This window comes from Podarcis erhardii (genome assembly GCF_964252035.2).
Source record: "Podarcis erhardii genome assembly, chromosome: Z".
Classification (NCBI taxonomy): domain Eukaryota; kingdom Metazoa; phylum Chordata; class Lepidosauria; order Squamata; family Lacertidae; genus Podarcis; species Podarcis erhardii.
The window spans coordinates 50637017-50905388 of NC_138504.1; the positions used below are offsets into that span (position 1 = coordinate 50637017).

Here is a 268372-nt window from a genome sequence, read left to right on the forward strand (position 1 = left end):
CCTTGAAGGGATGGGTAAGGTGGGTGGGCTGCAGTCATTAAGCTTTTGAGATGGGAGTGGATTGGCTGGCGCTTTCGGCAACTTATCTGATCGCAAACCTCCAGCCACCTGCGGTCCAGAGGCTGGCAAGCAGGTTCAGGGTTTCGTCATTGTTTGATACAGGTTTTGGCTGAGGCAAGTGATGAGGCTGGAGGGGGAAACAGGGAGGGGGTGTGTGCTTCTGCATGCTGGTGGCAAGGCAAAGCATGAAAGCAGATGGGCAGGAGCTGGGGGAGAAGAGGGGGATGTGTCGAGGTAGGAAGTGCTATTGACTAGTTACAGCCATTCCTGGGCTAGGAAAGCCTTGCTATGCACTCTAGGTGGGGCTTCCCTTCAACCTGATTTGGAAGCTGCAGCATGCTGCTGAATACTGCAGCATGATTATTGACAGGAGTGGCTGCACAGAAGGACCCCTCCTCAGAGACCTGCACTGGTTGCCCATTTGCTACCAGGCTAAGTTTAAGGTTACAGGTAGGTAGCCGTGTTGGTCTGCCGTAGTCGAAACAAAATAATAAAAAAATTCCTTCCAGTAGCACCTTAGAGACCAACTAAGTTTGTTATTGGTATGAGCTTTGGTGTGCAGGAACACTTCTTCAGATAAGTTTAAGGTGTTATCTTTAGGATATAAAGCTCTGTTTCCCCCCACGTGCACAAGCTGTTATTTATGTGTTGTTTTTACCTGTATGGGCCTATGGCCGTAATAAATATTGTTTGTTTGTTTGATATAAAGCTCTGAACAACATTGGGACCAGCTTACCTACGAGAACATCTTAGCCCACACAATGCCCACTTTGATCAGCAGAATTGGCACTACTACTGGTGCCACATAATACCCGTTCTGTGCATTTGTATGAACTTGGTCTCTGAGTGTGGCAGCACCTACACTTTGGAAGTCCCTGCCTATTGGTATCAAGTAGGCACCTTCACTGTACTCTTTCAAAAACATTCTTGTTTAAACAAGCCTTAGAAAGTTGGTGTGAATCTTAATCTGTTTTAGTATTGCTATGTGCCACCCCAATCTCCCAGCGATGCAAAATTCCAGGGGGTTGGGTCCTTACCCAAGGTTTGTGTTGCCTTTGGAAAGAGGCACAGTAGGAACTGTGGTGTCTTCATAATATATGGTTTATTTATACATATGTACAACCCAAGTCTGGGATGGAGGGGCTCAGAGTTTTACACTCCAAGAGGTTCTTGCTTCTCCCATGCCCACAGTTTGGATGCCAGCAGAAATCAGCCATGGTCTCTGTGACTCTGCTCAGCTCACTGCATTTAACAGACTGTCTCTTTTCTCTCCAGTCTGCAACTATTTTTTCTCCAGTCCACATCATCCCCAACTGCAATCCTAAGGCCCAACTCTGCTTTGTCTCTGCTAACTATCTTTCTGTTGAAGGAGGGCTCACAGCCATCTGCCATCGGACACAGGGTATTTGCTTTGTTAATCACCCATTACCTTCCTTTTGTTCTCCATAATGGCTCTTCTCCCAGGTGATTTCCTGATCAGGAAACTGGTTTGGCCTGTATTTTAACACTTTGCTAAATCCAGTGTCTGGCAGCCCATTTTAATATTCCAACACCCATTAGACCCAGGAATCTTAGGGGAGGATCTGGCACCTAGGAGTTTAGGGGGAGTCAAGACCACCCACATTATTTTCTTATATTATCTTTTTGCAAACTGCTTTGGGAGTTGTTGTTGTTGTACATTCTCTTTTTGTAAATAACTTTTTATTGTTTTTTTCACAATTAATTTCCACAATTAACTACAAAAAACAAATCCCCCCTGTCCCCATTCACAAAAAAACATTGCAAAACCTCGTTTTGAGGTTCTTTAGACCTCATGACTTCCCTCCATTCCCTCTTCTGGTTCCTTATATTAACAAAAATTCTTCTGCATTTCCATACACACACTTCATCAATTCTTCTTCTGATTTTAACAAATTCTTCTGCATTTCTATACACATACTTCATCAATTCTTCTTCTTCTTCTTCTTCTTCTTCTTCTTCTTCTTCTTCTATCCAAATTTTGCTGATTGCAAGTGTGTAGTCTGAGCCTGCCAATGTATCGATTTATTTACATTATTATTGCACATATACAATAAGTGTTTCCCATTCTTTTTCCTAACTTTGGCATATTTAAATTTCGCTGGAAGGCAACTATCAGTTACATCTGATTTAAAACCCTGCTGCCCTTCCTCACAGTCTCCTCTTGGTCTCAGAGGCTGTAATTTCTGCCTCATTTCTGCCACCAAGGCATTCCCAAATATTCCCTGTCCCCCCCCCCATGCCATCCATATCTGCCCTGAGTGTCTCCTGGTATTTCTTCATTTCAATCACCATTTCCATTTTTCTAAAATTTTCCTCCAGCCCTTGCATCAAGACCTCCACCGCTTCTGTTTTCTTTGTCACTAGTTCTATCTTAAAAATCAGTTCTGTCACCATTTCAGTATTTTTGTCCATTGGGGCTATAAGTTTATTTGCTGTCTTATCCAAATTTTCCTTTATCTTCTTAATTAACTCTTTTCTCAATTTATAAAAGAATTCCACCCATTCACCATAAGGCTTATCCTCCGTGTCCTGTACAGAGGTCCTTCTATCCGAACTTGGTGTTGGCTGCTTTTTAATTGCCATGTTCAATAAGTTACTATTAAACAATTAAAAATGGTCTGAACAGAGTGAAAATGCCCAATACTGTTGCCATGTCCGGAGGCTCAATCACTACCCCCCCCCACTCCCCATTCCTCTTGGAACAGGGATTTGAGGGTCGCAGGAGAGCCCTTTTGCAGACTGCTCGACCCCTTGAGAACCCTTGAGAACCCTCTCAAGGCTTTTTAGGGGGTGCGTCTCACCTTGGCGCTTCCCCCTGTATCTCCTCGGGGCTTGAGTCCGTCAGATGATCAGACTAGCACTCCTTTTCGCCATTCACAGAAACCGGAAGTCTTTGTGGTTGTTTTACATTCAAGTGGCATATACATTTTATGAAATAATTAAAAAAGCTATCCCCAGAGAGCTGTGCCTGGTGCCTTCACATTAAATTTTAGGCACCAAACAAGGACATTCCTGTTTCCCCAGGTATTTGCTGTAGTGCTTGTCTTTTAGTAGAGTGGCATAGGATTTTTAGGAGCTCTTACTACAGGTCAGCAGCAATATTATGGTTCCCAGACGTCCCCGTTTCCCGGGGACAGTCCCCGGATTTACAAATCTGTCCCAGGACAAAATCTGTTCCCGGAATATCCCCGGATTACATTTAATGTGATTTCATTTAAGTGTTATAGATTTATTAGTAGGGAATGAATGTTGTGTGATTGGTTCAATGGCACAAGTGTCCCTGGATTCTTTGAAAAAAGTCTGGCAACCTTAAGCAAGATCTCCTTGCCGTGGTGTTGTGCTGAGTCTGCCAGTGGCAGCTGGATCCACTTTGCTCCTCGGCCTAACCCTGACCTGGTGCCAGAAATGGAGTCCCTGGAGGATTAATCCTGCACCCCACAGGCCAATGACCCCCTTGAGGGGGCCGCTGGGGGTTAACCTTTAGAGCTGTCAGAGGAGGGACTGGAGTCAAGAGTTCCCAAGAACACTGGTGCCAAAAGGTACAGGCAGTGCTTTTCTCTGGGACTACTCAAGTGTATGCAGTACCAGCACACACACCCCCCCCCCCAATGTTAAAAGTGTGGCACTTACTGTGACAACTTCATGGTGAGTCCCTGCACCTTTTTTTTTTTCCTTTTAAAAAAGCACTGGGTACAGATATGGGCTAAAAGGAGACCATGTAGGATAGATCGGTTGGCTCTGTGTTATCCTTCTGCCCACAGACTAAGACCTTCCTCTTCAGACAGGCCTTTGAAAACTAAGGTGAGGGTGATGCTTCCCACCAGGTTGCTGTCCGGGCAAACTGCGTTTTAATTGTGTTCTAGAATCATGGAGTTTGAAGGGACCCCGAGGGCCATCTAGTCCAACTGCAATGCAGGAACCACAGCTAAAGAATCCCTGACAGTTGGGCACTGAACCTCCAATGAAAAACCTCCAATGAAGGAGCCCACCATCTCCCAGAGGATTTTAATTCCTGGTTTTTTGCTGGTAGAAGAGCCCGGATCCAACTTCTGAAGAGTTGTGTCTCAGTTCATGATATGGAGGGGGTTGTAGGATTGGGAACATAGACTCATAGAACTGCAGCATTAGAAGGGACCACAGAGGTCATCTAGGGCAGACCCCTGCAATGCTGGAATCTTTTGCCCAGTGTGGGGCTCAAACCCACAATCCTAAGATTAAGGATCTCATGCTGTACCAACTGGAGGGGGAAATTGCACGCCTTAAAGAGCTTCTATTTCCTCTGGGAAGGGGGCTTCTGTTTTTGCTGCTGCATCATGATTTTTACATGGTGACTTGAAGGAAATGCACCCCCAACCCAGACCCTCCATCGCGGCTGGGTATCTTGTCCCCTGCCTTGAATGATTTTCTGTCATGATGTATCAAACTATGCTTGAAAGGATTTCCTGTTGACATCTTAGCGGTATTAAATAATGCCATCGCAGCAAAGGCAGATTCTCAGTGCCAAAGGAAGACAGAGGGATCTGACAAAGTCCCCTTCCCCTCCCTCTGGCCATGGGGACCAATTTATTCCTTGCTCCTTCCCCATCGTCCACTGGTAGCGTCACACAGCCTGCTGCTCAGCTGCTGCCTGTGTCAGAATTAGACACACATGGCAGGGCGTAATTACCTGTTCATTTTGCTGCCGCTGATTCAGCAAAAACAGCCAAGTCCGCATTGCAGCTCCGCCAGGAACCCTCTTCGTAAACATAGGTCACTGCTCAATTTGTGCAAAAATTAACGCAGTTGCGATGAGGACAGAGTCATTCTGATTCATGTGGGTACAAATAATACTGCCACACACAGCCTTCAACATATAGCAGCCCTGTTCAGGGAAGTTTTTAATATGTGACATTTTAGTGTATTTTTCATCTCTGTTGGAAGCCGCCCAGAGTGGCTGGGGAAACCCAGCCAGATGGGCGGGGTACAAATAATAAATTATTATTACTATTAAATTATTATTATTATAGCATGGGACTGTGAGACTCTGGGCAGGGAGCTGAAGAGCCTTGGGGCACAGGTGGTCTTCTCATCACTCCTTCCAGTTGAAGGTCGTAGCCCAGAAAGAGAGAGGAAAATACTTCAAGTAAATCACTGGGTGTGCAGGTGGTGTCGTCAGGAAGTGTTTGGCATCTTGGATCACAGTCTCCGCTTCCTTGAAGAAGGACTTCTACTGAGAGATGGACTGCACTTCATAGTGGTTGGCAAGAATGTGTTTGCTAACAGTCTCACAAAGTGATCACGAGAGCTTGAAACTAAATCTTGAGAGGGAGGGAGACAACATTACAGGCGACAGAAGAACACCTGGTACTGGGGAAAATAGCTTCATTGATGCAAATGAAACAGAGGTGGTGCTCTAGAAACCTACTAAAGGGCAAGAAAGTACAAGAAGGGAGCAGCTGGAGGGAAGGACTCATGGTTTCAATTGTCTCTACACAAATGCACAGAGTATGGGAAACAAGTAAGATGAATTACAAAATGGCAAATGTGATCTGGCAGGCATTACTGAAACATGACGGAACGGGACTCATGACTGGAAAATAGGAATTGAGGCGAATAACCTGTTCAAAAGGAACAGACCAAACAGGAAGGGAGAAGCAGTAGCATTGTATGTAAACGATGTGTACACTTGTGAATAAATCCATGACCTGGAGCATGGAAAGCTGAATGAGAGTATATGAGTAAAAACTGTAGGTGAGATAAACAACGGTGACCTTCCTGTGGGTGTCTGCTATAGACGCCAAGCCAGACTGAAGACTTGGATGATGCCTTCCTAGAGCAGATTACCAAACATTCAAAAAGGAGAGATATAGTGGTCATGGAAGACTTCAACTTCTCCAATATCTGTTGGAATTCAAACTCTGCCAAGAATGTAAGGTCCAACAAATTCCTCCACTGCCTCGTTGACTGTCTCATTTCCCAGAAGATGGAAGAAGCAAGAAGGGGATCGTCTATCTTGGACCTGGTCCTTACCAACAGGGAGGAGATGATTGATGAAGTGGAAGTGCTCAGAAACTTGGGAGGAAATGATCATGTCCTCTTGGGTTTCATGATAGAGAGGCAAGGGGAGGCTGAGGGTAGCCAGACATGAACTCTGGCCAATTTTAACAAGCTTAAGCAGCTCCTGGGTGAGATCCCATGGTCAGAAATACTCAAAGAGAAGGGAGTCTAAGATGGATGGGAGTTTCCAAAAGGAGAAATATTGAAGACACCCAATTGCAGACAATTCCAACAAGAAAGAAAAGTGGGAGGCATCTAAGGAAACCACTGTGGCTGCATAAGGAGCTTACAGATGAGCTGAGAGTTAAGAAATGGCAAAAGGGAGAAATCACTAAGGAGGAGTATGCACAAGTAGCCAACAGTTGCAGGGGGAAAGTCAGGCTGGCTAAAGCTCAGAATGAGCTGAGGCTTGCAAGAGAGGTTAGGAATAATAAAAAGGGGGTTGGGGGCTATGTCCGAAGCAAGAGGAAGAACAAGCAAGTGAAGGGTCTTCTGCATGGAGAAGACGGGGAAAGGCTATCGGGCGACAGAGAGAAGGCAGAACTGCTCAACACCTACTCTGCCTCTGTCTTCACCCACAAGGAAAGCGATGCCCAACCTGGTGATAACTGAATCAATGATGGAGGGAGGGAGCTGCAGTCCAAGACAGGAAAAGAGATGGTAAGGGAACACCGGGCTACTTTAAATGAATTCAGATCTCCAGGGCCTGATGAGCTGCACCCAAGGGTACCAAAGGAGCTTGCAGATATGATCTCAGAGCCTCTGTCTATGATCTTTGAGTATTCTTGGAGAACAGGTGAGGTCCCTACAGACTGGAGGTGTCCCCATCTTCAAAGAGAGGGAAAGCAGAACCATGTAACCACTGACCAGTGAGCTTGACATTGATACCAGGAAAGGTCCTAGAACAGATAATTCAGCGGTCAAACTGTGAGCACTTAGAAAAGGATGCTGTGATTTCTAAGACCCAGCATGAGTTTCTCAAAAATAAATCATGCCAGACGAATCTAATTTCTCTTTAGATGGAGTTACTAGCTTGGTGGGTCAGGAGAATGCTGTGGAAATATTGTATCTTAACTTCAGTAAGGCTTTTGACAAAATCCCCTATGATATTCTTGTAAGGAAGCTAGTAAAATGTGGGTTGAATGAGGTAACTGTTAGGTGGATTTGTAGCTGGTTGACTGACTGAACCCATAGAGTGCTATTTGATGGTTCTCCCTCATCCTGGAAAAAAATGACAAGTGGGGTGTTGCAGGGTTCTGTCCTGGGTCCATTGTTGTTCAATGTCTTTATAAACGACAGATGAGGGAATTGAGGAGATGCTCATCAAATCTGCAGATGACACCAAACTTTGAAGCAGAATTCAAAATGACATTAACAGATTGGAGAACTGGGCCCAAGCTAACAAAATGATTTCAATAGGGACAGGTGTGGGGTTCTGCACTTAGGCAGGAAGAACCAGATGCACAAATATAGGATGGGGGACACCTGGCTTACTAGCAGTACATGTGAAAAGGATCTAGCAGTCTTGGTGGATCGCAAGCTTAACATGAGTCAACAGTGTGATGCAGCAGCAAAAAAAAAACTAATGCTATTCTAGGCTGCATCAACAGAAGGCTAGTGTCCAGATCAAGGAAATAATAGCACCATTCTATTCTGCCTTGGTGAGACTACACCTGGAGTCATGTGTCCAGTTCTGGGCACCACAATTTAAGAAGGATACTGATAATCTAGAACGTGTGCAGAGGAGGGCAAGCAAGATGATCAGGGGTCTGGAAATCAAGGCTTGGTTGGTGGAGTTGTGGATGTTTAGCCTGGGAAAGAGGAGTTAAGATAGCCATCTTCAAATAGCTAAAGAGCTGTCACATGGAGGATAGAGCAAGCTTGTTTTCTCCTGCTCCAGAGGGTAGGGCTCGAACCATTTGATTCAAATGACATGAAAGGAGATTCTGGCTAAACATTAAGAAGAACTCTCTGACAGTAAGAGTTGTTCAACAATTGAGCGTACTCCCTCAGAAGGTGGTGAATTCTTCTTCACTGGAGATTTTTAAGATTCACTGGAGATTTTTAAACAGAGTTTGGGTGGTCAACTGTCAGGGGTTCTTTAGCTGTGATTCCTGAATTGCAGGGGATGGTCTAGATGACTTTTGGGGGTCCCTTCAAATTATACAGGTCTATGGTTCTATGTGTGAGTGTAAAGAATCTATTATTATCATTATCATTATCATTATCATCATCCTCTTCACCCTAAGGCCCCAGGACAGGATCCAACAATTAAAACACAACATTAAAACAAAAGCAGCATTAAAACAGTCTAAAACAAAATTGCAGAAATCAAGTGGATGATCCATACTGTAGTGCATATAGCCAAGGGCTGCTCCCCGTGTATGATGTGCCGGTGGCCTCTTATGTATTGCCAAAAAGGACACAAATCTACATCAATTTTTCGTATGCTAACTTGCATATGGATCCTGCTTCCCGTAGACCCCCTTCCCTGCACACTTTTCTCAATTAGCCTAGGGTGTTTAACATGGATTGCTCATATTTCCATCACAAATTCTCAATGATACATGAAAAACAGCTGGTCAAAAAACCTACGTAATTAAGTGTATCCAGAATTTAGAAAGCTAGAGCTTGGCAGGCAGTCCAGGGGGCAGGAGGGGACACATTCAGTTCAAGAGGAGCAACAAGGGATCTGCCTTTGCCCCATAGCTTCTTCTTGGGGTGCTCATCAGCACCGTTTGCTGAAGAACCTAGTTAGGTGCGACAGGACAGTGCGTTGATCCTTACCACTCATGGTTAGCTCAAGACATTTTGCTACCTGAAGCGAAGGAAACCCTCACACATCATTCTACATACAGTCTGGCTGGACTGGCAGTTGAATTTTATTTTGACACCATTGATGGGACAACACCCTCCACTGCAGGACCAGATTTAGGTTTGAGGAGGCCCTAGGACTTGCTGATCGTATGGTGGGCGATTCGAATTTCCGCGGCGGGGTGAGCTCCCATCGTTTGGTCCCAGCTCCTGCCCACCTAGCAGTTCGAAAACACTCTTATGCGCAAGTATATAAATAGGTACCGCTTTATAGCGGGAAGGTAAACAGCGTTTCCGTGTGCTGTGCTGGTGCTGGCTCACCAGTGCAGCTTTGTCACGCTGGCCACGTGACCTGGAAGTGTCTGCGGACGGCGCCGGCTCCCGGCCTCTAGAGCGAGATGAGCACGCAACCCTAGAGTCGGACACGACTGGCCCGTACGGGCAGGGGTACCTTTACCTTTAAGCTCGTGAAGGTAATGGGGCCCTTTATATGTCCAGCTGTCCTTTGTCAACAACAAATGGTTGCTGGTTTTGTGTTGACTATATGCTATATGGTAATTTTTGGATTTAATAAGTATCTCAAGCCATTTGCATGTGCAGAATGCAGGCACCCTATATATAGAAATGAGCAAACTAGTGATATTTTAGGGAGCAGGCTAGCAGGTGGGGCTCATTACTTACATCATAGGAGCCTACACAACACAAAACACTGTTGCTGTATGTAGGTTTTATTTGTTTTTTATCTTTTATTTTGGAAAGGCACACCCAGTTTTTTTCCCTTTTAATTTTTTGGGGGCCCCCAAGAGAGTGGGGCCCTAAGCTATAGCTTGTTTAGCTAATACGTAAATCTGGCACTGCACTGTAATACTGAGGCAGCTGGGTAGCTTAGGAAGTGCAGAGCAGGTTAACTCAGTGGCACTATGGCTGCCTCTCAGCCCCTGGTGCCTGAAACAGATGCTTCATTCTGCCTAAGGGTAGACCTGGCCCTACTGCCACCTGTAGACATCGTAAGAGCCAGTGTTCAGCAATCTATTTCACAGGTGCACCCAGGGATTTTATCATGGGGTGACCCAGGGGGTCAAAACCCTGGATCTTTTTGTGCCAAAATCCAGATGTCTCTTCCATTAGGGTTGCCATACGTCTGGAATTTCCAGGACATATCTGAAATACTGCAGTCGGCAGCAGTGTCCAGACAGAAATCAGCAAAAAAGTCCAGGAAATTCGGATGAATGGCAGCCTATGTCGGCAGTGCCGTTTTTGCATAAAAATACCTCAAAAGCTCAACAACTTTTCTGCTCGGATTCTTACTGTTTGAAATATGGCAACCTTACCTTCCATACACTTATTTTGTCTTTGCTTACAGGCAATAGATGTGGCATAGAGTGGGGGGTGCTATTGGGGCAGCTGCCCCAGGAGCAAAATTGTGACGGGCGCAAAAATTCAACACCTGGTTCTGCCTCAATACAGCTGCATGCTTCTGTTGCTGGGCTCTGTTGAAAATGGCTTCTCCATGTAAACATCTCTAGACAAAAGAAAGACTCTTCTTATCTCTGCAGCGGCAATCTCTTGGGTGACACAGATGCTGTTAGGCAGTTGAATGTGCATGCGCACTCCGTCCCCTTCCTTCCCTCCCTCCCACCCACCCCTCCACATGGCTCCTGGAGTTGGCAACCCACGTTATGCCTCTTGTTATGTACTGAGTTGAATAGGATCCAAAATGCAGCAGTCTGATTGGTCCTAGAACAATAGGATCCAGAATGCAGCAGTCTGATTGGTCCTAGAACAATGCGGCAGTACGATTGGTCTGCAGGAGCCACCCAATCCAGCTCCAGGTGGAAGTGAATCCGCAACCTGATTGGCCTACAGGAGAATCCCAGAATTAGCCAATCACATGCGGCCCATTGTGTAAACAATGTATATAAAGCAGATATTTTGGGGAAAGTTTCATTCCTCACTACTATGAGCTGAATAAAGAGCATGAAATCCACACAGTCGACTCCGAGTATATTTCACCTCTGCTTACATTTCATCCCGGTGGACAGCAGCAGTGATAATTAAACCACATACACCCAACAATTTAATCTACCCAACAGTCCTTATTTTAGTTTTCATATGAACATTAGTTCTTCCTAACATATTCCAGGTGGAGGAAGCCCAAACAAAATACTGTACTGCACTCAGAAAAACTTTTTGGCACTCTATAGCTCAGAGGAAGTCTTGATAGGCCGAGTTTGTTTTCTCCCTCCAAAAAGTGGATTCAGCATATGCAGTTGCAACAATGAGCAAATTCATGCTTATTTGGAAACATTTATGCAAAATTTGCAAAAAATATTGTGCTAATTTGTGTCATGGGCCCATACCTAGTAACCTCCTTGCAGCTGATCTTCCCAAGGTTCTCTGTTGGGAGATAGATCATCTATTAAGTCAACAATTGAAAGTCTCTTGTCGTTTAATTGCACCTCAAAATTTGCCCTCTGGCACAGATGCCCTGCCTCGCCTCACAGAGGCCTGTCTGCAAAGTATCAACAGTCCAAGCCAAGCCCTGAAAAATCCAATCAGCGCTCCTAATGCAAAAAGCCAAAAGTGTCCCTGCAAGACGCAACCAAGAAAAATGGGCTTTTCTGGTCCATGGTGTAGTTTCCAAGGTGCAACAGCAGGACTGTGTGTTGTTTTCATCAAAAAAGATTGCTACCATAGCCATCCCTCTAGAATTGGACGGTGCCAAGACTTGTCTTCCCACTATTTAGACAGCCAGAATTACACACACACAGTCACAGACAACTTGAATTTCATGCAGCAATTATGGCTTCCTGAGAATACTCACTTTTGCAAAAACAAAACACATCACCATCCAGTTCTGAATATCTCCCATAAAAAATGAAATGCCCTTCACGCCAATTTTGGGTGGGAAAGAGCTTTTGTGAACGTGGCCTTGCTCTCATTGGGAACTTTCTCGTTATATTCTGAGCTATCCTCCAACAAATGCCAATTTAAGCGACTTTTATTTAGTGCTGTGGCTACTACATAATCAGTCGTCTTTTCTTCAACATTATGCTACTCAGTCCATACATGCCAGGCAGGGTGGAGCTGCTCTGATGCCCCTTCACCCTCTCTCCCCCCTCGCCTGTTTCTCTGTTGCTAATGAACTGCAAACAATGGTGTTCCTTGACTTCACCCATTGCCCTGCCCTATGAATGTGCAATTTAAATAGCAGCTCTAATGATGCTCCCAGTATCTCTAGTTCCACTGACAAGGACCACCAGTGACAGGGGTCAGGGTGACCTTTGCACCTTCAATATTTTCCACTTAACCCCTTCTCTGCTGCAGGGGCCTATGTGCACTCTCCACAGCTCCCTAGAACAAATAAGTATTTAAATTTGTTTTAATTATGGATTGGAACACTGTACATTTCTGACACAACCCCATCTGGCTCCCTGGGCTAACTGAACCACCAGGTAAGGCTGCATAGTTCGCAGCTTGCCTAATAAGAAGAAATGTGGCTTTCTAGTTTGCCATTTTCCTCTTTTCAATAAAGAAAGAATAATAATAATAAAAAAAATGAGGCTTTCTTGTATTGACCCTGCTCTAGTTATTGAAGCTACGAGAAAATGCTGTGCATCTAATTTCTGGACCAGAAACCACCCTCCAAGAGCACCTCCAACTTCTAAGGACTTAGCCTGTTTATTGTCCTCCATCCAGCCCATCACTGCTTCCAGACACTCACTGGCCCAACACCTTGACAGCCACTCCCAGCTGAGATGGAATGGGGAGACATAGCTGTGCATCAACAGCACAAGGAGTTTCCTAGGAGCCAGCAAGGAGCATGGGTAAAGTCCACTCTTACAATGGATGCATTCCCAGAAAACTCAGGCACAGCCTCAGCTCATTAGTCTAGTTATAGGCCAAGCCAAATATAGGGGCATTTGCCAGTTCTTTAAAACCCAAATGTGGTTGATTTAGGCTCCTACTTTGACCTTGCAATTCCACCTTCCCACCCCCATTCTCAACACTTAGCTGAGAAAACCTGTTAACCTGCCTGAGCTGCACCAAGTATTCCAAGAACTGAAAATGATGCTTTCTGGGCATTGGATCCAGGAGTTTTTGGGAGTGCAAAATCTCAGTCACGAAGGAAGGCCCTGCTTTTCTTCAGAGAGCACTTCAGATGTTGTGAAAAAGCTTGTACTACCAGTTAAAAAAGAAAGGAGGGAAAACTAGCGAGCAAAGCAGACTTCAGATTTCCAGAGGAGGCGAGAGCAGTCCCACACAAAGCTTTGCAGCTTGGAGCAAGAGTGAGTGTGGGCACATTGCAGCTTCTGGCTGGGTCACATTTGTAACATCTGGCTGTGAACGCTGGAAGCAGCCGCCAATTCGCTCCAAACAACAGCAGTCAGCAGCATACGTGGAGCTGGAGCCAATCTGCACATTCCAAAGAAACTTGCCTGAAAAACACTCAGAATGGGAGGAAGAATGTTGGGGGGGGGGGAATAAGGGGAGGGTGGTGCTGTTAAAAGTCGCAATTGGTGTACCTGGCTTCAATTTAAGTGGGGAAAAGGGGACAGAATAAAACAAAAGAACATCTGCAGCTGCCAAAACTCACAAAAATAACAGAAATGAAAAGTTCAGCATTGTAGAATGTGGGGGAAGAGTTCCAGCTGTAGAGAGAATGTGAGGCTGCAATGAAACTGGATTGGAAGAAAGAGAAATGGGGGATTAAACTTTGGTGCATGAAGGGCAAGGTCTTTGCAAGGGAGCGAGTGAGAAAATCAATAAGAAACTGCTAAGCACCTGAATGCCTGAAAGAGGTAGGCCCCATCTGCAGTTTGCATTTAAAGCAGTATCATACCTTCCCCCAAAGAATCCTGGGGACTGTAGTTTGGTAAGGGTGCTAAGAGTTGTTCGGTAGGATTGCCATACAGTGGTACCTCGGGTTAAGTACTTAATTCGTTCCGGAGGTCCATACTTAACCTGAAACTATTCTTAACCTGAAGCACTTAACCTTCTGTAATTCTGGGACTGTCCCTGGAAAATTGGGATACTGGAGGGTATGGAATTGTAGCTCTGTGCAGGGAACAGAGCACCCTCCTAGCACCCTCAACAAACTGCCGTTCCTAAGATGCTTTTGGGAAAGCTATGACTGTGGTACAATAGCACTTTAAATGTTCACCTGCCACGATTTAAATTCTGAAAGAAGACTGGACTTTACCTGTTTTAACTCTGCTCTCTTTGTGGGCTCTTAATAAGCTGCGATGATTATCCAGTTTATTTCTGTTTGCGGAACGACTGACCTGCTGTAAGGGGCACTTGAAAAGTGACTAGTCTGAAGGCATTTGATGCAGTTCTGTTTGTGAAGCTAAGCAGGTCTGGGACTGGCCAGACCCTGGATGGAAGGCCATAGGGAATCACCCTGCACACTAAGTTTTGAGAAGAGCAGGGCGTAAAGAAACACACCACCTTGCAGTGCTTGAGCCAAGATGGCTAACCTGTGGCCTTCCAGATATTCTTGAGTAGAACTGCCACCATCCCTGACCAATGTCCATGCCTGAACTGCCACCATCCCTGACCAATGTCCATGCTCTTGGGAGTTTAATCCAACAACATCTGAATGGCCCCAGGTTAGCCACCCTGATGTAAGCAAACCTGATGGCAAGAGGCAAAGTAAGCCATGAAATGATACAGTATGCACATGTGGAATAAACTTGTTATCCAGCCTCCTGTGTAAGAAATGCCAGTGAAGACTTCAAATAGGGGCACATGATTGGGGCAAATAGTGTTTCTTGAGCAACAGGAGATGCCAAGCACTGGCAACACCAGGCATTACTAAATCAAGAGGGTGGTGTGACAGAGAGACAAGACTCCTGCTTGCTCTAGAACCCGTATGTTCTCCCTGCAAGTCTGCGTCCTTGTGATTTTTTTTTTGTCTAGGGCTGTATGAACACCATAACATTTAAAGCACATGACTTCCCCCAAGGGAAACATGGGTTTGTTAAGGGTGCTGAGAATTGTAGCTCTGTGAAGGGGAGAATTGTAGCTCTATTCCTAGGATTATTGGGGGGGGGGTGTATGCTGTAAATAATGGTTCGGCAAACTAAGGCCCATGGGTCAGATCAGGTCCAATCATAGCTGTCAACTTACAGATTTGAAAATAAGGGACCAGCAGCCTTGAAAATAAGGGACCAGCAGCCAAAATAAGGGACCTGCAGCCTCACCTGTTCCAGGCACTCCAGTCTTCCTGTCCTCCTGCAGTCTGGTCAAACTCATGCTGGTAGCTTCGAGAACACTGTCCAACCAACTTTGTAAGCAGAGGTTCAACTGACTAGAATCTGAATCACATGCACCACAAGGCCTATGCAGCCTCAGCTTAAGATGGCTCCCCGGCCTGGCTTTGCACTGCAAAGTTTGCAGCAGCACGTGCAACAAAATGGGCGTCCAGCATTCAAAAAACCCCTCAGCTTGCATTAACTAGCCACACACAAGGCATGCAAGCTCCACCCCCCAATCGTTCTTAGACTTCTTAGTGGGTGAGCAACACAGCCAAGCAACACAGTTGGAGCCTCCCTCCTCCCTGGCCGACAGGGAGGGAGGGAGAGGAGCTGCTTCCTTTGAAATTTAAGGGACATCATTTAAGGGACATCCATCAATAAGGGACAGCAGTGGGACATGGCACTGGAATAAGGGACTGTCCCTCCAAATAAGGGACACTTGACAGCTATGGGTCCAATTGCCTTCTGGATCTGGCCCACGGATGGTCTGGGAATCGCCGTGTAGATCGCCAGCGTGTGCACGTTTCCCCCCCCTCCCTCCCACTGCAGCGGCTCCTCCTCCCTCCCCCCTCCTGGCTTCTCCCTGCCCTGCCTAGATGAGGAAGGGGGCTGCGCTTTGTTGGTGCCAGCAGCAGCAGCGCTCGAGAGGTTACCATTTTAAGCAGCCTCCCTCCGGAGCCCTTTCATGCACCGCTCATCGTTCCTCTGCTGCCGCCAGGCCATGCCGCTCTTGGGTAAGCAGCAACCGGGGCTTTTGGTGCTCTTGCATCACCCCCCCCCAATACAGTCCGGCCCCCCACAAGGCCTGAGGGACAGTGGACTGGCCCCCTGCTGAAAATGTTTGCTGACCCCTGCTGTAAATGTATGGTGTGTATGTAACCTAAAATCTTCTTATGAACTGAACTCCAGATACCCCCATCATTTAGTGGGGTAGTGCCGGGGGAGGGGCACGGGCGGTTGCCCTGGTTGCCAAAAATTGTTAGTGGCACAAAACTTCAACACCCAGTGCTGTCTCAATACAGCTACATGTTTCCTTTGCTGGGTTCCGTTGAAAATGGTTTCTTCATGAGAACCAGGAAGTGACATCTCCAGACAACGGAATGACTCTTATTTTCTTATCTCTGCAGCTATGATCTCCTGGGTGACGCGAATGCCATTAGGCAGTTGAATGTGCATGCATACTCCGTCTGCTTACCTCCCTCCCACCCCACCCCCTTTGCCCAGCCCGGGGCACTGGCCACCCACACCACGCCACTGCCATCATTCCCCCCCCCCCCATACACTTCCCCATTTTCCTCTTCCTGCATGGCAACCTTTGATTTCAGATCCTGTGCTGGGGATATTTTTCTCTTTTCGGTTTGCCATCAGTTACATGCTCCCCTGATGAGGTCTGCAGGCAGCTGGTCCAGATTTCTTTCCTGCACCACATGACCAGTCTAGGCTGCTATTTCCTCCTGGATACCAGTTTGACTGCAATTCTGAAGCTCATGCCTCCCCCTCCTCCTTGTAACAGTGTTATCTATTGAAAAATATTTAAAAGGTTGACCCACAAATCTTTAGGCAGAGGGTGGTTCCCACAGTGGACCTGAGCAGCTTATTTGAGTTTTCTTTCCCCAACTTCCTTTCACAGGAGTCACATGCCAGCATGCATTCCTCTAGCATTAATGCTTCCTTTGGGACTCGGATCTTACAGAAATATGAGAACAGAGCCTGCATGTGGCAGACATTCTGGGGAAGCCAGCTGTGAGTTTGCTCTATGTGCATGGAAAGATGGAGCTGCAAAAAAATAAAAAATAAAAGAGGGGGGGGGGGAGAAATTCAGAACTTGCAGTCCTTCATAGGATACAGCTGACACAGAAATGTTCCTGAAACAAATTTTGCATGTTGGTTTTGAGGAAGCAAGGTTTTGCTATTTCCTAGCAGGATATGCCCACCCTCTGTTTTGTTAAGGGCTCAGTTAGTCAATCAGCACCCAAACACGCAGCAGCAATTGGGTAAGAATGGAAAGACTGGCATAGCACTTTCAGCTTTGGTGCCTGCCAAAAAAGAGTAAATCTCTTAAGATTATCAAACATAAAAATCTTGCTATTGTTAGGAACATTGAAAATGTTTAAGCTCTACTGAGAGGTCCATATGTTCATTGCTCTTAGTTCTCCCAATCTACACATTTCATGGATTAGCATGTTGCTCCAATATGTTGACTGCAAATCTTTTTGAGGAATGTGTTTTCCCCTCTGCCTGTTGTTAGAACAGGTACAAATTTATGCACGTACAAGCCTTAACTCTTTCTGGAATCAAAGCGGAGTATGTTTTTCTACATAGTGTTAAACGTTTTTGTGTAAAACGGATGACTTTGCCATACTCACTTTAAAGAAATGACCATCATGGCCTCTCTTACTTTTTCCCAGAGTATGCAATCCACTTCATCAGATGTATTGTTATCCTGAGTTGCAGAGGGGAGATGTAAACAGTGAAGCCAAAACAAAGCAAAATGTAGAGGTCTGTGTTATCAACTACCATTTTTGTTGAATGGCCACTGTTCATAAGGTAATTGCCACCATCTGTGCTTTTATTTCCTTCTCTACTCTTCGGTGGACTCCTGGATAAGTGAAGCCACAGAACTCCCACACTGGCTGCATTTTTAAATACAGGTAAAACTAATTCATAAAGGACCTCACTTCTAAAAGAATGACTTTGTTTAACTCTAGCATCTTTGCAAAGGGGGATGAGGCCCAGCTCCCTCTTGTCTCTGTTATTCCTAGGCCTTTTTCTACAATCTCTTGCATGTGGCAAGATATGAATGTATTATAATCAGTGACTAATAATAATAATAATTTATTATTTGTACCCCGCCCATCTGGCTGGGTTTCCCCAGACACTCTGGGCAGCTTCCACAAAGACCAAAAATACACTAAGATATCACACATTAAAAACTTTAAGAATTGATAATTCAGCTTTGTGTTGATGAAGTGTTTCCCATCCTATTTGGAATTAGTACCCAAGGTGCTGCAAGCACCTCCTTGGAACGTATTTTGGATTATAAACTTAATTGGGCCAAATCTGAAGGATTCTGAATGGATATGGATACATCAGTTCACTGGGTAACACTTCTGACTTTGGTTTCATCCACAAAATCATATTGCAGCTCCTAAAGGGAAGCAAACTTACCCAGATTTCAGAAACATAATTTGTTAGGGAACCTTGCTTGGATAAAGGTAAACTGGCATTAATTCAGAAAAAGAAATGGTTTTTGGCAACTAGTGAAAAGAATGTGTTTTTGGCTAGTGTGATCCCTTGAATATGGCTGTGTGTTCGTTCATATGTCACAGTAAACCACCAGGTAATAGTTTCTGTGAAACCACTGTGATTGCTCTCCCTTTGCTCCTTCCCAGTAGTGGATGGGAGAAACCAACCAGGATCCTTGGCTTAGCCTTACATCAGAATCAGGGATCAACTTGTTCTTGGGTTACTAAACTAAGCATTGTGGCATGTCGCTCTCGGGCGCAGGCAGGGTCTGTCCCTTCACAGTAAACCACCAACCATTGCTTACCACCTTGTGTGTGAATGCTGCCAGTATCTTATGCTTCAAATAAAGTATGCTTCCTGCAAATAAAATTAAAATTATTTAGTATTGGTAATCATTACTGCTACTATTTTTGAATTCTAAGTAGGAAAAAAGAATCTTAAAGCGGTATTCCTGTTGCAGAATATACTGCAGGGATAGCACGGATCACCTGTGGGTCGTGGGGAGAAGAGGCCGGTGGGCGATTGTCTCCCGGGGTGCCCTGCAGTCCTGGCCCCCTTGCTCTCAGGGAGGCATGGCTCTGAGGGAGGAGGAGGAGGAAGGGCGGGAAGGAGAGAGGGAGAGGTCGCCGAGGAGCACCAGGGGAGCCTCCTGGGGGCCGGGATCTGCTCCCCCGGCCGCTCCCCTCGCCTCCCAGGTGGCCCGACCCACCTTCGTGGAAACGGGTCAGGAGCTTTTGACAACTCACTGGACTCAACTTTTAACAGCTTTTATTTTATTTTTACCACACAATCCGCCTTCAGGATTTGTCTTTAGTTGTGGGGAATATATCTTTTCCAGGGACGCCTCACTATTGCACGTCAGCGGGGAAAAAGAGAGAGAGAGAGAGAGAGAGGGGGGGGGCGGGCCACGCGCGAGGGTCGCTTCCACGCTCGCGCGACGAGGGACAAGGAGGCGCCGCCCCTCCCCCCCCCGCCAACGGCCGCTGCCCCGCCTGCGCGCGCACCCCGCCTCTCGAGTGTGGGGGTGGGCAGGAGCCCCGCGGCGAAGCCACGCCCCCATGTCCCTCTGGAGTGGCGGGCGGGAAGCCGGCGGTGACGCGTACGCGCTCGCTCCCGACGAGGGACGGAGGGAGGCCTGCGTGGCAGCTTGGGGACGGACGCGGGGCTGAGAGAGAGAGAGAGAGAGAGAGAGAGAGAGAGAGAGAGAGAAGAGGCGGGCAGGCGGGGGCGCGCGTGTGTGTGCGTGTGTGTGCGCGCGCGCGCGGCGGTCGGTCGGTCGGTCTGTCGGGTGGCGAGTGCGTCGAAGTTGCGCCCGGGCGCCTCTGACGGACTGACTTGACTTGAGTGCCTGAGGGGCGAGAGAGCGCGAGGCTCCGCGGCTCCCCCCGCCCCCCGCCCCCGAGCCAGAGCGGGCAGGGGAGGGGGCTGCTGTGGCGGCGCGGAGCCCCTCCGGCAGGGAAGGCGCCTCCCTGGCGGAAGCAGCCGCCAGCAGGTAAGCGATGGCGGGGGCGGCGACCTGCCGAGAGGCCTCTTCACCTGGGCGGGCGGGGGGGGGGCGGGGGGGGGGAGGCAGAGAGCGCCGAGCAGACCCCTCCCCCGGCTCCCCTCAGCCTCGCCTCGGACTCGGGACACGCCCCTCCCCCCGCCCGCGACCCCCACAGGCCACCCCTCCCCCGCGGCATTTCGCCCCCTCATCCCACCCCCGCGGCATTAAAAGCACCTCCAGCACCTTATAACTCCCTGCCCACCCCCCGGTATTCTTACTTCTGTTTTTGGGAATGGCTCCCTTTTTAAATGCATCAGGTGTGCTGGCCTCTTAGAGGGTCTCCCTCAACCACGACGACTGACCGACCTGTTGGATTCGCGGGATCAGCTCCCTCATTCTCACCTCGGGCGGCGCCCCCCGCCCCGCCCACCCCCTGCCGCCCTTCCCAGCTGAACTTCCTCCCACGACTGCTGCTCTTCTCGTGGTGGGTGGCCGTAGGGATCCTCTCCAGGTGTTGTGGGTTAGGGGCACGAGTGGGCACAGGGCGGGCGCACTGGGGATCGTCTGTCTGGTGGGGTCGCTTGTGCCATCCTTGAGGGGGTGCCTCTGGCCCCAGGGAATTGCCATGGCCACTTCTGTGATGTAGGCGAACTTGCTGGCATGCAGCTGAATGCCATGCTGGTGAGAGGTGACCTGGTGCCATTACTTTTTAATGTGTCTGCTTTACTTGATTTTTAAAAACATCCCAACAGTTTGCAGTGTGTTTTCTAATGCAGAATCTGTGTGGGCCTCTCCTGTACAGTTCTGCTGTCATCTCATTATCTGACAGGTTTCTCTTCATTCCTGCTATCAAAGGATAAATTAGAGGCAGGCTTTGGGGATCGTGTCCAAGAATCCTGCCCAGTGTCTTTTCCGAGCCTTGATTTATGTCTGTAAGGCAGAAATTTGTTTGTCAGTGCACACATACCCATCATCCACATTCATTTTTGGGAGTTGCTCTTGCTATGGATAGAAAATTTTCATAGAGCCATAGAATTGTAGAGTTGGAAGGGACCACGGGGAACATCTAGTCCAACCCCCTACAAATTCAGGAATCTTTTGCTCAACGTGGGGCTCGAACTCAAAACCCTGAGATTAAGAGCACAGAGTATCCCTTCGCTTCCTCCTCGAAGAGTCTCATGTGGCCTTGAGGGGAAGAGCACAGGCTGTGCATAAAGAAGGTCCCAGTTCATTCCCTGGCAACTTAAATTTAAAGGGTCTTAGGTAGGAGTGCAGAAAAAACCTTGGGATTGCTGCTTCATTTCAGAGTAGACAACACAAAATCAACCATCTGATTCTGTACAACATAGTCACATACATTCAAATATGTGAACATATGGGGCTGTGTGAACAATGAAGAGTGTTATAAATAAATATCTAGTTGTGTAAGTATTCATGATTTAAGACTGTTAATAGGAAAAAAGTTTTTATTAAAAAGTATTTCACAGCAATGCAAACTTGAGACCTGGCACCTGGCTAATTTCTAACACTGACTACATCAGGGTGTTTATCTGAATGGAAACCCAGGTTAAGGAGGCCATAAATTTGAAAGAGCTTATCAAATGGAAAGTCCCATTGTTGTCTTTCATTCTTTGGTCAACATAGCTAAAGTAAGAAGTTCCTGAAACAAACATTTCCCTCATACAGTTTTGGTATAATCTGAGTTTGCTCATGTATTCAGTAAGAATTTTTTCTGGAACTGTGTGCATGGTTGAAATTTTTGCTAAAAATAGGGTTCTTTGTGTGGTTTAGTATCAGATTGCAAATTTTAATGTTAGAATTGGTGCTGGTGCTGCCTCCTCTGCCCAAAGGCATAACATAGAACAGTTGTTCTCATATAGCTTCTTTTTGCAGGGAATTCAGCCTGTTCTCTCACTTTAATATTCTATTCTCTTTGGGAATAGCCTAGACTTGTGTGTGTGTGTGTGTGTGTGTGTGTGTTTTGTCGCTTTGCACACTAAGAAGAACCCAAGGTGCATGATATCTCCCCGGATCTCCCTGCCTACTCACAAAGCAGATGAGGGGGATCCTGGGCTGTGTGTGGCTGCTGCAGCCCACACACAGAAAGATGATGTGACTGCAAGGAACTCTGCACCTGATCAGCCCTCATTCTTCCTGGCATTGGTTCTCCTTGTACTAGTGGGCAGAGTGATGAACTGTCCAGGTAGGCAGAAGCATCTTCAAAAGGCCTTAAACTGCCTTAAAAGCATATTATAAGAAACTAGAAGAGATACTGTCTGAACCAATGAAAACAGTTATGAATGGAATTTTAAAAGAAGGAAGAATACTAAAGTCTCGGGAAGAAGCATTTATCACTCTGATCCCCAACAAGGAACGCACCCAATATCAATCAAAAACTGAGCCTCTTGGGCTTGCTGAGCAGAAGGTCGGCGGTTCGAATCCCCGCAACGGGGTGAGCTCCTGTTTCTCGGTCCCAGCTCCTGCCAACCTAGCAGTTCAAAAGCATGTGCAAGTAGATAAATAGGTACTGCTCCGGCAGGAAGGTAAATGGTGTTTCTGTGTGCTGCTCTGGTTTTGCCCAAAGAGGCTTAGTCATGCTGGCCACATGACCCGGAAAAACTGTCTGCAGACAAACGCTGGCTCCCTCAGCCTGCAAAGCGAGATGAGCGCCACAACCCCAGAGTTGTCTGCAACTTATTTAACTGTCAAGGGTCCTTTACCTTTACCTTTATCACTATTAAATATAAATTTACTTAAATAACGATTACAAAATATTTGCTGATATCCTAGCCAACAGATTAAAAAGAGTATTGAATGAAATTATATATAAGAATCAAGTGGGCTTTCTACTAGGCAGACACATGTGCAATAATATGAGAAATATAATAGATATATTAGAATATTTGGAAGTAAGAACAAACAAACAAAAAGATATATTGATGCTGGTAGATGCCGAGAAGGCCTTTGATAACATCTCTTGGAGATTTATGAAAAAAAACTATAGAAGCCACAGGACTCGGAGAAAATTTCAGCAGGGGTATCGAGGCGATATACAGAAATCAGAGAGCCAAATTGATATTAAATAATGAGATAACAGAAGAATTTAAGATAAGTAAGGGGACCAGGCAAAGCTGCCCCCTCTCATCTTTAGTGTTCATTATGGTACTAGAACTCCTAGTGATTGCAGTAAGGAAAGATCGAGACATAAAAGGTGGGGAAGATATCGCACACGATAAAGGCATGGAAAGCGTACAAAATAATAGAAAAGATCCTCGAATTTGGAAAAGTGGCAGGATTTAAGTTAAATAAAAATAAGACTAACATGCTAGCAAAGAATACAAGAAAAAGAAGAATTACAGAAGAGCTCAGGACTAACGATAGTAAATAAGACTAAATACTTGGGAATCTGGCTGACGAATAAAAATAGCAATCTATTTGAGGATAATTATATAAAAATATGGAAAGAAATTAAAAGAGATCTGGAGATTTGGAACAGGTTAAAATTATCATTCTGTGGTAGGATATCAGTAGTGAAAATGAATGTGCTTCCCAAAAGGATGTTTTTATTTCAAATGATACCAATAATTGGAGGGGTAAGATGCTTTAAATCATGGCAAAGAGATATATCAAGATTCATTTGGCAGTACAAAAAGCCAAGAATTAAAAATAAATTACTAATAGATAAGAAAAATAGAGGTGGATTGGCACCACCTGATTGAAATTTGTATTATGATTCAGTCTGTCTAAATTGGTTAAAAGAATGAATGATACTGCAAAATGCAGATTTATTGGATTTAGAAGGGTTTGACAACCGTGATGTGTGGCATGCCTACTTAGGTCATGAAAAGGTGAAAGTCCACAGAGGATTTCTTAACCATATTGTAAGAAAGTTGATATATAGAGTCTATGAAAAGTACAAAGAATTATTAGAACCTAAAATGCTCTGGTGGCTTTGGCCTTTGGAAGCGATAGCAGTGAAAAGAAAAAATACGGACTCAAATTGGGCACATAAAAGGATCTGCTAGAAGAAAAAGATAATAAATTGAAATTGGAAAAATATGAGGAAGTAAAACATCACCTAACAGGGTGGATTCAGTACTACCAATTAAACGAAGTGTTCAGAACAGATAACAAAAAAGGTTTTGCAAGAGAAATTTCAATATTGGACAAAGAATTATTACAAAATAAGACAAAGGTAATCTCTAAAATGTATGAAACTTACTAGAGTGGGAGGTGAAGGATGAACAAGCAAAAGAGGTAATGATTAAATGGGCAATGGACATAGGCAAACCTATTCAGTTATCATAATGGGGGAGATTATGGAAAGAGAATTGGAGATTTACAGCTTGTGAGGCTGGGTGGGATTGAGTGTGGGTATGTATGAATATTTTTAAGGATTGTATGAAATGTATGTTTATATATTTGTACTATGTATGTATTAATGTTGAATTACTTTAATAAATTTGTTAAAGATGTTTTATAGATGGTATTTAACACCAAGCAAAATATTTAAAATGTATAAACAAAATCTAAATTGTGTTGGAGGTGCAATCAAGCATCGGAGACGCTCCTACATATGTGGTGGACCTGTGATAAAATCAAGAGCTTCTGGGATTTGGTATATGAAGAGTTGAAGAAAATACTTAAACAAACTTTTGTAAAAAAACCCAGAAGCTTTTCTATTGGGAATATTAGATTCAGATATTGCTAGGGAAAACACAAAAATATTCCTGTATTCAATATTGGTGGCGAGAATCCTAATTGCCAAAAACTGGAAAAACTAGTCAGACCAACAGAAATGAATGACAAGAAAAATTATTTGATAACCTATAGCTGGCTAGAATGACAGATGCAGTTAGGGGTCAGTCTAAACAAAAATTTCAAAAGGAATGGGGAAAATATAGAGATTATCATAAAAAGCAGTGCCTTCAAATTAATACATGGACTTGTTTTGATTAACTTTTGCAAAAACAAATTAAGATATAAAAGTCTAAAATAGAAAGAAAAGTAGGAAAAACGGAATGAGAAGGAAACAGTTTATTAAATACAGTGGTGCCCCGCAAGACGAATGCCTCGCAAGATGGAAAACTCGCTAGACGAAAGAGTTTTCCGTTTTGGAGGTGCTTCACAAAACGAGTTTCCTATGGGCTTGCTTCGCAAGACGAAAATGTCTTGCGAGTTCCTGCGGTTTTTTTTCCCTCCCCCCCCCTTTTGTAAGCCGCTTATCTGCTTATCCGCTAAGCCGATAAGCTGCGAAAAGCCACTAATGGCGCTAATCCGCTAAGCCGTCAATGGGCTTGCTTCGCAAGACGAAAAAACCGCTAGATGAAGAGACTCTCGGAACGGATTCTTTTCGTCTTGCGAGGCACCACTGTATGAAAGTAGACCTGCGTTGAGGACGAAGGAAGTCAATTAGGAGAAAACAAGAAGTGAAATATGGTTATATGTTTGTTTAGTATTTGTATCTATATTCATACTTGTATTTGTATTCTCTTGTTAGGTTTATTTTTTTTTTAGTGTTGTGAGTGTTTGTGTTGCAACAACAACAGCAGCAGCAGCAGCAGCAGCAGCATTAAAAGGCCTGAACAGCCTTAAACTGCTGGTCATGTTTATTTCCTCAAGTTTTAAGGAGGCTAGTTGGCACAGATCTGCCCTGAAACTTTATTATCCAGAAGACAAAACTGTTGTGAATCTATACAGTGAATTCCTTAGAATATGTGACACATACAATGCTTCACTTTTCTCAGAATAACCTATATACTTTAGCTGCAGTCATTGAACTCTTTTACCCAAGGAATAAGAGGGTTATGGCTTGTAGCCCAAATACCTTAAAACAGGAAATAATGATGTGCTTTGTTGCAGTTTGTAGGACTTAATATCATATAGAGCAGAGCTTTCCAAACTGTGTCGCGACACGTTAGCGTGTCCATTTCAGTGTATAGTTGTGTCACGTGACTGTTCCCCACACTTCTTTCAGGGCTGGAAAAAGGAGTTAGTTTAATCTCTAGTTTGCTAGTAAAACTGAATTACTATGTCGTGAAATGTTGATGCATGTCTAAAAAGTTTGTCACCAACAAGAGAAGTTTGGGAAGCTCTGATATAGAGCATAACTCTTTTGGAAGGAAAATTAAAAAGCAACAATTAGAGAGAAGTGAACTTCACTTGATTGCTAATTGCCCAAATAGGAATTGGGACAATAACTGTAAATAACTGTAATTTATGTTGCTTCTATAGAATGGCATTTGTGGAGACTGCAAAGCGGAAGAGAGAAAGTACAATGAAAACAACATATTCCCTCAGAAAAATGTAGGCTTACAAAAAGAATTGGTTACTTTCCCTCCTAACATTTATCATTTATTTGGTGCTAACAGTTGGACTAATGCAGGGATTCCCAAACTTGGGTGTGTGTTGGTAGCTGTTTTTCGATTACAACTCCCATCGTCCCTAGCTAGCAGGACCAGTAGTCAGGGCTGATGGGAACTGAAGTCCAAAAACAGCTGGAGATCCAAGTTTGGGAATCCCTGGGATAAAAAGCAAAATTGTGGACTGTAACATGTAGCTAACACTGAGCAAACAAGCTGTTAGCATTTTAAAGAAGCACAGCCTGGGGCATAAGCTCTAACTTTGTCCTCTTCCCAGCAGCAGAATAAACATTTTTATTTTCCTGGGCATTTCAACTGCAGGTGGCTGCAGTGCTCAACCAAGGGCGGTGGTATTTTGTACTGGGGGTTGGGACTTTTTTGGGATGAACACTTTTAGTATTTTGTTGTCTTTTTTTGTTTTATTGTAAATAGCTTTGGCGTGCCTCTGAATGTATGAAATGATATATAAATTAGCTAACTAGCTCATTTAGTAATATTACTTCAGTTAGCTTTTAATCTTTATTTATTATGAGATGTATTCTACATGAAATGCTTGCCATTAATATAGAAGGTTCTGAACAAGAAGGAATTGCGACGACCATTTCACACAGGGGTTGTGTTTCCAGCCTCTGTGTGCGATGGCAGAAGGTGAATAAAGGTACCCCAGCCTGCCTTGCTCTCTTCTGGGTCCAAGAAGGACCTGTGCGTTGGCGATCGCTCATCAGTTGAATGCACCTCAGATTGTAGCCAACTGTACATGAATCATTGGGTTGGAATTGCTAATTTTACTGTGTTTTTATATATGCTCAGGGTGGCTAGGGAAACCCAGCCAGGTAGGTAGGGAATAATAATAATAATAATAATAATAATAATAATAATAATAATAATATAACAACAACAACAATAATAAAAAGATAGTTCTCCACATTTGCATATGAATATATTTCAGTTGCTGCTGTCACTAAATTTGCTACTTATAATATAGAAGGGAAATAATTCCTCAGAAGCCTCACCTGGATGCTACCAGAGCAAGTGCTGAGGATCCTACTGTGACAAGCTAGGGATAGTGCTAAATAATGTTGATTACCGTAAAAATGGGCTCTGGATAGCCATTTCACAGTGTCTTCCCACTTGAAATGGTGTAAATAAGATCCTAGTGCTTAAGATTGCCTGAAGCAGCATTATTGTAAGGTTTTGCCAGATTTCCAGGCTTCATAAGATGAAGTAGACTTTTTAACATTTTGACAAAACGGTTAGTGAAAGGTAGTCAGAATATTCCAAAGATCAAATGCCTGCTTTAATGGATTGCTCCTACAGGCCTAATAGCTGAACATAAGACTTTATTTTTCCTTTGTGTGCCGAGTAAATCAACCTTGTACAGTAGTTCTCTTTATGAGAAGGCTAAGTATCTTTTTACATACATTGTTTTTAAATTCAAGAGAGCAAAAGTCAAAAGACATTGCCCATTATTGTCTTCCTGTAAGGTGTATGGTTTCTTAGTTCAGTATTCAGGCAGATCATAACACATCATTGTTTTTTACAGCTCACGTCATTTCAAGCCTCTAACTCTACAAAGACTGCAACCTCCAAAATTGCCTCTATCCCTTTGAGTATTGTTAATGTTGATGTTAATGTTGTTCTCTGAGGCAACCAAATTTTTGGTGTTAGCACACAGTGATATTTAGCACTTTAAAAGTGTGTACCAATATTTTAAAAATGGTGTAAACATCAGTATCATCATTTAGTGCAGAGGTTTCCAACCTTTTTGAGTCCATGGCTCCCTTGACCACCTCCATTCTTTCTGGGGCTCCCCTGTGGGGCTCAGGAGCCCAGTTACGTCCCCCCTTCCCTGAACAGCTGGCAGCCCCTCACCCTTTTTCGAACACCCTCCCTTGTGGAGTGTTCCCTCAGCCTCCTCTCCTCTCCCCTCTCCCTGGGAGTCCTCTGGGCAGCTGCTGTCCCTGGTCTCTGAGCTGCCCCCCCCTGCCCCCAAGAGAGATGGCTCCTTACACTGCCCCACAGGGGCTGGGGAAGCACCCCCTGGCCACCCAAAGGTGCACCATTCGCCTGGGGAGCTTGTAGCCAGGGCTGCTGCAACAAACAGCTGCGCAAGCCTTGGGGAGACAGAGAGGCAAGAGGGCATCAGAGAAGGGAAGGAAGGAAGGAGGCCAGGGTTGCCCACCGCACCCCTGACCATCCTTCAAGGCACCCCAGGGGGCCATGACACACTGGTTGAAAACCACTGATTTAGTGAAGTAGAGATAATATAGCCAATCTGAGTCAGTAAAGGGCACTTATAAATAAAAGTGGGACTATTTCTGTTATGTTTACTGTGCCTATTTGAGCTTCCTTTGCAAGTTCCAGAAGCACCCCATCATAAGAGTGTTCTTGCTTCAGTTCTTTGCCGTGGGAACTGTGGGATTTACATTACGTTTTGTGTTGTTGTTTTTTTGTAATTAAAAATACTCTCTCCAGTTTCCTGATACGATGGACAATGATTTATTGTTGTTCCTCAACCTTCCAAATAGTAATAAAGCCGTGACATCCGTTTTAAATGTTACGCTTTCTTACATACGCTAACAAAAATGTTTCCAAAGTTTTGTGTGCTAAAATGTCTTATTGAAATGACTTGAGCCGACTTGCATGTGGAATCTGAAGGAGTCTTCCTAGTTGTTTCCCTCAGATGGATTTCATGTGAGGAACAAGCATCTTTCCAAAGATGCAGGCCTTTTTCTCTCTCCCCTGGTGGCCAGTTGTGCTGATTTCGGCCACAGAAATTGTGCTAGCAAATACTGTCTGCAATACTTGGATCACTTCTTGCAGAATTGCCCCAAACTGCTCAGTTTGAGGCTTCCCAGCCTCCTATTATAGGAGATCATCTGGCTGTGTTGCCTCATAAAATTTTTAGATAAACCATAGAGGTGCATAGTAGAATGCGAGACATAGAACTTAATATTTTTGAGTAAAATGCTTCTGACTCAAGAGGCTGAGCACATTGCTTTATAGATCCTTCTTTAAAGAGCAGATTTAGAAGTGCAGATAACTTTGCTTAATATTGATTTTGACACATTGCCCAGAGCTGCTTTGAAATAATAATTCTCCCCTGGAATTCAACTAGTGTCCCTGCAGCGACTCTCTTGTAAGAGCGTGTATTTAATGTTTTCCCCTCTACATTTTTAAAAGCAATAAACTTCTTAGAATTTTTTATACTTTATCAAAATAAACATGATGATATTCTATTCTTGCTTTTACACAACAAAGTCAGGGAGCCTAGAGAATTCTTTAATAATAGCAAGTTCTTTCCTCACTCATAATTACCTCTGCTGTAGAGACTCAAAGGAAACAAATGTAATATTCTTGTCATAAAAGTGTAGCCTTTTGCACTGTTCAGCGTTTTGACACTGAACGAAATCCCATAGAAAAATGTGTATATTTTGAAGTTGAAGGCAATAGAGACTCGCAGTGCCTAAATTTTAGACCAGTTGTTAGAGCCATATTAATTCATGACTGAATGGTTTTCTTTAATGGAGCAACTGTGAACTGTTAAAAGAGTTCATAAACTAGCCACTTTACCAGAACTGTGAAATGTGGAAAGCAGTTCCCTATTGGTTATTTAAAAATAATGCTGGGAAGGGCAGGATGGCTGCTTCTTTCTCTCTTGGGGAGGGGGCACACGTCTTGTATCTTCCTCCTGTTGAACTCTTTATTTGAAATAAATAGAATGCCATGGTTTAGTGCCCTCTTATTGCGATTGAGATGAAGGATAAATTGATAGGCTCTGTGAACTCTTGCCCTAGTCTAGAATGCTCTTGGAACAGGTGCTGGCCGGCCCACACCCTCTCAAAGGGCTCGCAGCCTTTCCATTTTGAAGAGTGGTGTGATGTTTACTGTTCTCTAATTACTTTTGTTGCTTCATCTGTGAACTTTGAGAATTCTCTTTATTATTAAATGAGAAACGTCCTTCAGCCTTTTGAATGGACATGAAACTGAACCTGTACTCTTAAGTTGTTTGGGAGGGGATGGGTGCCAAGTAACTGGGATTGCTTTTTCAGACTTGTGTGTTTGTATGTATTTGTAAAGTGACGTGCAGGGGACTGGAACCCGGGCATCTGCTTGTCAGTGTCTGCCTCTTGAGTCAGCAGTCTGCTCCTGGCTCAAGTGGGTGTAGGACAGCTCAAGTTCCAAATTTTCCCCTTTCCTATGAGCCAGCTGCTGTCCATATTACTACTAGAGAGTGACTCTGAGCATGCTGTGAATTTGAATGTGTGCCAGGGAGGAGAGGAAATCTTTTTTAAAAAGGAAGATTTTTTGGAATAATGGAATAGAATATGTGTGCTCACTGCAAGATTCTAAGGACTATTACACTTTTTGGTTTGCAAAATGTCAGAGCCAACTGGGGCAAGCTGGCTTGCAGAATAATTTGAAAAAAGATGGATGTTTTTGGTCTGCAAAATATATTTTCACTTGATTGCTTGTTCAGAAATCGTCAGTGTTCTTCAAGCTGCCCCTCCATAGAGATCTAGAGGCAACTCCTAGGCATGTCTGTGAGTTGGTTGAATGAGCTGCTGAAGGAACGGGCCTGTGATATCCATAAACAATTTTCACCTGAAGTACTTACTTCTGAGCAGCTAGGTATAAAGAGCACTGTGTAAGGGAAGGGGGCGGGAGTTAATAGATTTGTAATGTGATGCAGCTGTGCTTTCATCTTCTTGTCTTTCATCACCGTTGCCCTGATGCTGCAACACACATGAATTAATCTATACAAGGGCAGACTTGAATTTTCAGTCCAAAAATAGTGCCCTGATATATCCCACTGTTTCCAGATAAGATCCATCTAGTCCAGCATCTTTCCCCCCACAATGGAGGTCCACCAGTTACAACAGCCCTAATGCTCAGTTGTAAACTGTCTCTATACATGAAGATTCCTTTTAGACGTCATGACCAATAGTCTGTAAACTTGTTCACCTTGGATATGTCCAATTTTTCTTTGAAATGCATCTAAGCAGCCCATCAACCCATCTTATGGGAAGAATTATATTAACTACACTGTGTGAAGAACTATTTCCTTTTGTCTGTTTTGAATTTACTCCCATTGGGTGACCTTTCATTTCATTGGGAGACCTTTCATTTTAAAGCTAGATTAGGGGGAGAGAAAATTCTCTGCTTTCACTTCCTCCATACCATGCATAATTTTACAACTATCATGCCGCTGTGAGTTGTCTTTTTTGGAACTAAAACACCTCCATAATTTAGGCTTGCATCATGTGGAAAGGGCTAAAACCCCTCTATGTTTTCATTTTTGGGATGACCACACCATACATTAAAGGCATTACGATACGGACAGTTTTATTCTCGTTTTCCTAATAAACATTATCATGTAATTTGCCCTTTTCAGTGCTGCTGTACACAGTCTCTCTCCTAGATAGTCACTGCCAATTCAGACTTCATCACTTTTAAGAGTGAAGTAGAATATTTTTGCTCTAATGTGCATCACATTATCTTTTCTTAAACTGAACCTCATCTGCCATTTTACTGCACATTTGCTCCATTTGGAGAGATGCTTAACAGTCTGCTTGAATTTTCACTATTCCTGAGTAATTTGAAACAAAACAAATTCCTTCCAGTAGCACCTTAAAGACCAACTAAGTCAGTTCTTGGTATGAGCTTTCGTGTGCATGCACACGAAAGCTCATACCAAGAACTGACTTAGTTGGTCTTTAAGGTGCTACTAGAAGGAATTTGTTTTGTTTTGACTATGGCAGACCAACACGGCTACCTATCTGTACTTGAGTAATTTGGTTTGATTTGCAATGTTGGCTACCTCACCTGTCACCACTGGCTCTAATTGTGAACAAGTTACTTAGCATTGGTCTCAATGCTGATTCCTCAGGACCCGACTGTTAACTTTTCAAACAGTTGTTGGTATCCAGCATATTCCACAGTGCTGTCTAGCAAAGAATTCCTCTAGCCTTCCTCTTTAGAGAAGTCCTCTTCAGTCTTCCTGTTTAAATCCTTTGCCATCCAACAATCTTGACTGCCTCACCAGCTGATTTCCTGCTTCCAAATTTTAACATATGTTTTTGTTGTTGGTAGTGATATTTTTAGCAGTGTGCTCCTCAAAGCCCACTTCCACAATAAATCCATGATATTCACATCCTTGTTAGCTGTTTGTTCTTCTCCACCCACTCTGCTCCCTTCCCAGTACAGTGGCAGCGGGAGGCCCCATTAGCTAAAGTGGTGCTTCAGGTTAAGAACAGTTTCAGGTTAAGAACAGACCTCCAGAACGAATTAAGTTCTTAACCCGAGGTACCACTGTATTGAAATTCTGCTTGAAGCTCCCTGGTACAGGGGCCTGTTGCTTTTGATTATGGAACTCTGAAAAGCTCCAGCTACTTTGTTAGCTGTGTATGAATATTATTTACATTATTGTCACTAAAAAAGAAAAAAGACCAGCCATGGTATCTCATTCTAGAAGTTCTAAGCTTTAGGGCACAATTAGTAAAACCCTGTTACTGCTTTTCAGTCTGATTTGTGGGAAACCTGCTCCTTGACAGAAACAAGGTAATTAGTTAGTCCCAGAGAATCCATGAAAAACTCTTGGCCTCCTAGTCTTTGATTTTCTCACTCAACAACCTGTGCTTAATCTTTGTTGCCAGAGCAAAAGAAGGTATCCCTGTGTGCAAGATCTTGGTGATGGAGTGTGTTTCAGGCTCCCAGTTGGGCCAGGCAGAGCTTACTATACTAAAACATTTATGTAGAGTTCTTCGTACATCAGAAATGAGTAGTGGATTCTTTTTCTTTCCTTTGCAGACTCTGTTTAATCAGTTTGGAAAATCTAAGCGATGACTTTTAGCTCTTAGAGGATTAAGAACCAGAGCTGCTTTTTGTGGCAAGTTGTATATGTTAAAGTCAGCCCTACATTAGTAAATAAACTCTGTTACCATAATCATCGTACTTAGTGTAAGTGCTTCTTGGGTGAATATTAAAGATCTGTTAATCTTTATGGTATTTATAGGATAATTTTTTAACTCGCTTGAGCTTCTTACTGCTTTCACAGGTCAATTACCCCAATTAATAACATCTTGTCAGCTATAAGAACATTGCCATCCAACAGTACAGTGCAGATTGTAATTTTTTTACCTGCTTGATTTGATTCTTCAGACTTTCTTCTCCCTTAGTGATTGAGGCTTGAGGTTTAATTCTTCTTATTTGATGTCTCACTTCATAGCCTCCATGAAGTCCCTATACAGTTCATGTCTGGTGGGCTGCATTCAGCTTGGTGGGCCATCAGATGTGTAGGCATGTAATAAGTGCTTTTGTTAGTACAGAATGAGGAAATGGTAGTTACTCCAGATTAATTTGCTCAAAATACAAAGGTATGATATGAGGTGCTCCTTTTATTTTTCATGCTTTCTTTTTGGAATGGTTAATTGCTTCCATTTTTCAAAAGGCCACAAAAGAAACTTTAAATAATCCAAGGGAATCAAAACAGCATTTCAGCAGGGGGCTGGTCCACTGTCCTTCAGACCTTGTGGGGGGCCGGGCTATATTTTTTTTTTGGGGGGGGGAAATGAACAAATTCCTATGCCCCACAAATAACTCAGAGATGCATTTTAAATAAAAGCACACATTCTACTCATGTAAAAACACTAGGCAGGCCCCACAAATATCCCAGAGATGCATTTTAAATAAAAGGACACATTCTACTCATGTAAAAACACACTGATTCCCGGACCGTCTGTGGGCCGGATTGAGAAGGTGATTGGGCCAGATCTGGCCCCCGGGCCTTAGTTTGCCTGTCCATGGTGTATATTATAGTACATTTCAAAATGGATCTTTTAGAGCTGGAAAAGATTCAGAAAAGGGCAAACAAAATGATTGTGCAACTGGAACAACTCCCCATGAGTAAAGTTTACAACAATTGGGGATTTTTAGTTTAGAAAAATTATGCTGGGTGTGGTGTGAAGAAAGGGGATAGAGACATGTTTCCTTCTCTCATAACACTGGAATCTGAGGTCATTCAGTGAAATTGAACCACTTTGTGAGGTCCACCCGAAAAGTGGTGTATAAATAAATAAAGTAAATTGAATATTGGAAGATTAGGACGGACAAAAGGAAATACAACTTCATGCAGTGCATACTTAACCTTTTGGAATTTACTGCAGTAAAATGTAGTGATGGCCACTAACTTGAATGGTTTTAAAAAGGATTTAGCCATGAATTTGTCTACTGATGGCTATTAGCCATCATGGCTGGGTATTACCTCTAGTATCTGAACTGGTCTGCCTCTGAATGCCAACTGCTGGGGGGCACAGGTGAGAGAGTGCTGTTCTCCCTCCTTGTGTCCTGCAAGTAGGCTTCCCCTAGGAATCTGGCTGGCCACTATGGGAACAGAATGCTGGGCTAGGTGAGCCTTTGGCCTGATCCAGTAGGCCCCCTCTTATGCTCTTATGTACTGTTGCTCGCTCTTATGTACTGTAGGTGTAAGGCTGGTTGTGGATCAGCTAATACATGTTCCCCAGACCACAAACACTGGTGTATCAGTATGGTCAGTGTTGCCATGTACTGGGCATGGAATGGAAGAAATGAATAATCAAGAGGAGTTGTATATTACTCAGCTACTGTGATAAAATAAAATGTATTCAGTTTTGTCTTATGGAGCACTGCTGCTTCAGGGATGTTCACTGTTCCTGTGGCCTCTTTAGGTAATAAACGTACGTAGAAATGTGAGTAAAATAATTTATCTTGTGGGAGTGGAGTCTTCTGTGGGAATACAATCTCAAACTGAAAACTAATAAAAACACAAGGAGAGACTATAAAAATTACAAGATATATTCCGATTAGTTTTTAAGCTCTCTTTAGTCAAACAGGCAGTGAGATTCCAACCATTTTCAGTTAGGGATAGATGTTAACAGTGTATTTTTAAGACTTTCCATCTTCCTCCTTCCCACCAGCGGCCAGATTTTGCTTTTCTCTTAAAATTTCATACTGTAGGTCTAGGGAAAGCTAAGCGGAAAATTTGATTCAGTGACCAAATCATGAGTGTCTGCAGAAAATCTCACCTGGATGCTAATTCGGACATTCATGCTATGCTAGGAAAATTTTAAGAAAAAGCCTAGTGTAGCACTCAGCTGCTGAAAGATATTTCTTCAGTTATCTAGGAACATTGAAGTGTAGTCTTCAGGGTTTTCCTCTCTTATGGCTTCCCCTTGTATACATGTAAGATGAAACTTCTCCTGGCAAAAGCAGCAATCACAGCAGCTCTTTGAGGATCTAATAAGTCCCCCAAGGAGTTGCTGTTCTAGTTACTTTCCTTTCTTTTCAGTGGAAAACTAATTCTTTCTCATGGAGGACAGCAACTTGTGTAATATTCTTGGGTATACAACACACCGCAGAGAGTTTCGTGTTGGCTAATGCAACTGTATTTATAACTCTCTCAAAGACATAGCTGTCCCCTTGAATCGCTGGTGGTGTAAGAAAGTTTCAATGAAGGGGCTTCCTTTTGTATACGTGTTACTTTTCCATGACCCTTTAATGGATAAGAAAAATGGAGCAATGAAGGCCCTTTATCTTCAGACATTCTGCAATAACTGCATGCAGTACTTTAGTATCTTTCACACTACTGGTACCAGCAGCCAGCAAAGATGGGAATCTAATTCAGTGTTGAGGTGCACATTCATTAGTATACAAACCTAAGGGCTATAACAGGTGTTTCTGTCTTCAAGCACATTGTAAAATAATCTAAAAAGCACATAGGTAGCCAGGTGGAATATGGATGACTCTGTCTCTAATGTCTACTGCAGTGGGTCTTGGGTGTGTTTGCTTTCATTGTAATGGTACACACAGTCTGAGACATACCTCATCTCCTTTTCTTATAGTATCATCTCTCAAAAAATTTTTTTTCCCAAGGCTGAGAAAGCTAGAATCCAGGGCAACAGAGCTGATAGCCAATTGCTGAGCCAACTCCAAGAAAGACTGAAATTTGTGTGAGGCGAAAACACTCTTCCTTGAGCTACTTCCTCTCTTAAAGCAGACACCATGCTTTTTGTCCACCAAAGAAACGCTGGTGTGTGCTTTACAGCACAAGTACATAAACAACTTTTCAGATTTTTAGGCTCCATTTGAGCCGCTTCATTATTGCAGCCCTGGGAATAGAAACTGCCCATAATGTGATGTGTTTGCTGCCCCACCCCGCTAGGATTTACTTCTGAACTTTTTCATCCCTCCTGTTTTATATTGATAAGACCTGTTACATCAGGTTTATAATACTTTCCCTCCAAATACCAGTTTGTTTATGCACATAGCTAAGCATCACTGCCAGCAGATTTTTTTGTTCAGCATATAGGTTCAAGTACATACAAGTCATTGTTAGTGGCAGGAAGTGTTGCAGCTGCATGAACAATATATGGTATTTTTACAGTGTTTGTTTGTTTGTTTATTATATCCTGCCTTTCCCCCAGAGCAGAGACTCAAGGCAGTTCACGGAAATGAAAATAAACATGAATAAAAAAATATATTAATTGAGACACAAGTTTAATATTCCCACAGAATGTAGATGTAGTAGTAGCAGTAGTAGTAGTAGTAGTAGTAGTAGTAAGAATTTATTACTTAAAAACTTCCTGATACAGGACTGCCTTCAGATTCCTATGGAAAGTCATATAATTTCTTTGACATCTGATGGGAGGGCGTTCCACCAGACAGGCACCACTGGCGAGAAGGCCCTCTGCCAGGTTCCCAATAACTTCACTTCTTGCAGTGAGGGAACTACCAGAAAGCCCTCAGGAGTTAGATCTCAGTGTCCAAGCTAAGCAATGTGGGTGTAAATGCTCCTTTAGGTATACCGGGCCAAGGCTGTTTAAAGGTCAGCACCAACAATTTGAATTGTTCTGGGAAACATCCTGGGAGTCAGTTTTTCAAAACCAGTGTTATATGGTCTTGGCAGCCACTCCCAGTCACCAGTCTGGGAGTCACATTCTGGATTAGTTGTTTCTGAGTCACCCTCAAAGGTAGCCCCACACAGAGCTCATTGCAGTAGTAGTCCAAGTGGGAAATTACCAGAACATGCACCACTCGGGTGAGACAGTGTGCAGGCAGGGATGGTCTCAGATGGAGCTGGTAGACAGCTGCTCTAGACACAGAATTAAAGTGTGACACCATGGACAGCTTTGAGTCCAAAATGACTCCCAGGCTGCGCACCTGGTCTTTCAGGGCACAGTTACCCCATTCAGGACCAGTTATTCCCTCGCACCTGCCCGCCCCCGTCCGCCAAAAACAGTCCTTCTGTCTTGTTGGGATTCAGTTAATTATATCTAAACTTGCACTGTATGCACAGTGCTCAGGGCAGCTTCCAACTGTTTTTTAAAAATAAAATCCAACAAATTAACACAGTAGTCAAACAGTAACAAAAATTTACAACACTAGAGCAGTCAAGTACAGCAAATAAATCCAATATGAAAATGAAGGAGTTGGTCCCATCCACCAGGTCAAATACCTTCTGGATAGGTCTTGGCCAGGCTGCAGAAAGCAAGATAGCTGAACCTCCTGAGTTTGGGACTTCTGCAGCCTCAGTGTGGACAAACGGCCTTCTTCTGCATCTTAGGAGGAGCTTCCCATGATCTTGGCACCACCCCTTTAGTATCTGAGCCGATTATATTTGGGACTTTAATCACAACAGTTTGCTAATTCATTTCCAGGTACAATTCAATCAAATTATAAAATGGGTGTAATAAGCTCGCATAGACAAGTACTGTACCCACTAAAACCTTTGTTGCCACCATCTGAACAGAGAACAAAAGGCACCAAATTAGTTGTTGTTTAAGGTCCAATTCCTTCTCTGACATGAATGCCAAAAGAAGCTTTACTTTGAGATTCAGCTTTTTAAAATAACTTTTAAAAGGTCTTCTCTGTTTAATGAAATGCAAGATGGACATCTAGATTCTGCCATTTTACACTGTTGGGACCAATAATAAACATTTTAACTTTAACCATTGTAGTTTGGTGTGGAGAGCAAAATGTTAGGTGTATTTTAGTATAAAAAGCAAGTCTGACTATTTCTGGCAAATAGCTGCTGCCCTTCTCCATATGTGTGTGGTGTTCAGTAATCTGAAGTTACCTGCATAAAGTCTTCAGAGAGATGAAACTTTCGTGCTGTTACAAATCACAAAATATAAAATCCAAATCAGAGTGAACACTAAAGTGAAGATTTCTTTCTTGCACTCCAGTACACTTTTCTTTCTTTTTTCTTGTAAATGATATGGGCAGCTTTAAAACAAACAAGCAAAAGCACTAAAATTCGAGTAAAATGTGGAAGGGTCATTTGAGGCCAGATTAAATTGGTCTGTAAATATAGCTCACATTTGGTCGTCCTTGATCTTTATTACAGGAAAGTGGTGAAAGTTGAATACATGGAGGAAGTTCATTTTTGGTAGTTAAAAAACCTCTACCAAAAATGCACTGCTTCAATGTCTTGGTGAATGGAAATGACGATACACACTACTCTCTAGAAAGAAGTTGTGTTCATTGGAGCTTTTTGTGAATGAATAAATGCAGCATAGAAACATCTTACTATATTTCTGTTGAAAGATTAATCTTGCTGACTAAACGTAAACATGAGCTGGGTGGAGAATTTCTTTAAACAGGATGGGAAACTTGCCACAAATATTTAAATATAGGCTAGCAGCATTTGTTTTTTTGACGTCTAGAATGAGCCAACTCTGGCTAACTTCACATTTGTTGAGTTAACAAATGTTTGGGATTTCTCTTTGTTTTTTGTTTTTTAACTTAACATTCCAAAGTTGGTGTTTGAACAGAAGGTGAGGTTTAGCTCTTTGCCTCTGTTGATGCTCTGGTAAAGCTTACTTATATCTTGAACAAAGCCCTAACTATATTACTTTCTCCCCTGACCCCCTGCATTAATTGTTCTGCCATTCATGAAATTGTGTGTATGGTTAAATGAGCAGAGCAGCTTTGGTTTTCAACTTTAAGTTACTGTTTTGTTGGGAAAGCACCTTGTGGCACCTTTACGATAAACAGATTTGTTGTGGCAAAATCAGCAGGTGCACATGCAGGGCTAAGTTACTATGAACTGCATGGGGTAGCAGTGATTGTTCGGTTGTGTAATTTAAGGATAGAGTGACCCTTGAGAACAACTTCATCAGGGGTTTTCCCTTAGAACCCTGTCCTCCTTCTAGTGTTTAATATTGAATCTCTATTTTTAAAAATTGTGTCCTTTTTGCAGTCTTTTATTACAGATTAGGAAATTTTGTGGTCTCTCTCCAGTCCTCTATGTAGGTTCTGTGCCTGTGGCAAGTATCCCTCTACAGGATTCCAGGGCTGTAGCCAGGAAACTGGTTCTTGCATCTGCTCCCCTTGAGAACACTCTTGTAGTAATCTGCACAAGCTTCCAGGGGTGTTTAGCTTCTGGCTCGGATCTTAGAGCGTTGCCTATGCTGGACAGATGTCCCACTATAAGCTTTGTTGGTTTTCAGTATATCTCAAATGCTATATAGACAGTGACATCTCCTTTGAAAGGCACTGAGGCACTACTGTGTTTCCTTGCCAGCCCTTCTGCATTTCTTCACATTGAAGAAGAAGAAAGTTTTAAAAACAAATGTTCAGCGTTTATTTTTGAGGCTTTAGCCATATTTCTGGGTAATAATGTAAGCATTTAAAAATATTCTCTGTTTGTAAATTGTGTAAAGATTCCCCAAGTGTCATTAACACGCCAGAATGAATCCCTGCCCCTTTCATGCAAGGCAGATAATTGGGAATAAGAAAGGAGCAGATTATTTGTTAAGGTCTAAGAGAGAGAACCTGAGGATGGAAAATTTTAAAAGTGGCAGAAAAGAGCAGCCCTGTCCCACATCACCAAGCAATATAATTGGTAAGCCATTGTGGGTGTGGGAATGCATCATATTCATAAGTTTCCGTAGAAAGGCCTGGAAAATCTGTGGTTGCCATAAGCAGGGGAAAGGCAACGTTCCTTTAAAGGCAGTCCTCACAATTTGAGAACACTTGCAAACCATGCAAACTCCTACTTTTGTGGATACCCTCTCAAGCTGTAGCAGGAACATGTATGCTGTAGAAAGTCAGGAGAAGGTCAGCTATAGGAATTGAAAGAAGTCTTACTGATTTTTTGTACAATTCCCTTACGCTCCCTAGGACTCTTTTGTCTATTGCCATCTCTCTTATCAGTGCTTAGGTCCTGAAAGGTGTGTGTTACTATATTGCCATATATCTGTGTGTCTTTTCGTCTTAAACTGCTCTGCTTATGGTGAGTTTGACTCATCTTGAACCGATTCCTGAGAAAGGCAAGCAAAGGAGTTAAAAGTTGTGAGGGATTTACTGTAAATGCTCCTTGCTTTTGGAAGTGCTGACAGAAGCTTAATTGTTAGGTTCAAGTATATTTGTCATGTGGCAGACAGTGTCAGTCTGCTTGCAGTGAACCGGTTATGTATGTACTTCCACCCAGAAGAAGTGAGAGCGCGAGAAGCCAGAGGCTGCTTGTGTGTTTTCTGTTTGCTTGTGTTGCAGGAGGGGATGCGGGGAGGCACTGCTGTTTAACCTAGCTGGTAATTACGTTCTACAAGAAGGCATATATTACTGTTGTTTGCTTTGCCAAAGCTCTTCAGCATGATGGATGAGATTTAAAGGTTGATCTGACTAAATTGCAGTGAGAATACTAACGACAAAGATATTTCTTTTGTGAAATATTCCTACAAGACATCATGGCTGTGGCATAAATGCTGTAAGATAATGGACAATAAAAGTCACTCAGAAATAAGACTCTCCCAGGGTAGGGCTGCTGCCTTGTCACACACGTACAGAGCCAGGAGATAATGTAATCACAAGCCAGGGCCATCATTTAAATATATCAGTAATCTTGTATAGCATCTTGACAGATTTATTTTATGAGCCGGCAAGAGAGAGAACATTATCAGGCAGCAGAGAGAGAAAGGAAGGCAGAATCGTTTTGGTGCTTAGTTTTCAAAATAGTTTCAGTCACTTTGTTCTTTCATGGAGGCCTCAGTAAAAGTTGTTCTGCTTCTTTTACACATATATTCCACCTCAGTCCCAAATACATTTTTGTGAAAATAAAGCCTATAGATTGCAATTGACCTTATAGAAGTGTCTTTCACACTTGCAATTTCTGTAAAACTTTAGTATTAAGTGAGATCCAAACACTGCTCACTGAGTGGAAGTACTGTACTGTACTTCAGTTTCCATGAGCTGCCCTTTGTTTTGGCTGACAAAGCATAATAATGTCACTTTGCTATTGATTTATCAAGGTTCCCCCCCCCCCTTATTGCCAACCTGTAGCTGAAAAAGAGTGCTATGGCACCTCAGAAATGAAAGAGCAACATGTTTTAAGCAGTGAACATGAGCCAGTCTTGCCAGCCTATTCTCTGCACTAGCCAGCCTTCTTCCCTACCACAGCTTGCCTTTGGCCGGCAGCCTAGGGTTTCAGGTAGATGGCTCTGGCAAGGAAACATGAAGGAATGTTCAATGTGCATATCACTGATGTGCCACTGTATTGCATTCTGCCAGTCAATTGTGCTGGGACAGATTATTTTGCTGGCTTTAGCTAAAGCCAGTGTAGTTAGCCAACAGAGTCAAGGAGGCTGTTGGAGATAAGGCGGCTTTCTTCAAAAAATAAAAGTCTTGTTCAAAAAAAGAACACAATCTGTGGCAAAATAAATGCAGGCAGACAAAAAGAGATGCCAAAACAAATCTGAGAAGCACATCCTTAAAAGCATTAAGGCCATTTAAAAAAAAGTAAATTGGAAACAGGAAACTGGCTAACGAAGAGATCAGACCTTTGGATGACAAGGGAGTTAAAGGTGTGCTAAAGGAGGAAAAGGAAGTTTGATCTGTTACACTGTGGAAAACGTAGGGCAGATCTTTGTGCCTGAACTAACTTTTTAAGGAAGGAGTCTGAGTAATTTGAGTGATAATGAGATTGTTCTAGGGCTTATTAACAAATGAAAAACAAATGAGGGGTCTTAACTGTGAAATTGCTGATCTTGTAACAAAAACAAACAAACAGGCAATGTCGCTAAGTTCAGCTTCCATACACAAAGATGGACAATGTAACAGCAGTTTGTTTAGAGCAGGGATGTCCAACTCCAAAGAGACTGCGATATACTCCCACTATAAACACACTGGCAGTGATCTACCCATTGGATTGACCAAAGTTGTTGAGCTTTTTTGGGGGAGGAAGACCAACAGTACAGTTGTTGAGCTTCTTCTGGGGACACTTCATCAAAGTTGCAATCTGCCGGTTGGACATCTCTGGTTTACAGGAAACCAGGAAATTACAGGACTATTAAGATCTGTTGTGGGAAAACTGGTGGGAAGCATTATTAAAGACAGAAATACCAATAATATAGAGAAAGTGTTTCTGAAGCAGAACCAGCATGCCTTCTGCAAGCCTAAGTCCTGTCTGATTAACCTAGTAAGAGTTACTTGAGATGGGGTGATCCAGCTTTCAGTAATGTGGCTTATCAAAAATTCCCAAGTAAACTTAGCAGTAATGGGATAAGACAACAGGTCCGTCGTAGGTCAGGAATTGGTTAAGGAACAGGAAACAGATTTTACAAAGAAGAGAGGTAAGAAGTCCCTCCCCACCAAGGATCATTATTGGGACCTGTGCTCCTAAATGCAGGTGAGCACTGAGGTGGCCAGCTCGCTGATGACACAAAGCATAGGAAGAAGATAAAGTGATTGTGATGAACTCTAAACTGGGTGAATTGGCATTAAAATTATTTTTATCGTCATTCTTCTTATTATTATAATCATCATCATTTAGTTATTAATCGCCTTCTAAACCACAATGCCAAGGCAATATAAGATATATAAAATAATTAGAAACGGGTAAAAAAACAACAACAGATACAGTGGAACCTCGGGTTACGTACCTTCCTCCTTATGAACGCTTAGGGTAACAAGCTCTGCTAATCCGGAAGTAGATTCTCCTGGTTGTGAACTTTGACCTAGGATGCGAGTGGAAGTTGTGTGCCGGCAGCAGCGGGAGGCCCCATTAGCGAAAGTGCGCCTCATGTTAAGAACGGTTGCGGGTTAAGAACGGACCTCCGGAATGAATTAAGTTCGTAACCGGAGGTACCACTGTATGTTTAAAACAAGACTAGAACCCCAGCAAGTGGGCACTTGTGATAAATACCCATTTATCCAGCTGGGAAAACCTGTTTGAACAAAAAAGTCTTTGACTGTTTCTGAAAAGTGCTCATAGTGGGCTGTTGTATCTCAACAGGAATGCTATTCCACAGGGTAAGGGCAGCCACACTAAAGCCCCGCTCCAGATTACCGTAGGGTGGGCTTCTGAGGCCTTTGGAGAAGCTCTCTCACAGACTGCAGTGATCCCCTTCGTTCTCCCAATTTCTGCATTTCCCCTCACATTATGAGTAATGGGCTTAGGCCACTGATTTGCATTTTGATATGCAACACTGGAAGATGCTTTAGCAAGTTGCATTGGTAAAAATGAAGCAAGTCTCATTCTCCTATGCAAATAGGCAGGTAATAGGGGAATGTGTTTGTGCATAGGAGCACAGAAGCAGTGAATTTATACACAAATTTCTGTTATTGATTAAACCTTGTTCCCTCTCTATCCTCCTGTTTTTGAGTATTCCAGAAATTATGCGCAATATATTTCCCCCAACATTCTGAACAATGCACCTTTTTCAACTGGGAAATCTCAGGCGCTGAATAGCTTTGGGGGTGCTTCATTTTGGTTTTTAAATTCAGTGTTCTTAGAGCTAGAAAATTTTGCCTTTTGGATTACCTGAAATGTTTAAGATTTGGCATTACTACTGCTCAGTGGCATTGTGAGCAACAGAGAGGGTTGAGTGCTAGCCATATGGAAAACAGCTGGATATACACAGCAAGAGGATAGGTGTGTTGGCACAGGGAAACAGACATGTGGGCACAATTCTTGCTGCTGTGCTTTCTTCTGCTTGGGAAGTATTCCTTGCTACTCAAGCTGTTTGTTCATCAGGGAGAATAATTTGGCCTGTGGATGTGATCTAGGCATCCAAAGCTACATGCTTATACCTTATTAAGCTGATCACAGCTGTTATCGAGGCTGATTTGGAAAGGGAGTGCGCATTGGGCATCTATCAGGGTGCATCAGTTATGAGCAGAGGCTGCTGTTACTGAAGTTACTTTCCTTAATAGGTATCCTGTAACTAATGATATTGGGCTTCGCTACCAAGTGCCTTGGGCATTTTTGCCTTCTAAAGTGCACCTGTCAGATTTCTGCAGGGGGTGGTGTAAGCTTTGGTTTCCCTTGGTTGCAGGAATATTTGCTGGAATATGGCTTTTAGAAGAAGTGTATGTATGTGTGAGTAAGTGATGGTCAGAGTTCAGGGAGAGATTCCAAAATTGTATTTGCATATTGTGAAATGGAGTACCATTCAGATTGAGGGATTCATTTTAAGTGATCAAACCCTTCGTCTCCCACATGTTGGGAATTGTATAGGCCTTAATACAGTGAGCCAGTATGTTTTATGGGCAGTTCTTTGTTGTGGCGGTGGTTGTTGTTATTACAAATGTTTTTCCCTGCTGGTTTAGGAGCAAGTAAATTCCAGGCCAGAAACTTGCCTGCAGCTATGTTGGAAAGGAGAACAAGAACATCTAATCCTGGAAAGGAAAAATGTTCAGTGTATTTTTCTTTCAGATAATAGTGCTAAGTGCTCAGCTGAAGGAAAATGTGATAGTTTTACTTCGTTTAGAATAAAATACAGTATAAATTGGCTGATGGCTTGATTTATGCATAAAAGTAATCTGATGGATGAGCAGGGCTAGAAAAATCCCTGGTGCCGTGTCACTATGACACTTAATAATAATTCTGACAATGGAACATGTCAAAGAGCATGGACTTGTGAGATTTTATTTATTTATTTTAAAATGTTTCTAAACTACTTGATATGTAAAAAATGTTTACATGGTATATAAGCAGTGCAAACATAAAAGCAGTAAAACAGTATCATGTAAACCAGAGATAAAAATGGCATCAGGACTAGTTTTATAAAACAAGGAAAGCCTGTGCAAAAATATGTCTTAGCAAGATCTCTGAAGCAAGTATTTGATGATGGTCAGATAATTGACCTATGGTCAAAGGAATGGCATTTCAAGGGGCTATAGCCGAAAATTCCCATTTTGGGATTGCTGCCAAATGATATTCTGTATGGTGCCATGAGTAAAATTTCCTCAGGTGACCAAAGTGTTTTGTTATGGGACCATACAGGGGCTGGTGGTCCTTCAGGAAACCTGATCCCAAGTTGTTGTACAAGGCTTTATATGTAAGTAACACGAACTCGAATATACTTTCATAGCTATTATGCAGCTAGTGTAGTTCCCTCAGCTTTGTTGTTGTTGTTGTTTAGTTGTTTAGTCGTGTCCGACTCTTCGTGACCCCCTGGACCAGAGCACGCCAGGCACTCCTGTCTTCCACTGCCTCCCGCAGTTTGGTCAAACTCATGCTGGTATCTTCGAGAACACTGTCCCACCATCTCGTCCTCAGTTGTCCCCTTCTCCTTGTACCCTCCATCATTCCCCACATCAGGGTCTTTTCCAGGGAGTCTTCTCTTCTCATGAGGTGGCCAAAGTCTTGGAGCCTCAGCTTCAGGATCTGTCCTTCCAGTGAGCACTCAGGGCTGATTTCCTTCAGAATGGAGAGGTTTGATCTTCTTGCAGTCCATGGTTCTCTCAAGAGTCTCCTCCAACACCATAATTCAAAAGCATCAATTCTTCAGCGATCAGCCTTCTTTATGGTAGTTCTCTCAGCACAGGTACTTAATTCAGCAACCCGCTGGTAGCATTCTGTACCAATTGCAGCTTCTGGAGCAATCTTGAGGGAAGCTCCACACAGAACTTGTTACAGTAGTTCAATACAGGAAAGAGCCAGTCCTCATCAGAGTTACTCATAAATAAACCCATTAGTGCCAGTAGCCCTTACAGTTTTGTGTGACTCAGTATAACAAAATTGGTGCCTTGTGATGCAGTGTAATAGAGTAATGTTGCTTGGATATGCTTTGTTGATGTACCTTTGGGTGTATTTCTGCAAAATTGGAGCCATTATGGGGGTTAAATTAGTGGATTGAGTTTTGTGTTGTGCAGCTCAGCAGTTCTGATTATGGCCATACAATTTAACTTCTGGTTGTACAGTGTTGGGAGCTGCATTATTAATTGTGTCATAGTAGAACCCCTATAGGGACGCAGGTGGCGTTGTGGTCTAAACCACAGAGCCTAGGGCTTGCCGATCGGAAGGTTGGCGGTTCGAATCCCCACGACAGGGTGAGATCCCGTTGCTCGGTCCCTGCTCCTGCCCACCTAGCAGTTCGAAAGCACACCAAAAAGTTCAAGTAGATAAATAGGTATTGCTCCAGCGGGAAGGTAAATGGCATTTCCGTGCGCTGCTCTGGTTCGCCAGAAGTGGCTTAGTCATGCTGGCCACATGACCCAGAAGCTGTATGCCAGCTCCCTCGGCCTATAGAGCAAGATGAGTGTGCAACCCTAGAGTCGTCTGCAACTGGACTTAACGGTCAGGGGTACCTTTACCTTTAGAACCTCTGTAATTTTCTTCATAGCGTTGAACAGGGTTGCTTCTGCCAAATACTGCTGGTGTACAAACAGGTGGATATATGTTTTTTTATGAGTCTGGTAGGGTGTGAAGATGCAAGCATAAAAATCCAGCCTCTGTATTGAGTAGGGTTTATAGGCCCACTTTCCCTCTTACATCAATGATAGCAAGCAGAAAACTTTCCTCTGAGTTGCTCCATAATTCATTTCACTCATCAACTTGATTTAACAGCCATCAAAGGCTTTATTTGCAGTTACAAATGAAAGAAGTCAGATTTGGAATTCTGAATTTGGAACTATATCACTATGCTTATTTACTGTCAAAAACTAAATATTGAAAACCTGGTCTTAATTTTCAGACATGGGCAACCCTAGAATACACACATATAGTACCTTTGGTTGGTTGGATAATACAGTACTAGGATTAAAATATTCAAAATCCCAGATGATTCTGGAAGCAGTTGTTAGACAACAATAGTTATTAGACAACATATTCCATATCCTTCTAATTGAATTAGTTAATTAGAAGGATATGGAATAGGTTGTCTAATAAAAACAAATTTGATGCATTCTCACATGCCAAAATTACTTTGTGGGGAAACCCCAATCTAAAAATCGGCTGAAAGCAGGTACATTGACTTTGAAACAATGGATCAATAAGGAAGATTAATTTTATACCTGTGCTGTTTTAAGACAAAAATATCATCTATCAGCTGTGGCCCAATGGCAATATCTTCAGTTACAATGTCTCCTAACATGTTTGTTTGGGCCAGCAGCATTTCAGCTTCCAAGGCACCTAAGATACTGGAGCAATTGAACAATTTGTTTGAAACTAAAAAAACCAGTGATTACTTTTTATAGATATTTATTAAGAATAAATAAGTTCAATATGCAGACTTTAATAAATAATTGGAATAAAGAATTGGAACTTTCAGTATTACCCAGACAGTTGAAAATGTTTTACCCGTGATACCAAAGGTATCAGGGAACTTTACATTAAGACTTACACAACAAAAAATAATATCCAGAATTTATTGGACTCCTTTATGTTTGTATATTGAATCCCCGCGACGGGGTGAGCTCCCACTGCTTGGTCCTTGCTCCTGCCAACCTAGCAGTTCGAAAGCACGTCAAAGTGCAAGTAGATAAATAGGTACCGCTCCGGGGGGAAGGTTAACGGCGTTTCCGTGCCCTGCTCTGGTTCACCAGAAGAATCTTAGTCATGCTGGCCACATGACCCGGAAGCTGTGTGCCAGCTCCCTCGGCCAATAAAGCGAGATGAGCGCCACAACCCCAGAGTCGGCCACGACTGGACCTAATGGTCAGGGGTCCCTTTACCTTTACCTTTATGTTTGTATAAAAAGGGCTATGTTGGAGGTGTAGCAAGGACAGTGCCTCTTTGAAATATACATGTGTACAATGTTCTTTACTTGTTAAGTTTTGGAAGAAAGTGCTGGACTGTGTGACTACAGAAAAAGTTAAAACTTTCATCGAAGAATATTCTTTTTAATTATATACCCATTGTATGGAAGTTCTATGCGCCCTTATGGTGGCCAAGAGACTGATACTGATGAATTGGAAGAATAAAGATATTATGCCCTTTAATCAATGGGTTGACAATATGACAACACTTGCAACTTATGAATGGACTGTTTATAGCTGTAGACTTTGCTTGGATAAATATGACATTTGGAATGAGTTTATACAGAATGTAGTAGGCTATTAATACCTACATATATGTTAGGATAATAACATATATTTATATAAGAATGTATTTGAGTATATACATTGTATTTTTGTATTTGTTTCTACACATTTTCTCTCTTTATTTCCTTATTTTTCTCTTTTTTCCTTTTCTTTATGACTGAAATTCTTTCAATAAAAGAGTAATACTAAAAAATAATTATTATTTTTTTAATTAGACAGTCAGTTAAGCCAGAACTGCTTCACCTTAGAATTTCTGGAAATGTCACCCTTAAAGAATAGTGCCGGAAGCTTTCCCCTTTGCATCATTTGCATTTATTAGCAGTGGCGATTAGAACATACTATCTTGTTAACCAGCCTGCCTTTTCAGAAACTACACTTACTACTCTATGATAAAATTCCCCAGGACCTATCTCAGAGCTTTCCAAACTGTGTGTCACGACACATTAGTGCAGGGGTAGGCAACCTAGGGCCCATAGGCCACAAGTGGCCCACGGGGGTTGTTTAACTGGCCCATGAGCAACCCCCCGAACTGAGCCACTCGCTTGGCAAGTCCCCGCGTGCTGCGCTAAACCAGCGCAGCACGGGGACTCGCTTCCACAGTGCCGGAAATTGCATCTACGCAGGCACCGGAAATCATGTCGACGCAGACGCCAGAGATCACGGGCACACAGGTGATCCCGCCCATGGAGGGATCTCCGCTGGAGTGAACCATCCCAGGCGAGGTACACCTCAGCCAATCCCTGCATTAGTGTGTCGGCTGCAGTGTGTAGGTGTGTCATGTGAATGCTCCCAGCACTCCTCCTGGAGATGGAAAGGGGTTAGTTTCACCGTCGGTTTGCTAGTAAAACTGAATTACTATGTCGTGAAGTGATGTATGTCTAAAAAAGCATGTAACCAACATGAAAAGTTTGGATAGCTCTGGCCTGTCTCTTTTTAAGTTTCTTGGAAATAACAAAGGAAATACTCTGGCTTTGCAATCATGTCTGCAGTTATTTCTAACCTATTAGCAATCATAATAACCCACCTTGCTGTATGTACAAAGTTTAATCATTGAGTTGCGTCCAGCGTCCTGAATTAAAAGCAAAATATATTCTACTTTACCAAAGGCTTCAAGCACAGCTTGTTTTCCCTCCTCCAGGCCATCACTGTGTCCTGGAACTGGTCCAGGGCTTTCACAGTCTCTCCTGATTTAGATGTTATGGAGGAATAGAGTTGAGTGTTAATAGCATACTGATGGAGTTTTGCCCCCAGACACCCAAAGAACGCTCCCAGCAGCTTCTTATAGATACTAAACAGCATTGAGGATAAAATAGTGTTGTGTGGCAACCCATAGTGTAATTGCCAGGTAACAGATGCTACGCTCTCCCAAGGCTACCCTCTAGTCCTATTGACAGGACTGGGGCCACTGTAACATGGGGTCCCCAATTCCCATTCCAGAGAGCTGGTCCAGGAGGATGCCATGGTCATCAAAAGCAGCGAAGAGCAGGAGCAATGTCACACTCCCCTTTGTCCTGCTTACTGTAAGGGTCATCCATCAAAGTGACTTGTCGCATGGCCAGCCCTTAACCCAGATTGGAATGAATCTAAATAATCTAGATACGTGGATTATAATCTACAGTGGTAAAACATCTGCTTTGAATGCCAAAGACCCCTGGTAGGGTTGGGAAAAGGCTCAATCCTGAATCCCGGAAGAGTCACTGCTTATCAGTGTAGACAATACTTATCTAATGAATGGCAGTAGTGGACCAGTGGTCTGACTCTGAATAAGGCAGCTTTCTATAGTGTGTCTACTTTAAAAGTAAAGATAGTGCAGTCTATTGATTCTCTTGCTCAGGGTAGGGTAGTTTTTTCACCAGCAGAAGTAGGTATCTGTCTGCAACTTGCTGCCTTGCCTCTTGTGAGTTTTGCTCTGATCTACCTATAGCATGTTTTCCCAGCATCCCAGAATAGCTGCTAGTTTTGAGCAGGACAGTGTGTCCCTTGGGTGTCAGCAAGAATCAGTGTTGGTATCATGTGAGCTGACACATATCACTTTTCAAAACTGATATTTTGTCGTTACTCCTTCCAAAGCTTTGCAAGCAAAGATGCTTTGAAACAAGTAGCCAAACTGAATTACTTGTGGCAGCTGTACTGTCCTGAGCTGCTAATGGCTGTCTCTGATCTTTCATAAGAGGCAAGCACACCTTGTCTTCCCTGCAGCACCCAAAGAATCATGAGCCTATCAGAAGCATGTGTGCTCTCCATGTGTGTGTTGCTGACAGACTGAGCTTCACAGTTCAGAAAGGAGCCTGTTTCTGTTTGGGATAACTCATGGCTCAGTGCCTGTGAGGAAGTCACCTTAAACTAGAACAGCAGGAATGTGCCATTTGGAATTCTTGTACTTTAATTCTTGTACTTTAGTATGAAATTTATACCGTTCACAAATAAAAAGCCAAGGGTTAATTCTGACAAATATTAAAACATCCCTGTGCAATTTGTATAGCTTTTATGAAATGTTCTATATCAGAAATCCCATTCATGGTGCTCTTTGAGAAGTGTGTTTTTCAAAGGAGGACTGTCTAGTTGTACGCAGAAAACCCACAAACTGCTGCAATACCTAAAACAGTGTGGATGGTGATAAAATGCTGACACCTCCAAAGAACTGAGAAATACCACAAACATCCTTGCAAATTACATATGGCTGTTGATTTCTCAGTTTCTTCAATTCAGCCAGTCACCTGCTTCCTTTCCTTCTCCTGTGTACTTTCAGAGCCGTGCATTATTCATTGTCTGGTAATCTCTAGCCCTTTACTTCAGGTTTAACCAAACAATTGTAACAGGACCGGATTTTACTCCTACCCATTCCCAGCAATTGCAGTGTTTACCAAATTCTCTTTTACATATTGACTCAGTTTCTAAAACAGGGAGAAGAAGTGTTTTTTGAGAAATGCTACCCTGTAAATGTGATGTCATTACTAGTGAATAAGTAAGAGAAGAAGTTAGTGAAACTGATAGCTGTTCATATTGTTGTCTAGTGGGAGAAGTTGCAGCTTGATTGCTTTGTAGGCTGGAGTTCTGTGCTTCTTGTCTGTGGGTTTTGTGTTCCTTTTCACTCCTTTTATTCCCCCCCCCCTTGGAATCAATTTTATTGGTGCTGATAGAGAAAAATACAAAACTTAATATGAAATATTCTCCCTTTTTTGATCTAAATACAATAAGAACATAAAGAGAAGGAGGGGGGAGTAAAGGAATAAAGAAAATGAAAGAGAAATAAAGAAATAGAAATAGAAAAGAGGTTAGCTGAGAGAGAAAGAGAAAAAAAAATCAGAAGGTAAGGGACTTCCGATTCTTCATCTGTCCGCTATAAACAACGTTCATTTCATCCACTCCAATATAAGATCCAACAAAGCAGCTAGATTTCTCCACAAACCTTCCCCTCTGCAGGGAGGTGGAGCTGATTTGGATGGCCCACCCCCGCCACTTAACAGAGCCAAATGGTTTCCAGAGAGTAGTAGGGGATGTTTTATCCCATGTTGATGTCCTTTCAGCTGATTCCCTGGAATGCAGAGTTAACCAGGGCTATCACCGTCTGGCTCCAAAGCGCCATCTCCAGTTGCATGGAGCCCAGATGGCCCCACAGTTTTCCATGAAGCTGAAGGCAATGAAACAATTGCAAAGTTGGCTAGAGCGCCAGGGTGAAAAACTTGTTCTGAACCGAACACGGGTTAGAGCTCAACGTTGAGCCTACCAAGTGGCGATAGCTACGGGGAAGAGGACCTTCTTCACCACCTGTATTTCATCTGTGGAAAACGGTACCAGGAGACTCTTTCAGGTGGTTTGTAGTCTAACAGAACCACTTTTGCCATCACTCTAGTTGCAGTGTGTAGTGTTTTCCAAGCAGGCATTCTGATTGTCTTCTCTCTAGTCACCCAGCTGTGGACTCTGGACTGCCTTTGAGTTTTATCAGCACAAAGCTGCTTGGATTTTTTTTGGAGGAACTTCAGAAATGGTATTAGTGCTCTAGTCTCTGCTTTAAAAACAAACAAAACTATTGTGGCTGTGGAACCTCAGCTTGGCAGCTATCCTAAAAAACTGCAGTTCTGTGGTTATCCTTAAAGTGCCGCAAAACTTGGTTCTTGCTACAAACAGCTAACATGGCTCTTTCCTTCTAGAATGTCTCCCTCTCTGTTGTTGTTGTTGTTGTTGTTGTTGTTGTTATACAGTATAAAACATCCAAATCCATAATCCAAAAAGTGACCAGCATAAAGCTAAAAATACTATAAGAAAAATCAAATGGCACAATTTTTTGCAGCCCATGTTGAAACCAAAGCCTAAAGGCAGCAGAGAAGAGATGGTTTTTGAAGCCTACAGTCCAGGGTTGGGGCTGTAGAATGATACCCCACAATTAATTTAAATTCTTTCTTTTAGTTAGCTTTTGTCATACACTGTATGAAGTCAAATATTTAATGTCAGTGCTTTACAGACTTGTTCCTGGGGAGAATTACTAAGTGTCCCTAATGTTACTGCTGCTTCCCTCTTGATCCTGACTGCCTCTGGAGACTTTTATTTCTAGAAAGGAATTTACAGAAGCCTGGGGAATATTTCCCACTGCTGGGAAGCTGTAGATGCTTCTCTGGGATTTGGGGTCATATCTTCCAGCTGCCTCGGCAGTGTACTTTGGAAGTGTCATGCTTGGATCTTTGCACCGACTGATAAGGGGAAGTGTCTTCATGGTGCAATGAAGTTCACCTGGCAGTGGCATGCGCATGACAGGGTAGTGGCAAGTGGGAAGAATCCAAGTTGACATAAGCATTGTAGCTAGAATGTGTCGTGTTGCAAGTTAGTTTTATGAAGGACTTGCAATTACAAGCATCTGTGAGCAACTCATGTTTAACATCAGTCATAACACAACTCTCTCTGGGTTGCGTCATTCTGGTACCACAGAATTGTCACAGGTTTGCTCACAGCTAAAGTTGGCAGTATTACTTTCTTCTTCTTTGAGCCAGAAGAGGATAACATGGACCACATCTGCTATTATATTTCATGAATGTAACCATAGAAGAAGATCCAGTCATTGTAGCCTAATCTCCATATGTTTAGACTGTCACATGGGTTTTTTTTAATGGTCAAAAAAGTAATGTTTGGTGTTCTTTCATTTTCTGCATTATCTCCTCAGACAGGAATTTGCATTTGCCTTTGTTGACAGCTGTAACAATTATATATAAGCAGTTGCACTTAAATAAGGGTTTTGTGGAATAATTAAAAATGGCAAACTTTTGCTTCTGTGACATTCAGAAGAATGTGCAAGTTTGTATTGAAATATTAGATGCTTGCTATGCCTTGCTTCTCTCTTACTGTGCTTGGAATATAGTGAGTGTCCTCAACCTCTCATGTCCTTATGTGGACAAGGTGGAAGGTCCTGGGTCAGTATTCTGTGAAAATGTGTGACAAACTGGTACTTATCTTTCTATGGTCTCCCTTCCCTCTTGTGATGGTAAAAGTGGCCCAGTCCCCATATCCTTTGGGGATAAATACACTTCAGGATAAGTATTTTCGTGTTGTGCCCCACAGCAACCCGGAAGTAATGGAGCGCGTTACTTCCGGGTTTCGCCGTTTGTGCATGCGCAGATGGTCAAAATGACGTCACGCGCATGCATGGAAGCGGCGAAACGCGACCTGCGCACACACAGACGCGCAGTCGCATCTTACGTTCTGTTCAGGATACGAATGGGGCTCTGGAACGGATCCCGCTCGCATCCCGAGGTACCATTTATTGCACACCTGCGTGGCTGTGCGCACACAAAGGATCCCAGGAAACATGGGGCCTGGGTGCTAGCAGCAGCTATAAGCAGTGAAGGACAAAAGGGAGAGAATGGCAGTGAGAGAGGAAGAGGCAGACGTTTCTGCTAGCTTCTTTATCAAGAATATGGTCCTTGTGGGATGTAGAGCTTGTGATACTGGTCAGATAATTGCCTGTGATGGGGGGACAGGGAAGAACTGTTCAAATGTGAAGTTGTATGGATATCACCAGAGAATAGTGACATTTACTGGCTCTTCCTGCTAATCCGCTTGAGTTCAGCCATGTAGGTGCCTTTTGCTTTGACACAGGTGTATTCTTGGTTCCACAGAGCTTAAAGGCAAAGTCTGGAATGTTACTATGGAAGGACAACACAGTCATCCTCATCATCTGGGGGACCAGAACAGCCCGCTCTGCAAAGTGGCAAGCCAGGAATACCAGCATGATGCACAAGTAAGCAGCCGTTTTCTTTCTCATGGTCCTCTGCTTCAAATATTTAACAACTCTTAAAATCAATAATTATTATCAAAATTTAGGATGCCATTAGCATTACAAAATCTATTTGTGGAAAGACAGGGAAGTTCCTGACCAGAATGCTTGAAGCAAGTGTTCCTCCCACATCATACCAGCTAATCTTTTTCTTTATGTGACTGTGGAGTCACTGTAGTGTAGTGGTTAGAATCACAAAACTGGGTCACCCAGTCCAACCGCCTGCAAAGCAGGAATCTCAGCTGAAGCATCCAGGACAGGTGGCCACCCAGCCTCTGGTTAAAAACCTCCAGTGAAGGAGAGGCCACGTCTCCTGAGGAAATCTGTTCCCCTACGGAACAACTCTTCTGTCAGAAAATTCTTCCTGATGTTTAGTCGGAATCTCCTTTCTTGTAACTTGAAGGCATTGGTTCAAGTCCTGCCCTCCAGAGCAGGAGAAAACAAGCTTGTTGGTCTTGGATTGGGGAAACCCATGTTTAAAATCCCCGTCCAGACACAAAAGGGCTAGTCCCTGCCAGCATACCTGCCTCACAGGATTGCTATGATGGACTACTGCCATGCACTCTACGTGGGGCTACCTTTGAATGTGACTCAGAAATTACAACTACAGTCAAACCTCGGTTCCCGAATGAATGCCTCCATTATCGTACATTTTGACTCCCTAATGTTGAAAACCCAGGAGTAAATGCTCCGGTTTTCAAGTGTTTTTCGGAACCTGAACATCCAAAGCGGCTTCCGCTTGAGTGCAAGAAGCTATTGCAACCAATGGGAAGTTGCGACTCGGTTGTCAAACGTTTTGGAAGTTGAACAGTCTTCCAGAACGGATTACGTTTGACAACTGAGTTTGACTGTAATCCAAAATGCAGCTGCCAGACTCATGACTGGAAGTGGCTGCCGAGACCATATAACACCGGTCCTGAAGGACCTAGATCGGCTCCCAGTACGGTTCTGAGCACAATACAAAGTGTTGGTGCTGACCTTTAAAGCCCTAAATGGCCTCGGCCCAGTAGACCTGAAGGAGCGTCTCCACCCCCATCGTTTAGCCCGGACATTGAGGTCTAGTGCCGAGGGCCTTCTGGCGGTTCCGTCCCTGCAAGTAGTGAAGTTACAGGGCACCAGGCAGAGGGCCTTCTCGGTAGTGGTGGCCGCCTTGTGGAACGCCCTCTCATCTCATCAGATGTCAAGGAAATAAACAACTATCTGACTTTTAGAAGACATCTGAAGGCAGCCCTGTACAGGGATGTCTTTAATGTTTGAGGGGTTTTTTGTGTTCTAATATTTTGTTGGAAGCTGCCCGGAATGATGATGTTGTAATAAATGTTCAATCTCTCTTTCTATGGCCATGTCACATTTCTTAAGTGTAGTATTGCATATTGCGTATAGTCATGCATATTAAAGAGGTCTACTGTGAAGAAGCAATACTAGCTTTCCTTAAGCATTGGGTTGCTGTTGCCCATCAATACTGCAGAATTATGAATCCGGCAAGGCTCTTCCTGGAAAAGCAGTAACATTTGGATTGTGAGTCCTGCCATTCATTGCTGAGCTAATTCATTAAGAGAGCAAAAGCGAAGTACAACAATGAGATCTAGAAAAAAACAATGAATAGCTTGTGAACACATGGTGCTCAGTGCTGCGTTGAAATAGCCTGTGTGGAACGCTCCCCCCCTCCCCTACTGCAGTAATTTGTCATATTAAGTCATTTAATAGTAATTGATCTCCTTGAATTAGCCAAGTTACATTTTAAGCAATTAGGGTTAATTACAGTCTCATTTGGCAGGATGGAGCCCATGTAATTATTCCATGAACAAGATTAGGAAGTGTTCTTACGCAGCAGATACATTCATGGCTTCTTAGAGCACATGTTGGAATTTCTAATGACATAGTTAAATGTAATTAGTGGCTAATACTGTCTTCTCCTGTGGGCCTGACAGGATGCATCATTGTCAGAAGTGGTCATTTTAAAGTGCATTTTTGGCCACTTCCAGCCTCTGTTAAAGTTGTGTCTATACTCTTGGGCTCAAGACTGGAGATGGAGGAGGGAGACCAGTGAAGATGATTAAGGGTTTGGAAGCTTGTCCTGCAGAGAGGCTTAAAGAACTGGAACTACAAGAGAAAAGACTGAAGGTGGGGATGATGTGGAAGCAGCTCTTGAGTCTCTTGGAGGCTATTATTAAAGAGGATAATGTATTGATCAGAGCTCCTGTTTAAGGTATTGAGAAGCCGCTTTCAATTAGATTTTAAGAAACATACTTGGCTGTACTAAGAATTAGGCAATGGAGCGGATAATCTCTGGAATCTGTGGAATTGCCTTCCATGGATGTTTGACGGACAGTGTCTGATGAGCTCTTTTTTTCTTTCAGTTTTTCAGTGAATTTTCTTACTTATTTCTGATCTTGTTCTAGATTTACTGAGCTTCTTGAATACATTTTTGTTCGTATTGATTGCAGTAGTTTACTGCTACATTATTAAATGTGGATCGATTTGTGATTTGATAAAGCTTAACAGATTTTGGCAGACTGGGTTTCTGACAGTTTGTTTTTGTATTGTTGACTATAATCCTAATACTTTATATTGTAGAGATTAAGAGTGAAATGACAGCTATTATTGTTAACTGAATCACTACACATTATTGAATTGACGTTAACAGGAGCTGATTTTTATTTTTTTTTAGAGAAGATTGTTGATTGAGAAAATGGAGTTGGTCTGATTGATATGTCAGGTATTTTGTGTCATTTGTCTCAATGGGCAGTAAGGAGAGAAGATACCAGAAATAATTGTCCCATTTTTTCTCCTGGAATAATAATAACCATAACCATAAAACAATAACAATAATAATTTTATTATTATTTATACCCTACCCATCTGGCTGGATTGCCCCAGCTACTCTGGATGGCTCCCAGCACATATAAAAACATAATAAAACATTAAACATTAAAAACTTCTCAATACAGGGCTGCCTTCAGGTGTCTTCTAAATGTTGTGTAGTTCTGTATTTCCTTGACATCCGATGGAAGGGTGTTCCAGAGGGAGGAAATAAGAGTCATTTTAGCAAACTAGCTCAAGATGTATAAAAATATATCAATTATGCAATCATTGTTGTACTTCAAAATGTGATTGTCTTGGTAGACATTAAAATATTTTAGTACCACTCAGATCACAAAATGGATTTAAGTTATTTTAAAAGATCGTCCTTTTGGGGAGACTGTGGAGAGAACTTTTCAAAAAATAAATAGGGTTATTTTATGCTCAGCAGAGAGAAAATGTCTTAGGAATAGCCTTCATAAGTATGGGGTTCCTGAAAAGTCAGATGATAATCCTTTTAAATGGCACCACTGTTTATCAGAACAGTTACATAGCCAGAAGCATGGGATGTCTTCCTTATCAGAGGGTATTTTGGTCTCCCAATGACTGGTTTAGGTCAGTGCCAGGATTAGGTCATCTGTTTTTCATCTTCTGTCCATGTTTTGATTAGATCTTATGACTGGTGATTAAGGATCTTTTACTGTAAAATTTTAGCAAAATGGTTAATCAGTGTAGGATAAAACTATTATCTAACCTTCCTCCAGAGATCGAGTTTCCCCACCCTGGGACTGCACACTGAACAGTGCACTATAAATTCCTAGAACTAAACAAACGATGACCAAGTATGGCTATTTGAAATTACTGGGCTTGCTTACTTTTGTATTTGTATCTTGATTGCATTTGTACTGGATTTCATCTATAACATTCTGATATGCTGTAGAACAATAACTTTCTTAAAGTCAAAATTCATAACAACAACAAAAAAGATGGGTGAGTTTTGAGAATGCCTAAGGCAACCTGCTCCAACCTGGTGCCCTTTGGATGTTTTTGGATTGCAACCCCCATCCGCCCCAACCAGCAGAGCCAGGGGTGCAGGGTAGTGAGAGTTGAAGTCCAATATTATCTGGAGGGTACGAGGTTGGGGAAGGCTGGTTTAGAGAATTCAGGTACTATACAGTGGTACCTTGGTTCTCAAACCTAATCCGTTCCAGAAGTCCGTTCCAAAACCAAAACATTCCAAAACCAAGGTGCGCTTTCCCATAGAAAGTAATGCAAAACGGATTAATCCGTTCCAGGCTGTTGAAAAACTACCCCTAAAATGCTTCTCCCCACCACCCCAATCAGCACGATCTTTCGATCTTTCTCTCTCTCTCTCTCTCTCTCTCTCTCTCAAAACGGAAGTGCAACACTAAAAATGGAAACTCAGGACACGTTCAACTTAAAAATATATATATTGAGAACTGGAACGCTCACTTCTGGGTTTGCGACGTTCAGGTTCTAAGTTGTTCATGAACTAGGCTGTTTGAGAACCAAGGAACCACTGGACGTAACTTTTGTGATCCATTGCAACTCTGGTTTTTGTTCTGAAAGGCAAAACATGCCTTTCACATTAACTGTCACATTGTCCACCAAACATACATCACAGGCACATAGACTTCTTGCGTTCTAAATGATTATGCAAAAGTGGGAGCAGTAGTTGTTTTGTGGGCTTTCATATACAGAGTTGGGGAACCACTTTTGGGAAAGGGAATAAAGTTGCAACATTGACAGATAAATTGGTTACGTGCCACAATTAGCTGCATACACGTCCCGGAAGACTTGAAGAGGTGGTTTAGAATCATCCCTTGCTGCTCGTCTGCAGTATTTATATTTAGTGTTATAGTTAACCTTTTCCTTATGACTCACAATAGAACTTTCTATTTAGAAGTTTTCTAATTAGAGTAAGTGAATATATAACTAGAATTGCTGCCAGATTGTTGTCAGACCCACACTGCATTGGTGTAGGTTGGAACGGAGAGAATTTTCTTAGCTAAAGGTGGCAATAACTCAAAATTCGTTGGCATTTCTAATGGGGGAAATGTTTAAAATCTGCATTCTATTATTCTTGCTGCCTACTAATTTGGTTTGATACTTTTATCAAGCTATTTCTTAGTGCTTGAAGCTAATGCAACAAATTAATTTTAGTTACTGTTGCCTTAAGTGAGACTTAAATAAAAATGGCTCCTGAAATAATAATAATAGTAATAATAATAGGTAAAGGTAAAGGGACCCCTGACCATTAGGTCCAGTCGTGGCTGACTCTGGGGTTGCGGCGCTTATCTCGCTTTACTGGCTGAGGGAGCCGGCGTCCAGCTTCCAGGTCATGTGGCCAGCATGACTAAGCCGCTTCTGGCGAACCAGAGCAGTGCACGGAAATGCCGTATACCTTCCTGCCAGAGCGGTACCGATTTATCTACTTGCACTTTGACGTGCTTTCGAATGGCTAGGTTGGCAGGAGCAACGGGAGCTCACCCTGTTGCGGGGATTCGAACCGCCGACCTTCTGATCAGCAAGTCCTAGGCTCTGTGGTTTAACCCACAGCGCCACCCGTGTCCCTAGTAGTAATAGTAGTAGTAGTAGTAGTAGTAGTAGTAGTAATAATAATAATAATAATAATAATAATAATAAGTAGTTTATACCCCACCTACCTGGCTGGGTTTCCCCAGCGACTTTGGGCAGTTCCCAACAGAATATTAAAAACACGATAAAAACACGATAAAACATCAAGGGAACTCCACAGCTTGGTTTTCTGTTTCACAGTGTTCATGTTAACTTAAGACATTGTGGGTTCCTTTGTTCAGTTTTGATACATGTGGAACTGTCTTATTCCAAGACAGGTGATATGCCCATCCTCCAGGGTCTTCAGCAGAGAAGAGCGTTTTCTTTCCCCCCTTTTTATAATTTTTACAACAACAAAACATCACATAAAAAAGAAAAAACATAACGTATTTTTCGCCCTATAGGACGCACTTTCCCCCCTCCAAAATGAAGGGGAAATGTGTGTGTGTGTCCTATGGGGCAAATGCAGGCTTTCGCTGAAGCCTGGAGAGCGAGGGGGTCGGTGCGCACCAACCCCTCTCGCTCTCCAGGCTTCAGGAAGCTGTCCGCTAGCCGTGGGAGACGCAGCTCTCCCACGGCTAGCGGAGAGCTTGCCGGCACCCAGAAGCTTGGGGCGCGCTGGGCTCAGCATGCCCCAAGCTTCGGGCTTTGCGCAGCGCTCCGCAAAGTCGTGCGGCTCTCCCACAGCTAGCGGAGAGCTTGCTGGCACCCAGAAGCTTGGGGCGCGCTGAATCCCCTGACTTCACCCTCGCCTCAGTTGCCTTGTTCTGTGTTGTTCATGCATGTCCATAAATTCTTTACCTCATTTTACTTTCCAATTTTATACCTTATCTATAATATTACAAGCATTTTTTGAAAAAATCCTGCTAATGTATTAACTTGTATGCATTGCTTTTGTATATATGCAATAAACATTCCCCATTCCTTTTTAAATTTATTGTCTTCTTGGTTTCTAATTCTCCCGGTTAATTTAGCCATTTCCGCGTATTCCATTAACTTAGTTTGCCAGTCTTCTTTAGTGGGGACTTCCTCTTCTTTCCAGCGTTGTGCTAATAATATTCAAGTGGCCGTTGTTGCATACATAAACAAAGTCTTGTATTTTTTCGGTATGTCCAATCCTGTGATACCTAATAAAAATGCTTCTGGTTTTTTAACGAATGTTATTTTGAACATTTTTTTTCAATTCATTATATATCATTTCCCTTTTTTAAAATAACCTTACATTGCCACCACATGTGGTAAAAAGTGCCCTCCGCTGCTTTACATATCCAACACTTATTATCTTTTGTTTTATACATTTTTGCTAATTTAACCAGAATTAGGTACCATCTGTATAATATTTTCATATAATTCTCTTTAAGTAAAACACAGGCCGTAAATTTCATGTCATTCTTCCATAGTCTTTCCCAATCTATCATTTGAATCCAATGAATTTGATTTTGAGAAGAGTGTTTTCAGTCTTCTTTGCAGATTTTTTTTTTAGCTGGAGATGCCATGGATTAAACCTAGAAACCTTTGCAGGCAAGGCATGTATTCTGCCAGAATTTGCAGTGTTAATGTGTGTTTATATCTGCTTGTTCTCATATCTATTTGTGTGCTCTCTCTTGTGGAGCAACTGGACTGTCCCTGAGGAGGTTTAACGGTATGATACTTGCTCTATTCATGCTTCCCAATCAGTTGAGAAATATTGTTGCGTTCATGGATAGCAGCTGGGGCTTTATTTTGTGCAATTGCATTTTTTATTTTTTTAGCTGCAGACCTCATGTTGTGAGCAAAGTTGTTGAGTAGACAACACTCATGGTGCCCAATAAATGCTTTCTGCCCATACACTTTTCTCCAAGATGAAATGCATTGCAATATTCAGTGTGGTAACACCATGCTACATCATGGCTTCACCAATTCCCATGCGGCGTCAGTGCAGATGGCGTAGGCTGGAAGCATGTTATGAGGCTGACAAGGCAGGTCAGGTGCACCTTACAGATGCCTTTAATTGGCTCTCTACTGTGGTGTGTTCTGCTCAGGCAGACATTCAGCCTCTTGCCTTAGTTTTAAAAATAGGTATTTCCGCCTTCCCAGTACTGGCACATAAACATATACCACAGTGACACAATGAAGTATTTTTGCCAACTTTCAATTGTGTACCAACATACAGTTTCCGTATTATTAAGCTGCCCATCTGACTGGTTGCCCCAGCCACTCTGGGCGGCTCCCAACAGGATACTAAAAGCACAATAAAACATCAAACATTAAAAACTTCCTGATACAGGGCTACCTTCAGATGTCTCCTATTAGTTGTATGGTTCTTTATTTCCTGGGCATCTGATGGGAGAGTGTTCCACAGGGAGAACGCCACTGCTGCCAAGAAGGCCAACTGCCTGGTTCCATGTAACTCACTTCTCGCAGTGAGGGAACTACCAGAAGGCTTTTGGATCTGGGCCTCCATGTCTGGACTGGACAACAGGTAGAGACATTCCTTCAGGTATACTGAGCCGAGGCTGTTTAGGGCAGAGGTTGGCAACCTAATGCCCATGGGTCGGTTCCAGCCCATGAGCTTCCTGGAACCGGCCCACAGCTGTTCTGTGGATCAGCGTGGAGATTCCGTGTGTTTTTTTCAGCACTATTTTTTTTCTCGCCGCAGGGACCAACTTCTGAGTTGGAAGAGCCCTGGTAACAGCATGCACACGTGCACTCCATTGTCCCAGAAGTGTGCTGGAAATAGCTTGAGCGCACGCACGGGCATGCAAGCTCTGGCCCACTGAGAGGTCTGCCGGGGAGTGGGCCAGACCAGCCTCAAAAAATGTTGCCAACCCCTGGTTTAGGGCTTTAAAGGTCCACATCAACACTTTGAATTATGCTCAGAAATGTCCTGGGAGCCAACGTAGATCCTTTAGGACTGGTGTTATATGGTTTCAGTGGCCACTCCCAGTCACCAGTCTGGCTGCCGCATTCTGGATTAGTTGTAGTTTCCGGGTCACCTTCAAAGGTAGCTCCATGTAGAGCGCATGGCAGTAGTCTAAGCGAGAGATAACCAGAGCATGCACCACTTCAGCAAGACAGTCTGCGGTCAGGAAGGGTCTCAGCCACGTAGCAGATGGAGCTGGTAGACAGCTGTCCTGGACACAGAAATGACCTGTGCCTTCATGGATGACTCCCAGGCTGCACATCTGGTCCTTCAGGGGCACAGTTACCCCGTTCAGGACCAGGAGTCCCCCACCCCCACTGCCCACCCCCGTCCCCCAGAAACAGTATTTCTGTCTTGTCGGGATTCAACCTCAATTTGTTAACCTCCATGCATCTTCCAGCTGCATCCAGACACTCACACAGGACCTTCACCACCTTCACTGGTTCCAGTGTAAATGAGAGGTAGAGCTGGGTATCATTCTCATATTTTTATCAGACCTTAGAGTAACTGATATTGGATCAAATTTATGGTGAATTTGGAACTAAATAAATGATGCATTGGGACCTTGTGAAATATTCAGGGAGGTTCAACTTCATAGAAGAAAGGGGGGAAAGCATTTTTTTTGGGGGGGGAATCCCTTCACCATGGGGGTAGCCAGGATTTTTGTTGGGGGGCAGGACTTTGTTGAGGGGACAGGAATTTTGTTAGGGGGGCAGAACCGATGTGATTGGTCAGTTAGTTAAGTATCTCGATGTTTTACTTGATATAGGGGGGCAGCTGCCCTTAACTCCTACATGGGTTGATGGTAGGAGGGCAGAAAGACTTGGGCTCAGAGACCATTGTGCCAAAGGGCGAGCTTCCTCCAAGCCCCCTTCTTTTCTCTCCCGCCACCTCTGATAGCTTCGGAGACGGGGAGGAGAGGTCTGTCTTCTTCTTTGGCCCACTGGTGGCTTCCAGTGGAGAGTGGAGTTACAGCTCTTTATGTCAGCTGAGGTGTGCTCAGCCAAAACAAGTTACTGCCTCTCATCCCTACACGGTGCCTTCTGCCTGCTGTTAGGTATCCTTTTTTTTGGCCGCAGGAGAAAATTTAGAAGAGCAGCCCATGACTGTAGACGGTTTGGATGACAAGCAGTGGGTTGATTTTGTGGCCTAGCATTTCTCTTTCTTTTTACCACTCCCACCCCCCATTTAGACTGTAAGCGTGTCTGCTGTGGACACAATATTTTACTAATAACTGTCTAAACATGGCGGGAAAATGGCCTGCTCTAATAAATACGGAAGTTTTGGCATGTTTTGGTCTGACCTGGATATGCTCCTTTTGTTCATGCTATAATTTTACATCCTCTCTTTGGCTCCATTGCTTTAATTAGGTCTGATAGGTTGTGATAGCAAATGCAAATCTAGGTCATTGCATATGTAAATGTGCAGCTGTAGCCTTGGCGGATGCCAGAGTCTATCAGCTGAGGTGTCCGGTCGTTTCCCAGCATTAATGGGGCTTGGTGAGCCGACTTCTGTGGCTGAGCCATATTGCAAGGAGTGAGAACTTGTCTGCAGGAAACTATGCTGCTCTGCTCCCGTGTTTTGTTTTTTCAGGTGCAGAAGGCAGCAGAGAACTGCTCTTGGCATTCCTTTAATGTACTGATGTGCATGAGAATGTTATCATTACTTATTGCGTATTTCAAGCCTTTTATGCATAATTATGATATCTTGTTGCATCCTCTGTTTACTGGACTATATATTGGAGTGGGTGGTGGGGTTGTATGATGATAGAACTGCATAGTGCATATAAAGTTCTGTGTAGAAGTTACTGCTCCTCATGTTTGTTGTCAGAAAAAGCTGTGATGTTTTGAGCTTCATCTGACATACCAGATTCTGGCTTAGCTACACGGGATGTAGTTATCCCTGCTACCGTTCCAGCTTCTAAGCCTGCACCCAGCTTTGAAAGCACAGTTCAGAATCATTGAGCTTTGCAGGACCTTTCCATCTCTGCAGTAGTTCCTATTGTCCAGTTACTGATTCATGCCAGCGCTGGAATCTCAGGCATCCTTCCTGAAGCCCGCACAACAGTTGAGGCAAGGGCTTTCCAAAACAGTATTGAATACTGATTGGTTCAGTAAATTCTGCTAAAAATGGTGCATCTTGTGAAGTGGAATGTGGATCTTGTATCTCCTACTATGCTGTAAAAATGTTACTAAGCCATTGTACCGTTTGCTTTGGGGAAACCCTTGTTTTCATAGCAGGAAACACCATGACAAAGTTGGTGCCATTTACAGTTAAAAGCTCTCAACTCCAAAATCCCTCAGGCCTGCATTGAATAGTGAAGGATCTGAATACATTTGAGAGGATGTGGGGCAGTTGTTTTTTCAGGGGGTGGTTTAAAGTAGACATTAGTAAATCATAAGTTTTGTACAGCAGTACAGAGTTCAGTCACTCTGTTTCTTACAGCTTCTGACTAGTTCTTAATCTCTGTTTTTCATATGTTTTTCATATGTTGTTGCTTTGCTGTTTTCATTCTTATTTACCATTTTGCTTGTTTTTATTGTTTTACTTTTTTAAAAAAAGTCCTTTGTAAATTGCTCTAGGAGCCATTTTTGGAACTGAAAAGCAAGGTTAACAACAACATTTCCTGACTTACAGCTAAATAAATAAATAAATAGCCACTGAAAGATTCTGTGGAGGCAACGTTTGAAACTGTCTTGGTTGGTAGGTTGATCCACCTAGCTCTGGGGTAGCCAAAGTGGTTCCCTCCAGATATTGGACTCCCACTCCTATCAGTCCCAGTGAGCATGGCCAATGGTTAGGGAGTTGTAATCCAGCAACTTCTGGAGGGAGCTATCTTTGATCTAAGCCAGCACTGTATGCTCTAGCTTGCAGCTCTCCCTGGTCTCATACAGAAGTCTTTCCAGAGTCTCCTTCCAGTGATCCCTTTTACATAGTGGTACCATAGAGTTGACCTGAAACCGTTTGCAGAATGCTTTACCATTTGTCTATGGTCCCTCCCAGAAATAATGCCACAAACCACTCTTACAAGCATATAGCACTATAGCTCACCTTTATAGGCATCTATCTTCCTTTCACAGGTCAGCCTGATATAGGTGGCTCTGAAATACTTTTGCTGGGAGAGGTTTGATCTAGTGGAAGAGCTCTGCTTCAGTTGCCTTCTGATTTAGTATAGCATTATGGTAGTAGGAATATATGTTTTCATTTAACCCACTATCCTCTTTTTCTCCTCAAACAGAGGCATCTGACTTCATACCCTTATCGCTGCACCTTAGCAGACTTTCAGATAGAGAAGAAAATTGGACGAGGACAATTCAGTGAAGTCTACAAAGCTACTTGCCTTCTGGACAGAAAACCAGTGGCATTAAAGAAAGTACAGGTGAGCATCGGAATACCCAAGTAAGATTGGATGAATGTGCCTCTTGGTGGCACAAATGGGCAAGTCGTGTACCTCTTCGCTTCTTGGAACTGTTTTTACCTGTGGATGGATCAGACAGCAGCTACTTATAGATATCCATTTGTGGAGTTGGCCATGAACCAGAAGCCTACCTTCTTTGTTGTATAAAATGTTACAATCTTTAATATTTTTGGCTCCCTTCTACCATATGCTGTAGGCTGGATTTTGATTTTACATGGGCCTATTTTGGGTATCTCTTTAGTATACCCAAGCTACTCTCATATAAAATAGTGAATAGCCCTCTGATTATTAGGATGAATATCTAAGCCTCTTTGCTTTTAATTAGTGCAGAGGAATATGCAAAAGAAGGCAATTTATTTTATCAATAGGAAAGGAGAGTCTAATTGTGTAACCCAAAAAGTCTTAGATCATTATTTGTACTCATTTCCTTGGCACTTTTCAGCGTATTCTTAAGATACACATTTATGTATACAGTATAATGTAATTACTTTGGTTTGTGTGGTTTGTTTGCTTGTTTGTGTTTATTAAGGTCAACAAATTGATGAGAAAACAACAAACTTAATAATACTTTATCCAGTTGTATTTATGTGCTAAATGCTGGTGCTACTGTTTCTGCTTTGTTTGCAGGTCTTTTTCATTCTTAAGAACCCCAAGAAACTAGGGAGCTTTAGAAAGGTCATGGTTGCCCAGGAGATAAGATAATTTAGGGATGATCTAGAATCTTAAACATGTGGGAACATCCATATTTTTTGCTTGACTTTCAACATGTAACTCTCTTTCCTTTTGAAGATATTTGAAATGATGGATGCCAAGGCTAGACAAGATTGCATTAAAGAAATAGACCTTTTGAAGGTAAGAATTTCTCCAGACCTTTGATGATTATCTGGGAATGGAAAAGATTATTGTTTTCTGGTGTAACTTGAGAAAAGTGGTGTGTGGTTAGAGGCCCTTGAAGCAATCTATGATCTCCCACTATTGTACTTAACTCCTCCTTTTTTGGATTGTGTGTGTGTGTGTGTGTGTGTTGCAGAATGGCAATAGATAGTTATCTTTAAGATTTGTATGCTTTTGATAGAGGGAGCATAATTTTTTTTCTTTTGTACTGAAATGATCCCCTTTCTGTGTCAGTGTAGAGTTGAGGAGATGTGCTTCTTCCATACTCTTCTTTCCTTGGAAGAAGGCATGAGACTCTATTCTGGCTCTAAACCAGTATTTGGACTCCATGCAGCTTCATTGCTAGATTAGCCATAAGATGAGATTACATCAGAGCTGTTCTGTGTGAGCTGGTAAACGTATAGTGAGGAAAGAGCAAAGAATGCCAAACCAAACAAAGTGAAGATAATCAGTAATGCCTTTGGGTGTTGTAGCGCTCTATACAAAACAAGGCTTGAGTGAAGGTGGAGGGGAAGAGTCTCCCATATGGTACTAGATATATTCAGAACATTATGTCCACATATGTTAGAATCAAGGAGAAGTGAAATCAAAACCCTCAGAATGACAGGGGAATTGAGATGGTCAATTATCATCCCTACTGTATAAGATGTCCAGAGGCAACTGCAGATCTCCCTGTGCCAAGCTTACCAGGGAGCCAGATGTTAAGTTGTGAATGCTATATTAGCTGGGCTGTGAAGACAAAAATGAGGAAAGATGATACACTGGAATAATTAGCACTTTCTTCTCTGGTTCCCTGTGTATTTTCTGAAGGCATTTCCCTTCCTTTTCTGGCTTCACCTGCATTCCCTAACACGGTCCTTGTTTGGCCAAGGTTCCCCTGCACAGAGTGGGAGTTAGGCTGGAACCTGACACTTCAAGGCATTGCAGAATGATGATTTTTGAACTATGAAAAGAACAAGCGCAATGTGTGTCTTATTTTGAGTTAAATAATTTACACCCTACTTTTTCTGCATATATTTCCAAAGCAGTTTAATGTCTACAGCTTCCCATTATTTTTCACTCGGGTATTAGGAAAGCTTGTGGACAGGTGATGGGTTAAGTTGCTGGGATGCTGCCAGGTTTCGCAAAGAAGGAGTCTAAACTGAATTGAGAGAGTGCTTACACAAAGATCTAGGTAGTGCTAGTGGAATTTACCAGAGCAGCATGCAGATAAATTGGGCCATGACAGTAGTAGTAATAGTAGTAGTAGTAGTAATAATAATAGCAATAGCAATAGCAATAGTAATAATTTATTATTTATACCCTGCCCACCTGGCTGGGTTTCCCCAGCCAGTCTGGGCGGCTTCCAACAAAATATTAAAATAAAATGGTGCATCAAGCATTAAAAGCTTCCCTAAAGAGGGCTGCCTTCAGATGTCTTTTAAAAGTCTGATAGTTGTTCTTCTCTTTGACGTCTGGTGGGAGGGCGTTCCACAGGGTGGGCGCCACTACCAAGAAGGCCCTCTTCCTGGTTCCCTGTAACTTGGCTTCTCGCAGGGAGGGAACCGCCAGAAGGCCCTCGGAGCTGGACCTGAGTGTCCGGGCTGCACAATGGGGGTGGAGACGCTCTTTCAGGTATACTGGGCCGAGGCCATTTAGGGCTTTAGAGGTCAGCACCAACACTTTGAATTATGCTTGGAAACATTCTGGGAGCCAATGTAGGTCTTTCAAGACTGGTGTTATGTAGTCTCGGCAGCCGTTCCCAGTCACCAGTCTAGCTGCCGCATTTTGGATTAGTTGTAGTTTCCAGGTCACCTTCAAAGGTAACCCCATGTAGAGCACAGTAGTCCAAGCGGCAGTAGTCCAAGCGGGAGATAACCAGAGCATGCACCACTTTGGCGAGACAGTGGGCAGGCAGGTAGGGTCAGCCTGTGTATCAGATGGAGCTGGTAGACAGCTGCCCTGGACACAAAATTGACTTGCACCTCCATGGACAGCTGTGAGTCCAGAATGACTCCTAGGCTGCGCACCTGGTCCTCCAGGGGCACAGTTACCCCATTCAGGACCAGTAGTGAATGGAATGGAATAGACCCGGCATAGTTGGAGGCACATGGGAGTCAGAGGGATTCAGGTTGTGAGAAGGAGGCCGGCAATCTCTGAGCACTGGCATCTGTAGAAACAGTGTGCTGTGGAGCTGTATGGCACAGGCAGCTAGTTCCTGTTGTGTAGGACCAATGGGATGACTTGTCATTGCTCTCCAATCCTGGCTCATCATTTCTTGAGCTTGGAATTGAGAGGTCAGCTTGGCCTGAGGAAGGCATTTCTGGTGGATGGAAGTTGCTGTGCTAGCAAGACACCCACTTGATCTGCAGCATCCTTTTCTTCAATACCCAAGACTCCTGGCACCAAATTTGATCATTTTTCTTCTCTAGAATCCCTGACAAGGACTTGCCTTGCAGGACACTGGTGGATTTGCAGCTGTCCACAAACTCGTTTTACTGCGTAATACACTTTGTTGGAAAGCATTGTGAAAAATTACAGACAGCAGTCACTGCTGGTCAAACACTTGCATGCATGCTGCTCAAAGCATGGTAGAAAGTCAGTTTGATAAATAATATTGCGTTGCAAAGGCATGAGGGATCTATTAGTAGTTGTTGCCTACCGGGCATTCCTTTCAAATGTATCCAAGTTTTTGACTGAAAGTTCCAACCAAATCTGACAGATTTTGCCCAAGATGTATATAATTCAGCTCTGAAGAGATGAACATACCACAGCAAAGATCTAAATGTCAACTTGAGATGCAGTTTTTAATGACATGATGCAGGTCAGCGTTTTTTGATAATTTGGTTCAGGTGCCAGATTTTTCCCACAGAGTCTATGAGGGCAGAGTTGTTCAAGGATTTGTTTAGAGGCAAGGGGACTGCTTCAGTCTGTCTGTCAGCATCAGCAATTGGAATGCGCTTTGATCGGTCCTGCACAGCTAATAACATGTCAAATAAATATCTGCAACTCATTTCTTGTTAATTGATGGCTCCCTGGACAATTGCTCTTACAAATATATACACACTGAAGGCTGTTTTGCTATGCTGTACAAAAGCAGAGGTAGGGATAATGTATACTTATGCAAAAATTTCATACTTGTACAGTTTATCCAAGAGAAAACAAGTTAGCTTATGTTCTGCAGTCTTTGGGATGTATTGCAGGGTTGCTCTATGGAAACGAGTAAAGTTATACCATTAACTCCCAACTAGACTCTGCCCTGAGACACAGAAAACACACACACACACACACACACACACACACACACACACAGCTCTGAAGTGTGCTTTGAAACTTCAGTTTTTCATCTGTACAGTTAAACAAGTTGGGTATTATTTGGTTTGCTTTATTTGCTGTTGTTTCAGGAAATGCCTCTCTCTTTGAATACAGGCCCCATCAGATAGAGATAGTTAGGCTTACAAGAAGAGCAATCATATTTATAAATGTTAGGTAAAGGTAAAGGTACCCCTGCCCGTACGGGCCAGTTGTGTCCGACTCTGGGGTTGCGCGCCCATCTGACTTAAGAGGCCGGGGGCCAGCGCTGTCCGAAGACACTTCCGGGTCACGTGGCCAGAGTGACAAGCTGCATCTGGCAAGCCAGCGCAGCACACGGAAACGCCGTTTACCTTCCCGCTAGTAAGCGGTCCCTGTTTATCTACTTGCACCCGGGGGTGCTTTCGAACTGCTAGGTTGGCAGGCGCTGGGACCGAGCAACAGGAGCGCACCCCGCCGCAGGGATTCGAACTGCCGACCTGACGATTGGCAAGTCCTAGGCGCTGAGGTTTTACCCACAGCGCCACCTGCATCCCTTTATGAATGTTACTTATGGTAATATATAAAGTTGCAGCTTTTGTCACAAATGAAGAAACTTATTTTTCAGTTGTTTAAAAGGAAATATACCATTTTTAAGTGTTCAGTCATTACAATAGATAGAGCCATTCTGATATACTGTAATCTAAACATATTAGTGAGAAAAGGTGAAGACCTCATCTCAGTGAAGTAGTAAGCCTGTGGTTCATGTCTGGGGTATTTGGGTGTGTGGGTGGTTCAGAGAGGTGTACATTAATCTGTTTTGGTCTGTAAGCTTGCCTTGTAGCCACCTCTCCTTCTGGGAATGTTATCCCTGCAAGGCTCTTCATTCTGTGTCCCTCGATTCCACCTCTTCACGCACCAAACCTGTATTTACATTTTCTATGCATTGTACTTAGAACAAGATTGTCATTTACAGAACAGAAGAAGCAAGGGCTGTGTTAATTATTGTGTTACAACATATTGTTTCTTATTTGGAGACAGGGGAGAAGAAATTTAGATAGCACAGTCGGTAGAGCATGAGATTCTTAACCTCAGGGTTGTGGGTTCAAGCCTCACCCTGGGCAAAGTATTCCTGCATTGCGGGGGGTTGGACTAGATGACCCTTGTGGTCCCTCCCTTCCAACTTTACAATATTCTACGATTCCGTGAAAAAAGAACCAGTTTTAAGTTTTGCATTAAATTTCTATGCTTACTATGTTAATCAAGGAAACCTTAGTCATTGGGAATTAGTCCTATAAAAAGTCGTGGCTGTGGGGGTGGGGTGGGTGAATGTGGAGCACTTCCTAAACAGCCAGGAGAGTAAAAGCAGCTAGTAATGTGGCTCTAAACATCAGCTGGCCTGCCAGCATCACTCTGTCCCGTTAGTGGCCACTTGCATTTTTGCATGCCTGTCACTGACAGCGTTGCTCTGCATATACATCAGGCATTTGCTTCCATCAAACTTTTCAGCAGCATTTACAAAATGAGAGGATAGCAGTCGTCTGAGCCAGAGTGTTTATGTGCATTAGAGGATGAAGCTGGAGTGAAGGTTCTGCAGGTTTTTTCCCCCATGTCAAAAGGCAGAAATTTCAAACAACCCTATTAGTATACAAATGCACTCGCTGGCATTGTTTCTTGTGGGTGCAGGAATTCCAGATAAATGTGGTACTTGGAAAGAACATGAGTCTGAGTGGGGAGCTCTGGAGGCAGAGTTTGGTCCTGAATGCCTGGATGGGAAAGCTGCATTTAATGAAGCACACAATAGCGGGAGGCATAATAAGGAGCTGGCCAGAATTGTGACTGGAAAGGAAGGCACTTGGGTGCATAAGACGGCACTTAAAGTGTTCTTGGTAAAATTGTAGTTTCATAGCTGCTCAGTGAGGATTTATTTTAGTCCTTCATTTTCTGGGCAGTATCCAAAAGGTCAGAACTTGCCTTTTTGGTTTGATTTAACATTGTGATGCTGCTTTATAACAAGCAGGTTCATAAAAGTTAACAGCAAAAATAACAACAAATAGAATTTCAAAGCTAGAACCAATTTCCATTAAAAAATATTAACAGCAACGTTAATGTAATATCAGTCAACAGTATATAAATATTAACAGATTTATTTATCTGTTTTAGAAAAGGCAAATAATATCCCAATCAAATAATCATTTCCAATTGTTTATGCAACTGACTCTCCAATTCCTCTGTGGTTGCTGTTTGACTGGGGCACATGAAATAAGCATTGTGAGGTCCTCATGCACCCACAAAACCTCCTTGTTTGTCATGTCCACATTAAGCCTACAAGATGTAGGTGCGAAATGTTTTTGGTGTTCATTTTATTCCAAATTGATCATATTCTGGAGATGATTGTTCCTCATTTTTAGTATGAGTGTGATGCTACACTTATTTTTTTAAATAATGATTACCGTATTTTTTGCTCTATAAGACTCACTTTTTCCCTCCTAAAAAGTAAGGGGAAATGTGTGTGCGTCTTATAGAGCGAATGCAGGCTGCGCAGCTATCCCAGAAGCCAGAACAGCAAGAGGGATTGCTGTTTTCACTGCGCAGCAATCCTTCTTGCTGTTCTGGCTTCTGGGATTCAGAATATTTCCCCCCCTTGTTTTCCTCCTCCAAAAACTAGGTGCGTCTTGTGGTCTAGAGCGAAAAATACGGTACTAGCTTTTTGTAGTGAAGGACACTCAAGACAACATACAGAAACAAAAACCGTATCAAGGTGCAATTGTTGTTGTTGTTGTTGTTGTTGTTGTTGTTGTTGTTGTTGTGCGTCTTGTGGTCTAGAGCGAAAAATACGGTACTAGCTTTTTGTAGTGAAGGACACTCAAGACAACATACAGAAACAAAAACCGTATCAAGGTGCAATTGTTGTTGTTGTTGTTGTTGTTGTTGTTGTTTAATTATTTTTTCATATTTTGAGAAAGAAAACATACTTTTTTAAACACATGCGTACATATACACACAGACCTATACACTTATTTTCACAAAACCCTATTCGTCAATACCTTTATGGGGGTTCACTGAACCCCAGGACTTCCACCCCTCCCCCGGCTTCCAGAATTCTTCCCCTTTTAACTGCCTTGTACTTTACTTTATTACTTTATCTAACTTTGTTATACTCCATTTTTATCCTTTGTTAATTTAAAATACAAGCATTATGTGAGTCCTGCTAATGTTTTTAAACTCTTACAGTGTTCTTTAATGTATTCAATAAAGTTGTACCATTCTCTACTGAGGTAATTTGTATGTTATGTCCCACATCTTTTGCTCAATGAATCATTACAGATTTTACTTCCTCATCTTTTGTTTTCTACTCCAGCCCCAATTTATACATTCTTGACAGAAATTTTTCATTATTTTCCAACAGTTCTCTCTGCAATCTTGAAAATTCTTTACCAAAACCAGCTCCTTTATCCAGCCTAAAATGTAACTTAATTGATTATATCGGAGCCAATCAGTTAACAAGTGTCTTATATCTTCTTCTTTTTTTTACATTCAATTGATTTTCTTCCTCCTCAATTAACAATTCTCTATATGTTGCCCATACCTTTTCCATATTAGTTATTTTTCCTGACAACACTTCTAACGGTGATAGCCACCATGGGGTTTTGTTCTCTCATAGGTTCTTGTATTTTTCTCATGCAGCATAAATTGACTTTCTGATAAGATGGTTTAAAAATCCCTCATGGATTTCCCCCTAACTTTGAGGGGGTTGGTGACACTGAGAAGTCCACCATCAGACTCTTGCCTTCCCTGCTTCATTCACACCTGTGAGCCATTATTACACACTGGTGTTCTGTACATTCATCATATAGTGATTGTCCTTCTACTCTGTCTATTTGCAGCAATTGAACCACCCCAACATAATCAAGTATTTGGATTCATTTATTGAGGACAATGAACTTAACATTGTATTGGAACTGGCAGATGCAGGTGACCTCTCTCAGATGATTAAGGTAAGGAGAAGCCTTATTCTCGAGGCCACACAATTACTTTGCTAAAGTAAAGTAAAACTTTCAAAAGTGGAATCAAGGGTACATGGGGAAATGGAGCACTTAAAAGTCAGCCCAGGGTGGTGCATTTGTCATATAAGAAACTAGAAAAAACTTCCCCATTTCTGTTACTGACTTCTAGCAGGAAGCAGCTGGAGGGCTGAGCAGCCAAGTGCCCTTTTCCCAGCCTCGGATCAGAGTTATAACTTGCTATAATCTTAATAATTTGGGCCAATGCTAGTGAATTAATTTATAAAGTATTAAAAACCACTGGATCACAAATCTCTCTAAGTTTCATACATCATAAAATAGTAGATGCAGCCAGCTGTAATTCACAGAACAATTAAATATGCATAAAATAATTATCAAAACACTGATAAGAATCAATGAAATGTTTAACAACGAGTATAGGTAACTAATTTGTATGCCTGGGTAAAAAAGGTAAAAGATAAAGGACCTCTGGACGCTTAAGTCCAGTCAAAGGCGACTATGGGGCTCAGTGCTCACCTCGCTTGTCAGGCCAAGGGAACCGGCGTTTGTCCACAGGCAGCTTTCCATGTCATGTGGCCAGCAGGACTAAACCACTCTGACGCAACGGGACACTGTGATGGAAGCCAGAGTGCACGGAAACACCGTTTACCTTCCTGCCTGAGATAAAAAAAAAAGGTGTCCAGCAGGTTTCTGAAATGTTACAGCCAAAGTGTCTGAGTGTCTGCCTCATGTCTATTGGCAGAGAGTTCTAAGGCACAGGCGCCGCCATGCCAAAACATTGGCTCCTTGCAAATGAATGAAGATTAAGCGGCACTTAGAAGAGGGCAAGTTCTGCAGGTTGAAGCAGTCAAATAAGTAAATATGAGGCAAGGTGATTTCTCAAGGAAAACTGGTTCCGAGCACCATGGGCTTTATATAGCCATAGTAAAACCTTGGACTTGGCCTAGTAACAAATTGGCAGCCATTAAACTATGAAAGGCAGTTACCCTCTTTGACCGCATAACTTTTTCTGTACTGATATTCAGTTGATGGGCACTTCTAATTCTTAGGCAGCTACTGAAAGCTTTTCCAACGGCTCTTGACCTTCTTTGCTTTAAGGCCTGAGACTTCGGGGGGGGGGGGTTCTTTCCCTGTGCTGTTCTCAGGAATCCTTGTGTGGTGGAACCTGCTTCAGCTCAGCTGTTGTCACCTGGTTTTCAATCGTTTCTTACATGTTAATCTGGAGACAGGCATTCCCTGTGAGAACAGATGTAGCCGCTCATATTTCCCCCCGTTATGCCGCCACTGATCTGACATTATCATAAATGATCGTTTTAGAAAGCTCACCACATGCCAAGAAAACCCCAGCTTATATTGAATGAATGAATCTCTGTTTGCATCAGCCATAGCAATAAAACAACAATACGATATACAAAGAATAGAAATAAAAAGTCAATTATATAAAATACATTTTCGGGTTTTGAATCAATAGTCAAATAGTGGATCTTATTCTGATTGCCCCAGCTAAAAGCCTTGCCACCTTTGCTGTCACCTGCTCATCTTGATCTGCCAAGAGAAAGGGCAATGTGGCCGTGGCTGGGTGACCTGGAATGGACAATAAAAGAGGACTGATAACCTCATTCCTCAAGTCTTTATAAAGAGGGCAAGCCAGAAGGGCATGCGCCACCGATTCGGTACTGCCATCTCCACAGGAATGCCATCTCCACAGTACTGCCATCTCCACAGGGATGCCATCTCCACAGTACTGCCATCTCCAAATAAGCGTTTTTCGTGTGGAATCTGTTGGAATCGTCCCTCCAGTAGAGCCAAGGGCAAGACATTCAAAATTGCGAGAGTAAAAGCGCGTCTATATTTTAGAATTGCTAGGTTATGCAGATAGGGTGCCAGAGAGTCGAAGGTGGAAAATAGTCATACTATGGGCAAAATTTCCTTATTGTGGCCAAGTTGTTTTGACGCTCAGTATCATTTAGGCGCTGACAAGTTAGACTGTTTGCTTTACTAAAACCCAAAGTGAGTAATTGTGGTGGTGATAACCCACAAGAGTGAAGTTTTTGATAGACAATTTTAGTCCAGGGGCTCTTGTGACAATCTTACAGCACTAGGGATATTAGACCAGGGGGATTTGAGTTTAGGCAAAGCCAATAGTTAAGTGTCCTACGCCAGATCCATAATTCTACCGAGGGAAGATTAGCCTCTAGCTGCAATGAGGTGTTTGGACACAGGGTGGTACAGAGAAAATTTGCCTTAAGAACTTTGATTGGACAGCTTCTGTAGATCCAAGGGAAGTGCCTGTCCAAATCTGAGCCCCATGCAATAACTGTGCTAGGGGTTTAGCTTGGAACATGAAGAAGCATGTCAGAATTTTGGTGCTTTCGGACGCTTTTTCTTTTGCAAATTTCTGGTGTGCTCCCCGTGACCCTGTAGACTGGGAAATAAGGCCAAGATATTGGAAAGCTTTGACCTGTTCAGTTAGCTGGTTGTCCATGCACCATCTATAGTTTCTGGAGAAAACCATGGCTTTGGTTTTCTTGTAATTCACGGTCAGCTATTCTCTCTGGCAGTATCCTGAAAATGTTCTCATAGGTCTTTTTAGGCCTACTTTTGTTTGGGATAGAAGAACCACATCATCTGCATATAATCGAATTAAGATGGGTTTTGTGGCCAATTTAGGGGCATGATACAGCTTATGAATTGATGAAGGCTGCGTAGAGCACACCATGTGGTTTCTTAGCATACTTGTCTCTGAGATGTGCTAGGACAAAGCAATGATCTAGGGTGGATCTGCCCTGCCTAAATCCTGCTTGCTCTTCAGCAATAATAACCTCATCATCTGTCCTGATGGCTAGTTTGTTATAGAGGGGCTTTCCAGCTTATAATTTTATAACCACGCTTGGGCAAAGCCAGGTCAGTTCCACTAATATAATAATAATGAGCAGCAACCATATGGGATGCTGCACATGCACAGTCTGTACAGGATGCTGCACATGCGCACTCCGTAAGGGCTGCTGCTTGCATGTGGCAGCTGTATAGGCTGCCACTTGTACGGAGTCCGTACGGGCTTTCACTTGCAGGACGACTGTGCAGGTTGCTGCACCAGTGGCATCCCGTACAGACTGCGCATGTGTGGCATCCCATACGGAGTGAGCATGCGCACCAGCCCATACAGTCGCTGTGCAAGAGGCAGCCTGTATGGAAGCCTGTATGGATGGTGCACGAGAGCGGCAGCCCACACGGACACCGCACGAGCTGTGCCCATATGGACTGTGCGCGCATTTAGCCGATCTACCACCTGGGAAGGCAGGGGCCATCTTATCAACCGGCAAAGAGTGGCAACTGGGGTGGCCCATCCCCTCTGCCCCACACTTCATTCACCCCTGGGCGCCTCAAGCTCCATAAATAAATAAACCTGGAAAAATGAAGATTAACTTCAACCAGAGCCAGGGCCTTTTCAACTCTGGCTCCGGCCTGGTGGAACGCTCTGCCTCATGAGACCAGGGTTTTGCAGGATCTGATTTCTTTCCGCAGGGCCTATAAGACAGAGTTGTTCCGCCTGGCCTTTGGCTTGGAGCCAATTTGATTCCCTCCCTCCCTCTCTTTTTTTTTCTTTTCCTTCTCCTCCTGCGATGAGGCTACATTTTAATGTTTTAATATTTTAATGTTTCAATATTTTAATGTTGTATTTTAATTTTGTTTTTAAGTTGTAATCATTCAACTTGTTTTTATTAGTGCTTGTAAGCCGCCCTGAGCCCGGCCTTGGCTGGGGAGGGCGGGGTATAAATAAAAATTATTATTATTATTATTATTATTATTATTATTATTATTATTATTATTATACCCCGCCTATCTGGCTGGGCTTCCCCAGCCACTCTGGGCAGCTTCCAACAAAATATTTAAATACAGTAATGCATCAAACATGAAAAGCTTCCCTAAACAGGGCTTCCTTCAGATGTCTTCTAAAAGTCTGGTGGTAGTTGTTCTCTTTGATATCTGGTGGGAGGGCCTTCTACAGGGTGGGTGCCACTACCGAGAAGGCCCTCTGCCTGGTTCCCTGTAACTTGGCTTCTCGCAGGGAGGGAACTGCTAGAAGGCCCTTGGCACTGGATCTCAGTGTCTGGGCAAAATGATGGGGGTGGAGACGCTCCTTCAGGTATACTGGGCCCTTTAGGGCTTTCAAGTCAACATCGACACTTTGAATTCTGCTCAGAAACGTACTGAGAGCCAATATATATTCAAGACTGATGTTATGTGGTTTCGGCAGCCTCCCCCAGTCACCAGTCTAGCCGCTTCATTCTGGATTAGTTGTAGTTTCCGCATCACCTTCAAAGGTAGCCCCACATAGAGCGCATTGCAGTAGCCCAAAACTAGAGCATGCACCACTCCGGCGAGACAGTCTGAGGGCAGGTAGGGTCTCAGCCGTTCATCAAGGATATAAGACCAGGCTCTTAGATACCACTTGGGTTTAGAATGTCTGATTCTGTGAGAATTTATAGAGAATTTCTCAAGGCTCTGATCCGAGTGAGGCATGTATTGATTATTTTGCTGTTCTGCTGGTCTTCCCTGCAGACTTAAGAGCCCTGCCCACGCAGTGCAGTACAACTTCTCTGTTTTGAGTTGGCTTTTGGTGACCCAAGCAAGTCCCAAGGTTCATGTTAGCACAATGTTTTCTTCATATAATCCGTTCCAAGATTCTGAGACGATGCGATCTAAAAGAACTCTTGGTGTGGCCAAGTCAGTGCTTTGCATGGAAGCATTCTCTTTTGGGGGGGGGCAGTGCTGTGTTTACTGTCCGGAGATCAGCCTACACTCCAGTAGGACCCTGGCAGGAACACATGCCCGACTGGCATTTTCCCTCCCTGCTGGTGGATCGTTCGGGAGCTTCAAAAGCTTTCTTCTGCCCAAACATCACGGCGACCGATGCCAACCGACACCGGCACACTTGGGGATCCGCAGAGTTTGTGCAACTTGCGTGACAGACCTCAGCAACTCAGCATTTGGGCTAATCTACTTTATTTACATATAAACACACACGGAGCACTGCAACATGGCTCCCTCTCTCTCTAGCATCAGACAGCAAAGAGAAAAAGGAAAAAGGACAATAGTCCCACTTCACGGAACACAGGAACACAAACATCCTGTCACCGTCACTTCCCACTCTGTGGAGTCAAAACATACACTGTCATTTACAGATAGGTAGCCGTGTTGGTCTGCCATGGTCAAAACAAAATAATAAAAAAAAATCCTTCCAGTAGCACCTTAAAGACCAACTGAGTTAGTTCTAGGTATGAGCTTTCGTGTGCATGCACACTTCTTCAGATACACTGAAACAGACTGTTTCAGTGTATCTGAAGAAGTGTGCATGCACACGAAAGCTCATACCTAGAACTAACTCAGTTGGTCTTTAAGGTGCTACTGGAAGGATTTTTTTTATACACTGTCATGTGATAGACAACAATCCCATGACTGCAGTCGCGGAGCAGGAATTCTAACTGGCGGGCAATGGCTTATTTTGGACTTGGGCTTCTTACCTTTACATTTCTGAAATTTATTTCTTTATATACCACCTTTTCCTTGTTAAGTTGTTCAAAGTGATGTACATGGTTCTCTCATCCCCGTTTAATCCTCACAAATACCCTGTGAAGTAGGCTTGGCTGAGGGACAGTGACTGGCCCAAGGTCACCCAGGGAGCTTCATGGCTGAATTGGGATTTGAACCCTAGTCCAACACGCTGACCCCTCTAATCAGTACACCACACTGGTCTAATATTTGTCTGCTCATAATTTCAGGACTCACTGTCAGGAAGGGTGAACAGTTCACAGAACATGAATATGTGTAAAAAAAATTTAACATGGGCAGGGATAATAAGAAAAGAGAGTTTAATGTGGAAAATAGCATAATGGGCTCTTCATTATTATCAGGACGTGAGCTCCGTCTGCTGTCGTGATTCTGGGTTATTGATTATTTCCCTTCCTTCATGGAGCTCAAGGTGGTGTTCATATTTCACCTCATCTCCATTTTCTCCTCACAACAACCCTGTGAGGTAGGTTAGACTGAGAGTGAATGACTGTACAGTGGTACCTCGGGTTAAGAACTTAATTCGTTCCGGAGGTCCGTTCTTAACCTGAAACTGTTCTTAACCTGAGGCACCACTTTAGCTAATGGGGCCTCCTGCCACACCACGCGATTTCTGTTCTCATCCTGAAGCAAAATTCTTAACCCCAGGTACTACTTCCGGGTTAGTGGAGACTGTAACCTTAAGCTTCTGTAACGCAAGGTACCACTGTACCAGGTTCACCCAGTCAGCTTCATAGCTAAGTGGGGATTTGAAACCTGGTCTTCCACGTTCAAGTCCAGTCTTCTAACCACTACACCAAATGACTCTCAGTAAGTACAGTCATACCTCGGGTTACAGCCGCTTCAGGTAGCATTTTTTTGGGTTACGCACCCGTCGAAACCCAGAAGTACCGGAATGGGTTGCTTCTGGGTCTTGGCAGCCGCGCATGTGCAGAAGCGCTAAATCACGCTTTGAGCTGAAGTGCCGAATTGCAACCCGTGTGTGCACAGACACACCGCTGCAGGTTGCGAACGCTGTGGGTTGCAAACCTGCATCCCGCACGGATCACGTTCACAACCCGAGCATCCACTGTACGTGGCTTTACAGTCCTTCATGGTTTGCATACTTCCAGTGTCTCCACTGTGAGTTTCAACCTGGTGAATACTTTCATGTTTGAAGGGGAGGTGGGTGTCTGAACACATGGAAATAAATGTTGTGGGACTAAAGTGGACCACAGCTCTCTGGTGTGTAACTACTCTGCAGTGTGTGCGTTTCTGTGCTCACCCTTTCAGCTGTTATGTTTCCGGATTCAGTTCCCATGACTGTCTTTTTCCTATTTAAACTGAATCCAAGTACAGTGGACCCTCTGGATACGGATTTAATTCATTCCAGGGGTCTGTGCGCACCCCGAAAAATCCATAACCAGAGGCGCTGCTTCTGCACATGATAGAGCACTTCTGCGCATGTGTGAGCGGCAAACCCTGGGAAAATACTTCCAGGTTTGCCACTTTTGCAACCCGAAAATTACGTATCCAGAGAGGTACGTAATCCGAGGGTCCACTGTATTGAGACAGAATTGTTGGGAAACAAAGTCACTTCCCTGTCCTTTCAGAGAAATAGTAGAATAGCTGCAACAATGCTTAGAAGGCGAGGAGTGGTTTAAAACACACCCAAGCACCCCCCCACCCCTCAGGCTCCCTCTTTGCCATGTCCCTGTTGCCTACATTATTTATGAGGCATTGTGGAGCTGATGTAACTGAGGGTTGCTAGCAGTACAACTCACTGGAGAACTTTTGGCTTTCTGTGAAATGTCAGGGAAATCTTATTGGACATGGCATTTAAGAAGGTTGCTAATTGTGGCCTAGTGTCTCCTCCCCTAAATACTTCAACAAGAAAGAAGTATTATCAAGTAAATAACACTTCAGCCCTGCGCTGCTCTTCAGCGTCTCACAGAATTTTATTTTTATTTTTATGCTTTATTGGTTTTAAAAGCAAAAACATAGCACAACAAAGAAAAAGTGTATAAAAAATGTAGTACTATATTCAACAAAATGCAATATGAAAAAGAGTTTGCACTTCTTACATCCAAAATTGAGTTAATTCTTCACTAATTCTAGTATGACTTCCTATCACCCCGCTGTGCTTCCTAGGTTTCCTTTCACTACGCACTAAGCATCATCTCTCCGAAATACAGTGGTACCTCAGGTTAAGTACTTAATTCATTCTGGAGGTCTGTTCTTAACATGAAACTGTTCTTAACCTGAAGCACCACTTTAGCTAATGGGGCCTCCCGCTGCCGCCGTGCCGCCACTGCACGATTTCTGTTCTCATCCTGAAGCAAAGTTCTTAACCCGAGGTACTATTTCTGGGTTAGTGGAGTCTGTAACCTGAAGTGTATGTGATCTGAAGCATATGTAACCTGAGGTACCATTGTACTCTTTCATTTTGTCTCTGTAACTATCTCCTAATTCATGCAGAAAATGTGTCCAAATCTGCCACCGAATTTATGTTGTTACAATATTTTTAAAAATATTCTCTATATACATTCCACTCTCTATTAAATAGTTGATCTGTGCGGTCTCAGAATCTTGCTGTTAGTCCGGCTAGTTCAGCGTATTCTAACATTTTGCTTAGCCAGTCTAATTTTGTAGGGGCAGAGTCCCCTTTCCATACTTTCACAATCAAAATTCTAGCCAGTACTGTCATGTACTTGAAGATTTTCCTTAGCCTTTTTGGAATTTCATTGTTCATTATGCCTAATAGGAAGGCTTCAGGCTTCTTTGGGAACGAGCATTTAAACATTTTTTAAAGTTCATTGTAAATTATTTCCCCAAAATCCCTAATTTTGGTGCAATTCCACCACGTGGATCATGGTGCCTTGTTTGATCTAGATATACATTTTACCAAGTTTAACAGGTGTTAAGTACCATCTGTAGAGCATCTTCATGTAGTTCTCTTTCAAATTGTAAGAAGTGGTGAGTTCTACATCCTCCCTCTACAACCTCTCCCAGGTTTCCATTTGGATATTGCATCCCAAAGTCCCTAGCCTGCTGCACCATAACAGATTTAACTTCCTCCTCCTTGACCCCCCAGTCAAGAAGGAGGCTATAAATATTGGAGAGTGGGGTTTGTGTGTGTGTGTGTGTGTGTGTGTGTGTGTGTGTGTTTATTAAGTCTTTCTCCAGCCTTGAAATTTCTGTGGAGAAGCCTTTTTGTTTGTCCTTTTGGAATGTTTCATTTAGTTGGAAAGTAGCCCAATTTCTTCTCATGGTTTTTTTCTTAACTGAGAACGCCTCTGTCAGGGGCAGCCACCATGGTGTCTTTGGTTCTAGTAGGTCCTTATATTTGGCCCACACTGTGTAATGTGTGATTTCCTAATCACGTGATTCATAAATCCTTTGTGGATTGCCTCTATTCCTCGCCAAAGGTCTCTCCTAGGCCCATGTGTTTAATTTGTGTCTTCATAAAATCCCAGGAGATGTTGTCAAACGCATTTTCAGCATCTACTAACATGAGTACTGCTGGTTTATCACATATCTTCCAGGTATTCCAAAATATTGATGACATTCCTGATATTGCTATTTAATTGTCCTCCCACAGTTATTTCTTAAGTTTATAGTAGTAATAGCTTCATTGCCTTGACGCTAATCGGTGTAATTTAGTTTCTTATTTTCTGGAAAGTTTTACCGCTATTGCCACTCAGGTTTTGAGGCTTCTCACTGGGGGGGAGGGAGAGACCTTTCCCTTTTGCTTTCGCGAATGGAATCAAGGGTCCACTTTTCACGCTGCTGCTGCTTTCTTTGTGGGCTCAAGACACCCTCTTGAGCATTTTGGGGTGTGCGGCGTTCTCACGCTACCCCAAAAAATCCCCTAGCGATCATGCTCATCTCCAGAGAGTTCAAACGCATGACCTGCTTCGGGATGTGATCAAACCGGAACTTGCATCTCACAGAACTTCAGTCTGAAATGCCTGCAAGGAGTCACAGGACTTTCTCATTCACATACTCTTTAATGCTCCAGTGTAGAATAGTCTGTGTCCAAGACAGATGAGTCCCAGGTATGGCTGCAGTGTGGCACAGAAGCCATAAGAGTGGTTGAGGCTCTCTGGTGAGAGTGTGCATCGTAGAATGTGTATAAATTCCTCCCCTTTTCATTGTAATCCTCAGAGAGAAAATGGTAAAGATTGTGTTGTGGCCTAAAACTAACATAGGTGTCGAGTGGAGGTGGGTGGGTGTGTGGGACCTACGGTACTACTCCAAACAGATGCAGTTCCAGATCTGTCCAGAGAAGGAGAGCACAACGGAAACATGGTCTAAAAGATGCAACCAAAGTCTTCAGCTGCATTGGTTTAGGTGGACTGGATGACCATTTCAGCTTCATTCCAGCAAGGACATGTACCACTTGGCTTAAAGGTGTATGATTCTTGCAAACAAAGGCTGTACAGTAGACCCACAGCTTACACGTAGTTTACTTTCACAGTTGCTGTTTTGCGAGGGTGGTGGGGAAATAAATAAATAAATAAATAAATAAATAAATGGAGAACGGGGGAAACAGATGGAAGGGGCCATCTAAGATCTCACAAGATCTCATAAAGGCCCCAGGAGATCTTGTGTCACCCACAGCCTTCCAGTGGCCTCACATGACTTTCCCAGAGGTTGGTAGGGTAGGGATGGTCACATGGGGTCCGCAGTTCCGGGGGGGGGGGGTTCCCTGACTTTGTGTGTTTTTGCCTTTTGCACTGACCTCCAGAATGTAACCCCTGCATGAGTTTCTGGCCTATTGTGTGTATTATTCTGCTCAGAAAATACAGTATGTTGCTTTCTGCTGAAACGGTGGCAGAAGTTGATAATTAATTCTGAGGATGCTTACACTGTGCAAGGTTGGAATTTGTTAATTGGTCCTGGTGTAGTACCTTGAAAGTCTGATTTTTAAAGTTGATTTCTGTTATACATGTATTAAGGAAATATTTGACAGTGGTGGAAGTCTTTGGAGTTCAGTGGGTGGAAGGGAGAGTAGGTTCAAAGTCTTGCCTTCGTACCTTCTGCCACTCTGGTCATGTTCAGAGTTCCCATTCCATAGGAAAACAAACATTCAAGAGAGAATGCTGTATAAATTAAGCAGTATAAATACAAAACTCAGTGTGCAGAATTTGGGATTTCTTGAAATATCATGTTGATATCTGCCTGTCTGTTTAATTTCTATACCACCTTCATCCGAGGATCACCGCGCAGTTTACAATATAAAAACACAAAAATACATAGCATAGTAACAAACAAAAACAAGTTTTAAAGGCTACAGATTGTGTATTAGCCAAAGGCCTGGGAGGTATAAGTGAGTGCCGCAACTCCATAGTCGCCTTTGACTGGACTTTACTGTCCAGGGATCCTTTACCTTTTTACCTTTTATAAGAGGAATGTTTAGCCTGGTGCCTAAAAATACCGTATTTTTCGCTCTATAAAACGCACCCGACCATAAGACGCACCTAGTTTTAGAGGAGGAGAACAAGAAAAAAAATATTCTCTCCCTCTCTGCGCAGCGCCCCTTCAGTGAAGCGGCAGGAGAAATGGAGCCCCTTCCGTTTCTCCTCCTGCTTCGCTGAAGGGGCGCTGCGCAGAGAGGGAAAGCTGCACAGCGCCTCTCCAGCGAAGCGAAGCCAGGAGAGCAAGAGGGATCAGTGCGCATCAATCCCTCTTGCTCTCCTGACTTCAGGAATAGCCACCCAAAGCCTCCGGAGCACAGCGGGAACGCTCCCGCTGCGCTCCGGAGGCTTTGCGTTGCTTTCGCTGAAGCCATGGAGCCTGCATTCGCTCCATAAGACGCACACAACATTTCCCCTTACTTTTTAGGAGGGGAAAAGTGCGTCTTATTGAGTGAAAAATACAGTAAGCAGAGAAGACGCCAGGCAAGCCTCCTTGGGGAGAGCATTCTGCAAATGGGAAGCCTCCGCAGAAAAGGTCTTTTCTCGTGTTGCCATCCTTTGGACCCCTTGTTGAGGGGGACATGAAGAAGGGCCTCAGATGATGACCACAGGATCCGGGTAGGTTCCTATGGGGAGAGGTCGTCCTAGAGTATTGCGGTCCTGAGCTACAGCATTGTCAGGCATCATTTTTGAACACTCACAGCCTTAGTTACTGCAGTCCATTTGTTTTGATCAGTTTTGCTAGAAGTATGGAATCACAAAATTCTAGAGTTAGAAGGGATTCCAGGGTCATCTAGCCTGACCCCCTGCAATACAGGAATAGCAACTAATGTAATCTGGCATCTTGTCTGTTTTTGGGCATCCCAACTTTCTGGGGCGTTTTATCCATGTGCAAACTGCTGCAAAAGTGTTTCCATATCTGATATTAGAGGAGCATTCAGTAGCTTGTTTACTTAAGGGAGAATTCTTTTGCTTCTGATGAACATCTTCAAGATGCTGGGTTTAAAAATAATAATAAAAAAAACAGCAACACACTCTTAACAAATCCTTTTGTTTCTTAAGGCAAAGCACTCTAGACATTTGTTGTTTTGAGGCATTAAATATGTTCTGCAAGGTAATTAACGAGATTAATGCTGATTATAATTGGTGTCCATTCAAAAATGTCAAACCTATTTAAGCATATTTTTCATAATGCTGTTAATTAGTGAATTGCATTGAAGTTTCTATACATAGGCATGGAGTTAAAAGGGAAGCAGAGGCTGAACTACTTTGCCTGATGGTCGTGAGGACAGCAGTAAGGTGGCAGCTGATGAACACATTAGCCATGACTGAGGGAGGGAGGGAGGGAGAGGGAGGGAGGGAGGGAGGGAGAGAGAGAGAGAGAGAGAGAGAGAGAGAGAGAGAGAGAGAGAGAGAGAGATTCAGTGCTGTCTTGTTCATCTTTTTGTTTGTTTTCTCTTCACAGTATTTTAAAAAGCAGAAGCGGCTAATCCCAGAAAGGACGGTTTGGAAATATTTTGTGCAGTTGTGCAGTGCAGTTGAACACATGCACTCCCGCAGGGTGATGCACAGAGGTAACATTAATTCACTCTCTTTTCGCTGAATAATAGTATAATGTTCCAATTAGTAAGCGCCTACATTCAAAAACAATTATGCTGATGTTCAGCCATTGCATGCTTAGAGACAGTGGAGCTCGCAAGATGGATTTCTCCTTGTGCCTGATTGTAAAGCGTTCAGTCTGAGCTGATCAGCAGGATTATGGAGACGAGGTGCCTCCAGTTGCCACAATGGAAATTCGGTAGAAGTGTCACAGCATCTATTTAGAACAGCATCGGAAGCACAATGCCGGGACCAGTGGGCGCAGGGAATGCTAAGCCAAGCTCTTTTCCCTTTCTGAAAGAGAGATGCTTCGGGAAAACACAAATGTGTAACAACAGTTGCTTATCCTGATGCTGTCCTCAAATTGGTTTTCCCTGCAGTGTAGCAAACACTGCTCTTGTCCTGCTCTTCCAAATTATTTTGCTTCATCACCAAGTTCATGAGGATTTTCCTTTCATCCCACTCCAGGCCCACGAGGCTGTTGTTCCTTTCTCTATTTTACAGATGAGAAAGCAGCACTAGGGAGTCCCATCAGTCCTTCCTGGCTATGACGACACCCTCACCAAATGCCATACTAATAGTTCTATAATTATGAGGCTGCAGTGGTCTTCCTAGGAACTCATTCCAATCTGAATGCAAGCAATTGTAACCTGGAAAGAGAAAATATTGTTGCTAATTTTAGTATTTTGTCCAGGTGCATGCTTATTTTTATTGCTATTTTCCTCCAAATGTTCAAAATCCTTAAAAAATAAAATTACCCTTCAAGAGCATAACCGCCCTTTATGCTTTTGCAGTGTTTTAAGCCGGACTCAATTTTCATTTGTTTGTTGTGGGAAAATAATGTTTATCCTTCCCCACAAACTTCCTTTCTCCTGGTGTGTAAAATAGACTGGGAAAGCATCAATAACGTGGCTTAGGAAATTCAGTTTTCAAAGTTCTGTACACGCATACCTAGTCACTCATCCTTGGGGAGGAGGTTGTGGGCTGTGATGGAGCCCAAAAAAGCCCTCTTGGGTTGACTTACTTTCTCTCTTCTGTCTTCCAGACATAAAGCCAGCCAATGTGTTCATAACAGCCACTGGAGTTGTGAAACTTGGAGATCTTGGACTGGGCCGCTTCTTTAGCTCTAAAACTACTGCCGCACATTCCTTAGGTAACATCCTTCATGAAATTGTGCCTGAGTGACAGTTACCCAATTCCCCTGACTCAGTCAGAGATTTCTTGGTCACATGGTAGTTGCTGTTTTTTTACCTATTAGTGATTAAATTATATGTTTTATGATCACCAGCTAAGATGTGCAATATTCTATTCTGCAACATTACCCCTGTCAGCCAATATTTATTACCTTCTACTTTGAGTGCCTTGCTTTTTGTTTTGTTGGAGATCTGAAACACCATTTAGAAGGTAAATGAATAATTTGCTATGAAAGCTCAAAAAGAAAAAATCTCTTCTTATTCCTGAATTGTGGAATGGTTGCTGGTGTAATTGCTATTGTTCTTCACAAGGGAATTCTGAAATCACAGGCGGACCTCTGACTGTCTGGTGTGATGCAAGTAATATAGCAGCCACCTTCAGACACACATGGAAAGGACTATTTACTGTGGCCAAGCAGTAGGTCAGATCCTGACAACTTTCTGTGGCCTCTGATGGCTCTTCCTTTGTTTACATGACATTCTTCTACAGTTTAAGATCAAATGGTTAAAGGAGCCTGAGCAAGTCTTCTGCATGAGCTAGGCCTGCTTATAGACTATAAGGAAAAACAGGTTGTGACTCTTCTTTCAGATAGTGGCGAGGGGGATGCAACTCAGAAATTGGACTGCTTCGTATAAAGGTTTTTGTGCATTATTCATAAAGCCACAGATACCTATTTGGTTCATACTGTATAACTTTAGAAGACTTAATTTATTGGCTATCAAGGATTTGCTGTTTTCAGTTGCCTGCTTCCATGTATCCTGTGCAAACTCACCTGAGGTGCAGTATGACTGCCTTGAGATGACAATACAGTGGTACCTCGGTTTAAGAAACAGTTCGGTTTAAGAACGATTCGATTTACAAACTCCGCAAAAGCAGAAGTAGTCTTAGTTTGCAAACTTTACCTGGGTCTAAGAACAGAATCCGAACGGTGGAAGGGCACCGGCGGCGGGAGGCCTCATTAGGGAAAGCGTGCCTCAGTTTTAAGAAGGGTTTCAGTTTAAGAATTTGTAAACCGAGGTACCACTGTGTGAAGGAACATATTGAGGTAACAATATGAGACCAAGGAAGGATGAAACTTCTATGACTCTTTTTATTCCATTTTTCTTGTTTCTTCATTATTTTTATCCACTCCAAACTTGTAGAATGATGTGGACTTTGTATATCCTTCAGCATTGATCAGACTTCCAGTGTGACCTTATTTGACACCAGCAAATGTAAACTCCTTGACACTTTGTATTAGTTAGTTAGTTAACATTCTATCCCTTCTCTCAAAGGAGCTGAGGCTAGCAAGCACATCTGTGATGAAATAATACAATTAGAAATAATTTTTAAAAAAATGTTTAAATTTATTTATGATAAATGTAGCATTTATTATCAACATCTAGCTGTTTTGTATTGAAGGTTTTTTACAGGTGCAGTTGATGTCCACTTTCCCTTTTGGTTCCTGGCATCTAGTTCACAAGCTGTCCATTTGGCCTTACTGATTTGCCTTATCTAACTTGCTTGTGTTGAATGTGTGTTTCTGAGATTGCAAGGTTGCATGCCATTGCAGCACTGTGGGAGAAGAAGTATGGTCTTTGGTTGCTATGGAAAGTATGCCTGGGTGCTCTTGTGAATTCAACAGAAAATGGCAAGGATGCTGTCTTAGTGGTATATCATAGAATCATAGAACTGTAGAGTTGGAAGGGACCCTGAGGATCATCTAGTCCAACCCCCTGCAATGCAGGAATATGCAGCTGGTCCATACAGGGATCTATGGCTGGGCCACACCAATGAATTTCTCCCTTTCAGAACAACTTAAAATTGCATTAGATGTGGTAAAAAATAGGATCCTTTTATCTCATTTGCTACGCTTAGAATAATGAAATTAAGACTTTGGACCAGGCAGTCATGAGGAAGGCAGGAGACCAGTGTCAGTGTTTTTAACGGAGCACTTGCTGAAGCCTCTCTCTTCCTCCTTGGCAATGACTAGGCTGCCCTTCTGGAGAAACAGTCTCCGAGCAGCAAAATTAGAGTGCTGGAATGCCAAAGGATCCTGAGTTTGGTCTTGCACCGAAGCGCAAGTCTGTTTTGCAGCCAGAGAAATGTTTCATTTGAAAATCAAAACAACCCCTTGAAGTTCAACTCATCTTCCTTCACTTTACTATTTTTATTTGCTCCAGAGTAGCACAACCTCGGGTTTAGTTTAATCTGGAAATCTACATTTTGATAGACATTAGGAAATGCATATGCACAGCGACTCTGCTTGCGATACTGGAATTTTTCCCCCTATTTCAGTGTTGCCCTGGCAACCGTCCTAAACTCTAATATCTAAGGCTGCTGACCCATGAATTGAGTGCAGGGCTTATGCAAATAGATTCACCTATTTTTCCTCCCTTTGTATTTGCTAACATCAGACTGGCATAAAAGGGCATTAGGCAGTACCACAACTTGTCTGACAGGTGTACTCCTGGCTCTGGCAGCACAGACGCCTCCATGTCAGAAATGGAAGCCATAATTAGAGCAAGGAACAGAATGAACGTCAAACGAATTACCCAGCAGCAGATCATATTTGTCAGGAAGGATTGCATACATAAAAATTAAGTGACAGTACATGCCGGGGTAATGAAAGAAAAATGAAAGATTTGCCCATACGCTCCTCGCCAGATACAAGCGAATGTCTCGGCTCTGCACGACAAATTACACGGCTGGATTTCGAGGCTCCTATTTCTTCACCACAAGTCTGCATTCATAAAGCAAGACAGGGGTGAGGCCCACTTAAATAAATACCTGACAGCAGGCTGGCAGAATAAACTTAGGTGCACATCATTCCACATGTTGAGTCCTTAATGCTAGTAAACCCCAAACCTTATTCAAACATGGGAAGGGAACGTGTCGGTCTCACTGGGAAAATTGTGATATTGGCTCATCGCAAGCAGTTAGAAAATCCTTAGCAAAGTCTAGGCAGTTTTCTACAGATGCTCCCCCTTTGACCACAAGCCTTTTGCTGTTGGAAGATGAGATGTTCTCCTTCATATGTCAGGATTGCCCAGTTCAGCTGCAGTTCAGTGAATGCACTTAACGGTTTGCTGGGAGATACTTGACTTGCAAGTTCTTCCAGGAAATAATTGTGGGATATGGGGACCATGTAATACAGTGACCAGCTATAGAAGCTTTCCAAACTAAGGATTTCATACATTTAGTTGCCTACTCTTCTCACAGCTTGTGTTTATTCTGTACCAGGAACATTTAATTACTATACATTCAGACTTGCACAGGGGGGCACCTGGATTTTCATGGGATGCTGTTAGAATAGCTTACGAGTAACTATGTTAGCATTGCAACCCAGTGTTGAAATATGCAATGAGTTGTCACTTTTATGAAATTACTATGTGAGGCACAGTCCACAGCTGCATTTTTTAAAGAGTCTTTTTTCAATAATGGCATTCTTCCTTTGTTTTGAGGAAACCTGATGTATGGCCTTATTTCCCAAATGGCAGAAACTGCTCTCATGCCACAGATACCTTACAGGGTTTGGTCTTGTGTATTTACTCTCTTAGAGGACAACTTTTGTATTGGTGGTGTAGAAAACTGCAGAGATGTGGGATTGGGGAAATGATGTGTGGTCAAGAGAGTCTTGGTAACACAACATAGACCAAGGGCCTCTCTAGTCCAGCATTTTGCTCTCCTGGCAGTCAACCAGATGTCCATGCGAAGCCTGCAAGCTAATGGTAGTAGCACACGCCCATTCGTGTTCCCCAGCAGCTGGTATTCAGACTGTCTAATACTGGAAGTACCGTAATATGCAGCCATTGATAGCCGATGGGCAGCAGATGGATGGATCTGTACAGTATTATTAACCAGTGGGCAGGGCTGGGCAGCATCATCACAGACTGCTTGTGGACTTCCTAGAAGCACCTCGCTAGTCAGTGCTGGAAGCAAGACCCTGGATTTGGGGCACACACCCACATTGATCTGATCCAGACCTATGCCCCATAGGTTTTGTGTCTATTTCTGTCCAAAGAGAACATCAAGGTGTAAACATCCTGTTGCTCCTCAGGCCAGACCAGCTTTGTACTGTGGACGGGGCCCTGGCTAGAACAGGAAGACTGAAGGGGCCTCTTTGTGGGTGCATCAGCCCACATGTGTGAATGGCGGTTCTGTGTCGTGAAGCCACCCTTGTGCCATTAGCGTTTGGGCCGAGGGCAGGAGGAACCAAGGCTTTTCCGGCCTGTATTTAGGAACACAGGAAGCAGTCTTATGCCAAGTCAGGTGGTTGTTCCATCTAGCGCAGTCTTGTCTTTGCTAACCGGCAACCGTTCTCCAGCGCTGCAGGCAGGAGTCTTTTTCAGCCTGACCTGAAGGGGCTGGTAATTGTACCTGGGATTTCCTGCTTGCAAGGTGGGTGCTCAGCCACTGAGCTGAACTCCTGGCTTCCAATGAGCAAAATACCTTTTGAATAGTCTTGACAGAGAATCCGCTATGCTTGTTCTGTACAATTCAGCCATGTCACAGGAGTTAAGAGGTAATGTCTTTTTAAAGAAAAAATAAATATTAATGGTTTACCAGAATAGATGAATTGTAAAATATTAATTTACTAAAATATTTTGACACAGTCCTATTTTGTAGACAATTTTAAAAGTACCAGATTATTTACAGTAGGGAGGTGAAAAAATGGGAAGATTTTCTTTTTGCAACATACGCCTCAAGAAACTTATTTTTTCAATTTATACCTGAAGTAAACTGAGTGTTGCTGAAGAAGCAGCGCTCCTCGTAAGAAGCAGGCCACGTGTCTTATGTGCCTGGAGAAGAATGTTCAGGCTTAAATGACCCTGAATGTCACTCTCTAGCCTTGGAGTTATATCATAACTGAACCGAGATGCAAGTGACACTCTAAAACTCAGTATTCCTAAAAAATAGTTGTTTTGAATGGCTGGAGCTTTGCAGCAGTCAGGCATCTTCTGAAGGGAGCATTCTTTGCCTTTTTCATACGTCATGAACATGCTTCAGAACTTGCAGGGTTTGTCTTGATAGGAGCAGAGCATCTCTGGAACTCACTGCTGCCTTAAGCAGCTTTGCCCCTTCAAGGCCCTCTTGTATCTTGGTTTGAAACTGGGGAAGGTCAGAATTTAGGACTGCCTTAGGGTGGTGATTCCTGGGGAGAACTTACATTTTTTGCATGATGGTAGATAACAGTTGATTTAAATTATTAATTATTATTATTATTATTATTTTATTAATGTTATATATATATATATATATATATATATATATATATATATGTATGTATGTATGTATGTAAGCATGGTTTTAAAACAGAATTTAATTTAAATATATAATTGAATTGAATTAAAATTGAATTTATTATTTATTTACAACTGTTTTTCTTGAGAAAGAAAAAGCCATTTTGGCTTGATATTATTAGAGGCTGAGGACTAGCGGCATCCACTGATTCCCTGAATGATCTTTCACTCCGTTTTTATGTCTAGTAACTATCTGATCTCTGCAATTGGCTCACAGTCAATAGTCTAATTATTATTATTTTTTAAAAAGTTTCTATAGTTTTTGCAACAAATTAGCATGCATTTCTAATCAGGAAGTTTTTGTCTAATTAATAAACAGGGTTTTAGAATTCTAAATCAGCATTTTTGTGATCTAATAGCATATAGTATAATAATAATTTTTACAGCGTGGGAAAATGAGCACTCATCTCCTGCTCCTCAGCCTGCTTATATATTTGGAGCTAATGCTGTGGTTTAAACAATCAGCAGGAGTAGGGAAAAGCACTTCTAAATTTTGAGTGTATCCCTTCAAAGGAAGCAAACATCAAATTGATGTTCTTTTTACAGAAGTCATTTGGAGCTACATCTCTTGGTGCATGTTTCATGTCTGGACCTCTGTGTCAGCATTTAGTTCCTGACTATGTGGATAGGTGTGTTTGAAAATGAAGTTGCATAGTGTAAGTAGTAGATCCCCTTTTTGTGCAAACTGTGAAGTAGGCCAGCCATACTGTTCCCATCTTGCAACAGGAAGCCTGAGACCATCTTACTGGCCCCAGTGAGTCCATAGCAGAGAGGTGTGTATTGAACCCAAGTCTCCTGTCTGGTTATCCACATGGCTGCCTATCATTTGTATTGCCCATTAAAGTACATAAAGCATAAATATGGCTCTCCAGCCCTAGACATTTTATTTATTAAATCTATGAACAACCCTTTTTGCCCAAATTGGGCCTTCACAATAGCTTATGAATAGCTATGGAAGAAATTGAAAATGCATGGGCTAATTATCTAAAAACTAAATTAGCTATGTGTATGGCAGATCTTTCGTGTAGCCAAATGGATTGTAAATCTTTACTTATTTATGTTGTGGCATGTGGAGTGTGCCAGTGGAACAGAAAAAACACCAGACAGTTCCAGGTAGAGTCACTTCCTTTACTGAGAGTATAGTGCAGATCCACAGCTTGTAGGCATGCAGTTGTATGTTGCACAATTCTTCCAGCAGCTCACAGTCTCCTTGCCAGGTTCCAACAGGCTAGGCTCTGGCCAAGGGCAGGAGGGACCAAGAGCAAACTGACTTCAAGCCAATGCTTTTTTTCTAAAAAAAATCTAGGGGTACTCTCATTTTGACTCAAGAAAATCACTATTTTATAGTTCAAAGCGGGGAAAATAAATACAGTAATTGGACAAAAGTACAAAGAACATGCATTACCTCATATTGCACAGTTGACAGTAACTTCCACATCGGTATGAGGTTGTGGGCACTAACATCTTCCCCATTCCTCTGCTTGCTGTTGTGCCATCTTTTGTTTTTACAGAGGTCATCATTAACTTTACACTTCTTTGGTGGCTGTGATAATGAAAAATACTCATTTTCCTATTCAGATTTAAATACTGCCCCTCAATGAGGCCAAACTTTCATCAGTAAAACATCACACATCTACATTCCACACTGCTTCACACATTAAATGCCCGCTTCTGTCTGAGACTCAGGAAACACTGGGAAAGGAAATGAAGCCACCATGGTGGGGGGGTGGCAGCGGAACTGATGATTCAGTTGCTGGAGAAGAAACTTAGCATTTTAAAATTTTCGTTTCTTCTCCTGTTAGATTCACAAAACATTTAGGGATATGCGTACCCCTGTATTCCCCCCCCCCCCGAAAAAGCACTGCTTCAAGCCTAAGTAACCATGCTTTAGATTGTGCTGAGTCACTCTCACACGCTTAACTAGTCGCAGGTACAGGAGAAAGACACCCAGGTGAACCAGAACACCCTTATACATTAGCAATTTATTCATCTTATTTAATTAAATTTATAAACTACTTGATTGTACAAAACTTCAACATGATTTACAAAGAGAATAAAAGAATAAAATTATCAGCAAAAACTTTAAAACAAATATTTAAAACATTTTTAAAAAAAATGTGATCAGAAGAACTGCAAACAAAACACACATCAACATTTGCATATCTAGGTAGACTTACCTAAACAAAAATGTTTTCAGCAGGTGCTGGAAAGAGCACAGTGAAGGCACCTGCCTGATGTCAACAGGCGGGGAGTTCCAAAGGGTGGCTGTTGCCACACTGAAAAACTGTGTCTCACAAATGTGGAACACGTCTTGTATGGCACCTGTATCAGCAACAGCTCCACAGATCAAAGTGGTTGAGTGCAGCATCTGTGGTTGAGTGATCTGAAAGGCAAACTGGCCCCAATTTGTTAAGGTCTTTCTATGCTAAGAGCAACACCTGGTAACGAGCTGGCAGCCAGTGCAGCATTCTTTGCTGACTGCAACTTCCTCATGAAGCGCAAGGGAAGCTCCACATAGAGCGCATTGCAGCAATCCAGTCTTGAAGTAACCAGTGCATTAACTATTGTAGCCAGACTTTCCCAGTCCAGGAATGGCCGTGGCTTCATACCAATTGCACTTGGTAAAAGGCACTTCTAGCCTCTGAGGCTACCTGAGCCCCCAGTGACAAAGGTGGATGCAGAAGCTCCCCAAAACTGTGAGCCTGCTCCTTCAGGGCAAGGGCCACCCCATCGGCTCTGCATGCAGAAAAGGCTCCAGGTTCAATTCATGGCAGCCTTTCCAGGTGGGTCTGGGATCGTTCTCTGCCCGAAGCCGTGGACAGCCACTGCCAATCAGTGCAGATGATGCTGTGCTAGATGGGCCAGTAGCCTAGCCTGGTGTATGGCCGCAGCCTATGTCCCTAGAGTCCAGCCATGCCCAGAGCATGCAGCAGCGGGGGCTTCTTATGCTCCTGTGAAGTTCCCCCTCTCAGCCTGGGAGGATTGATGGTAAAGCTCTGATTGCACACCAGCCCTGCATACATGACATAACCCATAAAAGGTGCTTTCAGCAGCCCAGCCCAGAGCAGCCACCTGTCCCTCAAAAGAACCCATACATGAAATCTGGCTCCCAGGTCTTCATCCCAAGCCTTCTCGTTCCATAGGCTGTTCTTCCACCCCCAGGATTCTTGTCTTCTCTGCCATGGAAACTTTCTGGTTAATAGCCTCTGATTAGCCTCCTCTTGTCAAATTGGCTGATGTGATGCGTTGCTGAGTCCTGGCTGATTAAATCGGAAGTCTTGTGCACTTTCCTGGAAGATGCTCATTACAAGAGATCCCCACTTAATGCTGGACAGGCCAGGAAGACAATTGGGCTTGTCAGTCTTTTATCTTGGCATTTATTTAAAAAATAATACATTTTCCCTTCTCCTTCTTTTGAAGCTCAGAGATCTGCCTGTTCATTTCTTTGCTGACAGCACCACCACCACCGCGATAGGCAAATGCCCAGGGTAGCCTTAGCAGGCCAGGGTGACAAACAGGCTGTTCCACAGACCTACTTCCCGTAATATTACAGTTTAATGTGCAGAAATCAAATTAGGAATATGGCGCACTCACCCGTAACATAAACACTGTCGTTCTGCTTTGATTGAATGTTGTTTTCAGGCATTATTTGGAATGACAATTTTATATTGAACAAAGGATTGCACAACTGCAGAATGCAAAGCAGCAACTTTCCAAGTCTCCTCAAAAGGACTCTGTGGTGACCCAAGACTTGTGTTCTGATTTCATGAATGCCAGAGGCTCTGCCTTTGCCCCCAGAGTGCTCTGGACTCCCCAAGGTTTGGGTAGGTGTGTGTGTTTCCTCACACACATTTTCTCACTCTCACTGTTGTGCACAGGTTCACTCAGGGCTCAGGGCCTTTGAGCGTGTTCAGAGCTACTTCACTAAGGATACCGCAGGAAAGGGTTATAGAATGTGCGTCTTCTGGATAACAAAATCTGGTGTTTAGTGGGCCCATCTCCATCCTCTCCTTCAAAATTAAGCACTCCCATGAATGTGAGAGTCCTGCTGGGCCAAGGCTGCTTTAATTTCAGTACAGAAAAATGTACCTAGTAGGGCTTGAAAATAGGAGGGGACAGGAAAGTGAGTAGGTTTTATGGATAGAGCTGTAAACCTCCGTCGAGGAGGCCAAGAATCAAGGGTCTTCTTCACTGCCTGTGGGTGGTGTTAAGCAGATCATTCTCAGCCTCTTAAGAATTTTTGTGGATATGAATAAGAGGATGACTGTAAGATCAGCACAATAAGAAAAAGTGCTACATACACAGTTAATGCTTAGTATTTTGGAGCCATTGGGAATGTTCAGTATTAGTCATGCTGGGTATCCAGGTTCAAAAGAGACCTTGGGTGTTGCCTTCTGGAGGGGCTTCAGATAATCCATTTCTACTGCAGCAGTTGACTTTAACTTTTTCAATTTTAGAAACCATCAGGTTGGGAGGGGGGACCTGTGGCCCCCTAGATGTTGCTGCACACCCATCATGCCTGCCTGTTGAGTATGCTTACTGAACCTGATGGGAGTTGACGTCCAACAACACATGGAGAGCAATGATTAGAGCATGATTAAATGATCTAATATAATGCATTTTGGAAGGAGACAGCAAAATAGTCATTGATTATATGCTTCCCTTTCCTGAAGTGTGCGGTTAAGAACCTAGCCAGACAAGGATTTCAAAAGCCAGCACCCAGCCTTGCCTCCTCTTAGTATTCTGCTGTCCTGATGTGTGTCTCCCTGTGTAGTTCATTAAAAGAGGTGCTAGCTAATGAGCACACACACACACACCCCAAATCCGGCTTCTGCACCGCTGCACAGTCAGAGCAGACCTGGGTCAAGGGCTCAGATGAAGTAGACCTCGAGTGAGTATTTTATCTCACTTGAAACGCTGGTGTGGGCACAGGAGGGAGAAATGGAGGCAGGCATGTTAAACAGTGTGGCTTTTTCTTTTCCTAAAGGCTGCTCTTCACAAGGAATGAGCCTCCCTCTTTGTTGACCCAATTCCGAACCAGAAGAGATGCTCCTTAAAATCACACAACTTTGTACTGAGACTAGGATATTGATAATTGGTTCCTAGCCGCTGTCAAAGGCAAAAGCCCAGTAGCAGGCAGCTGGAGGAGAAAGCCCTTGTTCCTCTATTACTTTAGTATATTCCAGCTGTCCAGAGGAGCCAGTGAGCCTAGCTTGGTATATTTCTCCTCTGTACTCCAGGCTGGGTTTTGGTGGTCTTGGAGCTCACACCGATCTGGTATCTCCTGTGTTTCCAGCATCAAATGTCTTGCTGCACTGCACTTGTCAAATCCTTGAGAGTTTTTACTGCACTCTGACTGCCTATGTTGTAAGAGGTGGGGCTAACTGAGGCTATCATGCTTTGCCTGAAGCAGTGGCAATGTCCCCTCTTTAATGGGCTTAAACTTTGAACTGCTCCCTGCTGTGTCAGTCCTTAATTGTTCTGAACTGCAGGCTCCCAAGAATGGCAGGAGTGAGTGGTTTGGTTCAGGGACACCAAAGGAGGATTTCAAAAAGACCAAAATGGCCAGTTCTGTTGCTTTATAAAGAAAGGTGTAAGCTTACACCACCATGTGCAGAGCCTCACTGCCTTTACAGATGTGTGTCCACACCCAAGCAACCATTCATACAGCCTTTATGCACAAAGCAGTATACATCATTTTGCCCAGAACCCCTTATTACACCTGAGTGGCGGCTGTCCACAGCTTCTCCCCGCTCCGGCCCTAGAGCCCAGCATCCCAAGGCTGACAGGTAAGCATAGCATCAAAGCTAGCCAATTAACATATATCAAACCAAGTGAATATAAAACATACATGAGCTCATTCTTGCAACAATTACTAATTAGTTTGGGGTTATCTTAACTAGGAAGATGGCATTTGCAGGCCTTCCAGAGCATTTGACCTTTGGTTCAACATGCGATTCCAATGCTATTCATACTACAGATGGACAATGGGCAGATCTGGAACAAATTTTTGGGGGGCCAAATCACTGAACCCATTGTCACCTTTGGCTTTGGATTAATGAGGACCGGAGAAGCCATTGCTTTTGTCCTCAACAGTCTGGCAGAGAGACTGGCAAATTGAGGCAGCTAACTTTTAGCAGTTGTGTTGCTGAATGTGGTCAGTAGGAAAACGTGACCTTTGGTTTTGAGATGGAGTCTTCCTCAGAGTATGTGTTTTTCTTAATATATCCATGTTTTCATTTCCTAGTCTTTAATTTCTTTAATGTCAAGTATCCTGTTGCTCCCACAGCTTCTGGTCCGTTAGTTTGCTTACAGATCATCGCACAAATGGTGCTCTCTCTTCAGAGAGTGATCTCTCTTTCTGGGCTTGTTTCTTGCAGTGGGAACACCCTACTATATGTCCCCAGAAAGGATACATGAAAATGGCTATAATTTTAAATCGGACATCTGGTCCTTGGGCTGCTTATTGTATGAGGTAAGTATCACTTTCATGTTTATGCACAGTGTGGAAAAATGTAAATAAGTGGCAAATGAATAGTTCAGAGAATAAAACTTGCCTTCCATTCTGAATATCACGAGTTAGTAGACTGTTGGATGAGTACAGACCTGGGGAAATGCCAAATTTTGAGGAGTCCAGACAGTGCCTAGGATTGCTGGATCTTGACTAAAGAAGGCAAGAATCAAGGACAAAGTAAGATTCCTGTTTTGCAAATCATTAATTACATTGCCCAAAAATTTGGTTCTGACACAGAGTTTAAATTCATCCTGTTTAGTTTGTGTGATAGTGAGTTTCAGAAACTTAAACTGCTTGCATCTTTGGGTTGGTCACAGAGGATTCATGCTCCATCCATACTTAGTATATTACTTAGTCCTGGGCTGTTCTCAAAATACCCTGTTGCAACTGTGCCGCTGGTATAAAAGTGTAACTTGTTTTAAACTATAATTGTCAACGTGAGTACCATGGAAGTTTTGAAGGAAGTTATGTATGATTTGTGATGTGGTCTGAGAGCTGCAATGCACAAGCAACCGGTGGTGTTGAAAGTGCATGTCTGACCCTGAACTTGAGCATTGATGGCAAGGGCAGAGGAACATCCCAGGGGGTTGCCTCTTGGGTGCTCTTCTGAAGCTTCCTGTGCATCAGTGTGAGCTGCTTTTAAAACTCAGTGAGGGACTTGGTGCCAAGAGCCCTGGAAGAGCAAGCTGCTTGGGAACCCCAGGGTCTGCCTGCCTGCAGATCATGGTCAGGGTAGCCTGTAGGGTATTACTTTGGACTCTGCTTTGAGGTCCAAGGGCAGATGAGAGAGACCTAAGAAGACCCATTTCCCCAGAAAACAGTCTTCCTTGCTGGGTTTTGAGCTGAAGAATCTCAAAAATACTGGGTGCAGGAGGCCGTCCTAAGTCAGATAAGAGCCGTGGGGGTAGTGCTGTTCCTTTGGGGGGGGGCGCTTGGCTCACAAGGTGTAATGAGATGCTTGTTGGACCAGGCAGTGGTGTGCTGTTGTTGGGGTTTCAAGTCTGAGTCATCCAGCAGCTCAATAGGTGCTGATTAATTTGTTGGCAGTGTGCAAAAGCACCATGCAGGGTCCATCAAGAGGGAGAGAGAAATATCGGTGTGGAGAAGTCAATAAATGAAATCAATGAGATGCCGTGGTAGGGATTGAGTAGCCTTTGAGAGAGCAGCACAGCGTGACTCGTAACAGCCCTCTGCTCTTCTTGCAAGAGCTCTGCTGCCACTGACTTTGAAGTTGTGGGTGATGGGAGGGATTTCCCTTAAAACAGACCTAATCAAGGTAAGCCATCCAGTTGCTCCTGATGTGTCCAGAGTGAGCCCTCAAGCAGAGTCCCTGGTGCGGGGGGGGGGGGTTCCTCAAGGGAGCCTCTGCTTCCTTTTTTATGCCCCCCAAGGAGTCACACCACTTGCTTCTGAGGAGCGGACCCTGCAGTTCTGGCCTGGGAATCATGAAACCCCAGGGATCTCCTGGTCCACACCTGCATGGATCACCCCAGCCCAGGTCAGGAAGGGCTTCTGGGCCACCATAGCAAGCAGAAAGAGTTTTGCTGTTGCTCTGGTGGAGAGAGAGGGCCTTTGGCCAGGAACGAGCCTTGGCATTGATTGCTGCCAAGCAAACAGCAGCAGGACTTACTGAGGTAAGTCCTCCAGAACGAATTATGTACTTAACCCGAGGTGCCACTGTTCCGCTCTTTGTCCAAGGATCACAGGGCAGTTTAAAGTATAAAAGCACGAAAATATGTAATGTATTAACAAACAAATCAATAATAATAAAAAAGGTTTAAAAGGCCATAGTTTGTTTAAACAAAGGCTTGGGAGAAGAGGAATGTTTTCATCTGGTGCCTAAAGATAAGTAATGATGGTACCAGGGAAGCCTCCCAGGGAGAGTACAGTATATACTCGAGCATAAGCCGACCCGAATATAAGCTGAAGCACCTAATTTTACCACAAAAAACTGGGGAAACTTATTGACTCGAGTATGAGCCAGTTCACCACACCACAAACCTCCTGGTGGGCCGGAGTGCGGGTGTGCATGCACACACGGCAGAGGGGGCTTCTCCCCCCCCAGCCCCTCCTGTCCCCCTGCCTACCTAGAGTGCTGCCGAGAGGAGGAGGCTGGTGGCGGCAGCGGCGGAGGAAGAAGGAGCAGCCCAAAAGGGCTGCTTTCAGGCTGCTCGTTCCTCCACTGCCAACAGCCACCGACAGGAACCCTCACTCGAGTATAAGCCAAGGGGGGCTATTTCAGCATAAAAATGTGCTGGAAAAGTCAGCATAAAACTCGAGTATATACAGTATTCCACAAAACGGGGAGCCCTTCAAATGGTTCCTTTCTCGTGTTGCCAGTCTTGGCCACATGAGAAAGGACCTTTCATGGAGGGGGCACACGAGGAAGTGCCTCAGATTATGATCATGAGATCCAGGTTGGTTCATACTTCAGTCCTGAGCCGTTTAAGGCTTTGTAGTTCTAGGCAAGCACTTTGAATTGGGCCCAGAAAATAACTGTCAGCCAGTGCAGTTGGGCCCAGATGGGTGCAATATGCTCAAACTATCTTGCCTTGGTGATTAGGCTTGCAGGGGGAGGACAGCAATCCTCAAGCTGAGTGTTACTGACAAAGAAGCAGGTATGACTCCTTGGAAGATGAGTTTTGACTATATATTACTTTTGTCTCCTGCCTTATTGAATTGCTTTTTATTTTATTCTTTTGGTATTTTGTGGCTTTCAAATGTGTTGTGAGCCACCCTGAGCAGTTCTTGAATGAAATAAATACAGGGTGGTGGTTTCTGTGAGCCCAAACAGGCTCACTCAGCCCATTGTGTCCTGCTCAGTATCATTAGGATGGGCAAGATGAAATGAAAATGCTTTCCTCTCCATACTGCCATCGTTAGCAGTTGTTAGAACTATAGCACTAGGTGGGAGTGTGTTGTTGTGTCTACGGTTGCTTGAGTGTCTTCTAGTGCGGAAAGTACAGCAGTGTGACAATCTCTAAAATTATCCCCCTTCCCCAGTATTGTTAACTCTGAAAGGAAGAACCCCCACAGCCGGTCTCTGCCATTCCCACCAGTGGAACTGCAACCTTTGTGGTTCACTCTTCTGGGAAAGCCACAGTCACAGGTGACACTGCTCTCCCCCAGGTGGCCCTATCCTTGGTGTGTCTGAAAAGGACCTTCCAGCGATTATGTTTGTCTCAGAAACAGCATGAGAAGAGGCTTGGCTCCTTCAGAGCGTGTTTTGTCTTTCCCCACATTTGTCACCTTCCATAAATGGTGGCAGCTTGTAATTAAGTCAGGCTCTCTAGTCAGGCCTTGATCACATTTAGGTTAGCAACCAGGAAGAGTGTTCCTTATTTCTGTGTGTATATATTAGTATATTAATTCATAATTGCCTGCTTTTCCGTGACTCAGGCCCAAGTCAGTTCTAAGCCAGCCATGGCACTTCCAGCTGTAATCTTGAAGTTTCAGTTCAGTGGAGATAAGCGTATCTGCAGATATTGTTCCAAGGAAGCATCTTCGCAAATGTGGCCAGCCCTGAACAAGCTCCGTCCTGCCCACTGCTTAGTGGCAGTGGAGTCCACCAAAGATGTCAGTGTCAATACTCTGTTCTCATCCTCATGCCTCTGCTCTTACTTTGTTAAAAATAGGGAAAGCAGCGGTGGGCTGGGTGGAAGAAGCTTTCTCTGTGCTTTTTGTTTTTGATTATGTTGTGCAGATAAACTGGGGGAATTTTGTCTCCAAGTAGCCTAGAGGCACACATGCCAGTTGGAATTCACTTTAACATTATTTGGGCTGGGGTGTGTGTGTGGGTGTGTAGCCAGATAATGCCACTTAAACTTGACATTTACAATCTCACATTGATTTATATTAAATCTTATCAAAATAGTGGGAAGGCTTCACCATCTCCTGGGCATCTGTCATCAAGATAACTTGCAAGGGATAAAAATAAGTTCTCCCTCTCCTGTAAATAGCTGCAAGCAATGGCTTTAGCAGTTCTAACAAGATAATCAATTTAAACACAGGGAGCAATTTTTATTTTCTTAGACCAGTCGTAGAGCATGGTGGTCAGTTTGAAACGGGGATCCAGCCATTCCACTGCAATTGTTCTAATCCAGATGTCAAAACGAAGCCTTCAAATGCATCTAAGCCACAGACCTCAGCCAGCCACCTTGGCCATTCCAGTCACAGGAGTGAGGGGGCCTCTTGCTCAGTGCCTCAGACAGGCTGCCCTTGTCCGTAGGTGACAAGAATGGGGGAACAGGGCTCTGGCTAGCACTGCTGGGAGTCTTGCCATTGTGTTTTCAGATTTGCCCCTGCAGCCATCTCTCAGGATACGATCTGGGGATTTGGTGCAGGCCCCTGTGTGGGCAAAGGAGTCTTGAATAGCCACCCTGCGCTGGAGGAGTTGGAGAGCTGCCTGTGTTCAGTGGGTCTCAGTGGCGTCAATGGCTGACTCCCCATTCCCAACACATCCCTGGGGTGGGTGCCTCCCCCCCCCCACACGGAAGGGTGTATGAAGCAGAATTGAGGCCTGTGACTGAAGCTGTGCTGTTGAGGAAACAAAGTTTAAATATCACGGAAATCCAGTTTGATTTGGGCACCTTTTCTTAATGGATAAATCATGGGACCTCTGCCTCTCTGCCAAATTTCTAAACTGCCCAAATGGATATTGGTAATTTGTCTGTGTTCTCTATCAGTATTGTTTATAAAAGTAATAAATGGGTGAGAAGTGCCTTGGAGTAACTTCTCCCCCCCTCCCCCCTCCTCCTCACTGCATTAAAAACAACCACCGCCACCACCACCACCACCACCACAACAACAACAGCAACCACCTTTGCTGGGAGATTGCTGATTGCCTGCCAAGAGGCAGATTTCTTTAGGTCGCTACCCCCTGTGCATGATAATGAGCAAAAGACTTAACACTTTTCAAATAGACCCTCCCGATTAAAATAGTGGCTCAGAGCTGAGGCTCCGCAAACACAAATAAAAAGAAGTGGTGGCTTTGCCGATCTGCCGCAGCTTGCGGCAAAATGGTCTTTAAAAGATCTTCTAACCGGAGTAGATAATATCCACAATTATCCAATAGTGCTTCATTAGGAGGAGGATTATTTCATTGTGGAGGGGCAGCTTGTGACAGCGAGAGTGACAGGGAGCCCTTGAATAGCATTATGGATTAATAAGCAGCTGGGGCTCCGTGGGGGCCGCATGCTGAGGGGACGCCGCTCTCGCTTGCCGAGCCTCTGTGCCACTCGCTGGCGGCACTCGCTTTGAAGACCAACCTTATTAGAGTCGGATGTAAATGGGGAGCGGGGTGTGTGTGTGTCTTTGGCTCTTTTCCTGGAGATGGAGGCGAGGGGGGCTGGCCTTATGCTTCTGCTGAGCGTGTTGTTGGGGGCACGTTGTGTGTGTGTGTGTGTGTGTGTGTGTGTGTGTGTGTGTGTGTGTTTGCTTGCTCCCATGCCTGAAGAAGAAAAGGTATCTGTGGTGCACAGTGGCTTCTTATTGCTGCTTTTGTACTTTCGTGAAGTTGAGCAAACGGCGGAGCTGCTTTTCTGTCCTGCTGAAGCTCAGGTCAACTTCTAGAATTTACATATTTCTTTGGGTTGGGAAAGAGTTTCAAATATGAAGCAGGATTTGACTGAAGAGACATGGGGCTGTATGTAATGCTAGTCCTACTCAGAGTTGACCTATTGAAGTTGATGAGCATGGTTAACTTGGATTCATTAATTCCAGTGGGTTGACTCTTGAGTAGGGCTTAGCTGGATGCAACCCATTATTTGTTTGCTTGCTTGCTTGTTTGCTTGTTTGTTTGCTTTGAAAGGCCCTTTCATGCCATTAGCCTTGTTGCTTGAATCTTCTGCGTGTGTTTACAGTCAGTCACACTGCTTGTTTTTAGTGGTTGGGTTTGTGAAAGAAAGAAGCAACCGCAGAATTTTTTTAAGCCGCTGAGGGTGAATTAACAAAATATCCAGCTGGATTATCCTCTGCCATCTCTGAAGTTATAAATTGCTTTGAATGTATAAGGGCTGCGTGATTGGCTGTCCAGCAGACACTTGCAATGCTGCCTCACATTTCTGCAAAGCCTGCATAAAATGTTTCCCGTGTGCAGGGCAAGTGTCTCTTCTGCAACCAAATGGACCAAAAAAGTGACAGGGCTGTTATGTAAGAAGTTGGATCTCTCTGTACAGTAAACAAGGTTATAATTTGCCCTTTGAATGAAGCAAACACAAAATGTTTCCATCAGCATGAAGCATTAGTCTTTCCCATTGGCAGAAAAGTTTGCACTTGCTCTTCTCAGGCCAAACCTGTGGCTCAGAGATACTTGCAGAGTGGCTGCAGATCCAGCTCTCTGAAGAGGGGGCAGCTGCTGGAGGCGGATGGCATCTGGTGGAGCATGAGCTGCCCCACCAGGATGCAATGGCCCATCCCAATGCAATGCGGGGGAGTAGCCAAGGACACCTCAAGAAGTTCATTTGCAATGGTTTAGTCCTTAGAAGCTCCTGGAAGAGCCACCCGTTTATTGGCAAGTTTCCAAGTTGTACTTGTGGAAATGGTCACAACCAACTTGGGCACAACTGCGAAGCAGCAGACCCGTGTGAACTTCAGTTGGTCCTCCCTGAACATTTCTCCTGTATTACTTATTTTCCAATATTTTCTTTCTAGATGGCAGCTCTCCAGAGTCCCTTCTATGGCGATAAAATGAACCTGTTTTCGCTCTGCCAAAAGATAGAGCAGTGTGATTACCCCCCTCTTCCAACCGAACATTATTCTGACAAGGTGAGTAGCTTCAGCTGTACGCTCTCTTGGGCCCTGAATGGAAGGAACACGCACACACAAAGACACACATGGCAGGGGGCTCAAGAGTGGAGCATCTTCAGGCAACTGCCTTGGCACATCCTCAAAGCCTTTTCAGAAGGGAGAAATGCCTTCCTGCTTACACAGCTGCATATTCAGAAACTTTTTTCTAATCAGGTACCATAAAGCAGCAAGTGTGATGCTCACGGAAAGCAGAGCAGTGCTGAGGCAGCAGGATGGGCGGCACCGTGATGCCTAAAGCTTGGTTTTCCTTCTCCAGTGCACAGCATCGTGTGACTGGGCCCAAATGTGCTGCAAGTTGCCCCCTGGCATCTGCTGAAAACTGGCCTGTCAAATGCTGGACCAAGTACAGCCCTCAGGGGATCTCAGCATAAGCTTGGAGCTTCATCATTTGTGAAATGCAGTGTTTTAAGAATGAATGGAAGGAGCACCTGGTGGGAGAGGGTGGCCGACAGTGTTCCTTCCTGCCAATTTCCCAGATGCATACCTAGGGTCCCTTGCACCCTTGGCAAGGAGCTGTATTGGCACCCACACATCGGAAAAAATCGCTTTCCTGCAATAGCCACATTAGAAATTACTACGTTTTATGCAGCCCAAGTACTTGAAGTGTCCAGTAGGAGGTAAAAAAATCCACAGGCCTTTATATTGCAGTGCAAGGAGGATGGGAAGCTTCTCTGTTGTTTCATCTCACCACAACAGCGGCAGTGCATTGCCACACACATATTCACCATACATTCTGCAGTCTGATAGGTGATTGTGCTGCCAGCACAGGTGCGCCTCTGCAGCTTTTAAACAAATATATTAACCCTTTGGAGTTGGAAAGCAAGTGATGAGATCAGGGCAGATGAAAGACCCAAGTGCGCCTTCAGAAGTCTGCTGCCTCCCGCACACCAGTAGCTTCTGTAGTCTTGATTTTAAGGAAATGTGAACCTGCTTGTTTGGTAATGGAAGTGGGGGTGGGCATAAATGCCAGAGAAGGGGCACAAGGAACAAGCTCTGAATTTAACACACACACACAACTTAAGGGGAGCAAGGTGACCAGTATTCCAGAAAGTTTTTTTCTCTGAATTCAGTATGTAAAAAGCAGATCACCATGAATGCACTGGGATCTTGTGTATAAGTTGCTGAGAGTTTGATGTGGAGGCGTGGGGGGGGGGATGAGTTGTGGCAGCCTTTGCACCAGGAGCAGGCAGTCTTGAGCATTCCAATCAGCTTGTTGCAAAATTTGCCTTTCCTTGCACCGCTTCTCTTGGCTGCTAAGACCGGAGCATTGCTTAGCTGGAAGGGCAGAGTGTGCCTGAGCAGAGTTTCCAGTAGGCAAGGAGAGGTGGTTCCAGTGCTGTGTCCTCCTCTTCAGAATAGAAGGAACATCAATATGCACCTTAGCCCAGGTCTTGTACGATGTCCAAGTTGTAGGCTGTGGCATTTTTTGGCACAGAGTTTCCACCCCGGCTGCCATATGCAGCTCCTTGGCTGCTTCTCTGAGGAAACTGGTCATGCACATCCCTTTCCACACTGGAAGGCTTATGCTAAATGACCCTGGCTGCTGCTGGTCCTACTTTGGACAAGTGCCTGCATTTCCTCTCCCCTTCCTGATGCGCAGGAGTGTTGATGCAGCCATGCCGGCCCCTCCTGGCAACTTTCTGGCTGCTTGAGCACAATTCCTTCTTGCAGACCACTCCTGTGGCCCAGCCAGGTTCATTGTCTTTCCCTTCGCCTTGCTGCTGCTCCAGCTTCTTGGAATCTGCCTTCTGGCAGCAGGAATTAGTGCAAGTTGACAGATGTGTTTCCTGTCTTTCCAATTACTGTCGGTTTGCCTCCCTCTGGCAGTGCTAAAGAGAGTGTGCAGTCTAGTGATACAATTCAGCGTGAGGAGGATGGTTGAGAGCTCAAATAAAAGTGGCAGGTCCCAGAGAACTCCGTTCCAGATGGTGCATTTGCATGCAACAGGCCAGCACACTGGGTGAATTGCCGTTGTGTGAAACTGCACCAGTACACACACACACACACACACACACCCCACACACATTCCTAGCCATGTCAGTAAACATTTAGTCTCTGGAGTATTGAGTTGGCACTCCATAATGATTCATTCTGTGTGGGTCAGGAAAATGCTTCATGGGGGGGAGTCTGTGCTGTGAAGTTGTGGTGCCTTGCTGAAGAAGAGGCAGAGGAGACTGGGAAGTGATATTTGGCGGTGGCTATAAGGTATTGTCTTTGCGAGGGGCAGTGATGCAGGTGGCCTCCCTTTCAGGAGAGACATTGGATGAGCAGAGCAGAACAAGACAAGAGTCTGGAGTGGCTCCTTAATTCCTGACAAAACGCCTTCCGTGTCCAGCAGTGTCTCCCTTCCTAGTTACAAGAATGGCTTCCTCTGAGGACATGCAGACAGGGTGGGGGGGTGGGCTTGGTTATTCTCTTTCAGTAGTGTAGAAACACTCATGACTGGTTTGCATTTGACAAAAGTACAGAAGGTGATCCGCAACCATCAGAAACCATCTTCAATTGACCCTCTTGCTGCCTGGAAACCGCTTTTTTTTACTCCTGCGAGGATCTCCACCTGATGCACGGGACCTGATTGTGGGATGGTCAGGCTTTTAATTACCATTAAAATAACTGATTCTATTGCTACTGGCAGGATGGAAGAAGATCAGAGGCTCTGATCTTCTTCCTGCATCTAAAATGTTGGTATCCCCAGTCAAGTGTGCTACTCTCTAACCTGAGCATCTGTGAGTGCGTGTGCATGCATGTTTTGTCTTCAAACTGTCTTAAAATCCATGGAGCTGACCAAGTTCTACTCTAGAACTCAAGGGTGGTAGAATACTTTATTCATAGGCTGGCAGTGGAAGGCTTTGGGTGCCTTCAAATGGGAACGGGCCCCTCTTGCATCACCAGGCAGGTGCGCATGGCGATGGGTGGCAGGGTGTGTCTCACGGTCCTCTTGTTTTCCCCCTTGCAGTTGCGAGAGCTGGTCAGCATGTGCATATACCCAGATCCTGACCAGAGACCTGACATTGGTTATGTGCACCAGCTAGCAAAACAGATGCATGTGTGGACCTCCAGCACTTGATCGACATGCTCCCAGAAAAGCCATCCCAGCGTAGTCTTACTTGAACCTTCTGTCTCGGACGAAACCAAGAGGTGCCTCGCCAATTTACATGGGAGAGTTAGCCTTCCTAGGAAGACGCTTCATGATTTCTGCTGGCCATTTGCAGGGGCGCTCACAGAGTGGATCCGCTCTAAGTGAAGGCTGTGAGATGCTGCTGCAAGTGTGTTACTTTTTAAAATAACACGTTACAGATATAGATCTCTTAAAAGATCCTTTCTTAAAACTGTTGTGTGTAATCTAGGTTAGGTTATTATAGCAAGGGTTTCTCATTTGTGTATTTGACACACCCCTTGTATCTTAACTAATGTGAAATATTGAAATAATTCCTTTGGTGAAATCACTTTATACTAATGTAAGAATTACAGTAGATTTTGTGTAATTTGTATAACTGCTACTTCTGCCTCTTTTGCAAACGGTTAATAGCAAATTCAGTTTTTAGTTCATATATTTTTTTAAAAAACATCCAGCCTGGAGTTTTTGTACTTCCCTCCTTTGCAATAATAGGGTCTGGTGAGGGAACATGTTTGAAGATTTTTTTAAAGAAATTGAAACTTTGTGATTAATATTTTGCAATGCATTTTATTTGTCACTATGGCTGCAGTCAGTGAGGCCTCCACTGCAGGCCTCAAACCAAAGCTCTCTTTTTTGTCAGTTTCTGTGCCGCTGCTGGCACAGAGCTTGTGAGAGTCTCAATAGCTAATATTACATGACCAGTGTTACTGCACGCAGAATATGGGGTGGGGGGGGGAGAAAGCTTTGTAAAATCAGTGGTACTTTGGCCATCTACAACTACCTTGAAACAGTGTTCAAAACATAATGTAAAAGGGTATTATACTGACCATGCAATAAGGTAAGTTAAAATAGAATTCATTCATTTTAACTCAAATGATCACCCACACTTCTTAACTGTGAAGACTCATTGAAGAATGTGAATATTTTAAACAAGCTGATTTGAAGGACATATTAAGACTTTGCATTTACACATACTTTCAATCAGCTAAATTACTTCATTGACTTGGTAATTCACTTTCCATTGGCCCAAGAAAGGTTTTGCTCAGGAAGCCAGCTTTCTCTTGCATCTGCCTTTTTTCTTTTCTTTCCGAGTAATGGTGCTCAATCAGCTTCAGTACTGAAGGATGCTATTTAGAGAAGGATGTCCACATTTCAGGGGCTGAAATGTGGCCTGGCCTCTGGGCTATTTTCAAAGCAGGTTATTTTGCTGGAAATAAAGAATGGAATATACATGCATCTTTTTCAGTGGATTTCTGTGTAGCTCAGTCTGCCTTAAATTGAGAAGGGCAATGCCAACTATTAAGCAGTTCTGAAACAATCTACAAAGGGTAATAAGGCTAGTGTTTAATTGCTGTGAAAGATCCTGGCTGTGGAAAGCCGCAGGGAAGTCCAGCCTATCAATCTTGGTGGAAAGTCAGAATATTTCAGCTTTATTGTACAGCGGCAGCACATCTGCTTACAAACTTTCAGGTGCTGCTGCTGGTGGGTGTCTTTAAAAGCAAGGTAGTCTCTCCCTGGCACTGCAGGCTTCATTTGAATTTATATATAACCTGGTCTTGGGGTGCAACATGAAACTTCTGTCTGTTGGGCAATTCCATGTTACAGGTGTGTCTGCTAAAATCTGGTCTCATATACTTACTCCTTAAGATCTATTAGCGCTTAAGTACATGTATTTCCAAAGAATTTTTTGTGAATGTGCATTTTTAGATAAGATTAAATGATTTACAAAATAAACAGTTTTCTTTGTAGAAAGAAAAAGGTGCCTGGTGTAAAAGCATATTGTCTGAGCACATATTTTTGCAATCTTGAGGAAAGAATTTCCCATGGTTACAAGCTGAAATGGTTGACTGCTAAACCAAGGACTAGGTAATTGGTTCACATATTAAATACTGCAAATGTAAGTTTCAAGGGTAACAGGTAGGATAATAGCCATTTATCAAAGTTAGTTTGAATCGTACTGAGCTTGATACCGGCTTTCTGCCCTTCCTCTTCCTTGGAAATATACTTGTCACCTCATTTACCTGTACTATATCCCCCCCAAAATAGCTTAGGTGTGGGGTGAGGTAAAGCCACTTGGGGCTGATTGGTGTAAAATCCAGAGCAACACGTGTTCCAGGGTCAAATAATTCCCACCTTATGTCTGTTACTTTTGCTTTGTTGCCTTACCAAATGATCTGTAACCCTCTGCCTCTGCCATACCTGCTTAAGGTACGTGAAAGTGTTCAGCAAAAAATGCTGTGACCACACTTTATTTATTCCTCTTGAGTTATGAAAAATATGGGAAATGAATGAATAAATAAATATAAAAGCAATATAAAAGGATATTGTATTCAAAACCAAGGAATCTGCTGAGCACCTTAAAGACCAACAAATTTACATCACAAGTTTTCATGACCTAAAACTTGCTTCAGCAGATTTATCTAATGAAGCAGGCTTTTAGTCCACACAATCCTAGGCTATTGCTTGTTGGTCACCAGACAGCTTCAGCATAAATACACCATTAGCACACAGGGGATAAGATCTGTTAACTTTTGCATCTAAGAATGACTGCTGCTCTACTTGTGAAGTAGCTGGGGTCACATAATAGGCTGGATGTACAACTGGGCTGACCTACTGAAGCAAATAATCATTTTAGAAAATTATTTTTCCCTGTCCCAGTTATTACGCAAGTCAACCGGTCAATTCATATTGGTTTTTATTAAATCTGCATACAGAACATTAATGCCAGCATACAGATACAGAATTCATGTATGAAAATTCTCAATCCTCTTCCACTGCCCAGAAATTTCCAGGAAGTCAAGATGTATCCATTGTTTGCACCATCTCATCTGCCACTTCAAGATCCAAGGGTGTAACCTTTGTATAGAGCACACCTGTAGTTCCCCTCTCACAGCTGTATCGCCCTTGCCTGTTTGAGGGTGGAGAATAGAGAAACAATTATAGAGGGTAATGTGTGTCTGCCAGAAATCCCACTAACAAGGGGGGCAGATGGAGACTGAGATATATACTTAGATCTAGTTGCTCTACTGAGTAAAGCTGCCCTTTTCCCAAATAGAACACAGCAGGTTAATCGCCCCCTTCTGACTACCCACAGAGGAAACAAAACCACAAGGCCCAGAGTCACATGTCACAACAAGCCAGACTCCAGCTTATTTCCTCTGCTGCAGGGCAGTTAGACATGGGCCAAGAGGGAGGCATCTGGACACACAGATTAAAATACAACGGTTTAATGCTGCGTGTGAATACGTTCTAAGACAAAGTTATTGGAAAGGAAGACTCCATTTTGGAGCGGAAAGCAGAGTTAGAGCTTTGATCCCTGCCAAGAGCACCTCATTCTGTATTTGTAACCCATATCCCTCTTGCACTCTGGCTTTTGAAGAACCTCTCCTGGATAGAGAGAATGTCTGTGCCGCCAGTTAGCCCAGTTGGAGGCTATGAGTGGAAACCCCAGGTGACCTTTCCGGGGAGTTGTGGATTGCATTAGGACAGTGACCCAGAAAGCTGATTACAATAAGCCCTTTCTTTTTACAGAAGGTTACAAGCACAGGGAAAGTGGCTCCCGCAAAGACAGGATCCTTTTTCAAGGTCAGTCAGGAGTATGTTACCAAATGGTCCTTTCTAGTCTTTGAAAGAAGCAAATAGCTGCTGCCATGCAAAATGATGCAGTTCTTGTTATTGCCCGCACTCTAGTGCAACTTCAAGAATAACCTGGTGCAAGGACAGAATGGAAAACTGCACAGCAAAGTGGCTATTCCCTTGTCAACAAAAATGGAAAGTTCTGACCCTTCCCTACTTTGAAACAGCCATGTCCTTGGCAAAGACAAAGCAGATGTACAGGGAATACTGGTCTCCCTAAAGGGTCACTATCCCAGCTGTTGCCTTTTCACACCATACTATTTGCACTGGACAATTGCACTTTAAGAAGCTAAGAACAGCCTCCTGGATCAGGCCAATTGCCCACCTAGTCTAGCATCCTCTTCTCACAGTGGCCAACCACATACATGGAGGAAGCCCATAAGCAGAACATGAGCAAAACCACACTCTGCCCACCTGCCATTACCAGCAACTTCTCTTCCAAAGCATACTGCTGACAGTGGAGGCAGAACACGGGCGTCTTGGTTAGTAGCCCCTGGTAGCCTTAACCTCCCTTAACGGAATCACTGCCTCCTGTGGGAGCAGGTTCCACATGAAGTACTTTATATATCCTGATCCTTCCAACGTTCAGCTTCACTGCATGTCTAGGAGTTCTGTTGTGAGGGAGAAAAGCTCCCTAGCCACTTTATGTCATGCATAATTTTATAAACGTCTATCAGGTCACCTCTTGCTTGCCTTTCCTGTCAACTTAAAAGTCTCAAGATTTCAACCTGTTGCTCCACCTTGATCATTTTAGTTGAACATTTCTCAACTTTTCCAACTCTACCCTTTTAAGGTGAGGGGACCAGAGCTGTGTATAGTATTTCAAAGGCAGTTCCACCATAGATTGGTATAATGGCACAATGATGTTGGCCGTTTTATTTTACATTCTTTTCCTAATGATCCCTAGCACAGAATTTGCCTTTTTCACAGCTGCCACACATAGGGTCAACATCTTCACTGAGCTATCCACTACAAACCCAAGGTCTCATTCCTGATCAGTCACTGCCAGTTCAGACCCTATGAGTGTATATGTGAAATATATATATATATACACAGTGGTGCCCCGCAAGACGAATGCCTCGCAAGACGGAAAACCCGCTAGACGAAAGGGTTTTCCGTTTTGGAGGTGCTTCGCAAAACGAATTTCCTATGGGCTTGCTTCGCAAGACGAAAATGTCTTGCGAGTTCCTGCGGGGTTTTTTTCCTCCCCCCCCCTTTTTCTAAGCCGCTTATCTGCTTATCCGCTAAGCTGATAAAAGCCGCTAATAGCGCTAATCCGCTAAGCCGTCAATGGGCTTGCTTTGCAAGACGAAAAAACCGCTAGACGAAGAGACTCGCAGAACGGATTAATTTCGTCTTGCGAGGCACCACTGTATTTGCCACAAAATACATCACCTTACATTTACACTCAACTGCCTTTGCTCATTTGCCTCCCTTTTACTCAGTTTGCAGAAGGTCCTTTGGAGCTCTTCACAGTCTCAAATTGTTTTAACAAACCTGAACAATTTAGCATCATCAGCGACCTCACTGCTCCCCCCTAAGCAGACAGTTTATAAACAAGTTAAAAAGCACAGGTCTCAATACTGATCCTTGGAGGTCTCCACTTTCTACAGCCCCACATTCTTTTCATACGGAGAACTGTCAATTTATAAGCAAGTCCCCATTTATGTGCAATCTATTTGTGCATGACTGCACACGTGTGGTGCCAGGGACCCAGGAGAGGTATCTGGAAATGGGGAGCAGCCTGAATCCTGGCTCAAGGACACCCACCCCAGGGCTCTGGGGAGGTTCTACACACAAGCCAGGGGGCGGCAGGGCTTAATCAGCTGATGTGCTGGGAAGAGACAACTGCAGCTGCCAGGCAGGGAGGCTGAGTAGCTCAACAAAGCCCTGCTGCCGCCCTTCAGGCTCATTCATGAGTAAACCCTCCTGAAAAGGTTGTCTTTGGGCTCTGGGGTTGGTCTCCTCACAAGCCACCAGGTGCTCCCCATTTTATGCAATTTTGCGTATGTGTGCAGGGGCCGGGAATGGAACTCTCACATAAATGATGAGCCACCTGTATTTCCACTCTCTTGGCTTCCTGCTATCTAACCATTTCTGATGTGCACGAGGGCCTCTCCTCATATTCCATAACTGCTCAGTTTATCCAGGAGTCTTTTGCACGTCTCTCGAAAAAGCCCCTCGTTCCTATTAAAATGAACTCCCTCCACTTTTGGAACGAGCAAACTTTCTCTTAGGCTGACAACTACTTCAGACAAAACAATTCCTGTGCATTTTTTTTCCAGGAGTGCGTTTTAATGATCTAAGCTGGAACAGTGTGCAGCCTCAACAATTGGGATACAATTACCTGTAGCATTTCAACTACAAGTGTTTGCACTTGTAATCTGCCTGTTCCTGGTATCTGAAGGTTTAACTCTCTTGTCTGTGGAAACAATTGAAACAGGGACACACTCACCTCTTCCCCTTTTTGTTGGGCATATCGTAGGGACGAAGGAAGTCCAGCTTGTTCTTACTGAGGACGCAAAGATCAATGTTACTGCCAGAGCCCAGATCGTTGTATATGCCAGCTGCTATGGCATCTCTCACAAGCTGTTTGGCTTCTTCCTCCTAGGGAAAAAATTCAAAGTGGGTATCAGACATTTGCCCCCCTTCCCATATTTCCAAGCAATTGCACAATGCCAGCCATCAGCCTCCATTGGAGTGATCATCTCCTGAAGCAAAACTTGCATAGAAACCAAACGCAGGACAGGATCCGTTTGCAAGGCCCAAGATCCCTTCAGTAGAACCTGTGGAACTGGAAATATTGCTCAATTCAAATCAGCAACGAAGTGTATCCATAAAGGCTGTAACTATTCCAAGGAAGAGAACACCCAAACCAAAATCCACATGGGAAAGCAAGCAGGGGAAGGAGGGAATTTTGATCGAAGGGATGAGTAATTTGTGGTCCTCCAGATATTTTTGGCTGTGTTCAGCGGCTGCTGGGAGTTGCAGTCCAGCATCATTTTCACTATATGGTGCAAGGGGACCCATTTCGGTAAGAAAAGAATTAGCAAATTCATGATCACCCACTCTGGTGAGTCTGCACACTCACCGAAAGGCAAAGTAACCTGACTTGGAAATGCCATTAAGAGAGACCACATTACTTAATCCCTCAAGGATATTGTCAAGTAACATCCTATGCAGGTAACCAAAGCTCACTCAATTTTTATGAGAGCAAACTCCTCCTTTTAATTGATTTTCCAGTAGAAAATTTATGTTTTTGCCACCAATACTCTGAACCAAATCACAGCAGAAAATGGCAAGTGATTCCCATTACATTAGCACCCTCTACAGGCCCACTGAGGGGAGGAAATTTGGATTTCAAAAGGTGCTTGGGATAAGGATCTCCAGCGCAACGGAGGATGCTTACAAATGATGAATTCAGCATTTTTTAGGCAAGAGCCTCCTGGTGTAATCAGCTAATACGTTACCGAAATGTCCTTTCCCAGGATTGCAGGGCATTGGGGACTTCCGGGGAGGAAAAAGGCAAACTAGTCATTGATTGCTGATACTCCTATTGGCAGAGATAATTATGTGGTGATTCACGATAACCAAAGTATTTATCTTGGTTACCCAAACTCCCTTTTGAGATAAGGGAGTTCAGGGATAAGCCTCACATGCTCAGAATAAAACATCCATCGACCATAACATCCTTCTGGACCGTCTTGAGGGGCTGGGAGCTGGGGGCACTGTCATACAGTGGTTCCGCTCCTTCCTCCTGGGCCGTGTTCAGAAAGTGGTGGTGGGGGATGAGTGTTCAGACCCCTGGGCTCTCACTTGTGGGGTGCCTCAGGGTTCTGTCCTCTCCCCCATGCTTTTCAACATTTACATGCAGCCACTGGGAGAGATCATCAGGAGGTTTGGGCTGGGTGTTCATCAGTATGCGGATGATACCCAGCTCTACCTCTCTTTTAAATCAGAACCAGTGAAGGCGGTGAAGGTCCTGTGTGAGTGTCTGGAGGCGGTTGGAGGATGGATGGCGGCTAACAGATTGAGGTTGAATCCTGACAAGACAGAAGTACTGTTTTTGGGGGACAGGAGGCGGGCAGGTGTGGAGGATTCCCTGGTCCTGAATGGGGTAACTGTGCCCCTGAAGGACCAGGTGCGCAGCCTGGGAGTCATTTTGGACTCACAGCTGTCCATGGAAGCACAGGTTAAATCTGTGTCCAGGGCAGCTGTTTACCAGCTCCATCTGGTACGTAGGCTGAGACCCTATCTGCCTGCGGACTGTCTCGCCAGAGTGGTGCATGCTCTGGTTATCTCCCGCTTGGACTACTGCAATGCACTCTACGTGGGGCTACCTTTGAAGGTGACTCGGAAACTACAACTAATCCAGAATGCGGCAGCTAGACTGGTGACTGGGAGCGGCCGCCGAGACCATATAACACCGGTCTTGAAAGACCTACATTGGCTCCCAGTAAGTTTCCGAGCACAATTCAAAGTGTTGGTGCTGACCTTTAAAGCCCTAAACGGCCTCGGTCCAGTATACCTGAAGGAGCGTCTCTACCCCCATCATTCTGCCCGGACGCTGAGGTCCAGCGCCGAGGGCCTTCTGGCGGTTCCCTCATTGCGAGAAGCAAAGCTGCAGGGAACCAGGCAGAGGGCCTTCTCGGTAGTGGCGCCCGCCCTGTGGAACGCCCTTCCAGCAGATGTCAAAGCGATAAACAACTACCTGACATTCAGAAGACATCTTAAGGCAGCCCTGTTCAGGGAAGTTTTTAACGTGTGATATCTTACTGTATTTTTGGTTTTTATGGAAGCCGCCCAGAGTGGCTGGGGAGGCCCAGCCAGATGGGCGGGGTATAAATAATAAATTATTATTATTATTATTATTATTATTATTATTATTATTATCACACCAGAGGCAAAAGTTTTTGGAGGAGGAGTAAGGAACATTCACTGGGCCCACACACCACATAATAGCCCTTAGATTAGGGTACCAGATTGGCAAAACCTACTTATAACTATTTCTAAGACTGGAAAAAAATATAAAGTGGATTTTCTATCTGCTAGGTAATTAGCACCCAGAACATAAAAAGCACCAAATGACACTAATTAAGAGGCTAAAAAAATAACCAAAAAGCTTATCTTAATCACTGGTGACTAAGAAAGAATACAAGTTATAAGATGACTCTGAATCTGTTTTAAATCTTTACTTTATACTGCCTGTAAGTCTCCATCTTATGCATACTGTGTTGGCTGTGAAAACAAAACTGAATCTTATATGTGTGAGAAAGGAATTGCATATATAAAGAAGCAGACACAAGCTTCTTGTGAACCAGATACTGCCAAGGGAGAGATTAATAGAACCCAATACGGCAAAGACAACACCAAATGCCTCATCGATTGTTGGTATCATATGCCAACTACTAGATGAACAACTGACAGAAGTTAAGAGCTGAAATGCATAGAACATTAAAAAAAAGATTTGATACATCAAAGATACATCAGATTAAAGAATGCTCAGAACCTGTGGAAAAAGATATGGACCCATATCTGCCTGAACATGCAATGACATCCATATAGCTGTCTGGAGGAATGCAACGATATCCATATAGCTGTCTGGACAGTGGATGTTGCTATGATGATGAAGGGACTTATGAATACAGACATTAAGAGACAACCAGAGATGGCAAAGATGGAGCTGAGAGAGAAAGGGCCTTGGGTACAAACTGAAGTGAACACAGAAGAAAAAGCCTTTAAGCTTTTGGCGATTGGTTTGGGAAAGAATGGAAGTGGAAGAAGTGTTTCCCCTTTTTTCTTAAAGATGAGGCATGGTCAACTGGAAATAGTACTTGAATATATGGAATTGGGTAAGAATTAATAAAGACACAACAAGTAAACAAATATGGACTATTATACAGTACTATTAAGATCTGTTGGAATCCTTGAGAAATTCATCGTATTGGAACAGAGAAGAACTATTTTGGACATTTAATGAGAATAATATTGAAGAGCTCCTTTTGGACTTTTTGGGTAGAAAAGGGCAAATTTTAGGTGCCTGGTATAGAAGATTGAGAAAACAACACATAGCAGGCTGAGGAACAGCTGGACATCAATACAGCTAGATGTTATTCTGGAGTACATACTTTGAAATCAAAGGACCCAATCTGAAGTGCTGGTTTTGACCTTTAAAGCCTTAAACGGCTCAAGATCGCAATACTGTACCACTTTCCATTTGAACCTGGACCCTGAAATCATTCTTCTGAGGCCCCTTTTCATGTGTCTCTTCCATGAGATGTCCAGAGGGCAGCAACACAAGAATGGGCCTTCTCTGCAGTGGCCCCCCATTTATGGAATGCTCTCCCCAGGGAAGTTTGCTTGGCACCTTCATTATACACCTTTAGGCACCATGCAAAAACGTTCTTTTTTAACCAAGCTTTGGTTGATTTAATTGACATCCTATGCCCGTTTAAAAAAAATGGGGGTGGGGGGTTATTGTTTTTATTTTGATTATATATTTTGTAGGTTTTTATTTTGAGTTTGTTCTGTGAGCCGCCCTGAGACCTCAGAGTATAGGGTGGTATAGTAATTAATTAATTAATTATTTTTAAAATTAAATTGTGCCTGTTCCCAGCATTGTTCAGCACTCTCCAGAGATTCTCCACAAGAGGTGCTTCCTGCAGAGGCCCCAAAGAGTCTCACAGCTCAATTGTGACACAGGCAGAGAGGTCTGCATTCTGCTTGCCTCATTTGCTTCCACTGAACAAAATGATTATTCAGAACACACTCAAACTAAGCTTTGTCTTGGTTCAGAATTAAAAGCAGAATTAAAAGCAGAAAAGCAGAAAGATGGGCTTCCAGGATTTTTGTCATCAAATATGAGTCCTTAGACAAGCCTCAGATGTGTTCATGTGACCCTATCTCAGCTACATCCCTCAGTTTAGCAAGAAAAAAAGATGTACTGAAATAAGCAAACATAATACTTGACACCACCAGAAAAACAGAGGCATTCTTCCTCAGACTGAAAATACAGCTGCCTGTCTGCCCTGTGCCAAATTCAACACTATTTTAGCATTCTTTCAAAGCCATTTTGCATGTCTAAACTGACAAAACCAAACTCCACTTTACCAAATCAAGTACCACCATCAGGCCCACGTAACACTTTTAACATCCATTTTATTAAATCCTATTAATTAAAGAAACAGTTGCATACGAGTGGAATATTGTTTTTGCTCAAGAATGGCACTGTGAAACACTGCTCAGGAAAAACTGGCCCTGCATACATGCCGCATATGCTAATTCCTACCACCGAACAAAGTTTTTAAAGCTGCAAAACAGAGGTGTATATTGAATGTGCTGACAGTCGCAGTCTTAACGATGGTAGCACAAATGACGCAGGGCAATAATTAATCTAAAAAAGTACCCTAAAAGTTCTGAGTATATAAAAGGAGCACTTCCTCCTTTATGGTTGCAAAGCCCAAGCTAACTGGGAATATCCTTCTCTGGGGCCCACGGCTGCTCCTTAAATGAGATTACAGTAAGAGTGATGGACTGTAATACAAGTCAGCTGTGACAAGCAGCCCTTTATGGAGCGCTCGGCTTGCCTCCATTGCTGCATCACGCAATGGGTCCCAAGGCTCCAATGTGCTCCTCCATTTACCGCCACATGACAAATGGGCAGCACTTGTAAAAGGCACAAAGAGGTCTGGACCAGCCATGTAATGGTCACCACAGATGTGCCAAACTGCTGGAGGGGGGCACAGCAGACCCCCAAGTTCATTAAACTGACCAGTAATGGATCTCTCAAAACGTATCTGAGGAATTGAACAGTAAAGGCTAAAATAAATAACTCAGCATGAAGGCTCATCCGAAATGGTGTTTGATAAATTATTTATAACTGAGGACATTGTCTGCATTTAATTTTGGAGCTACTGGTAGCATCTTTAAAAGATGATTTATGTGTTGTAATGCCATTAAACTCTATATTGGCCCACTGCTGGCTGTAAAGTCTGCTGAGATTTAGAGAATGAGTTTTAAACTGTCACTGCAACATCATAGTAGAGAGAGGACGGTATTAAATCTTTACTTTAAACCCGTTATCAGGAGAGTTGCATTTTGTAGATGCTCCAAAACTGATAGATTACCTCCCTCTCCAACAGCAGTGGCAAGAGTCCCCAAGTCAGCTCTGTTTCTCCCCTTCCCCACCGCCAGGACACAACACTTCCACATTTGTTTTACAGGCAGGTGCCTTGGTCACTTCACTGATTTGCAGGTGGAAGAGTACAGAGCACCCTAATCCACATGCAGGAGAGACAACTCTGCAAGTGAAAAGGCAGGCTGGCTGTGTCGCAAGCAAAGAAGTCACTTCACCATCTACAAAACGTTACGCCAGAACTGCCTCACGTCCATTTCTGGATGTCTCTTTCCTTAGAAAAAATAACCTGGGACTGTTTGGAGAATGCCAGTCCACTGAAATGGGGTGAGAGGTGAATACATTTCTACATATTTAGAGCCTGCATAAGGTTATTTCAGCTTTTCATCATCCAGCTACTCCAACCTCATGAAAAGGTGCCTATAAATTCACCAACAGTATTTTGGGTTGTCTGTAAACAGCTGCATCCTGACATTTTGAAACACATCACCATAGTTCCAGTGTGGAAGAATGGAATATGTTCTATGCCCTCACTATATATATAAAAAAGATAAAATGTACAAATTACTTTAAGTGAGAATCTGAGAGAGATAACTGGGCTGGGGAGGGGGGCATTCGGGAGGTCAGAGCGGCAGTAAAATCTATACAGAAGTGCTGGGAGTTTGGGACTAGCAAAACGATAGCTCTTGAAGGATACCAAAGCCTAGAGAAGGATAATTAGACCATGGAAGAGTAATCGGCAGCCTCGATTGTATAGAAATGTGGATATGCCTGTCTTCTGGGAGAAACTCTGTCGAGATCAATACATAACTGGAAGCGGAGCTAAATCTGCTGGGAAGCTCAGGAAGAGAACCAACCCAGCGCAGCTGCTCCGTATCAAAAAGGTTTGATTACTTCCTGCATCCCCTCCCTTGTTTTATTTTATTTGTTAAAAGGAGAGGGAAGGCTGGAAGCCCCCAACTTCAACTGACAGAGACATACAGGCTTATAGAGACCTGAGTTCTAATGCTCCTTATTTCCCAAAGTACAATAGGAGGGGAAAGCAATTCAGATATTGTTGCTTTGAAGTACAACCTCCTAGTGGAATAAGATGGCAAGATTATTGCTTTCTTCTGACTTTAGCTTTCAAGCAATCACCCAGAAACTGCTGAAGCAATTGTTTTATTTGGGACAAGGGAAATTTGTGGTGCCAGTTCTCCACTCTATCCAATGCTTTTCACACAAGTTCCTAAGTCATCAAGAAACACAAGTTTTGTAACTGGAGAACACTGCTGTCTGCTATCACAAGGGCAGGAGACCAGGGGCAGAGGAAATCAACGTGAGGTCACCCCACATACACCAAGTCTCCATTTGCTAAAATTAAAGAGACAATTTCCTACAGCAGGGATGGGGAGCCTGTGGCCCTTTAGATGTTGAACTAAAGCTTCCATCATCCATCACTACTGCCCCAAGCTGGCTGGGGCTGGGGGAAGTTGGAAGTCCAACAACATCTGGAGGGCCACAAGTTTCCCTTCCTCCCCCACCCCACCCCACCCCACCCCACAACGAATCATCTAGCATCCATGGAAAGGAGGCGATCCAAGGTGCATTGATTTACCCAGGAATCCAAGTGAGCTTGGTGGGACTTACTTCCAAATCAAGATTCATAGGATAGAACTCAAAACTTATTTTGCGCTCAGTACCCCAGCTGTATTAATTTAAAAGTAGTAACGGGTATTAAAAAAAATATCAGTACAGGATATATACTCTCATATTAATTTAGTGAGTTACGTAATGAAAGGTCAAACTTGTTCATGAACTGATGTATTGAAGGACCCATAAAAAATAATGCAGCACAGAAGCTTATGCTGCCATACAAATAATTTTCAAAATGGGCACCACTTTATCCAAGCTGACTAGATTTACTCCTGTACTGACCCTCACCCAATTAAGCAATTTCTTCCTTGCATCCAGAAATAGCTGGATGAAGTGACCCTAACCCGGCCTCCAGCATATAATGCTACAGCAAGCTGTGTACATTTGTGAAGCATTTTACCTCACTGGTGATATTCCTAATGCAGCAGAGCCAGGCTGTTCTGGTTACCATTCAGCAGCAAGGAGTAAAAGCATCAGGAACACAAAAGACTCACTTCTCAGTTCCACACTGGGAACTGAAAGGTGGTGGATTTCCATGTTACAGACCAAATGCCATGTGAATGTTTGCTTCAATGAGGCAGGAAATCAAACAGGTGATGTAACCACACTGTAATCTTCCAGATCTCAAGGCAAGGGAAATTATGAGGTCATGGGTCCCCCACTCTGTTTGAGAATTTAAACATCTGGGAGTGGGGGGGGGGGCGTGTTGTCTAGGATGCCTATACAGTGGTGCCTCGCAAGACGAAAAGAATCCGTTCTGCGATTCTCTTCATCTAGCGGTTTTTTCGTCTTGCGAAGCAAGCCCATTGACGGATTAGCGGATTAGCGCTATTAGCGGCTTTTAGCGGCTTTTAGCGGCTTTTAGCGGCTTAGCGGATAAGTGGCTTAGAAAAAGGGGGGGAGGGAGGGAAAGTCGAAAAAACTCGCAAGACATTTCGTCTTGCGAAGCAAGCCCATAGGGAAATTCGTTTGGCGAAGCGCCTCCAAAACGGAAAACCCTTTCGTCTAGCGGGTTTTTCGTCTTGCGAGGCATTCGCCTTGCGGGGCACCACTGTATAGCTATGGCAGACAGCACAGACACACAAGCTTTGGCAACAATAAATAAACAAGAGTTTGTTTCATCACGAGAATTCACTCCTGTGCTGATATTTGAAGTGCGCTTTGCACAACAATAAACTCTGCATGCATGGATGAGACTTCCTGCCAGCAATGCTGGGCCCTGACCATCAACGTGTGTGCTGCTGCAGCTTATCCTTGGCTCACATTCTGGCACAGCAAACCTTCAGGCTGTTCTGTTAACTACATTTTACAAGAACACAGGTGCTCTGCAACGGGTTACTGCAGGTAGGAGCTTTTCAGAGAAGCAAGGAAACATGACTACTTCAGCCACGCCACGCACCATGCAAACCCACCTTTTCTGACATAACAATAAAGTGGAAAAAAGAAGCTGAATCTCCAAATGGAATCACAAGACACACAGGTGAAAAGTAGCATTCTTTCACCCCATGTTACAAAACTCGATCTGAAGCAGGCCAAGGTTCAATAGAAGAGTCCTTGCCTTTGGGGCATTTAGCAAAAATGTTGTGCTGTATGATTTGTCTTCTGAACATTGTAAACATCTAAAAACAAATTGTAAACAAACTTACTAGGCTTTGTTCTTCAGATCCTCCCTGAATCAGCCATCTCTTAAAGCCTTTAATTACAGCTGGCTGAACCTTTGCTATTTTCACAACACACTAGTACAAACACACGCAAGCCAGGCCTCCCCTTTCTCATATCTACATCACAAGTATAATAAACCATGTTAATATTTCATACCAGTGTGAAATATGCTGGAGTATCAATTCAACATCTGTTCTCTTTAGGGTTCTGGAGTCCCGCAGTGGCCCTTTCAATTTGTAATTGAGTTCTATACTGAATTAATCAGCAGTTTATCTTTTTTAGTAAAAAATATCTTCCCCACTAACCTGAATTTACATTAACAATTTATGTTGAATTACCTGCCAAGGCAGAAATGTATGATTCTAGAACTACCATTCAGTAAGGCTGGCTCCTCTTATTTCATTCTTATATGAGCAGCCACCGCCACCGCCATTCTGCTGGATAAAACCTCACAGAGCCAGCCTCCACCTGAATTTTCAAGGGGCTTTCATTTACTACAAGATAAACACAAATGCACAGGCATATTTAATTTGTTACTGACACAAATTGCAGCAAACGGAACCAAGATCTGATTGGAAGCAAAATCCAAGCAAGTGAATGCTGTGAGAAAAAAGCCTTGATTATATAAATCTTCTTAATCCATCCTCTCACAGCTGCAGTGAGGAGCTGGATCTGTGTGACAGCAGAAAGGTGGAAATGGACAGAGAACCAAAAAGAAAAAAGGCAGCTTGCAGAATTGTGAACGGTGTTATAACAGCAACCCTCTGTTGGGTATTAAGGTGTATTTGTTCATGTTTTACTGTCAACAGGGAAAAAAATCAATCTTGGAGGCAGGGGAAGAGTCCACAACCACATCATTAAAGTATTCTGGGAATTCCAATAAAACCTCTCTCCAAAGTTCACAACAAATATTTCCCTACCCCTCCCCCCTCCCTCCACTTAGTACTTCTTGGCTCTTTGCATACAAAATGTATTTTGTATTAAGAACTCTTGCTTGCTGCAGAAGCACCAAACCAGTCTTGCATTATTGGGGGGGGGGGGATTTTTTCCAGGAAAATCTCACCATTTCCTTCAGTTCGAGAAACAACAGTAATACGACTTTTGTTTGAATACTTGGCTCCTAAGAAATGCATCAAAAATAATTACCTGTCTGCCATACCTACTCTGCAACGAGTGAAAGCGATCACCAGATTTCAACAGTCCACTGTGAGCAGACCTGCTCATATAATAGGCACTAACTTCGTTTCCACGAAGTTCAGCGGGCTGTTGCTGCACCTCTCAGTTTAAAGGTGCTACAGTTCAGCATACATTTTCAAATTATACATAGTACTAAAGAAAACTAGCAAGCAACTGCGTGCTCGCTTCGGCAGCACATATACTAAAATTGGAACGATACCGAAAACTAGCAAGCAACCGCAGGCCTGCCAGTGTTAACAGAAATCAGACCCTTAAGGTAACTTTGGGTGGGATTCACTTAAGAAACCCCGTAGGGAAGTCCTATGCAAGCACTTCAGCTGTTGCAAAGGGGCTTTCATCTCCCCCCTTCCCCTTGTGTGGGCCCTGAAATTGGGGGGGGGACCCCTGGAACCCTACATGGGGGGAGAAAAGGGGAATCATTTCATCTGCCTAGCTGAAATACTTCTGCAGATGGAACACTCATAATAGTGTGATGTTTTATTCCACCGTTTATGTATTATTTCCTTATGGGAGAACACTGATGAAACAGCTCAAGGTACTCAATCACTGGAAAATCCGCCCCCCCTTAAATAAAAAATAATAAAAAAGTTTTTTTTCTATAATTAGTTCCACAGGATTCTTTTTTTGTGCATGCCATGTAGAAAAATTCATGCCAGGTAGAAAGTTCTACCGATGAAGGAAAATCCAAATTAGCACCCCCAATTATGTTTGTATTTAAGAGAGGGAAATGGGGAGACGAAGTTTGGAGAAATACCAGCATCCTTGCATGAATCTTCACAATTCCTGCCCCAGAGAAAAAGGCAGAGAGGCTGCGGCCGGCAAGGCAAAGTGCAAGTGCCAAACACCAGAGATACACAAAGCGGTGGGTGCTCCCCCTCCCCCCCCCACAAAGGGCCCCCGTTTTTGAAAGGCATTCTGCATAAGCTGTGTGTGCTGCCAGTGGGGATGCAGGTTGCTCAGGCAGCTCTGCCGCTTAATGCAGGCTGTCTCCCTTGATCTCCGCCGTCTGCTGGCAAACCCCCCCAGCACGCGGCCACCTTCCTATGGAGTCATTAAAACACCAAGTGTCAACTGGGGGGATTAGCCAGAAGACACCCACACCTGAGCCCTGTGGCAGGGACACGGGCATTTTGATCAGCCCCACTAATGAAGCCAGCATTCATATGCAGCGTGTCACCACTCCAGAGTGTCAGTCACTCACACAGGAAGCCTAAATGAGACTGATGAGGCACCCAGCACCTGATCAAGTTTTAAGTTTCGGCGATTGTCAAAAAACAAACAAAAACTCCCAACTATCAGCATTGCTGTCAGCCATTAATCAGGCGCCCAGCCGCAAATAATTATGTCCGTCATTTCCTTCACTCTCCACAACACCCCCACCTGAGCCCTGTTCTTTCACATCCATCCTGAACTACAGATCCTGAATCTTCCACCGTTTAAGTCCGGAAAAGCAGTCCATTGGCCAGTCCACCCTTGCACTCTAGAGCTGTGGTTTCAAAACGCTCTGGGAGGCAGGAGGCTGGACTCTGTCTTTCCACAGACCTTGCAGTGCGTGTGAGATCTGCACACAGAACCCACCAGCCACCCTCGTCCTATTAAAGCAGAGGGGTTTCACATTCCGTTGCAATGGGAATGTGAAGAGAACTGCAGACAATGTATTTGTCATGGTGCTTGCATGATGGGAACAAGCTTCTGGGGAGTGGCTACAGCTTAATGGCTTTCAGGCCAAATGCCTCACATCTGCAAACAAAAACAGATTTCAGGTGGCTGGCTGGGCTGGGCTGCAGAGGCCACTTGCCAGGCTTCCGATGTTCAAATCCAACATGTGGGGCTGAATGTGGTGTTCTGAATGATGCTTTCTTTTAGCCCCCATGGCTGAAAAAGGCGTGGAACAGCACTTGCTGTTTTTCACTGGGGGCTCACTTGTGCTTTGCATGACTGTCTCTAATATACATAGTGCACTGCCCTTAAGTGCAGCGATACAGAGGCTCTCAAGTTCCAGAAGCTGCATCTCCAGAGCCCTTTTTCACATACGTACAGCCATGCCTCATGTTACGTTTGCTTCAGGTTGCACGTTTTCAGGTTGCGTCCCACGGCGACCTGGAAGTACCAAAGGGTTACTTCCAGGTTTCACCGCTCGTGCATATGCGCAAAATGACGTCGTGCGCATGCGCAGAAGCGGCAAATCGCAATCCACACCTGTACAGACACGGGTTGTGTTCCTTTCAGGTTGCAAACGGGCCTCCGGAACGGATCACGTTCGCAGCCAGAGGTACCACTGTGAACAATTATTAGGAAGTGCAAAGTATCTGATAATACACCACTAGTCCTAGAATGGAATGCAAGACCTTCTTCAGAGAAGGACCAATCCTAACAGCAACATAAATAGTATGTCAGCATGCTGGACCAATGAAATCAGACAGCACAATGCTTCTCCCACCCCTACACAACAGACCAAACTGCCACAATGGGAACAGCAAACTGCTAGAGAAACTATTTCTAAAGCCAGGTCAAGGCTGCGGGAGGAAAAAAACTTCAAACTGAAACGGTGAGTAAATGTGACTGTAAGGAAGGACTGCAGCCCAGCAGGCAATTCCACCTCTTCTGAGTTGACTTTCCCTTACCTTCCTGTCTCCCCACACTCCTCCTCCCCTTCAGTCCTCATCAGCTGTAGTCCAGCTCTGTTGCCAAGATGTTAGCAAGATGCCCAGCAAACCTACCAGCATTCAAGAATGTGCCCTTGTTTCCTTCCACAAGTCCTGCATACCATGTACCAGGCCTGCAAACTCAGGGGTGTTTCCAGGCAGAAATGAGAAACAAATCAGCATGGTTCATCTGGGCCAAGATTAATTCTGGTCCGTTTGTCTCCAAGCCTCTAAAGCAGGGGTCTGCAACCCGCGGCTCTGGAGCCGCATGTGGCTCTTTTACACCTTTGCCGCGGCTCCGGGGCGGATACTAGCGAGGGGAGGAGGCGCATTGTGCACCCCGACACTCCCCACTGTGGCGGGTGCTGTACTGGCTGTGACGTCGCATGGGGGCGGTACGTGTGTTAGTCACACACCGTCCCGACGCCACCTTCCCACCCGCCCGCCCGCTACATTGAAAGGGGCATGTACGCTGGTCACTGTTTTGAAGGGGAGTGAAGAACACACACACAAAAAAAGTTAACTTGTTAATTTAACATTTATTTCTATGAGGAGGAGTAATTCTGAAGGGTCAAACAAAGAAATCATAAGAAAGTGACAAAAAGTTATTTTTATAATGACGAGTTTTGCGGCTCCCAGTTTTTTTTCCTTCGGAAACGGGTCCAAGAGGCTCTTTTTGTCTTAAAGGTTGCAGACCCTTGCTCTAAAGTATGACAATATTCAACCAAAGAAAGAAAGAAAGAAAGAAAGACCCTTTTCCGTCATGTAAGGTACATATGATTGCTAAGGATATGAACAGCTTCAAGATTACTGGAGATTGGAAGAAGAGCTACCCATATAAAAATGCCACCATATCTCCTAGAAGCAAGAGGAAGCAGCATATTCCCTCACACAGCCTCTCCCCAAGGTTGCCCAAACTAGATTTAATCTCAGTTAAAATGAATAAGCATTAAATGTTTAGATGTTAGAGGGGGAAAAGTCCCTAGGGCCTAGAATTTCCCCTTCTGGAAGATGCTACAGAATGCAAACAGAATAACCCTGCTCCAAGAATTCAACGCAAGCCATCAATAGCTCTACCACTCTCCCATTCTTATTTCAGGCAAGTTTAGGTGCACATGTGAACAACAGTGCTTGCCCTACAGTGGCCAGGGGCTCAACCTCCTGTCTGAAGCATCAACAACATGTCTGAGCTTTAGGCCTAAAGCAGTTGCCATCCTTGGAAATCCGTAACAGCCCCTCTGGAGGCCAGCATCCCACCACTGATCTATCCTGAGAAGGCTCGACAGACAGACTCTGTGCTACAGCCTAAGGAAGGGCTGTCACACTTGGCACCAACAAAGCCACTTGCTACCTAAAACTCAAGACGCGGTCGGAGGTGGGGGGGGGGGACACAAGCCCTGCTGGTGTGAGGATGCCTGAGGCAGTGGTAGAAGCTTCAACAACTCATCTTCAAACGGCAGAGAGCCAGGGCTGGAGAAACCTGCAAAAATTGGCTAAGCCTGCAGTCCTGGTTTTTTTAAGTCGAACATCTTCAAAGTCTGCTATTCTCACTGTAGGGCACAGCAGCTGCCAGAGCAGGTTTGATCCTCTCAGCTTTTGGCAGCTCTCAACTTGAAATTCCAGCAAAAGAAATTTTTCAAGTTGCTATTATTGCCTGTCAGATTTATAAATATTGTGCACTATGTGTTGTGGCACGGCTCTCTGGGGACGCTGGCGCATGCCAAAAGCGTAACAGAATGAAAAAAACAGTTCCTTGTCTTCAAATAAATGCTAATTTCTTTAACTGTGCTCACACGATGCTTTTGGTGAACGGCTTCAGTAGTACAGAATATATATCAGAGGGGGTGGGGGCTGATTGTCTTTTCCTGCAGTATTCAGCTGCTGATTTCATTAAGCTTGTTTAATTAGATTCCAGATGCTAATTTGCAAGTTGATACCAGAGGGTGCAGGACAGTTTGCCTTTGAATCATTTCTGTGCGATGTGATGGTCTTGAAGAAGACCGCTGGCCGCCCTTTAAAAGCTCCATCAAGATATTCTGACAATTAGCAAACAAAGGAGCTGCATTAATCTTGGCAGGAAAAATATTAATTTTCTACACATTTTAATGACCATGGCACCAAGATTTTTAAAGTTCTTTTCACTGCATGTGCATCAGCAGTTGACCAATTCAACATTAACACATTGGAGTGGTACAGAGATTTACCAAATATTGTTCAGTCTTTTCACAGAGGAGCTGTCTTCGTGCAACCTGTTATGCTACTAAACCTTCCAAGAATTTGTGCTAGAGAACACCCATCTAAAAGGGGTACTTCATTCTGGCCAAGATAGAGCTTCCCTTCATAGTTAAAAACAGCACATACACAAACAGAATTCTAGTCTTTTTGCCATCCAAACCCACATGCACTGGGTAGTCCACGCTATCTATAGTAGTCAGAGCAGGATACAATTCTCTCCCTCCCATAAAACCAGATTAGCCAATAAAACATTTTTTTTCCAACTAGGGAGGGGAGTGTCTGGAAGATGAAGGAGAAGGAATGGGGCAAGAGTGGAGGGGATCCTCACTCCAATTCTTCCATATAAACCCCAAAATGTGGTTATAAGCTGTTTCAAAATGGAAACTTGCTTCTTTCTTCTAGTCAGAGGACAGAGCAAGCTGCTCTGTCCAAAGCATTAATATAGTAATGATGATGATCTTTGGATGAAGAGTGGTATGGAAATTAATAAACCAGTAAAATCATAAACAAACAAAAAGACTGCCAAGGCAGTACAGCCAGGTGTGAAGACCCTGGGGCAAATGGGGCAGCCCCTCTTTTGTGATGCTTCTGCACCTTGACAGACAAGTGACACCACAGGCACACAAAGTATTGGTCTTCTCCATTCTCATCCATTACCAATCAAGAATAAAAGCTCAGAATTGCTGGGTTAGCACTGGCCTGCTAATCTGAGCCTTGTGTACTCTGCGAGGGTGACACAGGAGCCTGGCCTATCTAGGAGATGTTCACTGTGACTTAAGTAGTGATATTACCAGGATAGCAGCAGTTAAGATCCAACTCATTAACACAATCACCCATCAAGTTGACAGAATATGCAGAACTTGCCAAACTGTCAGGGAGGATCCGGGACCAGGGAGATCAAAGATACCAAAATAACTGGAGTAAATTCATTGAATATTTAAAGAAGAATTGTAAAGAGGTCAAGACACTAGCAGGATTAACATAATACCTCCAATGTATAATAGTACTAATATGAGAATGATGTGCGCGATGGTAAGGGGTTAAACATACCAGTTGTGGGGAGGGAGAGGGGTCGCGACTCGGCAGAGTCAAAGGGAATGTATGGTGTTATTACAATTTGTTGGAAAAGAATATGTAAGGAAAATAATAAAAATTCACTTGGAGGAAAAAAAAATCACCCATCAAGTAAAAATGTTGGGCTGAAGGTGATTGCTTTCCCAAGCTGTCAACTTCAACTGAGTGCTGAGTCACATTTTGCTCTTCTGTGAGGATAAATAGAACCTCCAACAGTGAACACCTCTGGCAAGGGACAGGTAGGGGCTCTTCCATTACTCTGCACTGGGCTTCCTTCAAAGGACTCAGAAAGCAAAGTACATTATTTTCAGATACTCAGAAGCAGAAGCAGCAGCTACCATGGCCAACCAAAATTAATGGATTCCTGTTTATGCTCAATTCAGCAGCCAATTAAAAATGTCGCTTGACTGTGTGCATGACAATTGCTTAAATCAGGCTGGCCTTTAAGCAACTAGAAACTTACTATTTCTGCTCCCATTTTTAGCCATTCTGCTGTTTCAACACACAAATATGGTAGTGAGGATTTCACCCTTGACAAGCTGGGAGTAGAGAACCACTAAGCCACAAAAAGTAACTTCAATGTCCATCTCCACTTAAAAACCCCCTCAAGGGCACAGAATGTGGCTTTGTGAAGAACATGCACAGACTAGAGACCCAATAATCACCCATACCTTCCACTTTTGCACTCATAGCTTAAAGAGTCAGGCACAAAATATCTGGAAACACCAGCATTTGCGGGAACATCAGGTATGTGTTTAACACATCCTACAGAATTCCTGCAATTCCATCCACAAGGGACAGGTGTCAGACTTGCACGGATTTCTCCATAGGTAAACACATTTTACAGTTTTGTGTCTAACTCAAGTTTTGTGCATATTTATTAGCACACAAACAATGCTTTGGATAATCCCCACAGAAGACAACAAAGTGACTCTTCAGACTGTTGTGGCATTGCTGTAACTGAAAACCAACCATTAAAGATCATTCAAAGGACCCCCATCCTACAAATCACACTATGCTACTATCACAATTATACAAATAAACAGTGGGAGCACAGGAGGCAGAGAGGGTGTTTACCTCCATGTCAGGCTTGAATTTGTCCTCAAAAACTGCCATGGCTGCCAATGAACCTGAACCTGAAAAGAGCAAGAAGTTTTCGTTTTAATTTTTCCGTTGCATCCAATACACCATTGTGGTTTTCAAATGACAGAACAGAAAAGGCGACAGTGAGACAAGGACTTTACAAATACTGATTTACATTCCTATACATTTGTTTTGCTACTTTAGAGCAGCATCTCTTGTCCAAGCTCAGTAACAAACGGAGCCTTACTCTGAAGAAAGTCAAAGGGAAAAAGCAGGTTGATAACTCCCAACAAGCTCCCAACGGAAGCCGTTCCAAGGTTTAGTGGGAGCAAGTTCAGCTTTTATTTCTTGAACCCAAGCCCCCTTCCCAAATGCTTTTGAAAATATTCTCAATATCAAAAGTGAATAGTGGTGTGGTATGGCAGAGAGCGTGGTGGGTGGTCCTGCTGTTCAAGGCAAGTAAAAAAATCCTACTGGGTATACGACCAAGCCTTTAGAAGCAGCAGAAGCACCTCTCTAAATCCTGGAGTTTTTTTATATATATATAGATTGGGGCAACATTTCTAGAACAGCTGAGATATTTTCTAGAAATATATATACTGAGCCACATATGACCAAGCCAGAAGCTCTGAGAAGAGGCAGACTAGGGCTTTAAAATCATTTGGATCAGCTGAAAGGAACAGATTATTTCAGTGAGTTGGTTTAGCACATGCACAGAAAGATAAGAGGAATCCGGGTGGCCATTCAGTCTCATCTACCCCAGTTCAATTGTGTTTTATTTTATTGTGTTTTGGATTGTTTCTAGTTTGCACTAAAAAACAGTAAGGCAGAGCAGACCAGAGTGGCAAACATGAATCACACACAAAGGTTTAAACACACACATTTGGCGATTTCAAGAGCTGTCCTACAAAAATACTAACAGAAGAACCCCCTTTCCGATGTCAGCTCCAGGCATTACAAGTCCACGCAAAGAGCGGCTATGAACTATTTGGCAATCTTAAATAAGCTTTGTTCAGAAGAGAATGTGAATCTTCCCTGCATAGACATCATCATCATGTTTCAGTGCAGCCCAGACAGTATTTCAGGATGCTCTGCTTTTGGAGATTGAATAAAGTTAGTGACAATTTTTTATGCCAATTAGGAGATTTTTTGGCATTTATTACTTTTTAACTTGTTTTGCATACCACTATCTGTTTAGCTGGGTCACCCAGAAAGCCATATTTTCCATTTAAAATGATTTGTGTACATCGCTTGACCACCTCAATGGTTTAGTAAAGAAAAAGGCAGCGATTAAAGAGTTTCAAATGAGGTGTCCTGCTGATTTTATCAAGTCTGCTGAATGTATAATGAAAAGGGAGAAGCTGACAGTGACATTGCTGAGAAAATACAGACTATCTTATCTGAACCATTTAAGGAGGTCCAATTATAGATCAAATTTAAAGGGTAGAGGCAGATTTACAGACACAAATCAATGAACATGGTAATTCCAGCGAATGTGACAAAGACTCCCCCTGTTATGGAATATTGCTGTGGTTGAGGATCATTACCGTTACAGTACCAAATACATCACATTTATAAACAGCGGGGTGCACAAAGCATCTTCTCATACTCCAGGCAACGGCTATTCGTTTTTGCCTTGGAGCCCACGCACAGCTCCATTTTCAAAAGGGTAGGAATGGGAAGCAAAAAGGAATTCTTTGCAAGTGACTAACAGGAGAAGAGAGCAACGTGCACAAAATATGCCAGCTGCCAAAAATAGCAAACAAGAAGAACTGTGCTGAACCACAAGGAGGTCAAAGTGAAGTCCTGTAGGGCTGCTCTGGATGCAGTTTGTGAAGCAAGCCTTATTGCCAAGCTCCCCACAACAGGAATAAGCAGAATTAGGTGGAACAAGAGGCAAGCAAGGTGTCTGGAAGAGCCTCGCTCTGGAGTTTTAACAGGCAAGACAAGAGCTGTAATGTGGCAGAAGAAATATTTCACAACAATCTATTTTTTATTTAATTTATAGGCCTTCCTTCTGAAACAGCCCATTTTGCATTCACACGCTAGCAAAATTCCCAACATTTTGGAAGGCAGGGGATGAGTAGGGTGTGAATAGAGAACATACTGTAAAGATATATACACAGACACGAAGTTACCACCAGCCCGTTACCCAAACATCTGTGGTAGGGGCAGATTCTGACCCCCATCTTTACAGCTGCAGCGCTCTCATTTTTTACTTTCCAAGAAGAGCCTTAATGGATTCAGAGACTGGATATTGCCGGGGGGGGGGGCATCCTATCTCTCACCCCAAGCACTCGGTCAGCTCTCTCCCTGGAGCAGAGGAGGTGCTCTGTCCAGGAACGATGTTCTCAACTAGGGGAGGCAGCCTCTTTCTGCACAGCTTCACCCTGGTTTCCCATTTCTTGATCATGCTGGCGTGTGACCAAGACACAGAGCTGGCATTTTAAACGATGGCTATCATGGCATATAGCTTGGCATAAACAACACAAAAGGGTTAATGAAGTGAGAGGTGCTAAACCAGAACACTGGGTGACAAGCCTGGGTAACAGACCACCCTCGCTTTCCCAAAGCACCACAAAATACTCAAGGCAGCTTCATCAATTACAGTGGTGCCCCGCAAGACGAATGCCTCGCAAGACGAAAAACTCGCTAGACGAAAGAGTTTCCCGTTTTTTGAGGTGCTTCGCAAGACGAATTTCCCTATGGGCTTGCTTCGCAAGAGGAAACGTCTTGCGAGTTCTTGCGAGTTTGTTTCCTTTTTCTTAAAGCCGCTAAGCCATTAAGCCGCTAAGAGCCGTGCTTCGCAAGACGAAAAAACCGCAAGACGAAGAGACTCGCGGAACGGATTAATTTTGTCTTGCGAGGCACCACTGTAGCTCATTCTCTTCAACGCCAGAAGCCCAGTCAACAGGCCTGCATCTGGGGACAGGAGCTGCATGGACCTCTCTGGATGCCATGCGCCCCCCAACACTGAAGAGAACTGCACAACGCTGGTCACAAGGCAGTCTGCGAGAGCATGCTCTTAAAATGCCTGACGCAGCACCTGCCCCTACACCAGCCTACAACCACCTTACAACCTTGCTGTGGGCCAGACTCTTATTGAACATGCTGCAAGAAGGAACATGCCTCTTGTCAGGGCATTTCAATTGTGGAACATCCCCACAGAATTGCATAGGCACTGACAGCGTCATCTTCCACGGTGCCAATTCAAAACTTTCCTGCTTGCTCAAGCTGCTGTGCGTGTGTCGTCCCTCTATTATATTTTGCTGCCTTGTGAAGTTGTTTAGGCTGTATTTTATACGTGGGGCTTTTGTGGTTATATGGCCACTTTTGGTCTTATTCTGCACATCATCCGGTATCTTAACTGATAAAAGGGTGGTTTTAAAAATATTTTAAAATAAACTGATCAGGGCACATAAGTTTCTCAGTGCTGCCTGCATTTAAATTAAAAACAGCCTAGAAATAAGTTCTACACCAATCTCAAAAGTGATTTTTTTATTAGACCCAGAAGAATATCAAGATAGGGAATCTTTTCTGCGAACTGCCCTGAGATCTCCGGGTATAGGGCGATATATAAATAATAATAATAATAATAATAATATCTGAATGATGTTCTCTTTACAGTTACATTACAGAGTCACAGCATTCCTCTTCATACATCTGATGACCTAGAGATACTTCTTGTGTTTTAAAATGACCTTGCTGTCCCATATTTAACCGATATTGGACTTGTCCATTTGCACACTGCAGCTAGCAGCCTTTTGAACGCCAAACATTCAGCGAAGGGTGCTTTCTTTTACTAAATAGCCTTCTGCATCTTCCAGCACTCAAGAACCTGTTTGCTGCTGCCTCTGCCTGCCACACTGGCAAACAAATGCACTGTGAAGAGAGTAACATTTAGATTTCTCTAATCCATCAGTGTCAACAGTCCCTGACAGCGCACTTATTCACAAACGCTCATTGTTATTCAATTTGCTGTTCCTCCTAGGTAGATATCCAGTGCTCTCCACAGACCCATCGATCGGCATCATTTTTCACTCTGGTTCCTGGCTGAGAGGCCTGGTCTCTTGGTGGCATTGCCTGTGCTGCAGACAGACATTGCCAATGCATGAAGAGCTGATTTATGAATATGAAACAATACTGGTGCCAAGAGATCAGCCTCAGCCACAAGAGACCACCAGAATGCATCTTGCGGCTTCCCAAGTCTGAAGTACAGACTTCAAGCCCTTTAATTGTATGCATGCATTTCATTATATAGCCATGGCCAGAAGCTTTTCTAGACAAGCCAGCAATCAGACAATCTTGCATCGTTTGCTGAAATCCGCATTTGTCCTTTGTCAGCATAAACACTTTAATTTGATGTTCTCACTCCTGAGTAAGCACTGAGTATGTTTTAAACTCCTACTAAGGAACGACACTGGTCTCTTATTTGGACACAAAATGCTGGATTTCTATTCTTTGCCTGTTTTGAGCAACAATACAGAGGCTTTACGCGCACACACATGTAAAATATTGCTTAAAACAACAAGAGAAAGGTATGAGGAAATTAGCATTCAGTTTGTAGATACATGGAGGAATCATGGAATAGTAATACTGCTGCCTTGTGTGTGCCTAACATCTGATCCAATATGAGCAGGTCTGAGTATTTACTATTCTGCTGTGATAGCTAAGTCCTTCTGGCTTAAATATGTATTCTCTGCCACCAACCTAAAGTGTGGAGCTTGTCAAAATGTTGAGTTTAAAAATCATGCTAATATTTTGGCACATAAGAGATCAGTCAGCCTTCACAGGAGTACTAAAAACACAAACTGTGTTCATATTGCATCACATCTGCCCATCAAAAGGATGCGCTCCTTTCTTCCCAGAAGAGGCCAAAACTGGGTTGTGTCAATGTAGAGTCACTGCAAGACATTCATGTCTGTGCCAGATATCCATCCCAAGAACAGAGCTTGAGGGCATGAATTTTGATGTCTGTTTTTATGATCATTTCAAGATTGTAATCCCTAAGCCTTAGGTGTGCTGCACACTGGAGCAAGAAATTCATTCTTCAGACTCTCAGTCTGCAGTATCACATTTAAAACATGGCCCCTACATTTGGACAAATTATTTAAACAGTGGACTGAAGTTGCCCATACTGTATGATATTTACCAGACCAGAGATCTGCACAATGTACCCTGTAATGAAGCACTGTCAGGTATGCAATAGCCCAACCTTAAGCACGTTTACTTGGAAACAAGTGCTGTGGAGTTCAGTGTGGTTTGCTTTTAAACACGCTGGAATTGCAGCCTTCTTCTTCTTCTCTTTTTAGAGGAATAGCAGCGTGGTAGATAAAACAGACAGATTAATACTGTCAGGCATCATAGGCTTAGAAGCCTATTCCCATTTAATGACAGCAGTCCTTACCAGTCAGATTTCTTTCCCTGGGTTCAGTGAACAATATTCATAGGATAGCCATGCTCTATAGCTTCAAACAAAACAGAGTCAAAGGATTCCTGGTGCAAGGCAGACATGAATCCTGCAGTTTTGGGTCACTAATCATTCACTATACAAATGCAGCAAGGTAATTTATTGTTCAGCAGTTTAATAATTTATAAGTTTCAGGGCACATTTATAAATATTAATCCAATTTCATATTTTATGTTAATTCATATAAGGGTCTGAATAGAATATTACATCATAAATCCTATAATAGCATTCTTTCAAAAATAGATTTCATGCACAGAATAAATAATTTACTACTTTGTAGGGTACCATGGCACCATCTATTGGTGTAAAAAAGCCACACTCTGTTCTTCTAAGCATTTTGTACAACTCTGCTTCTCTATGCCCAGGACTCCAATTTTCCCTAACACTGGCATGAAAGAACATCAAAATAAACCATACAGATGCAGTAAGTTTTAAGGACGCATCTTCCATAATCTAACTAGGGCTATCTGTAAAAGAGATGCTTCTATGTTTTTTTTTTTTTGTTTTTTGTTTGTTTTGTTTTGTTCTGTGTGTGTGTGCACGCACGCATACACACACACACATCATTTCTTCAAGTAATTTAAGAAAAATGTTTGACCCTAGTAAACACAGAGGTGTGGGGTTTTTTGTGCATATAGGCGGCAAAGCATTAGAGCAAAGTGAAATTGGGGTCAGAATGAATTGGATCTATGTGAACAAACTCCACCAAACATCCATAGTAGCATTTGCCTATTAACTACTGCATCCATTTCAAGAGCAAAACATTAAATTAGAAGCTCTTGCACTCTCCACTGACAAGTGCTACACATCTGTATTTCCAGTCAGCTAACATTATTTTTGCTGCTGACAACCCCTATATAAGCTACAGGGCTGCTTTAAGAAATCTGAAATCGTCCTTACAGTGTAATTTCTCTAGAGGTTCTGATGGCATTTCAGAAACTTTGTGTGTGTTTGCTTTAATGTTCTGAAGAAGAACCACTGCCTTGGGATTTGATTTAGCAAAACACTTGCCATTCACCATGTATTTCCCATCTCCCCACCCAGCCATATAAAATTTGCCAATGATTTAAAGTATTATTATTAGGTATCAAGAGATATGATCACACAAAGTATGAGATCCCTATTTTACTTTCACTTTCTACAACGCTAACGACATTTCAGAATCACACACACAAGAGTAAAGATGAGGAAAGAAAAACTAATTACGACAGATTTCCACTAGTGGGCAGTGCAGTTACCTACCGTATTTTTCGCCCTATAGGACGCACTTTTCCCCCTCCAAAAATGAAGGGGAAATCTGGGTGCGTCCTATGGGGCGAATGCAGGCTTTCGCTGAAGCTTGGAGAATGAGAGGAGTCGGTGCGCACCAACCCCTCTCGCTCTCCAGGCTTCAGGAAGACACCCGCAGCCTGCCTCCCGGCGCGAGGGGTGCCCTGAAGCAGAGCGCCCCTCTCGCCGGACAGACATCCACAGCGTGTGTAGCCCTGCAGGAGTTCCCCGCAGGGCTCCCCACACTGCGGATAGCAGCCTGCCGCCCAGCGCGTCCTGAAGCAGAGCGCCCCTCTCTCCGGGCAGACATCGGCCAGCCCCACAAGCTCGGGGGACAGCAGGGAGGCGCAGCGCCGCCATCCCGCTGTTCCACGACCTGGTTCGGTTTCCCCGACCTGGTTTTGGGGGGGAAATAAAGGGAAAATTTTTTTCCTTTATTTCCCTCCCAAAAAACTAGGTGCGTCCTATGGGATGAAAAATACGGTAAATTGTAACAGGGAAAGACTCACCCATTGTGACATAAGGCAATTTGTCAGTAGATCCATGAGGATAGATGCTGTAAAGATGGGCTCCAGTGACATCCACCCCACCCAGAACCAGGGCTGCGCCAATGTAACCTTGATACCTGGAAGACATGAATGTGTGAACACCAGAAATGCATTCCAAAAAGTGCTAGAAACTGGGATATAAAAGCTAGGAGCCTAATGACACCCTAAACCTGCATTCCAGGCACTACAAGAATGCCTAGGTGCCTTTTCATTGGGGGGAAAAAGATTGTGTGCCTGCGTGAGCCAGGGGATCTGCAAGCAGCGCAGCACCAAAAGAGCACAACCACAGCCAACTTGCAAAAGCAGGGGCAGGGGCAGTGCAAGCCATGCAGTTCTGTGCAGAGTTTTCTCTCTCTCCCCTCACCCTTCCTAGCAGAAACTATTTAAACCCATAAAAGGGAGCAGGAAAACAAGGGGGTTGCTTAAGAGTGTTGAAACGTCAAGACTCCTCTCATGAAACAGATGGGCTTCTCAGAGAGTAAAAAGCAGCTGCCCCAACACCTGCACTCCACCCCCCGCCCAGCTTATGCTGCACAAACAGAAGTTGAGCAAAGAGGAAACATGGTGGCCGTGCACCCGGGAGCCTTCACCACTGGTTTGATTCACAGGGACTTGAAGCTTTCCCAAAGAGAGAGGGGTGAGGAGGAAGTGCTGCCTGTCTGCCCACCTGTCAGCTGCGCATTGCCCAGTCTCTGGCTTGCAGGACAGAGAGTTGGTGGGTGGAGGAGACTCACAGAGCAGCATCTCTCTGGCCTTGCAGATTCAGCAGGCAGGAAGCAGCCCTTTATTCTGCAGTATAAAAGGCTTTACTTTGCAGTAAAGGGCTGCTTCCTGCCTGCCCGCTCTGCTAGGCCACTGTATACGAGGCATCCCTCACACAAGCCAGCCACCCGCCCCCAGCAAGCAGCCACCCACACAGCAAAGGGGCACATCCTCTGCCTCTCCCTCCCCCCTCTCTGCTGCAGTTTTTCTGCCCCCCTCGGTAGGATGTGCCAGTGGCTCCAGCCAGCCTGCTCTGGAGGCTAGGAGGGTGAAAACTTTGGACAGGAAGGGCATGGAAGCAGGAGTAAGTAAGGCTGAACAGCTGGGGTGAGGGGGTAGTCCTCCCAACTCCCTCCCCCCACACAGATGCCGCACAAAGCCTACATGCAACTGTGGTGTAGAGGAAGTGGCCATGCAATGAGGCACACTGCAGCTTCTGGTTTGTTCTCTCTCTCTCTCTTTTTTTTCCTTCTTTTTTTTGCAGTGAGGGGTCCTTTCCAATTCATCCCCTCCCCTGGCAGCCTTGGAAGAGACTGTGCTCTGGAGATCTTGTTTTCGCATAATCCTGCCTCCCTCCCACCAGTCCGTCCACCCACCCTCCTCTCTCCCACCATGTGATGGGGGTCACGCTCTCTTTCCCACGGTCAGCAGCTCATTGCTGGCAAGTCCAAGCCTTTGTGCAGAAGTGGCATGTTCTAAAATATGTCCTCCCAATTTTTGTGTTTGTCATCAGCATTCAAAATTAACCAAGTCTCCCGTCTCTTTTTCGACTCAGTAGCGCCACCTAGCAACCAAAATGAGATTTCCAGCTAGGTGGTTTGCGAGCAAGATCCCTGGCTGCGCAGGAGAGCCAAGGGCAGCGTCCTGGGGCTGAAGCGGGGCTCCCCTTCCACTTGCTCCCCAGAGAACCTTTCGGTGAGCTAAAGGAATTTCTCCCCGGGGCCCAAAGCAGCCTCACTTGTGGCTCTTTCTTGCTGCTGTTTTTGTTACCACCCCGAAATGCAAGTGCTTCTGCTTGCAAAATTGTTTAAACACACACGTATTTTAGAACATGCCACTCGGCTGCTGAACTTTCCCAACTACGTGTGCCTGTATGCTGCTTAACTGAATGAAGAGAGAAAGGGGAGGAGGCAAAGAGTGGCAACAGCACTGCTCAGTCCACAAGCCAGTCACCTGAAGAGCATCTGCTTGAGCATCCGGTTGGCGGTGACCACCCTTGGAAGCCGTCCAGTTGAGAGCGAGTGGAGCTCCATGTTGGAAGAGATCAACTGAGTTGTCATTTCTGTGTCTGCAGCCGTTCCAGCACCGCAACAACTGCAAACATATTTATTTCTTTTAGTAAACAAGCAGATTCTGAACAATTATCCAGAAGCCATGGCCACACTTGGTTGGCAGCCGCCCCACCCCCACCCCAGAACACGTTTGCCACTCTATAGGAATCAAGAGCTAACTAGGCAGTCTTAGTCCATTAAAGCAGCTGGTCATTTTCAGGAGAGGACAGAGAAATCACTTTGTGAAACATCAACAATTAAATACCCATGGTTTTTACTTCCTACTTTTCCCTGGTTCCCTCCATTAGAAACAAATACTTTGCAACTTTCCACTTCCAGAAAATCTGTGGTCATGAGCAGGCCTAGAGAAAGGTTAGTAATATATATACTTACTAAATGTTTGGAGATATATAGTGTATTTTTGAACAGTTCTTGTCAGCAACAACCATCCCTTCAGTGGCTCTTGTATCTGCTCCAAGTACTACCCCATCCTAGAAAAAGAAAGGGAGATGGCAATCCTATACCCACTTTCCTGGAAGCAAGTGTCACTAAGCTTAGTGGGACTTGCTTCTGACATGCATAGGACGAACACTGAAAGAGCTGATTTTACTGCAACAAGCAGTGGGGCCTCACCTTAAAGACCACCCCAGCAATGGTGGTGCCAGTCTTGCGGGCTGTGGGAAGACGCAGGCCCTTCTTGGTCCCCTCCGCTTCAAGGTGAGAATTCCTACAACAGGAGGTAATCATGAAAACGAGGCACTGGTGCTAAAAATTAAAAAGTCTTCTCCATGAATAGTGTAAGGAGATCCTTGCTACGCTAATTGCCAGAGGATGAGAAAGAAGTGAATGCAGCAAAACGAACCAATGCAAGCACCAAGCCCACCAACACCCCACTCCTCCCGATTTAATGAAAGAAAGAAAGTCAGGAAAGTAACAACCTACCCCCATCGCTCCCTGAATCTGGCCCCCTGACTAGTTCATTATAGGACACACACACCCTGGACGCTTGTCATGCATTTACAATTTTTATTCTTAGAAATTGAAGATTATAAGCAGATCCTGCTAGAATGAAATCAAACCTTACTTACCTTCTAAGTAAGCCTGCCCAGGGGCTGGACTACCTGTCGGCTACAACACTGGATTGCTTTTGCGTGCTCCACCTGCCCTACTGGGGAGCAGGCAAGTGTGTTTTCCCTTGGTGGTGACAGTGCACACACAAGCAGTTTGGAGCCAAATCAACAACCCTCACGCTCCCCCCACCCCTGCAATTCTCTTCTACCCTCCCCCCTATAATTGGGGGTGGGGGAACTAGCAACCGTTTGCTCCTATGGGAGGAGATACGATTTGGCAAACATGGGATTCATAGCACCGCAGTGTTGGAAGGGACCCGAAGGATCACCTAGTCCTAGTCCAGCTCCCTGAAGGCAGGAATACACAGCCGTCCCACGCAGGGATCAAACCTGCAACCTGGCAAATGTGGGATTGTCAGCACCAGGCTCTAAGCCTGCCTTTCTCAACTGGTAGGTCCCCAGATGTTGTTGAACTACAACTCCCATCACTCCTAGCTAGCAAGGCCAGAGCTCAGGGATGATGGGAGTTGTAGTCCAACAACATCTGGGGACCCACAGGTGGAGAACCGCTGCGTGAGCTGCCCAGCATGATAAGAAGGTGGATTTGACATCTTTCTGCAGGCCCTGCAAGATGGAGCTGCTCCGCCTGGCCTTTGATGTGGTTCACTCTGACTCTCCCTCCCCTTTCATAAGAACTTGCATGGAAGTGGCCTCCCAATAAGTTCAGCACAAACAGTTGGGCCTGGTGAGCATTTAAGGTCCCCAACCCTAATCTGCGGGTGGCCATCTGATTGGATTTTATTCTGATCCTGATCTGAACTTAGGATGTATTTTAACTGATTGTCTGATTTTATGTTAATGTGTCATACATTTGATGTTAGCCGCTCTGAGCCCAGTTTTGGTGGGGGAGGGCAGGATATAAATAATAATAATAATAATAATAATAATAATAATAATAATAATTTAATAATAATATAATATAATAATAATAATAATAATAATTATTATTATCATTCCCGTCTCCCCGCCCGCCCCGTCCCCAAGCAAAGAACCTGAGCGCTATTTCCGCCCTCCGCCAGCTGCCTAGTTATTGAGGAGGAAAGAAATCCACGTGTGGATAAGAAACTCTCAGGTTTAAGCTTCCCAAGAGGTTGACAGTGACGAAGCGACAGCCCTTCCTTCTTCTCTCTCTGAGACCCCCAAGGGCAAGGTCCCCCCCCCGCCTGTCCCCTCACCCCACGGGCGGCCCTTGGGGGTCCCGCGCAGCCACTTCCGAGGGGGGGCTCCTCCTCCGCCTCCTCCCGCCCCCCAGAAAGGCCGCGGCACCATTGTTGTTGCGGCGCTACGTATTGTGGCTGCTTCAGAAGAGGCCTTTCCCTCGCTAGGCCTCGGAGCCTCCTGAGTCACCGCCCGCCCGCCTCCCCTCCGGCGCCCCCGCTCTCCCCCCCCCGCCCCTGCCGCCTCCTTCTCCTCCCCCGCCCCCCCCGGGCCCGCCACTGACCGGGCGCAGTTGTGGAAGCTGAATCCCCCGGGAGCGCCGGCCGGCGAGGCCTGCAAGACGGAGAGCGACGCCATCTTGCTCGGGCTGCTTCGGTTTCCCCTCAGGCGGCGGCGGCGGCGGCGGAAGCGGAAGCGGCCTCGGAGGGAGGGAGGAGGGAGGGAGGGAGGAGGCGGGGCTTCTGCTGCTGCGTCACGCGCGGGGCCCCGCCCCTTTCCCGCCAAAAACCTGAGGGAGGCGGAGGCGCCTCTGCGCTCGCCTGCCTCCCTCCCTCTCAGCGCTGAGGGGAAAAGGGCTTAAAAGTTCTCCTTCCTTCGTCACGTTTAAACCACACACCCCACCCCACCCCAAATAAAAAGGTCTCTCTCTCTCTCTCATTTGAAATCCCGCGCGGGGCCTTCGATGGTCCTTCGTTCCGCTTTGTTTTCACTGATTGCTTAAAAGAGGAGCCAAGGTTTCCCTTTTTTTAAAGAAATGTTTTTTTATTAACAATTTCAACATGACAAAACATCAAAACATGTCGTATTCATTATTTCCCCCCCGCTTTCCTCCTCATCAAAGCCAGACTTCCCTCAGCTCCCCTCTCAATTTCAAGATGACAAAATATCAAAATATGTCGTATTCATTATTCCGCCCCCCCCCCAGACTTCCCTCAGCTCCTGATTTCTCACTACATATTATTCTCTGCATACTGTAAAGTTGTACAATTCTATATATTATCTTACTATGTTAACAGTCGATAAATTTCTGTATGTTTATTCAAAACCTGCCAAAGAGTCCAATTCATTTTGTTGTATTTTAAGTGATTTGTAAAAAGTTCCCGTTCTTCCTTGAAGGCGCATTTGTCCTTGTCTCACAGTTTGCGTGTCACTTTCGCCAGTTCTGCATAATCCATCAATTTCTCTTGCCACTGTTCTTTTTTTTCCGGGGTTTCATCATTCTTCCATCCTTGTGCAGTCAAGACTCTTGCCGCTGTTGTAGCATACATAAATAAGTTCTTTATTTTCCTTGGCAGGTCTTGTCCTAAAATCCCAAAGAGGAGCCAAGGTTTCCATGGAGGCGAAGATGGCAGAAACGGGAGGAAGGAAGCTGAGGGTCCGAAACATGGAAGGAAGCAAAGAGCAACCACATGAACCGGCTTCTTAGCTGCCCTCGGGGCTTAAAGCAAGAGTCCTATCCATTCCTCCCTCCCTCTGCTCCCACCGCAAAAGGGGACGCGAAGCCCCTTGGCAGGGCCTTCTTAAGGATATCTGGCTCCCCCCTCACACTGCTGCCTCCCCATGCATCGGCTCCCGCAGCGGGATCATGGTGTGGGGCTGGGCAGCCGGGCACGATGGGGGCAGCAGTTGCAGTGTGTTGCCTTGAGTACTGAGCCAGGCAGAGGCCCGGGCCAGGTAGATAATGTGCCCCCCCCCTTTATTTTTTACCCTGGGGATAACTGAAGTCTTGTAAATAAGTAAGCATATAAATAATTTTCACAAAAGTTATGCTAACACAAGGCTTGACCATTAGGTCCAGTCATGGATGACTATGGGGTTGCGGCACTCATCTCGCTTTACTGGCTGAGGGAGCCGGCGTACAGCTTCGGGTCACGTGGCCAGCATGATTAAGCCGCCTCTGGCGAACCAGAGCGACACAAGGAAAACACCGTTTACCTTCCTGCTGGAGCAGTACCTATTGATCTACTTGCACTTTGACGTGCTTTAGAACTACTAGGTTGGCAGGAGCAGGGACCGAGCAACGGGAGCTCACCCCGTTGCGGGGATTTGAACCGCAGACCTTCTGATCGGCAAGCCCTAGGCTCTGTGGTTTAACCCACAGCACCACCCACGTCCCTCAATAGATGGTACTACACTTCTAAAAGATAAATGGCGACAACTGAGGGGGCTGGGGAGCAAACCTAGAACAGCATTGATTCAGGAAAGGAAAGCAAATACACCCAAGTTCCGATACAAGAGCAATGATCAGGATTACATATACCACTCTGGTTTACATAATAAATGCAGGACTGGTTAATATAGGGTGCAGAGGCCTCCCTCCCAGGCCAGGGGGGGGGGGTCTAATGTCATGTGTTGCTGTAGGATCATTTCCCCCAGCGAGTTAATTTCAGTCTGCAATCCAATTATAGGTGCTTTTGGCTGGGAAATGTGGATGTAATTTGGGGACAAGATAATGGGACTCTTGTGGAGTTGAGCTCAGTTAGGCTTAGCAGGAGTGCTATGTAAGGAAGTCCTTAAGCAGTGTGTGTCACTTCGTGTTGTCCCACCCAGCGATTGGTATCATTGATCTCCCTTAATACTTTCTGGGTGTATATAACAGGGACATGTTTTCATCCTTTCTTAAACTCACCAACCTCACCATTGGCTGCTACTGCCCGTAGGCAGGGTGGCCATCCTTTGGCTATGGGAGTCCAGTTGCTTTAACAGGTAGAGTCAGGAACTGGCGGGCAGCCGTCTTAGGTAATCAGCAAGCAGTGGTTGTATTTTCAAGAAGATTTATTATACACAGTAATTAAACCTCAGAGCTGTTTAGTTTTTTTAAGCCCATTGCCTTCAACTAGCTGAGGAAAAGACAAGTCTCTTCCTCTTCTGACTGACTGCCCCCCCCCCATCCTGCTCGTCTTGACTGTGGGAAGTCATGTCCATTACAGGTCATGGCCAGCTTCCGAGGGTCTGGGTCAATACTCCTTAGGTTAACCCCTCCCCTGTCTTTTCACACAAGTTACAGAAGTGCCAGGGGCAACGGCCCATCCTAGTTACACTCCTTGCACACGTGGTTTGTGTCGTTTTGTTATTCCTTCTGTCTCTTCCCGTCTGTGCTCATTTCTTAGCCTGTGCCGTCGCTATAATTGAAGCCTGTTCAGCTGCACGCATTCTCAGGAGCTACACAAGTGCAAAAGGTTTTTGCCACAATCAGCCCTAGAGACTTTTAAGTAATTAACTTTGGCACATTTGCAATTGCTCATCCGGTGCACCATCTGCTGAATTTCAGGTGCTGTTGGTGGTCCAGAAGGGAGAAGCTTTGATTCTTTAACCCAACTGGAATAGAGGCAGAGAAAAAGATCCTCCAGAGATTTTGGAAAAGGGGCAACTTGTGATGAAGACAGTTGAGAATGATGTACTTTGCCAACTGTTTAATAGGTACAGGTCTTTATTTTTATTTTATTTTATACCCCCCCCTTGCTTTGAGGTAAGTGACAAATTGTTGGAGGTAAACGCAGTCTTAAAATGGGATCCAAGATTCTGACATAGATTGAATTAAGATTGCCAGAAGAAATATCAACAACCTCAGATATGCAGATGACACAACTTAGATGGCAGAAAGTGAGGAGGAATTAAAGAACCTCTTAATGAGGGTGAAAGAGGAGAGCGCAAAATATGGTCTGAAACTCAACACTAAAAAAAGTAAGATCATGGCCACTGGTCCCATCACCTCCTGGCAATTAGAAGAGGAAGAAATGGCAGCAGTGAGAGATTTTACTTTCTTGGGCTCCACCATCACTGCAGATGGTGACAGCAGTCACGGAATTAAAAGACGCCTACTTCTTGGGAGAAAAGCAATGACAAACCTAGACAGCATCTTAAAAAAGCAGAGACATCACCTTGCTGACAAAGGTCTGTATAGTTCAAGCTATGGTTTTCCCAGTAGTGATGTATGGAAGTGAGAGCTGGACCATAAAAAAGGCTGATCGCCAAAGAATGGATGCTTTTGAATTCTGGTGCTGGAGGACCAGAGACTCTTGGGAGTCCCATGGACTGCAAGAAGATCAAACCTATCCATTCTGAAGGAAATCAGCCCTGAGTGCTCACTGGAAGGACAGATCCTGAAGCTGAGACTCCAATACTTTGGCCACCTCATGAGAAGAGAAGACTCCCTGGAAAAGGGAAAGATGGAGGAGGGACGACAGAGGACCAGATGGTTGGACAGTGTTCTCAAAGTTATGAACATGAGTTTGACCAAACTGCGGGAAGCAGTGGGAGACAGGAGTGCCTGGCATGCTCTGGTCCATGGGTCCAGAAGGTCATGGAAGGTCCCAGGTTCAGTCCCTGGCATACACAGGTAAGACTGGGAGAGACCCCAGTCTGAAATTCTGGAGGTGTTGCCATCAGTATGTAGGCAACAGTGAGTGAGATGCACAGAGCTTCCTGCGTTCCTGTGGAGCACAAGAGGGGGGATCCTTTAGCTGTAAGAAAAATAAATTACAAAAAACTTCTAGGAGTAGCATCTGAAGATCAGGCACAGCCTTAGACTTTTTGCAATGTGGTGTTAATAAAGCTTTTAAAAATTAAAAATTGCAGCACTGCAGTTATTAGTTGTTGGAAAACATGCTTCCTATATCTTTTCATTCCTTCTTTTCTAGTTATTACACCTTTAATCAGGTCCAAATGTTTATAAAAGATCTGAGCCAAAAGAACTTATTATTCCCTGAAATAGGGAAGGAAACCTGTTTTTTTTGGAACTATTTTAAATTGCTTTTATATATGGACTTATTTTTAAATGTTTGTTTTGCTTTTATACATGGAATTGATTTATATGTGGAACTGCTTTTACACTTTTCTTGTTTTATGGTTGTAATTGTTTTATAATGGTATGTCTTATTGTCTCCCCCCGCCCCAGATTTTTATTTTAGTAAACACAATCCATTAAAACAACAAATCACCGAACAACCATTAATAATAGAAAGAATCAGATCTATCTTTCAATGCCCTCTAATAAGATGCCTGTGGCGATCATACAGGTTCCCTGGACATTTAACGGTCTATTGATCCTTGCGCCCCCACTGTGCTCGCTTCCCCGCTGCCACCAACCCGTTACTCTCTGGTAAAACACTGAGTCCAGACAGTTGTTAAAAGTGAACCAAAAAAACCAAGTTTATTTTACAAACATTAACAAGTTTATGGTTTCTCAGATAATATTCCTGTCAGTATCTTAACTTTAGTTTCTTTACTGGCCTATACCTTCCTAATACTCTCTGACTGATTATCTCAACTGTTTGACTGACTCCTCTTAACAAATTCTCTCACTCTCTCACACCAGACTAGCCCAACCCACAGACTTCTCTTCTCTGTCTCTCCTAACTCCAGAGTATCTTCTCAACAACTCTAACTCTCTAAAAAAATCCTCTGCGCTTAAACCTTATGCAGTCATACCTCTGGATAAATATGCTTCAGGATAAGTATTTTTGGGTTGCGCTCCGCAGCAACCCAGAAGTAACGGAGCGTGTCGGCAATACATTCATCTTAATAACAGCAATTCGGCCTAACAAGGATAATCTCAATCTAGACCATATGTCAAAATCTTTCTTAACTTCCAACCAACATTTCTCATAATTGTCTTTAAACAAATTCATATTTTTAGATATTAGATTCACCCCCAGATATTTCACCTTTTTTGTTATCTCCAAACCAGTTTCCCTTTGAAAACTATCTTTTTCCCCCATCGTTAGATTTTTTTCCAATACCTTTGTCTTTTGTTTATTTAATTTAAAGCCAGCCACTTGACCAAATATTTCAATTAATTCTAAAACTCTTTTTGTACTGGCTTCTGGCTGCTGTAAAGTCAAAACTAGGTCGTCTGCAAATGCTCTTAGCTTATATTGTTTAGCTCCGAGGTGTATTCCTTCAACCAGCTGGTCCCTTCTAATCATGTTTAGCAACACCTCCAGGACCGATATAAACAATAGAGGGGATATTGGGCAACCCTGTCGTGTCCCTTTTTCTATTGGGATTTCATCCATAACTACACCATTCACAATTAATTTTGCTTTTTGCTCTGAATATATTGCACCTATACCGTTTTCGAAGTTTTGGCCTACCCCCATCCCATGGAGATTCCTCTTCATAAAACTCCAAGAGATATTGTCAAAGGCTTTCTCCGCATCCACAAAAATCAAAACTGCTTTTCTATTTATGTCAGTCTCCAGTAGTTCCAAAATATCTATAATATTCCTTACATTATCTGACATATGTCTCCCTGGGAGAAAGCCTGTTTGGTCTTTATGGATCTCCTCTAACAACACTTTTTTAAATCTTTTTGCTAAAATGTCTGCAAAAATTTTATAATCCACATTTAAAAGTGATATAGGGCGGTAGTTCTTAACTTGATGTTTCTCAGTTTCTGTCTTCGGTATAAGTGAGATAAATGCTTCTTTCCACGATTCGGGAGCCTTTTTTCCCTCCAAAATTTGGTTACAAACTTCTTTCAATGGTTGTATTAGCCATTCCTTCATTGCTTTATAATATCTCGCCGTCAGTCCATCTGGCCCTGGTGATTTTCCTAATTGCATATTCTGGATGGCACCCTCAATTTCCTGGTTCGTAATTTTTTCATTTAAACTCCTTTTATTTTTTTCCGAGATCTTTGATAATCCGTATTTTTTAATAAATTCTTCTATCTCTTGTTCATCTTTTGGCCCTTGTGCATACAATTTCTTAAAGAAACTTTGAAAACAATTACTAATTTCATTTGGTTTGTTTATAAATTTTCCCTCTACTTCAAGGGACGTCACGGTGTTCAACTTTTGTCTCTTTTTCAATTGCCATGACAGCAGTTTCCCACATTTGTCAGCTGATTCAAAAGATTGCCGAGATTGTTGTTTTTGTTCCAGACACTGCAAGTTATAGATAAGATGGATTGTTTCAAGAAGTGGCAGAAAGATATATCAAAATTTGTCTGGCAGGGCAAAAAACCCAGAATAAAATTTAAGATTTTAACTGACGCAAAAGATAGGGGGGGTTTTGCGCTGCCGGACTTAAGACTCTATTATGAAGCAGCAGCTTTCTGCTGGCTGAAGCAATGGCTACTTCTTGAAGACACAGATATTTTAGATTTGGAAGGGTACGATAACAATTTTGGCTGGCATGCATATTTATGGTATGACAAGGCAAAGATCTATAAAGGCTTTAAAAATCATATTGTCAGGAAAGCTTTATATAATGTTTGGAATCGATATAAGGATTTGTTGGAAAATAAAACACCCAGATGGTTGTCACCAATGGAAGCTAGAGCGGTAAAAAAACTTAATATGGATTCAAATTGGCCAAAATATAGTGAAATTATAGAATATGATGGTGAAAAAGTTAAATTACAGAGCTTTGAGAAATTAAAATCCAAAGTTCGAGATTGGTTACATTATTATCAGATAAATGAGACTTTTAAGCAGGATAAGAAACTAGGATTTCAGAAAGAGAGGTCAAAATTGGAAACAGAACTGTTAGAGACCAATACTAAGAATTTGTCTAAAATGTATAACTTGTTGCTGAAATGGAATATACAGGATGAAACAGTTAAATCAGCTATGATTAAATGGGCACAAGACTTAGGTCATGATATTATGTTTGCTGACTGGGAACAGTTATGGACCACAGGCCTTAAATTTACGGCATGTAGTGCCTTGAAAGAAAACATAATGAAAATGATCTATAGGTGGTACATGACTCCAGTCAAGCTTGCAAAGATATACCATTTGCCCAATAATAAATGCTGGAAATGTAACGAATGCGAAGGAACTTTCTATCATCTTTGGTGGACCTGCCCAAAGGTTAAAGCCTACTGGGAAATGATCTATAATGAAATTAAGAAAGTCCTTAAGTGGACATTTGTAAAGAAACCGGAGGCTTTTCTCTTGGGCATGGTCAGCCAATTGGTACCAAAGAAAGATAAGACTTTTTTTATGTACGCAACCACAGCAGCAAGAATTCTCCTGGCAAAGTATTGGAAGATGCAAGAATTACCTACTCTGGAAGAATGGCAGACGAAGGTGACTGAATTTATGGGACTGGCAGAGATGACCGGCAGAATCCGTGATCAGAGGAGAGAGACAGTGGAAGAGGACTGGAAAAAATGTAAACTATATCTTAAGAACTGTTGCAAAATTTCAGACTGATAAAATGTTAAGGGTTAAGAAATAGAGAACTATAGCTGTAAATATTTAAGTTAAGAAAATTTTGAGGGAAATTAATTATTGAAAAGGAATGAAGGATTGCTAAAAACTTCTGAAACAGGGGTGCAGTGAAGGGGAGGCATGGGGAAGTCATGTATTGTTTATTTGTGTGTTTTTTGTTTTATGAAAATTAATAAAAATTATTTAAAAAAAAAAACAAAAAAAAACAGAAGTAACGGAGTGTGTTACTTCCGGGTTTCACCACTCGCGTATGCGCAGACGGTCAAAATGACGTCGTGCACATGCGCAGAAGTGGCGAAACGCGAACAGCGCATGTGCAGATGCGCAGTCGCATCTTACGTTCTGTTCAGGATGCAAACAGGGCTCCAGAACGGATCCAGTTCACATCCCGAGGTACCACTGTACACAGCTAACTCTGCCCCCTGGGTTCCCATTGGTTAGTCATTTTACAATTAGTTAACCCTTTCCCTATGAACCCAGTATGATGTCACACACATAGGAGGGCAAATGCCAAAATGTCTATCTAAAGTTATAGATGTAGATGTATATTAAAGTAAACATTTCCTATGTATTAAAATCAATATAAAACAAAAAACCGGCAACAGCAACATTTTACTAAGGAATAGGGTAGGGGAATAGTACAATTTATTACGGTTACCTGTCATGGAACCTTCTGGTAAAGGGCTGATAAGTTGTCTAATAAATAAAATCCTCTTCCTAAAGTTGTGTTTGTTTACCTTATTAGAATCATAGAAGTGTAGGACTGTCAAGTTGGAAGGGACCCTGAGGGCCATCTAGTCCAACCCTTTGCAATGCAGGAATCTCAACTAAAGCATCCATGACAGATTGACATTTGTGTACTGCTCTATGGAAACAAGACTGAATAGCTACTCACCTGAGATTCATGCAGGTGAGTCGCTGCAGCATGCTGGGACCGAGTGGGGGAGGTGTGTGGCATCAAGGCTCGTGCAGAAGAAACGTGCCAGTGGAGCCAATCCGGTGCTCTCGCAAGCACATTTGCAACCCCCTTAGCCTCACCACGGCCACTGTGCCCCTCCCTTTCTCCATCCTGGTGTAACTGCAGTGACTCAGCCAGACAGAGGACAGGGGAACGGCAGCCCCAACAAATCCTCCACTGCTGCCGCCATATAACATAAAATTATCTGGACAGTTTAAAATAAATAACTGGTTTTGCACGTACACACACACAATGTAACATCAACTGTTGCACAAATAAAGCACAAATCACCGCATACATACCCAGCGGCGGAGCTAGCTGCTAGGGCACCCAGAGAGGCACAGATGCCATGCACCTGGGGGGCGAGCTGCCCAGGGGGGGTGATCAGCGTGGCGATCAGCGCCCATTGGGGGCAATCAGAGCAGTGATCAGCGCCGGGGAGGGGGCCACAGCGATCCACCCAGGGGGGCATTTTGTCACACACACACCTGGGATGACACCCGGGGCAGACCACCCCCACCGCCCCCCTTCCTACGCCCCTGCACATACCCAAAATCAAAACACAGGTTTTATGGACTCCCCCAGGGTGTCTTGCAAAAATGAGACTGGGTCATTTAAACTTCTCTCTTTAATGCACACAATTAACAAGCAACTTCTCCAGTGTTCAGTTAAGGCACCTGAAGAGTTTCTCATATTTACCAAATTAAGGGTGAGGAGGGAAATTGCTGATTCTTGTTTCTTAGGTGGCAAAAATCAGGAATAGCTGGGGTGCCTGCCTGTCCTAGGCATTGAGGGTGGAGGAGAGACCGAGGCTTAACCCCAAACCTCAAACATAGAAGGCCACAGCAGCCCAGTCACCTAGCTGTGGCCGTCACATTGCCTGAGTGATTCGGCAGGTTTGCAACTTGTGCAGGTGTGCAGCTGCTGCTAAGTTAGATGTTTAAGTTGGGCAAAACTACCTTGACTGCTACATCTCATCAGGTTATGCATAATCTTTAAAGATCTGGCGTGAGTGACAGTTGCTTCTTCAGGCAGAAAATTGAGTATAAATCTTGCATGTGGGCCCAGGCGCATTGCTCAGCTGAGCGCACTTGAAGTCTTGTCCTGAGGAAGGTCTACAAACAAATGGCCCTGAGCTGGAATGTGGCAAGCAGGGAGCCAGCCTCTAATTGGGTGAATTAGACCTCTAGCGAGTGGGATGCGAATAACCCGAGCCTCATCTGGCGCTGGACTCTGAGCACCTCTGCGCTGACCTCCCCCTCCTGTAGGGATTTGACTCCTCATACGCAGCTAAAGTTGGGAACAATTTGCAATCTCCCTGAGAAATCTATTAGAGGCAGCCAAGGGAGCAGGGAGAGGGTTAGTCCATGTTACAAAGCCAGAGGCAAGTTGGGTTCCTCAGAGGATGTCCGTTCGCTGGGATCCAGTGTGGAGCAAACTGTAGTGAAAGTTTGTCTGGATTTTAAAAACATCAGCTGCTGCTGTGCTCCTAGTGTGTGTGCTTCTAAAGCTCTGTCTACCTATACCTTCTCAAGTCCAGCTATTCTTCATATGAGGATGTGGAAATGGCTGGGACGAGATCAGTGGCAGAACAGCTGTTTTGCATGCAGAAGGTCCTATGCCCGAAACCCTGGCCTCTCCAATGGAGAGTCCAACAGAGATTTTGAGCAGAGATTACATTGGATCATGCGGGCAAGTGTGAAAGCCAGAGGATAGCTACACTGCAACCTGCTTTATCAGGTCTTTTGAGCAGAACTCTCAAAAACCAACCCCTACTATTGAGTGGAGATTTCCCCATTCTGGAACTCTGTGGATTACAACTCTCATTGATCCCATCTGACAGGGCCTTACATTGCTGGGGTTGATGGTCCAAAATATTGGGAGAGCATTAGCTTTCACAATACCAATACAGTGTCTTTGAGTATATGCAGAGTGTCTTTCCAGTCTGAAAACATAAGCTGCAATGAAACTCAGGCGTGTACATTTGAGGCGGCCTTTGTGCAAATGACAGCTGTGGGGGGGGGGGAGATGGAGGCATAGGGAAATAGACCAGAAAACGTGCATCAGGTTAAGACATCACCTGCCCCTTGTCTGGTGTGTGAAAAGTAAAAAAACAACTTGAAACAGGGGGCGGGGGAGAGAAACAAATTCGCTGCGTTTTTAATGTGTGCATCGCCATAGATTGTGGGAACTAAGACCTGCAATTCCCCCCAACACACACACACACACACACACACACACAGCAGGTGCTCCTAAGAAGTGTGCACTTGGGGTTGGCTGGGGTGACTCACACAGTGGACGGTGGTAGCCTCTGAACTAGGTCTTTTGAACAGGTGGAAAAGTACAGCTGGTGTGTAATGGGCTTAACAAGTGCCTTTCAGCTATTCAGTGCTGGGAAGCTGGCATTTTGGCAGTAACAGCAGGCTGCCCACTAAATTGGTTGCTTAGCCCAAAGGCTTAGAGCTTCCGATGTGTGCACCTAATTACAGAGGCTCCAGCAAAGCGCCTGTGCCTCAGATGAAGATCGCCTTGGTACTCCCAGGTGCCCATAGGCACTGACCCTTAGCAAGGTGCAGCCGTCCTGTGCAGAGCCTGGCAAGCTGACCTCTCTCTCCCCCTTCAATGCACGATGACAGTTCCAGCTACAGAACAGGTGGGCCAGGATTCGCTTCTAGGGAGAAGCTCTGCTTCAGTGGGTTCTAGGGGTATGAGCTGTAAGGTTTCCTCTTTTGCCCATCTCCCTTTTTTCAAAGTGTTAGCAGGTGTGGGTCCCCCTTTCTGCCTCCTCTTCTTCCTCCTCCCTGCCAGGCCCTGGTCCAGGCAGGTGCTTTCATGTACATCATCTTCCTCCTGGAATACACTTGCGTACAGCTAACCCAGCCCTTTTGGTGTCAGCCCTGACGTTCCTGCTTGGTCCTCCATCCCCTGGTTTCTGTAGCCCCGCAAGGGTGGGAGGTTTGCCAGGCGGGGGGACGGGACCCTGACAGGTGGTGTGGAGTATCTCCAAGCCAGAGGCAGCATCCTGTTCTCCCAGGGCTCTAAAGTGAGCAGGGAGCTTGCCATCACAGCAGTACCCAGGCCCAGTCCAAGGTCAGGGTCCAAGCAAGCAGAGAAGAAGAAGAAGAGTTTGGATTTGATATCCCGCTTTATCACTACCCGAAGGAGTCTCAAAGTGGCTCACATTCTCCTTTCCCTTCCTCCCCCACAACAAACACTCTGTGAGGTGAGTGGGGCTGAGAGACTTCAGAGAAGTGTGACTGGGCCAAGGTCACCCAGCAGCTGCATGTGGAGGAGCGGAGACGCGAACCCGGTTCCCCAGATTACGAGACCTCTTAACCACTACACCACACAGCCAAGGGACCAGGCAGGCAGGAGGCGAAGTCAGAGCAGTCCAAGGTGAGAGTCCAGTCAGTTCACAGGCAAAGGCAAGAGGCAAGAAATCAGCTGGCAGGCAAAGCACAGTGTTGGGTGTAGAGACCCTGTTCCAGCAGCTCCTTCAGCCCAGCGATAGGGCCTTTCAGCACACTCCCTTTTGTCCCAAGATTATTATTTTTTAAAATCATTTTTATTGATTTTCCAATAAAAAACATCCAATTAATATATCCAATCATAATACTCCAATTAAAATTTAAAAAGACCAAATTATAGTCCAAATTATAATTATTAATTTTTTAGAGCTCCCCATGGTCTGGATCTCTGAAGCAAATCTCCACATCTCAGCCCTGCCTCTCCTCGCCTTTTGTCCCAAGATTTCGAGTCATGGATCCAAGAGGTTTTTATTTTGTTCCTCCGCTTACCCTGGAACAACTACTGAATCAAAACAAGCATCCACTGGGTTTTCTGAAGATTGGCATTTGGTCCACTTCAGCAGCAAGCAGCTGGTTTTCCAGAGGAAAGCAGCAAAAACCACGCAGCCCTAAAACCACGCAGACCTATGGCTAGGAATCATGGGGCAAATGGGTGAGTGTGGATGAGGCCTCAGGCAAAACGATGCCCTTCCTGCAGTGCAGAGTTAAACGATGGGACTCCCTCCCACTAGAGGCTGTGATGGCCACCAACGTGAATGGCTTTCAAAAAGGAGTAGACAAATTCACAGAGGAGGAGAGGAATATCAGTGGGTTGTCATTGCTTTTCTCCCAAGAAGCAGGCGTCTTTTAATTTCGTGGCTGCTGTCACCATCTGCAGTGATCGTGGAGCCCAAGAAAGTAAAAACTCTCACTGCCTCCATTTCTTCCCCTTCTATTTGCCAGGAGGTGATTGCACCAGTGGCCATGATCTTAGTCTTTTTGATGTTGAACCTCATTATTTACCATTCATGAAATTTTGACGCCACCCTTCCTTTGAGTCCAGGGGGTCACGAAGAGGCAGACACGACTAAATGACCCCCCCCCCAAAAAAAGAGCTTTGCAGGTGGAAGGTGTCCACTGGCCAGAATGGCTCATCTCTGCTACCAGCACCAGAAGCCTCATGCCTCTGAACATCAGTTCCTGAAAACCACAGGGGGGGAGCTGCTCCTGTGTTAAAATGCTGCTTCTGGGTTTCCCTGGGGCACAGAATCATAGACTCATGATTTTTTTTAAGTTGGAAGGGATCCTGAGGGGCATCTAGCCCAAGCCCCGGGATCTGGCTGGCCCCCATGAGAACAGGATCCTGGACTAGATGGGCCATTGGCCTGACCCAGCAGCCTCTTCTTGATGTTCCTATGTTCTTAATTTAAATGGTAATGCATAAAATACAGCGTAAAAAATAAAGAAAGGGAGGAATGAAAATGCAATTAGAAATCCATATGAATGCTTGGAGCGATGGCCGTGCGCCACCTTCCGTCTGCAAGAAAGAAGCACACCAAGAACTCAGGCCAATGTAAGTTTCAATAGTGGGAGTGGTCCTAGGGATCTAGGTCCTGCATTGGCCTGAGTTCTTGCTGTGCTTCTTTCTTGGTATATTTAATAATAAGACCTCCTGTCTGCAGCCACAAATCCATGGGCACACCATGGACCACTGGAATGAAGCAGGAGCCCACGGCCTGTGTTTTGGGAGCTCCTGCCCTCGGACCACACAGATCAGGTTACAGACCAAATATATGAAGTGGCAACAGGCAGGCCCCTCTTTCTCAGGCGGCTGGAGAAGAGCGTCACTGTGTGTGCTGAGCTGTCTGCTCTGCACCTCTTAAGCCAGACTCCTGCTTTTCAGTTGCTGCCCATCCCTCCCTAGTGTGGGAGATTCAACTATAGCTTAGCCAGCAGAGCAGGAGACTCTTCATCTCAGGGTCGTGGGCAAAAGATTCCTGCATTGCAGGGGCTGGACTAGATGGCCCTTGGGGTCCCTTCCAGCTCTGTGACTCTACAGGTGGCTATGCAACCTCTGTTTTAAAACATACCAAAGTCCCTCATGAGGTCTGGTTCCCAGACCATGGGCATAGTTGGGGGGGAGAAAGGGTCAGCTGCCCCCCTATATTAAGTAAATCAATAAAAAATACTTAGCTGAGGTTCTGCCCCCACCCCAACATAAAGCCTGCTCGCTTAACATAAATTATTGTTATTATTGTTATTATTTATTATTTATACATATGGCTGAAGTTCCCCAGCCACTCTGGGCGGCTCCCAATCGAGTGTTAAAAACAATACAGCATTAAAGATTAAAAACTTCCCTAAACAGGGCTGCCTTCAGATGTCTTTTAAAGATAGGATAGCTGCTTATTTCCTTCACATCTGGTGGGAGGGCGTTCTGCCTGGTTCCCTGTAACCTCACTTCTCGCAATGAGGGAACCGCCAGAAGGCCCTCGGAGCTGGACCTGAGTGTCTGGGATGGATGATGGGGGTGGAGATGCTCCTTCAGGTATACAGGACCGAGGCCGTTTAGGGCTTTAAAGGTCAGCACCAACACTTTGAATTGTGCCCGGAAACGTACTGGGAGCGAGTGTAAGTCTTTCAAGACCAGTGTTATGTGGTCTTGGCGGCCACTCCCAGTCACTAGTCTAGCTGCCGCATTCTGGATTAATTGCAGTTTCCGGGTCACCTTCAAAGGTAGCCCCACCTAGAGAGCGTTGCAGTAGTCCAAGCGGAAGATAACAAGAGCATGCACCACTCTGGAGAAACAGTCTGCGGGCAGGTAGGGTCTCAGCCTGTGTACCAGATGGAGTTGGTAGACAGCCGCCCTGGACACAGAATTGACTTGTGCCTCCATGGACAGCTGTGAGTCCAAAATGACTCCTGGCTATACCCATGTTCCAGACCTTTGATCATCTTGGTCCCCCTCCTCCACACACGTTCCGGCTTTGTGGGATGGGTGGGTACCATTTGATCTGCCGCTGGCAGCAAAAACTTTTGGGTTGGTCCTATTCTTGCAGGGTCTGCATACCCTCTCCCCAACATATATATATATTCCTCTGTCTCCAGTTGCCCTTCCTCTCCCTTTGCTCACCTTGGCACCCAGAACATGAGTAACTTCACTAGCAAGTAAGAGACCCCCCCCTTCCTGTGGCCCCCTCGTTGCCATAGGAAAAGCAAAAAGGCTGTAATGAGCAGCCAGCTGCTCTCTTTCCTTCCAACACGGTTTCCTTTATTAATATTATTTTTGTTTGGTTTTTTCTCTCCCCCCCCCCTCCCCTCCGCCTCCTCCACTTGATGAAGTTAAACTCCAATCTCTGGGGTGAATTACAGGCTTCAGAACTGGATTGGCATCCAAACAAACAGAGCAGTTGGTGGGGGGGGGCGCAGTCTGGGGGAAAAGAAACAGCAGGTTTTCGCTAGAAGGGACAACGGCTTTATTTCCCTCTTGGTCCTTGACAACGAAGCAGATGTCCTACAATTATTATTTTACCTCTAGTAATGGCTATGCCTCTCTTCCCTATCCTCCCAGGTACACGTGTCTGCCTCTCTTGCAGATGTGAAGGTGAGTCTGGCGGCAGTTCAAAACGGTCCTCCCCGCAGCTATGGCGCCACCTGCTGCCGACACCTGGAAATGGGGAGATGGCTTACTGGGGCGCCCGAGGTTGTTGCAAGGTGGATAGGAGAGCGCGCTGGAATATGGGCATTGCCAAGAGGGGGGCAGCTCCCCCACCAAAATAAAAATCAAGTAGATAAATAAAAATACTTAACTGGAGCACTGGAAGCTCAGGTTTTGTGCAATTTAGTTGGATTAACTTATTCTTTCATGCCAGCACAACACAATTGTCTATTATTTATTTATTTAAAAGCATGTATAAAGGTAAAGGTAAAGGGACACCTGACCATTAGGTCCAGTCGTGACCGACTCTGGGGTTGTGGCGCTCATCTCGCTTTATTGGCCAAGGGAGCCGGCGTGCAGCTTCCGGGTCATGTGGCCAGCATGACTAAGCCACTTCTGGCGAACCAGAGCAGCGCATGGAAACGCCGTTTACCTTCCCACCAGAGTGGTACCTATTTATCTACTTGCACTTTGAGGTGCTTTTGAACTGCTAGGTTGGCAGGAGCAGGGACCAAACAATGGGAGCTCACCCCGTCGCGGGGATTCGAACCGCCGACCTTCTGATCGGCAAGTCCTAGGCTCTGTGGTTTAACCCACAGCACCACCCACGTCCCAAAAAAAAGCATGTATATGCTGCTATTAATTTTTTTTACTAAAAAAAAAAAACAGCCCGGAAAACATTTACAATAAGAGTACATAAAAAACATAGCCATATAAAAAGTTAAAATTAGAAACCAGCCACCAAGCAGGTACCATTTAGAATACAAATCCTTTTTTAAAAAAGAAACTGACTTTTTCCAATTAGGAAGGTGGTGGGAAAATGCACTGAAAATTCCAGAAGAAGTAACAGGAAGACATGTAAACTGTGGACAAGCAAATTAGGGTGAATGCAAGACAAATGCTGAATATTGTATCGCCTCCAGCACCAGAAACAAATAGGAAGGAATGCATAATGGATATAATCCAACCCCCACATAAGCTTTGTGGCCAGCATGACTAAGCCGCTTCTGGTGAACCAGAGCAGCGCACGGAAACGCCGTTTACCTTCCCACCAGAGCGGTACCTATTTATCTACTTGCACTTTGATGTGCTTTTGAACTGCTAGGTTGGCAGGAGCAGGGACCGAGCTCACCCCGTCGTGGGGATTCGAACCGCCAACCTTCTGACCGGCAAGCCCTAGGCTCTGTAGTTTAACCCACAGCGCCACCTGCATCCCCTTCCTTTGTGATATAGTTGCCACCTAAGTATGGTCATTAGTGGTGGTGCGGGGGGGGGGGGGCTTGGCTAGCTGGAAAGCTAAATGGTAGCATCCTTCTGGGTCTCTGATGGCCCCGGGACAAAATCTAAGCAGAGTGGATTTTATTGACATCCAAACAAAATGTTTTATACAGCTTAAGCAAGGTGATGATCCAAAAAGCAAATCTTCAGGAAGAAACAGAGTGAGTTCTGTCTGAGAGACCCCCGACACTGTCATGACCAAAGGCAACATGAAAGACCAAAAAGGCAGGAAAGGAGCTGCCATAATGGAGGAAGGCATAGTCTCAGATGAGTATATTAACAAAATAAGGCAGCCCTGGCCTTGGACTGGGCCTTAGCTACGTTGGAGCAGAAATTGTACATGCTTTCTATCAGATATTTCTCAAACAGCAAGTGATGCACACAGTCATGCTCTAACCAACTAGTCTGAGATGTAGCTCTTACAAATGATGACTGAAGATTTAGCTATGAAACTGGAGGACCCATCAGACAGGGATGGGAGGAAAGGTTTGGTCTCTGAGGTCTACCATAGAACCAGGAAGGGGGTGGGGGTGGAATGTGGTTCAGTTCATTATACTCTCCCTGTTTTTAAACATAGCACTCTCCCCCAATGACACAGAAAGAGCTCAGCAGATTCCGGGAAGCAGAACTGGCAAAGCCCTGAGAGATGTGGTAATTTGCTTTGAACACTATAGGCTCAAAGACTCAATTTTCAGAACCTAAAATATGGTGAAGATATCACTGAAATATTCCAGGGTATCAGCCTGGCCGCACACAGGGCAGTGGACACGGGCTTTCTACCCTTACACATAGGCAGAGGTGTACGAAGGTCAGGTGGTACCCGGTGAGGAAAATTTCTTGTTACCCCCCCCCCACATTGATTTTTTATTTTTTTATTTTTTGCCTGCAAAAATAGTTTTACATTATTTCATATTTTCTTACAAAGGAATGTGGATTATGGGCCTCTGATAACAAGGAGGTGACTGCGGAGAGATACGTAAATCTAGAGGATGGATTGTGTTTTGGCTCCACTGAATTGAAATTTCAGCCTTCACAACATATGAAAACGGCCACGTAAACAGTTATTTTCATGGAGGAAGGTCAAGATATTAACTGAAATGCATGAAATTTTATATATAGCTATACAGTCATACCTCGGGTTACAGACGCTTCATGTTGCGTTTTTTCAGGTTAAAGGTAAAGGTAAAGGGACTCCTGACCATTAGGTGCAGTCGCGAACAACTCTGGGGTTTTGCCGCTCATCTCGCTCTATAGGCCGAGGGAGCCGGCGTCCAGCTTCCGGGTCATGTGGCCAGCAGGACTAAGCCACTTCTGGAGAACCAGAGCAGCGCACGGAAACGCCGTTTACCTTCCTGCCAGAGTGGTACCTATTTATCTACTTGCACTTTGATGTGCTTTCGAACTGCTAGGTTTGCAGGAGCAGGGACCGAGCAATGGGAGCTCACCCTGTCGCAGGCTGCCCAAACCCGTAATATACTGGAATGGGTTACTTCCAGGTTTCGGCAGTTGTGCCTGGCCGTGCTCTGGTCCAGGGGGTCACAAAGAGTCGGATATGACTAAATGACTAAACAACAACAACAACAACAACAACAACAAGAGACCCACAGGAATTTCATGCCTGCACATCTTTTAGCTGCAAGGGACTACATGAATATTCATTTTCACATCCTTAGAAAAGGAACTTTTTAAAAAAAAAAAGCTTCAGGTATTGGGGGTGAACGTGTTTCTTAGTGACATCACTGAGTGGCAATCACATCACGCAAACTATGTGTTACACTTCCAGGGACGTGGTCTCCTTTCCTCCCCAGAGCTCAGCCTAGATTTGAAATGCACATGGCCTTGAACTGTGTGGGGTTACGGCACTTAAGGTTAAGGCCCCCAGCTCTAAAATCATTAACCTCTTTCTTAACCCTCAAACTTCCTGTTCTTAGGGGACTGAACTGGAGGGTACTACTGCCATCTAGTGGTGAACCATGTCATCTTAAATGCATTTGACCAGGAAAAGGCATGAAATCAACCTGGGAGGCATGTACAGGTGAAACTCGAAAAATTAGAATATCATGGAAAAGTTCATTGATTTCAGTAATTCAACTTAAAAGGTGACATTAATATATGAGATCGACTCGTGACATGCAAAGCGAGATCTGCTTCTACTTCTCAGAGGTCCAATCCTGCTCCATCTGCAACCCTTGTTTTGCTGATTTCCTTGAATATTCTAATTTTCTGAGATAATTTGGGGTTTTCATCAGCTGTACGCCAGGATCATCACAATGATAACAAACCAGGGCTTGACATCTCTCCCTTGGCATGTGACGAGTCGATCTCATCTATTAGTTTCACCTTTCAAGTTGGATTACGGAAATCAAGGAACTTTTCCACAATATTCTAATTTTTCGAGTTTCACCTGTATGCTCATACCTGATGATGTCAGGTGTGGGGGCAGGCAAAGGAACAGTGGGGAGCCTTAAAATGTGCTTACTATTGAGCCTTGGCAAGTAGGGCTTGTACTAAGGTTTCTTTTTTTTAGGTTTGGTGCCACATGCAAGCCCCCTGGGGACTGGCTCAACTCGGCACCAGCAGGCTCTGCTGGGCTCTCCCTGCTCAGTATGGCTGGATCTCAAGCCCCGCTGCAAAGGAAAATTGGTCACCTAATGCTGTGGTCATGCCAGGCGACTGCAGTGGTCTGTGGTGAGTGGGAGAGCTAAGGATCTGGCCCAGTGGGCTGAAAATATCCCCCACCCGTGTGTTAATTGTTACTTGAGACGGGCTCACCCAGGAAAAAAACTTTCTTCCCCACAGCTCAAGATGGTGCAAGCCAGATGTGTATGTGAAAAGAAACATGAAAGTGGGAGACAGCTGAGTTTTGAGCCTTGGAAATAATAATAATAATAATAATAATAATAATAATAATAATAATAATAATAATAATAATAATAATTTATTATTTATACCCCGCCCACCTGGCTGAGTTTCCCCAGCCACTCTGGGCGGCTTCCAATCGAGTGTTAAAACAATGCAGCATTAAATATTAAAAACTTCCCTAAACAGGGCTGCCTTCAGATGTCTTTTAAAAAGAAGATAGCTGCTTATTTCCTTCACATCTGAAGGGAGGGTGTTCCACAGGGCGGAAACAACTTAGGGAAGTGCCTAGCAGGGAAGCAGCTGTCTGTTGCTCCACGCAACCTGTATATTTGCAGTGGAAAGTTAACATTACAAAACACCATGAGCCTCCAGTGACTCCCTCCCAAAGGAAGCCAAATTGAGTGATGTGCTCCTGGAACTTCTCAGAAGCCGGAAAAATGGGGAGAGTGCCATCGTCCGCTTTCTTACCTGTTGGGAAAGGGGCAGAAATGCCTCCTTAGGAGGCCGCCGTCAGAGAAATGTGTGGCGTTGGGTTAGCCGATTTTACACCCTGGCCTTCTTTACAGGATGACGAACGGTGAAGGAGGCTGGCTTCAGTGGAAAGAAGGCCCTCAGAAGCCACTCTGAAGGGTTCCGCCCATGGTTCCCAAGGCAAGTGGAAGTGTCGCTGGATCAAGTTTATCAATGAAACTCCCCGAGAACCCTCAAGCACCTATCTTGAAAGATCTACATTGGCTCCTAGTATGTTTCTGATCACAATTCAAAGTGTTGGTGCTGACCTTTGAAGCCCTAAACAGCCTCGGTCCAGTATACCTGAAGGAGCGTCTCCACCCCCATCATTTTGCCCAGACACTGAGGTCCAGTGCTGAGGGCCTTCTGGAGGTTCCCTCCTTGTGAGAAGGCAAGTTACAGGGAAGCAGGCAGAGGGCCTTCTCGGTAGTGGCACCCACCCTGTGGAACGCCCTCCCACCAGATGTCAAAGAGAAAAATAACTACCAAACTTTTAGAAGACAGCTAAAGGCAGCCCTGTTTAGGGAAGCTTTTCATGTTTGATGCATTACGGTATTTTAATATTTTGTTGGAAGCCGCCCAGAGTGGCTGGGGAAACCCAGCCAGATGAGCGGGGGTATTAATAATAAATTATTATTATTATTATTATTATTATTATTATTATTATTATTATTATTACTAGTCTCATGCCAGAGTGCTGCTGCACCCCCTTTAAAGGTAAAGGTAAAGGGACCCTGACCATTATGTCCAGTCATGACTGACTCTGGGGTTGCGGCGCTCATCTCGCTTTATTGGCCGAGGGAGCCGGCGTACAGCTTCCAGGTCATGTGGCCAGCATGACTAAGCCGCTTCTGGTGAACCAGAGCAGCACACGGAAACGCCCTTTACCTTCCCTCTGGAGCAGTACTTATTTCTCTACTTGCACTTCGTGCTTTCAAACTGCCAGGTTGGCAGGAGCAGGGACCGAGCAATGGGAGCTCAACCCATCGCAGGGATTTGAACCGCCAACCTTCCGAGGTTGGGGCACAACTGTTCTTGCTTCTGCAGTGTGAGAGCCAGTGGGGGGGGCAACAGGGTCAGACAAGGACCTGGGAGGCCAAGGTTCAAACCCCAGCTTGGCTGTGAAGCTCAGTGCCTGTGGTCACGGGCCACCAGTCCCTGACTCTCAGCCTAACCTACCTCACAGGGCTGTTGTGGGAATTAAATTAGGAAGGGGAGAAACATGTCGCCCACCTTGAGCTCCCTGGGGAAACAAGTGGGATATAAATTCAGTGAAATAAATCATAAAGATACTGGGGACTGGCCAGAGGTGCATGCACTCTGCCACTCTGTGCTGCATACAGGGGCGTACGAAGGGGAGTGTGGGGCGGGTTGCCCAAGGCATCACTCTGGGGGAGGTGACAAGATGGCCCGCTGGCCCCCCCAGCTGTAGAGCTGCCAAGGGCACACGGGCAGTTATTATGGGCGCCACTTGCATGGCGACCGTACGGGCTGCCACTCATGTGCGCTGTCCATACGGACATTGTGCGTGTGCCACCAGGCGGATCGCCCCACCCCTTGGCATCCAGCCCCAGGTGCTGGAGAGGGTTCCTCTGCCACTGGCTGCACATGCCCTCCACAACGTGGGTGGGGAGGTGTTAAGCCAAAGGTGCTGTGGAAAATGCAAGGTCTTAAGGAGGCAGGTGGCAGCATCAGGCAGGTGTTCTGGGAGGCAGACTCTCGAGGGAGACCTTTGAAAGGTCGTAAGCTGAGCAAAAGGGTGGCACTGTGGGTTAAACCACAGAGCCTAGGACTTGCTACTGTAAAAGGTTAAAGCTGTGCCAGTTTAACATATATTTAAGCCATAATATATATTTAAGGGACGTGGGTGGCATTGTAGTCTAAACCACAGAGCCTAGGACTTGCCGATCAGAAGGTCGGCGGTTCGAATCCCTGCGACGGGGTGAGCTCCCATTGCTTGGTCCTTGATCCTGCCAACCTAGCAGCTCAAAAGCACAAAGTAAAAGTAGATAAATAGGTACCACTCCAGTGGGAAGGTAAACGGCGTTTCCGTGCGCTGCTCTGGTTCGCCAGAAATGGCTTAGTCATGCTGGCCACATGACCTGGAAGCTGTACGCCGGCTCCCTTGGCCAGTAAAGCGAGATGAGCACTGCAAACCCAGAGCTGGCCACGACTGGACCTAATGGTCAGGGGTCCCTTTACCTTTAAGCTGAGCAAAAAGTACAGGGACATGAGAGTGGAGAGCGAAGTGAGAGGCAAGGTCTCACAGAAGGGTAAAGATGAGGATCAGCTTGTCTTGCTGGGCTGGTGCATTGTAGCCCCCATCACCCTTGACTGTGGGGCTGATTTGTATCCCAACAACATCTGGAATGGGCTATACAGGTTCCCCATCCCTACCAGTGAACCACAACCAGCTTTCGCGGATGTTTGTAGGATCTCCTTGGAACACCTCCCAACACCAACACCTCTACCCATCTCCCCCTGTGCTTTGGCCCAATTCATAAATTCCCCTTATTATCTTGGGGGGGGGGGGTGGAATCAATATGAAGGTCCTTCGAATACTTTCCAGTAACTAAAACTTGAATCTTATTGTATTAGCCAGATACATTTATATGTGGTGTTTGACCATCTTCCTCTTTCTTTGCATCAATTTTCAAATTCAAATTATTCCATTTGAATTTTTTTGAGGGGCAGGGTGTGTGTGAATTTTTTTGCAGAAATTGTAAATTTGGATTAAAAGGCTGGTGGAACATTGTGTGGGCAATGTGACAAACTTTTGTGCATGAAAATCACCAAGGCTGTCAGGAGGAAGCAGGTGTGTCGTCCCCCCCCCCCACTGAGCATGCTCAGTCCTCCTCACTGGGCTGTTCTGGGATCTCCACTCCCATGATCTGTCCCCAATTTGTTTGTTTGTTTAGACCATTCTCCAATCCTTCAGTTTTTGCCAAGCAAGCCTGCTTCCTCCCTTTTACCTTTTTGGCAAAATATGGGTCCAGGCTTGGATAATGAATTTGCCAGGATCCTGGGATGTGAAAGGTTTTGGAGGGTGGCTGGAAACCGTGACTCATCTTGCAGACATAATGGAACAGAGATGAGAACTCTGGATTTTTCAAACCGGCTGCCTGCGTTCCTTGGCTCCCTGCTGGCCACCATAAAGGTCTTTTCAGCCAGAGAGCGAGCGTCTACCCACACGAAAGGGCAGGAGCTGCACTTTTGAGCGCTGCCAAATAGCACAAACCCCACCAACAGAGAGATGTCAAGAATCCACTGCTCTTTTACAACTGCAAACACTTTTGCTCTCTTATTTGGGATTTATCCAATGGATGGAGCTCTGGGGCCAAAACAGGCAACTAGAATTTCTTGCCCAACTTTGCAAAAATATAAATATATATATTTTCTGCACCACTTATTCTACCTTGCTTGCTAGGAAAGAGACACAAAAAGTAATGAAGTATTGAAGTGTCTCTGTGTCCCCCACCCCCAATTTCAAGCCCCCCCCCCGGCTTCTGCAGTTTCCCCAGGTAGTATCCACATAGTTCTGTGCCCTTAACAGCCAGAGCTTTGTTTTGTTTCAATACTCAGGAAGCTGAAGTTGTGCACGGATTCTCCCTAGAACTGCCATGCTTTGCTTATTCTCTCTCTCTCTCTCTCTCTCTCTCTCTCTCTCTCTCTCTCTCACACACACACACACACACACACACTTTAAATGGGGAATCTAAACAGTGCCATTCCCAACCCGTTGCATTTTGGTGAATTATGTGCTATTTATATTTTATTTAAGAATTTTAAAACCGCCCTTTATTCAGGGATTGCTCAAGTGGTGTGCAGGAACAGAAAATAAAACATAATACAGATTGTAAAGTGGTATTAAAATAATAATAATAATAAAGCCGAGAATGTAAAACTGCATAAATAAAAGTACTGTCTTTCCTACTTTAAAATGAAACTGCATCGCCAAGCTGTCCAACATGGGCTTGCAGAATGCCCCTGAGGTTTCCTGAGCCCTTCTCCTTTAATTAGAAGCTTCCTCCAGTCACTTCTGACCCTGGAGTTGCTTCCAGTTCAGAATGGTCTGTTTCCATATTTGACTCTGTGTGTGTGTGTGTGTGTGTGTGTGTGTGTGTGTGTGTCCCTTTCTTAATTTCTCTTTCTTTTTGACAATAGTGAAATAGTGCTTCTTTCGAAGAAAAAAAAGTCAGTAATTAAAGCCTAGTGATGTATGGAAGTGAGAGCTGGACCATAAAGAAGGCTGATCACCGAAGAATGGATGCTTTTGAATTCTGGTGCTGGAGGAGACTCTTGAGAGTCCCATGGACTGCAAGAAGATCAAACCTCTCCATTCTGAAGGAAATCAGCCCTGAGTGCTCACTGGAAGGACAGATCCTGAAGCTGAGGCTCCAAGACTTTGGCCACCTCATGAGAAGAGAAGACTCCCTGGAAAAGACCCTGATGTTGGGAAAGATGGAGGGCACAAGGAGAAGGGGATGACAGAGGACGAGATGGTGGGACAGTGTTCTCAAAGCTACCAGCATGAGTTTGACCAAACTGCGGGAGGCAGTGGAAGACAGGAGTGCCTGGCGTGCTCTGGTCCAGGGGGTCACGAAGAGGCAGACACGACTAAACGACTAAACAACAACAACAAAGCCTACATCACCATGGGGATCAGGTACTGTATGATTAAGGGAAAATTCAGTAATACCATGTCCACATTGAGCAGGAAAGAATTAGAGGAGCAAACACTGCACGGAGGAAGCTTTTTACTAAAGTTGCAGGAGTTCTTTTCTAAATGAGATTTACTTCCAAGTAAACAGAGAATCATAGAATTGTAGAGCTGGAAGGGACCCTGGGGGTCATATAATCCAGCCCCCCTTTATTGTGTGATAGAAGTTCCTTAATCAGAGGACAAGCATTGCCAGGTAACACAGCACTATATGAAGTGACACTTGGAACTTTTTGCAGTCTGTTATGAATGCAGTGCCAGGCAGAGCTTGCATGTGGAAGCAGCCCTCGTGTGAACATGCCCAGCTGGAATTCCCCATCTGATTTGTGCCCTTCAAGGCGATGTAAATATTTCCCCATTCCAGTGGAATAAATGTTCGCATGTATTCCCTGCCCGCCCACCTTACTTAAACACAAGTCGGAATGTATTGATTCTTTCAGTTCTGGGGGAGGGACTATTTCTGTAAAGTAAAATTCATGTCTGGACACTGCCCAGGAAGGCTGTTCAGGGGTAGAAGGGGAAATGATCAGACCTTGTGTTGGGCAACTTCTGACGGTTATCTCTGCTCCATGTGATCTCAAACTCCACCCCCCAAACTCTCATGCACCAGTCCATAGAAGTGGACGTATTTCCCTGGCAGAATTTTATTAAGCAGTGTACAGAGGAATCTGTACACTGCTTAACTGTAAATAGAGCCTCAAAGCAGTTGACAAATAATGCAAAACATACTCTGAAGGTATCGATAATGATCAACGCTGAAAATGAGTTCACAGAAAAGCAAAGCAAATAAAACCCACAATTAAAAGTGTAAATTCTCAGCTAGAATTATAGATTAAAATGTGTGTCTGGGCTGGCACTGAAAAGGACACAGGGGAGGCAACGGCCCAACATGCACAGGCAGGGAGTTCCAGAGGGAAGGAACCGCCAAACCAGAATATCAATTGTTTGCCTGACAATTGAAGAATGGCAACAGAAAGTATTGGAGTATGCAGAAATAGCAAGGCTAACTGGAAGAATCCAACAGCAGGACGATGAGAAATTCCAAAAAGAATGGTCCAAATTTATGGTATACTTACATAAATAAAGACACTCACAGGGCTGAAATAAAACTCATAACGTTTATTGTAAACATTTGGTTAGACCACAAGATGTAATGCTGTATTATAATAAAGAATGTATGCCTAAAGTATAATACAAAAAATTATTAAGGAATTATAGACACATAGAATGTATATATAGGAATCACGCTTAAGCAAGAGCAATGTAGAGAAGCCAGAAGAGGGGTGGAGGGAAGTTAATTAGGATAAGATATAGACTGAAAGGAGAATAATATTGTGCTGCATTGTGTTTAAGATATTTTGAAAAAATTAATAAAAATTATTGGAAAAAACAGAATATCCATTATTTGCGAGTGAGGAATGAACGTTACGCAGCACCTGTCAAAGTGCTGTTTCCACAGGTTGAAGTAGTGGAGTGGCTGAGTGGGCAGGTATGGAGTGGGGCAATCCTTCAAGTCCCAGGCTGGACCAGATACCCTATCACAGGTAGTGAAAAAATTCTTAAGTGCTTCCCCTTTTTACTCAGAGCAGCCTGTGTGGCTTGGAGGGAGCAGGTATCTCTGCTGGGACAGAACATGCCTAATCCTTCTGTTGTTTACCACAATGTTGTTTGGTTCCCATGGTGGTGGCCGTCCAGGGACCAGAATCAGAAACAGGCCTTACCTTCCTCTTATCCTGGCTGTGCAAGTCCAGCTGCCTGCGGAACTCCTTGCCACAACTCCTATCAGCTCCAGCCAGCATTCCCAACCATCAGGGATGGTGGGATCTGTAGCCCAACAGGAAAGGGGTGGGTGCTTCTGACCTGGACCCTGTGATCCTCATCTGAGGCCCTTCTTTGTGTGCCCCCTCCATGAGAGGTCCAGAGGGCGGCAACAGGAGAACGGGGCCTTTTCTGCGGTGGGTCCTCACTTGTGGGATTCTCTCTCCAGAGAGGACCACTTGGTGGCTTTGTGACACACCTGTAGGTGCCAGGCAAAAACATTCCTCTTCTTCCAGGCCTTTGGCTAATTGTATAATCCATGGCCTTTTAAACTGTGTGTGTATGGGAGAGTTTATTGTTTTTTGCTGGTTACTCTGTTATGTATTAGGACGCGGGTGGCGCTGTGGGTTAAACCACAGAGCCAAGGGCTTGCCGATCAGAAGTTCGGCGGTTCAAATCCCCGCGACGGGGTGAGCTCTCGTTGCTCGGTCCCTGCTCCTGCCAACCTAGCAGTTCAAAAGCACGTCCAAGTGCAAGTAGATAAATAGGTACCACTCTGGCAGGAAGGTAAACGGCGTTTCCGTGCGCTGCTCTGGTTCGCCAGAAGCAGCTTAGTCCTTCTGGCCACATGACCCGGAAGCTGTATGCCGGCTCCCTCAGCCAGTAAAGCGAGATGAGCGCCACAACCCCAGAGTCGGCCACGACTGGACTTAACAGTCAGGGATCCTTTACCTTTACTATGTTATGTATTTTTGTGTTTTTATATTGTAAGCTGCCGTGTGGTCTTCAAGTGAAGGGCAGTATAGCAATTTAATAAATCACCACCACCACCACCATCTAATTATTTTTTCCAGTCTTATGTTCAGTTCCTCATATTTCCACATCAGTTTCCTTAAAAACAAGTCCTAACTGGAAAACCTTGAATATAGACTTATGTGAAATGTGGCTACTGCAAACATGGGACTTAGATCTAATAGGCAAATTAATGGATAAGATGCACAATCGCTTCTCAAAAAAAGGGTGGTTTTATTTTATTTCGTATGTTGTTGTTGCAAAGGACCTCCTGCAACTTAGGGACAGCTGTGGACAGATATTTTATTTAATATTTGCTTTGGGTGGAACTTGTATTTTTTTCCTGAATAGTCTTTGTAACTGTTCTTGTGGGAGAAGGCATCGATTTCCCTTTTGTTGTTACATTGTGCAGTACCTGTAAAAGACAGACCGTTAAAACAAGAAGAAGAAGCTCTCATTAAACTCATCCATATTGAGGTACGCAGAGATATCATTGCCCCCCGACTGGAGAGGCTTGTTGAACTTCCTGATAAGCCTAAACTTAGTGCTCTCCTCTTAGGCAAAGATCATAAGACAACCTGGATGGTCGGAAGATTCTGCGCCCAGATTTGCAGGCACAGACCATCCCCCGGAACAAATTACAGTGGTACCTCAGGTTACATACGCTTCAGGTTAATAGTACCTTGGGTTAAGAACTTTGCTTCAGGCTGAGAACAGAAATCGTGCTCTGGTGGTGTGGTGGCGGCAGCGGGAGGCCCCAATAGCTAAAGTGGTGCTTCAGGTTAAGAACAGTTTCAGGTTAAGCATGGACCTCCGGAACGAATTCAGTACTTAACCTGAGGTACCACTGTAGTCTGTTAGGAAAACAGTCAGAGTGAGCCTCCAGGGTGATAGGGCCAATCTGTATGGTATCTCAAATTTTAAATTTTAGGTTCTCACGTGTCTATGCGTTTAACTTAACTTTAATTCTTAAGCTGTTTGCTGTATACTGTTTCAAATGCATGCTTTATCCTTGTGAAAGCTTTCTCAGGTGTGCCTTGCGAGCTGGTCTATGACTGTAATAAACAAACAAGCAAACAAACCCATATTTTCAGTGTGAATTTCTTCTACTATAGATCATGAGTAGCTTTGCCTGTGTGCTTATTTTCCCCTAATACAATGCATTTCTGTATGTTACTTACGCATTTTTTGCTGCACATTCCTTGGCTGGGGAAATGCGCTGCAAGATTTGGAAGAGCTGCAAATTTCATAGGGCTGCTGTGTTTGGGTCCTCATGCTGTTTCAGAGAGTGCAGATTGAGGGAGGTTTGGCTTCAACTGTGCTCTGTATCATATCTCCCCTGCTCCTAGCCATGCTGAGCAGCAGCACCCGGACATCTTCAGGCTCCCCTGAAGGAAATGGGTGTGTGTGTGTGATGGACTTTAGCCCACTTCCCCTCCTTTCCAAAAGCTTTTCTAGGCTACTTGCGCTTGTTAGAGGAGATGGCAGCAGAGGACCCTGCTCTGCCCAGCCTCTCTTCCTGCCCCCCCCACTGCCCAGAAGCCTCTCCGCAGAATCAACAGCTGGCGTCCTGCTGTGCGGATGCACAATGGAGCCAGTCCCCACCAGACAATGTACCTGTCATGAGAAAACATAAAACTGGCAATTAATGGGAGGGCCTCTGAGCTGTGCTTTTCAGGCCGGACAATGAGGACGGTCTGCAAAGGGAAGATTAAGCCTGATGCATCCATAGTAGCTTGTTATATGATGGGTCCCCAGCGCGGTTTGTTTTTGCAAAAATAAAACTCTCAATGAAACCTCGTGCTTGGAGAGAGAGAGAGAAAGAACCAACCCTTCAGAAGAAGCGCCATGCTGGAAAACAGTATAATCTGTCCCCACAGCAGCAAATGGCAGGGAACTGTGTCCAGCTACACAATGCTCTGATACATAGATACATGGAGGCACAGGTCAATTCTGTGTCCAGGGCAGCTGTTTACCAGCTCCATCTGGTACGTAGGCAGAGACCCTCCCTGCCCACAGACTGCCTTGCCTGATGCATGCTCTGGTTATCTCCCGCTTGGACGACTGCAATGCACTCTATGTGGGGCTACCTTTGAAGGTGACCTGGAAACTACAACTAATCCAGAATGCGGCAGCTAGACTGGTGACTGGGAGAGGCCACCGAGACCACATAAGACCTACATTGGCTCCCAGTACGTTTCCAAGCACAATTCAAAGTGTTGGTGCTGACCTTTAAAGCCCTAAACGGCCTCGGTCCAGTATATCTGAAGGAGCGTCTCCACCTCCATCATTCTGCCCAGACACTGAGGTCCAGCGCCAAGGGCCTTCTGGCAGTTCCCTCCCTGCGAGAAGCCAAGTTACAGGGAACCAGGCAGAGGGCCTTCTCGGTAGTGGCACCTGCCCTGTGGAACGCCCTCCCACCAGATGTCAAAGAGAACAACTACCAAACTTTTAGAAGATATCTGAAGGCAGCCCTGTGGGAAGCTTTTAATGTTTGATGTATTACTGTATTTTAATATTTGGTTGGAAGCCGCCCAAAGTGGCTGGGGAAGCCCAGCCAGATGGGCGGGGTATAAATAATTTATTATTATTATTATTATTATTATTATTATTATTATTATTATTATTATTATATTACATGGACGGGACCCTGAGGGTGATATAGTCCAAACCCCTGCAATACAGCTAAAGAGTTACTGCTTTAAAATCTCTAATGAATGAGAGTTCACCACCTTGGGAGATATCCATTCCACTGTCAGACAGCTCTTACCCTCAGAAAGTTCTTCCTAATATTTAGTTGGAATCTCCTTTCTTGTCCTCTGAATCCGTTGGTCTAGGTCCTAGGACCAGGGTCCTACCCTCTGGAGCAGCAGAAAGAAGCAGCAGCTTTCTCTGCCTTCATGGGACAGCCCTTCAGATATCTGAAGTCAGCTCTAACATCTCTCTCGGCCGTCTCTTCCACAGGCTAAACATCCCCACCTCCCTCAACCGTCCCTCCTAAGGCTTGGTTTCCAGGCCCTTGATCACCCAGAACACCCTCCCTTTGCACATGCCCTTGCTCACTTGCCACTTGCCACTATGTGCTATGTACTGGCAAGGTTGGGTTTGCCATTATAAACCCAATAAAGGGATAGTGTTCCTGCCATAGAGTTAGACTCCCAGATCCTTTTAGGCCCTCCAAGCTCAGCCCCAAAGCTCAAGAGGCGACTTTGGGTTAGCCACTTGTTCTTTTTGGCTTGCCTTACCTAGCGAAGGGGACACGGGTGGCACTGTGGGTTAAATCACGGAGCCTAGGACTTGCCGATCAGAAGGTCGGCGGTTCGAATCCCTGCGACGGGGTGAGCTCTCGTTGCTCGGTCCCTGCTCCTGCCCACCTAGCACTTAGAAAGCACGTCAAAATGCAAGTAGGTAAATAGGTACCGCTCTGGCGGGAAGGTAAACGGCATTTCCGTGCACTGCTCTGGTTCGCCAGAAACGGCTTAGTCATGCTGGCCACATGACCCGGAAGCTGTACACCGGCTCCCTCAGCCAATAAAGCGAGATGAGCGCCGCAACCCCAGAGTCGGCCACGACTGGACCTAATGGTCAGGGGTCCCTTTACCCTTTACCTTACCTTACCTAGACAGCATCTTAAAAAGCAGAGACATCACCTTGCCAACAAAGGTCCATATAGTTCAAGCTATGGTTTTCCCAGTAATGAGAGCTGGACCACAAAGAAGGCTGATTGCCGAAGAATTGATGCTTTTGAATTCTGGTGTTGGAGGAGACTCTTGAGAGTCCCATGGACTGCAAGAAGATCAAACCTATCCATTCTGAAGCAAATCAGCCCTGAGTGCTCACTGGAAGGACAGATCCTGAAGCTGAGGTTCCAAGACTTTGGCCACCTCATGAGAAGAGAAAACTCCCTGGAAAAGACCCTGATGTTGGGAAAGATGGTGGGCACAAGGAGAAGGGGACGACAGAAGAACGAGATGGTTGGACAGTGTTCTCGAAGCTACCAGCATAAGTCTGACCAAACTGCAGGAGGCAGTGGAAGACAGGAGGGCCTGGCGTGCTCTGGTCCAGGGGGTCATGAAGAGTTGGACACGACTAAACAACTAAACAACGACAACCTTTCCAAATGCACAGCTTGCTTTGCCACTTTCCGCCTCTGCATACCCCCTGCCCCAGCCGTGCCGCTGAGTCCTTCTTGCTTGTCTCTGTGGGAGGGGCAGTCTGGCAGCCTTGGTCTGCCCTGCACCAGGTTGAATGGCACATGGTGTCTGGGATGGTGTGAGTGCAGTGGTGGCCTTGCTTCTAGGTGGCCCCATCCCCATCCATTGCACCTCTTGTGCCCCAAAACAAAACATCCTTTCAATTTGGATTTTGTTTCTAGCAGGGCATATTTCACAGGAATAACCCATTTGGGATTCACATAGATGGCCCCTTTATTGAGCATCCTAATTTGCTTGCAATATAGCTTTCATGGAGGTTAGATGATGTGTCTGATCTTTAATGAGCCTTCATTCTGATTTGTTTACAGGGCAACAGTAGGACAATGAGCAGGCTTCATTATTTGTTTGCTTGTTTTTCCTTACACTACTCAGGGAAATTCTCTATCACTTTCCTAACAGCAAAAGTCTGCGGTTTATCTGCTTTCATTTTTTTTTTTAAGTGGGTGACATAGTGCTTTTAAATGGGGAGGGGGGGAACCATGTAGGCTGCCTTGGGGGAAAAGTGAGATAGAAAAGCAGTAAATTTAAAATGAAAATGTTTTTGTTTAGTCAAGCCTACCAGATATCTAGAATGCTGCTGGTGCTTTTAATTGACTGCTGGTTTTAACTGTTTGAATGTTTGAATTGTTTTTACTAATAATTTCATTGTTTGTTTTGTAAGCTGCTTTGAGGGCCTTGGTGGGGTTTTTCATACAATCAAGAGGTATATACATTTTAATGGGAAAAGGAATAAATAAAATGTCCAGGCTGTACATATGTGTAAACAAAACCATTCATCCTAAAGACACCACAGTCTCCGCTGACCCTCATTCGAGGGAAACTGACCCCTGGGTAAAATAGGAACCCCTGGAGTGTCTGCCACTCAGAGATTGGGGTTTTGCACCCCAAAACAGAACTACGCATGCTTCCAAACTACTTGGTTTTCTCCTGAAGAAGTGAAATGCAGTCAGTAAGAATCTACCCACAACCGTGTGTGTGTGTGTGTGTGTGTGCTGGTGGCAGAGAGGGAAGAACTTTGAACTGCCTGCAATCCTTGCCTTGCATAGGGAGCTGCTGCTGTTGCTGCTTTGAGATTTCTTTCCAGGTGACGCTTTGGGTTGTTGCTTGGGGCTATAACGCTGCCACAGAGTGATCCCTGGCTCTAATTAGCTGTTTTTCCTCCTCTGTGTCCTACAACGCAACACAGTTGGGATCTGACTGTGGGGCTGCATTTGCACATGGTTCTTCCTCGCAGGGAAAAATAACTTTTCTTGTCCTGGAGAAACTGCGGCCACCCGTGCCTTTCCTCCCTACTGGACACCCACACACCCACACATTGTCAGCTTGGGAGATTTCCCATTCCTTCCACGGAAGCTGTACGCCCCACATTTGTTGCTGTTGTTTAGTTGTTCAGTCGTGTCCAACTCTTCGTGACCCCCTGGACCAGAGCACGCCAGGCACTTCTGTCTTCCACTGCCTCCCGCAGTTTGATCAAACTCATGCTGGTAGCTTCGAGAACACTGTCCAACCATCTCGTCCTCTGTCGTCCCCTTCTCCTTGTGCCCTCCATCTTCCCCAACATCAGGGTCTTTTCCAAGGAGTCTTCTCTTCTCATGAGGTGGCCAAAGTCTTGGAGCCTCAGCTTCAGGATCTGTCCTTCCAGTGAGCACTCAGGGCTGATTTCCTTCAGAATGGAGAGGTTTGATCTTCTTGCAGTCCATGGGACTCTCAAGAGTCTCCTCCAGCAGCATAATTCAAAAGCATCCATTCTTCGGCGATCAGCCTTCTTTATGGTCCAGCTCTCACTTCCATACATCACTAACGCCCACTTACTAGTCACATGCAAAGGAAGGATGCTCCAGCCAGGTGTAAGAGGAAGTTCGACCAGCTGGACCAACATTCCCTGCATGTCCACTCTAGCAAAACAGGTAATGTTGTACTTGACATTACACCCCACACCTATCATGACCAGCTTGCAAAGTTCTGGGGCCAGAGGTGCCTGATGGAGCTGGACGGATTGAGCCCTGCTGCCTCCCATCTTTCCCTCTGCTGTAATGGCTGCACTCAGGTGACAACTGTGAGGGAGAGGAGGTCTGAGCTTTGGCCCAAGATGTCAGCAGGGCGCAGGTTGCAAAAGGGCAGGACCCGTTAGATGGCTTCCTCTCTGTGTCTCTGTCTCTCTGTCCCAACATAAATGAGGGATATTGCTTTAAGGTAAGGTTACCAGGGGACGCGGATGGCGCTGTGGTCTAAACCACTGAGCCTAGGATTTGCCGATCAGAAGGTCGGCGGTTCAAATCCCCGTGACTGGGTGAGCTCCTGTTGTTCGGTCCCTGCTCCTGCGAACCTAGCAGTTTGAAAGCATGTCAAAGTGCAAGTAGATAAATAGGTACCGCTCTGGCAGGAAGGTAAATGGCGTTTCCGTGCGCTGCTCTGGTTCGCCAGAAGTGGCTTAGTCATGCTGGCCACATGACTCGGAAGCTGTACACTGGCTCCCTTGGCCAATAAAGCGAGATGAGCGCCGCAACCCCAGAGTCGGCCATGACTGGACCTAATGGTCAGGGGTCCCTTTACCTTTGAGGTTACCAGAAGTCCTTGTTTCCCGGGAACAGTCCCTGGATTTACAGATCAGTCCTCATGCAAAATCCATTGGAGTTGAAAAGTGTCCCCGAATTCATTGAAAAAAATCTGATAACCTTAGTGTAAGGCTACTTCTCAAATGCCCAGTTTGGGCTGCCCATCCATGCACTACACAGCCTCTTGTGAGGCACACCAGCCTCACCCTCCCTCCCTGATGGGCTCTGGGCACCAGGTTGCATCCATGGAGCAGGAATTCAAAGAGCAAACAGGGACCTGAGTGACAACCACTGCGGATTGGCTGGCCCAGACAGCGGTTGCCAAGGGTTCAGAGACCAGTCATCTGTCGGAGGAGCCAAAGGCATCTGATTGGTGTCAGCTTTAGACTCTCAATGAGCCCAATCCGCCAGGACTCAGGAAGGCAGGAGGTGAGCGTATGGAAAAACAACAGCAATAATAACTCTTCGTAAGCCCAACCTGCTGACTAACTCAACAAGAATTCTTTGGTCACATGTTTTTCAAAAGATTAAGGTGGAAATCATAGGCACCAACTCCTAGGGGCCCAGATCTCTTTGCCCACCTCCCCCCATCAGATTCAAGGAGGGCTCCCCCTCTGCTGGAAAGCACCAGGGACATGGCTGCCACTTGGCACTTACTCACACAATTGCCAGCTCCCCTCTCCCTCTTCCTATCACAGCTCCGCTCTTGATATTTTAGAGGCTGCAGAGGAGGCACCAGAGGTCCTCTTCATTTTGGATAGGTCTGCCTGATGTAGAGTTCAAAGTCTCTCTGTATTCTTCCATGACAGTGGTGCAAAAGATTCAGCTTCTCTCCCCCAGGTACTGCAGTCCTCCTGCAAAATTGCTTCCGCACATCAACTTAAAAACACACACACACTGGCAACATAACACACTTATTCTTAGGTCCTCAGAATGTCTTTAATTCCAAAAATATTTTAATGCTCTCCCCCCCCCTTTTTGCTGTATTTTGCTTATTTATTTATTACATTAACAAAAAGGTAAAGGGACCCCTGACGACTCTGAGCGGCGCTCATCTTGCTTTATTGGCTGAGGGAGCCGGCGTACAGCTTCCGGGTCATGTTACCTTCCCGCTGGAGCAGTACCTATTTATCTACTTGCACTTTGACGTGCTTTCGAACTGCTAGGTTGGCAGGAGCAGGGACCGAGCAACGGGAGCTCACCCCGTCACGGGGATTCGAACCACTGACCTTCTGATCGGCAAGTCCTAGGCTCTGTGGTTTAACTCACAGCGCCACCCGCGTCCCGGTTACATTAATATACCACCTTTATCTTCCAAGGATCTCATGGTTCTCCTCCCCATTTCATCCTCACAACAACCCTGTGAAGTAGGTTAGGCTGAGAGATAGTGAGTGGCCTCCTCTGGCTGGCTGCCCTGTCATCCTAGAATGGGGAACAATAGGCCCAGTGGAACTGTGTGTCTGGCTTTTGGCTGATGCTGGAAGCTGGAACAACAAAAGACTGTCTCTTGCTCTGGGCCGGACCCAAAGCTGTGACTTAGAAACCTAACTGGAGAATTAGGTTGGGGAATTAATGCGGCAAGCCCCTCCACCCTACACAATAGATTCCCCCAAAGCAGTCAGATGTTTCTCTGCAGCCTCCAAAGCCGCTGTCCACCCTCGCCATGCGATTCAGGTGGAATTGTTTCCTCATGAAACCATCCGCTAGTCATCTGCAGTGACTAAGGAAGGCAGCGCCACAGATTCCCCCCCCCCCGCCTTTCTTTCAGAGATTTATTGCTGTGCTTGGGGGGGGGCAGGGATCCGGAGGCCCAGAAGGACAAAGGCAGTTGCCCACCAGTCTGAGGGGCAGCACAAACATCCCATCCTCCGGGAGGAGTCTCACTGAAATGGGGCATTGCTCAAAGGGGAGCGTCTCCCTCAAAAGGGGAAGCATGTGGTTTGCCCATGGGGGGTTGGTGGGCGGGGGGGGGGGGAGAAGACGCAGCGCCAGCCACCCATCTTTTTCTGAGCTGGCTGCTATTGAGCGGATGACAGGGGAGGCAACTGTGGGAAAGACAGCAACGGAGGAGACTGGAAATTCTTGGCGTTGGCCTTAAGGCATTCAGAAGTGTGTGTGTGTGTGTGTGTGTGTGTGAGAGAGAGAGAGAGAGAGAGAGAGAGAGAGAGCATGTTTATCAGATCTCTCACTTGAATCTGAAACTCTCGAGGGGCCCCGTTTTCACACTTTTTAAACATTTTGAATGGAGCACTTGTTTAAAATCTCACCACTTTCGTTTATATGGCATTGAAACGCTTTTATTACTGGGCTATGGCAAGAAGTATTCTCTGCAAAACCATCCTTTTGGCTTTCTCCCTTCTTCTTCTTCTTCTTCTTCTTCTTCTTCTTCTTCTTCTTCTTCTTCTTCTTCTTCTTCTTCTTCTTCAGGGTGAGGAGGTAGGTTGGGGGAAAGTTCCCCAAAACTTTAGAAATACTTCCGCAGTGTATATTCTTGCTTTCTCCCAGTGTCCACTGCTACTTAACAGGGACACCAAAGCTGGCATTTCCAAAGCAAGGCTCGGCCCCAGGCAGGATCCTGCAAAGGTTTTTCAAAGCAAACTGTTGCAGGCCACCCCAATCTACAAGTGATGAGAGAATCCAGGGGTTCCAGGTCCTTACGCAGGTTTTGTTTCCCCAGAATGAAGGTCAGTGGAGACATATGGTTTTACTTACACATCTATGCATGCTGAGCATAAGATGGAGGGGCTTGCAGAATTAACAGATCTTCCTTCCGTTATGTATGAGCACCAATCAGACAACTACAAAATGAAAGACAGTAATCAAAGCTTTGGATCCAGCCCAGAGCAAGCATGTCTCTAGGTCTCCAGCTTCCGTCCTGCTTCTAGCCCAGCTCACTTACGTACAACTCTGGCTGTTGTTCTAGGTCATGGGGGTGGATGAAAGTGTGGGAATGTTCAGGGATGCAGGAGAGGAGAGGATATATTGTCTGATTATAACCTTTCCAACTTGTGTTAACAAATTCACAATTTAGCAGAGTAACATTCCCTTTTTTTAAAACTCAGCGGATGCGTTTGCTCAGGCTCGCTAAAGCCTCTATAATAACTGTTCTGGTATTTTCCCCTTATTCCCTCCTAAAAGATAAGACACGACACAGTATTCTATAAAAGTATAAAAAGGTTTACTCACGCATCAATCGGATCCCAGAAGGCAGACTTAGCTTAGAAAAGTAACATATACCTATCAGTAAAGCGAGATGAGCGCCGCAACCGCAGAGTTGTCCGTGACTGGACCTAATGGTCAGGGGTCCCTTTACCTTTTAGTACTTTTGTTAGGTGGGGGCAGAACCGACGTGATTGGTCAGTTAGTTAAGCATTTCTATTGCTTTAGAAGAGTTTGGATTTGATATCCCGCCTTTCACTCCCTTTAAGGAGTCTCAAAGCGGATAACATTCTCCTTTCCCTTCCTCCCCCACAACAAACACTCTGTGAGGTGAGTGGGGCTGAGAGACTTCAAAGAAGTGTGACTAGCCCAAGGTCACCCAGCAGCTGCATGTGGAGAAGTGGGGAAGTGAACCCGGTTCCCCAGATTACGAGACTACCGCTCTTAACCACTACACCACACTGGCTTTACTTGCTCTAGAAGGGGGGCAACTGCCCCACCCATCTATGCCCATGGCCACCTGTCAGGGATTCTTTAGCTGAGATTCCTGCATTGCACGGGGTTCGTCTAGATGACCCTTAGGGTACCTCCCAACCTCACAGTTCTAAGGTTCTCTGAAATCTCTCCTAAGCCCCTGTCATGGCTCTTTAAAAATAACTTCATTAGTGGGGAGAATTTTTAGGGCTTTTCTTCTTCAAAACTGCGCGAGGTGGGGCCTGAGGACGGGCTGTCCTTCCATCTCTCCCCCCCCCTCCGACTTTGGGTGAATCATACTCCCCCCCCCCCCGGGCTTGGGCCCTTTCCCAGAGAGAAGGAGGGTGAGGCTTTTGTGCCCTGGCTGGGCGGGGCTCTGCCGGCCCCCTTTGGGCAAAGTGCCTGAGGAGGGGGCGGCGGCGGCGGTGTAGAGAGCAGAACTGGCCTCTCTGGATGCGCCTCTGCAGCGTGGGCGCTTCCCCGCTTTCAGCACCTTCTATGCTCGACAGCGCGGTGCGCTGAGGGGCACCGACTATGAGGGTGGCAGGGCCGCCTCCCCGCTCCCAGGTGGACAGGTGAGTCGGGGATGGGGCGCTTGGGGACGTCCTGGGGGCTATATTTCCATGCGCCCCCACGGAGTCAGCTGTGCTTCGACGGGTCTGGCGCTGTCGGGGTTTAAGCAGAGGCTCTGCATGTTCGGAAGAGCCGAGGGGCGGCCGCCGGCTTTAAAGGCCCTTCCGACGGCCCCCTTTGCGCAGCGCCGGGCACACGGTCCTCAAAGCAGTCGTCGACCGTGGCGAGTGAGGAAGGATAACGCATCACCCACCTCCCGGGGCGCTAGAGTTGTGGGGAGCTGTGGAATTCCAGAGCCCCAGGAAAGATGGACAGGAGACACTTGGGCGGAATCAAGCTTCTGTTCAAGGGCCAGCGGCTGCCCCCCCCCCACTGCCCGCGAGGTGCCAACCGCTGCCTAGGAAGAATGAAGCAGCCCAGGTGGCTCAGACAAGCGAGCCAAACCACATTTAGAGAGGGCCGCGGGGGGTGCGCGGGCGCGATCTTCAAAAAAGCTCTGCTGGCCGGTTCTCCTGGACACCCATCCATCTTCCAGAGAGCTCTGAAACTGAGCCCCTCTGGTGCATTTGGGTCGCCTCTTGTGTTCTGAGACCTGGGTCCACCGAGACAGCGCCCCCTCCCCCCTCCCGGGAGCCCCTTCTGTACAGCCTCGGGGTGCCCTGAGTTAAGGGGTTTTCTCTCCCTCACGCAGAGAATGAAAGCTGGCAAGCTGGTCGGCATGGTCTGCGGACTCTCGGCGCCTGGCTCTCTGCTTCTCGGACTGCTGGTAAATTTGCTGGAGGTGGGGCGGGCAGACGGCGATCCTTCTGCCCAATGGCTGGGTGGGGGCACCGGTCTCCCGTTCAAGGCTCCCGTGGGTCACGGACTGGACCAATTCGTGAAGTGGTGGGCTGTCAGGGTTGACTTGCCAGGTGGCCCTTCTCTGCCTCCACAGCTGGAGGCAGCAAGCCTTCTGAATTTTAGTTGCTGGAAACTGCGGGGGGGGGGGGAGAGTGCTCTTGCGCTCCGCTCCTGCCTGCAGGCTTCCCGCAACAAGAGGCACTGGGTTGGTCACTGTGAGAACAGGATTGCTGGTCTAGATGGTCCTCCTTTGGCCCCTCCTCATGCTCTGATGTGGGACGTGGGTGGGCTGTGGGTTAAACCACAGAGCCTAGGACTTGCCGATCAGAAGGTCGGCAGTTCGAATCCCCGCGACGGGGTGAGCTCCCGTTGCTCGGTCCCTGCTCCTGCCAACCTAGCAGTTTGAAAGCACGTCAAAGTGCAAGTAGATAAATAGGTACCGCTCCGGCGGGAAAGTAAACAGCATTTCCGTGCGCTGCTCTGGTTCGCCAGAAGCGGCTTAGTCCTGCTGGCCACATGACCCAGAAGCTGTACACCGGCTCCCTCGGCCAGGAAAGCGAGATGAGCGCTGCAACCCCAGAGTCGGCCACGACTGGACCTAATAGTCAGGGGTCCCTTTACCTTTACCATGCTCTGATGTGGAGGTTTGGAGGACGGGTAACAACCAAGACAAAGCTTGCCTGCCTTAAAGGTCAACAAACGTTTGCCATCAGCCTCCATAGATTCTAGTCTGCAAACGCTGCAGTTAAGTCATTCCAGGTCTTATTGAGTGGGGTGAGGAGGGGTCTTCTAAGGTGGTTATGTGTATTACCTTACTTGCTTCAAAAATATTTTTATCACACTTATATCCCACCTTTTTTCTCCATGAACCCCAAGGTGGTGTCCATGGTCCTCCCCTTCCTTGTTAAATCTTCACAACAGCCCTGTGAGGTAGGCTAGGCTGAGAAGCAGTGACTGGCCCAATGTTCCTCAGTGGGTCTGCCCTACTTTCCAGAAAGAGCTTTGCTGTCCTTACTCTTTGCATTCATGTCCCCCCTGTTCCTCCAAGGAGCTCAAGGCTCTCATCCACAAAACAGCCCTGCCAGGTAGGCTAGGCTGAGAGGCAGAGGCTGCCCCCCCCCCCAGCGGAGCTTCATGGGGGAGCAGGGATCTGAAGCCTGGCCTCCCAGGTCCTTGTCCGACCTGCTAACTGGCTCTTGGAGCCCCTCCTGGTCCCTCTGTGGATTGGGGCCCTGGCCCTGCATGCCTGCCCCAGATGCTGCCCCACAGAAGCTGGTGTCCTAATAAATTTGCCCATTTAAAAAGGTGCAGCAAGGGACTGTTTTTGCCACGACAGATAAAGCCATAAATCTTTTGACGGTTAAATCTTTTGACAGATAAAGCCATAAATCTTTTGACGGTTTATCAACCTGCGTCCCCAAGTGCTGTTCAGCCCTGCGGATTGGAGAGCCCTGGCTCTGTCCTGTTCACACAAGCACTTAGCCGAGTGAGGCACAAGTCTAGAAGGCGGGGGGCAAAGTTGTGACTCGGAGGAACAATCTGAAAGTCTTGTGGAACCTTAAAGGCCAAGAAATTTATTGCTGTGACTCCAGCTCACTCTGCCAGGTGCCTGAACTGAAATCTTAGTTGGGGGAAGCAGTATGGTGGGAGCAGAAGGGCAAGGAGGTGCAATAATTAGTCAGTGACAATTCAGGCTTAAAGGTAAAGGTAAAGGGACCCCTGACCGTTAAGTCCAGTCGTGGACGACTCTGGGGTTGTGAGCTCAACTCGCTCTATAAGCCGAGGGAGCTGGCGTTTGTCTGCAGACAGCTTCCGGGTATGTGGCCAGAAGGACTAAGCCACTTCTGGTGAAGCAGAGCAGCGCACGGAAACGCTGTTTACCTTCCCGCCAGAGCAGTACCTATTTATCTACAGTGGTACCTCAGGTTACATACGCTTCAGGTTACATACACTTCAGGTTACAGACTCCGCTAACCCAGAAATAGTACCTCGGGTTAAGAACTTTGCTTCAGGATGAGAACAGAAATCGTGCGGCGGCGCGGCAGCAGCAGGAGGCCCCATTAGCTAAAGTAGTGCTTCAGGTTAAGAACAGTTTCAGGTTAAGAACAGACCTCCGGAATGACTTAAGTACTTAACCCGAGGTACCATTGTACTTGCACTTTGATGTGCTTTCGAACTGCTAGGTTGGCAGGAGCTGGGACAGAGCAACGGGAGCTCACCCCGTCACGGGGATTCAAACCGCCAACCTTCTGATCGGCAAGCCCTAGGCTCTGTGGTTTAACCCACAGCGCCACCCACGCCCCTTAAATATATATTAAGGTTTAAATATATGTTAAACTGGCACAGCTTTAACCTTTTACAGTAGCAGGTTGGTGATAATTGACCTAGAAGCCACTGAAGGACACTTTGTCAGAGGCAATTCATTCAAAGCATTTCCTTCAGCACTTTTATTGCCCATATTGATGAGGGCTAATCTCCTACCCATCCCCAAATAAGGCAGTGCACTCTAATGGTTAGAGTCTTGTACTATGACCTGGGAGACCAAGCTTTGAATCCCCCCGCTCTGCCATGCAGCTCGCTTGGGGACCTTGGGCCAGTCCCTGCCTCTCAGTTGTTGTGGAGATGAACTGAGGAGTGTTGGGTAATATACAGGAAAAAGTGGTATAAACATGCAGTAAGTAAGTACCAGTAAGTGAAGGAAGGAAGGAAGGAAGGAAGGAAGGAAGGAAGGAAGGAAGGAATTGCCATTGCTGTTCACCCATTCCTTTGCCATGCAGATTGCTGGCTGATGACTGAGAGGATGGGGGAAAGTCTCCACCAATGTCTCTTTTGCAAGGGGGAAGGGGTGGTACTGGTCTTACCTGGGAGAGGTCTGCTCCAAAACACAGCAGCTGAGTTTCCTTCACAGGTTGGCATTCTCCCGAGAAGCACACTGGCGTTCGCCATACCGGCTGAAAACCGCACTGCAAGGGGTGAGTATCCTGATTTGTGCTTCTGTGCGTTTATTTGCAGAAGTCAGCATCCAAGTTCCTCATTGGGACAAGACATTCTGAGCACGGGGCACCAATTCTGGCCCAACTACACCACCTACCAGTTAATTTCCAGGGCCCAATTCAAAGTGCTGGGCTTGACCTGTAGGACCAGCTCAGGACCACAATACCTCAAGGGCTGCCTCTCCCCTTATGAGCTGACCCAGACCTTGTGATGGACACTTGAGGCCTTTCTCCAGGTGCCACCGCCATGGGAGCTCTGGAGGGTGGCAACAGGAGAACAGGGCCTATTTGGTGGTGGCTCCTTGTTGGTGGAATGCTCTTCCTGGGGAAGCTCACCTGGTGCCTTCATTTCATATCCTTGGTGCTGGACAAAAACACTACCTATGAACATTTAGAATGGGTGGGATGTTTTAATGTATCCCTCACTCTCAGTTTTTATGTAGGTAGGTAGGTATTTTTTTCTGGTAAATCACTTTGAATTGCTATGGCAAAAAAAAAATGACTAAAGCTTTAAAATTTTTATATATAATATTTGGGCCTGGAATCCCCATTGCCTGTGCACTGCAGGAAAGTAAATAATAATAATGATAATAATGATAATTTATTTATACCCCACCCATCCGGCTGGGCTTCCCCAGCCACTCTGGGCAGCTTTCAACAAAATATTAAAATACAGTAGTGCATCAAACATTAAAAGTTTCCCTTAGCAGGGCTGCCTTTAGATGTCTTCTAAAAGTCTAGTAGTTGTTCTTCTCTTTGACATCTGGTGGGACGGTGTTCCACAGGGCGGGTGCCACTACTGAGAAGGCCCTCTGCCTGGTTCCCTGTAACTTGGCTTCTTGCAGTGAGGGAACCTCCAGAAGGCCCTCGGCGCTGGACCTCAGCGTCCAGGTAGAACGATGGGGGTGGAGATGCTCCTTCAGGTATACTGGACCGAGGCCATTCAGGGCTTTAAAGGTCAGCACCGACACTTTGAATTGTGCTCGGAAACATGCTGGGAGCCAATGTAGGTCTTTCAAGACCGGTGTTATGTGGTCTCGGCTACTTCCCCCAGTCCCCAGTCTAGCTGCCGCCTTATGGATTAGTTGTAGTTGTAGTAACAGACACATAGTTGTCAATCTGTAAGGGACCAAAGGGCCACCTACTCTGGCTCCCTGCAGTGCCAGCTACAGGACAGGGCAGAGGAGAAACATCCTCCCTGAACTGGACAGTGCTGTCCATGAGAGGCAAAACCAAGTCCGGGTTTGTATGCCATGTAAAACTCACTTCCAGGTTATTTCTCAGGGGCTACCAAAGCCCGCTCTGTTTTGTTTTTGACTGTGAGAAGTCCATTTTCATCCAAGTGGGTCCTTATATTACATTAAGAATTTGGAGTTTGAGTTTTCATCATCCCTCCTGACCCTTTTTTCCTTTTAAGAAGAATAATAATAAATTTTTATTTATACCCCGCCCTTCCTGGTTCAAAAACTGGGCTCAGGGCAGCTAATAACAAATTTAAAACACTTAATTATAAAAGCAGCATAAAATACAGTATAAAAACATGAATAACAATAACATTCAAAAATCAAAAATAAATTTAGAGGAAATAAACATTAGATAGTCACCAGGGCTAGCTGGCTGAATTGGTCCTACTTGGGCCAGTGAGGAGACCAGGGGAGAATTAGCTGTGGGGTCTCAGAGCGGGTGATCTTCATAAAAGGGGAAGGGGAGGGAAGAGAAGGGAAATAAAAGATCAGGCTGAATTCAAATTAAAGGCCAGGCGGAATAGCTCTGTCTTACAGGCCTAACGGAAGGAGGTTAAATCCTGCAGGGCCCTGGTCTCCTGGAAGAGAGCATTCCACCAGGTCGGAGCCATCACTGAGAAGGCCCTGGCCCTGGTTGAGGATAGTCTGACTTCCTTAGGGCCTGGGACCTCTAAGCTATGGTTATTCATGGACCTTAAGGTCCTCTGCGGGGCATACCAGGAGAGGCAGTCCCGTAAATACGGGGGCCCTCAGCCACAAAGGGCTTTAAAGGTCAAAACCAGCACCTTGAACCTGACCCTATATTCCACCGGGAGCCAGTGCAACTGGTAAAGCACTGGGTGAATATGCTCCCATGGCAGGGACCCCGTGAGGAGCCTCGCTGCAGCATTCTGCACCCGCTGGAGTTTCTGGGACAGTTTCAAGGGCAGGGACTATCTTGGTTTTTTCTTGATTTGTTGGCCACTCTGGAAGTTTTTTCAGCTGAACAGCAGGGTAAAAGCACTTTGGATAAAATGAATGATAAAATGATGCCAGCCAAGGGACTTCTTGGCAGACGAAGTTGAACTCACTTCCACCCCAGAATCATAGAATCAGAAGGGGCCTGGAGGGTCATTTAGTCCAACCCCCTGAAATGCAGGAATCACAGCAGCTACTTTAGCTTTCCCTCCATGTGGTTCCCCTGCAGATCCTGGCTCCGTCCCCCTGATCATAGAGATGCTGGGAGACGTGTATGAATACGTGCCCATACTCCAGGACTGGTGGCATGCAGACGGGTACTGCCAGCAGCGCTTCGCTCGGTTGCCATCTGAGCTGGCGTCTCTTGGGGAAAAGCTGCAGTCCTACCAAGTACAGAGCGCAGTCTGGATGGATGACCGGGAGGTGTTCCTGCAGAAGCCGAAGCAGAGGCGTGAGTAGAGATACGCTGCACTATTGAACCTAAGATAAGCCTCCTAGATCAGGTCAATGGCCCACCTGGTCCAGCAACCGGCTCTCACAGTACCATGTGCACCTAGACGCCTGTGGGAAACCAGGGAGCAGAACATGAGAACCAGAGCCCTCTCCCTCCCCCCCCCCTGTGGTTTCCAGGAACTGGTATTCAGGAGCATGGCTGCCCCCAAGCGTGGAGGGCAGAGCACATGTGATAATAAAACAGAACTTTAAAAGAGGCCACCTACATCAAAAAAGTAACATTCAACAATCATTAGAATAGTATAAAATAATAATATCAGCATATAAAAGTTAAACAGAAATCCACTCAACAGTTACAATCAATAATATCTAAATGATAATCAATAAAACAACAGCAAGCCACAGTACACAAAACAATACAATACACATTGAGAAGCAGAGACTAGAGAGTAGAGCAAGGCAGGTGGAAGGAGACCTTGCCTGATGGAATCTCTCCCCTCTCTACAGTTCTTCCTTCAGGACCAGCTCCCGTATGAGGACTCCTAGGGCCAGAGGGTGGGGCAAGGCAGGTGGATGGCGGCCTTGCCTGATGGAGTCTCTCTCTTCACAGTCCTTGGTCACATCCCCGTCTCTCTCCCCCCAGGAAACATCTCTGCACCAATCCTTGTCTTCAAGAACAAAACGGACACCAAGTTTGTGAAGGTCTTAGCCGACTTCCCAGAGATGCCCGCCGTGAGTGCCTGTGCCCACGTCCAGTGGGACCCTGAGGCTGTGGAGATCTCCACTGTCTTCTCCTACGCGGTCCCGGCTTTCATCAACGAGTTCCAGCTGCGTGGCTTCGTCGACGAGGATGGCTTCGTCAGGTTTGCCATCATCCTCCATGGGCACCACTCCCCATACCTGCCCGTTTTTCGTGCCAATGGGCAGTGGCACCACTTCTGTGTCACATGGCAGCATCAGAATGGGGCATGGGCCATCCACGCTGACGGGAAGGAGAAGGCCTCAGCCACCGGGCTTTCAGCCTCCCATGCCGTGGATGGCCACGGGATGTTCATTATCGGGCAAGACCAGGACTCCCTGGGTGGGGCCTTCAAGGAGAAAGAGTCCTTTAGCGGGAACCTCACTGGTTTGCATGTTTGGCGGAGGGTCCTCAGCAGGAAGCAGATAGAGAAAGTCCGCTCCTGCATCCCTATTCAAGAGAGCCTCGTGTTTGCCTGGAGCAGCGACATCCTCGAGGTGGAAGCCAGCATCCAGCAGGCCACAGTGCAGCTCACCTGCCCAGGTAAAGCGCTCTCGGGTTGTGACTGCACCAGCCGCCTGAATCTGGTCTGTGATGAGCTGGCTGATTTGCATGTCCCTGTTTTCAGTTGCTGTGGCTGGTTATATGCCTATATTGGATGGGGGCAGGAGAGAAAGCTGCCCCAGGACGGGGGTGGGGATCCCTGTGGCCTGCAGACCGTGGCCAGCGATGATGGGAGTTGTCGTCCCAACTGGAAGGCCACCGGTTCTCCTTCCTGGTTTAGGAGGCATCTTGGGCTGGAAGGGCTTTGAACTCTCTTGGGTCTCCATTGCAAAATGGGCTTGTTGAGATCGGTAGGTAGATACCTGCTGGGGTCTTCTTTCTCCAAAGGTTGAAGATGTCCATGGTGATCAGGTTGTGTGACTCGGCTACCTGCAAGTACACAAATGGCAGAGTGTATTTCAAATAAACTGTGTGGAGCAAGAGCAGGTGGCAGGGACGGGCGATACCTGTGACCGGACCTCCTGACGACTGAGTCAACGCCACTTACCTGGACGCAGTGGGGGAGGGGCGGGGTGGCAGAGAGATGGGGCAAAGGCATCAACAGGAGAGCTGGGTGGAAGTAAAATGCTTTTTAAGGTCCTAGTGGCAATGAGTGCCTGGCGCTGCCTGGGAGTTTTTAGGGAATAAAAAAAATGGCAATTATAAAACTAAAAATAGCGTGATTTGTGATTTTGGACCCATGACACCAAAACTGGGTAAACTCGCGCCAAAGTTGCGTTTTGGTCTGACGTCTTGATTCAAAGCGACACCTGGAATCCAAGGCATTGGCAGAGTCTGCCAACCCCACCCTCAGGAAACCGAATTTGGTGACGATGCTTCAAGGGGTGTCCTATAGAAAACAATCAAACAAACAATTTCCCAAAACATCTAGTAGATGGAGGTTGCTGTTCTTGTTCTAGCCCAATGGTTGTCATTAATTTGATTTTGAATTGATTTTAGAATGAATTGATTTTAGAATGCTGTGTTACTTTTATTGTTGTTAGCCGCTCTGAGCCCTGCCACAGCTGGGGAGGGCGGGATATAAATAAAAATTTATCATTATCATTATCATTATTCTCTCCCAGGGCCTGTGGAAGAATGCCGAATGTTTCAGGTCGTCCAGGGAAGCCTTGCTTATGCCCCCTGCCTGCAGCTGCTGCCTTTTGTCTGCCATTACAAAAAAGGTATGGCGGTTCTGACTCTCCTTATCTCCAGACTCAAACTGTGGCCCACGGTCCCCATTCCTTTGTGCCAGCAATCGGTGGACCGGAGGGAAGTGGGTGGAGTAACAGGTGTGACTCTTACTTTGGTCAGTATGGTCCCATCTGCACAGTGCATTAAAAGCACCCCCCCCCCAAAAAAAAAGAATAATGGGAACTGTAGTCCACTGAGAATTCTGAGAGTTGTTAAGAGCCCCCCTATTCCTCTCACAAAGCTACAATTACCAGAGTGGTTCACCACCTCTTCCTGTTAATTAAAACACAAGCCACTTTTTTATTAATGGGAATGTTTATTTGATAACAATAATGGAATATTTATTTATTTAAATGCTCATATTCCTCAGTCTCAAAGTGCCACAAGGCTGGGAGCCAGGGATCAGATTCCACTTCCTCTGGAAGAGAGTTCCAAGGTTTTGGAGCCAGCACTGGGAAGGCCCTGTCATGCCTTGTTCAGCAAGGAAACTGTGCCTCTGAAGCAGGTCTTCATCACTGGGTTGGTTTCCAGGGGAGAAGGGTCCTTTTGGTATCTCCAGCTGTTGGGTCAGCCTGGATTTGTGGTCAGACTGGGGCCTTGAGAGACACCGGTTCAACTCCCCCCCTTGACCACAAAGTGCTCTGGGTGACTTTGGGCCAGTTACTCTCTTTTGACCTTGTCTATTATTATTATTATTATTATTATTATTATTATTATTATTATGCCATCCTGCATCTGAAGGGCAGTTTACAACATGAAAATACAACATGAAAACACAAATTACATAGCATAATAGCAAAACAACAACACCCCTCCCCCGCTATCACACTTAAAAGGCCGTAGATGGCTTAATCAGCCAAAGCCCTGGTGGAAGAGGAATGCTTTTGCCTGGGTCCATGAAATGGGCAGGGTACTAACTTTGTAAACCGCTTTCCACAACCTGTCCGGAGTTCAGCCTACACTCGAGTAGGACCCTGGCAGAGACACATGCCCGACTGGCATGTTCCCTCCCTCCTGGTCGATCATTCAGGAACTTCAAAATCTTTCTTCAGCCCGAACATCACTGCGACCGATGCCAAGCGACACCAGCACACTTAGGCATCCACAGAGTTTGCGCATCATGCGTGACAGACCTCAGCAACTCAGCATTTTGGCTAATTGACTTTATTTACATATCAACACACACACGGAGCACTGCAACATGGCTCCCTCTCTCTCGAGCATCAGACAGCAAAGAGAAAAAGAACAAAGGACAATAGTCCCACTTCACGGAACACAGGAACACAAACATCCTGTCACCGTCACTTCCCACTCTGTGGAGTCAAAACATACACCGTCATGTGATAGACAACAATCCCATGACTGCAATCGCGGAGCAGGAATTCTAACACAACCTTCCATTTGCATGTCTGTTGTTTCCCCCTCAGATCTTTATTTGCAGTTGAAGAAAACACAGTTGAAACCTGTCCCACAGCTCATAGCTCAGATTAATGCACGAGCGAATGCGACAGTGGTGAGTCTAAAGCACTGGCACAGTGGCTGGTGGCAGCTCTTCAGAATGAGATTGAGATATATATATATATATATATATATATATATTAGTTTTTTTAAACATATCATTTTCAACAATAATTAAACATACTTTTACATCTTATACAATTTTTTTTGGCTTCCATCAATCACATCTGAAAATTTTCCAATCTATTCACTTAATATACATTTCTTACTTTCACTATTACCTTTAAATCTCATAGCTAATATCTCTATTCTTTCTCTGCAATATTTCATCTATTTCTCCTTACAAAACTAGCGTACTGTAATTTGTTGATTACAGTTGCTCTTCAAATAGTTCGTATATTTCTTCCAATCTGCTGTAAATCTCTGGTCCCGCAGGTTTTGAATCCTTCTTGTCATTTTGTCTAATTCTGCATAGTCCATTAATTTTGTCAGAATTTCTTCTTGCTTCCATTTCTGAGCTAACAATACTCTTGCCGCTGCTGTTGCATATAAGAACAATTTAACATCTTGTCTATTAATATCCTCACCTATAATACCAAGTAAAAATGCTTCTGGTTTTTTTGAGAATGTGTATTTCAACATCTTTTTCATCTCATTATATATCATTTCCCAGAAGTTTTTTACTTTCTTACATTCCCACCTTCAGGATGATTTCTGGCAGGGGCCATTCGTAGCTCTACCTGGAGATGTTGATGGGGGGGTGGGACTGAATCTGGAACCTTCCTCACCCAAAGCCAGGGCTCTTCCACTGAGCCACAGCTCTGGGAATACGTGAGATGGATATAGCCTTGTCTCAGGAGACCCACGGTGGGCAAAGCTTCTTAAAGTCTGGTTGTGGGGAGCAGACATCTATTGGCACACCTCCACATTGCCCCTCCTTCCTCCCACCCCCTGGATTTGTGGCTTCCCCACACACTTTCCCCTAAAGTGCCTTCAGCTTGTGTGCTACTCCCAACCCAAAGTCCCCATATACAGTGGTGCCTCGCAAGACGAAAAGAATCCGTTCCGTGAGTCTCTTCGTCTTGCGGTTTTTTCGTCTTGCGAAGCAAGCCCATTGACAGCTTAGCAGATTAGCGCTATTAGCGGCTTAGCGGCTATTAGCGGCAAAGCAGCTATTAGCGGCTTAGCGGCTTAGAAAAAAGGGGGGGAAGCAAAAAAAATCGCAAGACTCGCAAGACGTTTTCGTCTTGCGAAGCAAGCCCATAGAGAAATTCATCTTGCGAAGCGCCTCGAAAAACAGAAAACCCTTTCGTCTAGCGGGTTTTTCGTCTTGCGAGGCATTCGTCTTGCGGGGCACCACTGTAACAGATTTTGGAAGCACTGCCACTAAAAAATACTTCAAAAACGGCTTTGTGCAGACAGGGCCGTCTTACCCATAGGCGCTAGAGGCGCAGGGCACCCAGGTGCTGGGCTCTCAGGGGTGCCAGGCTGAGAGTCCAGGGCCCGAGAGTTGAGTCTGGGGAAGAGCCCGCCCGTCAGTCGGAGCGCCACGGGGGGCTCTTCTGCTGCAGGCGGCTCTGTGCCGTGAGTGTGGGGGCGACCGAGCCAGCGAGACGCTGAGGTGGCTGGCCAGCTCTGCTCTCCTGCACGCCTGGGACTGGGCAACCTGGGGGGCGGACGCCAGGTGGATCTTTGCACCCCGGCACCGCATATGCTTAAGACAGACCTGTGTGCAAATCACACGCATCTTGGTGGATTTTTCCAAAAGGGGAGGCATACACAAACCCCTTCACCCACCCTGCCCCCATTTACCGTATTTTTCGCTCTATAAGATGCACCAGACCACAAGACGCACCTAGTTTTGGGAGGAGGGAAACAAGAAAAAAAATTATTCTGAATCTCAGAAGCCAGAACAGCAAGAGGGATCTCTGCGCAGTGAAAGCAGCAATCCCTCTTGCTGTTCTGGCTTCTGGGATAGCTGCGCAGCCTGCATTCGCTCCATAAGACGCACGCACATTTCCCCTTACTTTTTAGGAGGGAAAAGGTGAGTCTTATCGAGCAAAAAATATGGTAGTCCCCCTTCTCTAACCTGGGGGGGGGGTCTTGTTTCTGGCTACAGATTCCCGAGAGTGTCTTCCAGGCAGAAGCCCGAGGCATGGACGTTTCAGTAGCCGCTGGTTACCTAGGGGTGGTGGAGACTGTCCTGACGGACGCTGAGCCTCCATCTCTGGAGGCAGCTGCTCTTCTGGGCATCCTGCAACTGCTGAAGGAGGTCTCAGACATGGATGCCAACGAGCCGGAGGAACTGGCAACGCTGGAGCAGCTGGGGCAGCACTACGTGGCAATTGCCGGGGCAATCCTGGAGGAGCAGAACGCTGAGGAGTGGTCCGAAATAAAGCCGGTAAAATCATGGCTTCCTAGAAGTAAGGGGGGGGTCTGGTGAGCCCCAACATTTGAGGCAGGAAATCCAGAAAGCTGAAGCAGCCCTGATAGTCCACCATCCCTTTCCGTCCTTGAGAGCTTGTGGCCAGACCAGGACCCATGGGAGACCCTAGGGCCATGAAGATGACAGAGGTGACCTTGGAAGGCAATGCAGCGCTCTTAGTAATGTTGATGGCATTTGACCATTGCACTGTGGAGAGTGTATTAACTTATGGTCTGTGTGTTTGTGGTTTGGGAGCTGCATGGTCAGGGGGAAAACAACGCTGTCCAGGGTTGTAAAGACTGCGGAGAGAAGAATTGGGTGCCCTCTTCCCACCTTGGATCAAATCTATCCTTCCAGGTGCCATAAGAAAGCTGCAGAGATAGCGCAGGATAGTGCCCACCTCTTCCACCTCATTTCCAAGAAATGATCTCTTCCAGCTTCTGCCTTCTGGGTTATAAAGACTAGGACCAGCCGCCTGAGAAACAGTTTCTACCCAAATGCAATTCTGGTTTTATACGCAGTATAAGGAGTCTCTGTAGGAGTATATTGTATTTTAAAATGGGGTTTCAGAGTTTTTAGGGGTTTTGAATGTCTTATGTAGATTTTTCAATTTCATTGTTCTGTATGGGACAATGACAATAAAGATATTGTATCATATCGAAGTCCCACTGACCTCACAGGGCGGTTGTTCGGGGGTTAAACACGGAGGGGATACCTGGAGCTCCTTGGAGGGTTTTTTGGTGGGCGGGGGGAGGCGGGACAGAAACACAATAAATAAACAAACACTAGATGGTTGTCCGGCCTCTGCTGGAAGATTTTCAGGATGATCTTCGGCGGGCCAGGGACAAAGGTGAGAGCTGTTTCCTGGTTCTGCTGGATCTCTCAGCGGCGTTTGATACCATCGACCATAACATCCTTCTGGACCGTCTTGAGGGGCTGGGAGCTGGGGGCACTGTCATACAGTGGTTCCGCTCCTTCCTCCTGGGCCGTGTTCAGAAAGTGGTGGTGGGGGATGAGTGTTCAGACCCCTGGGCTCTCACTTGTGGGGTGCCTCAGGGTTCTGTCCTCTCCCCCATGCTTTTCAACATCTACATGCAGCCGCTGGGAGAGATCATCAGGGGGTTTGGGCTGGGTGTTCATCAGTATGCGGATGATACCCAGCTCTACCTCTCTTTCAAATCAGAACCAGTGAAGGCGGTGACAGTCCTGTGTGAGTGTCTGGAGGCGGTTGGAGGATGGATGGCGGCTAACAGATTGAGATTGAATCCTGACAAGACAGAAGTACTGTTTCTGGGGGACAGGAGGCGGGCAGGTGTGGAGGACTCCCTGGTCCTGAATGCGGTACCTGTGCCCCTGAAGGACCAGGTGTGCAGCCTGGGAGTCATTTTGGACTCACAGCTGTCCATGGAGGCACAAGTTAAATCCGTGTCCAGGGCAGCTGTGTACCAGCTCCATCTGGTACGCAGGCTGAGACCCTATCTGCCTGTGGACTGCCTCGCCAGAGTGGTGCATGCTCTGGTTATCTCCCGCTTGGACTACTGCAATGCACTCTACGTGGGGCTACCTTTGAAGGTGACCCGGAAACTACAACTAATCCAGAACGCAGCAGCCAGACTGGTGACAGGGAGCGGCCGCCGAGACCATATAACACCGGTCTTGAAAGACCTACATTGGCTCCCAGTACGTTTCCGAGCACAATTCAAAGTGTTGGTGCTGACCTTTAAAGCCCTAAACGGCCTCGGTCCAGTATACCTGAAGGAGCGTCTCCACCCCCATCGTTCTACCCGGACACTGAGGTCCAGCACCGAGGGCCTTCTGGCGGTTCCCTCACTGCGAGAAGTCAAGTTACAGGGAACCAGGCAGAGGGCCTTCTCGGTAGTGGCGCCCTCCCTGTGGAATGCCCTCCCACCAGATGTCAAAGAGAACAACAACTACCAGACTTTTAGAAGACATCTGAAGGCAGCCCTGTTTAGGGATGCTTTTAATGTTTGATGTATCATAGTATTTTAATATTCTTTTGGAAGCCGCCCAGAGTGGCTGGGGAGGCCCAGCCAGATGGGCGGGGTATAAATAATAAATTATTATTATTATTATTATTATTATAAGGAAATAAATATCCCTGGGTACACACCCTAATTAAATGAGTTGCTCACGCTCACAGCAGTTAGGCTTCTGGGCAGAATTTTACGCAACTGAATATGTACCTTATTACATGATTTACTGCATTATTCCACAACATCCATTTCAATGCAAAGGAAACACAATTCAGTTTGGAAGGGCAGTTCATAGAATCAAAGGACTGCAGTTGGAAGGGATTCCTCAGGGTCATCTAGTCCAACCCCCCTGCATTGCAGGAATCCCAACTGGTTCCATATCATTGGCAGGCTGAACACAACAAAGGCGAAGACCAATCATGTTCATTGATTTCTGCTCCAGACATGGGGCAAATAAGCAAACTCTGCTTCCGTTTCCGTCAGGATTATCTGACGCCTCATGCCACCTCCCTCTGTGTGACTAACTACATTCTTAAATCCTCCCTGCTATCAAGAAGCTTCCCTAATCTTTGACCGAAATCCACCCTCCAGTAGCTTAAGCAGCAGAGAAGTCATAGAATCATAGAACTGTCGTACAGTTGGAAGGGACCCCAGGGGCCATTTCGTTCCAACCCCCTGCAATGCATTAAGCAGCCTTTGCTCTCTTCAGTGGGGCAGCCCCACAGAGACTGGAAGAGTGCAATAAGAATAAGAATAAGGCAGCCCTGTTCAGGGAAGTTTTGAATGTGAGACATTTTAATGTATTTTTAATCTTTGTTGGAAGCCACCCAGAGTGGCTGGGGTGACCCAGCCAGATGGGCGGAGTACAAATAATAATAATAATAATAATAATAATAATAATAATAATAATAATAATACTTTATTTGCTTCCAACAAAATATTAAAATACAGTAATGCATCAAACATCCAAAGTTTCCCTAAACAGGGCTTCCTTCAGATGTCTTCTAAAAGTCTGGTCGTTGTTGTTCTCTTTGACATCTGGTGGGAGGGCGTTCCACAGGGCGGGCGCCACTACCAAGAAGGCCCTCTGCCTGGTTCCCTGTAACTTGGCTTCTCGCAGGGAGGGAACTGCCAGAAGCCCCTTGGACCTGGACCTCAGTGTCCGGGCAGAATGATGGGGGTGGAGACGCTCCTTCAGATATACTGGACCGAGGCCGTTTAGGGATTTCAAGGTCAGCACAAACACTTTGAATTGTGCTTGGAAACGTACTGGGAGCCATTGTAGGTCTTGAGTTCCCTGCGGGAGGAAAGCCAGGGAAGCCCATGGGCAAAGCTGGTTGATGATGATGATGATGATGATGATGATGATAAGGTTTGGGCAGCTGCTCCTGTGCTCCTCAGATCCTTGATGGACCCATGACAGTTGTGGAAAACATGGACAAGATGGTTTCCAGCCTCCATCAGCTCCTGAGTGCAGAGAGGCCCAAAGTCACCCTCCGGAGTAAGAACGTTGGTGAGTAGCAGCAAGGCTCTGGGCTGCGAGGGGGAAGAAGAGCCTGGGGAATTGTTAAAGCAAATTTGATGCCAGAAATTCAGTAGGAAAGGAATTGAAAATAAAACTGTGATTATCCTAATTCTGTTACTCAAATCTGTGGTGCATCCCCCACAGTGCTGTGTAGAGTAAAGGTAAAGGTAAAAGGTAAAGGGACCCCTGACCATTAGGTCCAGTCACGGATGACTCTGGGGTTGTGGTGCTCATCTCGCTTTACTGGCCGAGGGAGCCGGCATACAGCTTCCGGGTCATGTGGCCAGCAGGACTAAGCCGCTTCTGGCAAACCAGAGCCCACTCTCTCGGGGCCCCCCAAAAAATTTAAAGGAAAAAACACCCTGGGTGTACATTTCCAAAATATGAGATAAAAAACAAATAAAATAAAACCTACATACAGTTAGAGCTTACTAATTATTTCACTATTAATATACTTCTTCTTAATTGTATTTCACTATTAATATACTTTTTATTAATTGTATTTCAGTTCAACCATTACTTTGATAAAATACATGTTTTGTTATGTGCAAATGGCTTGAGATACCTATTAGGTCCATAAATTACCATATAGCATATATTCAACACAAAAACAGCGTCAATTTGTCATTGACAAAGGACAGCTGGACATATAAAGGGCCCCATTACCTTCAGGAGCTGAGGGCCTCACCAAACCTAAACCTTACATGAAGGCATGTAAGCCACATTTCCCTATTGCTGCGGGAGTGAGGAAGCTTTTTCAGCCCGGGGGCCAACATTCCTTCTGGTTAGCCTTCTGAGGGCCACATGTCAGAAGCGTAGGTGGAGCAACTACTATAAATAATTGCCTTTGTGCGGTACGTTAGTTCCTACACACTCTCACACATACACACTGCTCTGGTGCTTGGATCCTGCTCAAGGGTTCCCCACTGGGCCATCTGATGGGCCGCTGTGGGAACAGGGCTAGATGGACCATTGGCCGGGGGGGGCAACTTGAATAAAATATTGTGGGGGGCCAGGTAAGCCCCACCTTGCATAACTGATCACATGACGCAGTGCGCACACACCATTGGAATGGGAATGTCCACCCACTTTGTGGAAGCCTGGCCCCTCAAATATTTTATTGTGGGGGCCGAAGCCCCCATGGCCCCTAGGAGCAGGCTCCTGTGCCTTTGGCCTGACCCAGCAGCCAAAGAACAGCTCTTCTCAGCCTCTTCTCAATCAGGCTGCGATTTCTTAAGCCTCAGGATTTCTGGCTATTGTAACAGGCCATTTCCAGCCTGCAGGTTAGAGCTGGGTGACAGCAGTGATCTGCAGCCACAAATGGCCTCCTATTTAACACACAATTAAGTGTTTTAGATTACAGGTCCCATCAGCTCCAGCCAGCATGGCCAATGGGAGTTGTAGTCCAACAACGTTTTGAAGATCAGCCGGGATGGTGACGTTTGATGCAGGTGCCACAAGAGGGCGCCGTGTGGAAGAGGAGATACTGAGTTCTTTGGTTTTGCAATTTATCTTGAGCTATGATAAGAAAATGACACTGATTGCAGATAAAAAAATGCGCAGATCATACTCAAGGGCACAGCGCATAACTTACTTATCTTCACAAAAAGAGGAAAATTTTTCCTCCGCAAGTGAGCATTTTTCTGAGGCAAAGTCACAGCAGGAACATATTTTTGCCCCAATTATTTATAAAGTGGGGTGGCCAGTGGGAAGAAGAGATCTCGAGTACAAAGCAAGGTTACTTTGCTAGGGCAGACCTACCAAGTGAAATATTGAGCAGAATTCTGTCCCCCCACTGTTAGACTAACAATGCATGAATTGGAAAAAACTTATGTCATCTGGTATAACTTAATTTCTAAATTTCTTATGGGGTTAAGCGTTATTGGGCCCACACATGTAGACGCTCTTTCCCTGCTCATAGATGTGCAGAGATGTTTTTAAGTGAGAAAAGAGTGGCGCTCTTGTGTGGCGAAGGGGTTGTATTCAGGAGAGTCTCTCGCCTCCCCTACTTTGCTGCAACTGCTGCCAGCTGAGTCTGACTTGACGGTTAGATATATGCTCTTTAAAAGGTAAAGGACCATTAGGTCCAGTCGTGGCCGACTCTGGGGTTGTGGCGCTCATCTCGCTTTACTGGCTGAGGGAGCCGGCGTACAGCTTCCGGGTCATGTGGCCAGCAGGACTAAGCCGCTTCTGGTGAACCAGAGCAGCACACGGAAACGCTGTTTACCTTCCTGCCGGAGCGGTACCTATTTATCTACTTGCACTTTGACGTGCTTTTGAACTGCTAGGTTGGCAGGAGCAGGGACCGAGCAACGGGAGCTCACCCCGTCGCAGGGATTCGAACCGCCAACCAAGTCCTAGGCTCTGTGGTTTAACCCACAGCACCACCCGCGTCCCTAATATATGCTCTTAGGCTCCGCTTTTTCTGGGTCCAAATGGCCGAGGAATTCCTTTCAGGGGAAATGGCTCACAGGCTTCCACATCAGTTTTCCTATCACACTCTCTTCTCCTGCATTTCCACACGTGATCTTTCCTTTCTCTCTTTTTTTTTTAAATAATTTTTTAATTATATTTTTCATAAAATCTCCAATCATACAAATTTTCACATCACATATTTTAGCTTATTGGACCTCCCTCAACTTCTCTGACAATCATCCGTAGTTAAATTTCTATCTTCACATTCCTTAATATTAGTATTGCCTTTAAGTACATTCTTTCTATCCTCATTTACATTCTTGCAATATTCCTTATTTTTTCACAAAGCTTCTTTAAAACACACTAGCGTTGTGTCTTCCTCACATACCGTTTTCAAATATTCTCTAAATTTTCCCCAGTCCTCTAAAAACTTATGATCTCTTTGGAATCTAATTTTTCCAGTTAATTTGTCCAGTTCTGCATAGTCTGTTAGTTTTGTTCTCCATTCTTCCAAAGTCGGTATTTCTTCTTGTTTCCATTTTTGAGCCATCAATATCCTCGCTGCTGTTATTGCATACTGAAAAAGTTTACAGTCCCTCTTACTTATTTCCTTTCTAGTTATTCCCAGTAGGAAGGTTTCTGGTTTCTTTACAAAGCTATATTTCAGCATTTTCTTTAACTCATTATATATCATTTCCCAGAACCCCTTCACTTTCTTACATTCCCACCACATATGAATAAATGTACCCTCTTTCTCTTTACATTTCCAACATTTGTTACAAGTTTTGTACATTTTTGCTAATTTAGCTGGTGTCATATACCATCTGTATACCATTTTCATAATATTTTCTTTTAACGTAGTACATGCTGTAAACTTCAGATTTTCATTCCATATTTTTTGCCAATCTTCCATATCTATATTATATCCTAAATCTCTGGCCCATTGAATCATTACCACTTTTACTTCCTCATCTAACGTGTGCCATTCCAGTAAAATTTTGTACATTTTTGAGATTATCTTACAGTCATTATTAACAATTTCTGTTTGAAATTTTGAATCTTTTTCTTTATACCCTTTTTCTTTCACATCCTTTTTGAACATATCACTTATCTGATAATAGTGCAGCCAGTCATATACATGTTCTTTTACTTGCTTGTATGGCTTCAATCTCCATTTCTCTCCTTCTTTCACCACCAAATCTCAATAAGTAATCCATCCGTTCCTCATATTAGTTTTTTTGACTCCTATAACCTCTAATGGGGATAACCAATGTGGGATCCCCGTTTCTAATATATTTTTGTATCTGTCCCAAACTTCAATTAACGATTTCCGGAAGATATGGTTTTCAAACGATTTGTAACCCTTTTTCTTTTCTTTCCATAGATGCGCATGCCACCCAAATCTGTTATCAAATCCTTCTAAGTCAAGAAGTTTTGTATTCTTAAGTTTTATCCATTCTTTTAACCAGCAAAGACATGATGCCTCATAGTATAACTTCAAATCTGGCAGGGCAAAGCCTCCTCTTTCTTTTGCATCTGTTAGTAATTTATATTTAATTCTCGGCTTTTTGCCCTGCCAGATATATCTTGAAATCATTCTTTGCCATTCCTTAAAAATATTCACTCCTTTTAGTATTGGAATCATCTGAAATAAGAATAACATCTTTGGTAGCACCGACATCTTGATCATTGAAATTCTACCCCAAAAGGATAGTTTTAACCTTCCCCATACCTTCCCCACGTGATCTTTCCTTTCCCATGAGCTTTGAAGGTGAGCCTCTCCAACTGTCTTTTAAATGGGTGGTCTGTTTGGCTGCTGAACAGGTCAGAGCTTTCCTTGCAGGTAGCCCAGTATCTTCTAAGATGACCCTACCCTTGACCCTTTGCTCCCCAGGAGCAGAAGTGCGACGTGTGTCTCTCGACCGAGCAACAGCTGATGGCGCTGCGTACATGATGCTGAACCAAGACGCTGCAGACCAGATCGAAGTCCCAAGGGAAGAAGTGGAGAGGCTGAGAGGGAGAGGTGGAGAGGGGATTTATTTATTTTTAATGTATTGCATTCATATGCCACTTTTCTTGATTCTCCCCCTCCTCATTTGGTCCCTGTGAGGGAGGTGAAGCTGAGAGGCAGTGACTGGCCCCCAAGGTCACCCAGGGAGCTTCAAGGCTGAGCGGGAATTCGAACCCTGGTCTCTTCCAGGTCCTGGTCCAACACTCTGACCCCTACACCCACCGTCGGCAACCTAAGGCCCATGGGCCAGAAGCGGCCTGCGAAGGCCGTTTAACCGGCCCCCAAACCACCCCCAAACGAACTGATGTTGTAAATTACTAGGTTAATGTTAAAATGAAAAGAAAGAAAGATGTAAACTGACTAAGTAAATTTTATGTGAAAATAGTTTTGGAAAACCGCTACAATGGAGTATATGGAAACTCAGCTAGGGGGATTCAAGGAAGTCATTCAACAATGCTAACAAAAGTGGAATTATTATATGTTTGTTTGTTTGTTTGCGCATGCCCAGATGCCGGAAATTGCTTCTGCGCATGCCCGCAGTGCCAGAAATTGCTTCTGTGCAGGTGTGATTTTCAGCATCTGGGCATGCGCAGAAGCATTTTCCAGCACCACAGACATGCGCAGAGGCAATTTCTGGCATGGCACTGTGCTGGTCTGGGTTAGGGTTAGGGGTTAGGGTTAGGGTTAGGGGTTAGGGTTAGGGTTTAGGGGTAGGGGTAGGGGTAGGGGTAGGGGTAGGGTATAGGGTTAGGGCTAGGGCTAGGGTTAGGGTTAGGGGTAGGGGTAGGGGTAGGGTTAGGGTTAGGGTTAGGGTTAGGGTTAGGGTTAGGGTTAGGGCTAGGGCTAGGGCTAGGGTTAGGGTTAGGGTTAGGGTTAGGGTTAGGGTTATGTGACACCCTTGTTAAAACAGCTGCACTGGCTGCCCATCTGCTACCAAGCCGGGTTCAATGTCCTTGAAAAAATTTACAAAGCCCTTGTCAACTTTGGTCTAGCGAACCTCAGGTATCGCCTGAACTCTTATATTCCAGCTCAGTCATTCAGATAATCTGCAGGCACATTGCTGGTCATTTCCCAAGATGGGGAGGCTCATTTGACAACAACAAGAAACCAGCCATTTAGTGTTAAGGGCTGGTCCTGTGGAACACTCTGCCACTAGAGATTCAGCGGGCGCCTTCTGTGCCAACCTTTCGAACACCTGCTGAAAGCTTTTCTATCTTCTATTGCTTATGCAGGCAGTTAAGAATATGCCTTCCCACAGAAGCTATCTGGTTTAAACTTTTAAATATGGTTTCATCTGGTTTTTATTGTATGCGCAATCGCACTGCCTACTTTTGCCTCTGGCCTCATCCAGCAACCATGCCTGAAGGTTATCCACAAGGGATTGAAAAGGTATTCACACCCCCGGCTTGTACAGATGGCTGAGAGAGCTGGTGATCTCATTGTTTTCTGTTCTGCTCTGAAACATAGAATTTTTACTTGATCATTATCTGTGGTGTTTGTTTTTAGGATGTTGTTCATTGCTTAGAGGTTTTCTTCTCCTTTAGAGAAGTACCGTATTTTTCGCTCTATAAGACGCACCAGACCACAAGACGCACCTAGTTTTGGGAGGAGGAAAACAAGAAAAAATATATTCTGAATCTCAGAAGCCAGAACAGCAAGAGGGATCGTTGCGCAGTGAAAGCAGCAATCCCTCTTGCTGTTCTGGCTTCTGGGATAGCTGCGCAGCCTGCATTCGCTCCATAAGACGCCCACACATTTCCCCTTACTTTTTAGGAGGGAAAAGGTGAATCTTTTAGAGCAAAAAATATGGTAAATCCTTTAGAGAAGTTTTTACTGAAGTAAATCAAACCAATCAATACAACAACAAAAAAATCCTAGAAGTGCAAAAAGGCAGCACAGTATATCTGAGAGAGACTCAATATTTGGTTGGTGAGGCACTTAAGACCGTCAGGAAAGCCAAATTTCACGTTGTACAATGGAGAGATGCACCCTGTGTGTCTGTGTTTGTTGCATGTAAGATGAAATCCCACCAAACAGGGTATGTCATAAGGGAAATGATTTGATATTGCTTTATATATCTTTGTAACTTTGTACTACTATAACAACTGAGTATTTTAGTAATATTTTGTTTGAGTTGCCTGGTTTTTGTACATCACTCACAGATATTTTTAATATATTAAGTGGTGTAGAAATTAAATAATCAATAATCAATATATATGATGCAAATAAATGGCGGACAGCCTGGTCCCTGCCACAACCAGGCCACAACAAACTTCTGTTACTTCCCACCCAAGTCTTTATCACTAAAATATAACCTAAAATTGTCATTTAAAAAATCATTTTGGTAGTACAGCTTGTTCCCTAAGTTTTATGGCAGTCACACAAAATTTGGCCACCCTTAGCGTGATCTCTAGATCCTTGTCCTCTACCAGGAGTTTTAGACATTGGAGTTTGGACCCATTTTGGAGATTTTTTTATAACAGGAGTGATAAATACCGAGTATATATCCCCGTAGAAACGGCAGCGTAACAAGGCATGAGAGACAGTTTCTACCTTCATCAAGCCGCAGGGACAGACTCGTTCCACGTACGGTTGACCCTCGAATCTGCCCTGCAGTAAGGCAGATGGCAGCACGTTGAATCTAGCCAGGGTAAATGACCGTCTGTATTTAGGTATTTGTAATTTTGACAAATAATTTGCTGGGGTAAATCCTCTCCCATTATCTTTTATTGCTGGGTGTTTATTCATCTCGCTCACTGTTGTGTTTTATGATTTTTCTGATATTGTAAGTGAGCCAGAACTGGTCTGTGACCGTAATAATAAAATTCATTCATTCCCGCCCAGGTCTGCGCCAGATCACCATGACCAACACCTGGTACGGCTACAGTTCCCTCCAGCGCCTTCTCACCAGTGGCAACGCTGTGCTCCAGGATGCAGCCGTGTCAGACGGGGGAAGGAGGTACGTGAGCCGGGTCATAGCTCAGGCCTTTCCTACCTGCCCCAACCTCCTGATTTATTTTCCACCCAGCTCCTTTAGTACCCTGCAGCTCATCAGGCCCTGATTCATTTGAAGTAGCCCGGTGTTCCCTTACCATCTCTTTTCCTGTCTTGGACTGCAGCTCCCTCCCTCCATCATTGATTCAGTTATCACCAGGTTGGGCATCGCTTTCCTTGTGGGTGAAGACAGAGGCAGAGTAGGTGTTGAGCAGTTCTGCCTTCTCTCTGTCGCCCGATAGCCTTTCCCCGTCTTCTCCATGCAGAAGACCCTCCACTTGCTTGTTCTTCCTCTTGCTTCGGACATAGCCCCCAACCCCCTTTTTATTATTCCTAACCTCTCTTGCAAGCCTCAGCTCATTCTGAGCTTTAGCCAGCCTGACTTTGCCCCTGCAACTGTTGGCTACTTGTGCATACTCCTCCTTAGTGATTTCTCCCTTTTGCCATTTCTTAACTCTCAGCTCATCTGTAAGCTCCTTATGCAGCCACAGTGGTTTCCTTAGATGCCCCCCACTTTTCTTTCTTGTTGGAATTGTCTGCAATTGGGGGTCTTCAATATTTCTCCTTTTGGAAACTCCCATCCATCTTAGACTCCCTTCTCTTTGAGTATTTCTGACCATGGGATCTCACCCAGGAGCTGCTTAAGCTTGTTAAAATTGGCCAGAGTGCATGTCTGACTACACTCAGCCTCCCCTTGCCTCTCTATCATGAAACCCAAGAGGACATGATCATTTCCTCCCAAGTTTCTGAGCACTTCCACTTCATCAATCATCTCCTCCCTGTTGGTGAGGACCAGGTCCAAGATAGACGATCCCCTTCTTGCTTCTTCCATCTTCTGGGAAATGAGACGGTCAGCGAGGCAGTGGAGGAATTTGTTGGACCTTACATTCTTGGCAGAGTTTGAATTCCAACAGATATTGGAGAAGTTGAAGTCTTCCATGACCACCATATCTCTCCTCTCCTCTGAACATGTGCAGAGGAGGGCGACCAAGATGGATAAGGGTCTGGAAACTAAGCCTTACAAGGAGTGCTTGAAGGAGCTGGGTATGTTTAGCCTGGAAAAGAGGAGACTGAGAGAAGATATTATAGCTATCTTCAAATATCTTAAGGGCTGTCACATGGAAGAGGTAACAAGCTTCTTTTCTCCTGCTCTGGAGGGCAAGAATCGAACTAATGGAGATTCTGACTAAACATCCATGACAGATGGCCATCCAACCTCTACTTTATAACCTCCAAGGAAGGAGAGTCCACCACCTCCTGAGTGAGACCATTCCACGGTTAAACAGCACTTTACCATCAGAAAGTTCTTCCTGATGTTTAGTCAGAATCTCTCCTTTCTTGTAACATGAAGGCACTTGAGTCCTCACCTCCAGAGTAGGAGAAAACAAGCTTGCTCCCTCCTCCATGCGGCAGCCCTTGAGATATTTGAAGTTGGCTCTAGCATCTCCTCTCAGCCTCCTCTTTTCCAGGCTAAACATACCCAGCTCCCTCAACTGTTCCTCATGAGACTTGGTTTGCAGACCCTGAATCATCTTGGTTGTCCTCCTCTGAACACCTTCCAGCTTGTCAACATCCTTCTTAATTTGTGGCGCCCAGAACTGGACACAGTATTCCAGGTGTGGTCTGACCAAGGCAATGTAGACTCACCAGAGTTAGGTGGACCAATGATTTTTCTTGATATAAAACAGCTTCCTAAAGCAAATAATGGCACCATTTAGCCAAAGCTAAGCAGGTCCAAAGGGATGCGGGTGATGCTATGGGTCAAACCACAGAGCCTAGGACTTGCTGATCAGAAGGTCGGTGGTTCGAATCCCCGCGACGGGATGAGCTCCCATTGCTCGGTCCCTGCTCCTGCCAACTTAGCAGTTCAAAAGCACATCAAAGTGCAAGTAGATAGATAGGTACCGCTCCGGCGGGAAGGTAAAAGGCGTTTCCGTGCGCTGCTCTGGTTCACCAGAAGCGGCTTAGTCATGCTGGCCACATGACCTGGAAGCTGCACGCCGGCTCCCTCGGCCAGTAAAGCGAGATGAGCGCTGCAACCCCAGAGTCGGCCGCAACTGGACCTTAAGCAGGTCCAGGTCTGGTCAGTTTATAGGTGGGTGACCACCTGGGAACCAGATGTGTGTTTCCATGATGGAAAGAAGGATGTATATTAGGGTTGCCATGTTTCCAAAAAGTGAAAACCCGGACACAAAAGTTGTTGCCTTGAGATGAAAATCGAATTGTCTGGGGGTTTTGGGGGAGTGGACACAAGGTGGCGCTGTCACCATTTGCATTTCAGATAGGGAGGCGGAGCTTCTGTGGGCATGGGAACGGCAGAAATGGTTTATGGGTTAGGCAGGTGTGTGTGAGTGATTGTGGCTCGTTCACTCTTTATATTAATTAAAACAAGCGCTAGGCTGGCTAAAGGAGAAGATATCTGTCTGCCCAGGCAAAGATATTTGCATACGTTAGCAATTCGTTTTGCAGCAATTCGTTTTGCACCTTCAAGGTTTATTCTTGTATCTGATGCAGAGGGAAGCTCATGCCTGTTTAGGTGCCACAAATCTCGTCCGTGTTTATCTTAAGAATCTGCAGCCTGGCTTTTTCCTTAAAAAAATAATATAAATATAAATATTCAGGGCACTTTACAAAATTCAGTATAAAATCAGGAAATAACAAAAGTTTGCTACAAGAATCCTCAGGACAGCAAAGAGCGTTCGTGAATTAAGCAGAACTGTGAATGCAGCACACCTACGAATATAAATGAATGACTATTGAAAGCTCAGGTGAGCAGAATGAATTTGGCCCTGGAGTCTAAAAGCGAGGGTCATCATGGCACCTCTGCTGCTTGTGGAACGCTCTCCCCGGGGAGGTGGTGGCATCGTTGCATATCTCCAGCGACAGGTGAAAACATTCCTTTTAAGCCAGGCCTTTGGCTTTTACCTATGCCTTTTAGAGTGGGTGGGATGTTTTATACCCTTCCCTGCCATATTTTAATGTATATATGTGGGCTTGTTTGTTGGTGAGTGGTTGAGTTGCTTTGGCAAAAAACAACAACACAAAAGTGTCTAGTAAATAAATAAGCAAACACTTTTTCCATTTCTGCCCCAGGTACTTGAGCACCCAGGCAGGCTCCTCCATCATCTCCTCCTCTCTGGTCAGCGACTACGAGGAAATCAGCACCGCTGTGCGTTACCGCCTCTGGCACCGGGTCCAGGTGAGGCTTTGCAGTCCAATCCTGTGAGTTAAACCACAGAGCCTAGGGCTTGCCGATCAGAAGGTCGGTGGTTCAAATCCCCGCAATGACGGGGTGAGCTCCCGTTGCTCGGTCCCTGCTCCTGCCAACCTAGCAGTTCAAAAGCATGTCAAAGTGCAAGTAGATAAACAGGTATCACTCTGGCGGGAAGGTAAATGGCATTTCCGTGCACTGCTCTGGTTCGCCAGAAGCGGCTTAGTCATACTGGCCACATGACCCAGAAGCTGTACGCCGGCTCCCTTGGCCAGTAAAGTGAGATGAGTGCCGCAACCCCAGAGTCGGCCACGACTGGACCTAATGGTCAGGGGTCCCTTTAACTTTTACCTTTACCTGCTGCAAATGGGCATCTTTGTGGGTAAACATGTGGAGCAGGGGAGAAGATGGCAATGGTTATGGAAGGGCATGAAGTATGTGGAAGAGGCATAGCTCATTTGCAGAACAGAAGGTCCTGGGTTCGATCTCCAGCCACAGATCAAGGTACGGCTGGAAGAGATTTCTGCTTGAAACTCTGTCAGTTGGTGTGGAGAAGTGGCTCCCCCACTTTTGGGGGGCCACTGCGCCCTTGGTTTCATCAACTCATCCCCAGTGATTTTACTCTACCCTATAAAATGCATTATTCGGATTAGCAGTTTGCACGACACACTAAAAAAATAACAACACCGACAAACAGTGTTGATTTCCCATTTGTTCAAAATGCAGTTGAAACTAGTAAGTTTAACTAACTCAGCAAAACGGATGAACTTGAATTGATCCAGTGATACCAGAGCCTAGTAGTCACTTACACTTCCAGTGCCCCCCTGCTGCCCCCTACCTCTCAGTGCCCCCCAGATAATTCCACTGCCGCCCCCCAGGGGTGCTACTGCCCACTTTGCGAACCTCTGAGCTAGACAGATGGAGCAAAGGTCTGGTACCTTCCTATGTTCCTGTGAAGGGACACTGGTGCAGACCAGGGCTGGCCCAAGATGTTTTGCTGCCTGAGGCAAAGGGTAAAATTGTGTCCTCCACACATTCCTCACCTAGAAGGTGAGTGGACTGGCAGGTGAAACAGAGTCCGACCTCATGCTTCAGAGAAGCAGGCTAGCTTAGGATGGCCAAGGCCAGGCCAGGCTGTGGAGCACAGCCGGTGGTTTCAGGAAGAATTGCTGGAGGCTAATGACAGGGCCGGCCCTGGTTGAGAATCACCATATGACTTTTTTAAAAAAGAGTAATGTGTTTTTGTGCACATACCCCAATCCTATGTTTGTGGATGACATGGAGGGTCAGAGACAGTCCATGAGGGAAAGAGCCCAGTTCCTGCTTCTCAGAATCTGATGCCTCTGGGTAGCCCCCAAGCAGGGCATGGGGAAATTTCCCCCGTCCGCCGCTGCACCCCAGCAATTGATGTTCAAATTGTGCCACTTCTGACCTAGGTCTGCATAGGCCATGGGTGTGGAACTGGATTCTAGAGCCAGGACTCTCCCTCCCTCTGTGGGTCCTTTTGGTACGAAGGAAGAACAGCCCACCAGTCAATTGCCTAGCATCATAGGGAGAGCCAGTGTGGTGTAATGGAGAGAGCGTTGGATTAGGACCTGGGAGACCAGGGTTTGAATTCCCGCTCTGCAATAAAGCTCACTGGGTATGTATGACGTTGGGGCAGTTGCTGCCTCTCAGCCTAACCAGCTGCCTAGACTGGTTGTGGGTATTAAATGGGGGAAGAGGAGACCCGTGCGCAGCACATTGAGCTCCCTGAAGGAAAAGGTGATATATACTGTAAACATAAAATAAATAAATGAATGGCTGAATGGTGTTTCAGGACTGAGCCTGGCAGCTTGTAAAAGAAAGTTCAGGGTTCTTCCTTTGGAAAGGAAATATTAGGAGCGCAGTCCCAATTCTCCATTTTGAGAGCGGCCCCTTCATTGTTTGCATCTCTTGCGTCCTGTGATGTTGGGGAGATGGCCAGGTGGGTGGGGCCAAGTGAGGATGCCTCACAAAGCCAAATTAGGCCCATAGGTAGAGGTTCCATAACAGGAGTATACAGCCATTGTGGTTGATAGCCGTGGGTAAAAACGTAAAGGTACAGTCCATTAGGTCCAGTCGCGGCCGACTCTGGGATTGCGGCGCTCATCTCGCTTTATTGGCTGAGGGAGCCGGCGTACAGCTTCCGGGTCATGTGGCCAGCATGACTAAGCCGCTTCTGGCGAACCAGAGCAGCGCATGGAAACGCCGTTTACCTTCCCACAGGAGTGGTACCTATTGATCTACTTGCACTTTGACGTACTTTCGCACTGCTAGGTGGGCAGGAGCAGGGACTGAGCAACGGGAGCTCACCCCGTCGTGGGGATTCGAACAGCCGACCTTCTGATTAGCAAGTCCTAGGCTCAGTGGTTTAACCCACAGCACCACCCACGTCGGTAGCCAGGGGTAGCCTTGTCTAATTTGTTTTTAAAGCTCTCCATGTTGGTGGTCATCCCAAGGTGGTGGTGAGCCCTATGTATTATTTGTTTGTTTGTTTGTTTGTTTCATTTATTTCATTTATGTCCCCACCTTTTCCTCCATGGCACTCTAACCACTACACGCCCCGGCTCCCCTTCCTCAAAGTGGCCCATGTAGCTGCAGGGTGGCTGCCTTTGTGTAACAGGACGCGTCCCAGCTGGTGCTGATCGTGGTGGTGTGTTTGAACTGGCAGTGATCGAGAGGGCGGGGTTGACCCTGTTGTTTTGAGTGGATCCCCTTTGGGGCTTGGTCCTGAGCTTTCTTCTCTGTAGGGCTCAAGATTCCCACTGTTTCTGTCCCACCGCAGGCTCTGCCGGACCAGTTTGTGGAGCCAGTGTGCGCCTTCTGGAACTTCAGCAGAAGGTAGGTAGCTCAGGAAAGGGAAACCTCCGTCTTGGCTGCATTACGAAGGGAGCGATGGAGAGAGGAGGAGCTTCACAGGCATGGGAGCTCAGATTGCGGGTGGGAGGGCAGCAGTCTGTAGGATGGAGGGCCATAGAAGCATAGAGCTGTAGAATTGGAAGGGACCCCACGGGTCATTAGTCCAACCCCCGGAAATCCAGGACTCACAAGTAAGGGATCCCTGACAGATGACCATCCAACCTCTGCTTTAAAATCTCCAGTGAAGTAGAATGAATGAACGGATCTTTATTTGCGTCAGCCATTGGCCATAGCAATAATACAACAATACGATTTACAAAAAATAAAAATAAGAAGTCAACTATATAAAATACATTTTAGGGTTTTGAATCAATAGTCAAATTTGTTGTTGTTGTTGAGTCATTTAGTCGTGTCCGACTCTTCATGACCCCCTGGACCAGAGCACGCCAGGCACTCCTGTCTTCCACTGCCTCCCGCAGCTTGGTCAAACTCATGCTGGTATCTTCGAGAACACTATCCCACCATCTCGTCCTCTGCCGTCCCCTTCTCCTTGCGCCCTCCATCATTCCCAACATCAGGGTCTTTTCCAGGGAGTCTTCTCTTCTCATGAGGTGGCCAAAGTCTTGGAGCCTCAGCTTCAGGATCTGTCCTTCCAGTGAGCACTCAGGGCTGATTTCCTTCAGAATGGAGAGGTTTGATCTTCTTGCAGTCCATGGGACTCTCAAGAGTCTCCTCCAGCACCAGAATTCAAAAGCATCGATTCTTCAGCGATCAGCCTTCTTTATGGTCCAGCTCTCACGTCCATACATCACTACTGGGAAAACCATAGCTTGAACTATACGGACCTTTGTCGGCAAGGTGACGTCTCTGCTTTTTCAGATGCTATCTAGGTTTGTCATTGCTTTTCTCCCAAGAAGCAGGCGTCTTTTAATTTCATGGCTGCTGTCACCTTCTGCAGTGATACAACAAAACGATATACAAAAAATAAAAATAAGAAGTCAACTATATAAAATACACTTTAGGGTTTTGAATCAATAGTCAAATAGTGGATGTTATTCTAATTGCCCCAGCTAAAAACCTTGCAACCTTTGCTGTCACCCCAGTGAAGCAGAGTTCCACCTCTTTCGGAGGGAGTCCATTCCACTGTCAAACAGCTCTTCCCGTCAGAAATTTCTTCCTAATATCTAGTCTGAATGCCTCTCTTGTCATCTGAATCCCTTGGTCTGGGTCCCACCCTCCAGAGCAGTGGAAAACAAGCTTGCCACATCTTCCGTGGGAGAGCACGTCAGAGGAAGATCCGTCTCTCATCTCCTTTCGGTCTCCTCTTTTGCAGGCTGAGCAGATCCAGCTCACATGCGGAAGTATGAAATCTGGGTCAGAGTTCCTTCCTGTAAAACAGAGCTTTCCAAACTGTGTTGTGACACATTAGTGTGTCGGCTGCAGTGCGTAGGTGTGTCAGGCGAATGCTCCATACTCTCCACTTAGGGCTGGAAAGGAGTTAGTTTAACCTCCGGTTTCCTAGTAAAACTGAATTACTGTGTCGCGAAATGATGACGCATGTCTAAAAGTATGTCACCAACATGAAAAGTTTGGGAAGCTCTGCTGTAAAATCTCTGGTTCTGGGGTCCACAGCATGGCACCTCTGGACACCCTCAGATGGGGAAGAAATTTGACACGGTTCATAGTTAGAGGCAGACATACCTGATTAGCAGTTTCTGAAACAAGATGCAAACAAAAACTCAGCTGCTGTTTGAAATCCACACCTTTCACAATTTTTTGCAAAGCAAGTAATAAAATAAATACATATACTTGGGTTAAAAGTGTGAATAAAAATGCCCATATTAGTGAAAATAATATACAAACATGCGTTGTATTAGAGAAAGTAGTTTTGCAAAAATGGATTTGCCAGCCAGAATTGCATACACAAATGCGTATGTCAAGAGAAATTTGCACTAAAATGGCTGATGATTTCTCATGAGGACTTTTTCTAAATAAAAAGAAATTGCAAAGTCATGTGGAAGTGTGGAGAAAGGAACTCACTGATGGAAAAATGAGAAACTGACATTGAATGGTTCACTCATCCCTGCCTTGGTGCCCGCCAACACCCCCTGCCCCTCTGAGTTTTTCTCCCTCCCCTTTCAAATTGGGTTTTTATTGACTTATTTATTTGAATTTGTGTTGATGGGAAGATGTTGCCATGCTTTACCTGCTGCTTTGAGGGTGTTCTGTGCAATGTCAGTTTCCCCCCCTGTGAAATGGGTATTTATTTGTTCCCATGGCAGTTGCTTACATTTCCAAGTGTGCCTGAAAAATGGGAGACCCTTATGCCTCCTGTGTTCAGTCAGTCAACCAATTCACTCCCTTGCCTGAGATTGATAAGACTGTTATGTGTTTATTCTTAACACCCCAACCTGCTACGAGGAGCCTTTTGTTGCGGAGGGAGGCTCCCTTCTGCAAAGTTATTTGCAAATGAGTGACCTTTCCCTGGAGGCCCCACTGAATTATGCCTCCAGCCTGCGACAGAAGAGAGTCGCTTGGAGAATTATGGCCTGCGAGGAATGCAGGATGCTCAGTGCACCGTAAATATGGTCTGACGTGGGATGTTGTTTCCTTGTCTGGGTCATCAAGGAGCAGATGGTGGGGCTTTGCCAAAAACTCCAGGGGGAGGGGGGCTGGCCTTCACCAAAGAGGATCCTTCTCAGGTCCAGAACCTTTGTGCTCATTTGGAAAGGTGGCAGCACTTGGGACTCAAGGCGAGGAGGGGGTGACATGTTTCGTTCAACTCAAGTGTAGTGGTGAGGACTGGCACCTTGCTTTGTTTTTAAGGGAGGCACCATGGCTCCCCGAAAAAGCAGCTGCTCTGCATTTAGAAGGTCCCTGGTCCAATTCCTGGCATTTCCAGGTGGGACTGGGTGAGACCCCCCCCTGCCTGAAATCCTGGAGGGCTGCTGCCTGCCAGAGTTGACAGTGCAGAGCTGGGTGGACCAGTACTCTGACTCAGCATAGGGCAGCTTCTTCTCATGTTCCTTGTGTTGAGGGGGCTGCTGAGTGCTTGTTGTCCCTTCTTCTGGTCATGGTGGCTGGGACTGGGCTTACTGGACACCCAGCTCTGCAGTTCATTGGCCCAGTTCTTCCCAAACCTTTCCAGGGTTCCACAAACTGACCGCTGGTTCCGGCTTCCCTGTCAAAACCATTATTTAGAATAGCGGTTTGCTCCGTCCACTAAGGAGGACGACAACACGATAAAATTCAAAGCAGCAGCAAGTAATTGCACGTTTATTCAAAATCCAATCAAAACTGTTTACTTTCATTCTTGTGTTGGAGGGGCGTTGGGCTAGATGATCATGATGATGATAATAATGTATTATTTACACCCCACCCATCTGGCTGTGTTTCCCCAGCCACTCTGGGCGGCTTCCAACAGAACACTAAAATACAATAACCTATTAAACATTAAAAGCTTCCCTAAACATGACCTTCAGGGTCCCTTCCAATACTACAATTCTAATTCAACAAAATTGATGAGCTAGATCCAGTGAGGTCTGATGAGTCCTTTGCACCTCCAATACCCACCTCTGCTGCCCCCTCTCCTCCTAATACCCCTCTAAGTAATCTCACTGCTTAAACCCTTGGGGGTGGTTGGTGGGGGTGGGGGGAGCACTCTGGTTTGGCTAAGAGCCCCCTGTTTATCAGCAAACCTTTCTGGGGCAACCAAAGCTCTGTGCTTCTCTCTGGTTTCAGCAGCTGTTTGCTGCTGACTCCCCTCATTGGGTGCTGCTGGACTTGGAGATGATAATAATAATAATAATAATAATAATAATAATAATAATAATAATTCATACCCCGCCCACCACTCTGGGTGGCTTCCAACAAAATATTAAAATACCGTAATGCATCAAACATGAAAAGCTTCCCTAAACAGGGCTGCCTTCAGGTGTCTTCTAAAAGTCATGTAGTTGTTTATTTCCTTGACATCTGATGGGAGGGTGATCCACAGGGCAGGTGCCACTACCGAGAAGGCCCTCTGCCTGGTTCTCTGTAACTTGGCTTCTTGCAGTGAGGGAACCACCAGAAGGCCCTCGGAGCTGGACCTCAGCGTCTGGGATGGATGATGGGGGTGGAGACGCTTCTTCAGGTATACTAGGCCAAGGCCGTTTAGGGCTTTCAAGGTCAGCACCAACACTTTGAATTGTTTGTCCTTCGGTCCCTGTTGGGCTTCTCCCCCCCCCCTCTCCTTTCACGCCCTGCTAGCCCCAAAGGAGGAAGAGGAGGAGGCTGGTCCACTGCAGGCTGCTCTGTTATCACCTCCCACCTGGAATTCACCACCTGCTCTTGCAACCACACCACCAACTTTGCAGTGTTGCTGCAGGTCTACGAAGTGCAGGTGAGAGAGACTGAACCCTTTGCTTAAGGGAGCCAGGGGGCGGGCAGGTTGGGGGGCAGAGGAACAGGCCTTAGTGCCATCCCAAAATGTTTTTTCTGCCTGCAATGAATAGCAATGTGGTGCCTCTTTCTCCACCCCACATACAAAAGCCACAGGTTTGCACTGGCAGCTGGATAACTCTTTCGCCACAGAGGTGTGTCTGGCACCTTCATTATACAGCTTTACTCAAATACTGAAAACAAAACAAATTCCTTCCAGTAGTACCTTAAAGACCAACTAAGTCAGTTCTTGGTATGAGCTTTCGTGTGCTCATACCAAGAAGTGTATCTGAAGAAGTGTGCATGCACACGAAAGCTCATACCAAGAACTGACTTAGTTGGTCTTTAAGGTACTACTGGAAGGAATTTGTTTTGTTTTGACTATGGCAGACCAACACGGCTACCTATCTGTAACTCAAATACTGAAGACACACCTCTTTACCTTGGCTTTTGAAACTTGAGGTGTATGTATTTGGATCCGTGTAATTTCTGTAATTTTTGTTAGGAGAGCTTGCAGCCCGGGTAAATTAGATTGAAATAACCACTTACTGTTTCTGGAGTTCAAAGGCTTTATTCATGCAGGAGCTATTAACAGAATGAGTAGGATAAAAGAGAGAAGTACCAAACATCTTGTCTCAACATGTTGGACGAGAGAACACAAAATGGTTCAGCTTTTAGTGGTGCAGTTAACTTATAGAGGCCCCAAGCAAGTGTTGGATAGATTGCTAGGCAAACAGCGTCCTCATGTGGTTTGAAGCAACACATGCATGAAATAGAAGCTCAAGAGAAGGAAATGTATTTGCTTTTTTCCAACACTTTCAAGTTGTTTTAAATTGATTTCAATGTTGTGCTTTAGTTGTAGTAACCTGCCCTGGGACTTTGGGGTAATGAATGGGTAATAAATGGTAGTAGTACTAGGAGGAATAATAATAATAATAATAATAATAATAATAATAATAATAATAATGGGGCAGTCCACCACACCTCAGCCAAGTGGGCTTTTTGAGGGCGGGTGGGGGTGGTTTGCAGGACATCCTGTGTGGCCTACCCAGCTCTATCCACCAGTAAAAGGGAATGGCTGGGGAGGGGCTTGGGTGGAATAGCCAGGGGTTGCCCCTACCCCAACACCCACCAACTGAGGCAGCTGCCTCACTTTGCCTAACAGTAAGCTGACTCTGCTTAGCTAGCTGTTCCTGTGTGTTTGAGCAGAGGAGTGCAGAGGAGGAGTCAACCCTGAAGACCTTGACCTTTGTCGGCTGTGGTGTCTCGTTCTGCGCCCTGATCGTCACCTTCGTCCTCTTCCTGGCAGTTGGGTAAGGCTGGATCAGGGCCACGTCTCCAGAAGCAACACGGGTGTAAGATGGGGGCGATTTCCTTACAGAAGAACATCATGACACTCTGTTGGATCAGGCCAATGGGGGGCCCCATCTAGTCCAGTTCTCACAGTGGCCCCCCCAGATGCCAGAGGGGGACCCCACAAGCAAAATCCGAGCACAAGAACCCTCTTGTGCTATCCTGGATACCCCCCCACACACCAATCTAAGATCTAGGCAGCTGCCCCAGGTCTGTGCTCTAGGAAGCACTTGCAGCAACCAGGAATCCCTCCCCCTCCCCCATATGCACCTTTCCCCAGTGGGCTGTGTGCATGTAGCCAGAGACTACACCTGCATGGAAGATGCCTCTGCTCTTCCCTCTTCAGCCCCTTCCTGGTTTGGGAGACAAAATGCAGGGGAGGCGACTGGCGGTTCACTTGCCCGGCCTGCCTCTGCCTCCAGCTTGGAAGCTGCCTCTGCCTCTGATTCCTGGATGCCACAGGCCTCCACAAACCACTGCCCCCCACTCCTGAGTCCGACTCCAAGCCTCCTCCCCCCAGTGCACACTCGTCAGGGCCCTGCCAGTCCCTGCCCCAGATTCCTGCCTCCAACTGTGGAAACAGAGCAGAGCCATAATAGTAGTAATAATAATAATAATAATAATAATAATAATAATAATAATAATAATTTATTTATACCCAGCCCATCTGGCTGAGTTTCCCCAGCCACTCTGGGCGGCTTCCAATCAAGTGTTAAAAACAATACAGCATTAAATATTAAAAACTTCCCTAAACAGGGCTGCCTTCAGATGTCTTTTAAAGAGGTGGGAGGTGGGAAGGCGTTCCACAGGGCGGGCGCCACCACTGAGAAGGCCCTCTGTCTGGTTCCCTGTAACCTCACTTCTCTCAGGGAGGGAACCGCCAGAAGGCCCTCGGTGTTGGACCTCAGTGTCCAGGCAGAACGATGGGGGACGCTCCTTCAGGTATACAGGACCGAGGCCGTTTAGGGCTTTCGAGGTCAGCACCAACCCTTTGAACTGTGCTTGGAAACATATTGGGAGCCAATGCAGGTGTTATGTGGTCCCATCCCTAGTCCGCCCCCTATTCCTCTATGAATTTATCTCATCCTCTTTCAAAGCCATCCCAGTTGGAGGGGATCCCTGCCTCCTGTGGTAATGAGTTCCAAAGGACCGGACAAATTCATGGAGATGGAGGAGGGGGAGGGGGGGAGGAGGAGGAGGAGGAGGAAGGCTATTGATGGCTCCTAGCCAGGACGGCTCTGCTCCGGCTCCACAGTTGGAGACAACGATCCTTCTGAATGCCAGTTGCTGGAAACACCAGGAGGAGAGAGGACTGTTTGGCCACTGTGAGAACAGGAATGCGGGCTGGGTGGACCACCATGGACCTGATCCTGCAGGCATGCTATGTTCCTTATGACGGGGTGCAAAGCGCTCCCTGTTCTTGCTTGAGTACTTTGCATGAGTGTGGCTCCACCGTAGGGATCAGGCATTGCAGGGACTCTCACCAGCCCCAGCCAGCAGAGTGCATGGTCATTGGGGGGGGGCTGCAGGTTCTGCATCCCGTCTCCTAAGCGTGTGAGGGGACTTGACCAGCAGGGGACCTGGGTATCCGGAATGGCTCTCCCAGAAGTGCTGGTTCTCCAAGGTGAGAGGCAGGGAGGACGAAGGAGAGGTCCCAGGTGGGAGGGGGCTGCTATCCTCTGTAGGTGGGGGTGGGGGGGTTAATAACTGCCTCTAGGAGAAGTCTCCATATTATACGTATTCTGTTTGTAGCTTTCGTAGCTGTTCTTGTAGTGTGGAAAAACTTTAGTAATTTTTAAAAATTTGAACAGTCAAAAAAGGGGGGGGCGTTGCACTCCCAACTTTGTTTCTTTTTTTTAAAGATTTTTATTGATACTGCAAGAAAAAAGAAAAAAACACAAATACCAAATTACACACAGGAATAGCCATAGACACATAATTTTCTTAGCAAACAATAAAACATATATTGGTCTTAACACTAAAGACCCAACCTCCCGTCTAGTCCATATTTCAATTTCATATTACTTATTGCCAATAAACACTTTTATCATAATTTTTCTTAATATATCTAATTTCTTATATCTACCTTGCAACTATTACTGAAGTTCCTCGAATGCTGCAACAGAATTTAAACTACTATATTTATTTTTCAGATATTCTTTGAAAACCTCCCGTTTTGAAACAAATTCCTGTTTTGATTTATTCTTTATTTTTTCTGATAGACCATCTAATTCGGCATATTCTGTCAGCTTTTGGATCCAATCTTTTATAGAGGGGATTTCATTACTTTGTTTCTTGACTCCCATCTCCCCATCCTCCCTCCCTCCCTCCCTCCCTCCCTGCAGTGTCCCCAAGAGCGAGAGGACCACAGTGCACAAGAACCTGATATTCGCGCTGGCAGCTGCGGAGGCCTTGCTCATGTTCAGCGAATTGGCCAAAACCAACCAGGTAGGAAGGGCAGGCAGCTGGGAGAGACCTCGTGGGGGACCTACCCACCTTTGCCAGCCGGACAGAGACCTGTTCTGGTCCTGCTTTTCCTGCCAATGGATCCCTAGCCCCTCGCCCTCACCTCCCACGGCCTCCTGCCCTTCCTTCCCTTCCTCTCCCCAGGGGGTGTGCTTTGCCGTCACGGCCTTCCTGCACCTCTTCTTCATGGCTGCCTTCGCCTGGATGCTGGTGGAAGGTCTTCTCCTGTGGAGCAAAGTGGTGGCTGTGAACATGAGCGAGGACCGGCGGATGCGGTTCTACTACGTGACTGGATGGGGTCTGTGTCCCAGTGGTGATGAGGGAGGGAGGGAGGGGAAGAGGGGGCAGGCAGCCAAGCTGACTTCTGATTCTTTTGAAAGCCATACTCCTACAGATGGCTCAATCCAGTTTAGACAAACCCTGTTCCCATCTTAACCACTGTATGGGGAGGTGGATCTGTGCCCGTGGCCGTTGGGTGATTAGTTGCCAGGGGCTACCCAAATGGCTCAGGCGACTGCCTCAGGCAGCAGAGACAGTTCCTCAGGCTTTCGCCCGGAGCTCCTCAGGTGTCCCCTCTGCCTCTCCTGCTCCGCCTAAGCCAGTCTGCTTCTCTTTTCTCACAGAATCTGAGTTGTAAGGGACCCTGCAATGCAGGTATCTCAGCTCAAGCATCCCTGACAGGTGGCCACCCAACCTCTGTGTGGAAACCTCTAACCAAGGAGAGTCCATCACTTCCCAAGGGAGTCTGTTCCACTGCCTAACAGCTCTTACTGCCAGAAGGCTCTTCCTTTGAACATAAGGAATCTTCTTTTTGCCATTGGAATTGATTGTTTCAGGTCTTATCCTCCAAAGCAGAGAAAAACAAGGTTCCCTGCATCTTCCTTGTGACAGCCCTTCAAATAAGATGGCTTTCACATAATTTCCATAGGTGAAATAAGATCCAACCGCTTCTTTATTTGGATCAGGTGATGGGGTGATGGGGGAGCAACTCGTCCATTTTTGCCCCTATGTGTTTTAGGCCAGCCCTAGGTGACTGTTCATAGCTCAAAGAGGAAAGGACACAGGTGGAACACAAAAGGCCTTTAAGCTGTGGCTGTCCATTGGGTGCTCAGGTGGACCTGAAAGAAGTTTTATTTGAACCAGAAGCAGCTGGGCAGGCCCTCCAGACTTTGGGGGTTTTGTGGGGGTATTCTGAAACATGCTGCTGATGCCATAACAGTGCATTAGCAATTGTTTGACACACATCGCCACACTTTATTAGTAGTTTTGCAATGCTTCCCAGGGTGACCACATTACAGTGGTACCTCGGTTTAAGAGCAGTCCGGTTTAAGAACGATTCGGTTTATGAACTCCGCAAAAGCGGAAGTAGTGTCCCGGTTTGGGAACTTTACCTCAGTCTAAGAATGGAATCTGAACGGTGGAAGGGCACCAGCAGCGGGAGGCCTCATTAGGGAAAGCACCAGGGCCGTCTTACCCATAGGCACTAGGGGTGCGGGGCACCCAGGCACCGGGCTCTCAGGGGCATCAGGCCAAGAGTCCAGGGCCTGAGAGTTGAGTCCGGGGAAGAGCCCGCTCGTTGGTCAGAGCACCGTGGTGGGCTCTTCTGCTGCGGGTGGTTCTGCACTGCGAGTTTGAGGGCAACCAAGCCAGAGAGACCTGAGGCAGCCGGCCGGCTCCCCCCTCCTGTGCACCTGGGACTGGGCAATCGGGGGGGGGGGGCGCCGGGCGGATCTTTGCACCCCGGTGCCACATATGCTTAAGACTGCCCTGGAAAGCACGCCTCAGTTTAAGAACAGTTTCGGTTTAAGAACGGGCTTCCGGAATGGATTAAGTTCGTAAACTGAGGTACTACTGTACGGCCGTCCTGAGGGGCATTCTTGCCCTATCGCATTGCAGAAGGGGGCTCAACCAGTTGCCCTCCAACTCTAATCATAGTATGCATGATTTAAGCAGGGGGATAATGGAGCCTGTGCTGATTCAGAAATGAGGCAGTATAACCATAGAGCATAGCTAGAGCTCAAAAGCTTTTGCAACCCCTCCAGAATTTTCTCTGATGAAAACAGGGACATCGTCTTCTACATCAGGAAGTTTCTCCCACTGCTGGCATAGACATTACCTGCACATCAACATGGGTCACCTTGAGCCAGTTACAACCTCTCCACTGAACCTACCTTGCAGAATTGTTGTAAGGAAAAATGTGCGAGGGCAGGGATCATTTACAACACTTTCCACAGATAAACAGAATGAAATAAATTTTAGCCTATAAGCTCCCTTGAGGGGAAAAGATGATGATGATGATAACGATAATGGAAACTGGGAGAATTATCCAGAACATACCAGCAAATAAATCCTGTTGAACTCAGTGGGACTTAGTTCTGAGTAAAAATGCTTAGGATTGCAGTCTAAGTCTTTACCCAGTTACCTGGGAGTAAGTTCCATTGAATACAGTGGGACTTCTTTCTGAGTAGGTCATCTACAATAAAGGAATCAACACTCCACACATTTCCTAATAAATGGCTGGCTGCTGAAGCTTTGCAGTTAAAGAATTCAAAGTGGATTTATTACATTTTCCGTCAAGATTATAGGAAGTGCTTCGTATGCCAGCCTCACCATTTCCTTCATTTGGGGCAGGTATTTTATTTCCAGTATCATCAGCACCCACCTGCCCTCCCACACCACTTTGAATTGTTCTCTGAGACGTGAAGGGGAGGAAAAAGGAAATGCGGGACATTCCAGAATCAATTCAGAAACTAGGACAGCTTCTATAATTCCAGGAAAAGTCCCTGTGAAACTGGGACACAGATTCACGTATAACTGCCCTCCCTAGATACCACCATGAGCACAAATTGTCATGAATGCACAATAGAAAGGATGCGTGGAGGGGGCCCCTGTGTTCTGCTGGGAAGCAAAGGAAAATGGGCTCTTAGGAGGTCTCCTGAGACTGGCCAACTGGATAAGGCCCCCAAGTCCCACCCCAGGCCTTGGGCCCAACAGCTTAAGAACCCCTCAGTTGCCCCAGGGCAGGTTGTATGCAAAAGGAAAGTTGGCAGTTCACCTTCCCTGCTTGCCTCTTCAGGGCTTCCTGTGGTTATTGTTGGTGTGACCCTGGCCACGTCATTCAACAAGTACGTGGCAGAGAACCATTGCTGGCTGAATGTGCAGACGGACATCATCTGGGCTTTTGTGGGGCCGGTCCTCTTCGTCCTGACGGTGAGTGTGTCAGGAAAGGGGGGGGCCTCCTCCTTTCACTGGCAGGGTTTGCAGTGCAAAAGGTTCTTGCTACCATGTGTGGCAGTGTTAACAGAGAAATCTGAGGGCTCCCTTGGACAAAAAACAAGGACACCAGCCAGAAAAACCAGAGCAAAACAGCACCCAGTAGGCTTGGAACAAGATGGAAGGGGAGGTCTGGTGCCAGGAATCTAAGCATCCTGGACCCTGCCCCATGGTTCCCCTTTCATGATGTAACCGTGATGTATGAGTGATGTAGTTTGGGGGGGTGTAACATGGGGATTAGCAGCTAATAAAAGTTTGGGTTCTCTCTTGTTCAGGGCTTCCATCTTGTTCCACTTGGTGGCTGGTATTCCTGGCTGGTGTCCTTGTTTTTTGTCCAAGGGAACCCTCAGATTTCTCTGTTAAGAGCAGGACTGGGTGCATGTGAACAAATGTTGGGATTCAGTGGTTTTCAAACTCGGCGCCTTCACAAGACCAAGAAGAACTCTGCAGACCGCAGGGTGAATTACTTTCTGTGTGTGTGGGAGATAACTCTGATTTACACAACAATATACGGGGGGGGGGGGGACAGTGTTACCGTATTCCCTGAGAGGAGGATTCTAGGAAATCTCCCCCCTCCACAACTGCCACCTCTTAAAGCCGCTGACTGCTGTTTCAGGTCCAGCCCCTGACCCTCTCGCCCCTCTCCTTTGCAGGTGAACACCTTTGTGCTTTTCCGAGTGGTGATGGTGACTGTCTCCAGTGCACGGCGACGGTCAAGGATGCTGACCCCCAACAGCAGCTTGGAAAAGCAGATTGGCATCCAGATCTGGTGAGTCCCGGAGGCCCCTGGGGGCTGCCCCCGCCCCCTCCAGAGAAGGGCACCAGAGAAGCAGAAGGACATCTATCTGGATGCCATTTGCTAGGGAGAAGAAGTGTGAGAGCCAGTGGTGATGCAGTGCTTGGAGGGTCAGACTAGGACCGGGGAGACCAGGGTTCGAATCCACGCCTGGCCAAGAAGCTCACTGGGTGTCCTTGGAAGCCAGTCACTGCCTCTCAGCCTAGCCTACCTCGCAGGGTTGTGAGGAGGGGAGAACCATGTACCCAACCTCAAGCGACTTCGAGGAAAAGGTGGGATATAAATACTTTAAACAATAAAATAGAATCAGAGGCCACATTCCCACCACAGATTTAAAGTGTTGCAATACCGCTTTGAACGGTCATGCCGTCCCACAAAGAGCTTTGGGAGCTGTAGTTTACTAAGGTTTACTAATTGTTAGGAGACACCCTGTTTCTCTCACAGAGCTATGGTTCCCAGAGTTCCCTGACAAAGAGGGATTGATTGTCTTTTTAAAGTATTTTTTAAAAAAATAAAATAAAATTTGCACATGTGATGATTAAAACATCATACTCACATACATCATAAAAACAGCAATAATGTCAAGAGGACTAAAAGTACAAGATAATACAGCTTAAAAAGGATAAATAGTGTGAAATATATTCCATAGTTGATATTTATTCAAAATATATCAAGCATTCATAAACCTTGACATAAAATAATATTTAGTAGGAGTGCGCCAGCCATGAGATCATTTGGTCATGTGTATTTATATGGGAGGGATTGATTGTTAAACTGCTCTGGGAATTGCAGCTCTGGGTGGGGAATAAGTGCCTCCTAAATAACTCCCTTAGCAAACTGCTGCTACTTCTGCTTGAGTTTCTACACTGCCCTTCACCTGAAGGTCACAGGGTGGTTCACAATGTCAGCTGCAGCGCCCAGGATTCTCTGGGGAAGCCAAAATGGTTTAAATTGGTATCCTAGTGCTTTAATGTGAACATGGCCATAGAAGTCAATTGTAGAGTTGGAGGGACATAGGTGGCGCTGTGGGTTAAACCCCTGAGTCTCTTGGGCTTGCTGATCAGAAGGTTGGTGGTTCGAATCCCCACGATGGGGTGAGCTCCCGTTGCTCAGTCCCAGCTCCTGCCCACCTAGCAGTTTAAAAGCACGTCAACGTGCAAGTAGATAAATAGGTACCGCTCCGGCAGGAAGGTAAACAGCGTTTCTGTGTGCTGCTCTGGTTCGCCAGAAGCGGCTTAGTCAGGCTGGCCACATGACCCGGAAGCTGGACGCCGGCTCCCTCGGCCAATAGAGCGAGATGAGCGCCGCAACCCCAGAGTCGGCCACGGCTGGACCTAATGGTCAGGGGTCCCTTTACCTTTATCTTTAGAGTTGGAAGGGATCCTGAGGTCATCCATTCCAACCCCCTGCAAGGCAGGAATGTGCAATAGCAGCTGATCCCCATTGGGATTAGTAGAGAGGAGGACAAGGAGATGAAGCCAGAGTGAATGACAGGCAGGGTCACCCACTGGCCAGTTATAAGGAAGAAGACAGGCTGAGATTGGTGGGGCCCCATTGGCCCCAACAGACCAGCTTGCACAGCTTGAAGCCATTGGTTTGAGTTCTATCCTCCATGGCAGGAGAAAACAAGCTTGCTCCCTCTTCCACCTGACAGCCCTTGAGATATTTGAAGATGGCCATCATATCTCCTCTTTCCCAGGCTACACAGACCCAGCTCCTTCAAGTGTTCCTTATAAGCCTTGGTTTCCAGACCCTTGATCATTCTTGGTCACCCTCCTCTGCACACCTTCCAGCTTGTCAGCGTCCTTCTTAAATTGTGGTGCCCATAATTGGACTATGATTTCCCATGATCTGGACACTCGACTTCTGTTTATGCATTTGCCTTTTTTTGCTGCTGCATCACTCCGTGGGCTCATGTTAAGCTTGTGGTCCACTAAGACCCCTAGGTCCTCCCCACATGTACTGCTAGTGAGCCAGGTGTCCCTCATCCTATATTTGTGCATCTGCCTAAGTGCGGAACCTAAAACAAACCCCTGTGTTGCAATAAGAACCATGCACAACAATACAAACACAACATGTAGGCTAATAGTTAGTAGAAAATATATAATAGAATAATGATATCATTCAAATTATAGGAGTAAGCCAATCAAAGTTCGTATGTACAATATAACAGAGTGGTAACGAGGACCGTCAAGCCGTGTGTTCAGAACAGATGTCTAAGGACAGACTCACAATAGTCTTTAAGTAGTTTCAACAGAAGACGTCTCAAAGGTTTCAAAAGTTCATTTTGTACTCATTTAACAAAAGCTCATTTAATACTATTCCTCTGTATATTTGTTTTTCATGGGTCTACTTTGTTTCTGCATGCTATATATGCCATACTGTTCCTTTAAGTATATTGTTATTGGGAACACTTGTGACTTGCTTTGTATGTCCTGTGCAATTGTGTCTCAAGTATCAGCAGCTACACTATCTAGTGAGCACTGATCCTTAGCTTGAATCTTTCTTACATATTCTGTTGAAAAATATCGGGTATGTGCCTTTATTTAATCTGTTTTGTATATTCTGCTTTATTTTACAATGTGTATGCTGGTAGCTCAGTTCATTCATTCATCGGTTGTATGCCTTGTATCTTATTTCCAACTGATGAAGACTATTACAAAACAGTAGTATCATTCCGGAGACACTGTCCTTTTGAGGCTTTTGAGATGTCTTCTGTTGAAACTTTTGAAAGACTATTGTGAAACTGTCCTTAGACTGCAATGCGCTCTATGTGGGGCTACCTTTGAAGGTGACCCGGAAACTACAACTAATCCAGAATGTGGCAGCTAGACTGGTGACTGGGAGCGGCCGCCGAGACCACATAACACCGGTCTTGAAAGACCTACATTGGCTCCCAGTACATTTCCGAGCACAATTCAAGTGTTGGTGCTGACCTTTAAAGCCCTAAACGGCCTCGGTCCAGTATACCTGAAGGAGCGTCTCCACCCCCATCGTTCTACCCAAACACTGAGGTCCAGCGCCGAGGGCCTTCTGGAGGTTCCCTCACTGCAAGAAGCCAAGTTACAGGGAACCAGGCAGAGGGCCTTCTCGGTAGTGGCACCCACCCTGTGGAACGCCCTCCCACCAGATGTCAAAGAGAAAAACAACTACCAAACTTTTAGAAGACATCTGAAGGCAGCCCTGTTTAGGGAAGCTTTTAATGTTTAATAGGTTATTGTATTTTAGTGTTTTGTTGGAAGAGTGGCTGGGGAAACCCAGCCAGATGGGCGGGGTATAAATAAATTATTATTATTATTATTATTATTATTATTATTATTATTATTATTAGACATCTGTTTTGAACACACGGTTTGACGGTCCTCGTTACCACTCTGTTGTATTGTACATACGAACTTTGATTGGCTTACTCCTATAATTTGAATGATATGATTATTCTACTGTATATTTTCTACTAACTACTGTATTAGCCTACATGTTGTGCTTGTATTATTGCAGAACCTGACATTTGTCCCTGCTGATGTTCATTCTCTTAGCTTGGGCCCAGTTCTCCAATGTGTTACGGTCATTTCGAATTCTGTCTTCTGTGGCATTAGTTACCCCTCCAAATTTGGTGTCATCTGCAAACTCTATCAAAAAAGAAATGGGAGTCATCTGACATGGCTTGTTTTTGAGACCTGTGTTGAGACTTAGTAATCACAGTAATCATCACCGGCAAAGACTTGCTCCCCTGACACTGACTTTGGCTGCAGATGAGTTGACTGCCTGCTTTTTCTCTTGCCTCCCGCTCCAAACCCACAACCCCCTTTGTCCTCTTCCAGGGCAACAGCCAAGCCAGTGCTGGTGCTTCTGCCAGTCCTGGGTCTGACCTGGGTGTGTGGTGTTCTTGTGCACGTCAGCATCACCTGGGCCTACATCTTCATTGTGCTGAACTCCCTCCAGGTAAGCTCCCTCGGAAGGCAGACCTTCCCTGCAAAATATCTCTCAGACACGTGTGTCTGTGCGTGAACATACACAGACACCAGGATCAGTTGCCCATGCTGGAGGCTGCACCTTGTGACGGCAAAGATGCCTTTGAGCACATGCAGAGTGCCTTCCCCTTCACCGTCAGGGAGGAAGAGCTTCAAAAGGAGGCCAGCTTGAGCGTCAGTCGTTCTCTCGCTGAACATTCGGTCCAGAGCTGGCCTTGCAATATCCAACACTGTGCAGCAGGGGAGGCCCTGACCATACCAGCTTCCTGGTGTTTGGCCACGGCTGAAATCGCTCCCTCTTGCTCAGCGACTGCTTCTCCTCCATCCAGCAAGAGCTTCTTTCAGATGTTGTTCAATTCACACAGGTAACTCACAACCTGTGCGATTTCAACTTTATGCGCCAGCCAATTGGCCAGTTGCAAATCACGCAAATTAAGCGCACGCAAGTCTGAGAGCTTAAAAGCTCTTTCTGTGGTGTGGGGAAACCTTTTAAGCTCTGTGCCTTGCTTAGCGGGCAATTCCATGTGAGGAATTCCCAGATCCCAGTAAGCAAGGGAGAGGAGCTTACAACCTCTGCCTTGCTTTGGGGGCAAGGTCCGCTTGGCTCACAGCTTCAGAGAGGTAAGATCACCCATGCGGGGGGGGGGGGGAGGTTGCAAGGGTGGTTCTGGCTAGACCTCATTCTGGCCTTACGCTCAGTCCCCAGATCATAACCCTCAAGCAAGCAGTGAGTGACCTGTATCAATTTGATTTGAATTAATTTTATAATGAAATGATTTTAGAATGTATTGTTTTATTGTTGTTAGCCGCTCTGAGCCCAGCTTCGGCTGCGGGGGGGCGGGATATAAATAAAAAATTATTAATTTATTATTTGTTATTGAGAAAACAATTGCTCCTTCCTTCCAAAGTCTTCCTCTCTCCCCTCCCTCCTCCCTCCCACACTTCTATAGGGGCTCCCTAGCACACCTGTCCATTTGAAGGGACCCCTTTCTAGTCAAAATACGACTAGCTTCGTGAATCAGAGTAGAATTACAGAATCACAGAACTGTACGGTTGGAAGGGACCCTGCCATTTCCCTCACAAGCCCAACCTTATTCAACGAGGAAATCACAACTACAGTGTCCCTGACGGATGGGTGCCCAAGAAAACATCCAAGTGGGGAGAGTCCTTCTGAGGGAGTCTGGTTCTTTTTGTTGTTGTTGTCGTTTAGTCATTTAGTTGTGTCCGACTCTTCGTGACTCCATGGACCAGAGCACGCCAGGCACTCCTGTCTTCCACTGCCTCCCGCAGTTTGGCCAAACCCATGCTGGTAGCTTCCAGAACACTGTCCCACCATCTCGTCCTCTGCCGTCCCCTTCTCCTTGTGCCCTCGCATCTTCCCCAACATCAGGGTCTTTTCCAGGGAGTCTTCTCTTCTGTCTGGTTCTACTGTCTCATAACTGCCAGAAAGTTTAGTTGGAATTCCCATTCTCGCCATTTGAATCCATTGGTTAAGGGCCTGCCCTCCAAAGCAGCAGGAAAAGTAATTTGGACATCTCCTGTGAAAGGATAGGAAGGAGGTGTCCAGCACACAAATTGAGCTTTATTCAGAGAATTGCTTTCATGAAACAAGACAAGCGGACATTCAAAGGACCATACCTTCCTCCCCCAATCTGCTCTGCTCCGAGCACCGGTGCCAATAAGAGGGAGGGGAGTGTTTGTTCTGAGGATGAGCAGCCGCCCTGCATCATCCACGAAGGTTATGTCAGTGCCAGAGTGTGCAGCACTCCTGCCCCAGCCTGTGGAGGAGTGGGGCTTGTTGCACAGATGCCGGCCACAATTAGTGCATCAGCTGCAAAGCTTCCTGATAGCTGGAGGAACACAGGAAGTGATTCTGTCCTGATAAGGGGGCAAAGCATCAGAGGAGCACAGCAGGAGGGTGTAGTAATTATGAGAGGAGACTCTTCTCCCCATCCCAGTGCCAAGCTCAGGGACTCAGAGCAGGATGTTGTTTAAGTTGGGGGGGGGCGGGGGAGAGGGATGCGCTAGGAAAACTCTTGGCCGGCAGTTGTGTTTCTAAAGGTTCATCATCCGAGACTTCTGAGGCAGCTTGCATTCTGAGAGAGGAAATGGACAAAAGGATGTGTCATTTCACACAACGCACAGTTAATTCATTCGTACTGTATTTGTTTGAGACATCCCTGAACCGCTCCTTGCTGCGAGTTGTGCCAGCTCTAGAGCGGAAAACGCCAAATGTCCTGAGAGGAGGAAGAGGAAGAGGAAGGCTAGGCTTGTGCATGCAGTGCCACTTTTATTTTGAAAAATGCCCAAAGGCCCTCCGTTATGACCAGACAAAATGTCACAAAATAGTGAGGCGAGCTTCTGAGTCCACCAGAGCTCTTCTTCTTCAGGATGTGGGCAGGGAGGTGGGGGGACTGAGGGAAACAAAACTGTGGCTAGGGATTGAGGCCATATTGGTCCAAGTTAATTTTTGCTGTAGGCTGCCTTAGAAGGGGGCTGGTGTGGGGGCTCTCTCTCTCTCTCCCTCACACACACACACACACACACACACACACCTGTGTTCTAACTTCAAAGTCTTGTCTCAGTTTGTCTCAGTTACCAGGAATAAAAAATGGAAGGGACCCTTTCTCTCACTTTGTCTACCCCAAACTTTCTCTTTTCTTTGTCCTCCTTCCCCCTGGATGAATTAAGCCAACGGTCGCATGGAATCAGGCCAAAGGCTGACAATTGCCCGTCTCTTTGCGAAAGGGGCAGTTCTGCCCCTTGGTATGGAGAGAGACATCGTTTGGCCTTCCCTGTATGTCTGTTGCGGGGGCTAACAAAGCAAGGACGCTGGCCCATCGGCTGTTTCCAGGTCCCTGGCATGGATTCTTCCCTCTGTCTTTCTACAGGGTCTCTACATATTCCTTGTCTATGCCATCTACAACAGCGAGGTAAGGGACAGCCACGCTACGCAAGGGGGCAGGATTTGGCACCCTGTTTTCTCTGCAACAACTCTTCAGAAAATGAGCTTGGAAGGATGTGATCAATGGCTTGTGAAACCAGCTAGCAAAGGGCATCTACCCTCACGGTGACGGCCTTGGGGGTCCCTGAAATCTGCTGGATCCTCCCGTGTGTGTGTCTGTGTGGTGGCATTCTGACTCCTTGCCATTCTGCTTGCAAGATCTCCTAGGGCAGGCATGGCCAAACTTGGCCCACCAGCTGTTTTGGGACTGCAATTCCCATCATCCCTGACCCCTGGTCCTGTTAGCTAGGGATGATGGGAGTTGTAGTCCCAAAACAGCTGGTGGGCCGAGTTTGGCCATGCCTGCCCTAGGGCCATCCAAGTTCCCACTAGATCTCGTGCGAGCGGTTGCTAGTCTTCCGCATATACGTGGAACCCTAGGAGCCAAACCCCCGTGTAAGACGCAGCCACACCGCAGAGCAGGAGGGAGGAAACCTCCAGCCTGTGGGACAATCTCAGTCCTGCAAAGCCCGCTGCAAAGTCTGTTGCATGTCGGACAACTTTGCTCCCCAACTGACTCCTCTGTGGACAGATGACACCTGACGGAGGGTGGCAGTTGCTGCTGTTTTCCTCCACCTTTTCCTCTTCAGCTGAGGAAACAGCTACATACGACTAGCAGGTGCATTTTGAAAACAATTAAATGCCAGGATTTCTCACCACCAACACCACCATGGTGCCCCTCCCCGCACAGGAATCAACCTAGACCCTGCAATTGTCATCTGAGGCTCTTCTTTGTGTGCATCCCCCCCCCCCCCCCGTGACAACACAAGAACTGGCCTTTTCTGTGGTGACTCCCTACTTGAGGAATGCTCTCCCCAGAGAGACTTACCTGCCACCGTCATTGCACCTCTTTAGGCACCAGGCGAAAACCAGGCCTTTGGCTTTTAAATATCTATGCAGCCATTTAGAAAGGGATGCAGGTGGCGCTGTGGGTTAAACCACAGAGCCTAGGACTTGCCGATCAGAAGGTCGGCGGTTCGAATCCCTGCGACGGGGTGAGCTCCCGTTGCTCGGTCCCTGCTCCCGCCAACCTAGCAGTTCGAAAGCATGTCAAAGTGCAAGTAGATAAATAGGTACCACTCCGGCGGGAAGGTAAACGGTGTTTCCATGCACTGCTCTGGTTCGCCAGAAGCAGCTTAGTCATGCTGGCCACATGACCCGGAAGCTGTACGCCGGCTCCCTCGGCGGCCAATAAAGCGAGATGAGCGCCACAAACCCAGAGTTGGCCATGACTGGACCTAATGGTCAGGGATCCCTTTACCTTACAGCCATTTAGAGTGGGTGGGACCTTTGAACGCCCCCACCCCCCACTACCCCAGATTTAATGTACTGTATGTGTTTTGTTTCTGTAAGTCACACTGAGTTGCTATGGCAAAAAGTGGTAATAAATTTAATTAAATAATCATCATCATGAAGGAGGAAGAATTTCCCTTGGCACTGCAATGCCAGTAACTGCTTACCCCACAACAAATACAGATAAATGCACAGGGGGTGTTGTTGTTGTTGTTGTTGTTTTAAAAAGTGTCACTAGTGCCTGAAGGCATCTTGTTGTGTTCCTGCTGTGGGCTGGAGGGGCCAGTTTCATACTTGTGCTTGATTTGCAGGTGCGAAATGCCATCCAGCGGATGAAGGAGAAGAAAAAGGCTCTCTCTTTCACAGTAGGTTTGGTGGTCTGGTGCTGGGGTCTCCCCCTGCCTGACCCTGTTTTCCTCTTCAGAAGGCCCCTCTCCCCTCCAACTCCCCCTAAAAACCACTGCATATGAGTCAGCCAGTGCTAGAGACCTTGTGGGCTTCCAGAACAGCGATTCCATTTCTGCCCCCTGGAACAAAATAGAGAACAAATCTGCTCTTTCTTATTCAGGGCACCCCTTATGTCGGCCACTGCCCTGTGGCCATTAAAGTTAGCACAGAATAAGACCCTAAAGGAAAATATTTTAATTTTTTTGAAGGAAATTTCTTTCTCTCTCTCTCTCTCTCGCTCGCTCGCTCTCGCTCTCGCTCTCTTTTGGAAAGAGAGGTGAAAATTAAATGCAGAATATTTGTTAAATTACCATTTTATTGCTGCATTCCTGCTGGTTGCTGAAAGGTGGAAAATGTTTGTCCAAAATACATAGAATTTGATTGCATCAAATGAAAAACATCCCTGGTACACCCCCTTTTTTAAAATTAAAAAAAGAAAGAAAAACAATTGTGACCTCTTTTCTCTCAATGTGGCAGGATTCTGTTAAATGCATAAAAAAGAGAAAAAAATTGCATTTGTGTCCTCCACTAGCCTCTTGAGAAATCTTGGAAAGGTAGCATCTAACTGGTTGAAAAGATTTTCCTGATGTAATATAGTGCCTTTTATTCTCAGTGTTCCTTGCGCCTTTGATGGTTTGAGCTATAGATTTATGTTTCCAGATGTGTTTTAAGCCCCCCTGACTCTCTCATATCTTACAACGGCGTTCCTTCTGCGTCTCGTCACAAGTATCCACACAACCAGCTTTGCCATTTCTTCCTGTGAACCTGACATCCCATGTCAACCTTGGTTCAGTTCAGTTTAGCTTTGATGTGTTTGTCTCTTTAAGTTCTGTTTTGTTATGTGGGTTATATGGGGGGAAATACCGTATTTTTCGCTCTATAAGACGCACCAGATCATAAGACACACCTAGTTTTTGGAGGAGGAAAATGAGGAAAAAAATATTCTGAATCCCAGAAGCCAGAACAGCAAGAGGGATCTCTGCGCAGCGAAAGCAGCAATCCCTCTTGCTGTTCTGACTTCTGGGATAGCTGCGCAGCCTGCATTCGCTCCATAAGATGCACACATGTTTCCCCTTACTTTTTAGGAGGGAAAAAGTGAGTCTTATAGAGCAAAAAATACGGTTTATAAAGTTGGTTGGGTGATGGCTGTTTCTGGCTGACTGTTTCTTCTCCAAACGTAAAGAGCACCAGAAGAGGCTGCTCTGGATCAGACGAAAGGAGGCCCATCTATTCCAGAGTCCTCTTATCACAGTTCCCAGCCAGCTGCCCCCAAGGAAAACCCACAAGTGGGAGTCAAGAGCAAGAGCAACTCTCCCCAGGGACAGCCTTTGGCAATCTTTTGGAATATGGCGCCCTGTGCAAGGCCAACATTTGGTGCCCCAAAGCAGATCTTCTCAGTTATGGGTCTTCTTGATTTTGTGTCCCCTGCACCACCCTAATGAATATAAAAGACCTCTGCAAACAACTGCATTGTATATTGTTCCAAGTTGTTATCTCAGATCATTGCAAAATCAGTCAGCGCATAACTCCTGCTTGCCTTGGTGAAAGGGAGGAATATATTTTTTCATGCTGTGTCATATTAGCGAAAGCCATCTTGCCTCCTCTTCCATCTTTATCAAATCTTTTAAGTCTTAAGTAAAGCTGTGCAATTAAATGCCTAATTATAAATAGAAGTCCGTCTGTACTCTTTTAAAAATAATAATAATTTAAGTTCTTAGTGAGGCTTGGCAAACGATACACAGAAGAGGATCTTCTTGATTTTGTGTCCCCTGCACCACCCTAAATCCAGCACTGCTCTCCGCCCCCCGTGCCCCCCCCTGTGGTTTCCAGCAACTGGCATTCAGGTGCCTTGCTGCCTCCAAGTGCGGAGGGTGGAGCGTGGCCTTGGGGGCTGGGAGCCACCTGCCGGGGGGGGGGCGGATGCTGTCCAACTGCTTTGTGTCATTTCAGAACTGTTCCCACCCCATCAACTATCTGTCAAGCCCTAGGAACACGTCCTGGGAGGTGGGTAAGTTCAGCCCCTCCACCCAAGAGAATACAGCCTCCCCCTCCTCGGAGAAGGACTCCGCAACGAAGAACAGCAGCGGCAAGGGTACAAAGGTGGCACTTGTTCCACCTGCAATGAAATTAGCATCTTTTACTATTTTTGTTTTGTTTTTGCATCCCGGCTGATCCTCCTTTCTCCCTCGCACAGGGAACTTCAGCGCCAAAATCCCAGCGGGACTTGCATCAATTATGTCTCCAGAGAGGCCGGTATGTAGCTCATCCACATTTACTTATTTATTGCGTTTATATGGTGCCTTTTCTTCTGAGGAGCTCCAGGTGGTCACATGGTTCCCCTTAACTCCTGAAGTTATCCTCACAGCAACAGCCCTGCAAGGTAGGCTAGGCTGGAAGGCAGCGACTGCCCCTCACAAGGTCTTGCCCAGTGAGCTTCTTGATGGCCAGGGGACAGGCTGGAATCCTGGCCTCCCAGCCCATAGTCCAACACTAACCATTGTGTTGCACTGGAAGCTGTTTGTTCCAGGCCACACCCTTGGTCCACCTGCCTCCACCTCCTCTGATAGGAGGCCTTGACCCAGATGTACCTTGAGATGCGGGGGGGGGGGTTGAACCTGGGACCCCCTGCAGCTGCAGCCTCTTCCTCCCTCCCTTCTCCTTAAGGAGCAGAGCACCCCCTGTTGGTTAGAGGAAGCCATGAGGGCTGGTTGCACATTCCAAGTGGCATTTGAGATTTAGTCCTTCAGCTTCTCCCAAGTTTCCTCCCCCTGTGAAAGAGGCTTCTGTTTTCCTACCTGCACTGCGGGGCATTGGACTGATCCCTCCCAAATTTGGATTCCACTTTGTTCTCAGAGCACTTAAGAATGTCTTTAGGATTCCAGTGGGTGCAGAATTTGAAACTTACCTTATTGTTGTGAAGTGGCCAAGTGGTGTGGGTGTGAGTGTGTCCCCAAGGAAATGTTTCTTCTGCACTGATCTGGACCCCCACCCCATGGAAGGAGCTATCTCATGATGATGCCTTCCTTCCCCATTGAGAACTCAGAATGGCTGCAAATGCAGCTGACTGATGAGATGCATAGCTGTCAAGTGTCCCTTATTTGGCGGGACAGCCCCTTATCCCAGCGCCATGTCCCGCTGCTGTCCCTTATTGATGAGGCTTCATTTGGCTGCTGGCTGGGCTTTCTGCCTTTGGCTCAGAGGGGCTCAGAAGTTGAACATACCTGTGCCTGGAAAATCACTTATTTTGGCTGTTGGTCCCTTATTTTCGAGGCTGCTGGTCCCTTATTTTCAAATCTGTAAGTTGACGGCTTTGATGAGATGGCTCTGGAGAATGAGCAAAAAAAGACAAGCGCCCGCTGGCTGCCTCAGAAGTAGGAACAGAGGAAGATGCCTTGCACAGAGTTATACCCTTGGTTCACCCGACTCAGTATAGTCTACACTGACGGCCAGCAGCTTCTCAGTGTGTCACCTGGGGCCTTGCCCATCCCTTCCTGGACTGGACCCAGGACCTTTTGCCTTAGAAACAGGTGCTCCACCACCAAGGTATGACCTGTCCCATAAAACTAGGTCCGCAGTCAGAACCAGACCATGGGGCCACCTGACTCAGCACAGCTCTCCATGGTTTCAGGCAGCCCCCCCCCACCTGCATCATGAAGATGCCAAGTATTGAAACTGGAACTTTTTGTGTGCTTTCTGCCTCTGAGCAAGAGCCCTTGCCCTGAAGTGAAGTAAGGTAAAAGCCAGTGGGACTCCCTCCCACTGGAGGCAGCAATGGCAACCAACTGGGATGGCCTTGACAGAGGGTTAGGCAAGTGCAAGGTGTGTGCCTACGGATGGCTCCTAGCCAGGACGGCTCCAAAGGGCTCTGGTGCGCCAGTCCTGCTGTCGGGTTTCTCACAGCCGCTTGGCTGCTGTGGGAACAGGGTGCTGATCTGTCAAGGCTCTTATTACATTCTTATGTTCCCTACCCCACCCATGAGAGTTTCCCCTAAATATATTTTCTCTGCTTTGATGATTTTGGAATGCAATTGCTTTTCTCTTCAAGTGATAGAGGCGGTAGGGGGAGGAGACGTTCCCCCCCCCCTTTTCCAATGCAGTGTTAAACTGGAGCCAAATATAGCTGTCTGCTGTCTCCCCCACTTCATGGCATGTCCTCAGTATCTGCTAGCGCTGATTAGGTGCCTTAGCCCCTTTAACCGCCTTGCTTTCCTCCCATGGGTCCTGAGAGGTGGACGTTCCCCTCCTCCTTCCACAGTCCCACCTTTATCATCTTGCCTTCGCAGGCAGGGAGCAACAACTCGTTTTAGAGCCATGCCAAAGGCACTGGAGTGTAGGAGCACGGGGGGCTTTTTAAAAAGGCACCCTTCTCTCCCGAGAGCCTGGGCGACCAAAACAACAAGCCCACCTAAAAGGGTCACGGCTACTGAGCTGCCCCTAAAGCAAGCAGGCGTGTTGCGGAAAGATTGCCATGCGTTGCTAGAGACAGGGTTGACTCCATGCAAGGAGGGCAACTCGCTCATTGTTCCATCAAGCTTTCTGCTGACAGCAGCAACCTCCAAGCTGGCAGTCTGAATGAAGGACTCTGAAAAGTCAGAAATAGGTTTTCAAAGTTGATTACTTTTTTGGCCCTGTTTGTCCCCCGCTATCAAACTGGATGATGCCAAGTACTAACTATTCAACTCCCAAGGGCGCTAGTTGCCTCTCAGCCAAATAAACAGTGCTCATCATCCCCATCTTGTTTTGTTTTTGTTTACTAAACCATCTGAAAAACAGGCTGGGGAATCTTCTAGCAAGGATGAACCCTGGGCTCATTTTGCTGCCCTGATTGGCCAAGCCGGTCAGGGGCTGAAATGGAAACCCATCAGCTTCTCCCCATTGACCCCGGGTGTTGGGCAAGAGGGACCACGCCATTGCCTGAGCTCCTAGGAACTCAGCCTTTGGCTCAGGCCAGAGGGATTAATTTTGCAATTTGCGCAGATTTCTGAAATGCCAAGGTCGGTCGCTGCTGATTCCCATCTGTTAGTCCCAGAAGCAAAGATACGATCAGCTGCACACAGGGTTTAGAATGTTGATTAATTTCGTTGTTGCTTTACATCACGGAGACAACAACAAGAAGAGAAACACATAATTAAAAAATAGAAGACTGAGTATAAACATAGAATTAAAATAAAACCCGTTACTGTCAGGGGCAGAATACAGGTGACTGAATCAATGAAATCCACAGAGAAGCAGGTGGAGGTGACAGACCATGTGCTTCCTTATTGACATTTGTAATAAAATCATAAAAACAGTGGTTACAGTGGTTACCTTGGGTTACAGATGCTTCAGGTTACATACGCTTCAGGTTACAGACTCCGCTAATCCAGAAATAGTACCTTGGGTTAAGAACTTTGCTTCAGGATGAGAACAGAAATCGCGCAGCAGCAGGAGGCCACATTAGCTAAAGTGGTGTTGTTGTTGTTTAGTTGTTTAGTTGTGTCCGCCTCTTCGTGACCCCCTGGACCAGAGCACGCCAGGCCCTCCTGTCTTCCACTGCCTCCCGCAGTTTGGTCAAACTCATGCTGGCACCTTCGAGAACACTGTCCCACCATCTCGTCTTCTGTCGTCCCCTTCTCTTTGTGCCCTCCATCTTTCCCTTTTCCAGGGAGTCTTCTCTTCTCATGAGGTGGCCAAAGTATTGGAGCCTCAGCTTCAGGATCTGTCCTTCCAGTGAGCACTCAGGGCTGATTTCCTTCAGAATGGGGAGTTTTGATCTTCTTGCAGTCCATGGGACTCTCAAGAGTCTCCTCCAGCACCAGAATTCAAAAGCATCAATTCTTCGGCGATCAGCCTTCTTTATGGTCCAGCAGCTAAAGTGGTACATCAGGTTAAGAACAGTTTCAGGTTAAGAATGGACCTCCAGAACGAATTAAGTTCTTAACCCGAGGTTACTGGATCAGGCCAGTGACCATCGAATCCAGCACCCAGTTCTCACAGTGGCCAAGCAGGTGCCTGAATAGGAAACCAGAAGAAGAGCCGTATCTCTCCAGCAACTGGGATTCAGGAGCCCTGCTGCCTCTGACTGCGGAGCCAGGGCAGAGCCATCGATAGCCCCCTTCTCTTCCATGAATGCATCAAACCCTTTTTAAAGCTGTCCAACTTGGCAGCCATCACTGCCTCCTGTGGGAGGGAGTTCCATGGTCTAACTACGCACTGCATTATGATAGACTTCCTTTTTTCTGTCCTAGATCTTCCCAAGCAAGCCAAGCCTCTGCAAATCTATCCCTTTTACAGGACGGAGAGCTTTTCTGTTGTGCCAAAGAGGGACAAACCAGGCTCTCAGCAGCATCTGCAGAAGGAAGAGCTGGGTTTTGACGTCACCTGCAGGCATTGTGCTTGTTTCAGCTCCCTGTTATCAAAATAGAGGGCTGGGAAGGGCCTGGGGAGCCAAGCCCCCTTACTGCCGTAGGGCAGGGAAACCCTTTTGCCTTGCCAGTGTGGCCCACATGCAGTTCCGTAACTGAGTATGTCAGCCTTAATGCCAAGAAACATGCCTGTTTTATTAGGAAAAAGGGAAAAGAATGTTAATTCGCAGTTTGCAGCCTTCTGAGATGAAAGCCAGGAACTGTGCAGTGTAGCATAGCCCCCCGATCACCGGGTCGAAAGGAAACCCCCAGCTCACACACTTCCAAGACGACCTACTTAGAAACAACAGGAGGTTTCTAGTCCTTGTTATGTAAAACCTCAGATTCTTGGTATAATAAATAATAATAATAATATTTTTTTATTTATACCCCACCCTTCCTGGTTCAGAAAACCGGGTTCAGGGCGGCTAACAACAAATTTAAAACACTGAAACGTCAATAACAATAAATTCAGAACGTGAATAACAATAAATTCAGAATTCAAAAATCAATTTGGGGGGAAATCCATCCAATAAACATCAGATGTATGGAGCATTTGAAATGAAGGCAGGCTTATTTACTTACTTACTTGCATTTATATCACGCCTTTTTCTCCTAGGAGCTTGAGGTGGCTTCTCCTCGTTCAATCCCCACAACAACCCTGTGAGGTGGGTTAGGCTGAGAGAGGCAGTGACTGGCCTGAGGTTACACCCAGGGGGCTTCATGGCCAAATGTGGAGATTTGAACCCTGGTCTCCCAGGTCCTAGTCCAACAGACTAACCACTGTGGTTAGGAGAGCTGATAGGGAATGCACTAAAAAGTGGAGGGTAATATCTGATGGATGAGAAGACACCGTATTTTTCGCTCTATAAGACGCACCAGACCACAAGATGCACCTAGTTTTTGGAGGAGGAAAACAAGAAAAAAAATATTCTGAATCTCAGAAGCCAGAACAGCAAGAGGGATCGTTGCGCAGCGAAAGCAGAAATCCCTCTTGCTGTTCTGGCTTCTGGGATGGCTGCGCAGCCTGCATTCGCTCCATAAGACGTACACACATTTCTGCTTACTTTTTAGGAGGGAAAAGGTGAGTCTTATAGAGCAAAAAACACGGTAATTCATTCTGGAGGTCCATTCTTAACCTGAAACTGTTCTTAACCTGAGGTACCACTTTAGCTCATGGGGCCTTCTGCTGCCGCCGCGCCGCCGGAGCAAGATTTCTGTTCTCATCCTGAGGCAAAGTTCTTAACCTGAAGCACTATTTCTGGGTTAGCGGAGTCTGTAACCTGAAGAGTCTGTAACCCGAGGTACCACTGTATAACCTTGCCGTAAAACAAATAGGAAGGAATGCTAAAAAACAGACCAGACATTGCACGTGGCCCCCCATGCAGGCTTTGTGAAAGCAAGTCGGTGTGGATGCTCAACAAACACCCACCAGGAAGACCACCGCTCCTCTTGTGCTGATTTCAGCCTCACAGCCTGAGCGCAGTGCAGGGAACCAAACAGTAATTCCGTTAGCAGAGCTGGATCAGATGGCTACCAGGTAGACTGACCTAGACTGCTTCATGTTTGCAAAGCACTTTCGCATTGGTCTTACGACACCAGAGGAAGCTGGGTGGGGGGCTGCTGAGTCTGGCAACCATTTACCTACCTGTTGATGTGTTCTCCCCCTCTCTCTCTCTCTCCCTCTCTCTCTCTCAGGCTGTACAACTGACTGCATTCAAATCATCAGGTAATGCTTTTCACATCTGCTCTTTCCCTGGCCTTACCTGAGCATCCTGTGTCACCTGATTTTCACTTTCTTTGATGATGGGAATGGAGAAGGCCACCATTCTTTTTCGTTTCTGCTTTAAAAGTCTTTGTTTAGTATTCCGCCCAGTCTTAGACATTTGCACTTGCTCATAGTGCTGGCAAACAGACTGAGTTGGGTGCAGAATCCTTGCTGGTGAGAGGAACGTTGCCTTGATTTCATAATAATAATAATAATAATAATAATAATAATAATAATAATAATAATTTATTGTTTATACCCCACCCATCTGGCTGAGTTTCCCCAGCCACTCTGGGGTCTTAAATACAATCGAGTCTTAAATACAATACAGCATTAAATATTAAATACTTCCCTAAACAGGGCTGCCTTCAGATGTCTTTTAAAGATACAATCGCTAAGGGACGTGGGTGGCGCTGTGGGTTAAACCACAGAGCCTAGGACTTGCTGATCAGAAGGTTGGTGGTTCAAATCCCTGCAACGGGGTGAGCTCCCATTGCTCGGTCCCAGCTCCTGCCAACCTAGCAGTTGGAAAGCACGTCAAAGTGCAAGTAGATAAATAGGTACCACTCCAGTGGGAAGGTAAATGGCGTTTCCGTGCGCTGCTCTGGTTCACCAGAAGCGGCTTAGTCCTGCTGGCCACATGACCAGGAAGCTGCACACCGGCTCCCTCGGCCAATAAAGCAAGATGAGCGCCGCAACCCCCAAGTTATCAGTGACTAGACCTAATGGTCAGGGGTCCCTTTACTTTTAAAAATAAATAAATGAAAAATAAGATAGCTGCTTACTTCCTTGAAGTCTGATGAGAGGGCGTTCCACAGGGCGGGCGCTACTACCGAGAAGGCCCTCTGCCTGGTTCCCTGTAACCTCACTTCTCTCAATGAACCTGAGCTGACCCAGCCGTTCAGAAGAGTTGCACAAAGTTCACAATTTTCTCAAAACACACCAGACAAGCTGCTGTGCCAAATAGTTCCAAGTGCCTGTGCGGTTCATCTCACACAGGGGGGTGGGGTGCGTACCTGAAGTGAGGCTTGGTTCCTGGGCAGTGGGCTGCGCAGCATAGCACCAAACCCCCCAATTGCTCACATGGGGGGAAATCAATGGTGGTGCTTTTTTCTTTGTGTTTTGTTTTAGAAAAATGTTGCTGGCACTCGCCATGAAGTTTTTACAGTAAGTGCTGCACTTTTAACGGGGTTGGGGGAAGGTGCCGGTACTGAGAACCCTTGAGTAACCCCCCAAAAAAGCCCAGGGGGGGGGAATAAAACAATGAACCCAGCAGGAGCGAGAGAAGAGGGAGCCACAGGTGCTGTGAGCACTCAGAGGTCGCTGACCCTGCATCAACAAAGCCCCTATTTCCCTGCAAATTGTTTCAAGCTCACTAAATAGGGACTTATTTTCTTTAGTTGTAGGTCTGAACAAAACCTAGACATCTTGAGATGAGAGCCCTTGTTCAAATATTTTGTTGGGGGCTTGCTTGTGGGTGAGCAACCCCCACATGTGTGTTTGTACACACTCTTGTGAAGCACAAAGTCTTTGCCCGTGCATTTCTGCCCCTTTCTCTCTCTCTACCTCTTCCACCCAACCTTTTCTTTCCGTCTAAGCAATCCTGTCTAAAATACATGGCAAAGCATCTAGTCAGCCAAAAGGTCAGGCAAGAGTTAGATCTGGAACTCTGGCTGATTTTGCAAAGATGTCCGACTCTCATTTGCTGAGCCATATCAGCAACAAGGACTTGCTGATCAGAAGGTCGGCGGTTCAAATCCCCTCCACGGGGTGAGCTCCCGTTGCTCAGTCCCTGCTCCTGCCAACCTAGCAGTTCGAAAGCACGTCAAAGTGCAAGGAGATAAATAGGTACCGCTCCGGTGGGAAGGTAAACGGCGTTTCCGTGTGCTGCTCTGGTTCGCCAGAAGCGGCTTAGTCCTGCTGGCCACATGACCCAGAAGCTGTACACTGGCTCCCTCGGCCAGTAAAGCAAGATGAGCGCTGCAACCTCAGAGTCGGCCACGACTGGACCTAATAGTCAGGGGTCCCTTTACCTTACCTATCTGCAACAAAATTTCTTTCCCCTGCCTTTAATTATTATACTGCTCAAATGAAGAAATTTTGGAGGAACCGAGAATGTGAAAGGACTGTGAGGTTGGGATTTGCATGTAGAAGATCACAGGTTCAATCCCCAATAACTTCTACAGGTAGGTCTGGGAGGGACTCCTGAAACCCTGGAGAGCTGCTGCCAGTCTGTGCAGACAATACTGAGCTAGGTGGAACAATGATCTGACTTGGTTCATTCCATTGCTCTGTCCCAGCTTCTGCCAACCTAGCAGTTCGAAAGTACACCAGTGCAAGTAGATAAGTAGGTACCACTGCAGCGGGAAGGTAAACGGCGTTTCCATGCTCTCTGGCTTTCATCACAGTTCTCTGTGTGCCAGTAGCTGCTTAGTTCTGCTGGCCACATGACCCAGAAAGCTGTCTGTGGACAAACGCCGGCTCCTTCGACCTGAAAGTGAGATGAGCACTGCAACCCCGTAGCCGCCTTTGGCTGGACTTAACCGTCCAGGGGTCCTTGACCTTTACTTTACCCTGATTTGGTATAAGGCTGCTTCCTGTGTTCCTGTCACTCAAAACAGATTCCTGGGTTTTTAATACTAAATGGATGCCCTTCACATCAGGCTCTGGTGGGTGGATCTTGGAGTTCTGATCACAACAACAACAACAACAACAAAACAACAACAAGAAGAATCCTGCAAGCCTTTAGGTTAAGTCATTAGGTCAAGTCCAATATATGAATATGATGCTTTGGATGGACTCCGTGCTAACAAAGGCTCTTTCCTGCCTCAGGATTACGTGTCTTATTTAGCCACTGCAGGAACAGAATGCTGAACTCCATGGGCCACTGGCCTCACCTAGCAGGCTGTCTTACGTTCCTATGTAAACTTCATGATAAAAGGTATAGGTAAAGGGACCCCTGACCATTAGGTCCAGTCGTGGCCGACTCTAGGGTTGCGGCGCTCATCTCACTTTACTGGCCGAGGGAGCCGGCGTCCAGCTTCCGGGTCATGTGGCCAGCAGGACTAAGCCACTTCTGGCGAACCAGAGCAGCGCACGGAAACGCCGTTTACCTTCCCGCCGGAGCGGTACCTATTTATCTACTTGCACTTTGATGTGCTTTCGAACTGCTAGGTTGGCAGGAGCAGGGACCGAGCAATGGAAGCTCACCCCGTCGCAGGGATTCGAACTGCCAACCTTCTGATTGGCAAGTCCTAGGCTCTGATGGCCACCTGACATGGTGACTATGCTCTGCCTCCAAAATTGGAAGTAGAAAGTCTTCTTAGAATCACACAATGGCAGAGCTGGAAGGGACCCGGGGTCATCTAGTCCAACCTGCTGCAAGGCAGGAATCAGAAGGTTCTTCCTGAAGCGGGAAGCTGCAGGAAGTGAGAGGGCTCTGGTGCTCGAATCCTGCTTTCTGGTTTCCCACAGGCATCTGGCTGGCCACTGTAGGAACAGGAGGCTGGGCTGTTCTTCAGGTTCATCTGGCCATCTGTCTAGGTGGGCATAGACTGAACTTGCCAACCTTTTGCCCTCCAGATGTTTTGGTCTACAATTTCCATTGTGTCCCTCCAGGCAGCACCAGGCAGGTAAACCCTGAATTAGACAGATGTTGTTGTTGCTGTTGTTTAGTTGTTTAGTCGTATCCGCCTCTGCGTGACCCCCTGGACCAGAGCACGCCAGGCCCTCCTGTCTTCCTCTGCCTCCCGCAGTTTGGTCAAACTCATGCTGGTAGCTTCGAGAACACTGTCCCACCATCTCATCCTCTGTCGTCCCCTTCTCCTTGTGCCCTCCATCTTTCCCAACATCAGGGTCTTCTCTTCTCATGAGGTGGCCAAAGTCTTGGAGCCTCAGCTTCAGGATCTGTCCTTCCAGTGAGCACTCAGGGCTGATTTCCTTCAGAATGGAGAGGTTGGATCTTCTTGCAGTCCATGGGACTCTCAAGAGTCTCCTCCAGCACCAGAATTCAAAAGCATCCATTCTTCGGCGATCAGCCTTCTTTGTGGTCCAGCTCTCACTTCCATACATCACGACTGGGAAAACCATAGCTTTAACTTAGACAGATAAACCACGTCTAACAAGCTGCGGTATGTTGTAGCTGGATAACCCTGGACTCCAGGGCTCCCTTTCTCTCAAGACAGCCAGTTGCCCCCTTCCCACCAACTGAGGCCACTGACCACTGCTTGACCACTGCTTCAATATCCCTGAGATGGATCTAGGAACCAAGCAAGTCAGCTGCTTTGCCAACTCCGGTTTAGAAAGAAAAGGAATATTTCCCACCTGGGCACTTTTGCCTTTTAAACCCCCTGAAGTCCCTGTAGCATCATGACTGCAGGAACAAAAGGGGATTTTGCTTCTTCTTCTTCCCTGGCACTGGGCATATTTACCTGAGAATAAGCACCGTTTTCTGGTGGAAAAGAATGGCATAATTTTCAAAGTAAAAACAATTTTGAAAGAACTTATTTTAATCACGCACACTCCTGGCCAACCACCCACAGGCTATACAATAAGTGAGAATAATGGAAGAGGCGAAGCCGTGATCAGTTTTCTGCATCTGAAGGCTTTGACCTAACTGTGTTTATGGTTTATTTACACCATTTATTTGCTGCCGAGGTGGCATCCAAGAGCAGACATAAAAAGGGGGGAAAGGAAAGGAGGGGGAAAAACAGGAGCAGGGTAAGACAAAAAGAGTTATGCAGAGCTAGGAGAGGCGAAGAATGAAATATGTGGCTGGTTTGCAACCAATTGCTTGTCAGCTACCTTGCAAAAAATATATTATTTTAAACCCACGGATAGTTGTGCTTGATTCCTGGGCATCTGCTATGGCGTTGTGAAGAAAGAGATATCATTAAACCAAGACGGACACAATTTGTTTGCATTAGGAAGGCTGCACTCCCCCCCCCCTCTCCCTTTGAAAGCTTCTGGACCCATTCACAACACAAGAGGCTACAGGTTCCTACCTCCGAACGCAGACATGCACCTTCTAATGAGTTTCTGGCTGCTTTATGAAGACATGATCTTCTGTCAATATTCATTACACCCCATTATGCGGGGAGGTGAGGCCCCTGGGAAGTAGGGGAGTGGTGGGGGTTGCTGCTACATATTTGCACAGACAATAAGAAACACATCTTTTTCATCTTGGTGAAGAAGGCAATCGCCTCAGCCCCCGTCTCCTCGAGTGTCAGCCCATTGTTTCCCTGTGATAATTTCATTATCCGCTTTGAATACATCTTGTTTGTTGCTAAGCTGTGCATAGCAACATGTGCCTCGTCTCCACAGCTGGGCACCCGAGCAGCCAAGAAGAAGCCGTTCTGACGAACCACACAACGTACCCGACTTGGATTTTGTTTATATAAGGCAGCTCTCCAGCCCCAGGGGTCTGGCAAAGCAGCGGTTCAGAGGCAGACTTTGGCAACATCCGCACCCACACACTTGGGAGCGATGCCGCTTTTAACAGCCATGGATTCTGCCCCCAAAGAATTCTGGGAGCTGTAGTTTGGGGTGCTGAGAGTTGCAAGGAGGCCTCAGTATTCCTCCTCATGAAGCTACAATTCCCAGAGTTCCCTGTGAAGACAGGTTGCTTCTTAAACCACTCCGGGAAATTGCAGCCCTGTGAGGGGAGTTGAGGACTCCTCAGCACCCTTCATGGAATGCAGCTCCCAGAATTCTTTTGGGGGGAGCCATGACACTTTAAAGGGGAAGTAACCGTGGTTAGGGACGCGGGTGGCGCTGTGGTCTAAGCCACTGAGCCTCTGGGGCTTGCCGATCAGAAGGTCGGTGGTTCAAATCCCCACAATGGGATGAGCTCCCGTTGCTCGGTCCCTGCTCCTGCCAACCTAGCAGTTCGAAAGCACATCAAAGTGCAAGTAGATAAATTGGTACTGCTCCGGCGGGAAGGTAAACGGCGTTTCCGTGTGCTGCTCTGGTTCGCCAGAAGCGGCTTAGTCATGCTGGCCACATGAACTGGAAGCTGTACACCGGCTCCCTCGGCCTATAGAGCAAGATGAGCGCCGCAACCCCAGAGTCGTCCACGACTGGACTTAACAGTCAGGGGTCCCTTTACCTTTTTAACAATGCTTTAAGCGCATGAAGGTGGCAAGGGAGTTGGATTTGGAAGGACTGTTGATGTTGGGGAGGCTCTCCACCTGAGGTGATGGGCAAGATGGCACCTCCTCCCCATTCCAGATACACTGTTGCATCGGGAGCGTTGGAGGGCCCTGATCCTGCAGCCTCCAGGACCTGTGATCCCTGACCCAGTGTGGGTTCTGCTGTTGGCTGTGCTGATGCCTCTGTCTCTTCTCCCTTAGGCTTATGAGAGGAGCTGCCCCAGGTGATGTCCTCCACCACCACCCCAGTTCAACACAAATGATCGAAGAATTGCATCAAGGAGACCAGAAGGCTATGTGCAGCTGCCTGTTTCTTCCTCTACTTTCCCAATATCTGGCACTGAACAGGCTGGGCTCTGGCCCCTGGTTCACTGGCCAGGGGAGTATTTGCCAGGCGTTGTTCTTCCCCGACTCATCCATTCTGGTTTCCTTAAATCTGTTGATGTCCTCCTCTCACGGACTGTGACTCTTGCTGGCTTTTCTTATCGTGAGCTTTGTATGGCCTTGGAACAGCAAACCTGGGAGTTCACAGTCAAAACTCACCCCCCCCACCACCACCACCCCAGCCCACTTTGCTTTCTGTGTTTTGGGCGAGAGATAGAGCTTTGTTTTCCTATGCGAGAAAAGTTGTGTCACCCTGCTCATATCCCTACAAGACGTGCCACTGGTTTCTCATTTTTGAAAAACAACAACTGAGTGAACACAGTGGAAATGCATTGAGACTTGACCCATGGCTGAGCTCTCCTCCCCGTTGCTTGTGAGGGAGCCAGTGTAAGGGTTAGGGGTCTCAGGCTGCGATGTGGGGAACCTGGCCTTGAATCCCCGCTTAGTCAAGTGAAGTTCACTGGGTGACTTTGGGCCAGTCACTGCCTCTCAGCCAAACCTATCTCACAGGGTTGAGAGGATGAAAAGGGGGGGAACCATGTACCCCTCCTTGAGCTCCTTGGAGGGAAAGGTGGTATTCAAATGTAATTAATAAATAACGACACTTGTGGCCCTGTTAAACGTTCCCAAAGTGGCACGTGGAAATTGCCCACTGAATCAGCAACACACTATTGGCCTGCACCTCCGTTTCCTCTCGCTTCCACTCTGGTGGCCTAAATTGCACGTCCCCCTTTTTTGGGAGGCCTCCACCTGCCGCCCAAGGCACCTCGTGGCCTTCCTCTCTGCTTTCCTGCCTACAAGGGCTTCCTCATCCCCGGGGTCTTCCTCCATGACGCCAGAGGATTAAACATATTTTCAATGCCAACTCTGCGGAGTCAACTCCTGCCTTTTCTCCCGTTCAGAATTTGCTTTGTGTTCTTTAAGAGTCTCAGTGCCCTGAGCCTGATGTTAGAAACCTTTAGATTATTATTTTTTAAAAAGTAATAATATTGTGACGCAGTTTTAAAAATGGTGGAGCCATGCTTTTGCAAACTAACCTGTCTCCTGGTTTTCTGCTGTTTCCTGTGTCTTGCTCTGTTGCTGCTGTCTGTCTGTTCGTCGTTTTAACAAACTGATTGTATGGATTAGTGCCTGGCTGACTTCAGCTTACCTTGGAGGGAAAGTGGGGTTTATTAAACTTTCAGGATAACTACTAAGGTTTCTGGGCTGCTGCTTTGGAACGTGATCAGGATCGTGCGCCCCCCCCCCCCCAGAGAGAGGGAGAGAGGGAGAGAGGGAGAGGAAGACAGAGATAATTTGCTCATTACACTAAGCAAACCTCGATCATGGTTTATTACAGCTTGTGGCTTGTCTGGATGAGACCACGCATGCACCCTCATCCAGGTCACATCCTTGCTGGTGGCAGTGATTCAGCCACCAAGATCAGAGGATAAGGAGAGCAGTGACAGTCTCCTCCCTGTGCCCTGTCTTGGCTTAGCATCATGTGTGAACCAGACAGTCACAGGTAGTCGTTCATTTGCACCAGTGCCCAGCCTTTGCAGCTTGCATACTGGATCCACCAAACAACAATCATTCAAGCCAGCAGATTAAAAATTCAGCAACTCGTGACTTGAAGCAGCCCATATGGCCAGCTAAAAGTTTTGCAGGCTGTTCCACCAACAGGCTGTTCCACCAACGAGAAAAGTCCCGTTGCCAAAAAAAATAAAAAAAGTAAAAATGAGTAATGCCTCTCTTCCTCCTGCCTTGAAATTTGGCAGGAAAGAAAACGAAACTCAGAACAGTGCAGTGTCATTTTCGTGGGATATGGAAAGCAAACACTTCCATTCAGCTCTGCCCCATGCACGAGACTTTAAAGCTGCTCTCCTGATCTGGAGTGCCAGGGGTCCCCCACACCTGTTTAAAAACATAGCCCAGATATAACACCTTCCATAACTAAAAACGTGGTGGAATGTGGCTTTGAAGAGGGATGGGGGATTTGTGTCTCTTAATCTCTTTTTGGGCTCCCAACTCCCTTCAGCCCCAGCCAGCGTGTGACGTGGAGCCCCAGGTGTTCCTATCTCCCAACCTCTCTTGACCACTGGCCTTGGAGACCCGGAGTCTGATAGTGCCTGAGAGGACTGGCAGGCAGATCTTATCGGGGGGGGGGGTCGGCATGATCCCCACCCCACTACTGGCGCTCTCTCCCTCTCCCTCTCCCTCTCCCTCTCCCCAGCGCTGAGGTCATCACTTCGCAAGGGGTGGGGAAGCGGACTGATCTGCTCAGTGGCCATTGAGCCACATGGTCAGTCCCTGCTAGCCTCCTGCCCTGCCTTCCCAGAGAGCCCAGCAAAGGCCTCTGTCGAAACTAGAGGGAAGTGGGTGAGTGGGAGGAATTCCTCAGAAGACCTTTTGTTGAGGACATTTCTGAGGTTTTCCTTTTTCTCATGCCCCCAAACAGAAGGCCCCTTTATAATAATAGTAATAATTTATTATTTATACCCCGCCCATCTGGCTGAGTTTCCCCAGCCACTCTGGGCGGCTTCCAACATAACACTAAAAACAGAATAACAGAATAAAACATTAAAAACTTCCCCAAACAGGGCTGCCTTCAGATGTCTTCAAAAAGTTTGGTAGTTATTTTTCTCTTGGACATCTGGTGGGAGGGCGTTCCACAGGGCGGGCGCCACTACCAAGAAGGCCCTCTCCTTGGTTCCCTGTAACCTCACTTCTCGCAATGAGGAAACCGCCAGAAGGCCCTTGGCGCTGGATCTCAGTGTCCGAGCAGAACGATGGGGGTGGAGAGGCTCCTTCAGGTATACTGGACCGAGGCCGTTTAGGGCTTTAAAGGTCAGCACCAACACCTTGAATTGTGCTTGGAAACGTACTGGGAGCCAATGCAGATCTCTCAGGACTGCTGTTATGTGGTTCCAGCGGCCACTCCCAGTCACCAGTCTGGCTGCCGCATTCTGGATTAATTGCAGTTTCCAGGTCACCTTCAAATGTAGCCCCACGTAGAGCACATTGCAATAGTCCTTTGCAGAATTTTCTCTACATATCACTCAATTGTGTACAAGGGGCTCACTGAGTGTACATGGGGCCCACCACTGCCCCTGCCCCCCATAATCATTCCCAGCAATGCCTTTGCATCCAGGATACTGTGGGGACAAGGGGCTGCTTCTCAGGGGTGACTCTGAGACTGGCTCCCCAGTGAAGCCAGACTGGCTCCCTCCTTGTTGTTCTTCTGTCCCAGTAGCTGAAGGCTTTCTTGTTCCAACAGGCTTTGGGGAACTGACTGCTTTTAAGGAAAGGGCTGGTGCTGTGCTGGTTTTGCTGCAATTATTGGTATAGTATTAATACACACACACACACATTTCTATCAATGTTTAATTGGCTTTTAATGATTGTTCTTTCTATGTTTTTAGCGGTTCTTATTTTTATCTGTAAGCCACCTTGAGTTCTGTTAGGGGGAAAGGAGAGGTGTAAATACCGTATTTTTCGCTCTATAAGACGCACCAGACCATAAGATGCACCTAGTTTTTGGAGGAGGAAAACAAGAAAAAAAATATTCTGAATCTCAGAAGCCAGAACAACAAGAGGGATCACTGCGCAGCGAAAGCATTCATTCCATAAGACGCACACACATTTCCCCTTACTTTTTAGGAGGGAAAAAGTGAGTCTTGTAGAGCAAAAAATACGGTAGTAATAATAATAATGGCCAAGTGGGGGATATGAATGCTGGTCACCCAATTCCTTAAGCACTCTTAAGTACAGTAACCTACTGGCTTGCAAACAGGTAAGAAAATATGTGTTGAACTCCACCCCCTGCACAATTGTTTTGGGAATTTCCCCTCCCCCTAGGGGTCACACATCTTTGCTCACAAATGTGGGCAGAGGATTTTGAGAGGCTGCTTGTTTAGAACAGTAGAGGGGGACCCTCAGCCTTAAATCACCATGTTCGCTGGTCAGGTGTTGGTTTAAATGTTTATACTGATTGATTTGAAAAAAGGGGGAGAAACCTCTCAAAGAGGTTTACAAAAATAATGAAACAAGAAAAGCACAGGCCAAAAATGTTAAAAGCAACTGTTTACAACATTTGAAAAAAAAAGAATATCAATTATAAACTAAAAACTATCAATAAAACTAGCAAAAACAGTTTAAAGCACATGTAAGCACACTGCACATCTGGTTGGGTTTGTCTGAACGAGAAAGGTTTTTCTGGCAGATACCAAAAAGGATGCTGGGAAGGTGTTTGCCTGTCGCCAAGAGTCACGGAGTTCCCAAGGGGGTGTGACTGCACTAAAAGATTGATTTCTTAACGAACACAGAAAGAGACAGGGTGGTGAGATTTGGAAGCCAGGAAGATCCACTGGTTCGCCAGCCCTGGACTCCCAATTCCCATCCCCGCTTCCTGTTGGCTGATGGGAGCTGGGAGTCCAACATCATATGAGCAGGGCTAAGCCACAAGATTCCTGTCCCTGGTGGCGCAGCTCCAGTTTCAACATAGAAACCTTCATGGGGGATGGGGCAGAGTGGGAGCATCTGTGGCCACAGCACCAGACCCAACCGCCTATTTCTGCTGCTCTGCCTTCGTATCAACCACCTCCTTTTTGGCTGCAGAGAGGCTTGCCTCTTTCCTGCCCCCACCAAACTCCCAGCGTAGATTTTGTCCCAGACTTCCTTCTGGGATGAATGTGGGACCCCCCCCACACACACACATCCCAGATGGACTCAAGCCAGGTGCCTTATCACAGTCAGCCTCTTCCCCCAGAAACATTTGCCGTCCATCATCTGTGGGAAGAGCTTTCTGCTTCTTCTGCCTGCCCAGGCGCTTTCAAGTCCTTGCATTGAAAAAATGGTGGCTCATATTTTAATTTTGGTGCCCAGGCAAATGCCATTGCAGAAGGCCAGCATTTGCCCACTGAAGCCAATTAGTGCAGGAGACTAATGAGTCTTTAGCTGAGGATTATGGGGAGGGTGGTGTGTGTGTGTGTGTGTGTGTGTGTGTGTGTGTGCGCACGCCTGCCTTTCTGTACAGAGCCGGCCAACTCTGCGTGCATAAGAATTGCCCCAAGTGTTACATGACTGAGCAAACTCCCCCAAAACTGCTGCTATTCCAAGGCTCACTTGTGAGGACACGATTCAAACAGCTTCAGCCATGGGAGGCCTGTAAATAGCCTGCCTCCCACCTGCTGCCAAAAGATGTCCTTCAGAGAGGGAGAGAAATGTGAAGAGACAGGGATCTGGCCCTGCTGGTGGAAACTTCTTGCACCCAAGGTGTTGACCACCCATATCATGCTCTCATGGCAGGACTCAGTCCTGAACCTGTAATTTGGTGATAAATGGAGCAGAGTCTCTGATCAGGTGCAGAGTGCCTTTCTCCACCCTTTCTCCACCACCCTGAATGGTACCCAACCAAAGATGTTGACTTTTTTTGAGGAGGGGAGGAAAAGAAAACACGCACACACAGAGCTATAAGTGAATTGAAAAATTTATTGGAATGTCTTATTTGGTAAGATAGTTTACCACTAACCAATGCTCAGAAGGACCTTCTGAGTAAAATGTTGAGAAGGGAGACACTTAAGAGCACTTTTTATTTCATAAGGAAAAAAAACATAATACAGGCAGAGCTTGGCACTTCCAAACTGTCTTCTCCAACTCTTTCAAACCAGAAGAGACACACAAAAGTAGTCCAAACATTATATGTGGAGCAGAAAATGCAGCGGTGTAATCAAAACCCACAGGGGGGGAAATGAAGCGATCACAGCAGCATTGTCAAAGCGTCTGAAGGCTTCTTCATCAAAGGCTCTGCAAAGGTCTGGTGGGAAGGCACACAACAGCCTCACAGCTGCTCCTCCACAGAGCTGTGGCTTGGCTCTGATGGGGCGCCACCAAACCCAGATCAGAGAGGAGCTCCACTCAGTCACAGGGCAAGGGTGGGTGGGCCTGAGTGCTTTCACTGAGAAAAGGGGAGCAAGGAGAAAACAAACACGGAAGCCCTGCCTTCATCTGGTGCAACCTCTGCTATAAAACAACTGAGTCATTCCTGACATTTTATTACTGTTTTCAAAGTAAGAGGAAGAACAAGCAAGTGGAAGGTCCTCTGCATGGAGAAGACGGGCAAATGCTATCGGGCGACAGAGAGAAGGCGGAACTGCTCAACACCTACTCTGCCTCTGTCTTCACCCAAAAGGAAAGCGATGCCCAACCTGGTGATAACCAAATCAAAGATGAATGGAGGGAGCTGCAGTCCAAGACAGGAAAAGAGATGGTAAGGGAACACCGGGCTACTTCAAATGAATTCAGATCTCCAGGGCCTGATGAGCTGCACCCAAGGGTACCAAAGGAGCTTGCAGATGTGATCTCAGAGCCTCTGTCTACGATCTTTGAGAATTCTTGGAGAACAGGTGAGGTCCCTACAGACTGGAGGTGTCCCCATCTTCAAAAAGGGGGAAAAGGAAGACCCATGTAACCACTGACCAGTGAGCTTGACACTGATACCAGCAAAGGTCCTAGAACAGATAATTCAACAATTAATCTGTGAGCACTTAGAAAAAGTGGCTGTGATTTCTAAGACCCAGCATGAGTTTCTCAAAAACAAGTCATGCCAGACGAATCTAATTTCTGATCTTGATCGAGTTACAGCATTGGTGGATCCAGGGAATGCTGTGGACATAATATATCTTCATTTCAGTAAGGCTTTTGACAAAGTCTCCCATGATAGTCTTGCAGATAAGCTGGTAAACGTGGGCTGTAGATCTGTAGCTGGTTGACCGACTAAACCCAAAGAGAGCTCACTAATGGTTCCTTACCATGCTGGAACAAAGTGACAAGTGGTGTTCTACAGGGTTCTGTCCTGTTGTTGTTCAACGTCTTTATAAATGACTTGGATTAAGGAATCTGCAGGTGGGGAGAGATAGCTAATGCTGCAGACTCAGGATTCAAGATGACTTTAACATATCAAAGAACTAACAAAACTAACAAAATGAATTTCAATAGGGACAAATATATGCTTCTACACTTAGGTAGGAAGAAACAGCTGTACAAATATAAGAGGGGGGCTAAGTAATACATGGGGAAAGGATATATGGGTCTTAGAAGACCACAAGTTTATCATGAGTCAACGGTGTGATGCAGAAGCAAAAAAACCGAAGCTATTCTAGGCTGAGTTATCAGAAGTCTAGTGTGTCCAGATCAAGGGAAGGAATAGTGCCACTCTCTTCTGCCTTGGTCAGACCACACTGGGAATACTGCGTCCTGTTCTGGGCTCCACAGTTTAGGAAGGATGTTGACAAGTTAGAAGATGTGCAGAGGAGGGTGACCAAGATGACCCAGGGTCTGAAAACCAAGCCTTATGAGGCGAGGTTGTTGGAACTGGGTATGTTTAGCCTGGAAAAGAGGAGACTGAGAGGAGATGGCTCACCGTCTTCAAATAACTCCAGGGCTGTCACATGGAGGATAGAGCAAGTTTGTTTCCTCCAGCTCCAAAGGTTAGGACCCAAACCAATGGATTCAAGTTAAAAGAAAGGAGACTCCAGCTCAATATCAAGAAGAATTTCCTGACAGTGGAACAGACTTCTATGAGAGATGCTGGACTCTTGTTTCCTTGGAGGTATTTAAGCAGAGGTTGGGTGGCCACCTGTCATGTATGATCTGGTTGAGATTCCCTGCCTTGCAGGGGGCTGGACTAGATGACCCTTCCAACTTTACAGTTCTAATGTCCTCGGGGGTTCAGCCATGTTCCAGGAGGGCTCGTACCAAACCACAGCAGGCCCTCTGGAAGACCAACAAGACAAAACTCCAGATGATCCCAATCAGTCGTTTCATGTAGATGAAAACCAGAGCTCCCCAACCGAAGGAGAGAGGGTGAAAGCACATTGCCTGCCGGGTGAGCCCAAGCAGACATGGCACAAAAAGAGGTTTTAAGATCCTTGCCTGGATTTAAATATTGAAATTTGAATCAGCCGACCTTCAACCGCGTATGGTTGAAATCACACCAGATTAGATGCACATAAGATGCTACTGTCCTGCAGTCCCAATAGTTGGGGTATAGGATTGGCGAAGGCTGTGGAGGCTCCCTTACAAAAACACTCAAAAAGATATTGCAATACAGTGGTACCTCGGGTTACAGGTGCTTCGGGTTACAGACTCTGCTAACCCAGAAATAGTACCTCGGATTAAGAACTTTGCTTCAGGATGAGAACATAAACCGTGCAATGGCAGTGCAGTGGCAGCAGGTAGCCCCATTAGCTAACGTGGTACCTCAAGTTAAGAGCTGTTTCAGGTTAAGAACGGACCTCCAGAACGAATTAAGTATGTAACCAGAAGTACCACTGTACAGGAATGCACCCTCTTGTCCCAAGCCCCACAAGAACACTGGTGTCTGTGGGTCACACCCTGGTGTGATGCTCCTCAGAAGGAGATGGGGAAGCCCTGTGAGAGGGGTACGTGTTTCTGGGTGTCCATCAAACCACTCGGGGCAGGAAGAGCTGACCAGGTCGTGGGCTGGGCAAGCAGTGCTTCTAGCTGGGTCTATTTGTCCAGCCAAAGTAGTGGTTGTGTCCAGCGGCAGACGAAGGAAGACCCCACCCCAGGAAGCACACAGAAAGACAATCTGAGCACCTGCTCCAAAGGTACAACGGCAAAAAATACATTCAGGAAACAAACATCGGTTATCGTATCCTCCCAACGCAGAGGCTCAGGGAATGTGATGTGCACGGGAGGGGGAAGAATATATATAGATATATAGATATATGAATGCAATAAACAGATAACAAAATGAAAATAAAAGGAGCACCTGACTTGCTCAACTCATAGCTGCAAGGCCTCAGAGAAAGGTCTCCCAAAATGAAGCCCCAAGGGGAAGAGGGGCTTCAGTGTATCTGAGGCACAACAAACTCGCTCTCGTGGTGGCCCATGGACCACAGAAATCATCCTTGTGGCCAACAAGGCCACTACCTGCAGAGGGACAGGTGAGGCGAGGTGCGGGGGCCTTCCAATGGGTAGCTGTGCTGGGCTTTTTTCTCTCCATCTTTTCCCAGCCACCTAGCTAGAGGACCATGCCTGGAGAACACGTAGGAAGCTCGGGCAGATGCCTCCACTCTCACACAGGGAGAAGACTCCTCTTCCGCCCAGTTAGAAAAGCAAACTCCCACCCAAAGTGTCCCCTAAACAGCCTCCAAGGGCAGTCCCCACACAGCTGAGCCCCATGGCTTTTAGAGAGCGAGAGCCTGGGACTCGGGAGGAATCACACCAAAACGCAGGCAAGGGTTGGGCTTTGTAGGAAAGACAGAACTGGGAGAGGTCGCCTGTGGGGAGGGGAAGACGAAACACTCACCCTTCCTCCCTGTCACCTGACAACCCCACCCCCCAATCCTCCCTGCCACCACCCTTGCCCCTCTGCTGCCGTGAGTCTCTTCCCCAGACGATGGGGGGACGGAGAGCCTTTCTGGGCGCTCTCAACTCCGCTTGGCGTGAAGCATCTCAATCAGGAGGTTGTTGCAGGGCACGTCCCCGCTCAGGTGTTTGTGGTACAGGTACTCCTCCGCTTGCATGCTCAGGGACCGGATGTCAGACAGCTGCATCAGAAGCTGGCGGAACTTGTCCGTGGCGTGTGGGTAGTTGCAGAGGGTGTACTGCATCAGAGCTGTGTGAGCCTTCTCCTGGGCTTCCTTCACCACACTTGAATTCTCCAAGTATTTCACATCTGCAGCGGGGGGGGGAGGGGGAGGGGAAATAAGGGGGGACATGCATTGAATGGGGTAACCTCGCTTGAACGGAGGGACTTCCTCCGGGGCGCACAGGCATGGAAGGTGTCGCTTGCAAAGCTCGCAGAAGCCATCGGCTGATATCTGCAAAACGGCTGAGGTTGATGGAGAGACTCACAGGGGAAAAGAGAACAGGGGACTTGGCAGGGGGTTGGACTCGATGGCCCTTGTGGTCTCTTCCAACTCTTCTATGATTCTATGTGACCTGACGGAAGCATATGCAATTTCATGTGGTGTGGAGAAAGCAGAGTTTTCCCCCCTCCCTCTCGCCTGACGACACCAGAACTCGTGGGCGTCCAACGAAGCTAAATGTTGAGATTAGGGATTGTGGCGCTCATCTCGCTTTACTGGCCGAGGGAGCCGGCATACAGCTTCCGGGTCATGTGGCCAGCATGACTAAGCCGCTTCTGGAGAACCAGAGCAGCCCACAGAAACGCCGTTTACCTTCCTGCCAGAGCGGTACCTATTTATCTACTTGCACTTTGACGTGCTTTCGAACTGCTAGGTTGGCAGGAGCAGGGACAGAGCAACGGGAGCTCACCCCATTGTGGGGATTCGAACCGTCGACCTTCTGATCGGCAAGTCCTAGGCTCTGTGGTTTAACCCACAGCGCCACCCATCTCCCAACAGGAGGCAATGATGGCCACTAATTTGGAGAGCCTTGATGGAGATTTGGACAAATCCATGGAGGAGTAGGAGACGAGCCACAGTTACTGCACTGTGCCTCCGTGGTCAAGAGGCAGCGAGGCTTCTGAATACCAGATACAGGAAAACACAGGAGAGGAGACCTGCTCTTGTGCAAGGATCCTGCTTGCTGGTTTCCCACAAGCATCTAGTCAGCCACTGTGGGAACAGGACTAGATAGCTCATTGGCCTGATCCAGCTAATGGCTCTTCCCACCTTCATAAGCTTCATCTGCCTGGATGAACAAGGACTGACCTCGCCAGCCTAATGCTTTGCGGATGAGCATCATGCTGGTAAAGGCTATGCGAGACAAACAAACCGTATCGGACAATCAGTTCTTCTTCTTGCATTATGATATTCCCTAAACAAACCTTCACTTCAAAGCCACTCTGTTGTGTTCCTCTCTAAACACCGGCTGGAGGGATTGGGGCTTAATCTGTTTGGCCTTCCCAGGTGACAGAAGGGCTCAGCTAACATGGAAACCATGATGCAAGGTGCCTGAAGCAGCTCAGCCAAAAAGCAAGGGGTAGGAGGATGAGAGAGACAGGTGTGAAGGTGTAGCGATAAGCATATCCCTCTTAAGCTGTGCACCTGCCTGAAAATGTGCCTGCTCGTGTACACTGCTCTTGAAAACTTGGCAAAAGCTGCCAGTGCAAGTGTCCTTCCTTGGGCCTGACTTCATCCGCTGAGCGTGGCCACAGGGGCCAAGCAACAGCAGTGGGAGGGGGCTCCAGCTCAGGGGTGGGCAGCCACCTGTTCTTGCCACGCTCACAAGGGGGAGATGAGGCAGAGCCTTTTCAAGGCTAACTGGGAAGACACAGCGGTCGCTCTGGGGGTGCCACCAAAACCTCTCCTCCCTCCCTCTCACTCCCAACACTCAGCCTAGAACCACAGAATTCTGGCCTCCCCTCCAAAAGGGAATTGAAGGGGCTTTGAAAAAATGGTGGTGGACCAGCAACAAACCACAAATACCGTAGAAGAGCCCTTGGATCTCATCAGGCTTGATGAACGAAATGATGTAAAAATGAGAAATGACCGAAAACTTTGAGGCAGATTATTTGCTTGTTACCAGCACTTAAATATGATTTGGGGTGATGTTGAGGAGACCGTGACAACAATAGAAATGGATGAAGAAACCTATGAAGAGATTTATAAATCTACCGAAAGGAATATTCTGATGCTGTTTGTCTGAGGAAATGGGAGTTGTAGCTCCTCCACTGAGGGTTTGGCTGAAATCATGAAAAAAATGGTCATCGTTTCAAAAATGTTGGACCTCTGGACACTGTCTTCTGATACCCTTAAACATTAAGATTCTGCCCTTAATTCTGAAAGACCATCCAAACCTGACTGTTGTGAAGGCGTAAGATCATTTGGCATATAAGTTGATATAAGAGGTTTTTTCCGAAATAACTTAAGTGCAGGTGTCTTTATGTATCAAATCAGTGGATATAACCATTTTAGTTGCGCTTGTGGCTGCTGATCTTTTTAAAGAAATAAATCTGTTTGGGTTGTGTGTTATTTGTATGTACGTGTTTATAAGCACTTTCCCCATTTTGGCGGTGGGGCGGGAAGGGCATTGAAGCATTAGAAAAGGTTTGGGAAAGGGCCGTCAGAATGACCAAGGTAGAGCCATGGATGGAGGTTTCAGCTCTGGGGACTTTTTGATTTGGAGAAGAGGTGAGTCAGACGCAGCGTGGCAGAAGTGTATAAAACCATGGAAGGCACAGAAGAAAGAGGGAAGTTATTCTCCCTCTCTCAAAACAAGAGAACTCCGATGAAACTGGAGTTTGCTGGCACTGAAGGACAGCAGAGCTCCAGAGCCTCAGGCAAAGCACATTCCAAGCCCTGAATCTGGTACCTCCTGCAGGTGAAGCAGGTGCAATCCTGCAAAACGACGGCATTCCCCTTAAAAACAGCAGTGAGATTTTAGTCCTCTTGGTCCTGAAGAAAGGGCTGGTTTAAATACCTCACCCTAAGGCTTGCACACAGTTCCCAGGGGATACAACCGAGCCTAACCACCTGTAACTGAAAACAACAACAACAACAACAACAACAACAACAACAACAACAACATATTGCTTCCTGCTGCATCCCACCTGGGTAGAATTGTAGGCTGCAGGGTCCTTGGGGCAGGGACCTGCCCTTGTGTCCTCTGTAAAGCAGTTCTGGAAGGCCTGGTGCCCTCCAAACATTGCTGGACACACAGCTCCCATAGTCCCTGACCAGGCTGGCCAGGGCTGATGGCAGTTAGAGGACTGCATGGCTCCCATCCCTATAAAAACACTCAGGACTTGCTTCTCTCAGCCGTGGCAAGTTCTGGACCCAGCCCAACTAAAGGCCAACAAGGTCTTCCCAAAAGGTGGAGTGCCAGTATCACAATGGCATTGGACAAATCTGTGGTGCAACACTTCTGGTGCCCTGGCCTCAAAAAGGGATGTGCAACTGGAAAAGGTTCAGAGAAGGGCAACCCAAAGGATGAGGGAATGGCAAAGCTGGATTTAGGGGAGCACAACCAGTTTCTCTGCACTGGGCGCTGAGCTGAGAGGGCACCGTGGCGAGTGCTGCAACAATGTGAAAAGGAAGGCAATGGGGGGGGGCTGGATTTTGGCATTGCACAGGGCGCCACTGAAATTTGGAAGCCCAAAGTTCACTGGGGACGTAGGGACTCCCCTGTGAAGAAAGGTTGCAGCAATTGGGACTTTTTTGTGTAGAGGAAAAGTGAGAAAGAGGCAGCAGCAACATCAATGCTCATAGAATTACACGTGGCACAGAGAAAGCGGGCAGAGGAAAACTTTTCTTCCTCTCTCCTCACGCCAAAACTCGGGGATAGCCAACGAAGCTGAAAGTTGGAAGATTCAGGACAGATCAAAGAAAATACCGTATTTTTTGCTCTGTGAGACACACTTTTTCCCTCCTAAAAAGTAAATGTGTGTGCGTCTTATGGAGCGAATGCAGGCTGCACAGCTATCCCAGAAGTCAGAACAGCAAGAGGGATTGCTGCTTTCACTGCGCAGAGATCCCTCTTGCTGTTCTGGCTTCTGAGATTCAGAATATTTTTTTTTCTTGTTTTCCTCCTCCAAAAACTAGGTGCATCTTGTGGTCTGGTGCATCTTATAAAGCAAAAATATGGTACTTCTTCACACAGAGAAGAGTTTAACTATGGAACTCCCTCCTGCAGGAGGCAGGGATGGCCACCGACATGGACAGCTTTCCAAGAGGATTGGAACGACATCTGGAGACCTACAGGTGGAGAACCACTGTATCAGCCTTTCTCAACCTGTGGGTCCCCAGATGTTGTTGAGCTACAACTCCCATCACCCCTAGCTAGCAAGGCCAGAGCTCAGGGATGATGGGAGTTGTAGTCCAACAACATCTGGGGACCCACAGGTGGAAACAGCAGGAGGGGAGAGGGCACTCTCTGACACTTGGCCGCTGCTTATGGGTTTCCCATAATGGGCGTCTCACTGGCCACTGGGAGAACAGACTGCAGGTCTGGGAGGGCCACGGGCCCCATCCTGCCTCAGGGCTTTTTCCATGTTCCCCTGACCTGGGCCTTGTGCTTAGCACCTGAGGTGCTGACTGCCTCCTTTCATTTCTGAGTCACTGCTGGGATAATCAGGCACGCAATTATGGAATCTCTTCATCTGCATAACATTATCGTGGTTTTCGTTTCCAGGAGAAAGAGGGGGAGGGGGACACGCAGCCCTCACACTCGCACACCCTAGAAGTTAGGCTGCTGAAGCCTTCTCTTCCCTACCACCCCCCCACACCCACACCCACACCACACACACACACTTTGAGGTGGAGCAACAATAGAGGGTTCGTCTTGATCAACTCACCTGGTTTGCAGAAGAAACCCTATTCACGGTTTAATTGAATATTTGAATAATCTTTTCATTCCTGCAAGGCATAAAGAATGTTGTCCAAATAACATCGACGCGCTCCATTGAGAGAGAGCGGCTGCAAAGACTCCGTCCTGCGACAAAAGCAGCCCCACACACAGGCGGAGCTGCCGAGACAATTTCTATGCCCTCAAGAGTTCTTTGCATTCAGCGCCGCTTTTGTCTGCTGGAGGCTTCTGATAAATTGCAATCGCTTAAGGGAATGCAGGCGCATAAAAGCCGCTCTTGCTCCGCATCCCCTCGAGTGGCTGGCTGGAGAATGGAAGTCAGGCGGGCGCGTGTGGAGGGGGGGGGGTCAATCCATTAAGCTTCTATTAAGCCCTTCTGGAGAACAAAGCTAACCTGTGCCGTCCCTCATAAATATTGCTGTTCAGAGGAGCCCTAATTTTAATTAAACCTCTTTTACCTGCTCAGGAGAAAAATCTATTTAGACTCAAATGGCGCCCTTTCCTCCCTGCTCTCGCACGCCTGTGTTTGTGCATGCGCGCACACACACACACACACATACACACAGATGCCAAGTGCAGATTGTGAGCTGGAGGGAGAGAGAGAGAGAGAGAGAGAGAGAGAGAGAGAGAGAGAGAGAGAGGACATTCTTTTCTTCAGGGCAAACGCAGCCGCATATATAAGCGAGGAGGTGGCAGCTCCCGTACAGCCGAGGGCACACGGCTTGCAGCATAATTGGCACCACGCTCAGAGAGGGAAGTTGGGCACGGGGCATGGGCAGAGGGCAACCTTTTGTTCCTGGTTTTCTTCGGGGAAGGAGAAAAGCTTCCACACCGGCAGCTGGAAGTTTTAACGCAATGCGCAAAAAGGGAAGGGAAGGCATCATGGAGGTGGGGGGGGGTCGTTTGCTGCGAAGCCAAAGAGAAACACCAGTTGCTGAAAACCCACAGGAGGCCAGAGTGTGCTGGCACTCAGGTCCTGCCTATGGGCTGCCCATTGGGGCATCTGTGAGACCAGGGTTCTGGACTCAATGGGCCCCCTCGGGCCTGACCCAACGGCAGAGCTTGTTTTATATGCTCTGAAGAAGATCGTTTGACCCAGAATTCTTCTGGAAGGAGGAAAGGAAGCCCTTCCTCACACAGTGCATGATTAAACCATGGATCTCTCTCCCCCAGGATGGCCACCAACTTAGATGGCTTTAGAAGAGGACTGGAAAAAGTCCTGGAGGAGGAGGAGGAGGAGGAGGAGGAGGAGGAGGAGGAGGAGGAGGAGGAGGAGGAGAGGGCTATCAAAGGCCACTAGTCACAATGGTTATGCTCCACTTCCACCGTCAGAAGCAGAGGTGTCTCTGCCTTCCAGTTGTGTGGAGAGAACCCTGTTTGCTGCCATTGCTCAGTTCCAGGGCTTGAAACCTTGCTCTCTTTGGGAGTGGGGACGGCTGCAGTTCCTGTCGCTTTGCACCTTGTGGCTAAGGGACAAGGCAGGGAATTGGTGGTATTTAGAATCTTTTGAGCGTGTTAAATCTCAAGCAGCCAAACCTGCAACATTCTCTTGCCTGTTTATGGAGCTTTGAGTTCAAGATCAAGGAGCTAGAAGAGCTGCGCGTGTCTAGACCAGTTCTTAATTTCCATTATTGCTCAAGTTGCAACCTTTAGCTGGCGGTTCTGACTTCCATACCCTGGTCTCTTGACCACTGCAGGAAGTGTCCCTAGAGGGATGCCGTACAGAATGTAGCATGAAACAGTTTCACAGCTGTGCCACTCTGCGGCTGGGTCATAACTGGCTGAGGGGAGGCAGGTCCATAGCTAGGGGGTGGTGATGTGGGCCCCCACCAGGCATGCAAGCAATGGGGGGGGGCAAAATCAGCTTAAAATATGTCCATAAATATAAATATTGATTATTGCCTCATAAGAATAGGGGGTGAATTGAATGGGGGGGTGGAGGAGAGGTGGAAAGAAGAGCTAATTTGTCCATGGCTCGGGGGCGCAATCTGGACGGTTTTGCCAGGGGCGCAAGATCAAGTGCTCTGGCAGGAGGGAAGAGTGTTGATGTGCTCAAGCCCTGCTTGTGGGTTTTCCACCAGGGCACCTGGCTGGACAATGTGGAAACAGGAGGTTGCCACTGGTCTCATCCAGCCTCGATTTATGCAAAATAAAGAGGCTTGATTTGCATTCAGGTTGCACAATTCAGGTACAGAATCCCGGGCGGGTTTTAGGCATGAAACTGGCAAACACAGCATTTGCCGGAAGGAGGAAACTTTTCTGAACCTTTTTTCTCAAAAGGAGCCTGGACAACAGCTTTGGCAGATGTCCAAGAAGGATACTGCGGCCGGTGTCATTTTCCTCAGAGAACTGAAGCGCTGAGCACTTCCACAGAACAGGCAGAAGCTCTGCATTTCAGTCGCTGGGTTCAGCTGCCAAATGGCATTCTATGGGTAGAGGCTGGGATAAAACAGCAAGCCTGAGAGCCCAAAGAGCAGCAGCTGCTGCCGGTCAGTGTGGGCAACGCTGGGCCGGACAGACCAAGAGCCTGAGACTTCAGCACTAACTTCCCAGTGCAGAAACGGTCACTGCTTGACCCCTGCCGCCCCAGGGCTGGTGCGCAACCTTGCAGGCCTAGCAGAGGCAGCCAACACCACCCTCAACCACTCCTGGTGCAACCATTTGTAGGAGAGGTTGTGGGGGGGCGGAAGTGTCGCTCACACCCACACAGATGGCCCTGCTCCACTGCCATGCGCAGGGAGGGAGGAGGCAAGGCTGCCTGAACTGGTGCAAATCAACTTCTGAGCAGAAAGAAGGGGTCTTTGGGGGCAGGGATCAGAGGCAGGTACCAGTCAAGACAAAACTGACTCCTTTGCAGACCGCACTCCCACATTTCCCTGTCAAGGTCAGAAGTTGTGCACAGTTCCTCTGGGCGATAGGCAGGGCTGTAATCTCCAATGGCTGACCACATTCGAGGCTGTCCCTGAATTCTTCGGGACACAAACACAGATGAACAGTAACTGCTTCATGGCCTCAGCTCTCAACAACACGCTCAAGGAGACCGCCAACATCCATGTTTTTGGAAAGGCCTGTCCAGCAATGTTCCAGTTTACCAGCTGCTGGAGGCCGCAAGAGGTCGGGGGTGGGGCCCTCATTGCTTAAGTCCTGCTTGCCTGGGCACTGTGAGAGGAAGAGGCTGGACTCGATGGGCTGGTCCAGCAGCCATGCTCTTAAAACGTCCTTCTGGCAGTAGGGAGAAGGCAAAGACAAAGGGGGCTTCCAGCCCCATCCGCCAGACAGACGAACCCACAAGCAAAGCAAGTCTCCTCCAAACGCCTCTTGTGGTTGAGATCTCAGGGTGGGAGGGGGCTCTCCATGTCAGCCCCTGTTTGCTCTTCCCAGGTCCCTCGCTGCCCCACCCACGCCCCTCGGCACTTACCAAGGCTGAAGAGGATGAGGAACTTCAAGCAGACAAACTCCTGCCTGTCCACCTGGAGAGAATGAAGGTGAGCCACCAGCTGGTGCGCTCTCAGCATCAAGTTGTTCAGGATGGATCCCGCCTGCATGGTAACAGTCGACATGTTCACCTGGAAGAAAGGAGAGGTGGGCAGGGTTCAGGACCCCCGAAAAGTACCATCTTGTCAGGGGAACAAGGAGGTTCAAGAGCTGGGCGGTGGGGGACGACCTCCACCAGAAAGACTTTTGAGCAAGCAGCTGTTAAGGCAGCAGTTAATGGGCTGAGTTGTTGACTAAATTACAAGAAATATGGTTATATCTGGGTGCTGGCTGTACACAGAAGGATAAGCAATAACGACCAAAGTCTAACTAGCCAGGAATCCAACGCAGGCTGACTCACAAGTGATGTCCCTTAGCATCCCATAGGGCTTCCTCCCAAGTAAGTGTGCAGAGAACTGCAACCCAAAGTCTAAATATGTGCAATGGAGTACTTGCAGATTCTCTTCCCCCACCCCCGGCCTCTATCTCCCTCTCCCGTGGGGCAGGGGACCTGTGTCCCCTTACACTCTGTACGTTCCTGGCAAGTCATCGTTCTTATCTACCCACAGCAATAACAGCTCTCCATATCTGCTGTTTTTTATGTAGCCAAAACTGTCCCAGCCATGCTTGGTGGTGGTGGTGGGATTTTGGGGCAGAAGAATGTAGAGGGAATGCCCACACACACACACACACCCAAAAAAACCCAGATGCCCAGTGGGCAAAGAAGGCTGACCAACTTTGGGGGGTGGGGGCGATGAGACAAGGGGGGTGGGCATGGGGAAAGGAAAGGAAGTGGCCAGAATCCCGAGCAACAGCGGTGGCACTTCGCGCTACGACATTTTGCTGCAGCATTTCTGAACAGGGCCATTGCGGAACCTGCAGACACTAGTGCTTTTACCTC

At 45.9% G+C, this 268372-nt stretch overlaps 4 protein-coding genes, 1 long non-coding RNA gene and 1 pseudogene across 12 annotated transcripts in view; 3 read left to right on the forward strand and 3 right to left on the reverse strand.

Moving 5' to 3' along the window:
* Positions 1-10922: 10922 nt before the first annotated feature.
* On the reverse strand, positions 10923-13767 carry LOC309333905. Its single transcript, XR_014152776.1, has 2 exons — positions 12964-13767; positions 10923-12281 (listed from the first exon to the last, which is right to left on the reverse strand). It is a non-coding gene; the product is annotated as an uncharacterized lncRNA (long non-coding RNA).
* Positions 13768-19669: 5902 nt separating this feature from the next.
* On the forward strand, positions 19670-112022 carry NEK6 (NIMA related kinase 6). Of its 2 annotated transcripts, none has more exons than XM_081847721.1 (10): positions 19670-19929; positions 54695-54816; positions 66393-66533; positions 67362-67424; positions 74624-74734; positions 87197-87305; positions 88376-88483; positions 100187-100281; positions 106972-107085; positions 110084-112022. In XM_081847721.1, exons 2-10 carry the CDS (start codon positions 54724-54726, stop codon positions 110192-110194), a joined length of 945 nt encoding a protein of 314 aa, XP_081703847.1. In that variant the 5' UTR covers positions 19670-19929; positions 54695-54723; the 3' UTR covers positions 110195-112022. The 2 variants fall into 2 exon arrangements, with proteins under 2 accessions (XP_081703847.1, XP_081703846.1); XM_081847720.1 differs by lacking the exon at positions 19670-19929 and adding an exon at positions 22099-22126.
* Positions 112023-112923: 901 nt separating this feature from the next.
* Positions 112924-145581, reverse strand: PSMB7 (proteasome 20S subunit beta 7). The gene is made up of 8 exons (XM_081847799.1): positions 145438-145581; positions 143500-143593; positions 143260-143357; positions 142769-142909; positions 140795-140910; positions 133541-133599; positions 116337-116488; positions 112924-113153 (listed from the first exon to the last, which is right to left on the reverse strand). Exons 1-8 carry the CDS (start codon positions 145509-145511, stop codon positions 113042-113044), a joined length of 846 nt encoding a protein of 281 aa, XP_081703925.1. The 5' UTR covers positions 145512-145581; the 3' UTR covers positions 112924-113041.
* Positions 145582-184008: 38427 nt separating this feature from the next.
* Positions 184009-250890, forward strand: ADGRD2 (adhesion G protein-coupled receptor D2). 6 transcript variants are annotated; one of them, XM_081847508.1, is made up of 27 exons: positions 184009-184137; positions 184827-184901; positions 187884-187947; positions 190399-190620; positions 191266-191904; positions 192990-193088; positions 194526-194611; positions 196676-196957; positions 200377-200488; positions 204759-204938; positions 207771-207885; positions 211014-211119; positions 213938-213993; positions 218263-218395; positions 219643-219746; positions 222132-222234; positions 222397-222550; positions 225329-225462; positions 226179-226294; positions 230143-230263; positions 233184-233225; positions 234901-234954; positions 236987-237128; positions 237231-237289; positions 243118-243148; positions 244319-244354; positions 249538-250890. In XM_081847508.1, the coding sequence occupies exons 2-26, from the start codon at positions 184830-184832 to the stop codon at positions 244342-244344; spliced, it is 3252 nt and encodes a 1083-aa protein (XP_081703634.1). In that variant the 5' UTR covers positions 184009-184137; positions 184827-184829; the 3' UTR covers positions 244345-244354; positions 249538-250890. The 6 variants fall into 6 exon arrangements, with proteins under 6 accessions (XP_081703634.1, XP_081703638.1, XP_081703637.1 ...); XM_081847512.1 differs by having other exon boundaries at positions 236987-237044; XM_081847511.1 differs by having other exon boundaries at positions 204810-204938.
* A 4279-nt stretch (positions 250891-255169) lies between these two features.
* The window catches only part of LOC309333337 (steroidogenic factor 1-like), a 44485-nt gene continuing 31282 nt past the window's right edge, over positions 255170-268372 (reverse strand). Inside the window, exons 4-5 of the mRNA XM_081846709.1 lie at positions 267416-267590; positions 255170-259402 (exon numbers count right to left, since the gene is read on the reverse strand). Of these exons, the coding sequence (XP_081702835.1) occupies positions 259155-259402; positions 267416-267590 (423 nt within the window). The 3' untranslated portion in view covers positions 255170-259154. The remainder of the gene's footprint in view (positions 259403-267415; positions 267591-268372) is intronic.
* LOC309333850 (U6 snRNA-associated Sm-like protein LSm3 pseudogene) lies at positions 260190-263123 on the forward strand (annotated as a pseudogene). Its single transcript has one exon. The product of its transcript is annotated as a U6 snRNA-associated Sm-like protein LSm3 pseudogene (transcript).

Coding starts and splice junctions, on each gene's coding strand:
- PSMB7 (XM_081847799.1), bottom strand. CDS start 145,511: ATGGCGTCGCTCTCCGTCTTGCAGGCCTCGCCGGCCGGCGCTCCCGGG. Junction 143,594..145,437: donor AGCTTCCACAACTGCGCCCG/GTCAGTGGCGGG, acceptor CTCCTGTTGTAG/GAATTCTCACCTTGAAGCGG. Junction 133,600..140,794: donor ATTGCCTTATGTCACAATGG/GTGAGTCTTTCC, acceptor TGCTCTTTTCAG/GTTCAGGTTCATTGGCAGCC.
- ADGRD2 (XM_081847508.1), top strand. CDS start 184,830: ATGAAAGCTGGCAAGCTGGTCGGCATGGTCTGCGGACTCTCGGCGCCT. Junction 213,994..218,262: donor TTCTGGAACTTCAGCAGAAG/GTAGGTAGCTCA, acceptor ACGCCCTGCTAG/CCCCAAAGGAGGAAGAGGAG. Junction 218,396..219,642: donor TGCAGGTCTACGAAGTGCAG/GTGAGAGAGACT, acceptor GTGTTTGAGCAG/AGGAGTGCAGAGGAGGAGTC.
- NEK6 (XM_081847720.1), top strand. Junction 67,425..74,623: donor AAGAAATAGACCTTTTGAAG/GTAAGAATTTCT, acceptor GTCTATTTGCAG/CAATTGAACCACCCCAACAT. Junction 74,735..87,196: donor ACCTCTCTCAGATGATTAAG/GTAAGGAGAAGC, acceptor TTCTCTTCACAG/TATTTTAAAAAGCAGAAGCG.